This window comes from Molothrus ater, chromosome 2 (assembly GCF_012460135.2).
Source record: "Molothrus ater isolate BHLD 08-10-18 breed brown headed cowbird chromosome 2, BPBGC_Mater_1.1, whole genome shotgun sequence".
NCBI classification, from domain to species: domain Eukaryota; kingdom Metazoa; phylum Chordata; class Aves; order Passeriformes; family Icteridae; genus Molothrus; species Molothrus ater.
Genome location: NC_050479.2, coordinates 18493016 through 18781373, shown reverse-complemented (window position 1 = coordinate 18781373; position 288358 = coordinate 18493016). Strand labels below are relative to the sequence as shown.

The following is a 288358-nucleotide window of genomic DNA, read 5'->3' as shown; positions in this document are numbered from 1 at the left end:
ACAGATCAAACGCCTGCTTAATTATGTGGTGTGTTGACGTGGCAGCTTCTAGTGTGCCTCAGAAATCCAAAGTGAGAGTGTTTGAGACACAAGATAACAGTTACTTTAGGCTGAAAATACAGAGCTTTTTGTCCAGAATTTAGGCTGCTTGGCTATATCTACTGCAGTATATCTATTACAGTGTCAAGGTATGTTCCTAGTGCTCGAACCTTAATCATGTGTATTGTTAATTTATTATAACAGTTACTGGCAAGCCTTCAGAGCACCCTACTATCACAATCTGCAGGGGAGTTAGCAGAGCCTTGAGACCATTCCCAGCTGCTGCCTCCCTGCAGCCACTCTGTGCTGGTGGGAGGGAGAAGGTGATACTGTGGGTGGAGGTGGGTAATCCCTGCCAGCTGCTAAAAACAGTCCTGGCTGTGCTCAGGGCACCACTGGGGATGTAGCCCTTGCATCTTGTGAAAGAGGAGCCAGCTGGGAAGAACTGGAGTCAGATCAAGTTTCATTTCAGGGTTTATTTTGCCACAACTGATTTTTCAGGGAGCCAAATCTCTAAGGAAGAATAGGCTTCATCTCTTCAGTTTGGACTGATGTATCTACCACTGGCAGTCAATACATTGATCATTTGCAGTTTAATTAAGTTAAGATGGTTGGACTTAATCATGCCACAGAAATGGTTAGGACTTAATGACTGTTAGTTAGACACAGGGAAGCACACAGAAGATGGTGTGGCCACACCTTTTTGCATCCAGCCTAGATCTGCCTAATACAGTACAAAACACACCACATTAATGCAATCACTGAGAGAAGTCCATCAAGAACCCCTCACAGGATGCCCATCTCTTGTAGAAATAACACTTGGTATGGCCAGTCACCGTGTTCAGCATGAATCACGGGGTGGAAAATTCATGTGTTTCTAGTTCCTGTGACTCAGCAGGATTTGCTTGTGGGAGCCTGAGAAATTCAAAGTTCAGCTCACACAACACAGAGGTGCTGCTGACAGGCTTGGAAAAAGAGCTCAGAGCTGTCAAGATTGTGCATCTGCTCTCTGTTCATGGTTTACGGACTTTTATTGCTTTTTATAGCAACAGATGCTTTTAGTGTCACTTTTAGTCACACCAGCACTTTCTCACCTCTGCTTGGTCAAAAACCTACAGACTTTCCTTTAAGGTGTGGAACTTGCTAATAATGCCCAGGCTGTAGACATCTCAAAAGAAGGTCACTGCAGTACTTATGGCAGGAAAGGAAATACACATTGTGTTAAAAGTATCTGAAGATGGAAACTTACAACTGGTTGATGATAGATGTCTTATTAGAAGCATGAAACCAGTGATCTGCAAGAGAGACCAATTACCTTTCATATAAATTATTGCCTCCTTCTCCATCCATGCTGCAGAAAACCGAGCTATAGATCTCAGACTGCGGGAAGTAAGGGAGACTGACTGACAGGCTATGATGATGGAATTCAACCTGATGCTTTATGCAAAATCAGCTACTCCAGTACATACCAGTCTGCAACCCTTCAAAACATATGATTTTAAAAATTTGGATAGAGGTCAGGAAAAAAAGGGGAAAGTATGTAAGGAAGGTGGGTTATTCTACCTAATTATCACTAGGGTTTTTTAGGGTTCCTCTTTGTAAACTGTTGTCTTCTGTTTTAGAACCAAGCACAAATCTTTAAAGGATGAGAGGAAACTTTAAATGGTAGTAGAGATTAGAACAGGTTTGGTTTTTTGGGGGGTTGTTTTTATTTAAAATTTTGTTTAAAGTGGACAACAATAAGAACAGCTGGGGCTATACTAGAGGCCATACCAGACTGAAATCAGGCAAGGCTAGCAGTTTCTCAGTGTTTTTTTCATTTTTGTTAAGAAACCTAGTCAAACCTCCTTGAAGGAAAGATATCAGTGACTTCAGAGCACCAGATGGTTTGAGCTAGATAGACAGATGACAGAATCACAGACTATGGTGAGTCAGAAAGGAATCACAAGGTTCATCAAGTCAGCTCCTGACCCTGCACAGGACCATCCCCAAGAGTCACAATGTGTGCCCTAAAGTACACACACACACAAATGGCAAAGCTACAGTACACTCACAGTGTCTCACACTCCAGCAAACCAACCCTCAAGCAAGAGGCTCTGAGGCTGCTGAGAGCTGTCAGGATCACCTGACCCCCACTTCAGTGGCTGGGCATCCCTCAGATGCAAGGGCTCAGCTCTTAGCTTGGTGCATGAAGGGTGGAAGGGGACAATCCAAACATATATCTCTGCACGGGAACTAGCACAGCTTTAGGACAAACCATAAAATAATGAACAAAGAGCTATTTTAAAAGTTAAGTTTGCACTGGCTCATTTTAATTTGTCCATCTTATTCTATCCTTCATCTTTTCTGATCAGTAGTAATTAGATACATAACATTTTTTGGGCTACAGCTGCTAACCAGCTTGCCAAACAGATTTGGATGAAGGTTTTTTAGGCACATTGTAAATATAGAATTACTACTAATAAGCCACAAAAATTAATTTTAGGATGACTTTCCTCTTGCCATCCCTTTCCCTTCACACAGTGAGACACCCCATGCTTGCTGTCCTCGTAGCCAGCAGCTGCAAGCAGCAGGGGACTTCCCATGGAAGTTCCCTGTACAGGGTGCACAGGACGTTTCTGTGGTGGGGTGAGCAGTTACAAGCAGCTCCCTGGGGCAGCCACAGGGGTTATTGGATTTTCCAGAGCATGGCAGAGGGGCATTACCACAACTGGGTCACTGTGCCACTGGTGACCACAAAAAGTAAAATACAGCAATTTAGTAAATTATCTGTAATCCAGGATAAAAAAAAACCACAATTTCACTTAGCATATTCCCTGAAGTCTCTAATTGCTCCTTTCCAACTTTTTACTAGAATAAACACTTTTGTTATTAATGTAAAGGAAGCAATCTGTCTTTGAGTGTGATGTTTTGTTTTCTTTCAAAGGCTGTCCACAGGGAGGAATTAGCATGATTCTAAGCTAAATGGTGCCTTCATCTGCAACAGTGCAGCCCCACTAATTTCAGAAGCTTTCAATTTCCCCGCCTTCCCCATGTGGGAAGGCTGGAATAAATTATAAAAAGTGCCATCCCTCCTCTTTCCTTTCCACTGGTGTGGGAAAAATGGGTCTTGAAATGAACAGACCACGTGGGCTCTTCTGGAGCTGTAATACTGTAAAAAGAAGGGAAGAAAAAGGTTGGAAACACACTCATGGATGGAGGGCATGTAAATTAGAATCTGGGAATCAGGAAGCCTTCACTGGATGTCACAAACTTTGTCTCCAATAGGGTTTTTCCCTTCCAGTGCACAGAGACAGTTACAATGGTCAGTAATTCAATTAAAAGGTATTGCAGAAGACTGAGAGCAGGAGTGTTTGACCAAAAAAAGCAAAGCAGGACAGCATTGCCATATATCCTTTTAGGTGATCAGTGGAGCAGTTCACACAGCCCAGAATTGCCTATGGATGGGGTGGGGATCACAGGCTCAGGAGCAAAGCTAGCCACCTTAAGATCAATATGCTAATTAAAATATTAAGATATCTTGTGTCCTTCATGTAATAGTTCCCAATGTACCCCTATTACTCCACAGTCTTTTGAATTCTATGTAAAACATTTTAAGGCCAGTTTCTGATTATTTACTAATATGTTGTAATAAAAATTTTAAAAAATGCTAATATGCTTACATTGGGCATTATTAACAATTAATCAGGAAAGATTCTTTCTCATCCCATTGGAAATGAGGGCCAAATTCAACTTTAGAGATTCACATTTGTATTTCTGCTTGCTCCTAGCTTTACTAAAATAATTTTCTTAGGTGAGTGCTACTGAAAATTCTTTTATCAGTTTTGCGAGGGACTTATCATCATCCATCCAAACTACCCATCTGCACCTCTACTGGGATCACAAACGAACACTAAGGCAACTGAAAAACAAAAGCAGTACTGGGACAATAATGAAGTTCTGATCATTTGCAGTCTGCTTCGATTTTCCTTTTGTTTGCATTTGTCAGAAGACTGGGATGTGCCTCTGCCGAAGGGGAGATGTGCTGTGGGTGGAACAAATGTGAGCAGGCAGGGATTGGATAAGGTACACACAGCATCTGCTCTCAACGTGAAGCCAGCCTCCTGCCCCCTTGGCAAGAGACTGCTTTCTGAGTCCATGCCCATCATGTGATACCTGCAGCCTCTCTGAGGACAGGCCACTGGGATGGCTTCCTCCATCCAATCCTAGGTGAACACAGTTACATGTAAGGAGGTTAAAAATGCAGCACAGTCTATAATATTCTTCTCAAGGTTAACTAATTGAGGTGTGCATTTTCACTATACAATGCTTCTGTAACAGGCATGTTGTGAACCAGCCTAAGGAAGAGAAGAGAGAGATGGAGAAAGGGGTAAAGAAAGCTTGAGAAATGAGTTTGGAAAGGAATGGAGATGCAGAGAGAGAAAATCAAGCGGAAAAACTGTCTGTCATTTCTCTGAGAGATGGATGCTTCTCAGCAACAGCACTGATCCTCATGCAAGCAGTTACTGCTTGCTGAAGGAATCTAATTAAGCAGGCAAATATGTAAAAAAAAATCACAAAACTTTGTACCTTTTTTAATGTATGGTTTTTAGGATGTTTTTAAACAACCGTGTCAAGGCCCTTGTCTGCAGGCTATTGTTGACCACAGTGACTCTCCATCTGTCTCAGATGCACACAGGGAAAAGCCACATTCATCATTATTGATTACTTTAGGTCTTGAAGGCCTTTGTAATGGAAAGGCTGATGTCAGTGTAAGACAATAGATATAGTGAGACCTTTCCCAGGCTTCTTTGTTTAGGCTCAGTGGGTGCCTCAGGCACTTTGTGTATATGTCTGAACCAAACATCAGTCAGAAACCTGTCATGTCCACGGGATACAAAAAGCTGGTATCTCTGTCTTCAAAGAAAACTTGACCCTGGCTATGAGATTCTCTCATGCACTGTGTCATGAGGGGAGAAACATTTTGGATTTTTAATAGGACAAAAGTCAGTGTTGTTCATTTCCAGGGTCTCAGATTGTCTTAAAACTAGAGATAGGATCCAGAGTTGTGGTGCAGCTGGGACTTTTACATCATGAACACTCATAAACATTGGAAATCACCCATACTCACTGCTCCACTGTAAACTTTGCCCATAAAATCAGTAGGCAAAACTAATTCTGTTGAGAAAACCCCCAGTACTTCAGCCTATAGGAACAAACTGGGATACAAAGAGATGATATGCAAAACTGAGCTGCAATAGCAGTACCAGTTTCTGTCGACATTTCTGTGTCATCTACTATAGGAACCCAGAAAACAGCTGTGATCAGATACCCCTGCATTGTAAACTGATGCAGAATAAAGGTTAAAAGGCTTTTTACCTTTGCCATCTTGTTTCCATATAAACCGTCATTCCATTTTGGAAAGGCAAAGAGAGCGGAAAAACCAGAACAAATACTTACAAACATACAAAGAGATTTAGCAAAGAAATTTTTTGCAAAAAATTTTTTGTTTACTTTTTTCTTTCACATTGTTCTTTATACAAATAAACACTGCATACGTATTCCATCTAACTTCACTTTCAGAGAAAGTTTTTAACCATTTCTTTCTTTCTGTATCTGATTTTATCTAAAAATAAAACATTACATTTACTATATTGAAATTTCAGCTTGAACTACTCATACAGAAACTAGGGAAAATATAGAGAGAGAGAAAGAGAAAGCTGAAGATGGTAATCTAAAGACATCCCTTAAGTCTATCTGTAGGACAGTCAACTAAAAAATGTCTTTGGAATACAACAGGCTCTTATTCATGAGGAAACAGCTGAAGAAACTCAGAGTTGCACCTTCCAAGATTTTATCCGTTCACTGAAAAAGTCAGGTTTCTGAAGCCTGCACTACCACCCCAGCCGAATACTAGAAAAATGTAAGTAAACAGTGTTTCACTAACAGCAGCTCCATGATTCAGAATTTCTCCACCTGGATTCATCAGATGTTACAAAGGCCTATCTCACAGACTGACCAGGAAAATTCCCATATTAGAATGCCTTGTTATATCATGGCTGCCTCACAGACATGTACTAGCCTCTCATTGAGATGAGGGATACAGCCTCTTCTCAGAAGGTAAGAGAAGGGCTCTACAAAAATGGAAAAGCTTTGGGGTAGTTTAGTGTTCAATAGTGTTCCTGCAGGGAGTTCTTCTCTGACACACCATCTACGCTGCATTTGGCTGAGTGCTCCCGCTGACACAAACCCCACAGCAGTGCCTAAAGCCAGCATTAGCAATGCACCATGGCCCTATCTTTATCTCTTCAGGTATTCTGAAGTGGTTTGCACTACTGTCACTGTGAAACTTTCTTGGAAGAGCAGTGAAGGCAAGGACTTCCAGGGTTGCATTTAGGTACTTGCCTACAAGAAAGAAATTTGTACTCAAAAAATCTCCTAAAGTCCATTTTTATTTGGAAGTGGCTAATGGCAGGAGTTTTTGTAGCCATTCCTGCCCAAAAGTCATCTTGCCTCTGCAGGGCACCTCAGCACATTGGCATTTGCTTGCTTTCACCCTCATTTCCAGGGTTTTCACTGGCAAATGAAACAGTGCATGGGAACATTTCTGGTCAGTGGGATAGGCTCATAAACTCTGAGGATGGCCCACAGTGTTAGATATGTCCACATCAACCAACTTTGTCTCAAGCAATTTCTGAGCACGGTTTGGGAGTTGGAGGTTTATAGGGACCTTTCCCCTTAGGCACCATGCATGCAATCTCCCACCTGTGAGGTGAAAAAATTCCTGCCATAGATGTGGGCTATTCTGTGAGCCAGCTGACTTCAGCATCCGGGAAGATCTTCATCCATTTAATCTAGTAAAGCAGATCTAGCTGGAAGCAGCAAAATCCGGTCTGTGCCTGGGTTTACCTGTCTCTCACTGGGGCTGGTGTCAGTGAACTGGAGCCACTTCAGCATGCAGGAAGGAGTGGAAGATCAATAGTCATAGAGAGTAAGAAAGAAAGTATCTGCATTCAGCTGTCCCCCAGAGTGCTCTGTGCCTTGGGGAGTGGGTTCTTACTCCCACTGAGGAGTCGATTGTGCACTTTTAATGACTCTTTAATGGATATACATTCCCGAGGAGCTGGAACAGGAGAACCACTGTAATTGTGTCACAACAGAACAAGGTCTATGGAGCTCTATTTCCATTTAAAGAGTGGATTTTTAATGATTTTTATGAAGGGAAAACCTCATGCATGCCATTAATTGCTCTAGTCAATGACTAAAGAAAGTAGTACATAATTCAAACATATATTTGAAAAAAATATGGGTGAATCAGTACTAAATTAATTTTTAATAATGGCAAACTTCCAGGACTAATTAACTGCCTAGGCTGGGTGATATGCATGATAACAAAGACTGGTATATCCAAACTAGAGATGGATAAAATTTGAAAAAAATAATTAGAAAAATAATTCCCCCAAATAAATGGTAAATAATGATGCGTAATCCCAAGAGAAAGAAAATTAGGTCTTACTTATCTACTAATTGATTAATTATTTAAGCTTGTTCAAGTTTTAATTTTGGAATTCAAGTAAATGCTAGAATTGTAAAAAAATATTATGTCACATTCTTTTTTCAAACATGCTAATGTATTTTAATGTGACTTTTCAAACATGTGTTCAAAACTACTTTTGGAAGACATGGAAAGACTAAAACATGGGTCGTGCTATATTCCATTTCAACATACTCAGAAGTTTTTATTTGCACTAACTATTATTTTTAATAACTTATATTTTCCCATATTTTTAAATGTTCTATTCTTAATGGTTTTTTCTGGTATTTTTCTAGGCTGTTGATCAAACTAAATTGTGCACTCAAAACTCCATATTTAATTCCTACAAAAAATCATGTCTGTGTTCATGGCATTTGCCACAGTAATATCAGACACAAATAAATATGATATCCTCATTCTTAAAAGGCTGTGACTTTAAGTGGTAGAGCTGTGAGAAAACGATTGAGATTCAGAATGGAGCTATCTGCAGAGTAAGGCAGCAGTCAGGGTTAGTGGAGGGCAGAATCAAACAGGTGAAACATCTCTGAGGACAATTACAGAAGAAACATGAGGGACCACAAGGTTTCCAACTCCAAAACTGCAGCTGCAGCTGTAAGATCATCTTTCAGTCAACAATACATTTTTTTTACCCTCCCTTTTTTAAGTGCAGACTTGAAATTCCTACCTTTGTCAAGAATTCAGGCTTGAACATGTTCACCTCAAAATTATGACAGCATTTATATGACAAGATGCTGCTTAGTAGAAACAAAGAATGAAAAAAACCCTTCTAACAGAGTGTCTGTGATTTTAGCTCCCACTGAGTACAAAAATAAATGAAATAATTTAGTTTTCACATTTGTTACCTAGATGAACACAAACAAGCATTAATACCAATTTCTGTGAGCTATTCCAGCATAAAACCAGAAGGAAGCTCTAGGTGTACTCAGATGAATCAGTAACTGTCAATGAGGACAGAATCAATTTTTTCTGAGTTTGCCTCATGGCAAAATTGAAGTACTTTGTCTTTACTGATTTTTTTCCAAAACTACAGAAAAGCATGTAATCTACCCTGAAGTAAAAATACATCTCTCTTGGTAAAAAACATCCTACATGGATTTTACAGTGAGTTCTCAAAATTATATATCCCTTCTCATGCTTTTCCAGCCATTATATTGATTGCTAACGTAAAATTACTGAGTTATTTCAGCTGTCGCTGTCCTTTGAAGGTTATGAAACTTAAAATAGTTAAACTAACCTTTAGTTTGACCTTTGTAAGACATCAAAATATTATTGGAAGCAGCTCTATTTAACCATTGATGATTTTTAGGTACATTTGAAGTAATATGTGAAAACTGAAGACCAGTGTCCCTTTTGGGAAGATTAAAGTCCACTTCCCACACAGTATTTTCTAACATTTTAAACTTACTTTACTGAAAGTAAATCAGTCATTCAATGAAAAACATTTTCTACTACTCATGAAATGAACAAGCAAGCAAGCAAAAACTTTTAGATTGCCACAAACTTCCTCATCCACTTGACCCCCACAATGACAGATTCTTTTCTAAGGAAATTAGATACTATATGGCCTCAGAAGCTGCTTGGTTAAACAGTTGTGAAAGTGAATGTAGATAAAAAGCATGAGGTAACAAACCACACTGTCGTGGGGATAAATTGGCTGTCAAAATGCAAACCCTCATAGTTTTAACAAGCTCTGAAGAAAACAAGCAAAATTGAAGTGAGTACTACTTCACTTGTGGTACCACTTCACTTGAGAAAGGCAAGAAGAAGGGAATCTATCTGAGAGGCTGAATATTTTGCTCATATAAACAACTTCACTGCTTATTAGATGTCTGTAGTCATAATGCATTCTTGCAAAATGGAAAAACCCCAGCCAGCCACTTTTAGATTTGGTCCTTTGTGCAGTGATTTAATGGGAAGGGAGTGGTGACCCTTTGCAGAGCAGTGATCTGGAGCTGTGGACCTGACCAAGGGAGGCTGGCAAGGGCTGTGGGCTGAAGTCATTGCTGCCTGACAACACATTCCTGGCTTGCCTTGGGATTTCTCGCTGGACTGACTATGTTCCATTTGTCAGAATTCCTTGACTTGTGCAACAACAAACATATGTACAGTTAATTTTCTCATATTATATACTTAAACTTACAGTGTCCTAGTTTGCCTTATTCTAGTGCTATTGCTGGCAAAATGCATTTATTCCAGTTCCTATCAATAAGAGTGAATGTAAAGGATTTTTAAAGAATACCATTAAGCATTTTAAGCCTTGATATACAAACATTTTCAGAGAAGAGGCTAATCATGAGTATTTTTCCATTTTCTCTAGTCCAAAGCTCCCATGTCTCTTACAGAAAATATCTCAAGGTTGAACCGTACCTGCACTGAACAGGAGAAAATATCTTAATGAGGTAGATATTATAAGGGAAGGAGACAAATTTTTCATCTTTGTTTTCATATTGAAATACTTAGTTAAAAAAACAGAGCTATGAGATTACTTTAAACTGTCTGTGCTCACCACTCCTCGGTGATTATAAACATAAGACATCTCCTTGCTCTCAGATATGTCCCACAAAGTCATCTATAGCTTCCAGCAAAGGGTAACCAAAGCCTAAACAATGACTTTGATTTCTCTTCAATATGAGTACATTTGGTCATTTTAAAAGACACGATCCTTTCATTTATTACCAACAAAGAAGATGTAAAGGAGTAAGAAGATAACATTTGATCCAGTAAGGTATAATTTCCATTTGTTCTTTGCTCTGTGCAGGTGAGGAGAATTATGTGCATCAGAACTTGCCAGTTCAAGTATGTTGCAAGGAGTAAGATTGCTTCTCCATGCCGTTCCCTTGCATACATTAAGCTTTCCTGCCAAGAATTGTATAACTGTGGATTTGCTGTCACGATAGCTCTGGTGGACAAATAGAGCTGCATGTGCAAAGCAGCCATGTGTACAAAGTAGCACATTGTTTTGGCTTTTTGAGCCCTGTCCTACAATTCAAACATGGAAACTTATCTAAAAGATCCTACTTCTTTGCTACCCAGTATCTGTCCTTCACTGATTAAAGTCAGTGTTTTAACTTGGACTCAGATTTCTACAGAATCTTCTTCACATAAAACTGTCCACATCAATGAGGCAGTTTTCTGCTTGGTGGAAGATAAGGAGACTGAGTCCAAATCACTCACAGCATATAACAGACTTTGTTCCCTTTATTTCACAGAGGAGTTAAAACTTTTTTAAAGGACAGACACACCCTTTGGCATTTAATACCCAGATGGCCAATGACAACAGATATCTAATTCAAAACCCAGAGGCATTGTATTTGAAAATGTTAGCCTAGTGGCTTGACGTGTACTTGAGTACCTAGCTATGGACAATTGGGAAGCTCTGGAGGCAGGGAAGTATTTTGCTTGGTAAAATAACCTCCGTTTAGTTTGTATACAGATAGAGCAAAAGATGTACTGTGACAGAGGGAATTTAATTCAGCTTTGGGTGGGAGTAATTGAGTTTAGCAAGAATTCTATTAGTGATGAGGAAGGGGACTCAAAGTACTGTGTGAATTATCTCAGGTTGTAGTCCTGCAGCTCAGCTGCTCCATTCTCCGTTCTCTGTCTCCAGTGCAGTATTAACACTAAAAAGAGCAAATACAAAACAGTGAATTTTCCACAGATTTGTCTGCAACCAGTTACTGTGGTAGCCAAGTAACTGCAGTAGCTCAAGTGCATTTCTCTTTCTGCAGAACAGCTTCTGACATACAGAAGCCTTAGTGCTCAGGCCTCTGCTAGGAGGGTGGGATTTATTCTTAAATAATAGAATTTCAATAAGCTGTAGATAGAGCTGAACTATTGAAAATAAGTTTATGCCATGTGAAGAACAAACAGGTTGAGTTTGGTTTCTTGTTTTCATTGTCTTTTAAAAAACAGAAGAGCACCCTTAAGTCTACAGAGGTTCTTCAGCCATAGGCAGAAAAAGTGGAGCTCTAAATCAGCTGGCTGTCCAGTGAGCCATGGCACAGCCACGGCCACCGCCCTGGCACAGGGCGTGCCAGCTAACTCAGTCCCAGCAGAACAAGTAGGGCCAGACACTGCCAACATCACCAAGCTATTCTGCACCTAGCTGTCACCCCAGCAGTCCCATCCTTCACAGAGTCAGGGGATCCAGGGGGAACCATTGGCAGTGGATCACTGTTGGAGCAGCCCACAGGATACAGCAGCCCTACTGTGAAGGAATTTTGCTTCGTGGCCATACCATAAGAGCAGGGCAAAGGGAACACAGGTTTCAGCCTCCTTCGTACGGTCATCCTCCTCACCAGAAAAGCAGAGCTCTGAAGTCACAGCAGTGATCAACATGCTGTGACTGAGCAATCTAAATATGTGTCTATTCCAGAAGACTGAACTTGAAAATGTTTCTTCTGACCTTTCTCAAATGCCGTTCTTTATCGTTGCCAAGTAGAATTCCAAGCAGTTTAATCAGAGAAAGATTTGGAGTGGTGATGGATGTGTTTGGGTGTTATGACTGTTTTTCATTTTGGTAGATGTTTTAAGCATAAGCTGAGCAATGTTTTTTAAGGCTCCTAGACCTTGGACCAACTCTGAAAGTTGTTTCCCTGCACCATGCCATCCTCATCATATCATGGAAGTTGCAAGAGGCTTTCTCTTTTATTCCAGGCCAGTAGCACACATTTCATCTTGTCACGCAAAGGAAAGCAAGCAAGGCAGAGGAGGAGGAGGACTGTGAATTTCCTCCACTTGTCTAAGCTCACAGGTAGGTCACGAATGTCGTGATCACTGGAACGTGACCTGACATGGGACTGGAGTGAAGCAATTTAGCAGGTGGCGGAACTGTGGTGATGTGAAGCAAACACTGTATCAGTGATTTCAATTTGTGTCTGCATACACAGGTGTCATGGTTAAGCCCTTCCATTTCAGGAGGCACTTCTGATCCTAAGCACTCTTCATTTATCAAAGCTAATGAGTAGAAAATGTGAAATGCAAGTTAGAAGCTAATTGCTGTAACAGCCCTTCTTATAGACAAATTGCCAATGACATAATCTGTCTTCATCAGGGCAACCGAACAGACCCAGTTGCAGACACAAATGCTTTTCCTACCAAACAGCCATCAGACACATATTTCACTCCACAAAACTGAGAGAGAATAGCTGTTTATGCTGTTTACAAATGAAGTGTACATCATCTCCCATAACTAACTGGGTACACAATCACAAGGTTGCCTTTGCTATCCTGGGCTCCAGAACTGACCTCTGGATGTCAGTCAGCAAACTCCTGAGAAAACTGTGCACTCCCATCCAGGAGCCCATTGATATGCTCAAATAAGCAGCTCATGAGACAGCCCTTCTAGCTCCTGTCTGCATGCCTGTGTTGGGAAAATCTTTTTATGGAAGATGTTGGTGCCCCTCTCTACACCACAATTGTTTTACTGAAGCCCCTATAGGTTTTTACAGCAAAACCTCTCCTTTTTGTCTCTGTACTCACAAAAGATGAGGCAAGACACTCCAATTGCAGGCAGGTATCTCACTATTCACAATCACTTCAAAGGTATCTTCTTCCTTTGACTTAAATCTGAATCTCAGACTTGTTAGGCACTTAACAAGCTAGGAGACAATTACAAGCTTCCCAGCTATCTGTCTGCTATCAAAGGCAGACAGAAGGACAATCACTCTTACTCTAGAGCACTGGGAGCAGCATTATTATTTACAGACAGTGTTAAGAACAGTCTGCCTTGTGAATTCTGTTCTGATCGTGTCTATCAGTCATTATACTAGCAGAGAAATTGTGCATGTGCCATCTCTTTCAGGCAGACTACTCTTCTACAGTATGTTGTCCTCCTGCTGTGCTACTATAATAGAAGGTATATTAAGTTGAAAAAATCTAGGAAAAAAAATGTTTACTTTATCTCTCTTGTTCCCTCTTGGAGACCAGAGGGAAAGCCATGACAGTAAGAAAAAATGTATTGTGATTATGAGAGCCCTCGTAGATCGATCCTTATTTAGGAAAATGAGTGTGATTCAAAGGCTGACTCAGAGAGGAAGAAAAATACTAGAGGTTAATGCTAAGTAACTACTTTTAAAGGAATCTGTATTTCTTGAGAAAAAGGAACTAAAGTTGTAAATTAACTGCATAACAAAATGTAGGCATTTTACTGCTAGAGGTTGTACTAGTTTCATGGCTTATGGCTTTGTTGTCTGTGTAAATTACAAAAGAGTGGAAACATACATATTTATATATAATAATAATATATATATATATATCTTTTAATATATATCTAACTACAAAGAAACAGCTAATAAGTGAGCAATATTTGAAGTTCTGTTAGTAGAAATGGCCTTTCCAGAGAAATGGAATGAAATCAATCTTCCTCTATTTGAGACCGACGGTTAAAAGAAGGGTTTTAATTGAGGTGCTTTCTTGTGTAGGTTTCTTTGTATTTACACACACAAGTCTTGAAGAACTCGCTTTTAAGCATAAAAAATGAAATCTTCATCTTGCATCAAGTTCTTTATGACTGGGCACCCTCCAAAACTGTGTAGCTATCTCCCAGCATCTTGATTTTTATTGTACCTAGCCCATAGTGTGGAGCCAGAGCAAGGAAAATGCAAGCCAGAGGAAGTATTACATGGGAAAATCCTCCACCTGGGCCTTTTTCTTCTGTCTTCTCAACAACTGCCAAACAAGCATTTCAGAAGAACTTGGAGAAATGGAAGGGGGGTTTATTCTCCTGTGAATTAAAAAAAAAAAATTTCTTAAACACTGCACAGCTATCACTCAAACTTCTACAAATGGATAATAATGTATGTGATATTTTAGGAGCCAGTGATCCTGGCTCCTAAAAAACCTCCCACATTTTTTGATAGCTTTTTGAAGTGAAAATTGTGTTTTGTCAAACCCACACTCTTGTCTGCAAAGTTCCTGATTTTATTGGTGTTCTCCATATCAAGTCTAAAAATACCCATTTGTTTTATTCACACCCTCCACTTTTTTCTTTCATTTACCAGAAGGAATTTGCATTTGCACCAGAACAACTGATATCTAAGTTTTCCCTTTTCTAGTCTAATTCAGGGACCAAAATAAAAAGAAAAGAAAAAATAATTCAGTCATTATTGATCAATGACTCATGATAGAAATTTTCGTGCGCAGTCTCAGAATAAATTCATGACCCACAGGAAAGTCAGGATGAAACTAAACTATTGGAATTAAACTAATCAATGGAATGCCCAGCTGTGCTGTGCAATGATTAACAGACCAAGAGCAGCCATAATTTAAAGGAAATTTACCAAGTGAAATCAATCAAGTTTTGTTTTCAGAAGCTTCAAGTTTCAATCAAAAAGCAAGTATGAAGGCTTCATACTCTTAGGTAACTGCCCAGCGTGTGATTTCCTATTCAACTTGTGCCATTCTATATTAACTGTAGAAAAAATGCAATCTTCTAGCAGTCACTGGAGGATATGTTAGGTTAAACAAGGACTGGTTGATTAACAGATCTTTAAAAAACAGTGGGGAAGGTGCAGAATCATAATTTTCATTAATCATCTAAAACTGCATCCAGAACTGCTGAGAAAATATATAGGTATCACAAAGGTTAGAAGAGCAGCCAGAGCAATTTATCTCACCTGTACACCATGCCCAGTCAAGCAAAATGCGTTTTCAAAATAGAAGCTTGGGCAACTGGGAAGAAAGAACTGAGATCAACTCTCCACAGTGGGGAACTGCCTTGGGGCTCTGCAAGACAGCTAATTGAGCAGAACACCTCATATTAAAAAACTTAAAGGATTTTGGGGTGAAGAAATAGGGAAATAATACTGAACGGCGAAGGGATGGCACTTTCTCTTCATATGGCATCCATGAGCTCACTGCTAGAACACAGTGTCCTTTGAGGAGATCCAGCTTCAAAAAAGGAGGCTGAAAACCTGCAAAGAGCGTAGGGATGGATGGCTAGAGCAGGAAAATACAGCTGTTTGCTGGAAACTGAAAAATCTTATCTATTTATGTTCATTCAAGTGGTTAAGAAATTACTTGATTACAGCCTACATACATTTACAGTGAGGAAGGGCCTGAACAAAAATAATGTCTAATAAGAAGTACTTGGAAGATGAAATGCAACAAATTCAAGCCTTGTACTCTAAAGTTCAGTGACAATAACAAACCAGCAGTTAATAGATGTGTACCAGTTTTAGCATCTGTTAAAGTTTTGAGGACAAAAGCGAATGGGGATCCAGGTTTCCTCGCCTACCCCCCTTTGGAGCATGGCATTGCAGAAACACAAGAGAATGAGCCCAGAAAAGGGGTTCTGCTTGTCCACACCACCAAACCCTTAACTCACTTCCTGGCCCTCCTTTAGGCCACTGCAAGCAGCTCTACCTGAAACAGTTACACATGTGTTGTGGCCACTTCAGACACACTGCAATATCCTCAGGAGATGGAATGATGCAAATTTCCCACAGCTGAGGAACTACTAAAAAGAGCAAATAAATCCATCAATTTGAGCCTAGTTTCCCTTATCTCTGCTCATAATAACACCTCCTCACTATTTTATAGTATTGTACCTTTCACAGCTTTAGCTTACAGCACATAATATGTCAATTCTAGCTAACTCCTTACAAGCATTCTGTTAGCCATTCAGACACAACAAATTCAGAATTATCAAAAATGCTAAATGAAAATGCCACTGTAGCAAGGAACCCAATGCTATAATATGCATATACAGTACATAAAGTATATAGTAATATATTATCATGGTAGGATGTTTTCTAAATTTATTTTATATATTTATATTTTTATTTGTGTGATGGTATATATATAAAATATACATCTGTAATATTATGTGTTAGACAAAACCTGCCAAAACCCCTTTTTCTGTTGCAGGAAACACAGCTCATCTTTTCACACAATATCAAGTGTGCATTTCCTTTCATGACTACAAAATTTATTTATGAGCTTTGAATCAGCCAAAGCTTCTGCACATAAAAATATAGCTTCATTTCATCACAAGGCTGGTAAAAGAACTTTTCTTTGAAAAATGCAAACACAAATGAAATGCATATAGATACCTCAAAACTGTCAAAAATAACAAGCACGCAGTTTTTACATTCTTACCTTTTAGTCCATTCCTAGGTGCATGACAGTCGTCCCATGAGCTCCCTAAATGCTGATCACCAGCCACCTGCCCTGACCTCTACACACTGCACTGTATCATCATTAACATTTATATGCAAATCATCTTGACCTCAGGTGGCAATTCATCCCAAAATCACTGACATGACAGAGTGTGAGAATTAAAACTCACCTCTTTCAAGGAGCACAGAGCCCTTCATCTTCCAGCTGACACACATTGACCAGTAACTGCTTCCTCCAACAGATGATGGGTCCATACATTTACAGATGGAATCGGTGGATTGTCACTGTGATGAGGCAGGGGGTATCAGAATTTGTGTTATTAATTGCTTAAGGCAACAGGCAGGACAATAATTCATAACATGGCAGGGATAGTAAAAGTCACCACAAAATACATTAGTTACCAGAGGTGGCTGGCTGTCAAAGCTGGTTGGAGTGTCTTATTCTGTTGTCATGGCAGATACATAGCATGACAGAGAAAGGTCTTGAAAGTCTCACCCTGAGTGGCTTCTATTCAAAGTACTGTAGAGTGTTGTATTATGCAGAATTTCTGGCCAAATAATCATTACATATTTGCTAGTATCAACAAAGCCCAAATTCATACACATAGAGATGTAAAAAATCACAAAAGAGAAAATACAATTCAAACATGAAAATAATGATTGCCACAAATGGCATCTTTAAATTTGTTACACCTACATATGCTTTACAGGAAGGTCTCTTCTGAGTGGGGAGCACTGCATCCAGCAGTGATGCCTGAGGTTCAGGACTAGTTCTGCAGGTCATTAAACAATTTAGGAAAGTTGGTTTCCTATGAAATGGCATTTTTAGTTTCTTTCTTTCTCTTCTTTTTACGCAGTAGGAATTTCTGCCCCTAATGTGTTTGCTGCTGTCTTCTCACTATGGCCCTGCTCAGCAATGCTGGCTCAACAGCCCATGGGCACAGGCTGGGCAGCTGGCTGAGCTCTGGCTGCCTCTCCTTTCCCAGTAGCACAGATGTGTATCACCTCCTCACAGTGCAACTATTTCCATACAACTCTAAATGAACCGACTGAAATGACTCTGAGACTGTCACCCTTCTGACAGTTTGGACTTAAAGTGGCCAAGGATTCAGTAAGGTATGAGGAAAAGAGTGGGAAGGTGTTAGACAGACACTGTGATGATGTCAGTTGCATTTCCTTCAGAAACCATTTAGTAATTTCATGAGAGTGCTTTAAAAGGCACAGAAATTATTTCTCAGCCTACAGAGTTCACTCTGCTCAAGTCACCAAAATGGAAACTAAGAGGTAACATGGTTATAGGTGAATAAATGCTCTCCCAATAAGATTTTTTTTTAATGTAGTAGAGTAAACTGTAAAGAGAATTAACCATTTCAATGTATAAAGACAGATAAATCTGAAAAAAAAACCAAGTAGGTTAGCAATGAACTGAATAATTTCTGGCATATAGTGGACAAGTTTTGGGTTCAGCATGCTCAGTGGGCTCAGATGAGGGACAGTGACTTTAACATAGGACATGACTTGGTCAGAGACACAACACCAGGCTCAATGTAAAGATTGTCTAAGTAATAAATGAGTGTCCAAATAACTGAAAATGCCCTTTTAGATGATCTTACGGACATTTTTTTACTTTAAAAGTCATTTAGTAAAAAATTAAATGCCAAGTTAAAGTTGTCTGAAATCAAGATATATAATGAAAGTGACAACATGCATTTATGAGTACAAGGATTAGTTGTACACTACATTACTGAATTACAACAGCATGCCTTCCTCCCTTCCTTCTTGCTGAAGTATTACTTACAAGGGTTCATAAAGTGACTAATGTATTAAAAGCTTAAAGTTTTGGCCATATTAGTCATAGAAAGTGAGTGAACATAGCAACAATGGCCATATTAGAACATAACTTTTTTATTTTAACAAATCATGATGCTGCAGCTCACAACAGCAATAAAACTGCAGTGCTTATAAATCACTCCATAAAAGAGAGTGATTTTTTTTTTCATGATAGCGAGGCTAGGAATATTTCAGTCCCAAATGGCTAAAACAATTCTTTGTTTAAATAGGAAGGAAGCTTGGGGAAAAAAATGAAGGAAAGCTGGATATGCTGTGCTTAGAGGGAGAGCCTTATAAGTCACTAATGACAATGTGTTATTTTAAATGAGGAGAGGAAAGGGGAAACAGTGACATAGCAAAGAGATGTTTTAACAATAACACTTTGGAAGTCTCATGAATAGACTCCTGACCTTTACTGCAAAACACTGAGGCACAAGGCTCCTACAGAGGTCTGCATTCATTTCACAAAAATAAATAGTATGAAGGCATTGTTTTAACCAGTCAGAGCAAACACACATATGAGGATTTGTGCTTCAGTGTTGTACTTTGGGCAAACATGAACCAACCCAAGAATAGAAAGAAGTGAAGCACAATGGAGGGAGTTTCATTCAGAGCCCCCTGATTCTTTTTACTTTAATTAACAGGTTTTCCATGTTTTTTGAGATGGAAAGAGTTTTAGTTAATACAGTTTCCCGAATGTGGCTTGTGTGCTGCAGATTTCTCCCAATAAGCCTGTCCTACTTTGACATAGCACACAGTGTCTGTCTAGTGTGTGCTACACTAGATAAGGTGGGGAGCTGCATAACAGCAGAGCTGAATGGTGCTTGTAGAAATAATGAGCTACATCTCCATATGCATGTAAACACCTCAGTGATCAGTGCACTATGGCCATTGACTTGTCTGGACAAGTGTCAGTTCGATAGACAAGCTTCCCCTGCTGCTTTCTAGATGCAGGCAGTATTAAACTGTGCAGCCTCAGAGACACTACAAAGATGCAAACCTTACAGGCCAGACCAACATGTTACAAAAAGTAGCTGTTCTCCTTTTATGAAGTAGCTTCCTTGGCTGAGGTGCTACCAGCTTCCAGGAACTACAGGGCCACACTGCTGTAAGAATGGGACAAAATGTGAAACAGGAATAATTTGCACTCAACTCACGGCTCGTATTCTCACATCTGGTAGCCCACAACACACACTCTGCTATCAGTTGAACCATCTCCAGCCTTTAGCAAAGAGCTGACTTTTCAAGGTGAGAGAAGACAAAGCAAAAGGTGATATTTTTAATTAGCCATACAGTCACAGCTGACACATTCTGTGCCCTTTAAAATAAATAAAGGGCCATAGGGGAAGAGTTTGTGGAAAGCAGTGCATTTGTTTTAACCACAGCTGAGGGGCAGAGCTGACAAGCAGCAAAGCAAGAGCATCCCTGCACATGGCACAGAAAGCTCATTGTAATGACAGCAGGAGTGACTCAGGGCACTGGAATGGGATACTTCACCTCCAGGTCACCGGTTTGCATCCATTTGCAGCTAGCTGGGACTAGAAGTTATTACCATCAGAGGAGCATCCAGTGAAATGAGTCAGTTGTCTCCATGCAGCCTGGAAGGGACAGCTGCCCAGACCCCACACACCAGCCCCAGTTATTACCCTGCAATAACACATACTGTTCTCCCAGGCTCCAGCCATGGCCATCCAATAATCACCCAAATGGCCTGAAGCTCTGAGGGCCACCAGGAATACACTGCTGCCTTCTGTTTCACACAGTAACAGGCATGCTCACCCCACTGAGAAAAAGACAAAGACCTTCTCATGTCCTCTTTATTCCTCACTTCTCTTTCCTTAGCAAGATCTGCAAGAAATGTTGTCTACACTTCTCTGTAGTTTTTCTGATTTCGCCAAGTCTAAGCATTGAAAAGTGATTGGCTATGCCACAAAAATCATGAGCATTAAAAAGCATATTTCATTTTCTATTGTTCAGTTCTCTTTCAATTTTTACATTTGGTTCATATTTTCTTTCTTTCTTTCTTTCTTTCTTTCTTTCTTTCTTTCTTTCTTTCTTTCTTTCTTTCTTTCTTTCTTTCTTTCTTTCTTTCTTTCTTTCTTTCTTTCTTTCTTTCTTTCTTTCTTTCTTCTTTCTCTTCCTTCCTTCCTTCCTTCCTTCCTTCCTTCCTTCCTTCCTTCCTTCCTTCCTTCCTTCCTTCCTTCCTTCCTTCCTTCCTTCCTTCCTTCCTTCCTTCCTTCCTTCTCTCTTTCTTTTTCTTTCCTTCTCTAAGGAATTTTGAGATACTCATACAGACCCAGAAGCACAGTCTTCAAAAAAAATTGTGATTATTTCTTCATAAAAAGCAGGAGCTGACAACACTGTATGCTAGTGCTGATTTAACACACTAATACTACATTCCATGCAGTGCAAATGTCAGTAACTGGCTTCCAGTGGAGCTCAGAGGAGGTTAGTAAGATGGAGAATCAAGTATAGCATGCTTGGTTTGGGGCCAAAGAGACAAATATTGGGTCTTTGTCTACTGCAAGTCTCAAAAAAAGCCTGTGAAGAAATTAAGATTCTCTGGTACAAACTCAACACAGCTGTGGTCCCAGTTGCTTCTCATCTCTCCCTGCAGAGGCAGTTTGAAGGCTGAGTCTTTGCATTCTCTTAAAAAGAACAAAAGCCTCTTGGTCATGTCACAAAAAATATTTCAGAGGTTTTGTTTTTAACTCTGAGAGTTAATTTCCCCCTTTGTGCCATTATCCATACTACCAGAGGATTCATATACAAGATCATGGCAAACAGCACTTCTTCAGCATCACTGTCTTCACTTTCTTGCATTTTCACATATCCCAATCAATTTATTTGCCCATTACCTGTTTGCTCCATATCCCTGTGCTTGCTGTACTTCCAGGCTGCCCACTGCAGCTTCCCAGGGCTGCCGGCCATGGGCCAGGACCACAGCAAGTGACTACATCAATCACTTTAGCAGTTTAATCACAACCTCTCTCCAGTTTCCCCCTTATATCAAGGAAATGGCCTGCAAATCTCACAGATGACACATTCAGGAATGAAAACCTAATCACTGCTCAGCCAAGCTGTGACAGGGCAGCGCTGAACCTTTCTGCTCAGCACTGCAGGGCACTGCTCTGCAGAAATACACCAGGGTGGCAAACCCACTCCTGCTAGTCTGGTCATGCAAGGTCCTATCTCAGATGTCCTTTGAATTCAAGCCCTGAAAGTTGTTCAGCTGTGTCTGATATCAGAGGAAGCAAAATAATTTTACCTTCCTTTTGACTCCAGAGACACACACCAGACAGGAACTATAAAAAGCTTTAGACATTGGATGCTAGGAATGCATGTCATAGTCTAAAATCCCTACACAGTGTCAAGCACTTAGACATTTAGTTTCATAATATGCAACACTTGTCAGTGAAAAACAGAGTGGAAGGAGGGATGTGATTTCTTTCTGCCACCCTCTAAGAGATGCCAGTGCAGAACAAAGATTCTTCACAAAGAGATCTACAGATGTGCACAGATATCTGTTATCCCTCTACCTATGCATATTTTTTACATTTTAAACATGGCTCAAGCAGGAACAGCTGCCATTCACATTTAAGCTCCCTCTACCACCAAGGCAAAAGGTATCCAGAAGACTATCTAGTACCTTAGATGACATAACTTAGCCACCTCCTTCAGCTCTCTTTTGGGTAAAGCAGAAGGAGAAAGACAGCATTCAATCCTTTTGAAATTGGGCAGGAATGCAAGATTCAAAGTATCATAAAGAGAGGATAACATCAGCAAACCTGTAGCCACAACCAGCAAAGAACTGCTGTGTTTTATGGGCTTTAGTCCAGGACTCCGAGGACTCTGGGTGGGTGTGCTGGTACTGATTTGAGGTGATAATGGGAAAAAACATCTAAGGTATTATCTGGATTTTTAAAAATAAATCACACTCACAGAGGCGTCTACAATGAAATTTAAGTCTCGTGTGTCTGAGCCTCCATCAGTAATGGGCCTTGTATTTATCACTATATTACACATAAACTGTGCATTAATGGATGTTTCTGTGCTCTCTCAAGGTTTGAACAAGCACTTGAAGCAAAATTGCTAGGATTTTCCAGTCCAGTATCCTGCTTGAATTAATTATTTCAGGGTGACCAAACCTGAATACTTTTTTCCTGACTTTTCAATAAATGGAAATAACTAGATTTCCAGCTGACTTAGATAAAGCTCAAAAATTTAAGGTGTTGTTAATGACATTCTTCTGGGCTGCAGGACACTTCAATTCAACTGTTTCTGCTCCATGACTGATTAATTGGTGAAATCAAATCTCTCTCATTTGAACAAAACAAGCAAACAAAAAGAGCAAGCTAAAATATAACCCTATTTTTGGACTTAGATTCTCCTACTTAGTTTAAACAGAACTGCTGTGCCTTTTGAGATCCACTTATTACTAATATTAATATTGAGGGGTTTTTTTTATTGTACCACAACCGCTTGAAGCTAAATTATTGTTTCTAATAAAATAAAGCTTTAAATATAGCAGGCTATTTTCTCTACCCTGTCTGACATAAACTATAATCTGGGGGTTGTTTTCTCCCTTTCATGGGCACCATCTGTTTGTGACCATTAAAATCCATTTTCCATGCTGAAGGGATGGGAATTCAGAGGGATGTGTTCAGCCACTGTCCAAACAGTACTGTCATTCCTAAGGGATCCATTACAGTCTGACACACCCAAGTATTTATGAGGTATAAACTGCCAGCCTAAAGTGGTGATTAATCACCCTGTGCATGGGAGACACAGACAGTGACAGAGTATCTTGTGGCTGAAGGGAGAGGGGCTGGAAAGGGTTTAAGATTTTTTATTTTTTTTTGAGTGAGCAGTGTTATACGGCATCAGGTTTTTCCCCCTTCGGCACCTCCTCGTTTCCCAGCCATTTGCTCCGACAGTTCTCACAGCCAATGTTAAATTAGCAGATGTCTTGGAACTGGACACCAAATGAGACAGCTACAAGGCCACCTCTTCTCTGCAGCATTGTGTCTCTGGAGTCACCACCCACTCGGTGTCAAAGCAGAGCATCCAGCTGCTCTTCTTGGTGCAATGCTCCTTTCAGGGCTGTTTGAGGGACTGGGTGTAGCTCTGAACCTGGCTTGACTGAGCACTCTCATCACATCCAGGCACAATCAGAGCAAAACAGTCATGTGAATGAGAATTCCTGCAGACTTTGTTTCCTGTTATCTCTGAGGAAAATTGTAACCCCCCATTACAAAACTGATGTTGTTATAAAGCTGATCAGAAGCAACGCTGTCTCTGAAAAAGTCAGAAAATACAGCAAATGGTGTTTTTCAGCTGAGATTTAATACAGGAGACAGATAATTTCAAAACTTTTTCTCCATATGGCAGGGGAACACATCACATAGTTCTCACACCCACATGAGAAACTGCATAAGGGAACAAAGAAAAGGAAATACAAAAGATGGTAAAAAAATATAAGTCCAAAGACAATTAGAAAATTGGCTCCTGAACACTTCTGAGGCTTTGTGAACTCAACAGACTACTGTAAAATTTAGATTGAATTTATATCAAAATCCAAAAAAATCACAACCACTGAAGAAATCATCTTATTTTTATACTTGCCAGCCTAATATTGTAGTTCTGTGCATGCCCGAAACTGTCTTGTCTAAGCTGTGCTTCTCAGTGCCCACCACCCTTTGGAGATTTACAAACAAAGCTCCTGCTGCTTACCTGCCATGGGGACCCAAGCTCACAGGCATGCTCAGTGAACACCAACACACATCCACAGCATTTTCTTAAGTAAGGCACCACAGACACAATTCTGTCTCATGAAATGCAAAATAAAATAATAGGAACACCATGGACAAGCTGGAGTAGTAGATCTTAATTCTGATAGATTTAATAACCATTGTGCATTCAGTGAGGCATCAAATGACAGATGTGCACAGATCTGGGACTGAAACTGCACTCCCCATTCCTTGCTAAGTGCTCTCACCAGTGGATTGCAGGGCCTGAACTATTAAGTCTGTTCCCATGCATTCCTCATCTCCAAACCTTCAGCTGCTTTTCTTCACAGTAGGACAGCCTCAGCAGTATCCCAATGGCAGCCTGGGCATTCCTTACCAGCCTCAGCTCTCCGACTTCCCAGGTAAGTTCTCCCAGAAAATAGAGAAATGTTACATAAAAACACTATTACCAGTAACTACTTTGGAAATAAATGCATGCTTTTATCACCTGCATCCAGTGGGATGACTTTAAGTCCCTTCTGAGTCCTGTTTAGTCTGAGCATCCCACAGGATGTGAGCTGGCAAAAGGCTTCATAGTTTCTACCAGCTAAAATTCAGGTTCCATCCCACTTACTGTGCAGTTCTGATTACCATCCCCAACCACTTCCCCTGCTACCTATACTTGCAATTTAGGTATCCAATCCATATTGAAAAATCCCAGGCCCAAAAACAGGGATCTAAGAGGCCACCTTTCTTTAGTCCTGTACCAGATCTGTGGCCTTAGAAACTTAAGGCTATACACCTTGAACACAAATAGTACCATAATCTTTATAAGACCACGAGATGCCATTGAAATGGAAGTATGCTAAATGCCAAGAAAAAGGAGTCAAAAAAAGCACACAATGCTCCTTCAGCAGACTACAGGAAAAAATGTTTGCAGGCCTGCTGCAGCCAATTAATATCTCTCAGTACCATTCAGCCACACTCGAAAGAAACATGGTTCAGAGAGCAGCTTACACATTTTCCTCAAATTCTAGTATATTGAATTGTTGAAAAATTTTTAGACATTTTCTCTCTATTCTTTGGTTATACCTCATGGACAAATAACTGCAGATCCATACAGCAGCTGAGTAGCTTCTTCACCTGTATTATAGAGATCAAAAAGCTGTATGCTAGTGAGCCTTACTAAAGAGGGGCAGTGCATTCCCTGGTTCCTCCCAAATGCTGAGCACTCTGGTTTTCTCTGCTGCATCAAGCAAACGAAGACCAAGTGACACAGTTCACATCTATCTCTAAGATTTCTCCTTCAGATATTCAGAGGTTTGGGGGATTATCCCAGCTACTAATGAGAGTGCTCATCTTTGGTAATAGGAAAAATACTAGTATACGGAAAATAGGGAAGTGCTTGGTAATCACAACAAATGCTGTTCAAGGGCAGAGTGTAAATATATGGATAAAAGAGCCAGAAATTTTAAAAAAACCCTACTCTGCATCTTGTAAAACACGCAAAATCTTTGCTTTCGGGGGCTCTGGCCATAGATGTAAACAAGAGCCTGAAGGAATTCGCATTAAAAATTGTGCCTCTTCTTGCCGTGCTTAGCACAGTGACCCGATGGAAATCTCGCACTCGGCTTGCGAAGCTTGCGGCTTGCTGGCAGGCTGACAATGGCCACGCCGAGAGGACGCGGCCACGGCGTAGAACGGCAGGCAGCGATGGCTGCCGAGCGCTCCCCGCCGAGCGCTGCTCCGGAGCCGCTCCAGGGCGGGCTGGAAGCGCTGGATGCGGCCGCTGGGGTGAAGAGCTGCCCGAGAGGGCACAGCCCACCCCAGCGACAAGAGCCGGGGCTCTTCAGGGGGTGTCTGCTGGATTCTCTGTGCTACTGACACATAAAAGGGAGGCCATTCACTGCTCAAAGGGCTTTTTACTGCGGGGTTGTGATTTCCCCCGAGCGCAGGCTCTGCCGCCCGCCCCGCACGGGCGCGTCCTGCAGTGCGCGGGCACAGCCGCTTCCTCAGGGCTCCGCACGGGGCTTGGGCGCTGCCTGAGCCGGGACTCCTCCCAGAATGTCCCCGGACGTGCCACAGCTGCTGCTACGGGACGAGCCGGTGAGGCGGTCGGTCCCTTTACCCCATAGGCACGCTCCTTTCCCTCCCTCCCTCCCTCCCTCCCTCCCTCCCTCCGAGTCCATGCCAGCCGGTGGAGCCGCGGAGCAGCTCGCATCCCTGCTCCTACAGACGGCGCCTGCCCGCAGCCGAGCATCCCTCCCCTCCGAGCACCCACACCTCCTGCGCCATGCGCAGGGGCGGTTCCCTTTGTCCCAGGCTCCGGAGGTTCCCTCCCGCCCTACCCGCTCGGAGCGGGGGAACCGCGGGCTCGCACCCACCCCGGGCGGGCGGGGCGGGACCCCCGGCAGCGCCGCGTCCTCCCGCGCCACCTGCTGGCGGCCGGCGGCGCTGCAGCGCTGCTCCCGACAGGGCGGGGCCACCGCCCCCGGCCCAGCCCCTCGGCCCAGCCCCCGGCCCAGCCCCCCCTACCCATCCCCCTGCCCGGCCCCTCAGCCCAGCCCCCGGCCCAGTCCCCCGGCCCGGCCCCTCAGCCCGGCCCCTCGGCCCGGCCCCTCGGTCCGGCCCCCGGCCCAGTCCCCCGGCCCGGCCCCTCAGCCCGGCCCCTCGGCCCGGCCCCTCAGCCCGGCCCCTCGGCCCGGCCCCTCGGTCCGGCCCCGGCCCAGTCCCCCGGCCCGGCCCCTCAGCCCGGCCCCTCAGCCCGGCCCCCGGCCCAGCCCCTCGGCCCGGCCCTCTGCCCGGCCCCTCGGTCCGGCCCCCGGCCCAGTCTCTCGGCCCTGCCCCTGCCCGGCCCTCGGCCCTGCCCCCTGTCCAGCCCCCATTCTCTGTCGAGGAAAAGTCGCTTCCCGAGGCATTTGCGAGCTGTGGTTTGGGCCCCCCCCTCCCGCCCCCATTTCCTGTTATCTCAGCCGGGCTTTGCAGCCCCGTGCGCTGGGCGGGGCGCGGCGGCTCCCGTTGCCCGTGTCCGTGATCCCGAGTTTCTGCAGCACGGGCTGCTGCTGCTGCTGGAAAGTGCCTCTAAGGAGTGGCTTTTCTTAAAGGAATACAATAGGCTTTTCTTAAAGGAAGACAATATGTCTCCTGCCGGTTTTTGTGTAACCCATGATGTGTGTGCATCCCACCGGGGAAGGAGGACATCAGGTAAGGACAGCAGGCTGCCTCTGTCACCTGTACACACTCTGTGGAATCAGCAATGTTGAATTTTATCCAGAAGATTTGTGTAGCTTAAAGCGAAGGCAAGCTGTCCCATCCAGGAGGAGCAGAAATAACAGGGAATCCGCCTGAACTTCACATCCCGAGCCATCTGCAAAGCTGGTTTTCTTTCCCAGACGTTTTCTCTGGAGTCACAGAGAAGCCCTGAACAATGAGCACCAAGATGCTGGGAAAGACCCCCGTTCTTTGCAAATAAAGATGTATCTCAAAAAGAGTCTGAGCATAGATTCTCACCTCAGACTATTCAGTTCTTTCTTTGCTACTTACAAAACATCCTCTCTGTCTGAAAGCAGGAGCTGCATAGCCTTCCCACTGGGAAGAGCCCTTGGGCTGCCACTTCAGCAGGAGAACCTAGGAAGCCTGCAGCAACTCTCCCCAGCTGAGCAAACACAGGAACCTCTTGATACAGGAAAATGAAAAAAGCAGAAGGACAGCTTTTCCCATGCCCCTCCCTGGCTTCATGCCTAGGCATGATGAAGATAAATTACACACGTACATGCAGCTGTGAGCAGGAGCAGGGAAGAAATTTTCTGTGCACCAATGCATGACAAGGTCCCAAATGAAACATTCCCTTAGCTTACACAGACAATATTGCTCAGCTGTGCAGTGCTGTGGATTGACCAAAACAATCTAGCAGTCTCTATTTAAGCAGTATCCTCCTCTATTTCATCCCAGTCCAACTCCCACTTACATAAAGAACAACAACACCCTAGAGCTATTTACTCAAGTGTTCTTGGAGAGGAGGTGATTATTATTGCTGGTAGCTCTCAGAAGAAATGTATGTGAGATAAGATCTAAGGAGAAAAGGAAAACGAACAATGGTCATTTGGAAACAGGCTGTTCTCTGAGGGTGATATTTTCAAGTGTTGACTTGTGGGGGTCAATGAGAAGCTGAGTGGGAAGAAGGTTGATACAAATAAAATACACACAATGAGAGGCTTGACTGAAGGTGAAAAGTTTATGGGCTTTCCCATAAAATTTCCACTGCTTCTTTGTTACAGGCCACATTGGAAAGATCATATGAACAGCTTATCATGAAACAGTCCATGTCACTGTTTTCTCATCCTGATAGAAAGCAGAAGAATCCATGCTTATTTTAAGCAAAGTTTTGAACCCAAAGGTGGAGGGAAGTTTTAAAAGTAACATCTTTGATGAGAATGAAAGAGAAAACATCATTGCAGAGTGGCATTATGAATACAGAAAACACCATTTGAAATATCTACAATTCACAGCTGTTAAACCAGGCATTCACTGTGGATTCCTCCTTTTCCCATTTTTCTTTTTGTGCTAATCTCACCTGCATGGCTAGAGCCTGCAGGGTGCCTCACACACCTGTGGTGACACATTTCATCCATCCTACCCTGTTCCTCGAAGGCTCAGCTCTGAAGGAGAGCCTGCTGCCTGCTGCCAGGACAGCAATGAAGGGGACGCCTGCACAGATGGGCTCCAGCCTCAGCCAGGACATGCACAGATGAGGCGCAGCCAGAAACTGTTTCTTAATCAGTTTCTGTTTAAGAATCTCAGCTGTGATTTGCCTTTCAAGCCACAGGCAGGTAGCTAACTCCCCTCTGAGCTCCAGGAGCTCTGGGAGGGCCCCAAAAGCAAGTAAAGGAATGTCCTGGGCCTGTGGGGTTTGCATAAGACTGCAGGTGGGGATTTAATGTTCACATAACCTTTATCAGCCTTCAACATTGCAGAAGGACCTGCCCAAAAACCTTTGAATAAATTGAACAGTAAATTCACAGAGCAAGATATTTATGTTTCATTACTGGGTCTGCTGTATTGCTGTCATATATTTCAGCCTCTGAGCTTCAGTTTTCCCCAGAAAACTGCAGAACAATATTTCTGTTCACCCTTTTTGCATATGGCATTTTCTTAATGCAGTTTTCAAGGATCAAAGCTGTGGTCAGAATTCCCAGTATGGCAGTGTTCGTTTTTTGTTAAGTACCTGACACCACACCTAGTGCACATTTTGGGTGGGTTGACATCCTCTTTCTTCTCTTTTGTGGTGGAATATCAGTTTGATCCATGTGAAGCTTCAGGATATGATTGATCTAAATGTTTGTTTTTATAGAGCGTGTGCACTACTGCAATATCCAGATGTAAAGGGCAGTAATTAGGAATTAATTTGAACAAGGTATAGTAGAGTTTATTAAAGAAATTATTGAAATGGTTTGTAATTAAAGTAATATACTAATACAAATTGAAAGGATACTTTTGCATTTACTTTAAAGAAACAAGCAATGCAAACACCAAAATAATCAGCTTTGTTAGATCATCTTGGTTGTACTAAAAAAGTAATTAAAGCCCAACTGTGTTCTTTATATCACTAATGGGAATCTTCAAATTAATCAGATACTTTTTTTTGCCTGTTTTGCAATGCAAGCCACATAGTCAGATTTTTGAAAACTGAAACTTAATTCTCTCTTTCAGTGAATTCTCTCTTTCAGTGGCAAAGGCGGATGAAATAAAGACAGATGGGTTTTCTTGAACTGAAAAGTTTATTGAACACCAAACACTTTTTCAGCAGAGACACATTCATATTTCCTGGCTGAGAGGTAGAAGCAATCAAATTATGTAATAAGCCAGCCACTGTTGTTTAGTGAAGCTTCTGTTGATTTGAGTAGGTTCTGTATGATACTGTTAGGCTACTTATGTGTGAAAATTACATACCCTGAGCCACTGCTTAAAGACATATATTTCCAAAAGTCTGGTTTAAACATAAGCCAAAGAAAGGAAGTTCAACAGGGATATTTGGAATTTATCTGTATTTTGGGGGGGTTTTTGAACCTTAGTTTTGTGACCAAGAGTATGGACATGCTCAGATCCAATCTGCTTATGAGCAGCTTCATCCAGGATATCATCATAGCCAGGGAGGCAGATAGAGAAAGAGACTGCCAGTGAAGAAACAGTCAAGCCTGTTCTTTTCTTTTATTTAGAAGTGTTAGCACATCTTAAGACAGCAGACAAAGTCTGTGCAGCAAATGCATGCACCGTGCCTCTTCTGAATGGATTTCTTCTTCCAGGGAAACATACATAGAAAGTAGAGGTCAGTAAGAGCTCAGCTGGACTCTTCCTGGCCAATAGCTGTTGTATGACTGCAGCATCTTATGCTCAAGGACCATGGTAATGACCACAGTAATGACCACATTTGTTTGTTTGATAGAAGAAAACCTTTTTGTATTCAATTAGATGGCTAATTCACTGGGGCATGTTCAATGTGATGGAATTTGCCCCCAGTTGCAGCATCTGGAAGTTAACAATACAGAATGAGTGAGACTTAGAGGTGCCAGGGTGTCTCTGCTGCCAGTGAGAGCACTGTGGGCAGTGTGACTGGTGCTGGCTGGTGCTCAGCACACACAGCTGGGAACGAAGTCTCCAGGCATCCATTCAGGTGCTTGTAAACAATATATTCTTCTTGCTCCTCTAATGATGGATGATTTCTTCTTCATTCTGCTAGAATAAGGTATTTATTGACCAACATCATCTTGTAAATGTTCCTGCTCATTGTAGGGGCGTTAGACTGGATGACCTTTAAAGGTCCCTTGGAACCCAAACTATTCTGTAATTCTAGGATTTACCTTCTTGCACCACCTCCAGATTTGTGGGCATTGCAAAACCTTTATTAGAACTGCTGTAACTTGCAATACATTAGTAGCATGCAACTCAAATTTCTTCTGTTTAGGATAGAGCATGGACTGGAAGCCAAGGAGTGAGTAACAGTACATTTCAAAACAAATAAATCCATAAATGTAAGTCAAGACAATTAATGCTAAGGCATAATCAATCCTATCTGACCAGTGAATAAACTCACTAAGCAGCTAACAGACAAGAAACTGGAATTCCTTTATGCATACAAGAAGAAATCTATTACATAGAAGTTATGGAGCTTCTCTCCCTTTGGGTTTGTGAGGGAAATAGCCTCACTATTAAATATTTTCTATTTCATTTACATATTTATATTCTAATCTTATATGAGGCAGTTACCCTAGGAAAGTAACCCAAGTGATAAATCTGGGCAGAGAAACCTTAACCTACACCTTGGTTTTCTTCCCTAGGAATCATAGTGTTTACTGCACTGCTAATGAAGGAGCTGAGCTGGAAAAGGAGCTTTGAGCATGTGTATGAGATATAGCAGCCATTTGTCCTTGCTTGGGTCAGTCCACTCTTATCCCTGAATTTTAATAACTAGCCTTCCAGTGGGGCAGGATTTTTGCTAAGATAGAAGACCTTGTCCTTATATTTGTTTTCCACATAGATACTCTCTTTTCTTGGGTGTTCCTTTTTAAGATGGCTTCAGATTTCAATCACTACAATATGTCAGGGTCTCAGATGATTTTTTTTTTTGTTTCTATATGAAATGGGAAAGACTTTGCTGTTTGGTTTTGTTTGGTTATTTGTTTTGTTTTCAAATCCCAATTGCATGGGGAGAGACCAAAAGCACAGAGATTTTACAGCTCAAACACAGTGAGGTGCCCAACTCCTACATGGCAGAAATTCCTCTGTGTGTTGGAGGGTCTGAGCATGACTTGGTTGGAATCACACAGAAAGCACGTGGCTGACTGGGGAATCTGGACAATGAATTGGCCTCCTGTGTCTCCAGTGAAAACAGGCTTGGTGTGCCTGCACTGAACAGCCCTCTAGCAGCAAGAGGTGAAGATAAGTGACCAGGGGGATTTGGAGAGGATGCTACATCTCAGCCTAGGGCTGAGAGTAGCATCCTCTCCAAATCCTTTAATGAGTCTAACCTGATCCTCTCTCTCAGCATAGCAGTACCTTATGGCATGAATTATTAGATTGTACTGAGAGGACACAGTTCATTGGTAGAAATTAAAATCCAAAATAGAACTGCATTTTCAGGATTTGTGAGGCATAGAGAAAGGAAAGTGGGTTCATACCAAACGTTTTTTAAGACAAATATATTGATGCCATTACTCCCTGCTTCTGACTCAGGGCCCACAGTGTATGTGTATGAAGTGATGAATTTTTCCTGACTGCACTTGCTGAAAGAAATTTTTAAATCTTCACTTTAAGCATAAGAGCACATCTGCTACAGTCTTTACACATCTTGCTTTTCCTTTTAACCCACAAAATAGTCCCTTTAAATATTAATTCTAAAGACTCAGTATAAGAAAAGTTTTTTAAATGGGACATACCTTTTGGACATTTTAATGGAACAAAATCTTTTCTAAAGATCTGCTGTAGAGCTGGTCCGGTTTTATTTAGCAAAATAGACACAGCATTGAGTACCCATTTTTGAGGTTTTTCTTCTTTGTAGCACAAATAGCTCAAAATTAAATTCTTTGAGCATTAGTGTGACAAGGGGGCAAAAATGCACCATCAGTCAACTATTACCCATAGGAAACCTACAAAGATGTTTATTTAAAAAGCAAACACCTTGCACTTTCAGAGACAAAGCCTGAATGAACAATTGCAGTCTCAAAATGCCTTAAACAGAGGGGTTTTGCATTCCTTAGGACAACTAAAAAAGTGAATTCTAAAAAAAAGTTCATGCATTGAGACCATTCTGCTACTAGGTGCCCAAGACAAGACACAATCAGGACTGTTACCTCTAGATCACCAGCCTACACTGACATTCATCCTAGTTAGACAGTGTGCCATGCACTTAATAAAGGTCTTCTTCTTTCTTCCCTGCAATCTTGTGTAAACTGTCACTTCTCCAGAGCTTTGCAAAGTGTGAATCCAAGCATGCAAACTCCTAAGGATACCACAGGAACTTGTACCAGCACAATCCAGCTACCACATTAAGGTCAGGCCTGGAGTTCCCTGTCCTACTGCTGGGGACACCAGTCACGAGTAAACTCCCAAATCATCTGTTCATTCAGGGACACAGGAAAAGAGAGTTCACTTGAGTGACAGGACATACCAAGATTTACATATATTCCAGTACTATTAAGTACTGAAACATAGTAAAAGCCTTTGGAAATGAGATATATAGGGGTCTCCACCAGCTGAATTTGTGTTGAAGTCGACAGCTCAAAATTAAGTCTGTAGCAGAAAGAAGAAGAGAAGCCCTGCCTGCTGTGCCTTCCTGATATGTAACTGCATTTGCTCTGTCCCTACACATGAACACCCCATGTCTGCCCACTCTTACCCACATTGTGTGGGAAAAAGTAGTTGTGCCACTTGTGCTAGTTCATTTTACTATAGCTTGGTATCAGATATATTTAGGATGGTAACAATACCCTAACACAGTTCTCTATTACCTTACCCCAAATCCTCAGATGAGGATTCATTTATTCTCTGTTTGGACATGTTTACTCAACAAGTAGCAATGATTCTGCACTGCCAGCCATCCATGACGTTGTGACACTTTAATGGGAACTGTAATTTCCTTTCATGCAAAGAAAACACTCTGCTGTCACTGGTACAATGACATAAGCTTGCCTGCACCCTGCATGGTGTTCATTCAGCAGATGTCAAAGTGGTTCAAGACCCAACATGAGAAGCAGGACCTGTGGTGAGGGAACTTCTTCCAGTTTTTTAATAAAAGCTTTGTTCACCCTGTCTTCTTGACTTGGCAGTCTACAGAAGACTCCTACCCCTCCTGATCCCATAAACTGATCCCATAAACATCTTTTCCATACCAAAGCTCCATGCAGATGAGCTGCCTTGCTGTGCAGCACAACCCAGCGGAGCACTGGAATCTCAGAGGATATCCCACAGCATCCTGGCAGCAGTGCTGACTGAAGAAGCAGCTTTGATGCAGTGTTGCAACTGGGCTAAGGGTTCACTGCCCAAAGGGTTTTCTTAGAGGTCTCCTGCTTCTTAGCTCTGACCCAGAGATGATCAGTCTGGTGACTGGTTTGACAGAGCCATGCAGAGAGATTGCACTTTTATGCTTCCCTCTACTTCAGAGCAGAAATCAACTGCTATTAGGTCACTTTTTAGGCAAGCAGCTCCTACAGCAGTTCAACAAATGGGAGATGTTCTGATGAAGAGCAGACTAAATTTGCTCATTCTGTAGCTAGTGGAAATGTAACTCTTCTCAGTTGCCTTCAGGTTGTGAAGTAGCTTTTTAAAAGAGCATCTTAATCCACTGTTTGGCATTGCAAGTTTCACACATGGACCATCTGCCTATTGTTTACCCTCTTCTCTCTGGTCCTTCTCTTTCATTCTCACCTCATATTAAATTTCTGGCTGAAGATATGCTGAACAGTTGGTCTGAACAGCAGAGCCACCTGATATCTGTTTTCAGAAAACAAAGTTAATCAATTGACAACTCAAGGACCAGATCTTTTGGGTTTTTTGCATGCACTTCTGAGCAGCTACTGACAGCAGTGTTGCCAAAAAATCTGGACATAATGCTTCATAAGAGCAATGTTCCATTAATCTGAGAAAACTCCTCATGACCCTATACCAAGCCCTCTTGAGCATTACAGCTATTATACTCTTACCAGTATTAAGGACTATATGCAAGTCCTTCCTTCTACGTATCCTATAGAAAATAGCACTCTGCATCCCCCATTGTAAATAAAGTTAATTTTATATTGTAGATGATACTGTATCTGTAATCCCAGTGTGCACACAAGTGCATATCAACAGCTTTCTGGTCTCTCTCAAAACAGGTACAAAGGCATACATATATGCTATAGGAAAAGAGGCCTTGGGAAAGTATTTGCTCACAGTAGCTTTAGAATACATCCAAAATTTCTATGTAATATAAAGAAAAATATTCAGAATTTCCTAATGAGACATAGAATACATGGAAGAATAGGAGACTAGAACCTAAATTTAGTCCTAGGTCTGACTGCTCTGACAAATAATTGTGGCTGCCTGCACAACAAGTACTTCAACTACAAAGCTTGCAAAACACTTGGAAAGGCTCTTGAGGACTGAGTTACTTGGTAAGGCTCAAAGCCAGCATGAGTGCCATAACTAGAGCTGGAGAGTTGCCTTCCTTTACTACATTAAATATGTATTGCCACCTACTGGCTACATTGCTATGTTAATACAACAGACAGGTGATTTCAAGGGTAGTACAAAATGAGCCACCTGTGTTCCCTCCTTATGAAAATTATAGACACTAATAGTAGAATAATTAAAAGTTTGTTTCTTTTTTTTTTAGTGAGGAAATTATACTTGATAGTTTTTTCACCTTTCACAAGGTATATAAATAAAACCAGTTTTGTACATTTAGAGGTTCCATCATGTGACTATATTTGGCTATGCTAGAAGGTATAATGTGACTGTTAATAAATGTAATTAGTGTCCTGGTGTACTTTAATTAGCCTGTAATTAGCCTGTACCTGCTTCTTTTCTTAGACAAACAATATGTCTCAGGGAAGAGAATATATTTTTAGTCTGTTTGACTAAAGCAGAAGAGATCCCAGCAGAAGAGCTGGCTGGGTGTAAGCACTAGAAATGTAACCAGAATTAAGCAAGGCTGTGGTCACAGTCTAACTGAAGAATGGTCATGCATCAACAAATCTACTGTATAATTTCTGCTGTTAGCAATCAGTGAATTAAACTGCACTGAAAGCTAATTATCCTAATCTATGAAGCAGCAAAGCAGACTGGCACCACATTCTGGAGAAAAAAGTATAAGAGTACAGTTAATCTGTAAAATAATATAGTACTGCAATAGTGTTTTTTTCCAAGAAAATCCAAACAAGATCTAATTCAGGGATTTTGGCAAATGGCAAAGAAAAGTTTCTTGATTCTGGTCCAACCCAAGCTTTGCCAATAAAAATCCAAGAATTGCCTAGGATGAAGAAAATCACCTTCATTTACATTGGCTCTAAATTTATTCTGCCACCTTCCTCCAAGTGATTGATGCTGTATCATGTAAATGTATTCTACCAATTGAGCCAGTAAAGGGTTTTTCAAAGCTTTGATGCAAATTACATCACTTTAAAAAAATAGTTCAAATGTGGTTTGCCTAAATTTATATTGAAACAGGTCAGAGTGCTCACTGAACCTGCACCAATTGAATGGATAAAGGGAGTAACCTTTGGCTGTTAATGGAGGAAAATAGTTACAGAAGGGAATTTTTTAGTTAAGTGTAACCAGAATCACAAGAGGATGTTTTTCACACTTCCTAAATTATAGCCTATTACATAGTGTTGTAAAGTAATTTTACCATTTAGGTTAGTCTGCAGTAAACTGAAATATCTCTACTCAAAGATGAGATTTTCTAAAGAGAAGTTTCAGATACAGTAATTTAAATGTATTGACTTTATATGTTCAGCTGATTTCCTTACATTTATAGATTGTTCCTGTGCAGACCACCCCTCCTAAATTTTGCATATGGCTATGTCTTGAGATTTCATTAGTGTCAAGCAGAATGCAGTGAAGGAAAATTACATATTGAGCAGAAATCTGTATTAGATAACTACATAAATGCTCTCTTCAAAAGTTGGCAGCAGCAGTAGTGGGACACGTACCAACAAGCAGCCTCAAACAAACAGCCACTTGACTTTCATAAACAGAAAACTGCTCAGTCCTTTCCTCCAATTGTTCAGATTTACTTTGAGGATTTCTATTGAAAACAGAAACTGTATTCTCAGGTTAAGACAGCTCTGAAGCCATTCTTCAGAAAACACTTGGAGAATGAGCAGTTGATATCAACTTATCTTAGAAAGCATCTGTAGAAACATCTGTGAAGGATAAGCTATCATGGGTCCTGAAACAATATTAGGTATTAAACCATCTCCTCTGAGAAGCTACAGTGTGCTGAAGTACTGTGCAAGCATGGAATTACTGCAGCCCCACACTTTGCCTCTTTACCAAGTACCAGTAAGGTTCTGGAAAGACACCAGGGTTAGATTAGATATTAGAAAAAAAATTCTTTACTCTGTAGATGATGAGGCACTGGGACAGGTTGCTCAGAGAAGCTGTGGATGCCCCATCCTTGGGAGTGTTCTAGGCTAGGTTGGTGTCCTGAGCAAAGTGGGGTGTCCCTGCCCATGGCAGGGGGGTTGGAACAAGAGACTCTCTAAGGTCCCCTCTAACCCAAACCATTCTATGATCCTATGATGGCTCTGCTGCAGCACTTAGCTTGACAAGCAGCAGCATCCAAAATACTTCCTTCAGGATGACAAAATATTTATAATTTTTTACCCTAGGGGTCTATAATACAAATTCCTTTCAATCTCTCTATGTCATACTTCTGTTTTAATCCTTTCCCTGTGCTCTCTCACCCTTTCCACAGCTGTGAGAGTTACCTGTTGTAGGCAGCTACATTTGCAGATTTTTGGCAGCTGGGAAGTGTATCACAGCTCACAGCATGGCAAAACAGGATATTTAAAATATGGTGAGGACAGAGCACTACCTTTTGTTTCAGTAAAAACACCTTTCAAGGAGAGATGGTGAGGGGAACAGCTGCTGTGTGCTGGAATTCCCGTGAAAACTAACCTGTGAGCAGCCATGGGATGGCGATGTCGATTCACACAACCACAGCTTGAACACCAGAATGCTGAAAGACTTGCACAAAATAAGGACATCCAGCCACTTCCTTTTCATCCAAACCTATGGATGGCAAGCAGTGACAGTAAGATCTACAGGCTGTGAAGTCTGATGTTTATCCACCGTGCAACAAGGAGGATTTTTCAGAAATATTGTATTAGAGACTTCAGAAGTATTCAAAGATAATTTAATACACTGAAATAGTTTAAGGTACATCCAGTGGCATAATGAATAATGGCACTTATAAAAACCAGTGATCAATTTTATATTCAGATTTTCTGTACTATTTAAATTCAAATTTGTACACTTTTTTCTATTTTAGGTTTATTTTTTTTCTCAGGCATCAGATTAAAGTAAGGGTAGCTACTGTAGAACAGACACAGTCATAGCTATTTTATCAGGGAGAGAAACTGAGTTGTATTAGAAGTGACAGTAAAATAAAAGAAGACAATTTTTTTAAAAAGTCAAAAATCGTGGCAGACAACCATGGTGATAACCTTGTAGTCCCTGAATCTGATTTGGATGAGTTTAATAAAGTGGGAGCTGAATTTTCTTCAGGCATGTCACAATCTGAGATCTCTGTGCATAAGCAGGAGGTCAGGCAAATATGAATCACGTCAGCAAAAGCACAAAAAAATAAAACCCACATGATGCACCTTAAAAAATATTTCAAGTTGCAGCTCTACATTCTGAGACCACACTAAGTTTTTCCAGTGTTTTCCATCTTCAGACCCATTTGAATTCAAATTCCCTTTTTGGAAGACATCAGAAGAAGAAATGACAAACTCAAATTTTGTGGGGACAAACCAGTTCTCATTAACTGAGTATAGCATTACAGTATATTATACAAACTCCCAACTGATAGCTCAAGCATAAAGAACAGCCAAAGGCGTCTCTCTGAGAGCTGTTGGGCACTGGTTGTTGCAGGTGCTGTATTTGGATTTTTAGAGGACCTGCACCTTTGAGAAATGCTCCCACAATGTGTATGCAGCTAATTCCACCAGTGGACTGGTTTTTACCTGTAACATACTACAGTTAGAGATCATGTTGAAAACAGCAGAAAAGCTGAATTTCCTAATTTCCTAGTCATGACCTGGATGTTTAATTTTTGTTAAGCTCACAAATTCTTAGAGAAGTATTATTTTTTGGCTTATTCACACAGTAAAGTTAAAATCCAGGTAAAGAAGTGTGTGGATTTACAGCCTGTTATCCATTAGAGTCTTGGAGCAGCTCTATGTATGCTCTAAGGTAAGGTGCTTCATACAATGCTGTGTAGGTGTTCAAGCAGAGAAATAGCATAAGATGTCTAGACAGGTTTTAAGTTCACAGCTTCATTTACTGTGCACTGACTTATCTTGGCAAACAAGCTTGACTTGAGCAAGAGCAGGAGAAGAGAGTGTCTAATGGACAAGTTACCAAGGAACAGGAAAAGAAAGGAAAGTAGCAAAAGAGAAGGTTGCAACTAAGTTGCAGGGGAGTATTGTTCATCCTGTTGCCTTCTTAAAATGTGTTTTTCATGTGGCAAGTGGCTGGCTGCTGCTCGGGCTTTCAGACTTCAGTGCCATAAACAAAGGCAAAAAGATTCCCTGATCTAATTCTTTGGAGCTCTGTGAAATGCAAATGATCCCTAACAAGCAAATCAAAGGCTTCTCCCTTACCAGGGAACTGGAAAGCAATGGAAAGGGGCAAAAGAGAAAGTTACAACTAATGCAAGACGGAGAAAGTTGCCCTGGCTCTCAGCACTAAGCAGCATTGGCACCAGGCACAGAAATGCACATGTTGTTATGTCCTATGGCATCTGCTTCCTCATTTCCCCTTTGGGGAAAGGGGAATAGCTCTGGAAATATTCAGAAAAGTTCAATACAGCTTAGGCAAGTTAAGTTATGGCAGAGGCTTTCAATGTGTGGTCTGTGAAATCAGAAAATAGCTCTGCAAATGTATCTGAGGAGAGTGAACTTAATGATGTTAGGAGGCTGCAGCTTATCCTCAGGTCTGAACTTCCACTGGGCAAGCTGGTGACACTCTGCAAAGCAGCATCCATGGCTGGGGAGAGGTTCTTACAGGGCACCTGGACACTTCAGCAGCTGCCTAAGAGTAAGCTGTGAAATATCATCAGTAGGGCCTGCATGAATATGGCCAGCAAGGAAAAGCAGCTCTGTGTTTGCTGTGTGGGATCAAGAACACAGACAGCAGCTGGTGCTTTCCTTCTCTCTTGTCCATTCATACCTTAACTTGCTCTCAGCTTACATCTGCCCCTTGCAGCTTCCTCTGCCTGTATAGTTGCACCATTGCAATAAAAATGGTACAGTTTTAAAACTGCTGACTTTGCAATCTATGCAGGATCCCTCTGACCAGGCAGTTCTGTGTCAATGGATGAATGGACTCACAGCACACATCCAGACTTCAAAAAAAGCTTCAAAAGGTTTCTGGGTAAGGAAAAAAAAGCAAACTAGGAAAACCTGAATATATGATACTTCTATTCATACATCAATTTCAATTTGCCATATCAGATTTTGTTGCACCTGGATGTTTGATGTTGTCAAGGATGATTTAAATTAGAGTACAGCTTATCTGTTAACACAAACCCTCACATTCCCTCAGACTCTTCAGTGCAAAGATCATATCTTTGACTTTCATGAAGTGCCTAGAGAAGAGCCCTAAAAAGCAATGAAAAATTTATTATCTCTGGAAACAGTGATGTGATGTATTAAGTGAAATAACATTGAATATATAAGGGAAAATTCTCATATTTGAGGACAAGATAATAAAAGCAAATAAAAACAGGATCATTCCATTTTCCCCCACGATTTCAGCTCATATACTGCAGCTATTTTTCATCTAGACTGATGTCGTGTTCAAGTCATAGGCAAGAATTTTCAGTGTCAGAAAGTGAAAGTGCAATTTTTAGACATTAGATTAAAAAACTGATACTGTAGAAAAAACTGTACTGTAGATTAATCTATGGTGAATGTTTTAGCTAGCTGTAAAAAAAAATTCTCTTCTTTAATCTGGTGATTTGAATTATTAAAAACTCTGCTTTAGTGTGCTTAAGTCATGTTGACTGTGGCGACTAGGAGAAAAATCACACAATATTAATTACTCGTTACAATTGTCATGTTTTGGAGCTCTGAAAGCTTAATCCTCACATTAAAAAACCTAGTCTACCCCAAAATTCTCGTCCTTGAGGCCAAAAACCAGAAATAATACAAGAACTCATAGAGCATGATATGAACTTTAGCATATTTAAAATGTAAAAGCTTTATCAGATGACCATAGCAGAACCCATCAAAAGCAAAGCAGAACAAGCTGTGTATAATAGTAATTGAGCAAACACTTCCCTATCTGGAAGCAGTTGTGATTTGTAGAAAGTCCATAACAGCTGCTTTAGAACAGGTAATCATACTGCTAGTCCAAATCCCATTCCCATTGTATCCCCACGCTGTTATTTTGCAGTATTTAAAACAAATTCTCAGCAGCTCCTTCAGAAGCTGCAGTGCTGGACCTTCACAAGGAAACACAAGGAATGTTGATGGTGCTTCTCAAAGAAAGAATTCCAGCACAAGAGTCCCAGACTCCTCTTGACACTCAAAAATGCTCCTGACATCCCAAAAGGCAGCTTCTTACACAAACAAGGAAGACAGACATGAAGGAGGATAGTAGTATATGATGAGGAAGGAATGCTTTTTGGCTTTTCATGTTTAATAGGAAACTTAATTGTATAAATCTGTTATGCAATGCATCAAAAATTGAATCGTAGAATATTACATTATGGGAAAGATTTTAAGCTAAGGATATTTTTCTTAAGAAAATATTTTCATTAAGAATATCATATTCCAAAAGGTATTCAGGTAGTCTGTAGGGTGAAAGCACATAAAGTGAGAGGAATGTATTTTGCTACACTAGCAATGAATTAAAAATGTTTCATGGGTACTTCAACAGTCATGCAACTTTTGGTGAAATCAGGAGCAGAAAGGAAACTGAGACCACCCAAACACTCCTGGAAACTTCCTCATTTTCCTTTGGTCTTTCCTCATCTTAATTTGGTCTTTTTTTCTTTTTTTATTTGAGTAAAATTTGCATCTTTAAGAGAAGCAATGGAAAGAACATGAAAGCATTAAGTGTCCTGATGTCTCACACTAATCAGGGACTCTGTCTTGTGGCCACCTCGAAGAAGAGGGCTTAGGGCATCAGCCTCACATGAGAGGTCGTTGTCATCATGCAATCACATGATATCCCCAAAATCTTCTCTAAAGCTGAATCCTTCTCTTCCCACAATTCTGGAAGGAGGGCAGCACTAGGCTTGCCTTGTAAAAATTGAGGCTGAACTCAAGAGGATTTAGGATTTACCACCCATGATTCTTGGTATAAGTTTTCCTGAACTCCACTATAACCAGTAATTCCAGTAACTTCCTTTTTTATATAAGAAAATAAAATAATAATCTACAGATATGCATATCATAGCCTTTTGGTGTGGTAGTGGATGCATTTCCCTTGTCAGGAGCAGTAATGGACCATAGATATGTATGAAAGTGAAAGAAATAGCACAAGTGGAAATGTGTTTAGAGGATTCCTCTAGTGGTAGGGGTTTGTTTGTCCATCTTTAAATGGGTTCATCCACAGCAATGCAAAGATTAGGAGTCACCAAAAGTGATGTTTAAAAATACCCTGTGTCTAGCTAAGAAGGACATAGAGCTAAAACAAATTAATCTGAGAGGAAAATAAACTAATGGGCCTTGAAGTAACTGAAAAGAAAGTGAATAAAAGAAAATGTAGTAAGGAATAGAAGCCTAGAACTTGCTATGTTTGATTGCACTGTAAAACAAATTGCAGTTCTCACACTAGTGGGTTGAAGCAATTCCCAGCTTTCATTTTTCTCTGCTATTAAAAGACTTCCTTTATATCTCAGGTCTCTGGCCCCATTTTCTATGATGAAACAAAGCCATTAATCAATTGATAACTCTGCCAAAATGTGACTTTCTTCCAGTGAGGAGCTTTGTATATGGCTTTTCAAAAGTGAAAACTCTCAAGAGTTCTCAAAGTGCATTCAATTGCCACAATTGCTTTAAACAGGCACAGTAAGTCAATAAATTAACTTCCAGATGTTAGTCAAATAATAAGATCCAAAACCATAACATCTCCCACACTTACGAGTAGTGTAAACTGGACTGAGAAGGACCCAGGAGGTCCTTATGGAGCTCTGAGTATTCCTGAAATGCAGTGCTAGCAGCTGCACTGCTGTGTGAGTGCAACAGAGCAGAGTCTGCTGGCCAGCACCTCAAATAAAGAACAGCCAATCTCATAGGAGAGCTGCCTTGCTCTGTTTTTTTCTGTGCTTCCATGGCAACACAACCTCAGCTACAGCCCTCCCTTCATGCTGACATGAAGCAAAATGCATTCACACTTCTTGGCTTGCTAAGAACCTGCTCTGTGCAAACCTTCACTCTTTGCATACCTTCACTCTGTGCACACCTTCACTCTGTGTGTACATCACTCTGTGCACACCTTCACTCTGTGTGTACATCACTCTGTGCACACCTTCACTCTGTGTACACCTTCACTCTGTGTACACCTTCACTATGTGTGTACATCACTCTGTGCACACCTTCACTCTGTGCACACCTTCACTCTGTGCACACCTTCACTCTGTGCAAACCTTCACTCTGTGCACACCTTCACTCTGTGTGTACATCACTCTGTGTGTACATCACTCTGTGCACACCTTCACTCTGTGCACATCTTCACTTTGTGCAAACCTTCACTATGTGTGTACATCACTCTGTGCACACCTTCACTCTGTGCAAACCTTCACTCTGTGCAAACCTTCACTCTGTGCACACCTTCACTCTGTGCAAACCTTCACTCTGTGCACACCTTCACTCTGTGCAAACCTTCACTCTTTGCACACCTTCACTCTGTGTGTACATCACTCTGTGCACACCTTCACTCTGTGTACACCTTCACTCTGTGCACACCTTCACTCTGTGCACACCTTCACTCTGTGTGTACATCACTCTGTGCACACCTTCACTCTGTGTACACCTTCACTCTGTGTGTACATCACTCTGTGCACACCTTCACTCTTTGCACACCTTCACTCTGTGTGTACATCACTCTGTGCACACCTTCACTCTGCATACATCACTCTGTGCACACCTTCAGCCCCCCACTGCAGGAGCTCCCTGGCAGCACCCCACTGTCTCTGTGTAAAGGGTGATGCTCTGAGTGTCAGACACTGGGTCTGTTCTGTTCCCTGTCTCTGATCTTCCTCGTTGCCTGCTCTTCCCTGTTCTCCTTTTGCTACAAGCAGACAGTTTTGTGAGAATCTCAGTTTCTTTTCACCCACTCCTGAACCCACCACATTCCCCTGCCAGGGGTCCTGTGCTCAGTCTGTGCCCCCAGGATTCCTGCTCAGAGTCAGGAGCAGCAAACACGATTTGCCCTTTCCCTCTTCCCTGTGTAAGTTTCAATCCCTTCTCAGAGGGGCTGAGCAGGGGTCTTGTGTTACCACAAGCTTTTAGTGGAAGCAGTCACTTGCTTGGAAGGTAACTGTAGGAAGTGAAAAACACCTTTGATATTTCTCCCAGATAATTATAGTCCTGGCTAGAAGGCTACTATTGCTTGAGATTCTAGAATTCATGAAACTCAATTCTTCTCTTCCCACAATTCTGGAAGGAGTGCAGCACTAGGCTTGCCTTGTAAAAATTGAGGCTGAACTCAAGAGGATTCAGGATTTACTACCCATGATTCTTGGTATAAGTTTTCCTGAACTCCACTATAACCAGTAACTCCATTATGTAACTGGAGTTCCTTTATTAATTCCTTAACTGTATGTTCCTTTATTCATCATTGTAATATGCATGATAAATAACTGCAGCTATAATGAAGAGTGCATCTGATTGACAAATAGCCATCTTTGAATGCAATAATGCACACATTTCCTAGATAAGGCAGAGCTAGAGATAAATATTTTACATTTGAGTACAGAGTGACCAGAATGAAGAAACTAAACAGCCCAGTTTCATTAACTTGCCTTTCATAGACCTTTTAAATCATTATACTTTTATCAGTATCAATTTTCAGCAAATCACCATTTTATCTAAACTGAAAGAAGCTGTACAAATAAAAGAAAGAAAAATGACTTTTCTGAAAGCTGAATTGCACATCCTTGCAGATGACAACAAGTGCTAACACTCAGAAGCTTCTTCTCTCCTTCCCATTCTTTTTGATTCTTGCACAATTTTCCTCTTAAAATTGCCTCTGACATAAGCTTAACTCACTGAAATAGTTGTGGTTTGTGCTTTGACAAGATGCAAGATTAAGATAAATGAGTTTTTAGATCTTGTTTTCTAATTTCCAGATTACTGGTCTTAAGATAAATTCTGAAGTCTGTGAAGAGCAACCAAAAATTAAGAAAAAGGTAAACTAAACAAGCAATAGAATAAGAGTATTCTTTCACATAGCTCTAGCACAAATGGATACAGCAGAAATTAAACTGACATAAGATAAGAGGCTTTTTTTCAGGACCCTAAGGGAGTCTAATTAATTTATTTCCAAAAATGGGGTAGAAGCATCATCCTGATTTTACTGTCAGATATTTGGCTAGAAATCAAGAGCTTCAAAAGACATTAATGGGCAAAAAGGTAACATCTGACAATATTGCAGACAGGCTCATATAAACTTTGGGCTCCTTAATTTAAGAATTCCTGAGGACATACTGAGAGCAGACAAATTATGGCCTGCAAAAAGGAATCTGAAATAAGTCCCAAAAGTTAATCATACCAAAAATAGATTATCAGCAATTTCCTTTCCATGTAGTAAGAGCTACCAGCAGTCTGAAAAATGAGCAATAAGGCTCAGAAAATAGGTTGCAGGGTTTGCTCTGACCTGCTGTGGCTGCTGCAGGATCCAAGCCATCAGCATATCAGCATTGCATGTAGGTACATGAAATCAGTACTGGATAGAGGCACACAGACTCCTCATTTCCATTTATTACTTTTTCTGCCAAGGTCATGAAAAAGTACCTGATGAATGTGTAGTATTCCAGATGATGCTACAACTGACAGAGCAGGCCACATGCAAGCCTTCATTTATTATTGCTAACAGACATGCTCTTTCCTTTTCTCAATTTGGGTTGGTGCTAATTTCTATGCTATTCTACTTTTGATAAGCAGTGTTGTCAGTGCTGTCTCCTACAGCAGAAAATGGTCCATCATCTTCAGGAATTTACCATAGGTAAGCCAGAAAACTTAAACCATGTTCTTTCTTTTTCCCACAAAAATATATCAGAAGTGCAGAAGGTTGTTAATGGAACAATATGCAGTTCTCCTGAGACAAAAAGCTTTCTAAAGGAAAGATATTTATAAATAAAAACTACTGTACTATGCTAAGTAGATCTGGTCAAGTACAGACCCTTTCCAAGCATATACCTATATTCTCTAAGGAGAGTAGGTTTGGGGGTAGAAATTCCAAACCCAAGGTATTTCAGAACTCTGAGGGAGATACTGTGGGTTTCAGCAATATTCTTTCTAAAAGGAGAATGGAACAAGGACCACGGAATATTTCAGGTTTCAACAGATATAACTCTAGTTTTAACATATATAATTTCTAAATAGCCCTGTTGTTTCAACTATAGATAGCTGCTACGATTCCAGCTCTTTCTATTCAAAATTTTTAGAGCAATGGAATACAGAAATTATGTAAAAGAGACCTACAAAGTCACCATGACTGCAAAGCAAAATGCAGAACGATACTCAGAGAACTTAATGCAAATGACCATTGTAAATATCAGAACATTTCAGTAAGTTGTTATCTCTACATATCGATGTAATGACTTTAAGAATAGGAAAGAACACCCTCAGATAAAATCACTATGAATGTTGTTTCTGTTTCAGGAAAATGAAATAAAAAATACCAAAAAAAAATCACTACTGTCTTCCTTAAAGAATGAACAAATAAAGGGATAAATACCCAACGGCTCTTACTTCATTTATTCCACAGCATTTCTTCAAGGTTAAGATGGTATGCAAGATAATTGCAGGGAAACTGGCTGACTACTCAGAAAAAATAAATCCTCTAACATCATCTGAGTGTTATGAATGTGTAATTCCTCTCAGTCTGATTCTTCAGCACACCTACAGCATTTTTGGCAGACTCTGGAACTACAGACCAGCTGAGGAAACAGCCTTGAGCAGTGTCAATTGTAAATTTTTTTTTAAATTGTGAAAAATTTTAAATATTATCCAGGTCTAGTACCAAGTGAAGCCATACAAATCCACTGCATGACTTTCCTTCTCTTTCTCATCCTGTACATGGTACACAGATTCCCAGTGATATATCCAGAGTCACAGCACATCTTTCAGCAGAGGAAGAACCAAAGGCAACTTCTTCTCTGCTTCCTCAAACAATGGCCAGTTCTTTTTTTTTCCAAGGCAACAAAACTGCAGTTTCAGCTTAGCCTTGAGCATCCCTGGACACTCTGCTCTGCACCTGGAGCTGGAAGGAATTTGCTGTTCCAAAATGTATTCTTTCCAGGCTTTAAATTTCAAGATGATGTGAACAGTGATAAAAGATAAGAATGCATCTGTGAGTAACTGACAACTACTAACTTTACACCTGCAAGAGACACATGAACATACAAACATGAACACAGAATTGAAATATATGCCATATATTCCCACATGTGAAAAATTTCCCAGTCCATTCTCACCCCTCTCCAGGATCCAGAGATGGTTAGGCAACAGTATAAAGGAAAGATGAGACATTCACAGATTGCTGTGGGGAAATTAAATTACATTACATTTTTCTAGCTAAACTATCAATGATCTTTCTAGTTACATGCACAATTCCAGGACCATTTTTAGATTTAGCTTGTCCACTTTATGCCAGGAATTCTTCTCTGGATTCCAGTGATAATGACATAGCATCTCATGGGGTTATTGGTATCCTTGCCTCTGAGCACGGCTCTGAATGAGCAGACTGCCAAGGTATCTGACAAGAATAACTAAGCAGGAGATGGTTTGAGTGCCACAGAGGTCACTGTTTGGAAGTTCCTAAATTGCCACATCTGTCCCTTCCAGTCCCATGACCTGTGAGCTACTTTCTGCAGTGCTGAAAGCCAAAGAGGAGCAGTGTGGAGGTGGTTGGGAGAAGACATTCACTGAAGACATTCACATTCTTCATGTGTGCAGTTCTATACTCAGGGCATGCACAGCAAAACTACAGTTTCATTATAAACTTGAATCAAAATCAACAAAATTTACAAAGGAGTCATTCCTCTGGCTTTAAGGATCTTTGTGTTAGGAACAAGCCTTAAAAAAGTATAAAATTCATCTTTCCAGATCTGATGACAGTCAGCTGGTCCAAGAAACTAAAAGTATTCAGTTTTATGTGTTTGCACAGTATTCAGTCTCCATCTTGATGGGCACCACCATAATAAGAAATATTCTAATAAAGTCTCACTCAGCCCAGTTATTTCACAATATGTGTGTTTCTTACATTTACACAGTAAGGGGATACATGTTGTAACGTGCAGCTATCTCCAATAATTTATCAGGTGCCTACAGCTGTAAAAGAGAAAAGTTGTTTGGTCTTATCAGGTCATTTGAGTGACCTCTCTGAAATCAGACTGCTGCACTCGGACTGGAAACAGGCACCAAAATGCCTAATTCTTGATAATATCCATCACACACTAGCTCAGCAAGCTAGTGGGAAAGGCAAATGGGAAAGGGAAGGGTGAAAGTATTTAACTTCAGAAGAGATGTGCAGATGTTTACATATATTTCACACCAGTGAAGAAGCCTCAAAGCTAAGACTGATTTTTCAGACCACTAATTCTAAAATATTACTAGTTGTTTTATAAGCAGGACAAAAATATTTTATCAATATTTTGTTTGCTAAAAGTGCTAAGCAGGATCAAAGACACATTTCAGAGATTGATATGGTTCACAAATGAAGCACACTCCCAAATTCAGTAAGGGAAACATATTCTCCATGCTGTACAGTCACTTTTTATGATTATAACCAGACTATTTTTTCCACAATGCAGATCATAATATTTTCTTTGTTAAAAATGCTCATCACTACGGACATCTTCTCAAAGCATTGTTTCTTTAGATTTCTTTAACATGTTTCTTTAGATTTCTGCACACTCAGTAAAGGTTTGTCTTTCAAATGTTGTTTGAACTAGTTTTCTCTGGTAAATTCAACTGACAATTTCCCACTGCCCAAGCTGTTTTCAGGCAAGGACAACTAGCCAAAAAAAAGTATTCAGTGTCAGGTAGATAGAATATACAAGTACAGATGTTGCTGCCATGCAACTGTGTAAAAGTATTTTCAAATAATTTCAAAAGTTTTGGTTTCCCAAGCTCAGGAAAACTCAAGGTTTGTTGACTGTTTCAAGCACCATTTCCTGGACAGTACTCAGTTCAAATGTCCTTTCTTTTCTTTTTCCTGCTCCTAGAAAAAATGCTTTTTGCACAGTCGTTTGGACTTTTTGTGCTCCTTCTTTAAATTTTTTTATTTTCCTGCTCCCCTTTCACAAGCTTTTACTTGCAAGCTAACCTGGACTCACTCACTGTCCATTCGTGTGTTATATACTCGTGTGTGTTTGCTCTTGAGAATCATATTTTTTCAGATATTTTATAAATTTTCCTGCATTTACAATAAGAGATGAGATATGCTCACATCCAATCTTTAACAAAATATTACTGCTGAAATAATGAGCTGAAGGCATACAATTGCAGGTCATCCTGAGGTTCTGGGTTCTTCTCAGTTTTTAAAAAGTCTATTTGTTCTTAAATTTCATGATACTCCGCCTGTCGAACAGCCAGCAGTAAAGAATAATTGGCTCTGTACGGACAGGAGGGCTTCTTATCTGGAAAACACCTCACAAATATCCTCAGATATTATGTGCATGATCATATATTCTTGCTCATAAAGTTATAGTGTCAAAGTACTTTTCAGCAGCATATAAATTACATGTGAAAGCTTTGGTAGAAATATTAACATTCCTTAGCTAATCAGTGGGAAGTGAGGAAGTGTTAAAACCAAGACTTGTTCTTACAGCCACCAAAGAGCATCGCACTGACAAGACAATAATTTCTCTAGTTATGTTACCACATAACACTACAGTTCAAATAACTGGGTTTACACTTCCACAGCCCAGCTCAGATCCAGAAGTTCCCTCTGAGTTTTCCATCACCATCTCCTTTCACTGCAAAGGCTGCTGCACCTATTTGGTGCTTCCCACAATGTTCAAGAAGATTTATCTCACGTATATCCCCCTATCCTAAGGTATCTCCTTTAGGTCCACAACAGTGTAAAAAAATGGCCTCGACAGAAGTTCATATGGGTGACATGAAAACAAAATTAAATAGCAGGTACATGAAAAATATAGAATTTTTGCATATTTTACTATAATCAAATCAAAACACACTGACACTTTACATATGACCAAAAATAGTGACACAAGTATAAAGACATTTCTTTCAGCAAAATAAGAAAATACCACTTCTGACATGGTCACTAAGGACTCTTTTGAGCATAGTCACTTCATTTGCCACTTGTTTTAAGATTACATAAGTTAAAAGCTGTATTTTGAGCTACTGAAAATCCTAAATCCTAAATAACTCTATCACAAATTCGGTGAAAGTGTCTGGTGCCTGGAAAACTGTTGTTCTTTGGGAAGACAGTAGTTCTTCATCAGTACAAGTTTGTTGTATTTTACCAGTTAAGGTATATTTGGAAATATGCTAGAAGCCTGCTTTCTTCTGTGGATTTTGGACAGACATTGCCCAAAGGGCTAGATGAGACTACTTCATTTACTAGTGATCTGGTTTGTGATGATTCGATTCTACCAGAAAGTCAGAGGTAACTGGTATGTGTAAGGAGGTGTTTTGAACATTTTCTGTAGAACAGTGAAGGAAAGTGGCAGCTGAGAGTTATCTGCCCAAGCTGGGGTGCCTGAAATCCTGTGCACCAGGAAGTCATCCTTCCTTCACTTTCCAGCAAAGACCGAGTCATCTTCAGAGAACCACATGTCCCAGCCTGAGACTGGTCAGATAGAGTTAGATAAGGTGAATCTCCCTTTTCCCAGCAATTATATGTTTCCATATAACTTCATAACAACCAAACCACCACCCATCATGCAGAAGTAGGGGCTTATTTAACAGAACATGTGTGGGAGTTCAGTAAGTAATGCCAGATGATTATCTGAGTGATTATCTGTTCATTCAGCTCTTACCTCAGTCAGCAACTTCCAAATACTTGGGAAATAAATCCTCAGGAGGCCCCTTTCAGAAGGCTCCTTCTTGCTGCAGTACAAGCAAATTCAAAGTTCTTCAGACTGTGCATCTCTACTTTCAGCCTTTATTGTGCAGTGGACTTAGGAAGTGATTTCCTTCAGCTGTGCCATTGCTGACTGCATAATCTTGTCTTTAAGTGCATTACTTAAGTGCTTGACTCTGCATAACTAATTTGCTTAATTTAACCTCAAAGCCAAAATGATGTGACTGGAAATCTCAATGTGTTTTCTTAATTTGCATTTCAACAGAAGAAAGTAATTCCTATCCTGCTCCAGGGTTTTACATAAATGGAACTTTTCAACGACAGAATTTCAACAGGGTTTTATCACCAAAACCAAGGGTAGGACCTATATTGCCCATGGTGACTAACAAGCTTCAGCTCTCTTTCCTTGGCAGTAGATTTTTTTATAATACCTCACAGGCTTATTACACTTACACCAATTACCTTTTCTCTTTACCCACAGCACTAAAGTTCAAGACACATTCTGACAAAGTATTGCAGGATTTGAGATCAAGAAAGTACTTCAGTGCTGCCAATAATCACTTCTACTTATTGTCCAGAAAAGGCTTGATGAATTTAGAGCTATGATTTTAGCAGAGGCCACCCTGCAGCAATCACCTTGACAGTGATTCACTTACTCCAGCTTCTTTTTTAGCCACAGCTAAATGTTGTTAGTCAACACAAATCTAACAGAGTCAAACCCACAACCCAAAGCATGTGGAGCCATCACCAGATAAAACCAAGTATCAGGTAGCAACTTTCACTCACCTCTTCTCAGAAAAACTTCTACATATTAAAGAAAGGTCTCCTCATACAATGGCTTTGCAATGGTCATGAGCTCCCTGCCTACAAGTTCTTTCAATTAGGGTAACTGGTGTGCATGATATATCTAAACCCAATATTTTTAAGGAAGGAAGAATGGTCTGTTAGGCTCCTTTTAACAGCATTTAGAGTATGCAAGTCTCACTAACATTTCTGGAATACCTGACAAACAAGGCCTGGCAACACATAGAAAACAAATATTCAGGAACATATTCAGGAACCTGCAAGGGCTAAAGGAAATACAGTTTTATGTTTCAGAATAATACAGCAGAATCTAACCACTATGGAGAGGAAAAAGCAATAGAAACAGAAAAGACAAAGAAGTGTCTCAAACCCCTTTTTTACTAAGTTGGAGAACAGATGACTTCACAATGAGAAAAAGAGCGAGAAGCATTTTTTGGTTTGTTTTTTTCCAAGAAGTGTAGTCTCACAGCAGATACAGTATAGTTTATGTTTTTGTCTCCAGAGGTTGGCCATACAGCCAGGTCTGAAAAACCATGCAGTAAGGCCAAGTTTCTCCCTGAGATGCACATACTTAATTCCCATTGAGAAGACAAGCCATAATACATCCCAGAGTAGAATCTGATCCTTTTCTGTTCTCTGGTTTCCTGGTTGCTATTAATGGGTGGACTACAACCAGAACACCATTTACTACTTGTCAAAGTTCCCTACTTACATGCCAAACTTATGTGGAATTAATACATTTCAATGATAATATTTCATTTCTCTTTAAAAGTTTAATTTAACAATTAAACTACAAATTAACTCCTAATTTGCTGAAGTAAGTGCACAAAAGATACAAGTACATAGGCATCCTTAACAAACATCATATCATAACACAGTATCTCAAGAAATGAGCATTGCACAAAAGCTTTAATGTATTTGCACTGGTTTCCATTAATTTTTATATCCCCAGCTCAGTAATGCTATGAACACACTCCTTCCTGTTCTGGTGCCTGAGAGAGGGTAAATGCTACCTTGAGACCTGTATTTTACTGCAGAGGCACAGAAACAGAGACATTTGTGATATGAAACATGTGCTCAAGTGCTCAGAATTACCATGGAATATGGTTATCCATGGCTGAGGGGAGCAGCATCCCCCTCTGCTGCAATCACAAAGCCCACTCAGAGCTCTGACTGTGACAGGCTGAGTGTGGCCCAACAGAGCAGGGAGAAGCCAGGATTAACACAGCCATATATCCAGTTTTATGTATTTCACTGCACACAGTTTCACATCTGATGTTGGCTCCTCCTCAGCAAGCTCAGTGTGTGCAAAGCAATTCTGTCTACAGCTAATGGGATTAGGGTCAGGTGCAGCCTGACTGTGTCACTGAGCTGATAACACACAGGCACTGTGGCCAAATGTCCACCATCCAGCCTAGCAGAGCACAGGACACTGGGTCCTGGTTTAGTTCATCACCTGCAGGGCATTCCCCTGTGCTCTGGACACACTGTCCCCATGTATCCTGGAGGAAAGGTAGGGTATGTGTTTGCTTTTACTGGGAAACAAGGAGACTGACAGCCTTGTAGGCTTTAGAACAACCATACTCAAACACAGCATTTTATTGGCACATCTTTAAAAGCAAAATAGATCTACTCTGCTGTCATTGTTCAGAAAGGAAAATTAATCTAAAGCTCTGTTACAACCTCAGTTTTTGACACGTTTGGCATGATTCACCATTTGCTAGCCATAGTATTTTCTTACTATAAAAATAATTTAGATGCTAAGAATTGCAATCTAAAAAAGAAGAGTTGATTTCAGTTTTAAAAAAGCAGAGATAACATTTTTATAGCACCATAAGAGGAATAAAATCATGTAAATATCAGTGTGTACAGAATTTAGACATAATAGAACAGCATTTTAGCAACCACACCATTAACTTCTCTTAGACCAAAGTATGGACTTTTGTTACCACATAACACGGGTAATTTTCTCATGTAGTGTATCTGCCACCATATAAGAAACAAATGCTACAACCAAGTTCTAAACCCACAAAATTTCAAAGTTTCAGTCCAAGTTTCAGCTTGAGAAAAATGGTGTACTTCCTTTTAGTAGACTAGATATGGGTCTGAACATCTCTTTGCTCTGAATTCAGACCAGATTCAATGTCCATTTTCATAAGCTGCCTGGTCATAATTTCAAATTTTGATTTCTGTTTATAATATGATAGCATAGACTCAGTTCTGCTGTGAGAGGCAATTCCAATATGAAGAAAAAGTTATTTTTAACATCTGTCTACAAATCTGGAAGCTAGCCTGTTGAGCTGTAAAATCTTTTCCCACCCTTTGTTTCCTTTTTCCAGCCCTTCAGGTCTTTCAAGAAATAATCCACTCAAAGATAAGCAATAATGTAGGAGCACATTTACAAACACACTTTCAAAATGTGCAGCATATATTCAACATACGTAATCCAAATTTAGTAGAAAGATTATCTCAATTTGAGAATTGTAATGTTATCACTTTGATGCTATAAAAAGCCTCCAAGTTTACAATGGCAACATTTACTATACAAACTCATTTTGCAAGGAATAGCTTTGTAGTGGTAATAATCCTCTTGACAGATTTAATGGTAATTTTCAAAGCTGAAGAAACCACACTCTTTATTCTTTTTACTGTTAATTTGAACAAAAGATTTTTAAAAGGAAAAAAAGTATTTAGATTAGCATCTCTCAATTTCAAGAGTATTTTATTACAGCTGGCACCTTTAGGAAAACCCTAAAGATGCATTTTTGAGAGTGATGTAGAAGAAATCATATAATAATAATATTTCCCCCTTTAGCAATAATGAAAAAATGGTTTTCCACCTTTTCTCAGTCTCTGTTACATCTAAGCTACCCCCTAGTGCCTCTCCAAAATGAAATTAATAACAAAGTTATATCAATTTAAAGTCTGTAAACCCACAAAATGAAGCTAGTGTATTGACAAAAATACATGCACATCCACCTTTTTGCTCACTAAGGGAGCCACAGGAAAAAAAACCCAGATAAATAAATAAATACATTTAAAACTGTAGTTGTGGTTAATTAGGACTTTCTATTTTTCTACACCATGAGATTTTTTTGTCCAATTTTGGTACTATGGAAGCCAAGAAAGTGTAAAAGTACACAGTTTTCCTTATGCTTCTGGCAGTCTTCTTTGAATCATTTACTAATGGAGCAGAGGGAGTCCCAATTCAAAATAAACAAAACAAAACTTTGCAAACAAAACTTTCCCTCTCAGACCTGGCTCTCTGTATCAATACCTCACAGGAAAAAAGCATTCAAGATTCCTGTAAAACAACGGCACAATAGAGCGGTTCTGAGGTGAAAAATGAGCAGATGGAGATGGAAAGTGCTCAATCCAAAGCTGCAAACAGAAAAATGCATATCAAATTACAGTCCAAAAGTTCTCCAAAAGTTAGAAACCTCCTATAACCCTGAAGGGGTTCTGGTCAGGATTTGGGGCATTCTTAAGTCCTACAACATGAATGCAAGCAGGGTGAAAAGAGAATATGACCTGCCTCCAGTGTTTACATCATTTAGTGAACTAAAGCCCAATTCCAAAATCCTGCCAACTTTTGGATTTCCGTATCCTTTAAGAAGAGCATTTGACTGAAAAGATTTGGACAGAAAAAATTTTTGCTAGGTTTGAACACCTTGGATTTCTTGTGGTCTAGAATGAACCATGCCATGACATGGCATATCAAATGCAAACTCATTTGTGTTTATGTGCATTGAGTTATCTCTTTACATCATATATCCATATATCTAAATATATGTAAAAGAGTGGCTGGAGTGCATGGAGGCTTGTCTTGGAACAGGTGACAGAAGAGCAGAGAGCTGAAGCAAGCTGATTGTCCCCTGTGACAAGGCAAGTGACCTTTGAAAGCCCAGCCTTTGCCACAACCCCTGATCAACAAACCAGTGGCCAGCAAGGCAGGTAGGAGGTTGGACAGAGAGGTGTCTCAAGGAGTTGTGATGAGTAGTGCACAGTCCCACTGGCAGGCAGTAACCAGTGGCATCCCGCCCATCCATCCATCCATCCATCCATCCATCCATCCATCCATCCATCCATCCATCCATCCATCCATCCATCCATCCGTCTATCTATCTTATCATCTATCTATCTATCTATCTATCTACAGAAACACACACCTTATATCCAAGGTCTGAGAAAGGATGGCATGAGAAGAAGTAGATTTCTTCCAGAATAAAATTTGGGGATTATTATTAGTACTAGTAATAAATATTTTCTCTGAAGATGCGCAAAAGCGATATTCAGTTGTTCCCTAGGTTCTCATTTTAATTTTTCCTTCTTTCTCTGAAATAAATCTACTGTAATTGAAAGGAATCATTTATGATTTACACATCTTATCAGCAGGGTGTTGTGGGAGGACAGATTAGTGAGTTTTATTGCTGTGTTTCTTATGAAAGAATGAGACAAGAGAAATAACAACCCAGAGCTTTCACAGCAATGGAGAAGAAGATAATCTTCAGGGTGACCTATCTGGGGATTCTGAAACATGTAGTAGAGGACAGTGCCCTCCTGAGCTGTAGAGTGCCAGACACAATGCAATTTCTTTATTAAAGTTATTTACATGCACTGGGATTTATGCCAGTTTTATTTAAGGCATTTAGTCCTCACTGTTCTATGTGCTGTGCCATCTTTTGAGAGAAATAAATTCAAAAATATAAACAAATGTTTTATTTTTCAGAGGAGAATTTTTCCAAGTAACCAAAACTTATTTCCACTTCTTCTCAAGTCACTACTAACAAAGCCACTGTCCCAGCAGGAAAAGAATGCAAGTTTTTCAGAATTATACCAAAAAATCACCAAGTTAAGTTATGTTAAATCAGAGAAGGTAGAGAAAAAAAAGTAACATTAAGACATACAATGCAAGGCAATTTCTTCATCTTTCAGCAAGGAATGTCATTTGACAGTGTGATGCAGAGAGATTGTTTGGTGTCACCATGACTGTAAATGCTGGGTTAAGTTGCCTACTGAAGGCAATGGATCACTTCTTGTTTATCTTTGATATATCTGTGACCACAACCTGTAAGTCAAAATCAATACCTTTTCCAGAAACAAATTAGAAGGTAGTACAGCCTGCATCTGCTGGTTTGTGCTGCCATCCCAACCCTGAGTATCTAAACACCATGATCAGGCAGTACCAACCCAAGAGGGGAATCCAGCCTCTGCACAAACTGTGTATCATCATTCCCAGCTTGTGGATGTGTTTTTCATCAATTACTTCATCTTGGCACTATGGTGCTGCCACCTTTTCACATGTCAAATTCCAGACTAGCACAAGCAGCTAACTTGAGGATTGGTCATGGTGAGATTTCTGCTGCTGGCCTGTCTGAAAAAACCTTCAGGTGCTACAGTAATTGCTACAGTAAATGCTAACTTCAGGGTGTCTTCATAGCTCTAACAACTTGTTCCCATCCTGGTTGCCCACACCATGTTTATACTCAGAACAGCTGATGACTGCTGACAGTTGATGGCACACTCCCTAAATATCAAACTTCCAAACTGAACATGTACTGCAGGTCATCAGTGATTTAATTTTGTGTTTTGTTGAACATGAGGCTTGTTAGAAGAGACAAGGAGAATTTCATATTCTCAGTCCCTGCAGAAATCCTTCTCAGCCAGAAGCACAGGTCAATTTAATCCTCAAAGGGAAAGTAACAAAAATAAAAATAAGTGAGAAAAGATGAAAAATTATTTCTTCTGATGAGACACTTCTTCAGTAAATTAGTTGTTTAAGAAATCCATCATAACATTCCTGTATGGACCTGAGTCATGACATGCATGCTCAGCCACTTAGTTCCTGTCACAGACTAGGGCTTAAAGGCTGAAGTTTCTGAGAAATGCCCCAACACACAGGAACTGACCTACTCACTTCTAAATCAAGAGCTCCATTCTACGCAAATAAAACACATGGAGTTATGAAAAAGAAAAAAGAATGCATTGTGTGCACGACAAAAGAGCACAGATTTTGCTGAAAGATGTCTGGGATTTCTCTACTTTGTATTTCCTGCCATTTTTCTTCACATGGGGCTGTTTTATCAATTAGCAGCACATGTGTGAAATAAAGGTTCAATTAAATGGAGAGAACCAGCACAATTATGCTCATTAAAACACAGAAAGATACTGGCATTTATTCAGTATTATAATCTGCCTCCAGAAAGCAATGAACACTCTGTGACACAAAGCCATGCAATTGTTTCTAAAGAAGAGATTTTCTCCAGAGACCACTATTGTTCAAGGCAGGAGATGTAACTTTGCTCTCTTTAACAGATTGCTGTGGAGAGACAGGGCACTGCCCATTGGTTTCCACTTCCAAGAGATGCAAACAAAAGTTGCCTCTCTGTACATCATTAACTGCTCAGACTTATACCATAAACAGGATTAATTTCAAGAACAGGAAAGTATATATCCTACATAAAGGTCAATGAGAAAGACAGCCCTCTTTAAACACTGAAACAAAATGTTTTTAACACTCTAAAGCTCTTGTTCCTTCCTTTTTCTCAGTAAGATGCACTGGGCACTCAGAATTTTCTGGGTCACAACCCATCTTTTTACTTTTAATCCTCCTTTTCACAGCATTCTGCAGCTTGCATAGCCCACAGTGTCCACGCAGCTTCCACTGTCACCAGGGCTCAGCACTACCCCACTGATGCACTGGATGCCTCCCACAGGCCAGACTCTCCTTTTTAACAAACTACACATTATGTGATTTATGTCTATTAAGCTTAATAAACATGTCTAATTTACTGTAATGGTATTGAAAAGGGAAGACAGCTTTCTGACAGACTCAGAATCATAAAGAAGGATTCATTAGCTACAAGTGCAATTTCAAACCATGGCATATCAATTTCTGCTATTTCTAGTGAGAGGACACATTTTTTTCCATTGTGCTGATTGAAATTAATGATAAAGATATTCAAATCCAAATTATTGAGCAAGGTAGATGGTTGATTCAGCTTTCTGGAAAGGAGCAGTTCACCTGTTTCATCTGGTATCAGAACACTTCTGTCAAGATATGATTAACAGACAAAGAACTCCTACTTTTGGGGTTTTTTCATGGAAAATGTTGATTATTTAACTCAGGTAGTGGTTAAGGTGCAGAAATGTTGGGAACCACAGTCATAAAGGACAGAATACTTGGAAATGTATAAATGTACTTCAGATTTGCTCTTCACATACTCACAGAACCCTAGTGTGAAAGCAGAATTGATAATGTAAGAAGTACAGTGGAAGCTGAAGACTAAATAAACTTTTCCAGTCCTCAGTTTCATCTTGAAAGCTTCTGGAATCCATGCACTGCTTTTGCAACAATTTCTCACCATCTGCCTGCAAGAGGTGACATTTAGAAAACACTTGTTACAATGAGACTGACCCTACACTACACATTCCCACGTGGACCTAAAATGTTTGTAGGCATCTGTTTGCTAAGGAATATCCCAGTGTCCAGTCTCTCATGGTGGTCATTTACACTGCACAAACACAACTACAGAGCAGTGACAAAGAGTCTGCAATTCCACCCAGTCCAAACTGGACTTTTGTTTAGCAAGGCAGGAATAGCCATCACTCATTCTTATAAAACATCTGAAGTTACTAGACATGGTCAGAATGATGATACACAAAACACATGGTGCCCAGTAAAAGCACCTCAAGACAATGGTTGCAACTGCTAGTCTGGGTCTGGTTTTGTTACCAGCACTGTGGAACTCTGCAGATTACATCATGCAGATGGTTTCTACACCTGGCACCCATTCAACCTGCACTTGTACTTATCCACCTCCACCTGTCTGCTTAGCCAAACCAGTAATGGGAAAAAAAAAAAAAAAAGCGCCAGGCAGCATTAAATCCATCTGCACTGAATACAGAAAGTTAATATGAAATGCTGTGCCATGGAGAAGTACTTTAGATTTCAAAATGGAAACACTCCCATTTAGAGAAGCAGGGAATTCAGTCCACAGTTGAAAAAGGAAAACTGAACACTCTTACATGTTCAAGCACAGCAGATACCAGCTGGATACAACATTTCTAAACAAAACCAGCACGTATACAGTTGTCTACTCAATCCTACCATCAATCATGTTGTCTTGCACTGTTATCCTACAATATCTATTTTCTTTAAATCTATGTTATGGGGTCCTTGCTTCCTCAAACACAATGGCATCAAGATCCCAGAGTTTATTGACAGGTCATATAAATGAAGATACATAGGAAACACCTACTCAGTTAAAAAAATAAATTTTATTCCAGAATAAGAATTCTGACATGGGCCAGTGATAAATACGTAAAAAAAAATCAATATACTCCAGGGATAATTATTTTCTTATTTTTCTCTTCAAAAGAAAGATAATCTTCAAGCTGAAGATTAAAAGCTTTCTCAGTCTTGGCATTATGACACATAGCCTGGCAGTATTTGAATGGGACAGAGACATGGCCTCTCCTTAATGAATTTTATGCAACTATGCATAGGAGAAGGTGTGTGGGTTTTGTTACATTCTGCTTTCCTATAAGCTTTAGAGTTATTCCTCTTCCAGAGTTGTGTGGTTTGCCCAATTATGTTCTTATAATGAACCACACACAACTCTTGTCTTTTGCTGGGGAAAGCACCAGTTATTCCCACTGCCTAAGTCCTGCACAGCTGTCATTCCAGGGTTTTCCTAGAACTGTAACCAGGATGAAAGACTTGTAACCAAGATTTTGAGTTGCTAATAATTGATTATGAATGGAAATGTGTGTAAGAAAAAGAGACAGCACTAGAAGAAAGCAGCAGAACAAGGGTTAAAAAAATCATGCAATGAACAAGGCAGTTCCCAGTCAATCACGCCGAGGAATGTGTCACCCCAGACAACACACTGTGATAAGAACTCAACAACACTGTGATAAGAACTCAGCAGAAATTACTCATTAATGTAGGACATTTTGAGAACACAGGAATGGATGGCAACAAGGCTGCAGAACATCATACACACCATTCTCCTCTCTTATCACAACAGGAGAATAAACACTATTCCTAAATGGACATGAAATATTTCTTTAAAAAGTAATTCCTCACCGCCAGCCCCAATGAAGGACCCCAGAGCTGTGACAAAGGCTCAGTATTTTCTCTGGTCCTTTGCATCCCACATGGTGTCAGACCACTTAGTGCTCATGGTAAGTGGAAGTAAGAATGAGAGTCAGTAAAATCAACTTACTCAGAGCTTTTGCAAGTGACTTTCACCTTTCTTTTCCTTTTAGACCTGATCTGTTTTGCTATATCACTTACCAACAAATTTAGCTGTATAACAGATATTCTAACACCATACAGCCACATCCATAAGGGTGACCTGTCTTATGAGGTCTCAAAAGACTTTTAACCAGATAATAAAATAATCTAAAAATTAATACATATCAAGATAACATTATTAACTTTCTTTCCCATTCAGGATTTTTTTCTTATAATACATATACATTCCACATTTCTTGGGTAACAGGAAAAAACAGAGCTTTTCCATCCTCCTGAACTCAGCCCACAGGCAACTGCAGATGAAATGAATGAACACCAAGCAGGCTGAAACACTGAGTGCTTTTGAGCTTACATTATCTGCCTGGACTAGTTGAGAGCCATGCTGTGCATTCATGGGAACAAACTGTTTGTTAGGGGTGTCAGCAAGGAGGTTCTGAAATATTTTATATGTTTTGAAACAACAGCTATTATTTTAAGAGCAGTCATTTTCCAGTTACTGTGGTAAGCACACCACCCCATGTGATGGAAGACTGAAGAGTGTAAGAATGGGATATTTCAGGAGGTCAGGCTTCCAGGCAAGAAACTGAGCATCATGTCAGAGCTGCCAAAAGCCTTCTGGAGAGTTTATGGCGAGAAAATAACAAAGCTCTTCAAGAAAAAAAATGGGAGGTCTTCTTTCTCTGAATGTTGCCATGCAAAAGTTAAACATGGAAACTTCCTAATGAGCACTGTTATTGTTTTCTGCTGGACACAGAGGATAACAGAAAGCAGATGTTTCTGAAGGAAAGGAAAAGAAAAAAGGAAAGGAAAGGAAAGGAAAGGAAAGGAAAGGAAAGGAAAGGAAAGGAAAGGAAAGGAAAGGAAAGGAAAGGAAAGGAAAGGAAAGGAAAGGAAAGGAAAGGAAAGGAAAGGAAAGGAAAGGAAAGGAAAGGAAAGGAAAGGAAAGGAAAGGAAAGGAAAGGAAAGGAAAGGAAAGGAAAGGAAAGGAAAGGAAAGGAAAGGAAAGGAAAGGAAAGGGCATTTGGAAATAAACACTATGGCTTCAGAGTACTAATTTATTTACAATATGTACAGTACACAGCTGCTAAGGGGGAAGAAAAGCAGCCAATTTATTTTCCAGGAGGGACTTAAGACATACACTTAACTTTACACTGTGTATTAGCAGCAGATAGATGTTAAACAGATGTTTATTTTTAAAAATATCTGTAATAATACCTCTCCATACAATATCTGTAATAATACATCTCCACATATAAGCTTAGAAAATAAATGGTCATGTGCAAAATTTAAAGGAGAGGAATGCACGTTGAAGGAAAAGTTTCCAAGACAGAGTGGTTAAAACCAAAAAGACAGATGTCTAATCAGAAAGGCAAATCACCAAATCACAGAATGGTTTGGGTTGGAAAGGACCTTAAAGGTCCTCTAGTTCAAACCCCTCTGCCCCAGGCAGGAACACTTCCCACTAGATCAGGTTGCTCAGAGCTCCATCCAACCTGGCCTTGAACAGTTCCAGGAATGGGGCATCCATAACCTCTCTGGGCAATCTTTTCCTGTGCCTCACCACTCTCACAGCAAAGGGTGCTGTGCTCCTAATATCCAAGTTAAATCCCACCTCTCCTAGTTTTCAACTGCTCCCCCTTTTCCTTTCACTATCTGTCCACGTAGAGCATCACTCTCCCTCTTTTTTTAGGATCCCCCTTTGAGTATTGGAGAACCCCAATGAGCTTCATTGGGAGCCTCCCCTCAAACACAGAAATGAGATTTAAGTGCCACCTGGAAAAGAGAGGGACATGAAACAAAAGTGCTGGGTGGTGAAAGACACCTGCATCACCCAAGGAAAGTAACAGTGCTCAACTCCAAAAGCCTGCAAAGATTTCTAGCCCTTGAAACAAAACAGCAGATCAGTTTCAAGAGGACAGTTCTGATTATGCAAAAAACACAGCTCAAAAATCTGCCTGGATCTCAGACTGGGACCAAAACCAATGCTAATAGTTTTAAAAGCACCAACACAAAAAAAAATGAAATGTGTGCACTTGTAAATATGAAACTGTATCCACCAAATGTTTATGTGAACAGTCAATACTGAAAAACAAACTAAGTTTTATAAAATATTGCATATTTTGTAATTTTTTCGTTTGACTTAATTCTGCATTACTTCTATTTTTTGGTCAAAACTTCTCTGGATTCTCTTAAGATTTGTATGAGGGCAAGAGTATTCATAACTTTTATGAGATAAAGAAGTAAAGGACACTGACCAAATGAATTCGGGGAAGTTGAAATTCAGACAGTTCAGCTGAAGAGTAAGAACATGTCCTCCAAAACTTTCATTTGGCATTTCAGTACCGTATTTGACTGAACTCCAGATTCCCAGATGATTCCTGTATGGCTGCTAGGTAGTGGAAAGAGCAGATGATCACTACAATAAAAGCCATATCTAGATTACTTTGGCCAAGAAGAGAAGCAACCAAAGAACAAAATAATTTCTCATATGGTAAAAGGCACTGTTTTTTGACAAAAATGAAAATAGACTAAAATGTTCATCTAGAGGATATCAAGATGTGAAAAACACTTTTGACACATGTATGAGGCAAGGTGGTTCTTTTAGGAGCAGAGATAGGTGGGGAGTATTTTCAGAAAAATTATACAGCCACATTTTTAAGCACTGAAGATTAAGGTCTAGGGAAAAAAGCTTATGAAAAATAAAAATAAGTGCAGACAGTCAGATAAAAACCTTGAGTCTCTTTGGAAAGATTTTTCTCCAAAAAGCCAATATTTATTTGTTATAATACTGGTACTGTCCATAATGCAGACACAGGTGGTGTTTCTACATCCACCTTCTAGTTCAAATCAGAATTGCACTTTGGAAGTAAATCTTGTGACTGACTGTTCAACATTCTTAGGTTCATGGACCATGTGAAATGGACTTGTGGATTTTAGCTGAAACCTTAAGATGTCCTTCAAAAGCAGACCTGACGCAACTGAACCAGTGATGAATATCCGTGCCAGAGAACCAAATGACAGCAAAGAAAACCTTGAGCAGACATTTCCATGCATATACTCATCTATGATGCCCTCAGATTTTTCATTAGTTCCATGTTGTCTTCCTTTCATTTAATGACTTTTGTCTTAGCAACCAAAATAAACTTCATCAGCTTTTGCTGAGTTCCTCATATTCTCCTGAACCAGTCATCAAACAGGCACAAATATCCTTCAGTTCAGTTGCTTCTGCCAAATAAATTTATAACCTTGCTTGGAACGCCAGGCTGTGGAGTATAAAACCAACATGTGAAACCTCTTACTTATATGTTTAGAAAAGTGATCTCCAGCCCAATTGTATAATTTTTACAGGCTCTTGTTCATGCTGTGTTAGGCCACCCACCATCCTGAGTGTGTGATTTTTAATTATTTAAACATAATACAATACAAAGCATTTTATAAACACTGGGCTTTTATGCTTGCAGTTACTTTTGAGCAGAAATAAGGATTCCCTCACAGAAACCATAACTTGGTTAGATATATACTGAGTCCTTATTAGGGATATCTGGGACCCAGGCTGACCCTGTCAATGGATTCCTACTCTCTGCTACACAAAGGACAGCAAGCTTTGCCCCAGGAACAACTGGGCTGGGTTTAACCATGGTAGAAATCTGAAAAATGTTATCAAATATCAAAGGAATGTAAACACACCACTTCTGAGAGTATTTTATAGTGTCAGCTAAAAAGTAGGTTGAGGTTACAGCTAAATTTTCCTAGTAGCAAAGGTCTGTTAATCCTGGTGCTCTGCCTTTAACAAGCTAGTCTGCCAACTTTTCCTCACATGCCTAATCTCAGTGAAGCAATATTACTAGGTCTCATAAATCTCTGGATATTTGATAGTTTTCTTAAACGTTCAAATTGTAGTTTAATAATTGCAAGAATTTCAACTTTGAACATGATTTTTTTTTCTCAAGATATCCTGAAGAAATACTCAGCAAACCAAACCAAAAAATAAGCTCAATTGATTTCATAATCATGATTCTATTCAGAAATTCCAATTCAGAAACCCCATTCATGACTTCTTAATGTTTCAAAATAGTCAATTATTAATGAGAAAAATTATTAATGAGAAAAAAATGAATGGTTTGCTTTTATTTCTCTATTTATTCTACTCCATGAAAAACTTATAAAATAACTTGATGTGAAACTACTTAGCAGTATAAATGGAACTTCACTTAAAAAAAGGGATATAGCTATGATTGTTATTATAGCAATATTGCAATCCTTAATGCTCTATTTTTTACTCTATCTATGCTTAATATAAAAGTTTTAGCTGAAGTATTTCTATTTCAACTTCATCAGTCCTTTGTGATTCCTAAATAGAGATTGAATAATTAATATTTACAGCATAAGAAAATTTAGAGTCTTACACCAACACCTACTCCAAATATCAAGACACAGGGAGAACCTGAACTCATGATAGCAGAAGTGTAATCTGAGAATTCAGGACCAAATACCTTTGTGATGTGAAACCACAAAGATCCTCCTATTGATCCCATAAAGTCACACCATGTGTGTGCCTCCCCACTGGGCTAAGGTTTCTGCTTTGTTTCTGAGCATGCCAGCACTCAGCTGCTCAAGGGGAACAAATGAGGATAGAACCTGGGATCCAAGTAAAACAGAAATCTGCTGCCATTTTCCATACAGGAATCTTTAAAGGCAGCAGCAAATAAAGCTGAAAAGTAGCAACTATGGACCCATAATAAGTGCATGATAGGTCCCCTGGTTTAATCCCTAATTTTTTTGATTCTTTTGCCCCCTGCCAACTGTTACATTCTGATAATTCAAATAAAAAGGACAAACCATCAAAGTTAAAACTCTAACATGCTGAATTACAGGACAGTCAATTAACATTTAATATGTATTACTATGACAAAATAAAGGTATGGATTACACAAGCTTCAAATTTTTTAAACATAGTATAGCTGAACAGACTATAAAATCACTGTGGTTTTTTCTGTGAGAAATAAACCCAAAAGCTACTAAGAGGCACCATATTATTGGGCTACCATATGGAAAGTATTATATATAAAGAAGATCACCAGTGACTGAATTATTTTGGTTATAGGCTAATGCAGTCAAGCAATGAAAGATTTGTGTGTTAGCATGTAGAGAAATTATATGAGGGGGAAAAAAAAATCTATTTTTTTTGGCAGGAGACCTGAAACTAAAGAAAATCACATCAAAAGCCAGGAAGCTATACCTATAAAATTCATCCCTGAAAACCACACAGTTGTCTCCTATTACATTCATTCATAAAGCTGCTGGAAATGGCAATCCTTGATGCACACATGGATTGTGTAGGTATCAATTAAGATAGCTCAGGTGGGGAAAAGGGCCCATATATGGGGCATTATGTATTAGATACTTGGTGTTGGGCTCTTCACAGGGGACTTGCAGAACTTTCCAGAGTTCAAGGCTTAATTTGAAAATGTAACCCCTTCCTTTCCATGGGAAGGGACACTCAAAGCATGGAAAAGAAGGGCAAATCCAGTTCTCTTCCATAGCCTTGTAGACCATCTTCCAGTCCACCCTTTCATCTCTTTGAGTATTAGAGCTACTGCCTCAGAGGAAAAAAGCATATTAAATCATGGTACAGCCAGAGTTGTGTCAGGGGCTGTCCTTCATGTACTTTCAGCAAGCTCTGGAGACTGAATCTCCTCCCCTGCATGGATGCTCCAGGGTCCACGACTCTAAGGAGCTGTTCCACAGTAACTTTCAGAAAGTACCAAGTGAGACAAGTAGGAAAAACCTACAGAGAGCAGAGTGTTCCAGGTATGCCCTGACAAGAGATAAATAGAGAGGGCCAATTAATTCTTCATCTTTGCTTGCTGGTGATGCTCTTGTTGGTACAACCCAGCTTGTCAGGCAAAGGAGGAAATGAGGGGAGATGAGCAGGACTCCCACACACACACAAATCCAGAGCTTTTCTGTCCATTAACCCCAAATGGGAAATGGCATCTTCAGTGGGCAAAACAGTCTTATCATGGGGCTCACTTTGGTGCAGAGATGAAAAACTGGAGTACAACACATAGCTAAGACCCAAAAACTAGGGACAGCATTTCATGAAACAATAACAAGAACTGTGTTCAGTCTAGAAATAGGATTTATAATTGTCATCCCACTAATTTCCCATTTTGCATTCTAGATATCAAGAAAATATATGAACAACAGCAGCCATGAGGTGTGCTTTGGGATCAGGATTGTACAAAGTACAAAAAGGTTTTCCTAAAAGCTGAGGGACATTCCTGTAAGACATGTTATATATGACCCTAGAAGCCACAGGCCCCTCCTATATCATCTTGGCATGAAAGGGCTCCTGTGAGAGCTCAGAGCAAGGTTGGGAGGATAGTCCAGAAACTGCCCATCAGCTTTCACTTGAGAGACAGCCATGACTACAGCCTCAATAAACATTTCCCTAATAAATCACAGGGAATGGGGGAGACCCAGGGCCAGTCCCATTCCAGCAGGCAATGTGAAATACTACTTAGGGACCACCAGGGCAGACAGACCTATCCACAAGTCACTCTGTAAAAAAAAAAAAAAAAAAAAAAAAAAAAATATATATATATATATATATATATATATATATATATATATATATATATATATATATATATATATATATATATTTGAGGAAATAATTATAGCTCATAACAAACTACCTGCATCACAGTTCAGAAATTATTTTTCTTCTGACCAAAAAAATTCATCTTTAACACCAATCAACATTTTAGTGGCAAGATCAGACTCAACTGATACACTCATATCTATTTGTTGGAATAAATGTGTATAATAAAAACCATGAGTCTTTGAATTGAGTTTCAAGTAATTAGTACGTTTTCTACATGGTGCTGATTTAACTAAAATCAAAAGACTACTCCTCCCATACAGGAAGACAAGTCTAATGAATGGAGCTGGGGAGTCTCAAGGTACTGCTGCATTTCAAAACTACAGCAGCACAGCTGCAAACCAACAATGGCTTTTGTGTCCAGCATCCAGGACAAAAAAAGTCTTTACCATCCTCTGCAACACATAAACAGTATTGAACAAGTTTGTTTCTTTTAAATAGATTGAATTTTAATCACGTCATTTGAATCCTGGGGCTAAATTTGCCATCTTTTGGTACCTCTTACTTCACACTGCTCCTCTCCACAAGGTGACTTAAATGTACTTTGGAGGAACATTTGTACTTTCAGAAGTCTGAAGAAATCAGCAGTAGATGTCAACAACTCGGCAGAAGTTTTTTTCTAAAGAAATTTTTTCCTAATATCCAAGTACTTAGCAGATTTTACAAAGTTTGTTCAGGGATGGTCCTGCAAGGCAAAGCCTGGAAAGCTTTCGGTGCGAATGCATTTTCCGGGGATGGAAACCCATCTCAGCGCTGGCCCGGCGGGTGCGTGCGGAGGCAGAGGCCGCGGACAGGCCGGCTGTGGCACTGCTAAATGGTGATTTACCGATTTACCCATTTGCCAGCGGCCGGTCCCACGCCGGGCCGGGGCTCGTAGCGGGGCTCGTAGCGCCCGCCGGAGCGGCTTTCCCCGGGGCAGCATCACGGCGGCTCCGTGGCCGGCTCCGGGGCAGCCTGCGCTGCTCCGGCCGGGACCACCCGCCCCTCTCCGGGCTCTGCCCGCCCCGGCTGCAGGCGGGCCCGCCCCGCCCCGCCCGGTTATACGGCCGCGGCCCGCGCCCGCCCGCGCTCCGGCGCTGCCGCCGAGGGACGGACAGACAGCCAGCCAGCCAGCCAGCCAGCCAGACAGCCAGCCAGCGCCGGGGTGCCGCCCGTGCCCGGGCGATGGTGGCGGCGCCCGGGAGCGCCCTGCTGGCCGCGCTGCTCGCCGCCGGGCTGGCCGCCGCGGGCAGGTGAGGGGGACGCGGGCGGGAGGGGCCCGGGCACGGCAGCCCCGCTGCCGGCGGGTCCGGGGCTGCTCCGCTGTTCCCCGGCGGCCCCGCGGGGGTCGGGGGCTCCCTCCGGGCGCGGGGTGTCCGCGGGGCTCGCCCCGGCTGCGGCCGGTCCGGGGCCGTGGTGCTGAACGGCGCCCGCCCGGCTGGTGCGCTCCAGCGGGCGTGAGAGCCGCTCCGCCGAGGTGCTCACAGCGGAGCTGGGGACGCGTGCTCTGGGAAAAGCGGCAGCTTAAATTGCGGTCCCGATGGGGGAATAGCTGCACCATCTGTGGGAAGGTGAGAGCACCCCCAGTTCTTGGTCTGCCAAGGTCTGTCCCTTCACCAGCAGCCTGTCATCACAGGTGTTGGGTTCTATGGAGGCAGGTATTTAACGAGATTTTGAGAGAGGATCAATAAAATCACTTACTGCAGACCAAGCCATTCCAGTGTTCCCTCTCCCAGTTCTCCAGAAGCAGAAGTGCTGAAGCAAGGGAATGGCTCGTAAAGGGAGAATTTGCAGCAACTGCATGTGAAGCCTTCAAGATGTTTTTTGGTTTATTTCTTTAATATTAGATTTGTGAATGGAAACATTTGTCATCAACAAGTGGCAGTGTGCTGTTCCAGCACGTGCGAGGCTGTTGAGTGGCCAGGTCCTTGGGAACTGGAAGTTCATGAGCTCCAGACCTGCTCTTATGTCTTAGAGAAAGAACATTTGTTATTCTGTACCACCTCACACCATTGTCGAGCGTGAGGGAAAAGAACTGACCTCCAGGAAGAAGGGGCTCCTTCCAGTCAACAAAACGTGGTGGAGGGAGCCTGTCTGGTCTATTATTGGGGTATTTTTGTGTGAAATGTTTCTTTTCTTCTACCTTCTGTCATTAGTATTGTTGCTGTTACTTTTCATTTCCTTATCTCACTGTTGTTTCCAGCAAATTGTTCTTACCTCAGCCTGCAATCTTTGCCTATTGTGCCTCCAATTCTCATCTCCATCCTGCTGCAAGGGGAAGGGTGAGGGGAAATTGGGGGAGCAAGAGATGGTGCCATGTGGCTGTGGAGAGAGTTGATGGGTGGACTGATTTGGGGAATACCATTCCTAAACCATAACAGCAATACAGGTTACAGCAGCAGTGCAACTTAGTCCCACTTAGTTGGAAATGGTGCTATGGATCACAGAAATCCTGTGACAGCCAATGCAGCCAGCTCTTTATTTCAGTCTCCTCAACTCAGGCGGTCCTGGGTTGTTGTGGTTACTATTTATCCTCACTGTTCTTTGCTAAATGTCTCATAGTGCTGTCAGCAGTGCCACAGCCACACAACATCAGTTACTTCCCTCCTCCCCGGGCACCCTGGACTGCTGAGTAGCCACTTGTTACCTTTAGCACCAGTGCTGCCTCTCAGAGGACAGAGTTCTTCAGACAGCACTCTTCCACTGACCTGCACTGTGATCTGACCTGCACAGTGTGCCTTCTCTTGCCTTTCTTTTTCATTCACTTTTTTTTTTTTTTGGCTGCAGACTCTTCAAGGCCAGGATTTTTTTGCACACTGAGCAGACTGTGATAAGTCCAGCCATCTCACTCAGACACTTTAGGTAGTTCCTCTGAAATCTGACAGGAATATCCGACAAGGAGGGATCAGAAGTGCCCTGTGCCTCCAGTCTACATTACTTCTTCCCCAATATCCAGGAAAGTTCACGTGACAATCTCCCAGAAAGGGTCTGCCTACCTGAAAGAATCTCCTCTTTCTAATTTTATTAAAGTGCTGAACTCCTGATAGAAATACCTAAGCTGATGGGTGTTGATTCTTCATGGGTGAGAGGGACTAACCTGGCAAAACTGGTTTTCCACCCAGATTTTGGGATCTAGTTGATCTTTCCCTCTGCCAAAGGTAAGTTTTATCTTGATGCTTGTTGTGGAAGTCAGAACAAGTCTTTAGACCTTCTCCAGGGCAATATCTATAGAGTTCAGCTATATTAATTTAATTTGCAGCTTTATGGAACACTTCCCAGTTTTAAGGAAAGTTTGTTCTGAAATCTTGAGAGATATTGTACACTTTATAATGACATTATTTTTTAAAATTTTGAAATAAATTATTAAATAAAACATTGCTGAATCAATTTTTCCTGTGAAAATGAGCACGTTTTGGAAAGGAATGAGATCCTTCTTCCTCCAGGCTTTAGGCATTTTAACCTTTCAGGGGAGTGATAACACTACGCAGATGCATTCAGAGGGATTTTCTGAGATGCAAGCAGAATGTACATTTACTATCCAGGTGAATTCTAGGCCACTTTCCGGTCTGCAGGCAGAACATATGTTCTTTAACTTGTATACTTGCAAGTGATGTAAGGCAGCAGCATGTGGATAACAAAATGGATAAAGGTTATTTTATTGTCTATAGGATGCAGAGGCAGGGTACTGATTTGTCACAGACACAGAGGAGTTAGAGCTGTTCAACACACCTTTTCACCTGTCTGAAGATGTTCATGCACAAGAACATGTACTCCTGTAAACTGCATCACTGTTGATGGCAAAGGTTGGGTGGCTTCAGAACAATTTATTCCAGCACTGAAGCTTTTTTACTTGTTAGGTGACATGAAGACCATCTCTTTATTTAGAGTATCTCAGATGCATGAGCTTATGCATTTCCTCTGAACTCCCTTCTAGTTCCAACAGTTCAGCTAATAAAGAAAACTCTGGAGTAACACCTTGTGTCTTTGAAGTGTATGCATATATTTGTTCTACTAGTTTGCCTCAGTGATGTTTGCAGGAACTGTTTTGATGGGAGTGCAACCATTACAGATAAGTGCAGGAGGATACATGCAAAGTACTCCTGTAATGTGATAAAATATTACCTTTTTTGTGCCTCAGACTAAAAAATGCGAAAGTTCATGTCTGACAGCTTTTCTCCATCATTTTTTTTTCCATCATGAGATTTCTGTTGCAGTGTATTGTCCCCCCTCAGGACCCCAAATCACTTACTACAAAGCTCTCACCAAACAGGAATTTTCTGGGTCAAAACCAACACTTTGGACTCTCTGAAGAAAATGCATTTTAAATTATGACTTGGATAAAGCAATGAGGACAGAGGATTTTGGATAAAGGAAAGAATTTCATAAAGGGGACAGGCATGTGGTGGACAACTTAAGTAACAGCAAGCAGAGGGAGAAGAGAACTAAAGCCACAGCACTCATAAAAGCACAGAGGAGGTCTAGAAGACTTACACAGTTGTGAATTTCCATCAGATTTATAATTTTGGCAATTAATATGGCAGGTTTTCCAACTCTTGCAGCTGTTGATCTCCTCAATGACTTTGAACCCCCTGGGCTCATTGGCAGGTGAAATTAACATTAATTTGTATGGTCAGTGAGTCAGTCTCATGCAACCAGAGTGCCTGGAACTGTCAGGACTTATGCAGCACTTTGCATGTATGCCTTGGGTATGAGCCTGTAATTCACTAGCTTTTATGGGGCTGACTGATGTTCTCAACATGCTTTTCTGTAGAATCAGTCTTTCATCATCCGAGGCAATAGTGCTGTCAGTTATGGCATCATGTATTTGATCCAGTTGTTCATGTGACACAAACTGAGGCAGCCCTATTGACTTCACTGACATTAAGATGACTCATTCTAGCAAGGAGCTGGCTGTGGTTTTTTTGCCTTTCTGTGTTTCTCTTTAGAAAGGGTTTACCTTGCACAGTTAATTTATTGCAGGTGAAACATTCCCATCATCCCAGTTTCTCTGATCAAATGGAAGCTTGCATTCCTGTCTAGGAATACTGCTCTAGGTTTGGTGAAATGAAAATGCCTGACAGTGGATAAAACAGAAGAGAATTGTACAAAGGGGTATGCAGAGGAATGGACTAGAGCATTTTCCTGCTGGAGCTAGTGTTTGTCCTTCCTCACACAGCTCGAGAGCTCGTGGGCAGCTGGGGGCTGTGAGCCAGCCTGGCATGTGTCGCTATGGCTCCAGGTGGGATTGCTGTCCTGGCTGGAGAAAGAACAAGGGCCACTGTGAAGGTAACATTAACTTTCTGCTTGTTTCTTCTCTGCTGCTGCCTACTTGGTACTAATAAGGAGGTTTCTTACATGTCTGGCAGAAATTACAGAAGGAAAACTCCTGAGGAGTGAAATCTCCAAATCTGTGAGAGAGCAAATAAAACATGAGAGACATGGCTTGAGAGACCATGTCTTCAAAAAAAGCAGAGCTTTGGGTAAATGACACCAAACCATAACTTGCACATTCAAAAATTCTTACATCCAGAAGGCACCATCTGTTCTAAACCTCCTGCACAGCCCTTGTCAGTGCTACACTGTTACAGCTGTGGAGTACGTGCCATAAATGCAGTGTTTTCTAATGCTATATTAAGGACCCCTAACATGATTTCATATTAATTGGTATCCTTTATCTTCAGATTACACAGCCTCTGAGAAGCAGAGGATTTTAACTTTCTAAAAATATAAACAAAACTCAAGCAATAAGTGGCCCTGACTTGAGCTTGGGTAGCCAGCCAGTGTTCAGGTCTCTGGTTCGTTTGCTTAATGACGAGACAATGACTCTTAGGACACTTCTAATTTGTGAAAGGTCTACATATCCCAAGAAAAATGCAGTATGGACTCTCTCTCTCCAATTGTACTTGGGCAAAACACAATAAAATATAAATTTGTTTTAGATCTTTTTCAGATGTTGCACTTGTTGTCCCAGAGAGTTTGGCCTTTTACATCTAGTGAATTTGTATAAGGCTTAAGATTATTCATTGCTGAAAATCCATATATTAAAAGGGAAAAATGCTAAAATGTCTCTGCTCTGTATATATGATATGCCATTTTAACAAAAGAAAAAGGGAACATTGTAGTATTTCTTGCATTGCTTAATTGCACTTTAGTTTTGATGCAAATTAATACTAGGAGAGATAACTGGAAAATGTAATTTTTGATCAGCCAGTGAAGTAGGTTGTCTTGTTTTAAAGCAATAGGTTTTCATAAAATTTGAAGACTGTTCTTTGGCAAATCTCTTTAAGCCACCTATAATGTAATTCTGCATTGTAAATCCTGATATGGTGTTTTTCTCTGCTTCAGTGCTAACACTGCAAGCTGGTCTTTTGCAATCTTGCACCCCCTCAGTTACAGAAGAGAAATGTGTCCATCCCATGGGAGAACATCCCAAGCAGGGATGCTTTGGATCCCAGGGGAACAAGCTGGTCTTGCAGTGCGTCACATTGCATTCAGGGCTGGAAGAATTGTTGAAAATGCCTCTGTCTGCAGAGTTAGTACCTTCACTACATCTGAATGTGTTATCTGTTAATGGAGAGAAGATACTTGGATTCAGAAAAATTAATTTTAATTTTAATTTTACTATATAGTAACTAAACTTTCCTATAGTTTGCAGATCATCTTAACTACATAAGGAATTGAGATTCACACCCTGGTGCACACTCTTTCACTGTTTCCTCAGAGGCAGTCCTGACATAAATGCATGTTTGGTTTGCTCTTCCTGAATAACCTCCATGCTGACAATTAAAGTGATTTCAGGAGACTTAAGGCTTATAAAAGTCAGCATTTAATTTCTGACTGATGATCCAGAGGACTTGGAGTTACTTTTTAATGCATCCAGGTTAAATGTAGCCCTCTCAAATTATTGTAAACATGATGCCAATATACTCCCTGGGATGTATGCTAAGGACAGTTGCCTGATGACAGGTGTGCTCTGGATGTTCACCACGGGATAGACACGTTCCTCAGCTGTAACTGAGGAGATCCAAGACTGTAAACTGCTATAGGATTATGTGTGTCCTTTGGCTCTAGGAGAATGCTGTTGCCTCTTTCCTGCTCCAGATGCCAAGCATGGCAATTCAAGCTGCTGGCCAGCTGCTTCTCACATAGGCTTCCTAAAGAAAGGAAAAAGGCAAAAGTACAAAACTAAATGTGGCTTATAACCATTGCAAAAAAAAAAAAAAGAAAGGAAAAAAAAAAAAAAAAAAAGAGAGACCTTTTGTCTTTACAAACCTGGAAAAAACCAAATTCTTGTAATTAATGTTAGTGCCACTATTCTGAGGCCCAAATAAAGTGTTAATGAGTAGTTACTGTGCTCACACTGGAGGGAGACGTGTGGAAGATGCTGAACTTGTGCAAAACCTTTTAGGCAGCTAAGCAGGGTGAAAGTTCTCAAATAGAATATTCCTAACTTTTTCTTTTTCTCTCTCCTCTCTGCCTGACTCCACCAGCTACCTGTGGACATGGTTGCAAGTATGGCGAGTGCATGGGACCAAACAAATGCAAATGTTTCCCTGGATTTACAGGGAAAACCTGTAATCAAGGTTTGTTCATATGCACCAGAAAGGAGACTGCTTGTTTGCTCTTTCCTTATCTTGTACTATGGTTTTTGTAATCTTCCAAAGCAGTAAACCAGGATGTTTTCTTGCTTATGTAGAAGAAATTAAGAATTTAAGGCTTTTGCATCTGCAGCATCCCAGGCAAGCTCTAAGCCTTCTTCAGCAGACAAAAGTTTGAACCTATATTGTATATGTTCTATGGACTGATGACAAGGGCAAACTCATGTTTATAGTCAGAGGATTACGGCATGGAGAGATTATATAGGAAGATATCAGAAGAGATGGAAGCCAATTCCAGGACCCATGTTATTTTCTTAACTAGCAGTCCATGTTTCTTTTTAAGTTAATCTTCTACTCAGAAAGACTTGCAATTATATGGTAGACATGTAATTTATCAATCTGCCTGGCTGTTTGTATATGCTGATGGTATTTCTGAGAACCATCATTGGGAGTCCTTAAAATTGCATTTTCAGAAACTTTAAAAGCACCATTTTTCCCCCCATAAATTTGGAATTTGACATAGAAATATTTCAGCTAACACATTGGTAAGAACTCAGCTTTTTTTTTTCTGTTCCAAAATATGAGAGCCCTGTCTTGGATCAGATGAAAGGAGCAGGACACTGTGCAAAGAGAGGCAGATGAGAGAACTGTAGGTGCTATGATGGAAACATGACATAAAGGCCACACAAATGACTAGGTCTGTCCTTGCTACCTTCCTGAGCTCCTGCAGACTTTGCTTGAATATATTGCATTGACATGCTAAACACACATTTTTTATAGTCAAACCAGCTCATTTATTACACAGTGTCTTTCAAGCAATATGCCCTAAAGATGTGCTATTAAGTATTTTAGAATAATCCATCTTTTGCTGTTTCTCACAGGGAAAGAAGTTAACTCCTCAGTACCACTAGAGAGGAAAGGGAAACATCACCTGTGGTTAAATGTAACAGATATATAAGTACCACTTACAACTTCACCCTCTAAACACTGAAGTTTAACCTCAAAAATTATTTGGCAGCTGAAATGTTGCTAAAAGGCAACAGAGAAGCCCTCAGCTTTTGGGTGCTTTCTGTGCAGTAATTCCATGTGCATTTGACATGCTCTCCACAGGCAACCTGATCAGTTCTGTGCACTTCAGCAGGTTCCCAGACTGAGGCCTGGAGGAAGCACTGCACAGACTCCCTGTTAGCTCCTGGGCTTTTCTACCTCCTGAAGCAGGAGCAGGATTTTTTCAATGGGGTGGTGGCTGGTACAGGCCAGAAGTGTCCAAGAGCTGTTTGTTTCAACAGTATTGCTGTATAGGTGGTCATGTTCCATCAGCCAGGCGTGTTCATACCCACTTCTAATTCACTGGCAGATGTAGCCTTGGTCTGTCCTTACAGCAGAATGTCCTGCTGAGCAAGCTCAACATGAGCTAACTAAAATAACAGAGATAAGGGGACTGTATTAGTCTGCCACCAAGTCTGAGCTAAATTAGCCTTATCTCCATAGGTTCTTTTTTAGAGCTGTGTATGCTATCTGTGCATTGTGAGAGATAGGTACAGATAAGCACTTTTGAAAATGTATGGTCTAAGTAGAATAACTTTTGTTCTCTAGTGTGCTCTGTAGTTTCTTTGTTAAGAGAGTCTTAGTTATTTAGCGGAGTCACAGTAGCACAAAAATCCAGTGTGATTTGCAAGCAGACAGGTTGTCATTTTTCAAACAGACACTGTGGGAATAATAGAATGCAAGCACTTGTGCACCTCCACAAAGTTTATGCTTTGAATGGCCTTGAGGTTTTGTTCCTGTGGTTTGCAGGGTGTGACACAAGAACAGATGCTTCTCCCATTGGAAGTGGAGTTGCACAAGCTCAGTGCTTGACTGGAGAGCTGCATCTTTGCTGACATTGTTATCAGTCATATGTGCTGTTAAACACATATTGAATGGGCTGCATATGCTGGTGCATTCTGTAAATGAGTTCCATCTATTTACTAATCATTAAAAGAGGTAGAGGTGTCAGGTCCTGGAAGTAAAAAACACAGATGTTGTCCCCCTGTCATAGGCAAAATATCATTGTCAGCACTGCTCAGCCTATACCACACAAATAAACTTTTTAGAATTATCATTTTCTCTCTGTGAAGGATAGATGTTGGGAATTTGAAATTGATTTAGTTTCTGAAAAGCCTTTAAATTCTGGATTTTGAGAAGGATTTAGGATGTTTGATTCTCAGGATTTTGATATTTTTGAGATCCTTTTAAAGTCACATAATTATTATCATAATTTGTATTTCATTTCTGCTACTGATAACCTTGGGGCCAGTGTGTAGCTCAGAAAAATTAAAGTAAAAATCTTTGTTTAACTTTATCTCAAACTGTTTTGCTGTTCTTAGTCTCATGTTTTTGCCTTTCTAATACAGAGGTCAACTGGAGGGCTAGAACCAGAAAAAATCCATTTAAAAAACTCCCAAAAAAGGTTAGCTACAATTCTCTCCACCCCTCCACTTCTTCCTAACTAGCTGCCAGATGTGGCCAGAGTTTGCATTATTTTTTCAAGAGGTCTGTGTGTGTTGGTTTTACTAGCAGTCTTTCAGCCAGATGGTCTGCTCGACTCTCATCTTGCAAGGGGCTGGCTTATTTTCCATCCAGATGATTTCACTCTGGGGAACTCCACACATTAGGCAATATTATCCACCGATATGGATGAATATATGTATAAAAGCCCAGCACTCACTCATCCCAATGACTTCTGCAGATGTGAATGAATGTGGACTGAAGCCACGTCCCTGTGAGCACAGATGTATGAACACACACGGCAGCTACAAGTGCTATTGCCTCAACGGGTACATGCTCATGCCAGATGGCACATGTGCAAGTAAGTACCAGAGCTGATGGAACAGGCACACCAAGGTCATCTAATCACATCTAATCCCAGCAGATTTTCTTCTTGGGATGAACTGATTTAGCTTATTCAGGATAGGGTCTTTGCCCCTGCTCTCTGGTACTGTCACAGCTGAAAGAGGCTTGCTTCCTGTTTGGTAGTTCCTGGGTGAAGTAAACTAGGTCTTACTTATAGTTTGGTCTTCAGAGGTGTTTTGGTCCTAATAGAAGTAAAAGTCTTCTTCATATGAAGCAACAGTCTCTTGATTTGTTGCTTCAGATGAAGAACAGCTAGTACAATCTCAGTGTACAATCCTGCCAGTTCATCTGGTGAATAAGGATGACCAAATGTATTCAAGCAAAGCACCAACACAGATAACTTTTTACTGAATTTCATGCCATTATTCCTTGCTTTACTTTTCTGTGCTCCACCACTGATTTATTTTATCTGTGTTAATATGCTTTCAACAGTTGGTGAAAACTGTTCTTGCAAACATTTGATCTAAGACTTATCTAAACTTATGAAAATAGGTATATCTACCCATCTTTTTTGTCTTTAAGCCAGCATGAAATGGAAAGCATTCTTCTTTTTTAGCCAACCTGATTTTCAGACCTGGGGAAGCTTCTAGTTTATTGGTGACAGAGTTTTGTTTGTAGAAAATATCTCATGGACTCCTCAATTTTTATATGTTAATTTATAAACAGCTTTCTTTATAATGAATGGATTTTTGTTGTTCTGATTAATTTCTGTGTTCATACATATCTAAATTAAAATTGTGTGATTCCTGCGTAGAATTTTGCTTTTTTTGTTATTTTAAATACTGTTTTCAGGTTCTAGGACATGTGACATGGTGAATTGCCAATATGGATGTGAAGAAGTCAAAGGCCAGGTGCACTGTCTCTGTCCATCAGGTGGCCTTCAGCTGGGACCAAATGGAAGGACATGCATTGGTATGGTTAGAGAGCTCACTCAGCTTCTTTTCTGCAGGATACCTGAAGCCATAAGATTCTGGGGAAAGGTTAGGAAGTTGTTAACCCTCCTCGCTGGTTTAAATAATGCTTCTTGTTACTCTCAGTGTGATGTAAAATTTTAATATTTTTTTAAAAAATAATTTTTCTTGAACTATTGGCCATGTAATTCTTTGGATAACTCTCATCCCCAGTAAATAATTCAATGTTTTGACATGATTTAGAGTCATCAACAGATTTGGTTTCTCCCTATTGGTATGAGGCCATTAATTACTGTGCTTTACCTGCAGGAAGCTGCCCTGCTGACATAATGTATTGTAGGATTTGGGCATTTTGTTTGGATGGGGCTTTCTTTTATTGTGGTGACCCACAATACAAACTTCTTAATTTTTCTCCAGAAGCCTCAACATTGCCTGTGAGTTTCCTGTGATGAAGAAAGCACTGCTTATAATACTTGGTACTGTGTTCTTCCATAAAGTTAGTTCACATTTTACTGCTTCACTCATAAGAACATGTGCGAAAGCCACCACCAAATATGAAATCATAAGATTTATTTATTGAGTTTATTTGTGACAGCCAAGAACAAACCATTCTCATGCAAATCCCAGTGAGTTTTTTCCTATTTTACCTGGATCTGACCAGCATCCCTTCTCCTGCTGTAGACATTGATGAATGCTCCACTGGCAAAGCTGTCTGCTCGTACAACCGCAGATGTGTCAACACATTTGGGAGCTTCTACTGCAAGTGCCAGCAGGGATATGAGCTGAAATACACCAGTGGCCGCTACAGCTGTGCAGGTAGGAGCCAGCCCATGCATGTTCCTTCTTCATTCTTCTTATTCCCACAGAGCACATCTTCCCTGTGGTTGCCCCCAGCACCTTGTCCTGTCCTGGAGATGCTGCCTCAGAAATGGGTAGAAGATGTCACACTAAGAATATTCTTGATGGGACTTGGAATTTTTCTCTGGTTTTGTTTTGTTTTTTTTTTTTTTTTCTGTAGCCTTATGAAAAACCAAATCACTGGCACTTACAATTTAAATTGCCTCATTGTGCCAAGTCAAGGTGTGCAAGAGCTTGTTCTCAGTTGGCAACTGTTGACTAAAAAAATGCTACTTCTGGTAAAGGTTTAATTAAAGAACCATTTTTTGTTGTCTTGGTTAAAAACTGTGATAAATAAGCAGTCTCACTATATTTTTTTCCTTTTTTCATGTCATTATTGAGGAAAGTGAAGTAAATGCTTTCATGACTGTAAAACAGTTATTTGGATGGTTTGGACAGAACTTGGGGGAAAAAAAAAGATTGAAAACAGTAGGTTTCAATTACTTTTCAGGTTTCTGTTGCATGACCAAGTTTCTCCCTAACATAAATAAATAGAGGCAAAAAGTTAATCTTGACATTCTCAGGTGTTAAAACAAATGTCAAAGCACGCTTAACTCCTGTTTCAATCCATTGACTGAATGCTGGAAGAACAGCAAAATACAAGTTACTGCAACAGGTTCTGCAGGAGTATTGTTCAAGCTGTTGACTACACAAGGACCTGGAAGTGTTGGAACTACTACACATGCATAAAAAAGAGAATTAATGGAATTTGTTTATATTTAATTGATATTGGAAGTGAGGAGTGGGAGAAGGATCATAAGGCAGGTCTGGAGACTTAGGCTTGCATTTCATGTCTGCAAACCCTGAGAGACTTCAAGTGGAAAAATATTTTCTTTTCTCATACAATATGTGTGCACAGGAGAAAAATTGGAATGTTTCCTCAGTAGTGCGGATTTTATTTGCAAACCTAAATCTCACTTTCAGACACACCAGACTTTTGAGTCAGTCTTCCTGCTACTTGTTTGTTTGCTGACTTACATTATGAGAGGACCTGTCAGCTGCTAAAAATGATGCAATCTGGATAAAATGTGATGGTACAAACATTTGTGCACCAACATGACTCCCTCATGTGGGATAAACAAAATCAAATACTTTTGGTGCCTGTACATAGTGCTGTGAGTTGAATGTAGTTTTTCTACTGAATTTTCCTTATTATAACTTTTTTGCATGCAGCATCATATATATGCTGGAATGTGAGAGGTAGTTTAAAGATCTTGACATCTTGGCACGGTCAGGGTTACTTTCCATTGCATTCTTTCTACAGTGAATGAAAGAATGAGAATGCTTTGGTGAGCTCTCTTTTAAATGTTGTCACCCATTCTCTTGGTGCTTTATGCATTTTGTTAATAGAAGAGTGTGTGCAACCTGCAGTTTGAATCCTGTCCTCAGTCAGAAAATCACTGCATTCACCTTGTCTTTACTGGGATGGATGTTTTCCATGGATGCATATGCCAGCATCTGTGTGTTTGGAGCTGACACCAAGGATTCTGTCCTAGTGTGGATCCTTCTGCCTCTGGTGGTCTCTGCACTGGCTTGGTCTAACATCAGTGCTCACAGTACCTGGATGAGATGAGTGGCACAAACAGGCTGTCAGGAGCCTTGGGGTTCAACACAGTTTTCACTGAGGCATTTATGTCTTCCCCCAGATGTAAATGAATGTGTGACAAATACACACAGGTGCAACCTCCATGCAGAGTGCCTCAACACCCAAGGATCCTTCCAGTGCAAATGCAAACAGGGCTACCGAGGAAGTGGATTTGATTGTGCTGGTGAGTACCACTGGATGGCAGGAATAGAGCTGTATTGTTTTTCTCCAATAATTGATCATTACAAGGCATGTTCTGAGAAAAGTCATGCTGAACAGTGCTGCATTACCAGCAAAGCAAGACCTCTCCACAAAATAATATATTAACTGCATGACTCATAGCATAGTCAATACAAGTATCCCTTGCTCAAATTAATTTTGCATGTAAGTCTTCAAGTCTCATCTCTAGGAATTGCAAGTAGATCAGAGAAATGAATTTGTCTTGAAGAAACAGAGAAAATAGATTAAAAAAATCTACTGTGATTTCTCTATTAATTCCCAAGGTTAGCTCCTTGGAGGGATGTGCAGTCTCTCCCAGAATGCTAACTTAACAAAAAAAGAGAAAAGGGAGAAAAGCTATGATTTCTCTGTTAAATTGTTTTCACTTTGTTTGTCTATTGAATATGGGAAACATCCTATAAAGATGTCTTTCCCCACTTTAACTGAATATGACCCTTCAAGAAGAAAGAAAGGCTGTCCTTGTCTTTATATTTAAAATGAACCTTTTAATTCATACCTTTATTAATCCTGGCAGATATTTCTCCTGCAACATCATTAAAGATGTTTTCCTCAAGAGGACACTTGACCTCTGCTGAAACATTTAAAAAGTTTTTGTCTGTAGCAGATGAAGTCTACATAATATATAAATCTTTTCATGTAATGCTTGATCAGATATGTCTTATGATTATATTTCATGGTCACAGATGTTCTCTTGAGTCCCTCTCTTGTTCATGTTCCTCCTCCCGTTATGGTAGCAATTGAAACTTACAATACACATTGATAAATTAATATTTTCACAGAATATTTTGAATTGCAAGGGATCCACGAGTCCAACTCCTGGCCCTGCACAGGAGAGCAGCATTTTGTTAAGTTTCAACTTTCAGTATAGAAATGTTGACTTTTGACATGCAAAAATACTCAAAAATCTGACCGTTACTCAACGGTTTGATATGGATATATATTATGACAACAGAGCTGTTTAGAGCATTCTTCTACTCAAATTCAATTTACGAGCCAGGTTCCTTGCTAGACCACATCTCTTGTGATATGTCACTGCAGCTCACTGAAATGATGCATTTGACTAGATATCAAAGCAAACTGACATGACACATCTTGGTATGGTTTTGTTCAAACAAAATGTATCACAGGTGAAATGTTAAACAAATACATCTCTGAGACAAATAGTCTGTTGGTTTTGGGTTTTGGTTTTTTTTTCATTTACTTGCCTTTTTCCTTTTAATGAGAAGGTAAAATTCCAGGGAAATGTTCTTTTTGACTAATTCTATGTATAAAATATTTTTCGTCAAGCAGAAACAATTCAACGAGAATGATTGCTCAAATATAAATAACAAAAATTTTTTCACTTATGGGGAGAATTTTTTTGAGGGCTAGCCCTGTAAAAAATCAGTTCTGAATTCAGATGGGTCCTATCTCCTCACAGGTGTTTTTCTTACATAGTTTGCCCTCTGCCTACTTCCTCCTGTCATATTTCCAATTATCAAAATCCATTTGTTGTTTAGCAGAGGAAGGATCCATGATTCATAAAGTGAATAGAACATACTAAATGGAAAAGAGATTTATTACAAGACAGGATAGAAGAATAACATACAGTAATGAGAGCAATCAGAGCTACAGGCAGGTCAAAAGTTGAGGGTCCAGCTAGAAAGTGGTAAACAACAATAGAGGAAAATTAAAAGACAATCAGTGGTAGGTGAACCCTGAAATGGAGAGATGCTAAATAGAGACTGGTTTCTCTGGTAGTAATTCTCCCACATATACCTTCTCTTTTAAAGGGAAGTGGAGGAGATTCTTTTAGCTCTGAATGTTTCAATAGTTGACTTTTACTGCAGGAATATCTGACCAGTGTAACTCATGGGGGCAGGACGTGTCTTGCTACTCGGGAAAATGTTTTTTTCAAACAGTGACACAAACAATTGGATGTACCAGCCAACAGTGAAACACTAAGTGTTCTCCATGCCATATGGCAATTGTAGAAAAGCTTTGCCTTCACTGCAGCCAAAAGAAGATTTGCTATGGGGTTTGATGGAATGAGGACACCATCTTGGGCATTTAGAAGCTGAAGGCTGTGGCTTCACACTTCTTTTGGTGACAATGGCTACAGCTCCTGTGGCCCATTCCAGTTCCCAACAGGGCTTGTGCTGCAGCTGAACAAAAACCCCTTAAATAAGCCTCCAATACTCCACATAATTATTCCCACAGAGATGGAATCCTGTTTTCACAGGGAAGCATTAGTTCTTAACAGCAATTGTCTCTAGTATAAAAAAATGGCTATTTTAATATATAACTTAATTTTTGGATTATGAAAGGAGAGCAATTAAGCACATTGCTTATAATGAAATTCCTGTGGCTATATCTCATGCTATCAAATAACCTAATAAGTGACATAATATATAATTCACCTTTTCAAAGAAGGTGTTGGAAATTCTTTCATTCAATTTGTATGTCAATATACTGACTTGGAGAAAGCTGCTGAAACATGAGGCTGCAAACACTGCTGCTGGTATGGATATGACCTGTGATTATTAAGGCACCCTTTTGCCATTTAACACTCCTATATCTATGAAACATTGGAGACCATTTCTGAACTGTCTGTAGCACACATTTGAGAATCCATAGAGATGGATCAATTTGAACAATCCCTAAAAGGGTCCTAGTAATTTCCACATCTGGCCCCTATCTTGTTGCAATCTGTTGCTGTTCTCAGGTTCATGTGTTTCCTGATTTCCTATTGTGCATTGAAAACCCACATTTCCCTTTCCACATGCTTTTATGTGTATTTCAGCTTTTCTTTAAGAATAGAGTCTCACAAGGTTCCATAAGCAATTAAGATTCCTGGGGGAAAAAAATAGCCTACTTTTGATTCACTGTTTTTGGTCCGACAAAATAACAGGAAAAAGGATTACTATCTTTAAGTCTACAGGTATCACTCTAATGAGCTCAACAACGACACTCCTGTTATTGCTCAGCTAGAGGCAGAGGTTACTTTTCTTCATTATGCTTTGCTGGGTATCTAAGTATCAATAAAAATTCATGTTGGCTCTCTGCCTCTTGTATTACTCATTCATTTTTTGCTGATAGGGTAATCCTTAGACCCTATATATAACTTTTCTTTCTTATTAACTTGCCAATCCTGAGAAAGGTTGGTTTGACATAATAAAGTTTCAAAGCTTCTATGATTGCCATGTCGCTGGTGATATTCTTAAAATTTAATTCAGTATGGAGTCAAATACTGCTGTCACTCTTCAGTGAGTAACACTTAGGCTTTTGTTACCACACATTTCCTGCTGGCTGGTGTAGTCATGTATGAAGCACAGTCCAGTGTAACAAACTTGCCCTGAGTTCTCAAAGTATCCTTCCCTAAATAAGACAGTAAAAATTTTAGAAATGATAAATAGGGTAGCATCACATATTGGTAGATAATGTTCCATGGTGCTTAGAAGAAAATAATAGCCCAGAATCTTTTAACCTATCTGTGAAAGCTTTCAGACATGCTTAAGAATATCTAAAAGAAGTTGATAATTTTAAGAATGATTTCTGGAAGTATGTCACACTGATCTAATCTTTACTCACATCTACAGACTCCACCTACACGTGGTAGATTGTTGTCTGTCTCCCTCAACACTTCTTCAACTCCTATATAGAGAAGCTATAAAGGGAGCTATGAAGGGATTTGTAAGCCAGTCTCCCAGGTTTGTCTCTCACCAGGTTTTTAAATGCTCTGTGATGTGTGAGGGTGGAAGCAGGGGGGTGCCTGCTGGAGTGCAGAGCAAGCTGTCTCCTACTGCATCCCCTGGACGATCAGGGCCAGCAGCAGCTGCAGTCACAGGGTGTGTGGAAGGAAAACAGACCCTTGTCTGTCCCTCTCCTGTATCATCCCCTGAGTACTTCCCTTTACACAATGCAGCACAGAGTCAATGTGTTGGCATATACTCTTTATGTAATTTTTTTCAACTCAACTTTCACAACTTGGTCATTAGACATCCTACACCAATCCATTTCTGCAGGTTTATAATTTTGTATAATTTCTGTGAGTTTTTCTGATGACAGAAAAGTTTTACTTTTAGCACTTGGGCCACTGTTTCCCTTTGTTTTTTCTACTTCTTGCCTTAATTCTCTCTAATTCAAAGTAAGAAAATACCTTTGAAAATGAGATCTTTTCAAATTAGGGCAATAAACAGAAACTGCCTGTTTCCTGATCAAAGGTAGATGAGGAAGAGCTGAACTGAGGTGGAATGCTCAAAATTCTCTGCAGTCACATAGACAGATAAGTACACAAATATTTGTGACCAACATGCCTGCATTTATCTACATATTTTGAGGCAAAGGGTCCTGAAAAATCACTGCCTCAGGTGGAGCACCCCAGAGCACCAGAGAGGGTGGGCTGCTCATTCAGAGAGCCATGGATTCAAAAGAACAGACTGAGTTCAAGGTGGTGTATCCTTATGTGGCATTAGTCCTCCTGCAATTTAAGGCTAGGTATAAAAAGCCTTAAATCTACACCTCTGGCTACTCTAAAGATGAATGCAAGTTGGAAGGAGACTAGTGCTATGTCCTAAGATATGCTTAGTATCTAGAGCCTCTGTCTCCACAAGCATGGAGATTTTCATAGTGCAGCAGCAAATTGGAGTCTGCAGGCACATGGGAATTTATACCTTTTCATCCCCCTATTTTTGTCACTCCTGTCAGTTGATTTTCCACTCTGCTAAATTTTGCACACACAAGGAGATTGGTTTTCTGACACCACAGAGGTTATTATGTTGAACTGTAAGAATTTTCCATTTCATAAGGAAAACTTCAAAGCAGAAACTAAAAGCAGATGTTCAGGTTTGCTGAGCAGTCAATCCTGTAGCCTTGAAAATCCCCATAGCCTCTCTGTTAAAAGTTTCTTGTTACTGATAGTCAAGAGGAAATTTGTTTGGAATTAAGCTTTCCTGTTAATTTTTATTGCTGAATTCTGAGTTCAGACCTAGGGAACCTTACATCCTTCATGACATCATCCTCCAGAGGATACTTAGTGGAGTATTAGTAAAGAGCTTATTTCCAAGTATTTGATAAGCAAGCCTATAAGTTTTATCCAAAAAAAGGAAGAACAAATCCTCAGGTTTGACTTTCATTTTATTGGCATCTGTTTACTCCAACAGCAATCTCAAAAACACCTAAATGCTACAGTGAGCACACCAAGAGTCTGATTATTTCCTGACATACCAAATAGCATGTAGCTGCACTTGCCATAAATAAAATGTGACAAATTCACAGTGATAGGATTGTATTTTCCAGAAGTTAATATAAATCCAGGGAACTTTCCTCTTTTCGTACCAAATTGCAGTTCTATTTTATTTACTGGTGTTTTTCTTCTGCTGTGTCTCCATGAAAAGAGGCACAGAAAAATAGTACTACTCAAGGTTCCAAGTCCAGTCCCTCTGTCTCAAAGAATTACTGTAAAATTTTCATGAATACAAAGTGAGGAGCAAAATAGGAACATATTCTTGACCTGATAATATAATCATTAGACAGCAGAAGCAGAGGGAAATAAAAATAGCTTTCTTCCACCATCATCTTTAATCCTAAGAGACTGTAGGCAGTGCAGCATCAATACTGATTGAGAATCAAAGATGGGAAGCAGTATATGGGGTTATTCTGATCTGCTGATGAAAATAGTTTCTCTTTATGAAAGAGCTTTTTTATAGCACACTGGAACTGCTCAGCTTTCATTGTTTTCTAGGTAGTTCACATTAGAGACTCAAACCCTCAGTCATTTATGACACAGTTGTGCACAACATTTGATAGTAGTATCCAAAAGGATAATTCCAGAACAATTAAAATAACACCACTTTATCCAAAATTGTAAGATACAGTATTTCATGTCCAAGAGGAGTCATAAAATGGTAAATGTCACATTTATGTTCTAGTCCATCTTGGGATTGCAATATGATAACAATTTGGCATTTTTGTATTCTTCCCTGAATTTTGGTGTTTAACCCTTACAATTAAATAAGAGCAAAAAGAAATATGACGGAGGAGCTTGATGTATGTCTTCTCAAAATATCCTCCATTTCAGTAGCTTTTAGCCTGTCATGGAAGGAAAATTAGACCAGAAAAGTTCACAAAAGACAGCCAAGAGAAATGCTCATTATTATTAGGCTGCTGTTTTTGTGGAGGGGATCCCATCTCCATGGACAATTTCAGTCAAAAAATTGAAGAAGGATTTCTGGGTTTTTTTTTGCCTGAGCTCCAGTGTAAAAATAATTTGAGTAAGGGGCTCTATGGCCTGTGTTACACAGTAGTCCAAAGAGATCATTACTGAGGGTTGCTTTGGTCTTTTCACTGTAACTCAGAGCTGTCAGTAGTGCAGAGCTGAGCATGCGCATGTGTGTTCAGTTCTGTGCAGAACTGAACTTACATCTCGTAGTAGAGAATCTAATTCTGAGGCTCTCTGGAACTTGTAAAGGACACCACAGTCCCATTTAAAAACGTTGTCATTGCTGGATGATTCCTTAGATGAATATTTTCTATTTTCTTCTTGGTTCTAGTTATCCCTGAAAAGTCAGTGAAGGAAATTGCAAGAAGCCCTGGAACAGCTAAGGACACAATTAAGAAACTTCTTGCACAAAAAAGCAGTGTGAAAAAGCATAAAACAATCAAGAATGCAATCCCAGAAGCAGCTGTGACCCCACCTTCTCAGATCCACTTGCAGTTGCTGGACTATGAAGGTGGTATTGATCTTGGTGGGAGCTACAGCGAGGAAGAGAAAGAAACTGCAGCTGCTGCAGAAGAGGAGGCTGAAGAGTCAGATGAAGAGGAGAAGGAAGATTTTGAAAATCAAATTGATGAGCGAAGCCTTAGAGGGGATGTCTTTTGTAAGTTTGTTTGTTTTTTAAAATGTCTGACTTCAATGTAAATATGTCTAAACACTAAAAAATCATCACAAAACCTTACAGACACTTTATCAGAATTTACTTGTAGAAAATGAATCATAGAATCATAGGATGGTTAGGTTCTAGTTAATGCTTTTGAAAATACATTTGAGGACTGAAAAACACAGCAAGGAATTGTACAGCATATTGGAACTAGATGATCTTTAAGGTCCCTTCCAACCCAAGCAATTCTATTATTATAACCGGTTTTTGGTACAGTTGTCTCAGTCAAACATTCTTCAAGGTAGTGGCAAAAATAATTACAATGAAGAACACACACTGTCAGTATTTAATTCATTACATTTTTCTCTTTCCAAAGTATAGCAAAATAATAAACACTATCCCACAGCAATTAAAATTATGATAATAAAATGAGAAAATTAAATTAACATTCAGTTTATTGCTATTTAACCTGGAAGGAGAGATAAGTATATATTTTTTTAAAGGAAGGATAATTTTAAAGTCTTCTGGAAAAAATGTTCTGTAATATTGTAATTCTGTAAGACAGCCAGGAAGAAATGTAATTATTCACTTAATACAGTGGAGAATACAAGCTTCCTTGCCAAAGGCATTCTCCTAAAATTGCCTTCTTTTTTTGTTTTCAGTGGAAATTGGCCTGTTTCAGTTTAAGTTAAGGATATAGACTAATATTGCTTCCTCAAATTATGCTAGAGAGCTGATAAACACAAGAAAATCAGGACTTTGCTCACCAATCTCCTCCCTTCCGACAAATATTAATAGTGAGTGCTAATGGCATTTTTCAAGTTTGCTGAAGATACCAAAATGGGGAGAATGACCCCTTAATTGAAGGGCAGCACTGCTATTAAAGGTGTCTGGCTGTAGAGGTAGACTGACAGGAACAATATAAAGTCCAACAAAAGCAGATGGAAAGGGACAGAAAAGCCTCATGCAACATTATGGATTTGGGATGACTGCTTAGGAAGATGCTTTGCAGTAAAAGGCAAGTTTTGCACTTCCCATTACAAGACAAACGAGGACACACTGGACAGATGGGTGGATGGGTGGGTGGATGGATGGATGGATGGATGGATGGATGGATGGATGGATGGATGGATGGATGATGGATGGATGGATGATGGATGGATGGATGGATGGATGGATGGATGGATGGATGGATGGATGGATGGATGGATGGAGGATGGGTGGATGGATGGATGGATGGATGGAGGATGGATGGATGGATGGATGGATGGATGGATGGATGGATGGATGGAGGATGGGTGGATGGATGGATGGATGGATGGATGGATGATGGATGGATGGATGGATGGATGGATGGATGGATGGATGGATGGGTGGATGGATGGATGGAACTCAGACATGTCAATGGGTGTCTTTTTTGGCCTGCTTGGACAGGTCAGGAAGGAGTGCCAGGAACACTGCCCCTAGGCTAGGGTCACCCTGGGTTTTGGTTAGAAGGACAAAGGGCTCTGCTCTCTCTGCCTGGTGATGCAAGGAGAACTTGGTCTCCTGTACTAAGCTATGGGACCTGATGCTATTGTGAAGGGGGGATTATTCAACCTTCCAGCTGAGTACTCTATGCTACTAGCTGGAATGCACTAATTTTCCAGATTTCAATTTGAGTGAGGCCACACAGGAAAAATCCTCTGTCTATAGGAAAATCCAAATTATATATTGTTGTTGTGATGATTGGTGAGATTTTTTTCAAAGACCTTCCCAACCAAACCAAGACATTTGAACACTATATACCTGGGCTAGGCAGAGAGGCAGAGTCTACTTGTTTCTACAAAAATTATCACTACAGCTGACAGCAGTAACAATTAATATTACTGCTTAAAAATATTAAAGCACTGTGTTTTATCTGTATTTTTGCCTATACTGCCTTTGTTCCAGTCACATCTGGCCTGGCCAGAAATTTGCCTTATAGATCTCAGAGATTAATATGTTGAATTTTTTAGAGAGATTTTATTTTGCACAGGGATTCTGGCAGAAAGTTCGTGTGCTACTTCATGCAGAGATAGCAGCATGCCCAAGATGTAGTTTCATTAAGTTTTTGAACTCTGTATTATCTGTGGCTTTCTTGTTTGACATCAGCTGTGATTCAAGGACTTAAAGCATTGTGCCATTTTCATTTAAGGCTACATTGCTTAAGTGTGTTTTCCTTCCTTTTAAATTTCCATGTGCTGTACTTCATCCTTGTTATCATAAAAATTCAGTCATGATTCAGGCGCTTAATTGCTTTAATATTTGGCTTTAAAAACACTTTCAATTTTAGTGATATTGAGTGATCCTTCAGAGAACATCATTAGCTCAAATTTACAGCTCATAAATTTGTAAATTTTTTCCTTTCTTTGCTGATGTCTATTCAGCAGATTCCTTCACTACAACATTAAATTCCTCCATATAATCCCCTCAAGTATTCACATAGCATCTGCCTTTTGCATTATTAATATTGGTATTGTTTGTCTTCCAGGAAGAGAAGTTAATTAGGAAAAAATAGAAAAGTCTCTTTAAATTGATGTATTATTTTATCATAGTAACTATACTACATGCTACGTACACAGGGAGCCATAGAAAAATATTGTAGGAAAAAAGGGAAATATATCAACATGGAAATTATTAAAATAGCCCCAACTACCAAAATACTGAACCTTCGTGAGAATTGGTATTTACCAATTTTTTTTTTAAAAACCCACACAATAGTTAAAGACAGCAAAGTGAAGACCACAACATGTAAGAAATGTCAAAATTAAGGTCATCAATGAAAAGTTAGATTTTTTCTTATATTTTTGTATCTTATGATACAGTTTGAAATTACTTCAAATTACTATTTTCTATGGGATTCTTGCCTTGTCCAGTGTGAAGGAAGGATCTGTCCTCTTGTGAAAGGTGCAGTCTAATAAATAAGAGTATTTATTTATTGATAGATTAATTATTTATTGATGTGAATATTCATCATTAATTATTTATTCATTATTATCAAAATTAATCATAAAAATGAGAGTAAACATAGTGTTGGAAAGCTCTTTATTACATGAGAAGTGCCCTTTCTGCATATGGGAGATAACACAGAGAGCTGGGCCAAAGTACTTGGTTATATAAGCAAGGATTGCAGAGATGCTACACTCAAGCTCCACTGAAATAATTAAGCACAACCTTAATTCTGACAGTTTCTAACATTTTATTGCTTTTTGGCTGTCATTGGTAATTCAGAATGATATTGCCAACTGCAACTAAATTCTAGATTCTGTACTTCATCAGTTTATGAAATTTACATCATGCTTAGAGCTCCTGTAGTATCATGTAGCCATTTTATTATACAGAGACACTTCCTTTGGTAGCATCAAGAATGATAAAGAGGGATTAGTATTTGGCAATACTAAAAGTGGACTCTTTCCCTTATGGCTTCACAGCTCTTGATGCTGAACAAGAGAATTCCCTCAGTTAATCATGATGTTTGCTCTCATTCTTTTCTGGTAATTACACCACTCTGTGAGCTATTAATGCTCAGACCACAGCTTAGTTCATAGCTATACATGTCAGATTTCTGGCAAATGTAATTCTTTCAGAGCAGGATGTGGTAGCAGAGAAATGGGATATTCCTGTGAGTCCAACCTAGTGGTATACCATATATATAGGAAGCTCATCTTAAATTTACTACGTCTTTTATTCTGCTTGATTTTTTTTCACAGTGCTCACTCTGTTTTTCTGGTTTTTGATGTTTTTAATGGGTTTGATGACATCAGTGGTTAAGAACATGTGGCACCATGATATGAAGGGGTTTGTATGTAGAGATTACATATCAACTGTTGCTGCATATAAGTTGATGGGAGGGCATCTGCAGTACAGAAGGAAGGATGGACTCTGCTGTGCCTAGAGTGGGACATATGTGTGCTTTTGTTAGTGAGATCTTGTTCTTAGGGACCATGAGAGGAGACCTGCCTTTCTACAAGACCACTTGATAGCAGAAGAGCTAAAAAGACTAATTATGACTCCTGCCTATTACTTATGAGGGAGTAAACTTTGGATCCTGGCCGTGCATGAGGATGATCTGTTTAAAATATAGGCACTTTCCAAGCAGTAAGGTTTATTTGAAACCTTTCTGTAAGCTGAAGCTTGCAGTTTCTCATAATATGCAGCTGATATCTTTCAGCGAGTGCAAACCTGATTGTAATGCCTGACTGAAAACAAAAATAGATTTGGAAACAAAACTGGACTCTTTTTCTGTCCATAAGAGTTCTTCACTTCATAGCACATGGCTACACCTGCACATATCTCTCTCAAGTGAATTCAAGTGTAATTCAATAACTTAACAAATAAATCATTCTGGCAGCTGTTGTCTTCTGTTAAATCACTCTTTCCAGAACTGATCATATTTTAATAGCTGTCTTCGTTTTGGCAAAGGTTTTCACAGCCTAAGCCTCTTTCACCAAGTACAAGGCCAAGTTTATGGCTTGAGAGTAAACTTAACACCAATCTGGATGTGCCTACTCCTAAATGTGTATATGTAAACAAAAATTAATTTGGAGAAATATGTATATTAATCCTTGCCTAAGTATGAATATTATCCAGGTGATCTAAGCAATGGACTGGGTTAGGGGGAAGCTGCAAAGACAACAAGAGACGACATGCTCCTGGCAATTCATCAGAAACTCATGAGATTGCATGAATCTTCTCCAATTCAGCACTTCTGGAAGTGCCTCTGGGCCTCTTTGTTAGTGTGTGTTGTCACAGGTGTACACAGAGCAATTTTTGACAGTTTTGGAGAAGAAGAAAGGTTAAGTGGATTGTCGCTATAGGACACAAAAGAGCACAAGCTCACCACCGTTCTCAAGGTGAAGGAAAAAAGGGAAGTTAATTTTCTGCCTCTAACATTTATAGTTTTCTAAAAGTGACAGCAGATTGGAGGGTGACAGTGACACCTCTCCAATGACACTGGTCAAACTAACAGTCTATCAACTCTTTCTTCCTCCATAAAGGAATGCAAAACAATGAGTTATTTACAGAAAGTGTGTGAGAAAGTTCACTACAAGAATGTCAACATCACAAGGCTTAGAAAATCTTAAAAAAACAGAGTGACAGTGGATGGCATAGCCTTTATGGTGCTAGGACCCTTTGGATTACAGTTGCTTCTGAGTATATTCTTAAAACTGAGTATGTGTGAGCACATTGGAGTATTTAAATGGAAAGCCCTGGCTCAGTCAAACTCATGGGAAACAAACCTCCCCTCTGAACAAATGTGCATCCATGTGAAAATAATGACTTTTAAAATTTTTGGCATATGCATATGTGATGCAATGCTGAGTAGGGAAAAGTAATTTTCATAGCTTTTCTTAGCACAGCTGCCCACAGGATGGGGCTGAAAAGTGAACTTCAGTTGTTTCAGGCTAATACATTCTGTAAGCAGTAATCCAAAGGCTTCTCCCTCACTCCTCTAAAATAGCACTTTCAAACTCCTCCTGTTTTCATAGGTGGTCATGAATATATCACAGGTATCACCTGCTTATGTGTTTGCAAATGACAGAATACCAGTGAAAGCAGATCCTTCCCTTATTTCGTGTGATTAGTTACTTACACAGGGTATGCATAAAGAAGTTGATATTCATGATTGTTTTTTTAGTGAGTACACTTATCTATTAATCACTTAAAATAAAACAAACATAATAATAGAATTTTAAAAGACTTATAATAATCTAGAGATTACTTGGCATAAACAAGAATATGGAATCTTCTATCTCACCAGACAGGAGAGCATTTCCCTTGGTCTCTGAGGCTGAGAAATAATGCTTCCTGAGTAACCACCTCTTTCAGGCCAATGTCTTAGAGAACACCCCTAACATTCATTGGTGCTGCTTTACCAACTCTTCCAGTCAACACCAGCTATCACTGCCCTGACTGCAGATCTGTGGGCCTTTGATGCCCTAACTTTTACTAACTTTTACAGCTGTTGGCAAACTGCTGCCAAGTCACTGTCTCTGTCTCTGCTGTCTGGTAGAGTTCAGTTTCATTTGATCATTATAGCAAGAAAGCAGATCAGGCTTCTGAGGAAAGATCACCATTTTATGACCTTGTGAATCTGTAATTCAGTGGAGCTGTAGCTCTAGTGCTTATGGGTTAGAAGGCTCAGTGCTGTAGAAAACAGCAATTTAAGCAATTTTTTTTAAATTCAGAGTATCTAATTGCTGTTAGGAATATGGCCTTGGTGGTGGAGTGGAAAATACATATATTGACTTATTTAAATAAATTATGTCATCTGGTATAAAGGAATAAAGTTCCATTTTCTGTTCCTGTGATGACTCAGTACTTGACAAGTTGTTTTCCCTAGCTCCCAAGGTAAAAGAAGCAGCTGCCTTTGGCCCTCATCTGGCACAGAGGAAAATTCCAGTGTCGAGACCAGAGCAAGAAGGTGGCTTACTTTTATCATACAGTATTTATTTTCCTGTGTATTGTATCTATTTGTGACAACCTGTGTTAGCCAAGCCAGAACTAGTTTAAAAGCCTTTAATATAAACCAAAGATTTTGTCAACACATTAGAGACAGTATCTGGCCAAACTATGCTACCAGTTCCAACGTGTCCTTTTCCAAGCATATTTTACTGTTTATAACCCATGCATAGAAAGTTTCCCTGCATTAGAACTTGACTTGCAATTGAATTTCACTTGAATAATTTCATAGTCATGAAAAAATAAAGTAGCTCCTATTGTCTGTAAAATGAAAACATGTTGAATAGCACACAAACAATATACACATGTGCAGGTTGACATTTTTTTTCCAATTTAGAAAGCAGTAGTCTCAGAAACAATGGATTTAGACAACAAAGCTCTCTAAATGCCATGTACTGCACGTCTCTGTCTCACGATAAAATACATTAAAATAACAAGAAGGATGCTTCTTTCTGAGGAAATTCAGAGGCTGATGTATTACTCTTAATCTGATCTGTCATGCTTGCATTGCACAGTGTCCCTTTGTGTGTGTGATGATTTTCATCTGCACAGTCATGAAGGCTGTAGTGTGCTCTGGCTGACACCCTTTTCACCCTTTTCTGAAGGTCAACTGATCTGGGCTATTCCCAGCTCCATGTAGTTGGATTATCAGGTGCTGATGTAAGGGATTCTTCTCATAGGAAACCAGTTTCTCTCAAAGCATAGAACTGGAACTTGAGCTGATTGCGACTATAGCAGTGTAACAAATGGAGAATGGAGAGTTCTAAAGCTGGCAGATCTCAAACAAGTCCTGATGCTCGAGTTCAACACTAACAGCTCCACCTATACTTGGGGATTTGCAGGCCATTGATAAACAGAAGTCACAGCATATAAACTCATGTGCAGGTGTGAGTAAAAAGACACTGAGCTAAAGAAATAATTACTACATAATGTTTTGATTTTTTGCAGTTGCATCTCGGTCAACACTATCTGAATTCAGATTATAATTTTAGAATGATCTGTACATTAATAACTGTATGAATAAAGAGCAAAATGTTTTAACAGTACTTAGGATATGCTCCTAAGTGCTCCTATTATCTCTGCCAATTTTTTTTTCAGTTGATTGCAGCTTCAGTCGAGGAGTTTGTGACTGGAAACAAGATGCTGATGATGACTTTGACTGGAATCCTGCTGATCGAGACAGAGGTATTCAGATAGCTGCCATCTAGACAGGCTTTGATTTGATGGACTACCCCATCCAAAAAAAAAAGGGGTGAGGGGAAACAGAATCCAGGATTTTTCTTTTCTATCAGTGGGTTATCTTTATAATAGAAGAAAAGAGGCAGAGGATGCTAGGAGTGGATATTGTTTCTTTGAAATGTCCAACTGAAAATAGTAATCAGCAATATATTTCAACACAAATAAATCAAAATAGTAAGAAAATTATTGAGAAAAATTAATTAAGAAAAATTATTAGAACATTACTGTTCAGAATTGCAAACTACAAGGCAATGCAAACCTTATTAACTACTTGTTGTGTCTCTCCAAGATTGGTAGGACATGTAATCACACATCTGTCATTTAGATGGATGTGGCAATGTAGTCACCCACATGGCTTAAATATCACTTGGATAACTGCTCAGAAATCTCAAACTCTGCAAGACAAACTCAGAATAAGCCAAGGGCAAGGGGCCTATTGAACAACCAATACATGAACAGATACCAATGGGAGCCTGCTGAAACCTCAGAAACAGCACCATGAGAGCAATGTGGGACTGCTGAGTGGGTGCACATAAAAAGGTGGGGCTGGATGAGTTTTTTTGAAAGGATCTCTCTTTCCCTGTGACACAGAAATGTTGCAGAAGTTGCTGCAGTAGTGACCAGTGGATCCTACAGATCCTGCAGGCTGCTTACAGTTACCACACACACATTCTCTTCCTCTTCTTTAAGAGTCTTTCCATGTTAAGTCTTTCTTCACTAAACCTTCCTCTCCTGCTCCACATAATTCCCTAAATCCCTTCTCTGTGCTGTCACTCCCAAGTAAACCTTACCCTGGCCTTATCCTGTCTCCCTGAACTTAACATATACTGATTGTGACTTCATTTATGGCCCCAGATGTTTTATTCCTTTAAGACTTTGTGTGTGTTTGTCACTTCATTGGTCTTTCAGGACTTGGAAATAAGCTGTCAGTTCCCTTGTGAATTTGTCATTAATGCAGAGGACAGTGGAGAGAATATTGAGCTAGCTCAAGTACTGAAATAATCTGACCACAGAGGCACAGCAGCATGTTTCAGACTTGCATTTGGAAAACAGATGGTTTTGCCTTCAGAAGATAGTGCAAGGAAGAATGACTGTAATTGCCAGTGAAATATGAACTCATCTCCTCTGTAAACTGATCTGACTTCCAAACCTAGAAGTTTATTTCTTGCTAAGTACACTTCCTGCTGCTCTTCTCCAATGTGATTTTAAATTATTCAAGTAAACTACTTTCAGCTTCCCCTTATTTTCTTAGCAAATGTATTCAAATTGCTAATAAATAACACTAGTGCATTAAAGATAATTTTTTAAAAATTATTTTCTTTTTACAAGGTGATGGCTACTACATGGCAGTTCCAGCTTTTGTGGGGCACAAGAATGATATGGGGCGTTTAAATCTTCTCCTCACTGACCTCAGACCAAAGAGCAGCTACTGCCTGATTTTCAGTTATCGGCTTGCTGGTGAGAAAGTAGGAAAGCTTCGAGTGTTCCTGGCAAACAAAAAAAGTGCTCCTGTCTGGGAAGAGAACAAAGGAAAAGATGAAAAGTGGAGAACTGGAAAAATAGAGATATTTCAGGGGGCTGAAACAACCAACAGTGTAAGTATACCACAGTTTATTAGCCAATTACCATAACCAACATGCTGGTTTGATTTCCTAATTCTCAAATGTTCCACTAACTGTTTTATAGGCATCAGCAACCAAAAGGCTTATCTGAAATAGGAAACAGGAGCCCACATTTTAGGGGGCATTAAAGTTATCACCTGATTGTAATTTCAGAACTGAATCACCCCAATTGGTTAGAATACTGATGCCAGTAATTCTGTCATTTTGTAAAAATACTGCATCACGTCATAAATTAACACAAGTAATCAAAATCTGCCCTTAATATCTCATTCAACAGAAGCCTACATGCATGCCTAGAAAAATGAAAATTTTTCATTTCATAGAAGAGGTTGCTCTCAAACCACACTAAATCAGACCATTCTAGCAAAAGGAGACATCATGTATAATCAAAGGGGGGCCATCACCATAGGAGCAGGGAGTACCAACAGGGAACACTGTGCACTGATATATGCCAGAAACTGCCTCAATCAGGACTTCCTCCTCGAAATTCTGGGGCCTGCTTTGCATTTGTGTAATGGAACATTTTCAGTGCTGTGTAAAGGCTTCTACTGTATAATTGAATACAGGGAACATAAAGGAAATGCAAGCCCTTTTCAAGGTCCTTTGCACAGCTGGAATGATGTAGAAAAGCTCTTAAATAAATGAGAATCAGAATATAAAATAAAAAACTCAAACATTCTATTCATAAAAACAACCCTCCTCTTTATATATAGTATACATACTATATTCAATACATACAAGAGTGTGTAAATATATATAGACTATGCACACAAAACCTGAGGATCCAAATAGATCAAAAATGAGCAGTTGTAATATCTTGAATAAATGAAATGCATGAACATCACATGCTGTGATAAAACTACATTATTATAAGAGGATTTCACTCAATTTGCATTTTTTTACAATAAAAGTAAATAATCTTATTAAAGTAATCCATCTGGCATTGTAAATCTGTGCAGTGGATTTTAATCTAGTTCAAATAATGTACAAAAGCTTTAAAAATGGCAAAGATTCAAGTAATTAAGTCCTGTGTTGTAATAAAATATTCTTCATTTATAGCATTATAACTAATTAGGAGTTGCTAAATGGTTGAATAAACTACACTTCCACCCTTAATAAATATATTTTCTTATGACAGGTCACTTTTGAATCAGAACGTGGGAAGGGTAAAACTGGAGAAATTGGAGTGGACAATGTTATACTAATTTCTGGTCCATGCCCAGAAGATGCCTGATAATGGACATTGAAGTATATCAGATTTAATCCTATTTTTCACACTTTATTAGTAGTGTATTTTTTGTATTCTTTTTTAATTAAAAAAACAGAAACAAAACCAAAACAAACCTATCAATTTGTGCCTTGAATCTAATGCAACAATGCAAACAAAAAAACTGATGTGCAAGATGCAGATCACACTTTTTTGTGAGTTCTTCTAATTTTAATACATGCATTGAGTGTAATACTACTGTATTTTATAATTCAAGGTCAGGGTTTCTGAAGTATTATTTGTCAAGCTTTTTTACAATTCTACATGCTTTTTTTTCTTCAAAATCTTCTTGAGGCTATTCATTACTCTTCTGTTTCATTTCATCTACTCCGTAAGAACATAAAGCAGTGTTTAAGAACATGTTACTGCTTCTGGTGACATAATTAACTTCTTAGTGGGTATGTTGTTCTAAAAATCAGTATGCCTCACCCTGTGTGCAGTAAGGCAATCACACACAGAGCCAGGGTGTTTGTTTATTTAAATACTTGTGCAAAGATGAGTGCTAGGTAAATCCACAAGTCAGGACAACAAGCAGAAATGATGACCAGTATTTATATGTTGCTAATCTTGATATATTCTACTTGTCTAGTATATATTCAGTGTTTAATACTCCACTATTGCTGACTTGTGCTGAGCTGGCTTCTTATCTTGGGCAGCCTGGTGGCCTTAAGTGTTTACTATTGTATTATTGCTGAGCTGTGCTGAGCTGGCTTTGTTTTCTTCTTATCTTGGATGTCCTGCAGTAGCACACCCTTCCTCCCAAATTTTGTTACCCCTCTGAGTCTGGATGAGTTTGTTTGAAAGGATCTCTCTTTCCCTGTGACACAGAAATGTTGCAGAAGTTGCTGCAGTAGTGACCAGTGGGTCCTACAGATCCTGCAGGCTGCTTACACCAGTTCCCAGTGATCTTTGAAGCATGTTGAGCCCCAAACTTTAAAAAAGTAATTCTATTGACAAATAATTTATATTAGGCTTGAGGTAAATATTCAATCTATTGAACAACTAGGAAGAAAGTAAAGACCTTCATTTCCGTTCTGAGCTAAGAAAGTTGTAAGTGGATTCATGTCTTTGAGATTTATTTTCATTACCAATAAAGTATGTAAAATACCTTGATTGTCATCAATGTCTTTGAGTCACACAAATCAGTGAAAAGAAATGATCCCTTTATAGTTTATAAGCATTTAATGTTCACCATTAACAGATGATGTTACCAATTGGCACGGAAATACAAGAGCAAAAAGAATGGCCCCTTATTAATGTTTAGGAAGCTTCACATTATGTACTGAACAAAAGGCTCCTGCTGGATTGCAGGCCTACTTTACCCCATTAGAGGTGAGAAAGAATGATTTTCATTGTCCAGGAGACAGTATGACCTAGTGGCCACATACTAAGTCTCCTCTTACACAACTGAAAAACATAATCTTTGTTTGAGTTCCTTCATGACCCTTTAAACATCAACAAAAAGGATGGGGATTATCCACTATCCCCAGGAGCAGGAAGGTGAGCAGAACTTTCTCCCACAGAGCAGGAGCTGCCACCCACTGCCATGCTTGTCCATGCTCACAAGTGCATGTCAATGGACACATACACATTTGAAGGACCAGAATCCAGGTTACATTTTTTCTGAAAAGAAGTCAAATGACAATGCTGTGAAAGATAAGAACATTATTTTTGTCTTGTCATCTCTGTGGAATGTACCTAATGGTCTGGATTCTAAGGGAACAGAGAAGCCCATGGAAAAGCCCTGGTTCAATATACGTGCATACATTTTCCTCTTGATTATTTCTGTGTATCCCCTTCCAGGCTGACTGCTCACTGTGTATTATTAGTGACCCTCTTATTTTAGTTTTTGTATGAAGAAGGGTACATCCAAAATGACTGAATAGAATTTTGTACTCTAACACTGAAGAATTTTGAAGAATTCAGCCTTTATGAACCTGAGTTTTTTTAACAAAAACACTACGCCAGTTCGAATACCTTGAATTACACACATGAAGCAAGGTATGCTTGAGAGATTTCTTGTTGAAACACAGTATTTTTGTGCTGTGCACACAGCTGAGGAAAGGATAGGCAGAACTGAAATAACTGGAAAGTTTACAATGGCTATGCAACCAGGAAATGCAGCTTTTTTGTGAGAACTGGTTTGTGTTACAAAACAGATGCTCTTGGAAGTGTACACGGACTTCAGCTTTGACATGAGAATCTGTTTCCTCGTGTCTTTGGACTTGCTGTGGAAATTGCAGAAAAAGGACTTGGGTAAAGCAAACTCTATTTATTTTAAGAGCAAAGACTGGTAACTTCAAAATGAGGGCAAAGTTCCTTCAATATCGTATTGAATGCTGACTGTGATTATGTCAGGATGCCTGAATATCCTGGTCACACTGAGGCAGAAAAGTGAAACAAATATTTTTCTGGATTCACTCCTCCTTGTCGACTGAAGTTGAACTATTCTTACTGAAGATGAAAAAAATGAAGGTTCAATTTTACTGAAGTAAAATTCTGTGTCTAGCTTCAAACAGCAATAACTTATGTAGCACCTCTAAATACTAAGAAGCCTAAGAATCATTACAGTCTTGAGTGTTGCAGTGTTTGAAGTGCAAATGATGCATATATGTGGAGCAACTGAGTCCACCTAAAAAAGAGCATCTGGGCATTTCTTGCATGGGCAGTTACTGGGCATAGAAAGATAAACACTGCCTGTGGAAGGCATGATATCTAAAGGGTATTTGCTCAATACACAAACAACAGAGAGTTAACACAATGAATATGGAGTTAATATTTATTTGTTGTTTGTTGAATCGTAGCCCACCATGAATTATCACTGGGACCAATACTTTAGTGGTAGAATTCCATCCAAAAGTCAAGTCAAAAAGATTTTGTATTTCATGGAATAAGAATATTATTTGCACAGATCAGTACCAACTAACTACAATAACTGCCATAAGGCTTTCTGTAGTAGATGCAGAAGTGGTTTTCCATTTGTTTGCAATGGATTATCATTCACAAGATAGCTTGCATCTTAGCATAATTCTAGCATAATAAGATCTGAATAGAAAAACTGAAAGCTTTTTTTTGTTGTGGATAAATTCAAAGATAGCTTCTGCGGAAGCAACAAAATAAATCCATTCTGTTCAGACAGTCATATAAACCACATCAGTGCATCAGCAAATTAACTGGTACTGTTTGCAACATTCATCCTGAAGATGGAACTGCTAAGGGCAAAACCTACATATTTCTCCTTCAGATGAAAACAGTAAAAGGAGATATTATGCCTATAGTCATTAATGCCTCAAAATGTTCCTGACAGTTTTCCATTACTGTGAAATCCATTATCTGCTTGATTATTTTAGACAGCAAGGAAACTGCACTGGGAGTATTTGAGCAAGTTAAAGTTATGCTGTAATCAAGTGGCTTGAACTTTGATAATATCATTTATAACTGTCAAGTCTGATAACACACTTTAGAGACTACCCTGCTTGCAAGTTAATGAAAAAAAAGAGCTTCTAGCTAATTGCCCAAATCTATACTGCATCCTTCAAAAGCTACTCAACAGATGTGATCACTTAATCTTGAATGTTGTAACAAAAGGTTTGAATCACTTTTCTTCATCTGCCAAAAGAACTAACAGAGGCATTTCATTTTGACCACGGTGAATACATGGAAATGCTGAGGCATGTTCCCAAAAGATGGTTATCTTTTAACCTGCAGTTGAAAGGAACTTAAAACATTTTCCAGCTATTAGATGTTATTTTATATATTAAAAAATTATTCCCAAATGCAATTTTTCAGGATCAAAAAGATCAAGATAATGAAGAGAGGTTTTCAATAACTGCTGCTCATATTTACTTCATAATTGGTATATTGTTAATGATAGATTCATACAACTGCCTGTATTGGAGGTATTGTAACTCATGACAATATATTAATGAAAAGGTAAATAGCAATGAAGTGTGAGTAATTAACTTGGTCACATGTTACACTAAAGCTCATTGCAGTGAAAGATTTTTAATAGAAAATAATTTCTAATTTGAATAATTACTAACCTCTCAAATACCTGACTTTAAAGGTTCAACAAAATTAGACATACAGTCTCTTGGACCCTCCCCTGATCTTCAGGAAGGATATATTATACAACTGTTGAGAAAACTGATTATTAATTTTTTATTTGGGAAATACTAAGCTGGGGAATATTCAGCCTTCTGTGATTCAGTGATTTTTTTTTAATAGCCTGATACTCTGAAAAGCTCTCAATTTCTCAATATTTCTGTATTGCCTTATAGCAATTTCTATTTCAGATATACTCCTGAGCAGAAACTTCTCTTTCAACAGATTTGAGAAATCATTTAAAAAGTGATCCTTTGAGGTCCTCAGATAAAAGCTAACTTCAATCACACATTTAGAGTGTTTGATTAATTCATCTAAAATGAAAGGGAAATACTTCAAAGTTAAACATTATGTAAATGTTAAATATTATGTAAAATAATACAATATATGATAAACAATTATTGTATTTAATTCTGATAGAAATAAGGTCTGAGTTAAAGGAAACAGCATGTCTCTAGACACGCTCTAAAACAGCATTTAATTCTTTTGTTTCATATGCTTCCTTTTACTTCCATAAAAAGATGGTGCTTCTCCAACACCTAGGATGGTTTGCAGGAGCACTAAATAGCTCCTCAGGTATGTTCTGACAGGGCCCAAGCTCCAGCTCTCTCTCAAATGATTCCCATGAAGAGCTTGGGAGTCAAAATGCTCCAAGAATCACTCCCTGGAGGCAGTTCACGTGCAGAAGTGCCACTTTTTTGTTGTGCAGAGGAGGTGACATGTTTATTTTTCTGCTGTTTGCTCTTTAGAAAGACAGTAGCAAAGTTAGCAGCTCATTCAGCCACTTGAACTCTTTGTCCAGAGCAGATCACCCTGCTCCATTGCTTTCTGCTGCTGTACAGTGCTTAACTTTGATGCCCAAAATCTGTTTGCTGAACTGGACGCCTCTGGGGAGCACTCAGTAAATCTGACTGATGGTGGATAAAGCAATCAGCGAGAGTCTGGCTTTGATTTCATGTTGATAGCAGTTTAATGTTAAATCCCTGGGGTTTGATTCACTGCAGGTTATTACAGTTGTTGTAATCTCCATGCTTTGACTCACTGCAGTATTATATTTTCTTGCTATATTTGATATCTTAATTCATGGTATTTTTGTGTACTGCACAAGGATTTGCCTTCCCCCTTGAAAAAATGACTCAATTTACAATTATACAATACAATAAAAAACCAAAAGTCATAAACAGGATAAAATGGTACAAAATAATGATAAAAACTTTTAGAAATAGATCCCATAAAATAATCAGAAACAATACATTTCAAAATCACACAGAAAAAAACTATCCTCCCCTCAAGCATTAATTTTATTCTAAACTAAGTAATGTTAACAGCTGATTTTAAAAATGCTAGAACAGATACTGTAGAAATACTCAAGAAAGGCACATGCTCACTTACAGTGAGTTAATCATTAGCATCACCTTCCTGCCCAGGATGTAAATATACGGGAGTCCTAATTTTCTTTGTCTTCTTTGAAATTGCCAGGATTTTAGAATAGTCACCCTTTGTAGAGGCAAGGGGGCACTTGTAGACTGGCTCAAGTATGTGCACTATTGAAAATGCATGTGAAGGTGTGAATAGCAAGATAATAATGTTTGCCTTTATGGTTCAAGAGAGTTAAATTGAAAGGTGGCTGCAAAGAATCTTGTGATACTGAGTGACTGTGCAAGCAAATGGGAAATGGAAATTAACTGTGGCTCACCACAAGTAATGGAATTAGAAAAAATAATCAATCTACTTTACATCAATATCGTCAGTGCCTCCAAATTAGCTAATACCTCTAAGGAAAATTATCTGAGAGTGACTGCATTTTCTTCTGAAAACTCATTTGCACTGAAAAAGATCCAGTATATTTTTCTTATATTTCCAGTACTGGTATTGCAGTCCACCAAGTTGTGTAGTGGTGGAACACAGGATCACTTTGTAGTTGATCTACTTGCTGGTTCCTTCAGATGTAACTATTTCAAGAGCACTGGGTGTATATAAAGAACCCCAGGGCTGCCACAACAAATTCATATTTGGTTCATCAACACCAGACTGGTTCACTGCCTATGCATAGCAGAAAAGGAGACACAGAGAGAGCTGCTTATCTCAATTTCCCTCAAATGAAGTATTCTTCAGTGCTTAACTAAGCAAGTTACTCAGGTGGCTTCATAACACTCCACTGACTCTGGCAGAATTTCTTCATAATCCTCCTGGCAATTCAATTTCAGGTCTTCCAGGGGGTATGATACTCCCACCATGTACTGGAACTCCTGCCAGGAGGAAGAGCCAGGAAACACATGGGAAATGTCTCTCATCAACGTACCCAGTTAACTTTATGTGCATCATCCTCATAACCCTAAATTCAGCACATTCCAGTGTTACAGAAAATGCACAGGAATCTCAAACCATGGAAATAAACAGCATGAGGAGCATTACTGCTCAAACTCATCCACTGCTCAGTGCTGGAGGCTTTATCTCATCACACAGAAGCTGCATCAGTTCAACACCAGCCTAAGGAAATCCAGGGCCTCATCCACCTCCCTCTCAGAACTGGATCAGAGCCTGAAAATGTGAAAGTGACTCTTGAAATGAACAGCCACCCAAGAAGTCACTCTTTGTGTGAATCAACAAACTTCAAATGCTGTGATTGAAAGTGCTCTCATGAAATGAAATCTGAGTCCCAAAGTATGGCCCAATTCTTGGATTTTCAGAATCTATAAATATGACATTTATATAGGATTCCCTTCTGCATATCATTAAGGATTGATGGAGATGACTGTTCAAAACACTTCTGTGTTTTTAATTTAATTATAATGTTTTGCTTCGTGGTTCATATTATGGTTTTTGGTTTTTTTTTTTCCTCATTTGCTAGTACAAGGTAGGGAGCCTTTTTAAGAACAGAATCGCATTTCAAAATTTTGGCTTTTTTTTCTGGGAACTCTAAAAACAGTACAAATTCAGACTTATTGACAGGATAATCTTTAAACAAACAAACCTTAAATTGAAGAAAGCTCTTCAGGAAGAATTACAGTGGTGGACCACACAATGAATGTCATAGATCCTATTAAGACATTAAGATAGGACACAATTTTAAAAATAAAGTAAAAATATTTTTAAAAATTATGAATATATTAAATCCATGCATTTGGTTTTGTTGGGGTTTTTTCTTTAAAAATAACAATTTTTTTTAGAAAAAGGAAAAAAAAATTATAGAGGCTTATTTGAAGTATATACTGTTCTCTACAGAAACCTTATGATGGACCAACATTTTTCCAAATAATTCTCTGGATACTCAATACTTTTCAGTTGGCAGAATATCTCCATCTGTTGAATAGAAGCCTATGCTTCTAGAAATGCAGATACTTATCACAGCCAATACTGAAGTTTCAAGGAAGTTATCACTGTTACAGTAGCACTGATATTATCCTGAAAAACCATACAAAGACATGGCATACACATATATCATTACACATGTATACATATATGTATGAATTTACTGAGTGTATAATTTTAATAATTGAGAAAGCATTATTGCATCTGTTCTATAAATGGGAAACTGGAATAATGATCTCTTATTCATTAGATCAAAGACAATTTAATGGAGATGCCCAGACAGTTCTTTGAGTGAGAAACCAGTCTCCAGGAGGGGCATCCTCAGTTTTGATCCCATCTCAGAGGAGGGCTAATCAGAAGGAAAAAGCCATGCTTGTTTTTGCCTTCCTGCCAAGGGAGCTCTGTGCCTCTGTAGTAGGCAAGGCACTTTCAGCTGAGGACATAAGGAATCCAACATGTACTGTTCTCTTAATCACACAGGTACAGAAGATTAAACAAAACTGGCATTTAAAGCCTTGGAGCCCCAAACTGAAATGAAACTGCAAACTCCTGGATATTGCAATGAGAGCTGCTGCTGAATTCCTGACGTATGTGGGCTGCAGAAATACTTCAAAATATGTAACACAGGCCGCTGGAGGACATGCCACATTTGAACCTGGAAGGTTCTGATCCTGTTCTGCTATGTTACTGTGCCATTTCTGGACAGTCATGCTTCAATTTCTTGATGTCTTGTTTCATAAAGTCTTTGGCATAGGTTTTGTCCCACACTTTTTTTTTTTTTTTGCTGTGTGAGACACAAAGACAAGGCAAAAAGGAAGCCTGATTTCAACTGTGGCATTCAGCTACTCATTGTATCACATGTTCAGTCCCTGATGAATTCATGAGTCTGGCACAAACACACTGTGTGTGAAGAACTGAACAGCATTAGCAATCAGTGTATAATGCAACCAATTCAGCACTAGCAAGGAAAGGTTTGAGATCACTCAGTGATGAGCACTGATAAACTCGTTCACTACAATAATTTAATAAATTGTTTATCTAGTTTTTTTACATCCTCTACAACAACGCAAGGCTTTTTTTCTCTGTGTGGTTAGTAATGGTGATGTTCATTATGTCAAAATAAGGAAAAGAGGTCTGCAGTACATGATATTCTTGCCAAAACATATTTGGCGCCTTCAGGTAGGTAAAATCAGATTACTGACAGCAGAGGGCAACACAGACCTCATTAGTGAATAGAACATCAAAAAATCATACCAGCATTTTACTGTATCAGAGTATAAATCCCAGCATCATCAATAGATTTGCTGTAGAGCCAAAATTCTGGAAGTAGTAATCACTTAAAAAATAATTTTGAACACCTATGTGAAATACATGAAAGAGGAAATACATGTGAAAGAAGAAAGCACTACAACAAAGGCTTTACTTTGTTTATTTCCACAAATACCTTTACTTTGATTAAATTAAATTTACTTTTAGGCATTTCCTGCATAATCAGACATGTCCAACAGACTTCATCATATCAAAAAGCTATAACCTTGTGAAATTTTATATTTATTTTCTTTAACTCTCTGTATACCAATAGCTCCATTTAGTATCCAAAAGATTAGTTAGTTATACCAAAAGTAACACAATACTATATTGAAAATAGGAAGTTTTACAACTTTTTTTGTTGTTGTTGTTGTTTTGTGTTAGCCTTAGGTCTGATACTCATTTACCTTGTGTGTCACCCTGCCTTTCCAAGCCATGTTTGCTCGAGAAGGACCATATCACGACTGAAGTTGAAGTTTAAAATCACATGAATGTCACTTATTTTTCATTCATCTTAGGGCTGAGAGGAGCACGGTGGGGCTCCCACAGCCACACAGAGAGGTACCAAAGGAAGGCCATGCCCTGCACAGGGGCCACAAGGCAGCATCATAGTGTCTCCCATAGCCACGTCATGTGCCAGATCCATGCCCAAAACAGCCGGCAGCCTCCGGGGAAACTGTGCCCTCATACCTGAGGCTGCATGGACAGCAAGTGATTTCCACAGTTCCTGCTCTCTCAGGAGTGTTTTCACCCTGCGGCAGCCCCAGGGACAGCACAGGTGCCCTCAGGGAATACGCATCCCACAGCAGAATCCCAGGATCAGTTTGCTTGGAAAAGACCTCCGAGATCAGCAAGTGCAACCCCTGAGCCAACACCACCACCCTGTCAGCCAGACCATGGCACTGAGTGCCCCATCCAGACTTTCCTGAACACCTCCAGGGACGGTGACTGCCACCTGCTCGGGCAGTCCATTCCAGCATCTAGTCACTCTTTCTGTGAAGAAATTCTTCCTAATGTCCAACTAAACCTCTCCTGGCACAGCTTGAGGTGATATCTTCTCATCCTGTCACTAGTTGTGTGGGGGAAGAGGCCGACCCACAGCTGGCTACAATCTCCTGTCAGGTGGTTGTAGACAGCGATAAGGTCACCCCTAAGCCTCCTTTTCTCTTGGCTAAGCAATCCCCGCTTCCTCGGCCGCTTCTCATCGGACGTGTGCTCCCAACCCTTCTCCGGACACGCTCCAGCACCTCAGTGCCCTCCCTGGAGTGAGGCGCCCAGAAGGGGGCACGGTAGTGGAGGCGGCCTCAGCGGTGCCCAGTACAGGGGAAGAATCGCTTCCCTAGTCCTGCGGGCCGCACTGGTACAATGGGATGTGGTACTGGTGTTCCTGCTACAACGGGACGTGGTTTCCCTTTCCCGACACAGCCCGCGCCCGCAGCGGAGCTGCCCTAGCCCGGTGTCCGCCGGCAGCGGTGGGAGCAGCGCGCAGCCGCGCCGAGATGGCGGCGCAGCAGGAAGCGGGCGGGCGGCGCCATGTCGGGCCCCGCTGCGGAGGTGAGGGCGCCGGCCCGGCTGCCGCGGCACGGGGCGTGCGGGAGCAGCGCTGTGTGTTTCGCCAGGGGCAGCAGGAGTGCAGCTTCTCCGCCTCAGTAGCGCCCGGGGAGCCGCCGTCCTTGCCTTGGCGGTGAGGTCAGGGGAAAGTGGCAGGAGGCACGAACCGCCCAGGTGCTCCGCAGCCCTGGTTTGCCCTTCTGCGCGGTGCGAGCCCCGGCTGGCACTCGGGACCGAGGGGAACGGGAAACAGCGGGAACAGCGCCCCGAGAAGCGGGGCTTTAGTAGGTAGGGCTGTGCTTGCTTTTCCTCCTGCCCCGGCTGTGCGGGACAGCATTTCGCCCTTGAGCAGGACAGCAGTGGGTCAGAATTAAGCTAGACGGGTACGGGGATGTGTAGCAGGAACGGGTTTGAGGAGCCAGGGGAGGTTTAGGTTGAACATTAGGAAGAATTTCTTCACCGGGGTGATTAGATGGCGTGGATTGCCCAGGGAGGTGGTGGAGTCACCGGCCCTGGAGGTGTTTGAGGACATGGCACTCAGTGTCGTGGTCTGGTTTACAGGTGATGTTCAGTCATAGGTTGGACTCGATGATCTCAGATCTTTTCCAACCTAATTAACTCAATGATTTTGTGAAGTTTTAATGAAGAATTTGGAGAAAACCCCACAGAGTTAGCGTGCCCCTGGCATTCTGGATCACATTTAGAGCGTGTGCGGGCCCACCCGTTTCGTGGGAAGCCAACGCGGGCAGATTTGCAGGCTGATCTCCCCCAGATTTCGTGGGCTGCTGACCGAGATGGAGGCTCCAGTGGGGATTCTCAGCCGCTGGTGACATGAGCCTGACCGCCAACCTCGGCCACACAAGCTGTCACCTGTGGCTGGCTTCAGCGCCAAGGGAATGTGAGCTGCTTTCAAATGCACACGGCTGGGCTGCTGCTCCCAGCTGCTGTAACCTCCCTTCTGATTCATATCGAAAGTGCCTGTAATTCCACCCACGGAAGAGGCTGACCTTGGATTGGAAGCTGCAGGATGGGTATCTGTAATGGTGCCGTTATGGGAATTCTTTATGTATTTTTTTATATTGGTCTCCATGCAGCATTGATGTCTTGAAATAAGACATATGCTGGCATAAATATAGAAAGGAGTTAGAGTTCATGCTTTTAAATGTAGTATTATTTTAATAGTTAAATATATAAAAATCCATTTCATTTCAAGTGTATTTCACCCTTTGCTTGAATCAGTACATCATGGGTCTTTGATCAAGACTCTAAAGTATTAAGAAATTATGTACTTTCACTTTTAAGTGTTCATATTTTAGCATAAGGAATTGTCAGCAGACACTGATAATATTTTACAAATACCATTTTTTAAATCATCCTCTTTATCTAGTCAGGATGGATGGCCTTTTCAGGAGCATATGTACTCTCCTGCATACAAAGAATTTATTTTTAAAGGAAAAAAATTGTATAATTTTTCAGTGGAAAACCTGTAAAACAACAGGAAAGTGATATTTAATCTAAGTATGGCCCCAGCAATGGAATGACAAATAGAAATAGTGTAGAGCCAAGACTTAACTAAAAAAATAATGTTAAAGCAATGAAAAGATGGTGTTCATCTGAGAAATGATGAAAAGCTTGCAGAAGTTCATAAAGCATGTTTTTATTACTTACATGTTCCATTTTTATATGAATTTGTCAGCACAATTTTCCATAAAAAGACATTGCAAACTAAACATTTACCTTTGCTTGTAGTGTGCTAGAATTTAATTCCTTGCTAGCTGTATATGATTAAGAATAATCTTTAAAGCTGTTTTGTCAGGAAAATGTGTTCAAGAGAAAGCATCGCTTATTTCTCTCCAAAGTTATTAATATTTTCATTCTGAAGTATTACGTTAACAAATGTGCTTTGTTCACAAGTAAGTCTTAAGTACATTTTTACTTACTGATTTAGGCCTCTGTTTTCAAGACAGTCTGTTTTGTTGGACTTCTGTGCTCCAGTGCAGAGCTCAGTGAAAGAAGGAAGTGTGATCCACCTCGGGAAAGCTTTGTTTAGATTGAGGTTGTCCAGGTTTCAAATAGGTACATCTGCAAAAGGATATAAACAATATTTATGGCGATTAAAAACTAGATGGAAGAAAGTTTGATGAGATCTCTCACTTAAAAGCCAATGTTAAACCTGCAGCTCACAACATGTTCTTCTTTTCTGTAGGTTTAAAAAGTGCTAATTCTCCTTGGATAAATGAACAAGAAATTTAAGACGAAGTTACGAAATAGTGGAGTAAAGCTGTAAAGCCAAGAATGAACGTGAAAGGTAATATCTTTATAGGGAAACAGGGAAAGAATTTTCAGTCTTTGTAATTATAATAGAACATGTGAAAGTGAATTTTTTTTCAAGTAGTGGGTGCTGGAGCCATGTTGTGCATAACACTGTAACCTTTCCTTTTTAAAAAAGGTGTAAACTCCCAATCATTTTGTCTGCGGTGGAAGGATGGGAAAACTAGAGGCTTACAACTTCAAAAGAAATACAGAGCAGTTCCCATTTTGTTACTTCTAAGAGCATCATAGTGTATAAGCCAATCTCAGTGTACTAGGAATTTTGAATTATGATATCCCAGTCTTTGGGAGACAATGTTGCAAATGCGTCTTGTGCACAGACATTGAGTAGAGGGAGCAGAGCAGCTGAGTGATGCAATCCCAGTGGTGTTGAAAGAGCACCAAAAATAAAATGAACTGAAACTGTTACCTGTATAAAGCAATACAGTTAAAGTATGTTGAAGAAACTGGCTTCTACTTGGAGATATCACAGCCTTCCTGAAATTTTTTGGCTAGTTTGCTGTCTGAAGTGATTGGAAATATGGATATGAACATTTGCATCCATCCAGATGAACAGTTAGGCGACGAAACTATATTGAATAGAAGTAGTTAATGAAATTAACTACTAATGAAACTAATGAAAAATGAATTTCATTATGTGCTCTATTGATTGTTTAATGATTACACAACTTCACTTAGATCATATTTCTATTGCCAGGTATGTTTCTTGAGTGAGGGAGAATGTTTATAGTACCCTCTTGCTGTGGGAAAATAATGAAACATTGTTCACATTGTCTGTCAGATGTAACAACAATTTTTTTTTCTTCTAAAATCTATTACTGTTGAAAAAAACATGAATGTTAGGAAATGAAGCGGTAATTTCACAAAGGGCAAAAAACTCTTTTTCACACAGTGAAGTTTTGATTCAGTACTGAGGCAGGTGATGTTAAAGGATTGATATTAGCATTTTCTGCTTGGCTCAGCTTAAGTTTTGCTCTTCATGATAGAGATGTGTTGGGAAAATGCCAGATGTGCTTCAAACAAGCTTGGATTTTTATGCAGATGATAAGCTGTACTCTTTAGATTGCAGGAGACTCTGTTAATATATAATCACTAAAGTTACTCTATGGTTTGTTGAAAACTGTGTGAAGCTGCACAAAAGGCTGAATCTCATGATAAACCTTACTGTAGCAGCATTAAGTCATGTCTCATTCATCTGCTGAAGTTCCATTTGACACACTTATTTTCCTATCTATTGTCAGTTGAGGCCAAAATGGGAGTTCATGTTTAGAAAATGTGCCCTGTGTGTCAAAAGCCTGACTTTTGACCTGCTTGAAGCCCCAGCTAGTACCTCATACTGACAAGTAGTGGAAAGTGGCTGAGAGAAAAGGGATTCCTCTGCCAGCTTTGACAAGGCTTTGTCGTGAAAATTTGAAAAACCAGGGCGCTCCATGGAACATTTCTGTAACCTTGTGCCCAAACTAGGAAATGGATTTTAGAATAAAGTTAGTTAATATTGAAAAATCATCTGGTTGTACCTTAGAGAAACCCTACAAGTGTTTCTTTATGTGAAATGGTGCAAATTTTAAAGCAAGTAGACAGCCACCTTACTTATACATAATTGCCAATAAAACTGTTGATTACAAATCTCTCTGAACTATATATATATTTTATTATTGCCCCCCGAATCATAATGTATTAGAATGTATTGTGAGTCTGTATATCTGTCCAGTTGTGGAAGAGGTTAGCTAATATCTCCACTTGACACTTGTAACCTGCAACTTGTTAAAAATAATTTTGTAATTTTTTTAACTCCATAAAATTATTTTATTAACAAGGTCAACGATATCAGTAAAAATAAAGATTTCCTATCAGTGGAATAATGCATTACTTGTAACATTTTCAGTGTTTCAAGTAGTTAGCTACTTCATTCAGTAGAAAAATTCACATGGTTAAGGAACACAGGATATAGGAAAAGCTAAAATATCTCCCAGTGTGAATCAGTTTAACTGTAAACGAAGTTATTAAAAGGAGCCCTTAGCAAGGTAATGTCTGCTGGGATGTGCATCCTCTCTAACATCAACAGAGCATCCTAGAATTCAAAACAGCTGTAGCTGTTCAATTTGTAAAGTATTTTCTCATTTTGTTTTTGCCATGGAACAAGTCAGGTTTTAATTTATCTGGTGTAGCTGTAATATATTGAACTTTTACATGAGCTCTGTCTTAGATACTGGTGTCAAATGAAGCCCGTGGCTAAGCAGTCTGGTAAGGACAACAGCTTTTCCTATCTCATTAAATCCATGCATGTTTGATCTTATTAGAAAAAATGTGCTGACAGCTCTGCATTGGGATTGATCCCTGAGGCTTGAGAATTTCATTATGTGCTCTATTGATTGTTTAATTTTATTTTTTTTTAAGAATATAAGAATTCAATTTTAATTAAACATTGAGGGGTCTAGAAGAAGCAACTCCAAATAAGGATTAAAAATTTACCTTGTAAAAGAGGATACTCTGTGCATCTTCACATCTCTCCTCTTCAAACTTACTAATATGGGAGGAAAGCTGTGGGAGAATGATTTCACTGGGAGAAACACAGGGTGGAGACAGTATAGCTCCAGATTAGTTAAGAGTGCTGTAGTTCAAGCACTCTGATGTAAAAGATGCAGAACAAAACTACTTCTCCATATTAGTACAGTGTACTCCAGTGCTTCTGGGTCTGTGAGTGAGAGGTGACTCCTGGTCCATGAGGTGTCAGTGGTCATGGACAACTGGAAGTTATACTGCTGTATTGCCTCAGTTCTCATTGTATTCACTTAGCTTTATTCATGTGGCTATTCTTTGAAGATGAACTGCTGTGTAGTTCTGAATGTTTTAGGTGTGGGAGGCAGTCCTGTGGAGAAGCAGGAAGAGCTCTGATTTTTGCTGAGATGAAATAAAAACTCCAGTAAATGGTTTCTTTGTGACATTGGTGATATCTGCTCTCCCACTAGATAGGATGAAGAAATGTTTTTAGGGTTGAAGGCTGGCTGGGAGAATTCGGATTTCTGCTTAGGCTCTTGAATTTAAAATAGCATTTGGTAATTTTCATTGTTTATCTGGGATTTAGGTTGCCCAAAGTAAGCTGTTGTTTCTAGGACTATGCTATGCACCATCTCTGCTATAGCATTAACATTTTTAACACAATGTTTGCAGAACATTTGTTCCCCTGTGTCATGGTTTAACCCCAGCCAGCAGCCAAGCCCCACGGAGCCTCTCACTCACAGCCCCAGCAGTGGGACTGGGGAGGGAATCAGAAAGGTAAAAAACAGATAACTCCTGGGTTGAGATAAACACAGCTTAATAGGAAAAGTAAAAGCTGTGCACATAAGCAAAGCAACACAAGGAATTCATTCACTACTTCCTATGGGCAGGCAGGTGTTCAGACATCTCCAGAAGAGCCTACCATGTGTCACAGAGACTTGGGAAGACAAACTCCATCACTCCAAATGTCCCCCAGTTCCTTCTTCTTCCCCCACCTTATATACTGAGCATGATGTCAGATGGTCTGGAATATCCTTTGGTCAGTTGGGGTCACCTGTCTCAGCTGTGTCTCTCCTCCCAGTCTTCCATGCACCCTCAACTTCCTTGCTAGCATGGCAGTAGGAAAGGCAGGTCTCTGTGTAAGCCCTGCTCAGCAATAATAAAACAGCTCCATATTATCAGCCTGTGTTCAGCACAAATCCAGAACATGGCCCCATACGAGCCACTGTAAAGGAAATTAACTCTACCCCAACTGAAACCAGGACACACTGTTAGGAGTACTTGACTTCTGATCCTTGTCTGGGCTGTGGTCTGGATTTTTTTTCCAATTACAAAGAATTTCTTGGAGAAAAGCTCACCTACAATGGAGGTTGGGATGAGGGAGAAAAGGACAGGTGTTCACCCTTCGAAGACATTCATACACACTTGCTTGGATGCATTCTGAGTTTGTCTTGGTTTTTCAGGGTTAAGACAAAATGGACTATGGCTTTGTACAAGATAAGGTGTAAAGCAAAGACAAAACCTTTATTCCAAATGCTTTTGGAGTGTGTTTTTCCCAGGGACTAAATTTACACTTAACAGCATGTGTCTCGGGCTGGGTTGTTTTTTTGTTTGTTTGTTTGTTGGTTTTCTTTTACTTAGTCATTTTACTGTTTAAAAATGTTCTGATTCAACTTGGTATTATTACAGGATGGCCATATTTTAAACCTGAGGTAGCCTGATGTTTGTTTTTTTTTTTTTGGCTTACAAGGTTTTTATTGATTGTCATCATTTATTCTTGTACACACAAGTGACTCATTATACCATGCAGCCAAAGTGAGAGTTTGTAATGATTTGGCAAGAAAGTGCCTCATCAGCACAGCATTACTGAGTCTCATTGTAAATACGAGTCTTGTAACCTTCAGTGTAGCTTGGAATTCAAACTGATGTTCTCATGCATATTTGGAAAGTCATGGCGGTTAGGTGAAGTCCCTGGTGAGTGGAAAAAGGGAAACATCACTTCCATTTTTAAAAATGAAAGAAAGAAAGATCCAGGGGACTACAGACCGCTGAGGCTCACCTCTGTGCCTAGGAAGAGCCTCCTAGAAGATGTACTAAGGCACATAAGAGACAGAAGGGTAATTCAAGGCAGCCAGCATGGCTTTACTAATGGTGAGTCATGCCTGACCAATCTGGTGGCATTCTATGATAGAGTGACAGCAAGGGTTGACAAGGGAAGACTGACCAATGTCATCTATCTAGACTTCTGTAAGGGCCTTTATTATAGTCTCTCATGACATCCTTGTCTCCAGATTGGAGAGACATGGGTTTTATGGATGGACTCATATTCAGTGGATGTGGAGTTGCTAGATGGATGCAGCCAGGGAGTTGTGGTCAGTGGCTCTGTGTCCAGGTAGAGGCTGGAGGTGAGTGAGTGGTGTCCCTCAGGACTCTCATGGGACTGGCACCCTTTAATATTTTCATCAGTGGCATGGGCAGTGGGATCGGTGCACCCTCAGCAAGTTTGCAGGTGACACCACAGCAGGACAGGATGCCATGCAGGGGTCCCTGGACAAACTTGATGAGTTGGGCCCATGAGCACCTCTTGAAGTTCAAGAAGCCCGAGTGCAAGGTGCTGCACCTGAGTCAGGGCAATCCCAGACACGAGCACAGACTGGGAGAAGAAGTCACTGAGAGCAGCCCTGCAGAGAAGGACTTGGGGGTTCCTGTGGATGAAGAGCTGGACATGAACCAACAATGTATGCTTGCAGCCCAGAAGGCCCATGGATCACAGAGGTGTTCAGAGAGCTGAAGCACCTCTCCTATGAAGAAAGGCTGAGAGAGCTGGACTTGGTCAGCCTGGAGAAGAGGAGGCTTTGGGGAGGCCTTACTGTGGCCTTCCAGTACCTTAGGGTGTTTATAAAAAGGAGTGAGAGATATTTTTTAAATGGGTAGATAGTGCCAGACCAAATATGAATGGATTTAGATTGAAAGAGGGCAGATTTATATTAGATATTAGGAAGAAATTCTTTATGCAGAGGGTGGTGAAGCACTAGAACAGATTGCCCAGAGAAGTTGTGGCTGCCACATCTTTGGGAGTATTCAGGGCCAGGTTAGATGGGTCTCTGAGCAACCAAGTCTAGTAAATGGCATCCCTGCCCATTGCAGGGGAGTTGGAGCTAAGTGTTCTTTAAGGTCCCTTCCAGCCCTAACCATTCTGTGATTCTGTCACTGCTAAAACTGAAATGCCCTGCGCAGTTGTGGGAGGGTTGAGGATGTTTGTTTTCCACTGCACAAAATTGTGACACTATCGTTTGTTCGTTCTTTTTCTTACAGCTCCACCTTAACAAAGATGCATAATTCATTTCATAACTTAGGAAAAAACCTAGTCTTCCTCAGATTTCTTGTCTCTTAGAATTAGGAACACAGTTGAACTGTGGAACAGTGCTGACTGAGTTCGATTCAGTTCATTTCATAAATATTTGCTCAGCAGCATTTGTCAAATTGCATTAAATCAGGTAGAAAAGTGGTCAAATTCCAAATTAAAAAAAATCAAAGCACAGTGTACAGACAATAACTGGATAAGGGATATACTCTTTTCCTCCTGTCTGTATCCTAGCATCTATGGACTCTGCCAAAATTAGGCAAATATGTACCTTAAAAATGTGAAGTCTCCTAAAGTTCATAGCATAATTATTTTATCTTTTTTCTTCACAGGCTGGAGTCTTTAATGCACATTTGAAAAGATTCCATGAGTTTGCTATGCCACAGCTCCCTCAAGTGGTAGAATAATTTTCTGTTTGGAATTGCAACTTGATTTCTGGGACACACTTGCATTCTCTTCAAAAGGTTTTGGGGCTTCTTCCAACTTCCTGTTCTATCTGATTTATAATAGAAACATGACAGTTCAAAGAACAGGAGTCTGAGCAGGGAAGAACTCAGGCTTGCTATACTTGGGTTCCCAGTGAGCTTTGGCTAGAAAATACACTGCAGTATTACCATGGCATCAGTAATTTCAAGTTTCTTCCTCTTGGTACTCTGGAGACAGAGAACTGTTCTTGCCTTATCTTGGCTCTCCTACATGACAAAGCTCTTCTTTCTGTTCACAGCCTCTGTGTTCCTGTAGCAGAACAGATGAGTGGATGCACTGACATTCTTTTTGGTATGATGATGCAGAGGGCTCAACTTAAGTACGTGAAAACTGCATCCTGTTTCTCTGAGTTTGAAACTTCTTGAGTAATAAATTGGTTTCTGTGATCACCATTATTGAGGTTTTGAAGGACTTCAAAACATAAGACAAGTGTTTAAATACAGCTTAAGGGAATGCTCAGAACATTTACTATGGAGGATGGGTTGGTTCTGTTCCTATAGAAAAAAATGAAGTCTTATCCTCTCTTCTGTGGAGCTCTGAGGTCCTACCTAAAGTTTGAACTTGTTTCGGTCATGGAAAAGACAAGTTAGCTGGTGGTGGTCATAGAAACAACAGTGTATAAATTACCCAGCTGTATCTCTAGTCCCTTCCCTACCCCTGTTCTCAGTTTTCATCATGGAAACAATGATGCTGCAAGTAACCAACTTATGACTTCTTCCCATAGGAATGTGTGTAGCTAGCCTTGTCTCTGTCAGGCAGAGGAGTTTTTCTGGAGTAGAATCAGGATGGATGCAATTTCAGACAAAACATGGATTTTGTGCATAAACTTAGAAGACTAACTGTGGAAAAGAGGAACACAACACTTAGAACACACCATTCATTTCTGCATTCTACATTTAATTCTCCTTTTCAGTAAGAAGAAGAATACTGTTAGGAATATAAAATTATTTTTTGCATGCAAATTTGCAATAACAATGCAGTGAACATTTTTTGATCAAAGGGCTTAATGAAAAGGAATCAAAAGGAAATAATATTGAAACCATGAGATTCTGCATTTTGAAGACCCCCTTTGATTTTCCTTTATGTGTGAGAATATATGGGAGCATGCTTTGATAATGCTACAGCTGCAAGAAAATATAGAGGGATCTGTCTTTAACCTTTGAGAATTTTCAAAATTTGTAGATGTCAGTGTTTTGAAACACTGCAGGTGTCATTGTTTTTGAGCTGCCCCATCTTGATAATCCATCTGTAATACAATGCCAGTGCTAGTATTAGCTAGCACTGTGAGGGGAGGCCAGCAGTGAGACCTCAGGTAAGTCACAACACTGACTTCCTTCTCTGATAGCTGTAAGGAGAAACTTCTGAAAGAGTTGATCTCTTGTATAGCAAGTGAAAAGGTGAGAGTCATGTAGGAACCAGAATGGTGTTTTTAAGAAAATGGTAGGAAACCTAGTGATATATACAAATAAAATAGTGTAAAATAGCAAAAAAATGAAAAGAAGACCTTGTGTGAATATACAGAAGATGAATTAATATTGTAACTGCAGGAAAGGTGATGATCTTTTTGTTTGTTTCCAGGTTTAAAAATGTCTGATCTCAAAGATATTGTATACAGAGCCCATTGTATTGAAACACTGCTTTCTGAGAACAATTTGCAAGATGTTGAGGATCATCTTAAAGAACTTGCAGATGTTGATATGACTGTAGAATATCTTCAGGGGACAGAAGTTACCAAGGCTGTATATAGAGTACTCAAGAGCTGCCCTTCAGGAGAGTTGAAAAAGAAAGCAAAGCAGCTATTGTCAAGGTGGAAAACACTTTACAAGAATAACTGTGCTCAGTCAATGCAAGTTAAAAAGTCAGTTTCTGTGGATGTGAAAGAAGAAATTGAGCATCTCAGTATAGTTCCTAGAGAGCAGTTGTCTGAAGGACCATGTCAGCAGGAGGCATTAGATGGTACTAGTTCCAACACTTTGGTCCCATCACAAACTGTTAAAAATGGGGTACATAACAATGCAGAAGGCAGTATTAATCAGCATTCTTCTTTTGAGGAACAGCACACTGTTCATGAAGATTCTAAATCTGTTGTTAGCGAAGCCAGTCTGCAGCAGGGTCTGATGAGAGCTCTGAGGTGTAAATGTGTGGATCTTCTTTACAAAGCTTTGATTGATTCTGCCAAAGATGAAGAAGAAACTGTTAAATGGCTAGAGTTAGCTAAAGAAATTGAAGAACATATTTTTGCTCTTCATGCTAAAAATGACAAAAAGTATAAAAATTGCATCAGAAGTAAAATCTCTAACCTTAAGAACCCTAAAAGCTGCCACTTAAAGCATAACCTTTTTTCAGGAACTTTGAGCCCAAAGGCTTTTGCTGAGATGACAGTGATGGAAATGGCCAGTGATGAACTGAAACAGCTCAGGGCTCTGTACACAAAATCATCTGTTCAGGAGCATCAGCTTCCACAGGTGATTAATGGCACACAGACAAACAAAATAAAGTGCAGACGCTGTGAAAAATTTGATTGCACTGTCACTGTGATTGCCAGAGGAGCTCTCTTTCTCCAGCTTGGGTGCGAAACACAAATCCAGATGAACAAATGTTGACGTACGTTATTTGTAATGGATGTGGAGAACAGTGGTACCACAGCAGATGGATCTGTTTGTAATGCTGTCCCTCTGTAATAAAGGGCTTGGAAACATGTATGACAACTTACCTCTGTTGAAACTCTGTCATTTTAAATTCTGTGCTGATACCATGTGGGTGCTGCCTCTAAAAACTGCAAAATCAGTTTTAAAGACCTGCTAATGTATTTTTAAAGATGGCTTGAATAGATCTTATATGTTTTTAAGTAATGTAAATATGTAAAGAAATAAAGGGTAAAAGGAGAAAAATGGTTACACTGTATCTGAGTGGAATGTTTGCTAGTAAATCCATTAAAATTATTCCAAGTGCTGAGTTTTTTCCTGAAGGGATGGGATACTTGGAAATTTTTTCTAACTTGAGGAGGAGTTCTTTCACAGAACATAAGTTTCATTTACAATAAACAAACTGTTTCTAATACTGCAGTTTACATACTTATGTGCATTGCAGAATGTTCAGCATGGATTCACTCCTTAATTAAATAACTTTTTGCAAGCAAGTGTTAGATTATTTAGTTGATTTGAGAGGTGATTTCTAGCAGGGAAAAAAGAAACTAAAAGTAGAGCATTAAAGGGGGTAGAAAGCAGCTAGGAAATGAAAGCAGGAATGAGATTCTGCTTTAGTAGTTTTAGGTATTAGAAGGAAAACAGGACTTGTGACAGTCTATCAGTATGCAGGCTGGATTTACAATGTAAGATGGTGTGTCCTGCTACTGCAAAGAAATTAATGCAGGATCAGACAATTATTTCAGAAAATAATGTAAATATATTGTTGGATGTATGCTTATTTAATAAATAAAATTAATAGGAGTGGATATCCTCTCTGGGACCGGGACAGCTGTCCTGAACTGAGAAAATTAATTTCTATATGGCACACATTATCCACAACCAACAAATAGAAGGAAATCCAATAGCAGAAGTTTTTATACATATTTTTGTTCCAGAGTCAACAGGATTCTCATTCATCGTTCACTAGAAGTATTTATTTAAAAAAAAAACTCACTAAAGTAAGTGACCTGTATCTTTTGCAAATACACAACAGGCATTTAGCACTTCAAGGTTAAAATGTATCAGCAGAGCAGAGAAACCTGCTGAGTATTTGCTGGAGGAATTGAGGACAGTTCTGCGCCCATCTGACTGTGACAGAGCTGAGGCTGGCCAGCTCCTCTGGGCTGAGCTGCATGACCTCTCAGAGAGAAAGGAGTTGGAGGCATGAGATGAGAAATTAGGTATTGGTGAACTAAATGCCAGCCAGGACTGAAAGGCAGGCCTTTATTTGTGCATGGGGAAATTTATGTGTAACCTGACGTTGTGAAGAGACGCCTAAAGTATTCTACTGAAAAAAAAGAAGAAAATTCTTTCTGTTCTGTGAAGGGTGAACAATTGCCTTTCAGCAGCATTAGTTAGATTTTTTAACATGTAAAAACGGGATTTTGGGGAATTGCAATGATGTAAAATACACATTAAAGCTTTAGGCCAGACCCCCAGTGTTCAGCTGTGTAACCGAGGAGTCACTATGTAGCCTTCCTTCCAGCCCTTACTTGTGTGCTGGAATTGATGCTTATGAGTAGTCCTGCTTTAGTGGCAGTACTTTTGTGTAAAGTATTATTGTTAGCTTTCAGTGAAAGTACAGGAAAGCAAACAGTCCTGTGGTAGTGGATCACAGCAAGCACAGGATTGTGTGCAGTCATTTTGAAGGTCATGGTCCTGTTGAGGAGAGCTTTATGCCAGCATTGTGCTGTGTCAGAACACCATGTAGCAGAAGACTTTATTTTAGCTCTGAACAACTTATAAATTTCTGCCTGCAGTTGGTTTTGAAGCCATTCCAGTAATGTACAGCTCATCCAAGTTTTATCTTGGCAAAGGGAAATATTACAAGGCATGGAGGGTCTGTCTGACAGAATATATTTCAAGGGTAAAATTTGTATCTGTAACACTGACTACATTTGTGACATAACATGTAACATAATTTTCTTTTGAACTGCCCATAACTGTGCAGGGTTAAAATATTTGGCTGGCTAAGATTATATGCTATATTATATGTTTGTCTCAAAATGTCTTTAAAAAGCCAACTTGCAACTACATAGTGTGTACAGCAGCAGGAGGGTGTAGATCACTGGAGTACAGGAAGTAGAGTCCAGAAACAAAAGAAAAGCTTTGAAAAATGTGATTCTTTTATATTGTTGAAGTCTCTTTTTTTCAGTTGATTCTGGGTGAGAAAAAGATCTCTGAACTTTTTTAAGCACAGACCATTAATTTGGGTATGATGTTTAACATGTCTGTGCTGCAACTCCTACAAGGAATGTGTCTGGAGAGGTGATCCCCACAAACATAGGACAAATATATACTGAACAAGGCTAAAGTCTGTATTTGTCTCCATGGGGTTTTCCAGAAATGCTGTAAATTCAGCTCCTTGAATCCTGCAATTTAACAGCACCAATAAAGTCTTAAACATAAATTGCTCTCAAAGATGAAGCAGCCTGTAGCTGCAGAACTTGTGATACATATCTTAAGAAGATGAGAGCTGAATTAAAAGTGAATTTCACACAATTTTCAGTGTAAAAACAAAGACACTGTTCTATATCTGAAGTGCTCTAATAATTGTAGTTATCGCTAGTCCCTTAACACCAGTAACAAAACTCCTTCTAGTTCCTGGAGATCCCCTGCCAGATCCACTTCCATCTGTTCTGTTGAGTGCCTTTTCTATCTCTGTCATATCTGTCTTACTGTGCACTTTTTAGTACTCAGCTGCCATTTGTTGTTTATAACTCTTTCTTCTTTTCAAAGCCAAAAAGAATTTTTTGCTGTTTATTTTTCATTTAAAATGTATTTCTTTCCGAATGCTGTGCTATCTACATTTGCTACTAAAGCAAAGAACTGCAGCTCTTTAAACAAAAAACAGCTCTTTTTTGTGCCAAGAAGGAAAGTTAGTAGCCTGGTAACAGGCTGTGGTTAAGGAGCAAATATTACAGTCCTTCAGGGAATCTTAGGGGTGTAATGGTCCAATTCACTGCTTGCCTGGAAGATAAAGAAAGAAACAAGAGCACTTTGATAATTTCTTGGATTGCTTGGGAGCTAGCTTGTTGCATTCTGGTATTAAGAGAGCCATAAATGACTTCATATCCCCTTAGTTTGTACTGTTGTAATTCAGCCAAGAAGTGACAAAGTAATGTTTTACTGAGGCCATGTCATCACTTGCCAGGATGGGACATAGTCTCCTTGCCAGCTTCAGATAGTAAAAAGTATTATTCACAAGCTCTTATTATAAGAGAGCTTTGCTGATACAGAACTTCCTTCTACTCACAAAACCTTGCCCTTTATTTGCCTTGGATGTTTTTTGTGCTGCTCTCTCTGACAAGGCATATCAACATGAATACACCTCTGAACAAAATCCCTAAAGTGCAAAGTCAGCTTTTAGATGAAGGTGCATGTTAGGGAGCAGCAACGCTGGGTTGCTGCACTGGGGAGGATGGTGGGTGACAAGGCATGCAGGGACAGTGGCTTCAGTTCTAAGGGTCACCCAAACAAGAGCAAGGCAGGTCTGGTGACAATGATCTGCCAAAACTCCAGTGGGAACTGGGCAAGTCTGGGGACGGGCTGTTGGACAGAGATTGGTGCACAAGGTGGGGTGCAGGCATGGAGCCACCAGGCTCGTACACTGCCTGAGCCAAAACGGGGCTCTTGCTGGCAGTGGGATTCTGAAGCAGCTGCCCCCACCAGCACTGCCCCAGCCCTGCTCCCCCCCACTGGGATGGGCAGACAGCGGCCTCGGACAGGGTCAGCCCCACAGCAGCCTCCATAGGGACCCTGCCTGTCTGCAGAATTTAAACAGGAGTGCTTTTGGTGCACTTGTTTCAAAATGCATCCTAACTGGGCATGTTCTTCTGTCTGACCTCAGGACTGGCAGGTGTGCTTCATGTGACCATAATCCTATCAGAGGATTATTTGTTCTACAATTTGTGTTGTTCTGTAGCAACTGTTGGGTTTGTTCCATACATGGTATGTAACAGAGTGGACACAAGGAAAAGGGCCTTCAGTTCCTGATCCTCAAGCGCTCATGCATGTGTATTAACCATGAGAGTAACCCTACAATGCTCCATTGTGCCTATAAAATCATGAGCATAGTAGCCATGGTTACACCATGGTTCTTTTCTATTTTCTTATATATTCCCATATAAAAGAAATAAAAATACAGCCTATTTGAGAAGTTCAAGAATTTTGTTTCTAAATAGAACTTGAAAAAATGAGCTGTCTGGACAAGCTGAAGAGCTGGGTTAAAGTGGATCATCATGAGGGTCAGTGAGGCCAAGTACAAGAGGCTGTACAGGGGTCAGGGCAACCCCTGATGTCAATGCAGGCTGAGAGTTGAATGGATTAACAACAGCCCTGAGGAGAAGGACTTGGGGGTGCTGGTGGATCAGAGGCTAGACATGAGCTGGCAGTGTGAACTTGCAGCCCAAAAAGAATCAAAAGCAGCATGAGCAGCAGGTTGAGGGAAGTGATTCTGCTTCTCTACTTTGTGTTCATGAGATTCCACCTGCAGTCCTGCATCCAGCTCTGGGGTCTCCAGCACAGGAGGGACATGGACCTGTTGGAGCAGGTCCAGAGGAGGCCACCAAGATGATCAGAGGGCTGGAGCACCTCTTCTATGGGGAAAGGATGAGACAGCTAGGGTGGTTCAGCCTGGAGAAGAGAAGACTGTGAAGACCTCATTGAATCCTTCCAGGACCTAAAAAGGGGCTTATGTGAAAGATGGGGACAGACTTTTTAGCAGGGCCTGTTCCAGTAGGATGAGAAAGGAGCATAGATCCAGACTGGACAGACTGACTATATTCAGGCTAGGAATTCATTTTTTTACAGCAAGGGTGATGAAATCTCGTAACAGGTTACCCAAATTGATGGTGGCAGGGCTCTGAGCAATCTGATCTAGCTGAAGATGTCCCTGCTCATTGCAGGGTGATTGGACCAGATGACATTTAAAGGTCACTTCCAAGCCAAACTATCCTGCAATTCTAAATTTCCTCACATGTATCCAATGTACTTCAAAACAAAATCCAGTGTTGTTTCAAAACAAAAACATGGTAGCTTATCCCCAAAAGATATTAAAATAGAGTAATTATTTCCTCCATTTCTAAATGCAGCTTTTTCTTCTGTATAAATCATAAAATAATGATTTATAACTGATCAGAGCTTATAGACCTTAGAATTACCATAATTTAAAGTCCACTTTCCTACTCCTCCAGCACTTGCTTGTCTTTTACTCTAGAATTGGATGAAAGCAGATTCCAGGAAAAAAAGCACTTAAAATTTTTTGAAGTCCAGCTTTGTTAGATAAAAGTGGGTCTGGTATCATCAGATTTGCCTCTAGCATGGCCTGCCTTTTAATAATCCTGTTCTGTCAGTAGGAGACATCTCCTTTTGATGATACTGAGATCTTGTTTTCCATTTCTTGGGCTGTGTTGCTGTCTGATCCAAAACAAGACAACTCTGCAAGTGGCAATTCCAGTCTGGTTGCATATGCCTTATGATCAGAAGCATGTGATGACTGCTTGAGCAAATGGGTGCACTTATGCCTGTCATCACTTATTCCTCCTGATGGTGTGGGAACCTCTTAAATTTTTTTTGGTTTTTTCATATTAATTATACTTTGCCCTCGTGAGGAGGTTGTAAGAGCACAGAAAAGACTCTTTCACTGTCTCCTTTAGCTTTTCTCCCTGTGATCTTGTTTTAACAGTCAAGTTGGAGTTATTCTGAATTACTTCAGGAAAAAAAAGTGCCTGGCTACTTTTTTAAAGTAGCGTGCTTTGCATTTTGATGAATTCCTTCATTGACACCTTAAATGTTTCTAAGCTACCTTACAATTGTGAGTTTGCACACCTGGGGCCCTTAGTCTGGAGCACGGTGGGACTACTGTCTTTAATAAAGAAATCTGACCAGCAAAAGCTTTATAAAGTGCAGGGCTTAATATTGCAGGGCATTCTAGAGCAAGTAAAGTGTTATCATTTCCAGGGGAACGCTCTCAGACGGCGCACGGTAATGATCGATGGGAGATGGCCCTCGATGGGCCTTTCCGGCCCTGGTTTGGCTGTGGGCACAGTCTTTCCCGCTGCGGGCTGTCCCGTTGTTCCCGCTGTCCCCATTCCCGCACCATCCCGCAGCTCCGGCCTGAGCGACGCCCTCCGGTCCCGTCGGGGCGTGGCCCTGCCGGGTGGGCGTGGCCTTGACGGGTGGGCGGGCCCGTGCTCACGTGGTGCCGGTCCCGCCCCCGGCCTGTCCGCCATGTTCGTTTCTTCCGCAGCGCCCGGTGGCGGTGGCGCAGCCCGGGACCGGGACCAGTGGAAGGAGCGGCGGCAATTCCCTTCCCGCGGGCAGGGATCGGCCTCCCCAGCGCGCCCGGGAGCGGCGGCAGTTCCCTTCCCGCGTCCTGGAGCCGAGTCAGGTTGCTTTCTTTTCCTTTCCCTTGTTGGCGCGTTCCCCGCTCGCTCCCCCGCCGCTGTCCGGGATCCCAGGCGCGCTCCCCGGTGTTCCCTGGCGGGAGCGGGAGGGCAGCCCCGGCCGGGCCCGCGGTGGGAGGGGGCCCCGGGCGCTCCCCAGAGCCGGTGCGGGTGGCGGGGAATGTGGCGTGATCCGGGATCCCGTGACTCCGGGGCAGGCGGCGGCTCCTTTGGGAAGCGGCTCCAGCTGGCCTGTGGCCGGTCACCGACCCCGAAGCGCTTCTTCCCGTCTTAGAGACATCGCTGCTCTGTCAGGCTGAAACTCGTTTTCGTACCTGTGTCCTCAACACGGTTCGGATTGGGAACAGAAGAAGTATTGAAGCTCCTTTTATCTCCTTTTTCTCGTTGCTGTGGGCTTGGAGTGGGCAGCCCAGGGAGGTGATGGAGTCACCGTCCCTGGAGGTGTTTAAGGAAAGGCTGGACGTGGCGCTCAGTGCCGTGAGCTGCTTCACAGGGAGGTGTTCGGCCCTAGGTTGGTCTCGGTGATCTCAGAGGTCTTTTCCAACCCAGTGGGTTCTGTGTGGAGAGGGGCCGCCTGCCCAGCGCGCCCTTGGATTTCAGTTCTCCTTTTTCGAAGCAGTGGCTCGGCTCAGCCGCTCTGCAGGGCCGGGGGAGTTCCCGGTGGCGGCAGGTGGCTCTGCGGGATCAGGTGTGGGCAGGGGTGGCCGGGGGAGTTCCCGGTGGCGGCAGGTGGCTCTGCGGGATCAGGTGTGGGCAGGGATAGGGATGGGCCAGGGCTGGGAATCGCCTACGTCTGCGTGGTTAATGGGCTGCCCTCGGTGTAAGTCAGTCCGTGTTACAGGTAACTTGTTCAAAACAATTTAGTGGATAACAGGATAGTGCAAGAAAAATAGTTTTAAAAACCTCCATTAGTGCCTTTATAGCAAAGTTGCGTTTAACTAGATACATGGAGAACATTTAAGAACATTAACTTGCGTGGGAAGTTAATAAAAGTTAAGTGGGAAGTTAAGTAGGGAACTTCTTGGCTATGTTTTGTTCAGGAATTGAAATGCTTGTCTGCAGATAGCCGTCGTGCAGCCTCCCATCCCTACGTGTTTTCTTTCTTGTCCATAATAATTTACAGCTACACTAAATAAGCATGTGGGTTTTATTTGTCTTTACTTTTAATGTGTTGTGCAACACTGAAGTTGTCAGTGCTAGCTTTTTTTAGAGCAAGGGTGGCTATGTGTGACGGGGGTTTTTTTCAAAGTGTTTTTCCATTACTTTTGGTAGCTTTGAGGGTAACAAGCTGTAATGGCAGACTGGAGGGAGAGCACACATACCCAGAATAAATCCAAAACATTTTTTTCTTAGCACTTTTATTTTCAGAGAAACCTAATCAAAGGATGATACAGCTCTATCTGTGTTCCATACCGACATTAAATTTATAATGAACAGTTACTTTTCTCTGTCTTCATTCAGTTTGTATGGAGTTGTCTTTGCTGTCTTAATTTAGTAAAGCCTTTTCCATAAAGTTAGAAAGAGACAGTGGGTATTAAAAAAAACCAAAATAAACAAAAAAAACCCAACAAACCAAAACACCTGCTCTAGCTGTTCTCGTTTCCTTGTTTTACTTTTGAGTGCTCAAATACTATCAGTTTCCTTAAATTGAAAATATGTGTAAAAAAGGAATTGCAGAGGGTCAAATAAGATATTTAGATTTCAAGCTTTGATTTATTTTGTGTCAATTTGGTAATAAATTATGGGAACCAGATCTTCCAGCTCCTTAGGTTTGGAATTTTACATAAATGTTTCACAATGGATAAAGGCTTGTAAGAAGTCCTTAGTGTTTGTTGTTTATTTTTTTTTAATAGTGTTCGTTCTCCCCTGTGTTTTGTTTTTGTTTTCCTTCTGAGCAGAGCAGACAAGCGTGTTGGCCTGGTACAGTGTAACCCACTTAATGCCTTAGGGATGGGCTTTTGTCACAAGAGTTGCACTGGGAAGAATATGAATGTACAAGGTAGCCTTGAACTAATAGAGGCTGCTATTACTAAGATTCCCTGAAGGAAAAGGGAAACTAATGCAAGGGAGAAAGATGAGCACGTTTGGGCAGAAATAATTGCTGGATAAGTTATTGAAAGAGTGGAAGCAGTAATAGAGAAGTAGGTTGCAAGGCGAATGTCAAATAGCTCAGGCATTGTTAGCAGTGTTGGACCAGGAGCAGCAGCACTGAAGGGTGTTTTGAAGTTGGCTGAAAGTAATAGAATATGTAAGCTGGAAGATGTTTAACTGTGAACTGCTGAGAAATGTCAACTCTGATTAAATTGGAATAAATGAGTTTGCTCATTTTACTTGAACTTGGGGATTGAGGTTGGAGGTGAAGGTTAGGCTTATGCAAGATTAAACTGGCAGAGATATAAATGTAGGTATTTCTCTGACAAATTTTGCTAATTGACTTTGTGTCTAACTAGAAGTTAGAATAAATGAAGAGATTCTGGCAGTAGGAGCTGAAATGATTTAATGATCCAAGGGTTATGTGAACTTCAGGATTCCTTCCCTTGGCCACTGGGTCTTTCATAGTCCTGGGTCATGCCAGGCAACTGTTTGAACTAGAATACTGAGCTTCAAAGGAGTCAAAATCTTAAAAAGGAAGCCTCAAATAAAACTTTTTTGGTATCTAAATGAGTGGCAACAGCTGAATGACAGTTCATTTTGGATTGGGTTCATACAAAAAATTACAAATAAGTTCTAGTGATATTCTGGTGTTAGATGAAGGCTGCTTACAACTAGAGGCAATTTCAAATAGTCTGTGTTTTCTTTTGGATAGATGTTTAATAATTTGCTGGCAGGTTATCTTCATAGTGCAGTGGTGAAATCACAGATACAGAAAGGAAGACTTGAGAGGAGATTAGGACTTTGGTAGGGCTGGCTCTGAGGCAGCTGACAAGTGACTGTCAGCAAAGGGGTGTTCCTGATCCACAGCTCTTACGTCAATGCCCCATGGAGGGGAGGGTCAGGTTCGAGGCTGACTAATGTCTCTGCTTGTAGCACATTCAAAAGTACAAAGCCTGTAGCCTCTTGGCTTCATATCTGGTTGTTTTCCTTTGCCTTGAGAAAGTCTTCCAAGGTCAAACGTGTTTGTGGCCTCTTATGCACTAAAAAAGTATTCTTCTGCCACTTAATTGACCAGGGTATAAACCACTACCTCCCAAATATAAGAACAAGGATTGACTAAGGGGAGAAAAGTGAGAAAACATGATTCTGTCCTTTCTTTTCAGATTTTTGGAAACTTGCAGATCTGCTATAGGCAACAAGTTTTACCACTGTAGTGATTGAGGGCTGAGAAATGTAAATCCTCCACAAACAGTAAGTGTTGAAAACTATGTAGTTTTGGATTCTGCCCTTTCTGCTGCAACTCTTGTAGTTCTTGAGACTTCTTTTCAGACCTTTCACAGAGAAGCAATTAATGTCATTCTTTGATGGGCTGCTTTAACTAACAAACTACGTTTTCTATGCTAGCCTGGCAATTATTGTCAAATGCTTTGTTTCTGTGAAAAAACCCAACTACTAATGAGGGAGGGAATTTACATTTCTATTGAAAGGCAAGTGTTTTTCAGTCAAAATACTTGCAGTGTTGTGCCTTTTTAAACTTCTGATACCAGTGGCTTAACAAAATATGGTGGCTTAGTAAATAAAATTGTGAATAAGCTTCAAAACTGAAATGGATGTGCTTATATGTGTAAATTTGAGGATAGGAAGTTGTGAAACATGGTCAGTGTTATGCTCGTAGAACTGCTAATTCTGCTTGTCCATAACTTTAGTGTCTTTTTCTTAAGTCAAACATGGCCCCTTTTTGGCTGATGGCACATTAGGTTGTAAGTAAATATGTAATATAAGTAAACATGATTACTTACGTGATGGGAACAAACTTGAGTCTATTTTACATTTAACAGCTTTGGTTAAAGGACAGTGTAACTACATATCCTCAAGAAAACCTTTAGGTTTAGTCTTGGTTTTGTATAGCAGGTGGTTCACCAGTGACCACTAAATGACAGTGATAACTCAAACAAATTTTCTTGCCTGTTTCCAAGTTATAAAGTAAATAGTGGAGAAACAATTGTCTGGAAATTAGAAGTGTCCCTTACATCTGTTTCTTCAAAAATGCTAAGGCAGTTCAGTGGTGGTATTACAATAGATCCAGGTTTTGGTGCCCTATTAAAAATGGGGAGTGGAGGTGAGATTTCAGTTGCTATGTGTGTTTTTTTGAGTTTTTAATGGTGTGCTGCAGTGGCTGGTATCAGCATAGGAAAAATAAACTAAATAGGTCCAATTGCCTTGGTTTGCTTAATAGTTTACATGGGGTTTGCTTGCTGACATTATAGAGGCAATGCCCTTACTGTGTTGGCTAGCACTGCTTTTCCATAGAACTTGAGTTCAGCATTTGTCTTCAGCCTTCAGTACCCTGGTGTGAGTGGGTCTTCCTTAATCTATGAAATTATTTTTATAGTAAAAAAGGACAAATTCTTAGACTTGAGTTCACGTGTTACTATTATAGTTTTCTAGACCAAGAATCCTGCTTTTCTTTGAGTGCTGCCTCAGTACAATACCTAAGAGAGGTATTTGTACTCAAAATAAAGACAGATATTAAGCTGACATATGGAAGTAACACAATCTAGATGAATAGACTGGACAAGGCAGTGGTATTTCATTAACCTTTGCAGAACTGGATTTTGTAATGCAAACTGATTTTTCTAAAGTTGCTTAGCTGTTTGTCTTTCGTTGTGACAGCAAATATTTGGACTGATAGTGGAAATATTTGACTTGCAATTCATTTTACTGTTTAAAAGGGACATCCTGAAAGGCAACAATTAATTTACTTTTTGTGTTATGGTATATGATCATGTCATAAATTACATTTAGTAGAAAATGTTCCCTGCTTTTAACAGGAATATTGAAGTCAGTGATTTAAGCACTGTAATCCTTTTAAATTAGGGGAAGCAATTCAGAAATGGTTATCAAAATGAACCAGAGTGGAGCTGCCTTTTATTTGTTCTGACTTGCTTTGAATATTGAAATTACTGAAGAACATGAGGAAAATTATTCTTGTTAGAGGGCCTTTGTCTACTTGGTTGAGATTACTTTTAGTGAGCTACACAATTAGTTAATGTAAGAAATAACAATAGTTACATGAAATAACAATAGTTACATGAAATAACAATAGTTACATGAAATAACAATAGTTACATGAAATAACAGTTACATGTAATTCTGTACTGTCTTGTGATTCCTGATGCTAGGTAAAACAATCACATGCACATTAGGAATTAAGCTTATGTTTTGTTTTCAGATGATGAATGATGATTTAAACTGAAAAATTGATGTAGTAAATTTTAAAAACATCATATTGCATGTTAACCACCCCTTCCAAAACCACTGTCAAAATGCACATTATACAGATATATTATTTTTCCTATTATACAATTTTAATTCTTGTAGTGTTTTAAGTATTTTATCATTATTGTATTATTTTTTGGAGTGTCAAGGCTTCTTAACTTTAGAAAAACAATTACAAAAATTGAGTTCTTTAAAAATCTTAACTTATTTAAAGATGCACAATCAGAAAATAAATGCAGCAGTTTATTGTTCTGAAAAATACAACTCTGATTCAGCAGATACTCTAAATAACATTATCAGTTGTGGCTGCAGATGAGTCCCTTATACAATAATAAAACTATACATGTATAAAGTTTTAGCTGCTCTCAAACAAAAATACTTATTAATAATTTCAATCATGCTTCTTTGATGCTTCAGATACAGCTTGTCAGCATCTATTTAAATAACTGAATGTATATTCCATTACTTTGGATTAAAAACTTTACAGAAACTTAATTCTAGCCTAGCATGGCAGCTGTGGAAACTGAATGCTCTGAAAAGCAACGTTGTCTGCAGCATCATGGAAGACTCTTCTGTAGCTTTTGTGTGAAAGGACCAGTTTGGTCCACTTTTAATAGTTTGTGGTTGGTCTGTAATTGTCTGCCCAGTAAAACTAATTTTATGGTCATCAGTCTCTTAGATCTCACTGGAATGGCCCACATAGCTGAAATTGTGCAAATTAATTTTCCAGTTTCTAGATGCACACAGTAATAGATACTGTTAACACCTTTCTTATGTATATTTTGTTTAAAATGTGGCTTTGTGGACAACTTCATGATAATAACTGCCACTGATAAAAATGCAGATGCTAAAGAAGCGAGTGCTTAGTACCAGCCAGAACTACTTAAGCCAGTTTATTTATGCACGTTGTGTCATTCGCAGAACTTCTGATTTCTGCAGGACTGGAAAAATAAATTACAACTTGTTCCCTACACTGGTAGGGACGAGCAGGAGAACATTCAGTACCCTCTCTTCCCATGAAAGCATTATTTATTAAGAAGCAGCTCCTATCTATTGATGTAGAAACTGGAGACCTAAATAAATACACTAGACCATTTTCAGAGTTAAGAGTTAAGCATCTCTTAACTGCAACTCTTACACAAGTAGTCCAGTGACTCTAATGAGGTTTTTCACTAAAATGCACTAAAATGTATGTGTTCATAACCTGAGCCCTAGCCATTATCCTGTGGCTCTCTGAAGGGTAAATGAACTATATCGTATTGTAGCTTCTAAGAAGTTTTATTATCATACAAACCTGTACAGAATTAAGGTTTTATAAACATTGTTTTTAACTGTGCAGTATGAATGAATGAATTAAATCACTTGCTCTGAAAAAAATTTAATGGAAGCAGTCAGTTCCTTGTATTTTGTCTTTTTTTTGTGTTGAGGCTCCAAACTACTCCTTTTACCTTACTGTAGATTGTGTCTAGCAAGTAAATATTCAAAGATGGAAAGTCACTGATAAAAAAAAAAATTCTGAAATTTCTTGCTCCTACTGTAGGCCTTGGTTGTAAGGCAGCACAGAGTCATATGACTCTCACACCAGCTTGTATCAGGTTCTAATTCTACAGCCCCACTGTGGGTGATGTATATGCCAGTAATGCTAATTACAACTAGCAAGACCACATTCCTTCCTTCAAAGAAAGAGAGGGACTAGGCAACTTATGACCCATTTCCATTTTAAATAGATGCTATTTTCAGAGAAGCCTGTTAGGGCTGAAGCCCAGACTATCAGGTAGGTTTAGGAACACAGTTCTCATACAGAAACTCAGTTTGGGCTTGATAAAATGAAACTTTAGCCCCAAGCAATTAAAACACCATTTTACAGTATCAGTTGACGCTACAGTTGTAAGTGCAAAGGTTGGGTACAAAGCACTAATAAGCAAACTACTTTAGTGCTAAAGGATTTTTTAAATTATTATTTCTTTTTAAGTTTAACAAGCCTTCTTTGGTGTCACTGATTTGCCATCCCAATGCTGGCAGCCAGACTATTCACTAGCACTTCCAGAATTTTTGACAGTTTTACTATGGGAAGTTGACACCTCCTAACTGAACTGTCATTGTAGGCTTGGGCTCAGTATGTGGCATTTTGAGTGTCATTGAAGTAGTAACAGCAAATTTTCTTTTGTGATAGTTTTAAAAGTATTCTGCTGCAATGCTGTTCTGCAAGGAGTAAACTATAAACTATTGAATGCTTATCTAAATAAAATGGCAGCATTTGCATTAGTTCCATAGATAACTGTGTTCCTAGTGCTTTGGTTTAAAAAGTAACTTTGGTAATAAAATACAGCACTGAAGTGACTTGTTCAAGGCACATGCTCTATAAAATTCTCTCACTCTGCTTTTTTCCATGAACCTTTTCCAGTGAACATAAATTAATTATAGCACTTGTTGAATGTGATGTGATACCCCTTCAGTACAAAGGGGGAGTGCTTTGAAGGATTTGGGGCTTTAAAATAGTTCTAAGTGACAGACCAGTAATTTATGCAGCATATTGCTTAGATGCAGACTGCAGTCTGTGGAAGAGACACCTCTTTAATTTAATATTCTTGAGTGGATACTCTTACTGGAGTGTATCTGCATTTCACCTGTTTAGTGGAGTCCTGTTTTTGTACATGAAACTTGATGTTGGTGGAATTTAAAACACATTCTAGATTTTACATGTGCAAAATTTGGTGCTCAGAACTAACTTGCTTTTTAATGATTTCCTTAATCTTTACAGGTCTAGGAAAACAGGAGGATCTTTTCCCATAACAAAATGGCAACAAAATCATCACTCCTTAAAGTAATACTGCTAGGAGATGGTGGAGTTGGGAAGAGTTCCCTCATGAACAGATACGTCACCAACAAGTTTGATGCGCAGCTGTTTCATACAATAGGTGTGGAATTCTTAAATAAAGAGTTGGAAGTGGATGGACATTTTGTTACCATGCAGATATGGGACACAGCAGGTCAGGAACGCTTTAGGAGCTTGCGGACTCCTTTCTATAGAGGTTCTGACTGTTGCCTGCTAACCTTCAGTGTGGATGACTCTCAAAGCTTCCAAAACTTAAGCAACTGGAAGAAAGAATTCATTTATTATGCAGATGTGAAGGAGCCTGAAAATTTTCCATTTGTGATACTGGGTAACAAAGTTGATATCGATGAAAGGCAAGTATCTACAGAAGAAGCCCAAGACTGGTGCAGGAATAATGGCAACCATCCCTATTTTGAAACCAGTGCAAAAGATGCCACTAACGTTGCAGCAGCCTTTGAAGAAGCTGTTAGAAGAGTTCTAGCCTCTGAAGATAGATCAGATCACTTTATTCAAACAGATACAGTAAACCTTCATCGGAAACCGAAGCCCAGCTCATCTTGTTGTTGACTTAAATTTCTTTTTGCCAAATTACTGTTGACTAGCTTGCTCTGTAAAAGAATGGGGAAGGTGTAGTAGATAGGATAACAAATGGGTTTCACTCTAATATTAAAATCGTAATATTCTGCTGCTTTCATGGGGGAGAAAAAGAAAAATCTCCATTCATGAGTGACCCGTTGTTGAATTAGTGATGCTTTCTGTTTATGAAGACATCAAGGAAAAATAATATAAGAATATAATTTGCCAACTTTATTCAAATGAGAAATACTTTGAATATAATTAAAACTTGAAAGTTCTAGAAGCACTACTTTGGAGAAGCTGTTCTGGAATTCAGGCACAAAGATACTTTTATATGTGTATATTTTTATGAAATCGGCATTCCACTTCTGTTTCATTAGGTGTCAGTTTCTTAACAATGCTAGATATTAAACTTCAGTCTCACTACATTCCTTTTGCTGTGAGTGGTACTTCATCTCTAATGTGGTTATTATAAGTTAATATAAATTACATCCAGGTCTTCTAATTGCCTAATGTTGCTGTAATTTGTGTAGGTTTGTAAGTAGGAGGTAAATTTCCTACGTATTTAATGTCCATTTTCTCCCATATACTATTCTAATGCTGCACTAATTTTTCTGGTAGTTTAATGCAAAATACTGATCATTTTTTAAATTAATGTGTGTCCTTGCCTTAAGTCCATTCTGGCATGTTTCTGATCAATAAGGTGAAAAATCTGAGTAACTGAAAAATAACTGTTTTTTGAAAACTAAATGCTTTATTCAGTCAGCTTTAATAGCACTTGAAAGGATCCACATTGTGACAATTTTTTAGGAAAAGTTGTGTACAGCCTTAGAAGTTCCAAACTTCTTGTTTCTGTTAACCTGAGCTATGAATGTGTTTACCTGTAATATCTGCACTGTGATATTAAGGAATGACAATATGTAGAGAACTCAGGAAGCTCTTGACTTACAGTAGATTTGACAGCTTTCAGCCCTAATACAGTTATATAACTATAGATAGTGTTTGAGCTGAATTTGATCATTATTAAAATTGCTATTTTAGGATATGGACTTGTAACTTTAAGAGATAATGTCTTTTATATTACTGAATTCATTTCATAATTATGAACCAGAGCAAATTCTGTATTTGTTGGACAGTTTTTTTGCTGTCAGGCAGACAAAACTACAGGTGTTTTTGAGGCTTTCAGCTGCAGTTTAAGTGGTAGAATACTTGTTTGAGAAATGGTTATTGACTCTCAGAGTAACCACTGTCCTTGCAATAGCAAAATTGCTAGTGCACTAGCAATTGCTTCCATCTCTCATTGACTGCTAACAGGCACACATGTGCATGTGGTCTGAGAGAGGAAGTCTGATGCTGCAGGACAGGCCATGTTATTCATTAAACAGCTGCTTTCTGTACAGAAACTTTTTTGTTTCAATGGAAAAGCATTTCTTGAAGAGTACATTACCAGCAAGCACTTTATCTTAAAAGTATCTGATCAATCTGTACCAGGTGTAATTATTTGGAAGTAAAGCTTGCAAAAACAAACCCTTCTTGTTGCTCTTAGTACACTTTTCTGAATGTATTTATTCTTGCTCAACCTGTCCAGGACAACTTTAGTCTGCAGATCTGCTACTCCTGCTTCAAACTTCCATCTTTTTATCTTTTGTGCATTCCTAAGTCTGATTCATCATTGCAGTCCTGCATCTACACCAACAGAACTGTGTTTTAAAGTTCAATCCCTGAGCAGTTAAATATAGGTTGAACTGCCACTTATGTTTAATTTCTAGTCAATGAATAAAAAGATCTGTGAAGAAAATCTTAGCTAAATCCCTCTTAATCTTGGGATGAGAGAGCAAAAAGCTTTAGAAATTAAGATTGCTTCTGTTACAGGGCTACGAAGCTAACGACATGAAATTGTTGTAAAACCACTACCTTACTACTTAAAGCTTCCTTTAACATTCATTTTAGCAGAGATTAAGGTTGAAACTAAACAGGAGCTGCAGATATTGTGACTAGAGTACTATAGGTACCATTCAAGTAAGATTGCTAAAAGGGAAAAATGAAGGATGAGAACCACTGTCATCTTCTTCTGTGCAAGCATCTGTGTTTTCCCATCTGTCCCCCTTCCATTTCACATCGTGGTTACCAAGCCTCCATCTCAGAAGTAGGTTTAATCAAGTTAAAACATAATCCCATAGAAGTGTATTACTCATGCCCTGGGAGCTGCTGTATCACAACTGCACACTCATCACAAAAGTGGCCAGTAAAGATAAACGGCATGGACGTGCTTAGTAAATAAGACAGTATAGGAATTAGGCCAGGATTGGTCTCAGAGGGAAACTACTTAGTGTCTACAGAATCAAAAATCTTTTGACAAGCACTTATAGGTGACAGGTATAAAATCATAATGCTTAATAATAAACATTAATTTCTGTACTTTGTAAAAACTGGGTTGCATTCCATATGGATGTAAGGTAGGCATTTGTGGCTTATGTTTCAATTCACTGATTTGTTTCAAGAGCTAACACACCTCAAATATTACAGGGTCCTGTTAGCAGTATGTGGAGCTCTGTAGATTGACAGAGCATACTGTGTAACATGTATGCAAAGTTCCAGTGTCCTTTAAAATGAGGAAAAAGAACTGTTGTGGGTTGGTGGGACTGCTGGGAGCTGTGCTTGTTAGAGAGCAGAATGGGAAGGGGCAGAAGATGCTACCTGGGACAGCTGACAGCTCATGTCACAACAAACTGTATCAATGCTTACATAAGCTGCTTTAACAGCTGCTCCATACCTCAAATGGATCTTGATTTAAGTCACCTGACAGGTTACCTAAACAGTAATAGAACCTTGTAGAAAGTGGAGTCTGAGTTGCATTTCCAGCCTGGATTTACTAAAGTTGATTCATGTTAGCTTGTGCTAATGGTTCTCATCTCCTTATGCTTGTTTTTGAATGACTTAGGGTAATTCTAATCCCTTTAACTCATAAACTTTTTATTGCCTTTATTGCATAATGCAGATTATCTATGTTTTCTTGTACTGCAACAGACTTTATTTTGAATTCTTACTCTTAAGCCCCTGAGAGGGTAGGAACGTAATCCTTGCAAAGGAGGTGTCTTTTCACTGAGAAACTGTTCAGTGAAGCATGCTGGAACTGCAGCCTTCAGGCCTAGAGCAGATTTGTGACTTTAGCAGACCACAAGATAACTTTCACCCATCACTTCAGCTAGTGGTCTTTCAGCTGACTGAGAAGAGTCACAAACTAAAGCAGAACCAAGTGTTTCTCCACGTCCAGAGAACTTGGAGCTACCTCACCAAGGCCTTCAGGGTTCTGTCACAAGACAATGCCCCTGAACGACAAACTCTAGGACAAAGGTGATGTGTTAGGACATAATTCTTCCATTCCTGTGCCAGTAACAGTCTGTTTTTATAAAGCCTAGGTGGACCTGAGTCTGCATTTCCCATCTACAATTCCTATATTCAGAGGAAAGAGGGAAAGATGTAGGGGAGGCATAAGAACAGGCACCATTTGGCTAACTGCCTTCAGAAATCAGGCAAGAAAGAAAATACTTTCATTTTTCTTAATGTCCTACTGCAGCAGCAAATGCAATTATAAAAATATGTAGCTTCTAAAAGTGGTAATCCTTCATATTTGCCAAGCCTTTTCTTCCTGCTAAGTATATGATTATTTAGTATTTCCTAGTGAATCCAGATGTCATGCTACATGGGCAGAGGCAGAAAATAACTGCAGCTCAGTGGCCTCTTATCTCATGATCAAGAATGCTTTACCTCAAGTGTGTTTGTTATTTCCATGTATACAGAAAAAAAATTGATTTATATAAAATTACATGGCATTATCAAAGTGCTGTACAATGCAGTTTATATACAAAAACATTGCAAAGACAGGTATTCCCATCTTCACTGGCCACCCGACGAGGTACTGTTACTGTGGTTATCTAGTTTTCTTCTAAATCACTTCAAGTATACTCAACAAGCATCCATACTACAACATTTCATGTTTTATTTAAGGTAAATATGTTCTTTTTTCTCATGGAACATTTTACAGTGACACTACTTAGCAGTAAGTGCAGAAATGATGACTGACTATACACTTATAGCACATACAGATGTGGTCCCCTTAATTATACAGACTATGCAAAATATTTCTTAGAATAGCATGCCACTTCCTTTGGAAATTACTTTTCAGACTTTTTTGAAAAAAAAAAGTACAAGATAGCTTATACAGATTTGCTGCAAAAAGAAACAGAATACCTAACATTGTAAACCCAAGCAAAGTATTAGGTACAAAATGCCAAATGATCTATTTAAAAATTACTGGTTTGGAATGATGTTAAGTTTTGCAAAATGGTTCCAACAACATTTTACAACGGAACAGGAGCCAGACAGGTCAAATAATGCCTTTCTGAAACCTCAAGAAATACAGTTTCATGGTGCAAAGATCGTCCTCTAAATTTATTTAGAAAAAGAAAGTTTCAGCAGTTGAGGAAATAATGGGAAAACAGTGGGCTTAAACATGTAAATTTAGTTTGGGTTTTTTTCATGTGTGAATTAGAGTTAATGTCAGGGCAGATCTGGCTCTTCTAATCTATCTCATACATTGATGCAGTACTGCAGCTAAATGTGTATTGCACTAAATACATGGAAAATTTGAATTAGAAACTTTTAAACTCTAGGGGTTTTCTCAAAATTTCTTCATGTACTGGAGACAGCTTTTCTGATTTTCCATTTTTTATTGAGCACTTTATATACAAAGAATTACACATCAATAAATAGAGGCTTGATTTACTACCACAGAGGGTAATCTTAGTCTGGTTAGTCTGCAGAGCAAGCTCTCTACTGAAGGAATACAACTAGGAAAGTTTATTATAAAATTAAGCACTTAGGCCAAACAGTCAAGAGTTCCCTTTTGCTCATATTAAACCAGGTGACTGGTGACATCTTTTGCATTTAGGTCTGATTTCCTCCCACCCTGTGTCAGAGGCTTACACTTGGCCTATGCACTAACACATAATATCTCAGTTTCTTCTTTTGTACCTCTGCAGCCTCTGACAGTTTAAAACTTTATTTTCATATCACATAAAAGGAAACTTCTTGAGATACACCTTTTTTTTAACCAGAGAAGCTTGGCTGTTTTTATCTATATCAGCAAAAGAAAAAGCTGCTTCAGCATCCAATTAGTCTTCAGAAGATGAGTATAAAACATGCAGGGGACTAACCAGTACAGTTCAAACAATCATGAAAGTAGGGAAAAAAGCACTCACTCAGGAGATTGATTTATTTATTCAGCTTAAAAGGTGTTTCTTCCCAAGGAACTGGACTTTCCTTTCAAAGGCAGTGGATCGAATAGGAGTATTGAGTTCATAAAATGGATTCATTGCAAACTGGGAAAGAAGGAAAAACCCATCAGTAAGCACAATGCCCAGCCCTGGAAAATGTCACTTCAGGTGATATCTACTACTAGCTTTCAGCCTATTTAGTGTCACTAACAGCACAGACCTCCCAGACAGTCCTTGCTTTCCAGGCCCTTGCATTCTCTCCATACATGTGCAGAGCCATCCCATGGCACCAGCTCCTCAGAACAAACCCATCACACTGGTGGAAATCAGGATCATTTGAGTGCCTGTGGGAGGCTGAGATGGTGATGCTTCCCATGACTGTTTGCCATGACCCTGTACAGTGGAAGTACCACCAGGATTTGGGAACAAGGGCTATGTGTTCTGAGAGCAAAGCTACCAGGCTCTGTAGAAGAGTCCTTTCATTATCATCATTAATGATACCATACTACCACAAAATGCATCACAAGAAGTTGCCCCACAAGTTCTCTGTTGCCCAGAGAAGCTGTTGATTCCTCACCCCTGGAGTTGTTCAAGGCCAGGTTGGATTGGGCTTTGACCAATCTGGTCTAGTGGAAGGTGTCCCTGCCCATGGCAAGGAAGTTGTAGATGGTTTTTAAGGTCCCTTCCTACCCAAACCATTCTAATCTATTCTACAAAAAATCACTGGACTAAAGTGAAGAAGTCTAAAAGAGCACAGTTTATAAAATTTTAAAAAACCTATTCTGTTTAATGGAAAATAGAGCCTTTGTGTCACTTTACCAGCTCTGGCTGATGTGGACTGCACAGGTGCTTATACAGGCCCCCAAGAGAAAAAGTGCTAATACAGCTGTGCCTGAGCACAAGCAGCATAACATGCTTAAAAGTAGTGCAGCAAGACCATAAAAAATGATTTCTTACCTTTATATACAACTCATATACATCAGTAAAGAAGTTCTTGATTCCATCTTCTTGCCTTACATCATGAAGCATTATAAATCTCATATGTACAGTAATTAAGGAGAATAAAACTTTTACAAAGAAAAGAGACATTATCCTGAGATAAGCATTTACACGTAATTCAACATATACCTAAAATGTTTAGCTGTACATGAAACAGCAGTGACTCATAGGAGGAAGCATTTAAAAAAGTAATTGAAGCAATGAAATTTGGAAAGCATTACCTTTATATTTTAACATCCCCCTATTTGAAAATAATCACCTCTCTATGCAAGGTTTCTTTGTAATTCAATTTCAATGTAATTCTGAAATATAATTCAGAATTTCTCAATGTAATTCAGAAATTCATGGATCTGAGGTGCATCTCCCTGCACCTCAGCCATGTAGCCCTAAAGTTAAAATGTCATTCAACGTTACTTGCTATGTAACAAATGTTTCTCAACAAACAGTTCCAGGACTGCCTGTACATAGTATCAAGCCTCAGCACTGCATTTCCACCCCTGGAGTGACTGACACCAGGCATGGTCACTGCCACTTCCCCTCTCCAGCACGGTCAGAGGGGTGGGAACAGAGATCATACAAGCTTGCTCAGAGCCTCTCATACCTCTTTACTCCATGTACCACATTTCATTATGCTATTTTGGCTCCTACAAAGGTAAAAATCCGCTTTTCCAACTGTTCCCAGCTGCTGTGCCTCCCACTATAGTTCTTCCTGTAGCTGATGACTCTAACAATAATAGCGAATAGCCAGAGAAATCTGATCCAAACTCACTTTATATAAATTACCTCTTTCTGGGGAAAGGGTTTTCTTACATAAATATAAGGAAAGAGAATAGGGAAGGATATGCCCAGCTGTGACAAAAGCAGAAACAAACCATTCATTAAACTTATCCACAGTCTTCAAGTACATGTTGTTAGAAAGCCACATGTTCTCGTCTACGAGGTCGAGAGCAGCATGGGCAATGAACTGGTTGAGATGGCGATGATCATCCTGATGCATTTCCAGAACACAGCAGATCAGTGATTAGTGATTCAGTGAAAGGAATGAAATACAAACAATCATTTGCTCCAGTTGCTACAGATCCCATGTTCAAGTTACATAATGTTACATTTACCCTGCTTTCCTGTTACATGTGCCATCCTGTAATTAAATGAAACTAGCATATGTTTTCATGATATTTGGTTTCAAGGGAGAAAAAAGGTCATAATAAAAAGATCATCACAAAACCAGTCCTGAGAGCAACAAAATCAGTAAAGCCTGTATTATGTCTCAGGAACAAACTCAAGCATGAATTCTTTTGTTTACTGATGGGGAAACTCCCACTGCTAACTTATTCCACAATATGGGCCCTCATATGTCTTTTTCTCTTCTTTCCAGACATCTGTTTTTGTGATATTTACATAGCATACATAAACGTAGCATTTTCTGGACTGTAACATTTCAGTCAAATTTGGCAGAAACTGACCCATAGGTTACAATGCGTAAAAGCTGGGGGACAGATGCAGAAAGCATAATACAGAGGGCAGGTATGCTAATAAAATCACCTAAAGATTCTGTTTTTCTCATGTTGTTTACCTAAAACCAGGATTGTTTTATTGGTTTTGGGGTCTTCTTTTTTCTGCAACTAGTATTAAATATGTGCCTGCAGATGTAAACTGCATCTCTTCCTATAATAAACATGAGATCACAGTGTTTGGCCTGTGTACTCTGTATGCAATCTAGAACACCAGAGGACATCTGCCAAGAAGAGATACAGGACAAAACCACACTGGAAGCTTTTATCAGACTGGAAGAATAAGTAGTTTTGTACTGTTTCTCATAGTAACAGGATGCTGTTACTGCCACTCTCACCTCTCAGGTTTTCCCTACAATCAGCTTTTACACATCCTCACACAAAGTCTAGTCTGAGTAGCCTTATTTATGATCTTTTATGAGACATTAGTTCGAAATACAGATGATTCCATGCAGTTCCAATCAGTGACATCACATACTTCCATTTTTGCATACACTCTCAGATACATGCACTTCTATTCTGAAATCTATTTTTTCTTTGATGTAATGCCACTTACAGATAGATTTGTTCTTTTCCCACTGGAAACAATACTTATTGAGTAGTATTACATTTATCACATTTTCAAAGTCTTGATTTATCAATAAAAGTTTTTAGCTTTCCTTACTTAAAAGCAAATATGATTAATGAAGATGATGAAAAAAATAGGTATTTTATAACATAAAGAATAAAGACTGGCTAGAGCTTTCAAATTTATGTTTCTTACTTTACCTTATTATTGTATATAAATGTCTTAAAAGTAAGTGGCATTAAACAATGAACAGCTACTATAAAACCTCTGTACACTAAGAGAAATTACCAAAGCAAAACTAAGATATATATATATTCTATAACATACAGCAGGGAATATATAAGGAAGCTGTGTTTTGTGAAGAACTAGTATAATCTGGCAAAGATATTTTTAAGAGACTTGGGAAATCCAGAGTTCTACTCCCTGTGACAAAATTTCTGTTCAATAAACCCCAGAAAACAGTAGGTATTTCTTTTAACAACAATGCTGGTCTCTTAATACACTGTAGAATTATAAAAGAATCACAGGAGTATCATATGGGGAAAAAACACACCTTTGACTCTACTTTTCCAGGAGGCAGAAATTCCATTTCAAATATGGGATTATCATGATGACCAACTATCACGAAGTAGAAACTTCCAGACATTCTTCAAAACAATGCTCCCTACAAGAAAAGACAAAAATACTGATGGCTCTATATACAAACTCTTAATCTAAGTAGAAGAGCTCCTAAAAATCAGCCAATGTTCTCCCATCCATATTTACCAGAGGCTAAAGAGAGATAAACATTTAGGTATGCACATCAAGAGAATGAAGCCGAGCTCTTCTTGGTGCAGCCACCCACCAGGATGAGAAACAACGGGCAGGAACTGATGCCCGAGAAGTTCCAACTGGACACGAGGAACAACTTATTGCTGTGCGTGTGACTGAGCACCGGAACAGCCTGTCCAGAAAGCCTGGAGTTATTCCAGAACAGTCTGGACACAATTCTGCGCCCTGTGCTCCAGGATGACCCTGCCTGAGCAGGCTGGGCCAGATGCCTCTGTTCCCTCCCAAGCTGTCCGATTCTGGGGGACCCGGAGAATATCCTTGGGAAGTGGACCTGGAAGTGAACCCAGGTACCTAAAACCGACTCCTGCCCTGCTCACCGATGATTTACCCCCGGTAGCCCCCGGACACAGCGATCCCGGCCCCTAACGCGCAGCACCCGCCTCCGAGGAGCCTCCTCGCCTGCCTCTCCCCGGGCCCTGCTCACAGGCAGCAGAAGGGGAAGGGCGGCCGGCGGCGGCGCCTCCTCCCTGGGACAATCCCACGGCTCCATCCCCAGGCCCTCCAGCGGTGCCCGGAAAGGCCGACCCGTCCCGCCACCCCCCGCGGGGAAGGCCCGGACTCCGCGGAGCTGCCAGGGGGCCCGCGGCACAGGGGGAGAGGGAGACGGGCAGGGAGAAAGGGAGAAGGATCCCGGCCCGCAGGGTCCCGCCCGGGCCCGCCGCCTACCCTGCGCCGCGCCCCATCCGCCCGCGGCCTCGGAAGCGCCGCGCTGCGCCCGCCCCATCCGGCGCCACCGTGACGCCTCAGCGGCCGCCGCGCCGCGCCCGTAGCCCCGAGCGGCCCTGCCCTGCCCTGCCCGGCGTGCCCGGCCACGCTCCCGGCCCCGGCGCCCTCCCGTGGGTAGCGGGAGGCTGCCCGGGAAAGCCCGAGCGGGCCGAGGCGGGGCGGCGAGAGTGCTCGGCGTCTCGCTGCGAGTCAGTAGTGCCCCTTTTTGTTTCGGTGTCGTAGGGCGGGATGGCATCGGTTGAAAGGGAGACACTGTCCCAAGAGGAGCTCCGGAAAAGGCTGTATCAGACTTTTAAGAGCCGAGGCGTGCTGGACACACTTAAGGTGTGCTTTATTTTCAGCAGGTGCTGCCTGTGATCCTCTGTGCTGCTTTAACACAGCCCCAAAAGCCGTGCCGAGTACAAGCGTCTCGCTCTCTCCACCAAGTATTGTTTTGCCACAACTTAATTATTATTTGGCAGGGGGGTACGGTGTGTGTTGTGTTCGGGCGTTTTTCCCCCCTTTGCGAGGTTCTCCCTAAACAGAATGGCCTTTCATTATGCCTTGGCCTAGGAGTGTTTCAGGAAGGTTAAAAGCCTGCTTTAGGTCTTTGAAAATACCCAAACTTGAAAAGAGAAGTTAGGCAGGGGAGAGAACAATAAATTAGAATATAAAATAGGAAATAATCTCTCAGGTTACAGGGTGTGTTTATTACCTATGGTAATTAAGCATGTTATATGAATAATACAGGATGTGTTTATTACCTCTGATAATTTAGCATGTCATATGAATAATACTTCTAAAATACTACAATCCTATTTTAAAACTATTTGAGCTGTTCTGTCCTTGTGTGCTTGTTCAGGAGAATGTATAGGAAAAAAATCAAGATCAATATTTCAAAAATATCATTGATAATCCAATACCTAAGAATTTGCTGTTCAGGACAGTTTGTTTTTGCATTACTGATTTCCATACCAAGCTTGCAATGCTTGAACCATTTCTCGTTTGACTTAACTAATATTCTATCAGATTACTTTGTGTTTAAGTTCAATTTTCTGCTTGTTAACTTGTCTAGAAAGTTATTTCTGCCTTCCTTTTGTGTACTAGGGACAGGGATTTAGCCCTGTGCTTTCCACCATCACTTTGCCACAAGATGTATAAGAGGTCGCTGTTCTTGGTTCTTTTAAAGTTGGCTAAAACTGGACGAGTCAGAAATTAGTAAGGAAAACAATTTTTTTCAGTTTTGTTTGAGAGTTGGACTTAATGATACTTTCCAACTCAGAATATGTGGTAGTTCTGTAATTTTCTTGTCAGCCTAATTTCTCTTGAAAACCATTCTAAAATATCAGGCTGGTCTGATGATCCAGCTTGGTTCAGTTTTGCTAATTATTTTGTCGCATTTTTGGTAACACACCACCTCTTTATTCAGTTGTGTCACTGTTGCACACCTGCTTTTGAAAGCTTAAAGCACTAGTTGTGTCATGATTTTTCCTATAAACAATTTGTATAAACAATTTGAATAACTGTATAATGAAAATAATTCCTTCTTCCTTCACTGGAAGGAGATCATCTGATTTTAGGTTACTTTTTTCCCTCTGTTGTAACTCACACAATACAAATAAATAATTTAATAATGCCATTTAGTTATTATTAGTGGCTGTAGGTCTCTTTGGTTAGTACTGTTTTGCTTCCCTACAAAATAATTGGTATTAAAGACATAGAATTTTTTTGTTTATTTTGCCACCTACTTTTGTGATGGCATGAGCAGCTTTTTGATATGAGACTCAAAAGAGGACCAGTGAGGGTTTCAAGAATACCTGAGATGGAGACCACATCAGGAAGGCTTTATTTAAGCCAAAGGGAAGGAAAACAGGAAAGCAGTGATCTGAAAATGATGGTACAAGAGTGGTGTTTGTGTGCTCTTGACTGGGAACTTCTTTTTAGTCCTATGTTTGATACATTTTGAGGGAAAGTCAGATTTCACTGTATCCACCATTAGAGGGTTTTGAAGAAGGGCAGGGTATTCATAGTGCACTTCCAAATTTTGCCAAAATTAGTCTGCCCTGTTCTGTTTTTAGGAATGTTTTTAGTAAAATGAGGCTCCCTGTAGATTTTGAAAAATTAAAACTCTCATTGAATCACATGTAAACTGATAATACAATGGGTTTTTTCTGTATTAGACACACCTCCGAAACCAGCTAATCCATGAACTAATGCACCCAATTCTGAGTGGAGAGCTTCAGCCACAGCTGGTCCCAAGTGAAGACAGTTCACTTTTGATCACTGCTTCCAACAGTTTGGTGGCAGATCATCTAGAGAGATGTGGCTACGAGTATTCACTTTCTGTTTTCTTTCCAGAAAGTGGATTAGATAAGAACAAGGTAAGTTCACTACTTTGCCTATTCCATGATGTCTAGGAGCTTTGTTCTCTGGAGCTTGTCATATTCTAACAGTTGAAAAGATCATTTTTTGTGATAGGAAGTACAAACATAAGTACAGCTGCTGATCATCTCCCCAAAACATTCTGTCATTCAGGGTCATTTTCATGAATACTTAAAACTGGCAGTAAACTAGTGGTGATGTTCTGGAAGGGTGCAGCTACAATCTGGCTGTAGAACTGAACCTGGTAAAAGTGTGTTTGGCCATTCAGTTCCTTGAAAATGTGGTTTCTGGTCATTTCAAGCTGTTCTAACTACAAAGTGTGGCTGAAAAGGGCAGTCCTTGTTTTCCCTTTGCTTCTCTGTAAGTGTGTGATAGGGTGAAGTTGTTTCTAACTGAAAATTAGTTTTTTAACCTGGTAAGTAGTTAATTATCATTTGGGTTAGTGAGCTCATCTGATTTGGATGATAAATCAAGAAAACAGACGAAGAAAGTAGCAAGCACATGTTGACAGTGCAGAGAGAACAAAACTCTCTTTTCACAGCTTCAGCTGATGATGAAGCTACATGCTGGCTGCTGTATGTCTGAAGTAGTGAAGATAAGTAAGTGTAGAGCAGCAGGCATCTGAAAATGATTTTACAGGGAGTAAATAGATCTTTAACAAATGGAAAACATTTAGAACTGTGAAATAGTGCCATTTGCATACTTGAAATTATTTTAAATTTGTTAACCTTTTCCAACTGATGTTTATTTTCCCCAAAGCTGTGGACTGTGCAAGATATTCTTCAATTAATGAGGATCAATCCAGAATCCAGTCTTTACAAATCACTGGTAAAGTTATTTTGATTTTGAAAATAAGCTTAAATTACATTGGTGATGAAAATAGACTGGCTAAAACTTCTTTTCTTTCTTACAGACTTCAGGAACTCAGAAGGAAAATAAAGGTACGAAACACTGGCATGCAATGCAGACAGAGATAATTGTGTTAGCTTCATTTTTATTAAGATGTAAGCAATAAAAAAGCAGATTTCTTAAATGTGTGTTGGTATGGAGTAATTTGGATTTAGTTGGATTTTGAAACTTGCAGTACGCCAGGATGATTAATGTTATATTTCAGGATTATCCAGCTCGTATTTGTGGATTAACTGTTGACATTTACTTATAAAATAAATGACTTGTACATTAGAAATACGAGAAAAATCTGTAATCAGGTATTACATATAATGCTCTTTGGAGGCTTTTCATACTAACTTTGGAAAACTCAGGTTTTAGGTTGTCTTTATAACACTGCATTAGCCTGCAGAATATACTTCAAAAACTACTACAGATTTAATTGATTTTCCATTGTATTATGTAAGAACTAATTCTTATATCTGCATAACAACACCTAGCTATACTGTATAACCTAAAGGAGCTTGATCTTCAAAACCCCCTGTTGCCTAAAGGCCTCATAATTAAGTACTAATAATCTTCACTCTCAACTGACCTTGGAGTCAAGAGACATGGATGGGAGGAAAAGTTGCAAAAGGACAGCTTTTGCTGACTGAGATGGACTGGATTATGTTTATAATAAAACCATAATTGTTCGCTAGTATTGATTTTTACTGAAATACTTGTTCTTTCTGTAAATCAAATAGGTTTTCTTGTACATTGAAAATTGCTTGGTTAATTACAATCTGTTTGATTTCCTAATTACTAATCTATTGGATCTTGCTAGGTTTCCTTATGCAAATTTTAATTGGACTTACTGAACATCATCTAAACAGGGAAACTCACAGCACAGAAACTCAGACCACCTCAGTGCCTCCTTACAGAGAGTCTCTTGGTAAGTGCAAACAAGTGTCCCCAGACATTTTCATACTGGTGTATGGTGTGGCTTTATATATATTGCATGAATGGTGTTACTTTCTTACTTACTCAAATGCAACCTAAAGTTGCAATGAATAAAGGTCATGTCTGTCACTAGAACATGGAATTTCTAAATTTTCTTAAAATAAGGCAAGGTCAGGATATGATTTTTTTTTAAATCACTCTTGTGTTTCCTTAGGCATTTAGCTAAGACCTATGACCAATGGACTGTAAATGTTATGTGTTGGAATATGTTCTGGAGAACAGAATTGTAAATGTGTGCCCTCTTTCTGTGAGCAAGTTAGGCATAGATTGGGAGATCTTGAATGTATAATATGCATGCTGTTATTAATATATTAATGCAAAAAAGCTAAAGGTTGCACAATTAATATATTAATACAAAAAAAGCTGCAAGGTGCATACAAAAGGAAATTCTTGTCCACTCATGGTAAAGAGGATGAATGGCTATGTAATACCACAAGTAGTGCCTAAACAGCCTATATATATAAAGCACATAAATGGCATTTCTGTGCTGCCTCTGCCTTTCTGCAGAGTGTTTCTAGGATAGTGCTGCTTGAATAAGCTGAGGAATGTCCTGCAGAGTGAGGTTCCTGCAGCCTTGGTAAGGTAACTGCAGTGAATGCTTTTAAATTATGATGGATGTGTTGCTTTTTTATAGCTGAGAAGCTTCAGCTGATTGATGAACAGTTTGCAGACTCCTATCCTCAGCATCAGAAATATGAATCTTTAGAAGTAAAACTTAATGAATATAGAAAAGAAATAGAGAAGCAGCTTCAAGAAGAAATGCATCAAAAGGTATAACTCTGCTTTATGAATTTGAGGGAGACATTGGTTAATTTTGACTTTACATATTGTAAACTTTTCATACTTAAGGCAAATTGAAAAAAATCTAATACAACAAGCACAGAAGGCTAAATTAATCCAATATCTGTTGTTAATTTGATGATATAACATGTATATTTTTCATCCCTCTTTTTTGTTAAATGTGCACAGCTTGTAACATAACATTTACTTACTCTGTTTTCTTAATTTGGTAAATTTTATCTGCTATTGATTATTTTGTTTTATGGAGAAATGTTTATACCACAATTTTCATTTTCCTTCTCAGTTAATATTTTGATGCTTGAGTTTCAGTATGGTGCATAGCAACTGAGAGGTGTGAATTGCTGTTGTGTAGCTTGACAGATAATTAATTTTTAATACTGATGAGAATTTGCATTCTATTTCAAAACATTGCACAAAAACACTAAAGTCGTGACAGTATTATGAATAATTTCTAACTTATTTTCTTCCTATAACTGAAGACAGCTCTTTTAGCCAATTTTCCTTCATTTTGGAAATAAGATTAAGATTTTAGTCACATAATCCTTTGATAATCTTTCTGTCTGAAAAATGGAGCAGAGGGAATATACTGCATTTTATTTAAATATATCTTTTTCCATAAATTTCAGTCAAGATCACTGTTTATTTAGGCAGAATAAAAAGTAAATCAACTGTATTTCATTTCAATCTATTTTTCATTAATTTCTGTCATGATCAATCATTCATTGGGATATGAAGATGATTATCTGATAATCAGATTTCTTCCACACACTTTTAAAGGCACTCAGTGTAGTCATTTATTTAGCCAGACAAGTAGAAAGATGGAGAGTTAAACCTCTATTTACCATCATTCTTCATTTAGCCTTTATCCCCCAACTGGCTCTGTCTTTTTTAGTATGTAAAATATGTTAATTGGTTGTGTTGTTTAGTTTGTTTCAGTTTAAGCAAACCAGTTGTAACAAAGGAGATGGGAATCTCTTCTACATTCAATTAACTTTACATTAATTCCTTAGCAGCATGATGTGAATTACTGTAAGACATTTCTAATTAAATTTCTATATATACAAGTGATGCTGTATTGTCTCACTATTTCTTTAATCCTTTCTCACAATTTTTCTGTCATTCTCTTTTGATTCTTTTGCTCAGTTTTTCCTCACATTTTTTGTCTTGTATGCTTGCTTTCAATTTTTTTTCCAAATTTTTTATTGTAATTCTTTATAATCCCATTTGCTCTCACATATATTGTCCTTCACATGCTGTATGGAGTCATGTTCCCAATGATTCTTCTGTGCAGTTACAAGATTTGTACTTTCCTGTTTGTGTGCATTTACTTTTTTCCAGTTGTGCTTAGAAGTCAGTGAATTGGGACTTCTCTTTTTGTAATCCTCTTTAGATGAAGTTACATGTTCTACATTTTTTTACATTTCTGCACTTCTTTTGTGTCCAGGTGAATTACTGTGGTTTCTGAGCAATTCAGAGTGTGGGTCTGTTTCTGCCATTTCTTGAATCACTAGTTAGAAGTGGTTCTTTGGGAAAGGGACAAGAATAAAGACAGCATCAGAAGAGAAGTAAAAGACTGTGGTCATTCCTTAATTCCAGTCTGAGTATCACTCCTGCAGTGCATTATTCTTCATAGGATTCTGTTCTGCTCTTGTCTAAAGCTGATAGTTTTGTGTAAGATCTGCTTTGGGATAAATACATGAAAACCATATGAGATGTGCAGGTAGTATGTGCTGCTAAGATACTTCTATCATGGTAATTATTTATTATCAATTTCTTGTTTCCTAACACAAATTTCAAGGTGAAACTTTGAATTGTCTTAGGAGGAATTGTCTTTTTTGATTTGAGGATGGCCCTATTTAACCCTCTCTTCCTCCTTCATGTAAAAGCTTCAACATTTTAAAGAAGTTGAAATAGCAAAGATTAAAATGGAGGAGAAAGTGCAGACCCAGAAAGAAATCTCTGAGCTGCGCCATGAGTTAGAGAGGACGCATCAAGCAAAGTCTGAGGCCTTGATTTCTCGTGAAAAGAATGCTATTGAGAGGCTTCAAAAGCAACAAGAGGTAAAGTTCCAAATATTTTTTTCCTAATCTATTGCAAAATGATTCAGTGAGTTGGTTAGACTGTTCTTTTATCTTTGGGAGATTTACCTTCAGATCTTACTTGACTGATTAGGGAAAACTTAGAATTCACATTTGTTCTTATAAATAGGGGAATGCATTTAGCAACTGCAAGAATGAGTGTGGTTAAACATCTAAGTAGGGATGGCTGGAAAAGGAAGAGTTCTGCAAGCTGGGATCTAAATGTAATAAATACTTATAAATCTGTTTTAATAATTTTGCTGAATTCAGATCACTGGGGTTTTTTTTCACAGAAAGTTGAACATAGCTTTTACTTACACTCTTAAGTTCTTTTAGGTGCTCAGAAGACTCTAAATGGAATAAATAGCTCATATGGTACAGATGTCCTGTTCACGTTTGGTTTTATATATTGAATTTTATTAATAACCAGCATCTTTACTGTAAGCTAGCATCACATTTCATTTTTTTGAACACTTTTGTGTTGGTGAGTTACTCCTCTGGGCTGTTGACTCTTGGTGTTTTGCCAGGGTAGTAACTGTTACTACAGCACACAATAATTTGTGTGTGGTTCTCAACTGCTTATCCCAGTCTCAGGCTGTTACTTCTCAGTTTTTGAAAGAATAGTTTGTTTGCTCTTCTGTTGCCTGTTTGCCTTGCCATCTCCCTGCTATCTGCAGTAGACCTTCATATCCAAATAATAGTCATCCACAAATGCTAACTGTATTTTTGCTTTGGTATGGTGGCATTATGATTTTGTCTCTTTTTTTTCCCTGAGAACATGTGGTATTGGTTAACAAAGCAGTTGTGCAGGTCTCTATATAAATTACTATAATATTAAATATTTTATCACCATGCCATGAATTTATTTCATGGTTATGTACTTTGAAGCTGACAAGAAAACATCTGTGTTATACTATCAATCTTCTTCTGTGGGCATGAAATTAATTCAGTAATTTAAAAAAACCCTGCCAATGACTAGATCAACATATCTGTCAAGTATTTTGTATAAATATTTGATTTCTCTTGTCAGCTTCTGCACTCACTGAGAGCTTTGTTTCAATTACCTGGGGATTCTTTTAACAGAGTTCAGGTATATTTAAATTAAAGATGTGAGGTCATTTAACCCATCACTATGATGACTTTAGGTCTAGGAAATGTGGCTTGAGAAACTGGTCTATTTTTTGTACCAGGAGCAGCAGCTAAATATGTCAGCACTGTCAAATGCACATGGCTTTCAGAGTTGATTTTAAGGGTCCATATGGCAAAACAACAATTCTCTTCTTAGACTTTTTTTGGGTTTTTTGAGAGAAATAATGTATTTTGCGCTTAAGGGGAAAAAAAGCCATTTTTATTAATATGAAGATATGTGGGTTTTGATGTTAGTATGTTCATCACTTCAAAAATCCCTTTTACAATTTTTTGTGAGTTCTGTAAATTAAATTGCAAAAACTGAAAGGCTGTTGGTTTACTCAGTTTTAGTTTTAAGTCATGTTTTATCAGTGGGTTTTGGTATTTGTTTCTTCAACTATGTTTTTTGAAGAATATACAAAACTTGTTTATTAAAAAAAAGTCAAGTGTTTGAGCATGTTTATTCTGCAATTTAAAAAAAAATTCCTTTTTCTTGAGTTTTAATCGGTGCTATTTCTTGAAGGATGTTTATGGGTAGGCAGAAGTGACTCCATCTAAAACATTTTTACTCTGAGTGAAAGTAGAAAGGGAATTAAAAAAGATACTTCAAATTTATTCCAGATGTTATTTCATATAATGACTATATAAATAGTATTTATGGGAGCAAGATCAGTCAGTCCCTGAAGAAGATCCTTTAAAGTTTGACTGTGTTAGACAGTAAATGAAGTTTTACAGTGAAGTAAAACTAAGGATAATGTTTTGTGGTGCAGATAGAAGCAAAGGAAGTGTATGCTCAGAGACAAAGTCTGTTGAAAGATATTGAAGCCATAAGGACCAGGGAGGCAGAACTGAAGCAAAGGATGGAGGCATTTGAAATGTAAGTTGCTAAAGGATATGTACAATGCTAAATGATGCTTCTGCAAAACTTGCCTTAAGATGTTTCTGCTTCTGTGATGTTGATATAGATAATATATCCCTGAATTTTACATTTTTAGCAGTATTGTGTACTGTCTGTCTCTATTAGCAGGGATACCCCATACAAAAAGGTGTTTCTGGTTCTTTCTATTTCGCCTCATCCAACCAAAACAGTTCAGCATTGCTTTGCAGGCAAGGAACCAGATGTTTACTTCAAGTGCTTAAATTAAAAAAATCAAACCCCCAAACAACACAGTATGTAACCCTAACATTCATAAGATCTACACATGAATATTTTGCCTATTAGTCCTATGTTTTGGGGTTGATTTTTTAAAATTATTTGTCCTTAGCAAGATCCATTTTCTTTAGTTAAATAAAACAAAGTAACTAATCCATTTTTGCCCAAACTTTCAATACTACTTAATGTTGTTACTTTGTCATCTGTTTTTCATAGTGAAATGAGTATCCTGCTAACAAAAACTTGGGGTTTTTTATCAACCCAGCAGAGGGTGCTGATAGAATAGCATGCTCAGCTATTCCAGCTATTCAGCTCTTTCCTCTGAAGTGTGTTTGGTGTGGGAAACTGAGCCAGGGTTAACCCGGGATAGCTGCATAATTGATTGGTACTGAATTTTAAATAGGGCAATTTAGTTTTGTCACATCACCATGTTCTTAATGAACTACAGTGACAGAGTCTGATGATGATTTCAAATTGCAACAGTATTCCAAACAAGCACATTGCCCTTTGATGTCTATAAATGTTATTTTGAAACAGAATCCCAGACTAAAACTTTGACTCTATAACTGGTCATTGTCTGTATATTTCTGGATATTTCAGCACCCAGAAAGTTCAGGAGGAGAAAAATAAAGCTATAGAAGATGCACTTCGGCGTCGTGAGGTTGCTGTGAAGAACATAGAGGAGACATATGACCAAAAGCTGAAGACAGAGCTCTTAAAGTAAATTTTTTTTTGTCTCTAATAGGACACATAATATTTCCTATGAAAACAGAGTCATAAATTCTATAGGATTTATTTTGAAAAGCGTACAAAGCAAGGACTTGAAAATGTGCATTTATGTTTTTGTTTTAGTGTTACTGAATCTTTTACATTACTGCTTAGCTATTTGCTAGTAAGTTTACTATAGAAAATAATTCTCTTTTGGTTATAGGTTATATTGTTGTATTGTTTAAATTCTGTGTCAGTATCTGGAAAAGAGATCTGACATTAGCTTGTATATTTAGACAAGGGATCTGAAGCAGTTACTTCCTTTGACCACAGTTAAAAGAAGTGAGCATTTTACGAATGCAGAAGAGGCATAAAGGAGAAATCAGCATTAAAGAGATGTTACAGGTTTCTTGGAAAAGGGGTGAGAGGCATACTAGTCCATTGTACAGACAGACTGGCTCTTACCTTTGCCCCTTCTCAGTTCTGAAGAGGGATTCTGTGATATAGATCTCTCTCTTATTGGTTACCTTCTGTTTGAACCTGGTCTTAAGGAATTGGCAGTAGTCATCTGTGCCTTCTTTTGGGGTGTTGCAGTGGGTATATCCTAACTTTACTGTAGCACTTCCTTATAGTACCTTGGTCACTTGAAGGGTTCCTCGATATTTCAATGCAGACAAGAGCTCTTGGCATGTCATGAACCTGTCTCAGTTAGGCAGTTAAAGCAAGCAACTGATGAATCATTACTTTTTATTGCAAGCCACTGAGCAGTATTATCTGTTTTTAGGTCTTTAAATTAAAGAGCAAAGATGTTGATAGTAGGTTTTGGTAAAAATAAGCCCTAGGCATTTGATGATTTTGTTAGAGGCCAGTGAAATGCAACTAATTGAGTCACCTTACAGCTAGTTACAAATAGTGGTTGCAAAGTCCTTTCAGTACATGAGGAGAAGCAAAGCATTTTAAGGATAAACTGCTGCTTTGCTTATTTTATCAACTTACAAAATATTTTAAGGCATGCTGCAGGTGCTCAGAAAGACGAAATCCATGTCCTTTTGACCCAAATCATTGATGAAAAGTATTAAAGACTACTGTTTCTTATACAGAAGTAGTGATGCTTGCTAGCAAATCCATCTTTTTATTTTTTGCAGTAAACAGATCAAGCAACTCAAGTCTGTGGGCATGAATTTTGTGAAAAATTAAAGAAATAGTGAGACAATGCCATATTTGGGAGAAGGATCTGAGTGGTCTGGACCATTTGCAGAAATGCAGGAGGATGGATTTGGCTATATCTGAAACCATTTATAATTATGTCCCAGTCATGTAGAATGCTGAGCTTTCTTAGCTCCTGTAAATTCCAGTTCAGTAGAATGGCCCTGCTGGATAACTACTGTGCTGTGAATAGTGGTGTACCTGGGCAATGCTCAGAGTCTGGCTGGTGACTGGTGGTGTGCAGAGAATCCCTGGGGCCAGTTCTGGGGCCCTTATTGTCCAACACCTTCATCTGCATATGGGCACAGCATCTCAGCTTTGAACATGAGGCTTAATTAAGAGGAATCATTTCCACAGTGAGTGACAGAGTTTCAGTTCAGGCAGATTTTGACAAGGTTAGGAATTGTGCCAGTGTAAATCCTAGGAATTTTAACAAGGAGAATGGCAAAACTCAGTGCTTGGGGCAGAATAGCCCTGTGAGGTTGTATAAATGGGGAGAATAGTTGACTGAGGAGCTGCGTTTCTGAAGAAGAGTTGGATGAGTTACAGTGAATGCCAGGTTGATTATGAGCCAGCAGCATGCTCTGACAAATAAGGCAAAACAGTATGATGGGTAAGATTGGAAGCAGCATGGCCAGCAGACTGAGGGAACTTACTGTCCCTTGAAAGGTACTGGGGAAAGCTGTGCTGGGAATGACATGCCCAGGTTTGGGCTCCCCAGTTCAAAAAAGTCATGAAGAAACTGGAAAGGGCTTGGTTAAGTATGCCAGGATAGTCCATTTCAGTTGGACTCTCAAATGTGACCTCTGAGTTCATATGGAAGGGACTGGAAATTGTGGCTTGGGAGATTTAGCTTGGACATAAGGAAAAAAATCTACTGGGAGAGTAGTGCAGCATTGGTACAGATCATCCAGGGAGATGCTGAATATATGTCCTTAAAGGTTTTCAAGACTTGGCTAGGAAGAGCCTCATCTGCCCTGCTGTACTGGTGGCAGAAGTCTGGCTTTTTGAGGAGGTGGTGGAATGAGATGATTGGCAGGGCCCTTTACAACCATTTTGGTGGCTCTGTGATAGTTAATTTTGTTAATAAATAATTGTGGGATTATAGTTTAATTTGGCAAAGAATGGAGTTAACACAAATGCCTGTGCATGTGTGTACACACATCCTTTGGGAGTACATAATCCTTTTTGTTTCTAGATACCAGCTTGAATTAAAAGAAGAACACATAGCCAGAACCAATAAAGTTACTGAAGATGAGAAAAGAAATAAAGGTAACCATCTGTCTGAGATTGATAAAGTACCTGTTTATCTCTAGAGCTTTTACTATCATGTACCAAACCACTACTGTTCCTAGACAGTCCTGGTGTTCAATGGTATAAGGGACAGAAGAGCCATCAGAACAGGTGACATTCAGCAACAGTGGCAGTTCAGCAACTTGTTGCTGTTCAGAATGCAGTGGGAATCATAAACTGCTGCTTTGCACAGAGGCTGCAAAGCATTGCTGGTTTTTCAGTGTCCCATTTCCTTTGGAAGTCCTACTGGCTCATTCAGGCTTTCACAACGCTGGCACAGTTGCCAGTTTCTACATTTATTGTGCGCAAAATGTTTAATTGGAGCTTGTGGAAGAGAGCAGAACAGATAACAGGGTTAGACTTTAAAGTTAGGGATGTGTAAGAAATGATGTATCACAGGCATATGAATTTGATTCTTAATGTGTATATGCTTGTGTATATATTTGTATATACAGCATGATTTAGTTAATTTTGAAGGCGTGTGTATGACAGTCATTTTTATGTTTTAAATTAAATTGAATTTTGGGCTTAGCAGCTTAAAACTGTTTTCTGCTGATACAGTTTTACTGTATACTGTAATACTCTACTAATTTTAATTCAGGATTTGTAATCCTCCCTGCAGAGAAAGCTATGCTTTTGCAAGAAGAAGCCATTGCTGTTAATTCAAAAAAGGAGGAACTCAAGCAAGCTGTATCACGCGCCAAAGAGCTTGAGGTAATTGTAAATATGAATTTAAAGAAGCCTGTATTCTAATTGGTGCAGTTCAGTATGTTACAAATTTAAAAAAAAGTGAAATAAAAATAATTGTTGAGTAGTGCAGCAGTTCATAAGCTTCTAAACTGTTCTTTGTCTGCAGCTGGACTTGGAGTCAGTGAAGGCCCAGGTTCTGTTGGTAAATAAACAGAATAATTTGTTGACAGAAAAGCTGAAAGAGGTATCAGACTATCCTTTGCTAAAGGAGGAAAAAGTGGAGCTCCAAGTTCAGAATAAACTACTTAGGCAACAGCTGGATGAGACTCGGAGTGAGAACCAGCATCTTCGAGACAGTCAGTGTGAATTATTTAGTTATTTTCTTGTTTATGTTTCTCTACAAATATTTGTTTAGAAGTAAATTTTCATTAAAATGCTTTCTTTGTGTTATGTTTGCTAGTAGTTAGCATGAAGCCCATGCTAGTGGTTGAGCAGTCCTTGGCATAAGTTTATTTTATTTTTTATGTCTGTATGGGGGAAATCCTGAATTAAGTGGTAGCTGTAATTTGGAAGGATATCCCTTTCACCCTCTGAAAAAGCAGTGCAATATTTCTAACCATTTCATGAGTATGTTAATCATGGTAAAAGAACATGGCATTGTTATTGACATGCTTGCCTGACTACAGTAATAAATACAAAGTATTTTTAATGTGCATTTCAGATTATGGGAGAGCAGAGATGTGCAGTTATGTAAGATAAGGATATGTATTTTTCTTCCAGTGTAGGATAGTCTGGGTCTAGTTCTTAAAGGACTACACCAATGAAGATTTTGGTCCTTTGTAAAAGGAGGAAGAAAAGTGTCCCCAAGTACTTATTCAGACAAAGCCTTGTTATGTTCCTAAAATCAAATTGGCTTTACATGTTCATGGGGTATCGTGTAGCAAAGTGCACACTTGTTATTCTTTGTCTGAGTGTCTGGTGTTTCCCTTTTGGGGTAGAGCTGTCCCAGCCCTCGGCAGAGTACCTGGCCTGCCAAGTGGAGCTGAGGAGAGTGGAGCATTCTACAAAATTGGTGCTGGATGAATATGAAAGTCATAAGCATATGTTGGAAAAACAGCTACAAAGTGAGGTAAATTATTATTTCAAAATTATTTGAATATTTTCTTCTTCCTGTCATCTCTTTCACAATTACCCATCTGCCTGTGCAGGCCATTTGGCATGTAGTTACAAAGATTGTTTGTACAGTGCCTATTTTTATATATACAACTAAATCTAAAGAAAACAAAATATCACCACACCAAAAAACTACCAAAAAATAAAACCAACCCAACATTACCAAGTCTTACCGAGTCACCAAAATGTCAGTGCTGACTTTCAGTAGGATACTAGGTATATATGATCTGACTGGACCTGAAAAACATTTAGAAACCAAGTATTCAGCCAGTTGAGATTATTCTTGTTGTTTGAATTATGCTGGTTTTTGTTTTTCTCTTGATTTCCTATAGATTGAGCGTTGTGCCCAGTTAAAGGCCCAACTGTTAGACTCTGAAGCTACTGTCAGGAAGTTAAATATGCAGGTTGAAGAGCTGAAACTGCAAGTGAAGCAAACACAGGCAGGTTTGTATCTTACATCAGAGCAGTCCTTTATGAAGGACAAATGAAAGAAGTTCCAGAAGCTTAAAAAAACTGCAGTTGTATAGAACCAGCACATCACCAGGGAGTAGATTTCAAAGTTTAAAATCAAAATCTATTTAAAGCCCAGTTTAAAAAGGAGATTCATTTTAACCTCCTTTCAGGAAACAAAGGTAGCAGAGGAAGAAAAATACTCCTCCCTGAGCATTTGCATATATTTATTGTCTGTTTTTCCTCAGTATAAGGCCATTAATGTTTGCTGATAACATAAAGAACATTTTCCAGCAGGCAATTTGTGTTTTAATGTGTTTTGATTCTTGAACGTTCATAATAAAAATAATAAATTTGAAATTTTATTTTGTACCGCAGAAATTTAGGTCTAACTCTTAAACAGTTTTAGTCAAGTCTAAAAACTTTTGCCTAACTTATGCTTAACTTGCCCTTTAAGGGCATTAGAAACAGGGGCACTTACATAAAGCAATTCAGTCTGCTGAAGAAATGTTCTTTTAAAGATTCGTGTCTGTCAGTTTGTTAACATCAAGTATTATAAATAAAGGGGTTAGTATGTTTATTTAATGTAAAAATCTGGAATTCAATTCTGCAATGATCATACATTACATACAACATGTTGTCTCATAGCTCAGTATATGCAATATTTTACATTTCATACTATTCACTAGACTTACACGTACATTTATGGTACACATATCGGTACCATTTGGAATTGGAAATTTGTTATATGAAAATAGCAAATATATATTTTAATTAAATGACTGAAAGTACTGTAGGGACTTTCATTTTACATCAGAGTTAATGAAGTCATTGAAGAACCAATTGTGTAGAATAAAAACAAGTTTGTAAATTTGCTGAAAGATACAGCAGATTGGTCTTTTGGGCTTGTTGAAGCATGCAAGTGTATGGAAGCGGACTGCCACAAAACACTCAGTTTAACTGACAGTTTTAGAGTGCTTTTAATGAAAAAAACAAAACAAAACATTTTCTATGTCCTGTGTTGTTTTTCTCCAAAATTACTTTTTGATTTAAATGAAGGGAAACTTTATTGTGGCATGCCCTGTGTTCCTCAGACTTTACCAGCATAAGATATAACATGTCCAAAGTGGTAATGTTTTCATGTTTGCTTATTTACTTAAACATAACTATGTACTCTACAATGTTATTTTTTAAATTAATGGTGGTTTTACGTGGAAGAACTATATCTTTTAAAAATCGCAGTGATAATTTGCAGCTTTGAAGCTTTATTAAAAATACATTTAAATAAATTTCAATTAAACTATTAAATTCTCAAAATGTAAACCAATTCCGTGGTAGAGTAATTTTGATCAAATTGGAATTTAAATGCCATGTTTTACTATTTTTGCTTTGCTGTGGGTCTCCCTCCCTCTCTTTAGTGTCACTTATTCCTCTTGCTACTGTTTAGCTCTGGAGAATGAGGTGTATCGGAACCCAAAGCCATCGCTCGTTGACCGCTCCGTCCTCGATTTCCTGGGAGACAGGGCGGGGGACAGGCTGGTGCCCCATGACATTTACGTGGATGGCGCGTTCCCGAGGAAGCCACTCCTGCCCAATGTGGGGACAGCCAGCACCGTGCCAGGGCCTGGCTGTCACCTGCAGCTGCCCCTGTCCGATGTGGGGACGGCCAGCACCGTGCCAGGGCCACGCGGCGCCTCCCCGGACTCTGACCTGGAGTGCATCGCGCAGGCCCGGGCCAGGGTGAAGGAGCTGGAAAAGGAGGCCGAGTTCTTGGAAGAAGCCTACAGGAGTTACCAGCACAGAGTTATGCTGAGTGCAGCTGCAAGCAGAACACCAAGCAAGATGCAGCCTCCTTTAATTCTGCAGTGTCCTCTTAGTAGCAAGCCTTTGTCTACCCAGCAGGAACTGGTAGAGCATAATCCCAGCTGCCCACATTCCCCTCTGGGCAGTCCAAGAGGTGAGGAGCACATCAAAAGCACTGGGCAGGTCGATATCTTTAAAACTTCCTTCACGCCACCACGCAGAGGAGCATCTTCAAGGCGCCTTTCTTCTACTCCCATTTCCAAACCAAAGAAAGACCTCAATAACAAGAGAATTCCAGATGGTAAGTCTCATTTGTTAATGGGGTGCAGTAATGGGTTTTGCTTACTGTTCCTCTTGTGCTCTGGGAACAGAAAGATTTAGCAGTGTTAGTCATGGACTCGTTAATTGCTAAGATGCAGAAGTCAGGAGATGTGGTTTTGCAGGAGACAGAATATACCAGCTGCTTGGAGTATTGCTTCTTCCTGGAAACAAGTACTGGAGAAGCATGTTTACGTTCCCTCAACATACTCTAGGGAGCTTTCAAGAGAAGACTACATCATATAAATCCCTACAGGTGTAACTTCATGAATATACAGAGTTTAATTCAAAACTTGCTATTAAGTGTAACTTTGAACATTAACTGTAGTTTCTTAACTCTCCTATATTTCTAACCTTTCATTTAACTGTTGTAGTTAAAAGTGTGTGGCAGAAAATGTCTTTGTCTTCTCTTAAATCATGCTTTCCAGTCTGAAAGGTCCAGATTTCCTTTTGTTTGTTCTTTTTGTGTGACATCTTTATGAAATACTCCTCAGCAATTGTAAGGAGAAGGACCTAGTTTTGAAAAATTTTCATTTGCTATTAATATCACAGTTTCTAATAATTGCTTAGTCTTTTTTTTTTAAGGACAGTACTCAGAAAAGCAAGCAAAATAGAAACAAAATGTAAAAAACCAATCTGTTGTTTCAAATCTGAAGTACATCTGCTTCTTGAGTGATGCAATTTTTTTCACCCTGGCTCGAAGTGGATTTAATAAAATTAAAAAAGAGACAGTAACAAAAAAAAGATAATGATCAGCTGCTCCATGAAGGAAGGTTAAATACAAGGGCAGCTTAGTTTGAAAGAAGGATGGCTGTGAGAAATCTGGAAAACAATGAGCGATGTGAAGAAGGTGAAAAGGGATCAACCGATTACTGTTTCACAGACCCCAGAATCCCCTGACATTGAAAGGAAATAAAATATAAAGCTTTTTCATACCATGAGTAAGTTGTGTAATTCATTGCTTCTGTGAGAACAAGCATAGATGCAGGAATACAACTTCTCTGTCAGGGTGATCCAAAAAAGTATTGATTGGAGAAACGTTGGGATGGATGTTGCCAGCAGTAAGATACAAGTATTCTCCTTTTTCAACTTTAGTTTTCTTTAGTAGTGGGCACTGTTAGAAACAGGTTACAACACTGATTGATTGTGGCTATCCCTGTGTTTCTGCATGTAGAGTATCATACTCTTAGATGTTACTAAAAACATCTTTGAGACTTCAACTTCCAAAGCAATCTTTCATGTTGTAAGTTCTCTCTGTCAGTTTCTATATAAAATACCCACAGACTATTTGTTTAGCACTGCACGCAGACAAAATCTTTCATAATACTAGGGTTTTGTTGAAAACTTTGGAAATGTTAAAACTATATTTGTGTGCAGAACCTGAACAATCTGTCTTGTCTTTGTACTGTTCAGGAGCTAGTTACAGGATGGTAGATCTCTTTTTTTCCATTGGATCTGTTATTTGCTTAGTGCACAAAACTGGAGAGGGGCTAAGAATTGAATAACAAAGGAGCGTGCATTACCTGACTCAGGAGTTACAGAAATGGAGTGGTGTGGAGTGTAGGAAACCAGGCTGAACCTGGGTGATAGAATATTAAGGTTAGCTTCAATGCTGTTAGTGGGATTTGTCAGCTCCCACTTAGATTGCTTCCCCACTGAGATGTCACTTCTCCCTCATGAGTCTTCTGAGGAGTGCTTTTATACTGGTGTATATATATATTACTCTTTTCTGCTAAAGGTGGCTGAAGCACCAGGTGTGATTTTGCTAGAAAATTCTTAAGTCATTCTGGAAGCTTCTGTGGAGCTTTTTGGTGCTGTTGGAAATACCAGTCTGAACAGCTCAGGGTGAATTTAAAGAGGTAGAAGATACCATGCATGTGAGTCTGAGATTTGTGTTTCCTTTAAGTGAGGTTAAGTGCAGCTCAGTTGTCAGCACCAGTGTCTCTGGAGAATGGAGAATGAAAGGAAGAAGTATATTCTCCTCTAAAATACTTACAGTTGGCAGATCCAACAGCTGTTCTACTGCATAATCTGCAAGTAGAAGGATTATGCAGTTTTTCATTTTCCTTTAAACTAGCTCATGCATTTGACTGTTTTTCTTCCTAGGTCCATGCACATTGAACCAATAACGTGTGTTGTACAACCTTGTCTGAGAAATAGTAGCACAAATAGCTAATACAAATTGTGGAATTTTTATTCTGCAGAGAGCATCAAGAGCTCATCCTTTACCTCTTCACAGCAGAGTGTTGACCAGGTTCTTTCTCCTATTTCAAAGCGATGTTTGCTTTCATCTCCTGAGACTGTTCCTTCCTCGCCATCCAGTCATGGCCAGAAAATCAGGTAACATTGTTTACAAAGCAACATTTTTAACCTGCTTTTTAAAGAAACATTTATCTAATTGCTCACAGTGGTAGCTGCTTTTACAAATCAAGCAAGCCATTGATTTTATAAGTGAAAACTTTTCTAAAGATGAATAAGGATTACCATTTTAAATATCATGCCTCAAGTGGAACCTAGTTATAAAAAAACAGAAACACTTTGCTCTGAGCAAAGCCATGTCTCTTTATTGTGTCTCTTTTTTTCACATCTGTGCCCTGACTGATGAGCTTCTGCTAATTGAAGCATTTGAATTTCTGCTTCCTGTTTGAGAATTTAAATCAAGGCAATTCTACATTCTCATTTCATTCATTAACAAGCTCTAATGCTAAATTTATTACTTCTTTTCTTTCTCTGAAGAGCTTGTCCATGTGCCTGTTTTCAAAGTAGGATTTTCCAGTCTCCTTTGCATGTGGGAATGGGATGGGTAGCACAGCTTTTCTCTTGTTGTTTTTTTTTTTCTTTTTAATATCTTTTTAAGGTAAATGAATAACTTGACAAAATTAGACTGCATTAAAATGGCTTCTCTTTTGTCTCTGTATCTCCTATTTCCATGTCTGGAGTTCTTCTGTTCTTAATGGCCAGTGTTGCCTCCACTCTCCAAAACTAAAAATCTTGAATATGTGCCTTCAGAAGCAGCTCTAGGATTTAACTTCTACTATTTTTTTCCTCAGAAGAGACATCTGAATTGTCCTTAACCTGCTAGCCATCATTCCTGATTTGGTGGCTGAAGAGAGACAGCTTGTGCTGGGGCAGCTCTAGCAGCCATTGTAGGCCTTTCTTATTTTGTTGTTTATCAAGGCCTCAACATACATTTAATGCAGAGAGGGTCTCTTATCTGGTTATTTTGCAAGAGCCTTTACGTTTTTTGTTTTCAAAATGAGCTGCTGGGATATTTAGGGACTGTTAGGTCAGTTTCCTTTAAGTATTCCCTTCAGGCTGTGTCTCCTTTCCCTACCCATTCACATTTTCTGTGGTATGTCTCAGATTTCTTGTACTTCTCTGACAGACCTTAAAAAGTGGAGGTTGAATGTTAACCTGCATGTTAGGGTGATAGGGGAAAATGCTCTAATCCTGTGAGGGACTGCACTTCTTTGAAGGATTTTGTAGACTCCATCCTGCTTGAAGAGTGAACAGTGTGAGCATGTTATGAGGACAGACCTGGGTCTGGGAAGGCAGCTATAGTTTGTTGTTGCGTTGCTTTCTTGGGTTTCTTATGACAAAGCAAGGGTATAAGGTCCCAATAATTGTCATGAACTTGCTGCTTTCCCAAGACTTTCTCAAAGGAAAAACATTCTTTTGTTGCGTATTTTTAAATTCATGTGCCTTGGACTGTTTTCTGTTGCATGAAATATTTGAGAAATGCATGTGTGGGCTTTTCCAGTTATTTACTCTTATTACTAGGCAAATGCCACATCACTGATGTGTATTGTGGGATTAGTTTATGACCTGTAGATTTTAAGTGGCAATGGGAACATCTTTGAAAAGGCAAGAAAAGCGAATATGATGCTGTAACGTCCGTGACAAGCTGTTAGAAGTCAGAGCTCAGTCAATGGGGAAGAACAATTGCTTCTGCAACTAGAGAGCTCCTTGTTTATTTATGTTCCAAGATATGAGTGGTATGAAGGAAACCAGTAAACACAGACAGGAAGACTAAGTGATAAGGCAGATTATTACCTAATTTTTTTTTTGTTTGTTTGGCCTGAAGAAACCAGTTGAGGGTTGTTGCTGAGGCAGTGGTTCTCTGTCTTTCTAGAAGTGTTGCAGGACACGGTATTGAAGAAAGTGACATGCATGTCCTTGAACTTCACACCCTTGAGAATTATTTAGCACTTAACCATTTCTGTGAAGGAAAGACTCAAAACATGAAATGGATTTCCAAAACTTGAAATTTCATTTACTCTATCCTATTTAATTTACAGGCTGTTTTTCCCCACTGACATCACTGAACTATCCTTTTGGCAATGCAGATTCATTTTTTTCTTATGAACAAATCTCATTGTTGGGGGTATGTTTGCTATTGTTTGTATTGTTTGTTCTCCACTTTTGCCCCATGGAAGACCTGTATTCCTTAGAAATTGTAAGCACAAACAGGCTGTCATGAAGAGCACCAGCTGGTGTGAAGTAAGCTCCTTTATGAAGTGCTGATGCTGAATTTCATTAGTGACCTGCACTCCTTTTGCTGTTCTGGTTCTGGTCAGAGTTTAGTAGCTGGGTCACGTGGGAGACATTGTTCTTTCATATTATCTTTGTGATGAGATAAACAGGGATTTAGAATGAGGGCACTAACCCCATTTTGATAGAAGCCAGATTTTCACCCCTGCATCTCTTGTTTTGCCAGACATCTAATCCTAATACATTTCAAACACATCTGTTAAGATGATATCAAAATGGGAATTAAACAGTAACACAAAGCTTAAAAAGGCAAATTTCTTTGCTTCAGTTGACTGTCACAATTTATTGTATTTCTCTTTTTTTATGTTTTTTCTTACTCTTTTTATTTTGTTTTAATGTTATAAAATTATGTCATGTAAAGACCTTGGGGAAAGGTTGAAGGGGAATGCAGTGGACTTTTGGTAAAAGTTAGAGAACTGGATTAAAATACCTTAAATTTGAGTCAGAAAGTTTGATGGATTTTAGGTTTGGCTTAGTCTGTTGCTTAACATATGAGTGAATTTCAGATGGCTATTTGCTTACAAGTTCAGCATTTATATTTATTAACTTATTTATATTCTTCCTTATTTTTTCAGACTTCAGAGTCAACAAACAGATAAACAAGATCTCAGTGATATTCACAAACCAGAGAAACTAAGGTATGAGGATCTTGAAGAACACATTTCTACTCTTGAAGGTAAGTTTTAGTGCATTTCAGACAGTTTGTTTAACACCTTAGGGCTTAACAGTATAGGATAACTGTCTTCATAGTTTTAAGACTGCAGTTGGAGAGAAAATTTTGGAATTAGGGAAAACCAATGTCTCAGATGATGGAGTATTAAATTTCTTTATTCTTGCATCTTTAGGTAAGTGTATATAGTAATAAGCAGACATTAAATTGAGTTGGTTCTGAAATTTATAACATAAATTTGTTCAGAAATCTTGCATAACTTTGTTCTGATTAATGCTGTAGGTCTGACAGTTGCTTTGGAATGTTTTAACATGGTGTAGAAATTTTTTTTTAAATAGGAAAGTGTATTAGTATGTGAACTAAATTGAGGCTTTATTATATTTGCTGCATAAATTAGAACCAGGTTATAAGTCTAAAGATAGGTTTCTGTAGCTATTGCATGCACTCTTGATTCTTCCTTCATAATTGAGGCTTAAATAGTAGTATGAATTAGAAGTTGCTTTAGGTTGCATGTAAATGTGGGAAGAAAGAACTCTTGCAGTTAATCAAAGGAACTCTTATGCAGTTAATCAGCATTTCTGAGTTGTTTTGGAACATGTGGTTCAGTTACTGAAACTTGAATTTTGTCCCTTTTTTTTCTCTGAGGTCAGTATTCCATTTATTTGCATTTCTTCTCTCTGTTTATTGCAGGCTATAAAATGTTTTCTTCTCTCCCTGTGCTGCAGGGTTGGTTTTCAAAAATCTTTGACATAACTAAGGCAGTGTAGAAACAAGAGGGTAATCAAACTTGGTGTCCTTTATAGCCATTTGTGTATGGAGTGAGAAATAGAAGCAGTTACAGGCCTTACTTAGAGTGACATCCTAATGTTGAACCTTAGCAGCCTTATCTCCCATGAAACTGTGGGTTTAAAGTAAATGAAGCTGTCAATGAGGAATATGTGAACAGCCAGCTAACCTTTCCTATTTGCAGATTTCATGAGGTCTGTAAAGTCCTGAGGCTTGGTGGACATGTGGCATTGTGTGGTGTAACTGAACTCATAGGTGGTGAAGAGATTGTCGTTGTTGCTGGGAGAGTCAGGGGCATTTTCTTGGAAACCAGTGATTCTATCTGGTGTCAGTGTTTTCAGACTGGCTTCTTTTGGCTGTGGTTAGGTCATATGGAAGATAGAGTGGAGCCTTTGCTCACTCTCCTGACCCTGTGAGAATATGGCTTTCAGTATTTTAAAAACAAGCAACCAAAAAAGATGTTTGTTTAAATAGCAGATGTGCTGATAGTGTTCAGTGATAACTGGCAGAAGATAATGCATCATCTGTGCATTTCATCTGTGAGGCTTTACTCATTACTCAGCTGGTTTTATTTCTCTCATTTATTTCTTTTATAAGCTTTAAATGCATTATTTGAATATGAACCAAGCCTGTAGCCACTAATGGTTTCTACTCATCTCACATTTTAATTAGACTTATATTTATTTGTTAAATTTTGTATGGGACACTTTTGGGAATACATTACATATTTCACTTCTATTTTATTACATATGACAACAGACTGGCATTTTCTTGGCAATTAGGGCTGAGTAGATGCTGTGCCCAGGTAAGGTACTAATGAATCATTTGCTGATGTGTGGTGGTCAGTCATTGTAAGAGTTCACATATGCTGATGATTTCTCAATCAACAGTACTTTAGTTGGGTGAGCCTACCTCAAGCATCTCAGTATGTAGGAGGAAATCAGATTGGCTGAAAAGGGGAGGAGGTGGTTCAGGAGAAATTGCAGGGAGAGGTGGGTAAGAAAGTAAAATCTAAAAAGTAAATACAGAAAAAGATATAGTGAAGGATGAAGTTGATAACAGTAAAAAAAATCTATGACATAAAGGAGATACCAGAAAATATGGAAGTCTTTAAGTGCTACTGTGAGTGGGTTCTAGAAAGAAAAGATCAGCAGATTATTTTGGCAGCAATTGTTTCTGGGTGATGTGCTTGTCTTAAGGGAATAATGCATCCCTTTCAGTCCACCCTTAAAAAGGGAGTGAAAGTGTACAGAGTTAGCTTTTTTCCCTCCTTTGCAGACTAGTTAATTTAACATGGTTTTTACTATTAATGGTTCTGGTTTGGGTTTCTTTGTTTGTTTATGTTGTTAGCAGTCATTTTGAGGTTAGAAGTAATATTTAACTGGGGCAAGTTTATGAAAGGATTTTTTTTTTAAATTTAAATACACCTGATGCTTATTGGTGCTTCATATGGAAATAATGTTGTTGTTGATAGCTTTATAATTAAGAGAGAGCAACAAAACAGAATAGATTTTCTTTTGAGTGTGATAGCCCATTATTTTAGTCTTACAAAACACCCCATATATAGAATTTATTTTCCTAGGTGAAGCTGGTAGGAATTCCTCTTGCTTTGGTAAGAAACTGAAAACATTCTCCTAGCTTAGAATGACAGCTTAACAGAAATTTTCTGTTTCCTGTTATGCTTTCATCTATAGCTCTTTTAAAAGAGTTTTAATTTGAAGAAATTTAGAGAGATAATCATTCAGAGAGAAAGAGGCTGATCAGTTTGGTTGACTTGGGTTTTTTCATGTAAAATATTTCAGTTTCATTATTATGTGAAAAAGAAAAAGCTTGAGACATTGCTAGTATACGAAGGATGAAAATTGATGTTTTCTAAAGCTTTACCCAAAACCTAAAGAGATATATAGAGTATCTGTTCTGTGTTAGACCAAGTGCTTGGGGGAATAGTCCTGTGTATTTCAGGTTGGCTGTCTAGAGATAATGGCCACATCTTGTTTTAGCTCTTTTTTTCTGCCTCCCATGAAATGAGATAATAGCAGTCTGCATATTTGCAAATCAGTAATTTAAAAGCAGTTGAATATCACAGCAATGATCAAAGAGGAAGGACAGTAATTGTGGTTTTGTGAATTCAGAGCCAACCTTGCACAGGGAAAAGATAGTATAATGTAGAATATCTGAGTTAGCAGCATCCATCCTGTGCACTGAAGAAGGCAAAGATCCCATTAAAGAGTGTGTGACCAGATAGTTAAAGATTATTTTTATATGCATAAAAACTATGAGCTGAACTTGGATACACAATTTTTCTGTTACTTGTATCTTGATTTTGTCAAGAAATGAAAACATCTTGGGTTTCTGTTGTATATTTCTACAGTTTTGGCTTTATAAACAAATGTGTTCCAATAGCTAATTTCAAAACTAACAATTCTGTAATTAAGGAAGCAAGTACAGCCTATGATAATTCTTAATTCTCAGAGAGATGATCAAGTTGAAGGGAAAATGCTCAATTAGTGCTGATATTTTTGTGTTCTAATTTAGCCATTCCCACACTCTCTGTCCATTGCTGTGCTCCACTTTTGCAATTATAAAATAATGAAGCCATTGTTCAAAATTCTTCTCCAGATCAGGGGGACATACCAGAGGAGTGTGAAAGTGATGTCTTGCATCCATCTGGGGACACTGTAGATGGAAACTGTGTCACAGCCCCTGTGCCAGCAGCAGCCACTTCACTGCAGGACTTGAGTGAGTTCTCAGCTCAGACACAAAAGAAAGTACCCTTTTAAAGTGTCAAATGTGTAACACAGAAAGACAAATATTTAAGAGTCTGTAGGTATATGTAGGCTGGTGTGGTTGAAAAATTTTCCAGAAAGTGCCATTTCTGTAATAAAGAGAAAAGAGTGTTTTCCTTTGCTTTTTTTTGTATGAGGATGACGTTTTTCATCCTGGCTTTAGTTAAATTTGCTTTTAATTTAAACATTCTTGCCACCCATCCCACCTCCCCCATCCAGCCTCTTGTGAGATGATTTTTTTCTTTTGGGTAATTATTAAATATAATTTCTGTTTTGATAGGAATGAGACATTAAATGTTTTGAAGAATTTTATGTACTGCTTGTCTGGATTTTTTAAAATTTATTCTTGACTCTGTTGGTGAACTGTATTATCACAATGCAGTTTTAATTCTTTGACTAGATGAGAATAATATCTCATATATAGTCAGCATATGCTGCTTTTCTAATTGTTCTAGATGCAAACATTATGGTTCTTTTTATTTAGAGAAGGGTTTTTTAGCTTCTCATGATTCCCAGTCCTTAGTTTGCCCATCTCATTGCTATCCAATGCTGTTCTTTGTACACAGTTTTTTAAATGCATTGGTCATATCAGCAGCATGTCCTGCAATACTTTTCCAAGGGGTTTTAGATACTTTGCTTTATAAATACAAAGAATTGTATCCAACCACATTACAGAGGGGGGAAGAATACAGTAACATGGACTTTGGGATAAGAAAGGTTTGTTTAATAAGAATAGCCATGAAAGGAATGAGAAGCACAGATCTGTCAAATCTCTGGCCTGTACTTTGGCACTACTCCTTAACTCTTGGTGAGTCCTTTATCAGACTAGAAAATGTTTAGAGGTGGGAAAACACATTAGCCCATACCCAAGAGGAAGTTCAGTGGATGTACAAACAACACATGCAGTTGTTTTTCATTTGCTGTTAACATTATACAGGAACCTGGTACTGATTTCTATGCTCTTGTAATGATTACTGAACTACATAAATCAAATTACAGATGTTGAAATAATTTTTCACAGTGGTGCTGGATCAAAGGCAGATTGAAGAACAGAACAGAGAAGTTGAGCAAAACTTAGAAGAAGAAAGGAAAGAGAAAGAGCAGGAAACTTTGGAAAACGAGCAAAAAGAAGTGGAGAAGCTTAATGAAGAGGTGGTAATTTAATTTCTGACAGTAATGCAGCCTTGTAGTGGCTTGCATTTTAGGATTATTATATGTGTTTCTTGGTTAAAAGTAGATTTTTTTTCCATAAAGTGGAAGTAGTAGAGGCTAAGTTATTTTATTTACTTTATGTGTGATTAACCAGTCTAACTAGAGTGTCTCCTTATGCCAAGTGACTTTTTCACTGGAAACAGATGCCTTTCCTTCCCTGCCTCATGTAACTGGAAGCTACAATTTTATGGCCACTGTCACCACGCTGTTGGAACAAACTGAACATTTGCTGTCTCTGTGGTGTGGCCACTGCAGGTGGGGACACCACCAGAATGTGTTCATGTCCATCTGTCAGGATTTCCAGGGTACTCTGGGAAGCAGAGGGTATAAGGAGACCTTGAGTTTGCTTAAATCCCTTTGAGCTTAAACACTTAGTGTTTAGTGTTCTGGATTTTTAGCTCCTGTTTAATACTGTTTAGACTGGTGTGTTTTACTGAGTTTAAGGGGGAATTTTGGTTGTATTACAGGTATTAAGATAGAAATGTATTTTTCTAATCAGTATTTTTTTTTGTGTGTGTCTTAAAGTGTATCCGAGACTCAATGAAAACAAATGAAGAAATAGAAGATAAAGAGGGAGTAAAATCTGAGCATGGTAGCACTGCTGCTGAAAATAATGTAAAGGATCCTCCTTCCAATCCATTAGAAAAATACATGAGAATAATTCAGCAGAGCAGAGAGCAGGAACTGGCAAACAAGGTGATTATTCTCAAAACACAGTCCCAAAAATATTATTGACCAATTTGTGTCTTGCTAGGCTTGCTTAGAATGAAAACAATTTTCACATTTAATTTTTTCTTCATTTATAAACTTTATGTAGCAACCTGCAGAGCAGAGTGTTTGGATTTGTATTGGAAAAGTGTGATGATCCAAAAGAAAAAACATGGGAAACTTTGTTCTGTAAGGGTTACTGGTATCCTCTGGGTGGAGGGTTTGTTAGTTTGTTTTTTAAGGTACTAGGACTGTATTTAAAAGTCCTCAATTTTTAGCTTAAACTGCATTTAAGTATGGTTTGAAGCTACGCACGTCAGGTTGTGTTCCTGTAACACAACAGAATTTATTCTGGCAAAATGGAAAATTGAACTGTTAAAGAAGAGGTATGGGTGGACATTACTTCAGTGAAGGAATGCAGGATGCTTTTGTTCAGACATGATCCCAATCTAAATTTCCAAAGTGTTACTATTCTAGATCCAGTGTAGCATTTATAGAAATAGGATTGGTCCTTTGGAAGATTTTTATTTTCAGTTATGAGCCTTAAAAATCCAGATACTATTATTAGATCACTTTGACATTAGAACTGGTTAGAGAAAGTGTATTTTCCTCTTGGTTACTAGGATTCAAAAAAAGAAGAAATAAGAGAAGGGTCACCTTCAGAAGGACTTTTATCTACTGAAAATGATGACAGGTAAGGCTCATGTATGCATCACTTCTAGTACGCCATACTAACAAATTATAATAATAACAACTCTAATATATAGTTGTAATAGATTTAGTATGAATTATGTTAAGAGACATCTGCCTCCTTAGAAACCCAAATAAATTATTAATCAAAAGCAATTGTATCAGAAAAATTGAGGATCCCTCCAATTCTTGTACATGCAAGTTAAGCACTGTATGTAACTCACATCTGAGAGCTGCACTTTATGATCTGTTTCAGTAGCTGTGGCACTCATAACTTTTTCACAGAGAGCTGGAGTTCGAGGGATTGTTCTTGGGTGATGACAGCCTGGGTAAAAGTTTGTCTGTGCTGCACCTCACCATAGTCTGTTCCTAGCTTTGATTTTTCAGTAGCATTGTGGACTTTTAAGATGCTTTATTCAGAGATTTTGTCTGCCTCCACTGAGTCACAACAACCCAGGCATTTCCTCTGCTTCTCTCTAGGCATTGATAAATACAGATGAATGTTTTAGTTGCTTGCAAGAGAAAAACCAAACAATCCTCCTCCAAATCTTTCAGTTTTTCCGAGATGTAGAATTGAAAATAAGCAAAAAATATGGAGCAGTTAGAAAAAAACCCATAAAGGTTCACTGGGACTATAGTAATGATTCACCATTGTCTGTGCTGTTAAACATAGCAGACCCTACCCTGCTGCTCCTGAATTGGCACCAGTTGTGTTGTTTTCCCTTGGTGAGCACTATACAAGATAGTTCTGCTTTTTGAGGTGATGGCTTTTAGTTAATGAAGGCCCAAATCCTCCTGCTTTAGGGTTGGTTTTATTGCCAGCAGTTCACTGGAACAGCAAAGGCAGTCTCTTCTGTTTTAAAATGAGCATTAAGATTTAAGATAAACTACATTAACTCGTACCACTTTCTTTTCCTCCCTCCTATAATCAATATAGTCTTGCAGACATTTCTCATGGAGACGTGGATGAAAGCTTCTGGTGAACCATAACTACTGATATTTTAATTTTTATTATTATTATGAGAAAGATATTTTTAAGTCGTTTTGTGCCTTTAATAAATGTTAGGCAGCAACACTGTGGGCTGTGTAATTATAAATTAATAAAGCTGATTTTGATCTGTTTCATCACTTCAGTCATTCATTTCAAACAGGGAGTCCTGATGTGTTACTAATCCAAGAGGAAGCCCTTGGGTGGGGTGAGAGAAAGAACAAAGCAGGGAACAGAAACTGATCAGTATGTTTGGGTAGATTTGTGTTGGCACTGAATTCCTCTAAACTTTGTCAATTTTACCAACCCCCGCCCCCCCCAACCCCTTCTCCAAATGGTTCAAAGTGTGGATGAAAGGAAGAAAAAATTCCCTCATCATCACCTGATTTAAAGGTGTCCCGTGGAGGCACTTGGCTCACACAGCTTCAGAGCATTGAGTGTGACAGACCCAAAATAAGGTGTCCCTTCTGCTGCACGGCAGGAGCCACTTTCAAAAGCAGCCCCTCTCATGGATCACCTCGTTGGTATTAACCAGCCCAGAATGGAGAGATTAAAATAAAAATGCTATTTAACTCATCTTTATTTAAGCTTTGTATTTTGTAGGTAGATTATAGGCAAGATCATTAAACTTTATTTACAGTATAAAATACAGTAGTTTTTATCAATGAAGTAATTTTGGGTGGCAGCATATATTACAACTTGCACTGCATTTGAGGCTGCTTATCTTGACCTAACTACAAGAACATGAAGCCAAGTTTGACAGAATTTAGGGGCAAAAAAACCAAAGTTCTGTCTTAAATTCGCTGGATGTTTAAACACAATGTACCAAAACTGTGACAGATACAAGCTCTGCTTTTTGAAATGGAGCTAAAATGTGATGTGGTGGTTATTCTGATTTTGCATACTGCTTAATTTGCTATTGCAGCCACTCTGGCCTTTACAGAATTTCTGAGTGACTGAGAATTTCTGGATGTTGGATAGGGGTAGTGCTTGTTGCATTATGCTGGCCTGGAACAACTACCACTACTGCATGCTGCACACAGCTGCTGCTGCAGCTGCACCTGCAGAGCTGCCCTGCCCCATGCAGGAGGGCAGGGAGCTCTGGAACAGAACATGTTTCACCTCAGATAGAGACATAAAGCCTAGAGATGCACTGCCATGGAGTAGCTGTAGGTCTGGGTTCAAATAAGCATACACAAGTGTTGTCTATTATCTACAAATATTTATTTTAACACTTGGATTTAACTACAGGAAGCCCTTGGCACTGATAGAAAATATTGATTCACTGTTAGGTTACAAAAATTTATACATAGCAAAATTTAATGCTCTTTACATAAAAATATTAGACTACTTAAACAAAACTTCAAAAACTCCCAGTAATAGCTACACTGAATTAGAAAAGAATTAGGCTTTAAGACACTGCCTCCATTATTACCCTTATGCAAACACTGGGCTAGAACATCACCTGCATTGCTGTAGAAATGTCTCCTTCATGCAACAGGTAAGAACATACACTAGGCTATTTTTTCGTATTTGCTCTACATCAATCAACTTTGCCCCTTTTTTGAAACTGTCAAATTAGACTTCAGTAGTTAACAAAAGAAATTATATTTGAAGTTAATACCCCCCAATAATGCCTTTTCTCTTAATACTGATTTGAAGGAATTTGTGCTTCCTTTGATGTATATTCAGCAAACAGTCAAAACTACCAAACCACACATCAGCTTAGCAGGGGTATGACTTGAATATTTAATTTTTTCAAATGAATGATGTATTTTTACTTTCCCCCCCCGACATTTATATATATATATATATATCATATAGAACAAACACCAAATATACCATCACTAATACTCAAGATATCACTGAATGCTTCTGAAAAAAAACATTAATTAGAAGGCAGACTTCTATGGGAAATGACTTTAAAATGGCACCAGTTTCTTTGTTGATTTTTTTTTTTTCTGAACACCACGTTTTCTTAGTGTGCTAATTAATTTGTAAAAAGGAAAACACATAAGTACTGACTATAAATTTGCTAAGCACCAAGATAGAGAAAGGTGGACATCCTGTATTATTTTTATGGCTGCAAATTTTATTGTTTGTGTAAAACTCTGCAAACTTTCTCATCCGCTCATTTGGAATTGTCAGATCAGTGTCATTTTAATAAGGTAACACTTTCACTTACTTAAAATGTAGGATAATGGTCTCCTGCCACTATATAAATGCTACAACATTTATAGAAAATAAATATTAAGGCAAAGCTGACATTTATTTTCAAAGAAGGGGATCATTATCCAGATCCAGGGATCTACATTCCATTAAAAAGTTAATAAAAGGATTAGAACTTGGGAGATCTGCTCGCCCCTCAGGTGAGCACAGGGACGCGATGGCTTCATGGTGGCAGTGTGTGGCACAGGAGTGCAGCTGCTCCCATGGCCCAGGTGTGGGTGTTCCCAAACAGCCCCCCTGCACCACCTGGGAGCTGCTGCAGCTGTGCCATCACACACACACGAGCTCCTCTCTCTCAGGAATCCCAGCTGGGCACGGGTTCCTTTGGGAGGTGCTCAGTCACACACCCTGCACTGCCTGAGGTCTGCACAGATCTGCACAGATCTGCTGCCTGCTTGGCCGGGGCACCTGCCACTGGTTTGTGCAGGGCGTCATGCTCTAGGAGCAAGTCAAATGTTAAATACCAAGTCTCAAAGAAGAATAATTTGGTCACTTTTTGTAAAGTGTTGCCTTTTAAAATGCCTGGAATAAACCCTCCATTCTCTTTTAGAAAGGATGGAAGATTACCAATGGGACGATTTCCCTAAAAAAGTTTTCCAGGAGCTGGAATGTGAAGCTTTTACACTTCTCTCTAATTTCGTTTGCTAGACACATATCTGTACTGCAGAGCAGCTATTTGCTGATTTGTCAGAGCTAGAGAACTCTTCTGCTGAATTAATGTGGCAGACATTTATGTGTAAGAATTGAGTTGCTCTTTTGACCGAGACTGGATATCCTGAAGCTCCTGCTCTTCTTTTGCTTTGATATCTTGGTAGGCCTGCATTTTGCTTGCATCCTTTAAGTAGGCCCAGTTAGAAGACAGTATCATGAGGAAGTGGATCTGGAAGAGAAGGGTGAGCATGATGGCGAGTGAGCATGTCAAGAGGCAAAGCAAGCTGCTAGTCAGATTAATAGACGCTCTTTAAAATAACAACCATAAAAATAGTTATTCTACGTTAATAAGCATTCTGTTATTAAAACAAGCACAGAGGCTATTTTTCAAAGATCTCTAGAATTTGGCATGCTAATAATTCAGTTGGTTATTCACAATTTAGAGATAGTTAGTACAACAATATTAAAATGAGCTACAGAGTTGTACGGGTCAATTAAAATGCAGAATGGGGGGAAGCAGGAACAAACAGTTTTGTATGTGGCAGTATACGGAATCTGTAAACTATGAGGTGCTCAGAAGAACTGCTCTCTAAGGTCGTGGTGTTTATGCATATCCAAGCCCAGAGCCCGGCAGGTCTTTTCCCCCAACAAGCAGATGAGAATTCCACCCTCCCCCTGGAAGAAAACCTGAAACTGTGAACTGTTTTATTCACGAGAACAAGGCTACATTAACACATCGAAAAATTAAACATCAAAACATGAATCCAAAACTAAGCAAAAGCATGCAATGTCTGGGTTAAGAAGTCTTAATCCTGCATTTTTATAGCTACATTTTAAACTTCCATTGTCCGACCTCTGTGAAGAGTTGCATATAGCAAATGGTTCTCTTTTTAAATTATTATGTGTTTGTTTTTCTAGTTTGTGCATTCGTCTCTTGCCAACTTCTTTTGCCCATACTTCATGCAAAAACATCTACATCTGAAAACATTGATTTGCTTCTCCTTCTTTTTTTCCCCCAACACTGTTAAAAGGTCCCTGTGATCTATGCATGGTTTTGCTTCCTGTGCAGTCATACTTACATTTTGAGATCTGGCTACTGAGAAATCAGTTACTAAAGTGCAGCCATACAAGAGCAGAAGCTATTTATATGCTGTTTCTTACTAGTTCAGGGTCCAAAAGAATGTGATTGTTTTACGCAGAGCTAAGACAAGGATTTATTTTCTTAGATAAAGAGTATCATTTGGCATGCACTTAAGAGTAAGAGAAAATAATTGATTTCATCATCCATGGAATCACTTGGAAATACAAGCAAATTAATTCATAATACCTGGGCTTCTGACCTCTGCCAACATAGACTGGCACTACTTTATTATTCCTTTCTTTCACACCATATATATTTTGCATGCTTAGGGGCATTTGTATTTGGTGTTCATGGCGAAGAATAAATTAATGCATCTGACCCTGAACTGTTCCAGTATTTGTTTGAGATGACTGTTAGAAATCAAGTGGAGACCTGAAATGAAAACATCCCCTTTTCAGAAGGATGCTTTATAAACACCCCTACAGTAACTGAATCCTCTCAACATGAAAAAATAGCCAGATCTCATCCACATCATAGTTCATATACAAGAAGTCATTTCATTAATCTGATAAGCTAAACGATGCTTACTGAAGCTATTTACAATTACTGTAACAAAATCCAAAAAGCTAGACTTTTAGTCTAGGGTGTCAGTGGTATTTCAAGCTACGCAATGCAGCTTTTTACTGGGCTTATACAATTTAGAATTTAGTGCAGCAATCTTCCCGACTCTTAAACTTCAAAACAGCATAGTTATATGTAGTAGCCATCATGTAGATCAGCTGGTGGAAGAGAACAAAATACAGGAGAGTAAGATACAACAAGGTGACGGCTCAAGCCCACTTGGGCAACTCTCGATACTTTTACAACAGATGTTACTCTGAGCTCCTTCCAGGGTGAAGATGCAAATAAATAAACCTGCCATTTCTCCGGGGAGGATAACCCAGTACAAGCCCTAAGGCCATTTTGTCAGCCAGTTGTGAGTACTACACCAGGGCTTGGCTGGCACAGGGTTAGAAGCTGGCCACTAAAGGAAGCGTTAGACATAGGAACCGCTACCTGGAACGGGCACTGCAGGGTTGGACCAGTCAATCTGCCTGGCTCCAGGCAAAGGAAACCAAGAGGTTATAAGCAGCTGATCAAATAAACTACAAAAATGAAAATAAATAGTGGAAATAAAAGCAGAAAAAGTGGATAGAAGTAGGATTTTGAAAGGACATGCAAATCATTTTTTCCTAAGTATGGGGGAGCGGGTTAAGGTGACTTCCTAAAGCAAAAGTTGGGGACCTGCTGACTTGTGATGACCAAACCACAGCAGCAAATAATTGTGATTACAGCTCACCCCCCCTTCATGCCTAGTATCACTACCTTTAATATATACAAAATTTCATCTTAAAACATTTTAAGCCTAAAATGAACATTTTTAATTATAAAACAGCAAAAAATACTACCCACCAATGCTATGACAGTGGCACCAGCTCCAGCACAAGCCACAATGAACAGGTGGTAAGACATGTAGAACTAGAGAAAAAAACATGTTTAAAACATTGAAGTAATTCATTAGGAATAGTATAAAATGCATTTCAAGTGTTCTAGAGAATAAAGACAATAAAACCATCTTTCTAGCATGGTAGCAAAGCTTTAGAAAATAAAAGTGTGAAAATAATTTTCTTTTTTGATGATGTAACAATTACTTCATTGTTACAATTAAAGCAATCTCTTTATACTACTAGCATGAGTTCTCTCCAAAAACATCAATCAGGTATTTATTACATGGAGCCCAAGTGACTTGTAGGCAAAAGCTGCACATAGGTTACATTTCTGTACCTCATTCGTGTTGCAGATGTTCTCTAAAATTGGGCCACAGGCTTTGCCAGGTACAGCATTCCAAGGAATAATACCTGAAATACCACAGAAAAGAAACCACTAATTTTAGCAATCAACACAGGCTTTCTATTCCTCTCATCTTTTTCACCCACTTGCCAGTTGTGTTCCCATTCGGGGCGCCCATGCGTTGACCAGAGCAGCTTGGAGCTGGCAGCAGGAATTCAAACAACTCCCTCAGGTTGTGCTTTCTCCTCACACTGAGGGCTGCTGCTAAGGCATGTTCTCAGATGTGGTTTTCATATCTGGCAGCCTAGCAGTTGGTTGGGTTTTTGCACTTTGGGTCCAGGTGCACACTCTGCCTACTCCCCCACTCAGCACAGAAGAGAGAATCTGCATCTCAGAGGTACTTGGCACCTTTCAGGGTAGCACTTACTAGATGAGGTTCTACTTGAACAAGAAACTACTGTGGAAGGGTGTGAATACAGATCTAGAGGGAAGAATTACAGGATTTTTTTCTGGTTTAGTTCCAATAGGTAAAAAACATCAAGTGAACACTGCCACAAGAAAGTTCAGTCTGCTGCACCTCATATACTCCAGTGACTTTTCTTATATGATTGCAAGTCTGAAAAGTCAACAGAATCTAGCAGATTTAAAATAACAAACTTTTAGGCCAGTAACAAATGTAAAGCTTAAGCAAAACCTATTTGAATTAAGAGAAACCCAGTTTGTTTTCCCATAAAACTTTGCATTTCAACCCAGCTGGTTGGAATTAGCAACTCTATATGTGGCGGGTCATTGAAATGATCTCAGGATGGCATGGCTTTCAAAAAGATTTTATAGGATTTTCTTCCAAGTCAGCTTCCTCTCTGCAACTGCTACATACAATTCCAGCCTTTTAGCTATTGCTTCCACCCAAAAATGTGAGGAAAGTTCAGTGACACATGTTGTCTGTTAGGGAGCTGTTCTCTTCCCATCACACACTGAAACCCTAATGGTTTTACTGCTCAGGGGAACAATACAACCCTAGACAGCACTAATGCAGCTGCAAAACAACCAGGAGAAGCAGGAAGGTGGAGGAGCACATCTCCCTTCACTCCTGGGCTTTGCTGCTGAAGAAAATGTCTTCTCAGCCTCTCTTGCTGAGCTGCTAAAATAGAATGTATATGTTTAACTGATTTGAAGACTTGCTTTTAAACTTAGTGTGTCATTTCTTCTACTGCACTTACCTGGACAGGAGAGCAAAGCCAAACTTTCTTACTTTTTCAACTTTGAATCCATTTTCTCAGCTTTGAATGACTTAGTCCAAAGAAAGAAACATTCCTAGAAAATGCTAGCTAGAATGAAGCCAAAGGTAGTGGTGACAAAAGATCTTCTGCACAAGGGAAGCTGAAATGAATAACTTCAGGAAAAACTCACCTTAAGAAATGAAAAGCCTGACCTTATTTTAAGTTATTGTCCCAGCTCCCTCAGATTTCTGTGTGTCATCAGAAAGCAGTATTAACTCATTATTAGTTATGGCAGACTTTTAATTGCAGGTTTTTGTTTTTTTAACTGAGAGTAATTGTCAGTGCAACATTCAGACATTTACTTCATCTTTAAATGTGAAACAGTTTTCTGAGAGAACAGAATATATGCATATGGGTTCAAAACCCACAATCAGGTTATCTGTTTCTCAGCACTGTGTCCAAGCAGTTTATTTTAGGGCTGATTTATTTTCAAACCTAATATTACAGTATTGGAAGCTGCTACAAAATCATTTCAGATAAGTGACTTGTCAGTTCAGTTAAATTGATTGCATCTGGAAAGAGATCAGTGTAATGTGAATTAATTAGAAAAGTAATAGCACATTCAGAGATAGAAGATGCTTTTGCATTTGATTCATCTGATAAGGCTGAGACAGAACTACTGAAGACAGACCGAGGAGGATGGATAAAGGATGTAATCAGGATTAAAATGGGTACCGTATTGCCTGATGTCCACGCAGATCTGGTCCCCTGGAACTGTCACATTGCTCTGAAAAGATTTGATGACTTCACAAGTTGACCAGATGTTATAGAACATGAAGACAGGCACAGCGGAGAAGCCGAAGACCCCGAGCCAGGCCACTCCAAGCACATAGGTGAGGAAAACAAACTGGGCAGAGAAAACACAAACACTTTGTGTTTATCTTTGAAAAGACTGTTTAAATTTTCCTTAAAAATGCTTCAAAATAAGCTTAAGCATTCTTTCAGAATTCCAGTGAGAAAGCATTTGATTTTCAAGCACACAAAATCAGTATTCTCGTTGCTTACAAATACTTTGGTAGTTTAAGTGCTACAGAGAAAGTAATTCAGACATTTCCTTTTTCATCAGCCTGCTTGAGTAAACAGATTGCCCTCATGTGAAAGAGCAGCCCATTGATTTCTCAAGATTCTCAGCTAAGCAGGGATGCTGGTTGTAGGCTAAAACCAATAAATTCCAACAAAAATCAATTTAAGGGTTTTTTTAAAATTAACTGTAACATACTAGCATTTCTATAGAACTTGCAAATCAAAACCATGCAGTGAATCAATGCTCACAGAGCTCCCCCACACTCCCTGATATATTGAAATCAATTTGGAATGTAACATTTGAAAATACCTATTTTTGCAAACATACCATGACCGTTAAGAGCAGATCAGAAGGATTCAGTTGGTCTAATACTCACTGCCAAGCAGAAAATTAATTACTTCACTTTAGAAAATCATGGATTTATCCACTAAAATTTGCTGGTTTGGGTTTGCTCTTTAAAAAAAACCCACTACATTACATGTATTTTCTTCGGTTGGATTAAAAGATGTGGCACTGATTGCTTTGAAAATCTCCAGCTTCCTCCTCCCACTAACCCCCTTCCCTTTTCCCTCCTCTTCAAAGTGTGATGGTGAAACAGTAGCTCTGGCATCAGTTCCTAGCTCCCTCCTCCTGGTGAGACCAGGATTTGGATCCCACTTGGAAGGTGGGGGATGCTGTTACATCTCCTGGGCTCTCTTTTCAGTGTTAGCTGTGGCTGTTCTCTCTTAGCTGCAGTGGGCTGAAAAGGCTTCACTTTCAGTAAAGCACTGGTTCCCTACTACCTTAAAATTTGTGTGCCAGAGGACAACAGCAAGGATGGGAAAGGCTCTCAGGGGGGAGGATTCTCAGCCTGACCCAGAACAAGGGACTGAACTAATGCTGCAGTGGTGGAAATTTGCATCCCCACAGGGTTTTTCCAGAATAATCCTACAAGTATTTAAGCAAGAGCTGAACAACTGGTTACGGTTCAGTCAAGGGAGGTGGTGTGTGGGGAGGTGGAAGTTCTTGCAAAACTGTGGCCCATAAAACCCCAGCTAGGCTTTAATTTATAGACAACTCCACTGAAATACCCTATTTCATATTAGATAGCACCATACACCAGACCTGTACGTTTTGTGTGAGAATTGAAAATCCTCTCTTTGGACTTTGGGAAGGACCAAAGGTTAAAGGATTTCTGTAGATACACTACAAATAAAACATGAGTTTGCATATGTGTATGTGGAAGTGTGCATGAGAGGAAGTGCACAAAGCCTTTAAATCCTAAAATAGCCAGGAAAAAAATACACTCACTCTCACATTTAATGTGATAACTGTGGGAAATGGCTATTCTGCATTACCAGAGCCAACACAAATAATTCAGGGAAGATGGAAGTCTGTCTTCTGTAGCAACCTTATGCAAGATGGGACTGCCTTTCAGGACTTTGCTCAGTAATGTAATGAAAGAAGAAGTAGAGGAGTTCTTGATCAAAACGGCAAAAGGTCACTGTATGTCCAAAAGCCTGTTGCCTGTACCCAGCTGCAGTCACTAGTCTGTTAAACATTTTATGTCCTCACAAACCTTGTTCTAGCCCTAAGGTTTTACACAGCAACACACAGGCACTTTTCCTGTCACCACCAAACATTAATGCAGCTTTATCAGAGCTCCAAGCCATTCCTCAGCTGGTAAATTCTCTTCTTCATTGTATGGACAAATATGGACAAACATGAAAACACATTTTTCTGCCCTATTTCCATGTGTCACACTGGTATTTGTATAAGCAGCTGACAGTCATGTGCCTGCAACTACTCAACTGCACAAGCAATTGTCTGCACTGATGAGATGCATGGATGTGTATGTTTCTACTTTATTCTGGATCTTTTGAAAACACTGCTTTAGATCTAATTTTGCTCCTTGGTGAAGGCCATACTTGCTGGGAAAAAAACTGAGCAAATAGCCACTTAACTGGAAAATTATCAGATGCCTTATTTTTATTAGCTCTTGAAAGATTCAGTAAGTACCCAACAGCACAGTGGAAAATTGCTAACTCTCATGAAAATAAACATGCATCTCTTTTGTATTTAACCAGCTGAAAGTACATATTTTTTAAGTTCAGGATATAGACTGTATATTAAAATGCAACAATCACATCAAAAGCCTCTTCTCTTTTCACCCACACTTTCCCGTGGGCGATCTGTCATACTGCTAAGCTTCCTCCATAACTACGAGCTTTGAATTCAGATTTTCAGTAATAGCTTTGAAATTTTCTCTCAGAAACAGTTATGGCTGTTCTTGCAGAGTGTGCCCTTGGGGACAATGTGGGTGAGAATCTGAAGTTTTATTTTTAGTTAAACTTTGCTTACAATTTTGTTCTAACACAGAAGTATGCTGAAGAGAATATGGCTGGTAACTTCAGGGCTTTGCGAAAAAGCCTCGCTATTCTATCTGTCTGCCTTTTGCCATCTGCAAATCAATACTTGATTCAAGTGCAAAGATGTTGTGAAGCTTCATTCATTCATTACTGTTTGTTGAAGGATCCAGACACTCAAGTACAATTGACTATGGAAGTCAGAGCCATTACAGTTTGATATTTAAATAGCTCTTCAAACCACAGCCATTTTACAGTCTGCCTTTAAGCATCACTCAAGTGTTCCACGTTTAAAAGCACGAATTTCATTTTGGCTCACATTAAATGTTTTAAAATTAGCAGTCTCCTCAGTTTACTTTAGGCCAGTGGGTTCAACTTTATGACAGGGGAGACCATGGCAGCCCTCACCCAGCCCATCTGCAGCACTTTGATTTAACCAAGCACCCTTGAAGTTCAAGAAGAACCAAGACATGGATTGACCCTGATCACACACAAGGAGTTAAACAAAGAAGGCAACAACATTCTGTTATTCAAAGCCCAGGAATCAAACTGAGCCCAACAGGTTTTAGCCAGCAAAGACTGATGTTCCCATTTCTGAGCCCACTCACCATTCCACTGATGCAGCGGCCACAGGCTGTTGTTTTGAACTCTCCATGCAGTTCCTTCACAGCACTCGTTGTATAAAAACCTTCCGCCAAAAGGATTATGCCATATAAGAAGAAAAATGATGCAATGCCGTAAATTACATACTGCATTAGCTGTATTCTAAAATGGAAAAGAAAGAAATAATATAATTAGATTTCAGTCCTATAAAAACAAAGTCAGTCCTCTCAAATTATAATAAATGAGAGACAACTCCTAGAAACAAAGTTCAAGGCTCCTCAGCATTTGAAGCAAGCAGACTGCAGGAAAACACTGTTACAACTGTGCCCCTTCCCAGGTAAGCAATCCTGATGTTCATTAGTCCTGCATCCCCTGTTGGTGCTGCAGTCCTTGCACTGACTGGTGTTTGGCACCATGTTAAAGCTGCAATTTCACACCTTCACTATGGAGCTTTTACTTTTTCCTCTTACTGCTCTTAACTTGGGAATGGCTGACAGGGACAATATGCAGGGCTTAGAAGTGGCAAAGCCTGGAGCTGCACCCCTGACTGAACTACCAGGCTCTGTGGTCATTCCTTTGGCTTAGGGAAAGGAAGCAGTCCCTGAAATTCACCATTTCCACCTGTGAAATCTGATTTACTTAAGTTTGCAAAAATTTCTGAATTCAGCAATACTTGTCTGATACAAAACTCACAAACATGCAGTGACTTCTTCTGAGGCTGCTCTACAGCCTGGAAGGGTAGTTCCAAGTGAGCTGGTAGTTTCAGCACTTTAAGTCACAGCAGTGTTGAGTGCCTCAAAATGTTTGTTGGTGTTTTTTTTAATGGAAGAGTTATTTAGGAAATGCTTCCGTTTTAGGCACTCTGGAACCACTCAGAGGAAGATCATCTCAGGGCACATGGTATAAGTACTTCCCTCAGATGTTATTTGAGAAAGTTCTTGATTTCTTAAAAATCTACCATCTGCAATGACACTCTAACAGTATTTTTCCTTTAGTTAGAATAGGTAGATGAAAAGAATAATTTCTAAATATTATCAATCAGATTCTGTATCCAAACCTAATTATTTTGGAGGACCAGAATTCCAGGTCTTCCATACAACATTTCTGGTCTTCAAAATTCATATTTTGTTATTAGCACGATTTCCCTAGAACTTCTTAAAATGAATTTGATTGTTGGGATGGTTATTTTCGACGAAGTTATTCACAGAACCAAGAGGTTAATTTTATACATCCGCACTACCAGTTTTCTGAGGATAAATATGCTTTGCTCAAGATATTTTTTCTGATTCTTGCCACTCTCCACCAAATAGCTGCTGGCATAGATCTCCAAAGAGCATCTGAATGTTTTAGCTTAAGGAAAATTGATGACTACCATTTATATAGTTAAATGTTACCCTTGTATCAAAATAGGATATTGCTCATTTAAAATTTTATGTGGGAAGTGTTATCTTTGTTTTCCAAACTGATTAAAAATAACTGGATAAATCTGTTACATCTATGCTGTAAGGAACAAAAAAAATTAACTCAGGATTTGAGAGAGTATAGAAGAAATCATTTCACCATCATTAATAGTCCAGGAGAGACCCAATGCATTCTACCAGAAATCAGTAACAGGAAAAGTGGTTAAAAGAGTCTATTCCAAAGGGTGTGTTACTAACTTTTTTTTTTAAAGTTGCTGTAGCCTTAAATTTGCCCCTTTCTAACACCTCTTCTCCCTTCTCACCCCCTTGGCTCCACAGTGGTGAGCCCTGAGCTGCTTTGGTAGGAATTATGCATTTCCCCAGCTGCTGGTGCTGACATGACAAGAAACATTGTCAACAACTCTCCAAAACATTAAACTTGCTGCCTGTGACTGCTGCTTTTGCAATTTCTTCTATTTTGCTCAAATGGAGACTGATGCAACCACGGGGTGTTTTGATACCCAGTTGCTGAAGAACAGCTGCTTACATTTTCTCACTAAATTTTGTGTCTAACTGCAGGGCCCTGGTGGCTCATGCCCTGGAGCTGGGGACACACTGCCAGCCACAGCCAGGGACTGAGTGTGGGCAGTGCTGGAAGGGGGGACCCAGTGGGGAGCAGTGCCAGAGCAGGTCAGGGTACAGAGGGTCCTGTGGACAGGGGAAGCCCTGAAATGGTGCTGTGGGACCAGCCCCAGCGCTCAGAAGGCATGCAGCAAACTGGCAGGTCTATGCCTGCAAGCATACACAGGGAGTCAATGAGAACAGAAATTAAAAAGAAAATAAGAATTAAGGGTGCTGCATAGGGCCCTGATACCAGAGTCTTCAATATCACCTGTCTGGCTTGCTGCCTGTGCACTCCTTTATGAGCCATGCCCACCTTGCTCATCCCAGGGGCCCTCATCACAGCCACACATGGCTGGGCTGGCTGCTGTACATGGGACCCAAGGCAGCACTCCAGGCCTTCCTCTGACCTCACAGAGAAGCCTTGGGAACATAAATGACCCAAATATTTAACCTGTGGTTATCTCCAAAAGCTACATTTGCAGATCTTTCCAGTTTTTTCTTTCTTTTCTCTCATATACCAAACCAGCTTCTGGTATATGAGAAAAATATATTTTCTCATATACCAGAGGAGCTTCTGGTATATGAGAGGGATGGTCAGAACCATGCTTCTTTGCTATTTCCAACATCCCTTACAACTGTATGTCATCAACAAAAACGAAATCTACTCTTAAAATAAAATTGTTACACCTTGTTCTGTTACAACAGGCCCTGCTACAAGTCACTCTTCAGCTCTCTTGTAAGTCCCTTTAGGTGTTGGAAGGTTGCTCTAAAGTCTCCCCAGAGCTTTCACTTCTCCAGCCCTCTGATCATCTTGGTGGCCTCCTTTGGGGTCACTCCAACAGGTCCACATCCTTCCTGTGTTGAGCACACCCAGAGCTGGGTGCAGCACTCCAGGTGGGGTCTCACCAGAGCAGAGAGGCAAGAACACCTCCCTCACCCTGCTGGTCACACTGCTTTGGATGCAGCCCGGGATATAATTGGCTTCCTGGGCTGCAAGTGCACATTTCCAACTCATGCTCAGTTTTTCATCCAACAGCACCCCCAAGTCCTTCTTGGCAGGGCTGCTCTCAATCCCTTCATCTGTCAGCATATATTGATACTGGGCATTGCCCTGACCCAGTGCCCCTGACTGGGCACTGCCCAGACCCTCACTCATGGTGAGCATCATGAGACTCACACAGTCCCACTCCTCAAGGCTTTCAAGGTCCCTCTGGGTCCCTTCAGGTAAGCAAACTGCACCACTCAGCTTGGGTGTCATGTGCAAAGCAGCTGGGAGTGCACTCAATTCTGCTGTCTGTGATAGTGATGAAGATATTAAATAGTGCTGGTCCCAGTGTAAGCAGGAATACCAGGACACACACATTGGCTCTTTGTATGTGAACACCAGTAAATGACCAAGCACCGTTACAAAAACAAGCAACATAGTACTCAGGGATGGAGACTGAAGTTTGAATCCACCTCTGCTTGTTTAGCATGAGGGTGTTATGATGAATGATGGGAATGGGAGGCATACTTACACTTCACTCAGCAAAGCATGGTCACTGGCAGTCGTGGAGAAGTGCTGCTCGAGGATAGACACGGTTCCCGTGAGCGCCACGTGGCCGCAGCCACAAAACAACGCTACCCCCGAGAAGCAGAGAATGGTTGCCACGAGTGAAGCATATGGCACTCCTCCTAGGCACTTAATGCAACATTCAAAGCAACCTAAGCAGAAGAGAGAAAGCAAAAGAAATGTCATAAGCAAAAAGCAAATTATGAGGAAAAGAATATTTGTCCTCCACTTGGTAAAAGCCAGAGGGAATAAAAGGCCCAGGCATTGACATGCTAAGCAAAAAATCTATAGGTGGTACAAGACAGCATCACCCTCTAAAGCAGTGACCTACAGATCTGTTGGTATGGACTCAAAGCCCAGAAAGTGGGCTGAGTGCTCCTGTCTTTACAGGATCAAGAGGAGATCGATGAGACAGCCTATGAAATGGAAAAAGCAAAAAAAATCACTGTCTAAAGTGATCCATTGGAATTCAGCTGCTCATCTAGAGCTCACCATGTTTCAGCTTTACTAATGGCACCTACGCTGGCAGCACTCTGGGAGCTAGACAGGCAACTACTCAAGACAAGGAAGCCTTTTGGAAAAGTAGGAGATGCTTTGCACTTTCATTAGAAGATAATGCATTTAGGTCCACAAAACTTAGCTACCCCACACTCTCCCAGTACTCCCAAGTTACCTTTTTATATAAATCCACATGAGGTTATAGGGATACAGATACTTTTACAACAGAACAATTGAATGGGGTCCAAAGAGTAACAATTTTTGTCGAGGGCAGCTGTATGAATAAGCAATACATTTCCAGCTTTTTATAGGATACACTGAATTTACAGTGATCCCTGAATACAGTTTGCAGTATCATGATCAACTGAAATGCATTGTTTAACTGGTCTGAGTTAACAAAACATCCCCCCAGAGCTGCTATTTGTGTGAACACTGTAATAAGGAGGTTGCAGCTGAATTGCCAGGTTTGTTCCAACTGTGTGGCCTGAAAACCCATCTGCTTACAAAGCTGGGAAATGTAAATCGGAAACAAACGCAGCTTTTAACTGCGCTATAATGGTAATGGCAATCCATACCAATTCATTACTTCAGGGTGATGGCATTAAGCTGTCCCCATTAATGTGCATTTCATACAACTGCAAAGAACACAAGCCATTAAGACAACGCTTAATGGAGCGGCCAGCGTCGCAGGACAGCCACTGCTGCTATGGCAAGGCACTACATGGACAAAGCATTTGAAGGCAAGGAGACAGCTGGCAAATGAGGACATCACATCTTCCCACCCAAAAAATTCGTCACAAAGATCAGCAAGTCTCCAGCCACCACATGAGGCAAGTTTATTTTTATCCCCCTCCCTTTCCCAGTAATGAATGAGTTGCAGAGCAGGCACTTCTGTGAGGCACTGGGGAATAATATGCATCCGATAATTGAAAGATTTCCCATTTCATAAGTGAGAAACTCCTCTTTTAGAGAGTCACTAGCAAATGCCCTAGTCAGGCTTAAGCAGCTATCACCCTCAAAATTACTTACTTCACTAACTGCAGACAAGATTTGATTGTATAGAAACAATCCTGGGAAGGTTTTATAGTCTAGTCCACAGCTGGAGTCCACTCAGTAGGAACTATCTTCATGACAAAAATACTGCCAAATGGGCAAACGCTGCGGCTCGGCAGTGACGGGCCAAACAAAATCCAAATGCACACTATCAGAGGAAATCATCTCTGGCTTTCATTTTATCACAGAGGTCCAGAGCTGAGTTCAGACAACAAACCTTGCAGAGCAATCCTCTGCTTTGGGGAATCTGCCTGACAGAGCTCACATGCAAGAGCAGCCACACTTGTGAGCCTGACTCTCCTCCACAGCATCTGGTCCAAACCTCCCAGAGTTAATCCAAGAAATGCATGCACCTGGTGCAGGATTAGCCATGAAAGATTATCCAAAAGTAACCATGCTCTGACCCAGCAGACAACACACTTGTGGTCACAGCACAAAACAAACGTTTCAAGCAACACTCCTAAAGCAGGAGACCCAACACCTGATCATTGCTTAGAGTGGAGAGGTTGATCACTTAAAAACTGTGCTGAGATCCCACACACTGCTTTAAGGAAGGATTCCATCAAAGACAGAAAATAAAAGAGCTGGAAGCAAAAACAAGAGATTGACAAGATCCAAAAGGAAAGCTGTTTGTTTCAGAAAATGGGAGCAGCCTGACAAAACTGAACACTGGTGCAGACCCAGGATTGATGTTTAATACCCCATACTACCAGGCCAGCTTTCCAGGCCACTGGCAGAACATTTGCCCTGAGGAGTTTGTTGGATCCCTTATCCAAACATACGACAGTATCTGCCACTAATCCACAGACCCTCAAACACAAGGGAACAGTGGCCCACCCCCTCTCACCTCTCAGCAACTGGCAGCTACACAGATTGTCTTAGTGGCCATACTCTTTGTCTTCCTCTGCAGTCCAAGTAAAAAGGCATCACAGAATTTGGGTGGCCTTCATTTTCTCAGTGCAGAACAAAGCCAAGGGTATCTTGGCTTTAGACACCCTCAGAAGTGACTAAAGCAACCACATTATTTTAAACAGAGAAAACTGCCCAAATGTGGAACTGTAGGAAATACTCACCTTGACCCCAAGACTAAAGCAGGAATCAGAGAGACTTTGGTACACCTGGAAACAGCACACAGCCAGCTTGCAAGCACACGAAGCATCCCAAACCAGCATGTTTCCAAGAGACAGTATCCATCCATACATAGTCATTCTGCACCCAAATTGACAGCAGAGCTGCATGGCCTCCTGCCAGAGGGTAACTAACTGCAGGATGGAACCTCATCTCAGTGCTGGGGCTGCCAGACCTCCCCCCCAGATCCCACCGTGAACACTTTATGAGCAGATTAAAGCCATGCTTAGCCCAAGCAATATGGCTGATTTTATAATTTTAACACAAGCCTAAAACAGTACTGCTAAGAGCAGCTTTCAAAGCCAGATACAATTTGAAGCTCATCAAGAACTGAGATACACTTACCAAGCTTCCCAAAGAAGCACTGAAGCAAAAAAGAGGATTTCTCAAAACAATTAGAAAGCTTTCCAGGAAACCTTTATGTTCTCTCTCTGCAACTCTAAGTCAGCAACTATCTTCACACAGTACAACTGAAACCCCAGGAAGATGTTTGCCTAGCTCATGTTCACAAAATAACTTGCTAACACTCTGATGACAACTGCAGGATGAATGCCTGTGAACTCAAGCTGACAAAAATAAGTAGCATTAAAATAAGTTCAGCTCCAATTTTCTGCTAGTTTTTACTTTCCGTATGGCCAAAACGCTGCACTGTTCAGCTGTACATCCCCTTCCAACGAAACAGTGTAAAATGATTTAAATATGAAACTGTACAGAGCAAACACACATCACTGCATCTTCCCTTTCAATGGCTATTTTGTGCAAGGCATCACTAGAACCTTTTGTGCAACTCAGCAGAATAAAAACATTTTTTGTCCTCAGGCTGGTGAGCAGCAGTTGCCATGGAGGCAGGTTAATAACAGCCCAATGATTTGCCCAGAGCTGCCTGTGATCTTGGCTACAGATTTAACACACTCTCAGAAGGAGGCCAGCTAAAACAAAGACTGAGATTATTCTCTAGGGAATGAATGCTATTAAACACACACACACAAAAATATTCTTGCTAAAGGACAAAAATAAAGAGAAGAGAAAGAAACAGGAACTGGCTATTCTTTTCATCTCCTGGCAGCTATCAGTCACAGGAAATTGCTAAAGGATGAACCTACATATGTACATAAATCGGCAATTGGTTGCTTAATGTATGCTGAACAATTATACAATCTGCTCAGCAGTGTACAGCCTACTGCATGCATGCAGGGGCTTAGCCATTCAATTTCCCATGCCAAATGCTGATTGTGTGGCTAAACCTCCTTTGCTACTTTAAGTACAGCTTTAAGATTTAAACTCAGAATGGCAAGGTAATAGAGAATTCATGGAAAATGGTCTTTAAATAAAAAGAAAAAAGAAGCAGTTCTCACATAGTACCTAATCCTATTAAGGTCAAATCGGTGTTTTGGAAATTACAAAGGACAATGCAATAGGATCAGGTAGCCTTCCTTGAGTATTCCTAGGGCTTTCTCTAGGAACATCATACATCAGTTCTTGAAGCCCATACTTGAAAAGCTGAGACAGGCTGATGTTCAAAAAGCCCTCCCTGAAAGCAAAGCATGGAGAACATGCTGTAAAGAAAGAATATTCACACCTCTTGGACAGAAAACCAGCCTATTGTCTAATGTTCCAAACACCTCCTAGGTTGAACTAATGCCTCAATGCATCTCAGGTTCTAACCACTGGCCCATAGTCAGGGTCACTATGGAACAAAAAACCATGGAACCAAGAAAACCTGAAAGGAGCTTTGAAAAGTTTTCCATTTCAGGGAGCTAAACCTTCAGAATCCTGTGGCTGTCTGAGTTAGTTCCATTTTCTTTTCCTTAGAAGTTTGGTTTCTTCCCCTCCCATGAGAGATAAAGCAATGGGCATAATTTTCTGCTTGTCACCTACTTCCTGTAATTGTGTAACACATTTTAAGAAATGCTGGCCTGTCAGACACCAGCCCAGTTAATACACGGCAGAAATTGCACTTCATGTTCCACCACAGAACCACAATCACGGGGGAGGAACTGTTCTAACAAAAGGAAGGTTGCAAGAAATCCAAGGGGAAAAAAGCACTAGATAACACCTTAAATGAAAGCACTAGATAGATAACATCTTAAATGCAGCCATGGAACTAAATCAGGCTCATTACTACACATCCACAGGAGCCTAGTGTAGGTAGCATCACTCCCAATTCACAAATAAATGTAAGAGGACAACTCAGTACTTGACATTTACCTCCTGCTTTCCCCAGTGCTGAAGACTACTCAATACCAAGCATGAATAATGGAGGCCTTGGAGGCCTAAACCACCATGGATTTTTGTCAGAAAATGAACTTTATGTCAATGAAAGCAACTGCCGATTTTACTGTCTGCCACCCACCGTATGTTTGAAAATTTCCATTCTGAATGGCTTATGCATGCTAGGATGTACATTTTCCTACCTGCTGCATGATAGGCAGCCACAGGAGAAGCAGTGAGGGATGTGGGAATAGGCTAATACCTCAGAAGCAAAACTGGAATTTACCTCTTTCTTCTCTGCATGAGACTAAGCCAGCACCTGGCAATAAGGTTACTCCTCACATCTGTCACCCACACCTGCAGCCAAGGGTCAGTGGCAACAACACAATAAGATAAAATATTAAACCTTACAAGCGGTAAGTTTAAAGCCTGTGAAAAATTTATCTCCACACTTTAATAAGAGACTAAATTGAAAAGGCTCAGCATTAAATCACATAGAAGTCTCTGTCCAAGCTCTATCCTTACTCATTCCTGATCATCTTAAATTTTGATGATTTACAAAACATGACACAAAGCAAAAGCTGCTGTTACTACTTAGAATAAATGTTCACTCACCAGTGGATTAACATTAAACAGATTAAATAAGCGATGAACTCAAATAGAGAAAATCCTTTCTTCTCCTCCCACAAACCACTTAAGGCTCTTCCACAGAAACTTCCTTTCAGTATTTCCTAATTTTGCCTTTTTGTCCTACACAAATAAAAAGTTGTGAAATTAACTTATACTGAAAATTAACTCATAAGAGCCAGAAAACTTAATGTAAATGCACTTTAGTCTAGCCAGGTTGATAATCTCCCCAGTGCATTTGCATTCCCCTCTTCCAGGGTAATTAATCAATAACTCCTTCCTGGCCAGCAGGGGGACAGGAGGGGACATGACCTTTGGAGAACACTGCCATCAGGGCTGCCATGAAGGATCAGACCTGAAATGCAGCAGGAGCACCTCTGTTATCCCTCCAAGTGGCCAGCACAAGATGCTTCTTTCAAGTAAAAACCTGTGAGATCTGGAGTAGCCTGATCCATCCAGTAAACCCCACTCCAACCTCTACTATTTAAGAGCTACCTGAAGAACCAGTAGCTCCTTTCTGAAGGTCATCAGATTTAATTGTAACTTCTCCAGTTATTCTTGATACAGATACAAGATATCTGGTTTCAGCACTGTCATACAGCTAGTTCCCCTCTTCTGAGAAGGTATTTATTCTCTGTTATCAGTTAGATGCTTCCATATTCTTATGCAGAAGAGAACTAAAAGTCCTCACACCTCCTGTGCTGGAAACCAACACAGATAATGCGGGAGAATTGGTGCACACTAAGAATAAGCATCTCACAGCCTGGAGGAACCATTAGCAGACCCTTCTTCAAATCCACAAAGCAAAAGAGTATTGCTGTGGTACTGTATGAGTAATGATATTAAGTGCTTCCTGAATTTGTCTGCAAAAATACAGGAAACACAGGTTTAAAATCAAGCACTTATTTTTTCTTCTACCATGAGTAACAAAAAAACCCCACAAACAAACAAACAAACAAAAAAGCTCAAACAAATCAAACAGCCTTTCAGAAGTTATCAATATTATCTACAGTAAAAGCTATTTTTTTTCTCTCACTAAGGAAAAAATGATGTTCAAACTGGAGAAAAGGCTGTTTCACCATGGCAAGATTTGTTTCTTCTGAATGGTGCTAAATGATGCAGAGAAGACTCTAAGAACAGATAGCAGTAATCATAACCTTTTTTTTTTCCCCTCCAAATCTCTTCTTCCCAAATCAGCAGTTCTTACAGGAAAAAAATTGCACTCCTGTTGCTGGAACCAAACCTGTTTCATGCAAAGGTAAATTATCTGAACCTGTTTTTTACATACCTTATCTAGTTTACCTTCTTCAAATTTAGTGAAATATCCACACTTCCCATCTATATCATTCCAACCTCCGCAAGGCTCATTAAGCTCGCAGGTGTTCTGTTTTCAGACAGTAAAATCCTCGGAATAGGAATCACTACATCCATATTTATTGCAAGTGCCCATCCCAGCTGTTTGCTGTATGAGAGAAAGGAGTCAGACCTGCACAGGACGAACACTGCTGCCCCACGAGATGGTGGGATGAGAGAGTTGCTCTTGTCCAGCTTTATTGCTTTTGGACAGAGGTCAGGCAGAACTTCATTTTACTTCATGTTTTCTCTGTTTTACTTTTGGCCTATGAAACAGTGGAATCCATAGAAGAAGAAAAATACCTAATTTATACCTTGGAAAAGGCATTACTTCAAACAGGTTTCAGTGGGAATTCTTGAGGGATATTTCTTATCTCTAAGCTACTTCTGCAGGAAAAAAATTAAGCTGGTGATTTAAAAAATAGACTTCACATATAAGGGACAGATCAGGCATTATTGATAAAAGCTGTGGAGTTATTTCTCCTGGAGACTTGTTCTAGCATTTACTATCCAAAATAACCTTTGGGATTCAGTGCAGCCTGAGAAGCATGTGGAAATGCTCATTGGCATGCAGAGCTCAAAGTGCAAACACATTGCACCAGCAAGGGCAGCTTCTGGTCCAAATTTGGGCTGCAACTCTCAGCTGAAATATCAACAACTCACTGCTCAATAGGCCTGAAGACCCTCCTTCCTTTCTGTTCTTGCTCTGGCCTTCCTCCCTTTGCTTTCCTTACTTTTTCCTCCTTGAAGAAACACTTGGGATGTTCAACACGCTGGAACTGCTGCTTCAATAGGTGCCAGCCTCGGCGATAATTTTGGACAAACTCAAGGCAGAAAAGTAAAAGAGATGAAGGAATGGGAAAATTGCCAAAGATATCCAAATGCCTGAAGGTCTAGACAAGCTCAGTGTGGAAATACAAAGGCATCTATGCATTTCAGTTTCATGGGCAACTTCCATAGCTCTGAAAATCTGTAAGGACATTGGAGTTTCCTTGATCCAACCATCCTCCAGACCCACCTGTATCTTGGCTGACATGATTTTAAAAGCTGACTTTTAATCAAAGGTGAATATCTTACCTGGAAGAATGGAGTTGAAACTCTTAGCTCCACCTTTTTGCCAGCTGTAACTCACCTCACCCTCCACCAGCCTTCAGCACCCAGCAGGAGAGCAAGACTTTAGCCTCACTGGATTTCAGCCACCGCTATTGACCGCTTCCCCAGTTGACTCCTCCCTAAGCTATAAAGAAGTAAACAAGAAACAAAACCTCTCTCCCTCTAGAGCTGAAAACAGGGCCAAAACCTGTGTGTTTGTGCATTGTGCATATGTGTGTGTGTGTGTGTGTGTGTATTCCAGCCTGGCATATCTCAGATTCAGAAGGTAAATTCTCAATTTAAGAGATAACTGAAGATGCAAAGATCTTCCCAGACATTCACCTAACTATTGAACAAGTGGAATAATGAGAAAACTGAACTGTAACTGTAGAAGTCCTTTGTTCTGCAACAGCTTTCATGCTATTATTTCCCCAGCTGAATCCCCACATAATTTCCAAAACTTGAGCTTGTTTCAGCAAAGGAGCAGTAAGGCTGTTTCAGTGAGATACTCCACCTTCACATGCCCTTATGTGCTCACAGAGCAGCTGAAACACCTCCCAGCATCTGGGGGAAGCAGGTTTCAAAAAAAAAATAATTCCATAAAGCAAACAACACCCACACAACCTGGAACAGTGCCTACAGCTAAGCTCATGTTAAACAACTACTGCAAAGTTTCTCTTTCTAGAGAAAAAGATGGCACTTTGCTTTCTGGGGAAAAAATTGTTTTAGCATTTTGAAGGGCTCATTAAGCTTGCAGGTGTTCTGGGGATGTCTTGGCTCCAGCATTGCAGTGAGTCTCCCACACTGACTCTTCCCTAGTTGCTCAAGAGCTGGATTCAAGCTTAAATTAGGGAAGTGAGATCATGCTGTACCTGGAGACCCTGGGAGAAGAGAAGGACTGCCACAAAGGAGCCCTCATAGTGATGCCATTTGGACACTGACAGAGGAGACAAAGGCACCCAAGAAATCCTGTGGTTTGTCAAGGGAGCTCAGGTTATCTCAGCACAGCAGCCAGTGCCACCCAGCAGTGGGGAGCTGTCGGCCAGTGCTGAAGGGAGGTGTTCTATAGCAGGAATTTGTGTTGGGACTGAAGTCACATCTTCCCTGCAAGCTAAGGGAATAGAGAAAAGACCAGCATTTTCACAGTGGCTAATCCATCACTGGCAGGTGGGTTTTACTCAAGACCTGTTCAGAGAGGTTTCATTTTTGCCTAAAAGACTTTCAATTTCTTTAAGTGCAGCCATTTAAAACATCTTCCCTTGAGCTGGCATTTCTGGGCTCTGGTAGGGCGGAGGGGTTTTCACCATCACCAAGAACCCTTTCATCCTCAACTCCTTCATGACAGGTATATTTACCTATATGCTAGTTCAGAAAGATTCCCAAGGCAGACTGAAAAGGGTTCAGTTGCCTAAACAAGGGTTTCTAGCACCATTTTAGGTGCCAGACTCCCAGCTGCTGTAACAGAAGGCTGTGCATCTCTGTGTCCTGGCTCATCTGTGCCAGCACATATGGACATGTCTCATCACTGGGGACAGCTGAAGGGGCCCAAGACCCTGATAACCAGGGTCTAGCCTGCTCCTTCCACATCCTTCACAGCTCAGGGAGGCAGCATTCATAATCTACCACTACTCCCTGAAGCATTTCTTTTGTGTGTAAAATATCCCATGTGTACTAAACATGAGGTTTGGAAATGTCTTCTAGCAGCCCCAAACCTGTCACCCAGGTAACTTGTCATAAAATACAGTCAAATGAATATTGATACTGAAGACAAAGATCATTATTTGTGACCTAAGTATTTTTGGGGAAAAAAAAGCCATTTAAAATACATAAACATTTGAATCCTAAAGCACAAGAGTATGAAAATATGATGGAGAGGGGAAGGATGAGGCAGCAAGCTTTGGTGAATATTTCCCTGCATTGCTATTAAAGTCTCTGATGCGGAGGCAGGCCTCTCCAGCAAACAAGCTGTCAAGCAGGCTTCAGTCACTCAGCTCCATAAAGAGAAGAGAATTCTGGATTGAGCTAGCTGCAAAGGCTGTCTCTGAGCATATACACCCCTTGCTGTGTTATCCATCAGTCAGACTGGAATTTTCTAATGTGATCAATCATAGGCTTGATTTCATGTGCCTTTATGAGATGCTTCAAAACTCAATTCCCCCACAGACCCTTAAAATAAGGCTTCATGAAAAGTAAATAGGATCTTCTTGAGGTCTCAAGCCAGACATCAAAAGGACAGGCATGGAGAATCACCAAACCATTTTTATAGCCTCACCTGAAATCCTCCTCCAGACTTTCACATATGCATTTAGTGCTTCTAGCCAGGGAAAAATGCAAACCAAACCACAGAATATTGTCTATGAAGCTACCAGTGAGTCAGATTTGCTGTCACTGCTTTAGTGTCATTTCTGCATTTGTGGCTGATAAGTCTGATAGATTCATCCACATAAACCCCCAAACTATTTCATCTCATCTGTAAACAATTTTGAAGCAATTGGGAGCACAGTTAAAAGGAAGCTGTCCCTCACACCACACATTGTCTTTCAAGCATTAACAAGGAAATTTAAATTTATGTCAAGTATTCATACAAAAAGAAGTATACTCCTTTACAGCCTTAACAAATAAAACAAGAAAAACAGAGGAACGTTTATCTTAAATTGTTAGGACTACTGCAAAGCATTAAGTTTATGCTACTACCATTTCTGAACTCTTCATTTCCCTTTCACCCAGCCCTTTATTTACCTTGAATCCCCAAAGGACTAATATTGCCTCTCAATGCTGGCACATGATGGTACCGGTGTGGCCTTGAACTCCTGTACATCCAGTGGTACCTGCCAATTTCCATTTCTGGTCTGGTGATCACTGCCAATTTTAGGTGGTAAAAAGTCAGTGTCACCAACAAGTTTTAGTTCAGTACTTTCAGTCATTTAACTTTAAAAACAAGAGCCCAGAAAAACACACTGTAGTTTCAGAACTGAAACAACATAACCTTACAGACTAAGGGAAAAGATTAGGAGGGATGATCAAGAGGGAAATGCTCACACAGGTGTTAAGAAAGGTTGAATAGCTGAAACTCTACCTAGGATTTGAGTTAAAACACATAAGGAAGGGCCCTCTATTCCTTACCCCCACCCACTCTCATGTCTCCCTCTCTTTGTCCATGACAAAAAGCTCTGCTCCAGCAGAAAAGGAAGGTAAAGTCATGGAAAATCACGTTACCTGTTTTTTAAAAAGACTCTAATGCTGTCAAAGAAAAAGGTTATTGCTTCATGTCAAGGTAGGGCAAACACAAAGGTTTGCACTGATACTTTCTTACATTCAAAAAATAAAAGTTTGGTTTTCTAGTTTCACCTAGGCTCTGCTCACATCAATAAATCTGGACCAAGTGTGTTGAAAATTATTTGTTCCAGGTTCATGGCCAAGAAGAGCAGTCCTGCTTCTCCTTGTCTTTTCAGAGGAAGCCCAGCAACAAGGCCCCACATGCAGCAACTCACCTCACCCACTCACACACTCATGGCACACTCACTGGCACAGGGTTTCTGTGCTCCTGAAGAGGCAGGAAACAGCATCAAACCACTTCTGAGCCTACATGTCCCCACTGCTACCCCTATGGCCTTGTCAAAGCTGTCAGGGTGACACTGACAGACCTTTATTTAAAATGCACCAGAGTCCCCCTCTGCAGTGGCTAAATGAGAAAGCAACCATCATTTCTGGCTGAAGCAAATCCAATTCAGCAGCATTTGGGCATGTGAGAACGTGAAGGTTGTGAGGATGAAAACCCCATCTACTGTAGACTAGATTAGAGACAAATTTCAAGGGGCAGGAGAAGTAGAAATGCCATAAATTTCTAGCCTATGAGGGGCTCAGAAGGTCCTGGACCCAGTCCCTCTCATATGGTTTTGCTGCTTGTGCAATGAGGAGTTTGGCGCAGCCACATTTGCATATGTCAAGAAGAGAAAAAAATCTCGGCCTTGAATCCAAATGCTGGATCTAAAGATTTAAACCAAGAATTTGTTGGTCTTCTTTAACAGCAAACAAACTCCAATACTAAGAGTCTTTTGGGTTTTCTACATAAATTTAGCATCAATGGCTCTCTAAAGGATACTTCATGGCTTGGTAATTTTCCCCTCTCTGCATCTCACACACAAACCAGCAAGCAGGTATCAGTAAATCTTCCACAGACGACATTATTCTGTATTGTGTGGCTCATTCTTCCTCTTAGGAAAGAAAAGTTCCACATCTTATGAGCATAACAAAATTCAAAATGTGTTGAAAGTACTGTTCCAAAATGACTGCACACTCTCAGGACGATATCATCTCCTTCTGCTCAGAGAGGAACAATCCTGCTTGGGAGATCAGAAGGAAAGCCATAAAAATGGAATTGGATACAAAATGGAAAACAAAATTCTTTGCTAGTACAGCATACCTCTTCTCCTTCTCTGCCTCCCCAATGTCTGCCCCCTGCCTTTTTGAGGCTACTTACTGGACACTGGTAACAGATTCAGATTATTTTTTTTTAATTAAGATTAAAAATAACCAGCTGCAAAGACTTCTGAAAAGAAAAGAATTATTCATTTGTACTGCAGCAGCATCTAAGCCAAACATTCCATATCAAGAAGATTTTATCCTACTAGCTTGAACCCACAATTTGAGATTTCTCCTGCAGTGGCCACAAAAAGCACTTGTTCAGAGCAGCAGAGCAGGCAGCTCCTTTTCTCCCTTAGCCTGGGGAAATGCTGGTGAAGTCACCTGTCTGGTGTACAAACATCAAACCCTGAAACACAGAGACATCATGTAAACTTTGTAGCATCGTTTCTGTAAGTGAAAATATTCTATGGAGCTGGTTTCTTTAATAAGCAATTTCTGGTTTGGCAGTAACAGGGCTCCTTTCATTAGCAGGCAGTTCAAACTCCATAAGGAATCTCAGTTTTTCCACTGAGCACTGGCTCAATGGAGCGAGCCACTTAGCAATGGCTGTTTGGTAGCCCTTAGTGCATGCCTGGCACGACCTTTGAAGCTGAAGGGTATTTCTGGGTGACTTTGCTGGGACCCACCCAGGCCCACTCATGTAAAAACACCAGGTCAAAAGCTCCCAGGCTTCAGTGGTGTAACAACTGCTGCTCACAGTCCATATCCATTGGAATTTAACTCTGTACCCTGAATCATTGGGAAAGGAGAGAGGCTTGAGGGTGTCTTTACCTTTTGCTTTTTGAGTAACTAACTGCACTAATTGTATTTCCTGGTCTAGGTTACAATGTCCTCTACTCACAGCCAAGCTCGAGGCCTCCTGTCAGAACCAGGTTGTCCTCAGTCCTGCACAGACACAGCAGCTACAGAACTGACAATGTTTCCATGTCACACCACACAGGCACATGGATGGTGACTGTGGTGTTCAATATTCATTGGGATGAATCATCTTGCATGCCTGTAATCAAACTCACAGTGCTTAACATCCTCATGCTTGCTGCCTTTATCTTTTGGTTTTAGAGGAAACACAGTTTTGATATTCATCTGTCTTAGCTGATGAAGCAGTCCATGGGAGCAAAGAGAGGGTATTGTTTGGTCATTGATGATCTGGTGATGAAACCTGGACAAGGAGCAAGGCTGGGCAGAAAATGGGGAAGGGTCAGAGTAACTGAAGGAGACCTTCCCCCCCTCTTTGCCCCCTTTGCTCCTGCTGCAAAATCCATTGTGCACACACAGTGCCATCTGGGTTTCCCCACCCCCGTTACCATATCCCATGGCACATATGTCTAGGTTTTCTGCTTTCATGAGGTTGTTCAGACCACTATGAGTACATTCTCCAAGTATTTTTCAACCCCCTCCTATTTACAAACCAAATCCTATTCATTAAAACCTAAATCACTAAGCCTGCAAAATTATTATCCCCAGAATATCGCGTGTCCCAGATTCTCCCAGGGCTGGACCTCTCTTCCTACAGTCGTATTCTTCAGGGACTTATGCTTACAGCAGTTGTTGTTGTCAGTGCATCTGAAACACCAATCAACTGCTTAAAATGGGGGAAAATATGCAGTGTACTAAATATGTTTGAATGTCTTGACAGCTCGGATACCACTGTGTGAGCCTTCCATTAGGTGGGTACCTTGGATTTTGGTCATGATCATAACACATATTTAAAAAAAATACTTTTTTTTCCAATTTGTTGTAATGAAAAATACATCTGTGATGCATCAAAATGTCACAAGCTCACTGTGTAAAAATAACTTTACTAAAAGTGAAATAAACTGCCTGACAATCCATTCATTTCTCACACTGCACTTTAAAGCTTCATTTAAACACAACTGTACAACCATGTACAATAGTGTAAGACAAGCAAAGTATTTTCTTTCTATTTTTGACTAGTATATACTTGTCTATTTAGAGCTTAAAAGCTGAAACATGGCTTCATATACCATAAAAATAATAAAGCTCACAGCTATTACTAACCACCAGGTCTTCTTTTATCAAGAGAACATAAGCAGGGAAGAGCCAATTAAAAGGGACCTTTGGTACAGCTGCTCAAACTGGTCTTCATTATTCCTTAGCACAGCATAGGCAATTTGAACATCATATGTATTCATATAAGGAACCTAAACCCTAGTATCAGGGCTTTCTTCCATCCTGTGTGTAATTGGTGAATTCACCATGGTCATCCACAGTTGGGATTTATTTTCTTTTTTCTTCTTTTAATTTTTTTAATTTTTATTTTGCAACTTGGTACTATTTCTCACAGTTAAATGAAAAAGGAAACTTCTTGTCTCTGTTAATGTGTATCAGGATCTATATCCTTCGCTGCTGATGCAAAACGGCATTTCGTTTTTCTTATTTATTCCACCTCAGTAAATCTGCCTGCCCAGTCCTCACATTTTGATTTAATTTAATGCCTGCAAGATAAACCCTGTCATTTGTAATAATTTGTAAACCTTCATCTTTAAAATGCATCCAATCTGTCCTGCAGCCCTGCAAAGTATCTGTTAAACATTTTGCTTCAGCTTTCATGGTGTTTTCCTCTGATAAGGGCTGCTGATACACAGCATAAAGCTGACTTATTTCTTATCTCCATCAGCATGAGGGTTGTTCCAATTCCAATTAAAAAAACTGGGACAGCAGCCACTCATCTGGGTGCAGAGAAACAAATGTCAGATAAACACTGAATCCATCAGCTGGGTAGTACTGCTGCCTGAATCAGGCAAGGGATTCATGAAAATTATTAAATAAATAAATAAAGATAGCATGGTTTAGGTCTATACAGTTTAGAAAATTTAAAAATTCTAAAAAATTTTCAATAATTTTCATTTATCAATCTGTAACTATTCATAAAGCACATCAGCTTGTGCAAATTGTCTCAGCTACACTGCAATCCACAATAGCTGGCTGTCCACATTTGCCACAGAGACAGAAAACACAACCCAGTACCTGTGTGGCACCAGTGCTCATGTACGACTGCTTTGGGTGCTCAAACTGAAAATAGACCTCGCTGCTCACGCCAAGTGTTCCAGCAGCATTGCTCTCCAGGGTTCTCCCAATACTGGGAGATCTGTACACAGACAGCATGTAGTCCTAGCCCAACTTCCTTCAAGCATTTATTCCACAAAACTGCAGCACATCATCAAGAAGGTCCTTGCATTGAAAACACACCCTAGAAACAGGCAGCTTAAAATTCTGGCTAAGGGAAAATACCTCTTAGTTTAAAAGCATAATTTGCTATTAAATAAATGCAGATACTTTCCCAGAACATGGCAGTGAAAAGCATACTGAGTGTGAACTTGAGCACCCAAAGCAGAATGCTCATGATCTTCCCTTGCTCAGTCCTAGCAATAGCAGCATCTCCCAAACCCCTTCAGATGGTGGTTTATCTCCCTAGGCTTTGCAATTAATTTCTAGAAGGAAGAGTTAAAAGACCCTGTGATAGGACTTCAACTGCTTCAAGCTGTGGCAGTTGCCTTGAAATCACTGGATCTAGGGCATCTCATAAAGGATGGCCATTACCAAGGCCAGGTAGGATCTTAGAGGAAGAAGAAAATGTTGCAAGGCTGGCAAGCATGTGAGCCATAACAAGTAAGAGATGTAGTCCAGAGAGTAAATTAAATCTCCTGTTCTGTACCCCAAAATAAAGCAGCAGCATTTTCCTGCGAGTTTCTTTACACAGAGAAAAAGCCCATTTTCCTCCACAGGAGTTGCTGGTGTAAGAGTCCTATTGAAAAATTCTGACATTTGAGAGGTACGTGATGCCTGCTGAGCCCATCTGAAAACCCAACTGGACTCGACAGATTTAGCCCTTTGGAAAACCTGACCCTCAAGACCAAATACGTCTTCTCCATGACCACTTCACAGCAGTAACTTTGCAGGGGATCTGGTCTATTTGTTTTGCTATAGAAATTAGGAGTAGGACTTTCAGCTTTCTGCATTTTAATTTGCTGTGAAGCATATTGAGAATTTAAGTGAAGAGAAATACAGAGCATACTGTGAGAGACCGTGTGCTACTTTCAGGAATCAGAGAATCAGCAGGAACAAAGCCTACAAGTGTTACATACATATAGTTATGTAACAGATCCAAAGTATAAAATTATCATAGAAAAAATTAAGAAATTGTGGTAACATTGGGATAGGAGGCTCCCTGCTTGCATTTGATGAAAACAACAGATCAACCTCCTTGACTTGGAAGCAGATTTACTGTTCTACATGTTGTTCTTTCATCCTTGCCAAAACAAAAGGGAAGCCATAAACTCATCATAAACACACTCAGCAACACATTTTGTTTTGCGCAGCTGCTAATGCACGCGGATAACTTTCTTTAGGGTTCATTGTAACATGAATTCCATTGGTTTAAAAAAAGCTCCTCAGTCAGAAGAAAGAATTGCTATAATTTTTGAAGAATGATCTATCAATTCAAGGTGGTTTTATAGTCAATCTATTCAGGACATTTTGTACATTAATTACTCAAAATCTGCAGTGAGGTGGGTTATTGTCCACATACACTAATGGCTTTCGGAGTTTAATCTCTCATCAGTGGACCTCCTTTTGTGAAATCCCTAAGGGATTATGTAGTACTATGTCTAATCACTTGACAAATTTCATTTACTTGAAACTGAAGCTTGTTTTATATGAAGTGTGTAGCAGGAGTCAGATTCAAAGCAGGAAAACAAAATCTGTTACTGGACACTACCGGGATTTATCTTGTTTATATCTGAACTGTTGAACAATCGATAAAAGAATTCTGCTTGGGGAAATGCACTAGTTGTTTATCAGCTGCTTAAGCCTATGAGATACTCAGATGAGATACTCAGATTGCTTATAAACGATACACAGCAGGTTAAAGAAATGTACTATGGCTCAAATAAAAAGACAGCGGAAATTTAAATAATTTTGTGGCTGCTGTACCATTCAGTAAAAAAACCCCAACAAACTGCTATGATCTGTAGAGTACTCTGCTACACTGAAGAGGAATGGTTATTTGTCACAAATTATACAACAGAGAAAGAAAATATTCCTTGCGAGTTGAATTTATGCTCTGAACTTCAGCACTCCAGACCAGACAGAATCAACCTGTGAAGCTGGGATGGATGAAGCACCTCTCTTTCAGCGCTGCCATCTCCCCACAACAGAACCACTACCATGGAATTGTTCTCTCCATTAAGCAGTAATTCTCAGTGATTAACACATCCTGAAATCGAATGTTGCAAAACTCACTGCATTGTTCTCCCTTATCATAGTGCAAGCAGATAGCTACCAAAGTAAAATTTGCCAGATGACACCACAGAAAAGGAATTTTAAAAATAAGAGTAGCATTTGGCATGGAGCTCACTACACGAAGGTTGTGTGACATTATAATCTATTATATGTTGTTATAACCTAGGTCTCCCACACTGCATTGCAAAGCCTTGCTACATGGCTAGCTAGTCTCGATGAAAACACCAGATTACGGCTCCGAAAACAACATGCAAACACACAGGCACACGCTACCTCTGTAAACCAAATTAACCAAAATCTGTCAAAGACGCAGCAATAACGAGACTTCTTTTGCAAGCATCATTTCGGGTAGGGTTAGGACAGATTCAGAGCAAATACAGACGCAGACAGAAAGGTTGATGCTCTATTAATTTGTTGTCAAGCCATGCAGGAAAGGACGGCTGAAAGCCCGAAGACGCAGTAATGATTGTTTAAGAGCTATTTGAAAAAGTGACAAAACTGGCCTAAACCTCTTTAAGCCCCCTGAATGAAAAGATTTAAACAGGCTATTGTTAGACCCCTGGGTACCTTTTTTCTCTTGGCTTTGTTCTGCATTTTCCTCCGCTGCAGTTTCCATGGCTGGCTTCATACCATCCACCAAAAATGCCGCCCCCCCTCCCCCCCCAGCAAGCACTTTTTCTCTTCGCCTCCTTTCTCGCTCCCTTCCGTCTCCTATTTACAGCGGCGGTGATTGAGCGGCTCTGTTCTCCCCTACAGTAGATTACAGTCCTTTCCAAAATGCCAGAAAAGTCTTGTCAGCTTCAATTTCGCTCCGCTGACTGGTCCACGAGGAGCTGTGCCAGCTCGCTCAGCTATACGTCACCAGGGTCCCCAGCTATAAAATAGCCATCCTGTGCCTCGCCTTGCCACACCGCGGGGATAGATAGCATCACCCGATCGCGCCCCCTTCCTCCTGCCCTCCGCTCTTCCCCTCTTTCCCGTCTCCCAACAAACGTTAATCAATTCTCCGGGTAGTGAATGGATTGGTGACACCGGGAGGGGAGATGCAAGGGAGAAAGAAAGGAGCCCCCGGCCGCGGTGAGGTGAGCCCCCCGGCCGCCGTCTCCAAGGGGAGTGCACGCCGGCACACAATCACAAGGCTCCCTTTCCCATGGGACCTTGTTATTATGCTTTGCATTTTGATTTATTCCACATGCCCTCTGCTCTTTCAAGGGGTGGGGGGTGATGGGTCTGCTCTCTCTGTTTGCTTTCTTTGCTGAGAGATCCGCTCACCCACGGTAAAAGACTGTGTGAGAGAAGCATAAAAGCAAAAGCGGGCATATATATGTATGTACATGGAAAATTTTAATTCTTTGTTTGACTCGTGAGCACAATGGGGGGAAAAAAAAGAAGAAAAAAATATCCAAGCAAGGAGACAGGAAGCTAGTTCAAGTGAGCTAAAATGCACGTGCAACACTCTAAAGGATAAAATGTTTAAGAAAACACAACTTGGGCTTTAAAAGGAGGTCTGCCACTAGAGACCTAAAGCCATGCTTGGGAGTGAGCACAGAGTTGCTGTTCAGCACGTTTGATCACTCTCCTAAATCCAGACAGACTGCAACATGATCAAATAAGCTGCACTTGGGAGCAACAAACTCAAGACATGCCAGCATTGCACTGCATGAGGTGACTTTAGGTGTCCCCAGCCCACTCTTGTGCTGGGGAGCCACAGAGCAGGGCGACACCACACAGGGATATTGCTCCCCTCCCAAAACCCAGGACAACTGACACATTTAAGGCTGCACTGAGGCTAATTAACCTTGCCTGTCATTTTGCTTGTCTCAATGCCTTACAGTGCAACACACTGCACAGGGCACAAGTGCCCAAAGGCACTCCTTTGTGTGTGTAGGATGGTGGAGCAAGTGAGGTGTAATGGCCTTTGTGGTCCAGCCATTGCAGCCAGTTCTGCAGCCTGCAAAGATGCCCAGCAGATTCAGCAAATGCTGGGGATGTCAAAACCTACACCCTGCATGTTCCCTATAACAAATTCAAACAGGAGAGTGGGAAGAGGGAAGCAGTCCAAAGATTTGTAGCTGCAATTTAGTCTCTTCTGGTTGAAGTTACTACAACCCACAATTTTGCTGTGCATTTTTATTTCTAGATGTCAAGTGAAAAGCACAAAAGCCTCAGACCCAACCATTAGAGAAAGTTCCTGTGTCTTTCAAGTAATTAGTGCACAAACCCTCTTCTCTCACCACAGCTAACACAGCTGTTACTTTGCTTTGGGCATTACTGCTCAGACTTCAGGCTTCAGCACAGCTGCCAGGAGGTCTTGGTCACATCCTACGGTTTCGTATCACAGCATAAAAACTTGACGTCAAGCATTTACCTAAAATGCTTCCTTGAGTCCAGGAACAGTCTGCAGTTGAAGCTCCCACTTCAGCAGACCTCTGTGTAAGCAGGATGATGGTAGTAATTTGTAGATGGCATGCAGTATCTTCAGGAGCCAATGTGAGACAAGGGGTTGGGTTCCTGAAGGTAATCAAATCAGTAGGCACAGCAGAGACCTCAACCCAGGTGGCAAGACATACTTCCCCCACCTTCCTCTCCAGTGCTAAGACAGCAATCCACACACAGATTGAAATCCCTCCCCAGCAAGACCATGCACTGCAAACACACTCCCTGAAACAATCAGCCAAAATATGAAAGCATGGCTGATATGTTTGCTGTATTCTTCTAACTATTACTAAAAGTTGTTGGTATAACGATTATACAAAGAAAAGGTTCTACGAAGAGTGGGGCTTTTTCCCCATTTAACATCAGTAAGACTGAAACTCCATACCACATACACCCTCCTTGCTGAAAGTCACATGAATTTTAGTAATTGGTCAAAGCACTTGATTGCTTCTGACATAAAATTCTCTTCTTGGAACACCTCATTGTGCAGTTGCTACTTCTGTCATAGTCTAGATCTCTCTTTCTTAATGATCTTTGCTTTTAGACTGGAAGGTCTAAAACCTTAAAAAGCTGAAACCTCCCTTCAGATTATCCTAAATTACAAAAGGCCTGCTCATAACCTAATTCAAGTGGTGGAGTATCAATGCACTTATCAGTATAAATACACAGAAAATACAAACATAATCTGGAATTTCCTTTATTTAAACAGAAAATACATTAGACATAACTTGTGGTTATAGACTGTCCCTGGAGGAAACCCATGACCGTAGCCCTCCCCTCTTTACCAGTGAGACCTACTCCTTCAAACAGCTGCACACTTTCCTACTGGTGGTGAGCAGAATTTTAGGCAGGCTCAGGACTTCATAGTTTGTGGTGTTTCAGAAACTCAAAACTAACAGGCTGGGAGACTATTTCCTCAACTGTTTCCCCAGAATAACCCCTTCCCCAAACAGGCAATGAAAAATCAGTGCACAATACCAGAATCTACTTCACAAGAACCTGAACTGAGCACTTCAAAAATCATCAAGCACAACTATTCAAAAGCATTAATCCTACCAACTAAATCATCCTCTGGAAGCTCCAAGTATATATGAGCGTAAAATTCTCTCCCCTCCCTTGTTACTATTTTCTGGATTGCTGCAATGTATGACAGGTTTTAAGCAGTTATATTAAGCAATTTCTTGATTTTCAAACTTTTACACCATCATTGATAAATACAATGTATGCAAATAAAACAAACTATACTATTTCCTCCAGTGCTAACATGGGTTCTGATCTTGTGCTTCAAGCATTAATCTCAGCCAGCAAGTTGTCTCATTCAATGTTCCCTCCCTTAAACAGATACATCCATGTCATAATATGTGATGAGACTGGGAGACATCAAGTTTATGCCTATGACAACACAGCACAAGATTAAGCCACAAAGAGAAAAAAATTTAAAAACCCCAAAACTTTTAAGACAGATACTCAGAAAAACCTGCTTATACAGATCAAGCTGATTTAGATACCCAGCAACCAGGGCAGGCAGCTAGTTACATTTGAGAAGTTCAGCCCAGCATTTTGTTTTTGCAGAACAAGATAAAAGTGAAAATGAGGAGAGGGGCTGAGCAGCAAGGGTTTCTGCTGCTAAAGCACAGCTCTGAGCCTACTGCCAAACCTCAGGATGAATAGCAGTGGAGGAAAGTATGTGAAGGCGCTGCACACCAAGTCGCATTTACTGCAAAATAGTTAAAAGAAAGGGCTTAAATCTATTTTATCTAGGTATTAAAAAACCCCAAAACCACACATTTAATCATTTTGCTCAGTCAATTAAAATAGCACAATTGCAGAAGTTAAAAAATACATTAGAATCCCTATTCTGTTCATGTGCCAGTTTCTTTTGAACATCTATCTTTAATGTCACTGAATCTAGTTTACATTCCTGCAGGCTGAGAAGCTCTACCATAAGCTACAGCAAATTCTTCACAAGCTTTCAGGAGATGAATACACACTTGCCATTTCTACAAAGGCTTCACAGAGCTGTAATAAAGAGTGTTCTCACATAGCTGAAGAGCAATTTGAGATTATCTATGAGATCCAAGACTCAGAAGCTAAAATACAGAGACTGTCCTTCAAACAAGACTGACACACAGTCCAAACAACTAATTTCAAAGATGACTTGTAGAATACTTTTTATTTTAATATTTAAGAGAAAGAACAAATACACGTGAAGCCACTTGGTGCAATGTAATTGCTCGTGTTCAGCTTTAAACCAGTTACCAAAGACTTGCTTATAAAACCCAGTCCAAATACTTATGCAAAAGAAGGCAAACTTTCCATGTGGATAAAATCAAAGCATGACAAGTTTTCAGTTGTGCAGCAGTCATAGATCTTGCAAGTACCTTACAAAAACTTAAAAATTGGGGTTCACTCTTTCAGATATACTAGGTTACAGGAAAAATGGAATCCAAATTAACAAATAACAGTGGAAAATCCCTGCACTTATACCACAGTATAAAACAGACATGAGTCTGCACTGCACTTAGGGGTCTCAGTCTCACATTTCTGTGAGGAGAGGCAAAAAAAAAGGCTAAAGCATGGATAGTGGTTATCTCTGCAGCCAAAGAAAATCACTGAGTTAACCAATGGAGCTAAGTCCAGGAGTAAGCAAACCTTAACCGTGTGAAGATGCCAGTGCTGTGACTCCCTTAACAAAGCCTCATGAAGATGTCAATGACTGCTGCCAAGCTAAATGCCTGGTGACAAGCAGCAGGCAAAGGAGATGTCACTCACTGGTTGGGGTACGTACGGTTCTCTGTCCAGCCTGCCTGTTTCCAGCTGGACCACTACAGTTACAGCCACGGCTGAGAATCAAAGGTAATAAACAGCCCAGATCCAGAACATACACCAACAGCTAACATTTAGTGGGAACAAAAAAGGAAAAAAGAAATCCCTTAGAAAGTGAGCAGATGGTTCTGTAAGGCTTTTCCATAGCTAGGTCTCATCAAGCTCTAGTCTCAAAGATAGCTGTAGAGATGTTAAGTCTACCAAAGAAAAAAGCCTGAAGAGCTATAATGAAAGTCAAAATGAAAGAAAAAGTTGATGTCTTCTTAAGCAGGTGAGAGCTCCATTTCCACTTATGAAAGGCAGTCAACAGCACAGAAGGAAATAATTTTTAAAAGTGATGGACTTTATTTATCTAATCTAAGGGCCTTAGTAACATTTTCCTGGGTTTTAGAAACTTGTATTTAAAAGAGAAAAATCTGGGGAAAAGAATTCAAAACTCTTGACAGACAAAATACAGAACTCTCAACCATTCCAAAGACTTCCAAGGAAAGGCAATAAAAATGAAAACAAAATAGGATAAATGTGAAACTAAGCTGGAATCAACATGACCTCTTGCATCCCTCTCCTGTGAGGCTGCCTGGAGTAGCCTTTTGGCAAGCCAGAAAAAAATATGGTGACAAACTAGAACCCATTTAGACTACAGTAGAAAGAGCATGGAAATACAGAAAATGAAAGCAAAGACTTCCTAGCATCTCCCCCAGGAGGAACTTTCATTAGGCAAGTGTTTAGAGCTCCAGCTCCAGTGGCTGTCCTCAGCTTCTACTCCAGCTCCACAATTTTACCGCATGATTTTTCTGTAAGTGTACTGCATGGCAGGTTGCAAATGCTTTAACTTTAGAATGAAGTAGCAAAACAAGCCTTTGAGCTACCCAATCTCCATACATTTTTCTCTTCATCAGTGGCAAGGTCCTCACATACATGACTAGTACATGAAGCCTTCAACAGTACTTCAAATGCTCCTCCAGAATCTTAAGGGCTATGTTTTTGACTTTGGCACACATAACCACCTTTTTTTTTGCTCCCTCTGTCCATCACAACTGAAGGGAGATTCTCAGCTATCATACCTTTGCCTTGTAGTGCAGCAGGAATAAAATGTGCTCAAGCCTTTTGTCTTTGTTGCCTTAATTCTGCACTTTGAAGACAATCCAACATACTTAGCTTTTGCTGTGAACCCTCTTCTCCAATACTGTTGTCAAAGCTTACTGCCATCTCAGGAAACTAACTGGAGCTTCTGAATACTTGGACATACTGAAACAGCATCCTAGATATTTATGTCACACTTGCCAGCACTCAAGTAGAAGTGCCTCGTGTACTTGTAGAAGAGCTATTTCTGCCAGCAATTTAGAAGGCAGCAAAGGTATCATTATAATATACTCCTGTTAATACAGCTGTTCCATCTCAAAACACAAGAGCTTGACACAGGCCTGGCATTGGGACGCTACCTGTTGATTTCTTTTTTTCTGTCTATAAATAAACATCACTGAGTTCAGCCTTGACACAAACTTAGCCTTTTGCTCCACAAAGTCACATTTAATCAGACAATTCTCTGTTAACTTTACATCCAGTTCTGATTTTCAAAATTGCCCTCCCACTCTTCGCATAGGCTTCAGCATCCCACCTACAATCTCTCATCTATTCAGTGCTCGTTTTGTTCTTCAGTCTTGGCTTCAGTCCAGTCTTTTCACAAAGCATGGAAAAAAGCAGGGAAATAAAAAGAAGTGCAAAAGCCTACAGCTCCCCAAAAAGAAACCAGGGGCACTCATTATAGAAGGGTACCTCACACTGCATACTGGGGGTACCTGGGGAGGGACAAGGATGAAGAATCCTCCTAGAATGTCACAAAGGAGTCCATGCATAAACCACAGATGTAGATATGTGTGTGTGTGTACACATACAGAAAACATGTATGTGTGCATATTCATATGTATAGGAAGAAAATGCATACAATTATATATGTATTTTTATTGAACAGTAAACCATATGAGCACCATTGGAACCACTATGAGGCATGCATACTAATTATTTCCTAGAGTCATGCAATAGGTATTCAGCTTGATAGTGAATGCACAGCCATCCCAGTGTACAGACTGCTACAGACTCCTGCAGCTCAAGGTTTCAGGGCCAGGAACCAAGTTAGCCAAGATCAGACTGGAGTTTGCAGCACAGCTAAGCCACACTTTGGGAGCACTGTTACCATTTTATCTCAGTATCCTGGGTTGGAAAATCAGCACCACCGGCCCCAGGCTCTGCCATACATTGCTCCTAGAGCAGCTCATGGATTGTTGGGCAGTTGTGCATCAACTTTTTGAAAAGCCCACTGAACTCAAAAGTCAAAATGTTGAGATAAAAGAAAGCATCACAATAATGATTGGTATCAGGTACTGAAATTCACTGTTTGAGGTTTCAGCACCTTGTAAGTCACGACAACTGTAGCTGTTTCCCCAAGATAGAAAATTCTTATTCTAGTGTAATTAAACTATACTTTGGAAAGATCCTGGACCAGTTCTGTCATGCAGTGCTGGACTGCCTGTTGAATTGCAAATGTAGTCTCTGTTCACACATAAGACACTAGTCATGAAATCCTCAGTTAAGACACTAACGAAACGGTCCCCAATTAATCACTGTATTCTTTGCAACAGCAGATATCCTCATTAGGAAAGCAGCAGGACATTAACAAGTCCCATGTTGAGAGTGTCCAATTAACTCATCGACTAAATATGTGCCAAGCAACTTCTCCAGTCTAGGTTTGCAGTCCCCTCTTTCCAGCTGCAGCGATTGGGATCCCAGTCATGTCGAAAGCAGTGGTTCTTTTGCGCTTTGCAAAGCCTTTGAGAGCGCCGCTGTGAACAGCAAACAACGCCGCTCAAGTGTTCTACAGGTCTTTCACTTGAGCCCACAAAAAGCTAAGTGTGCACTCACGGAGTTCAGCACAATTAAGAAAAAAACTCCACCCCTCTACCTTTGTAAACAAGGAATGACTTAACCTGCTAACAACGAGTGTGGTTGGAGCTCCGTCTGGATCACGTCACGCCTCAATTTTTGCTGAACCTCAGCAGTGGGTGATCCTGCATACAAAGTGAGCTCTGAGACAAAAGTGCTATAGGGTGAGTTAAGGACAAAGTAGCAGCTTTCAGCCTGGATTCCCAGATAGGCTGTCAAGTAAAATCCCTTGCCAGGGCAGGATTATTCCCTAGAGTATATATTTCCAACACTTTGTCTTGCCTAATTTTCTAAGTGTCTCAGGCTTGGAGCCTTTCAGTGTTTGGCGAGAAGAGCCACTCTGTGGCCCGGCAGGTTTTGAGGCTTGGCACAAAGGAGGGCTTGCACAATGGCCAGGGCCCCACTGCAGTCAGTGCAGAAGGAGCAGGGTCCCAGCCTCTGAAATGGCCTCCATTGCTGCTGCCTGAAAACCACTCAGACTCTCTTTTGAGCAATGCCTAGTTACATCCCCATCTCTGTTTTTTTCCAAACGTGATACTCACTTATTTTAAACAGCTGAAAGACATAATTTCTGCACTTTGTCATGACTCAGAGTGAAATTCATCTAGCATCTACTTTTCTTTATCTGTTCCTTGCATCATTCCCATCCTGTTTTATTTCTACTCTCTGGTTTTCAGCACATTTGTAATCATTTCTCTTGCACTCACAGCTTCCCAGGTGTAAACACTAAACATTTTCTTTGTGTGCTTCCTCTGGAGACACTCACATCAGTTATTGAAAATGCCCTGGGCATTTTTGATTTCTGTAGTACTACAGACACATCTTCCATATATCTCACTACTACTGATTCCTGAAGTACAATTATCTGCTCCACCTTTATGCACCATTTGGAGAGGAAAAGAAAGGAGCTGAGGAACCAGGGAAAAGGATAAGGGATGTATATATTGAAAAAAAAATCCCTAAAATTAAAACAAGAGAAAAGCACAAGGTAGAAAAAACACCCAAGGCTCTGACTAAGGTTTTTTCTGCTGAAGAACAGAAGAAGAACACTATGTAGAAAAAAACTACTATGTCAAGTGTAGGTGGAGGTGACCAAAGGCATGTTGCTCAACATGGGACATTGAGCTCACAGACTTGCCCACAAGTTGCAGAAAAAGACCACAGTTTCTCATGCTCAGCCAAAATCACCCAGCCCAAACTGCTTGTTCACAAGGTTATTAGTACAGGGAGGAAACTGACCAGCCACGGCTTTAAAAGTATTTATAAGCACTTCCACCCGTGGTCTTAGAAACTAATTGTGTGTTCAAGTGTAGTACATACTTCTATTGCAGACAGAACATCACCAGATTGCAAACACAATCAAAAGCCCATTTTCTTAGTTTAATTTGCAATTAGTACACTGCAGGTTTATAGAGCCAAACAAACTATAACTGATTTTTCACTGCCACTTCAAACTGTTTCTAAGCAAATATCATAGCAACATTATCAGATTGTCAATTTCACTAAAGCCCAAATTCTCTACAATAAAACAACACACACATGTTTAAAGGAAGACAGAAAATGTATTCCTGAGTAAACCGAGCATCTCCCTAGTTCGGGACCAACAGGGTCCTGGGACAAACCCCATCATTTAAAGACCTTTTCACAACTTTAGGAGAGAAGGGAAAAAATCCCAAATTCTAGGCTTTTATACATATCAGTCAGTATTTCAAGATTTTGAATGCATACCAAACACTGATGAATGCATTTATTTCAACCTCCAACATAACCATATAGATATGGTAACAGACTAAGTAGCTTTTCAGAGACTCCCTTCTGTTGCATAACTGAAAAGAAAAAACTCTTGCCAGTTGCAGCATCCCCCATTTCCCGAGCTGAAGGCATCTCTTTACAGAGGGAGCTCAGCGCCACTGCCCTGCATGTATCAGCAACTTGGAAAGGAACCGATGGAGGCCTTGTCACGAAAAATCTGTTATTTCAGCTTAAACTGCACTTAAAGTGAACAGAAAGTAGGTGTCCGTGTTACCCCGAGAGGAACCCCGGGCCAGGGGGCTGCGGGATGGGCGCTGGAGGCCGGTGCTTGCACACCGCGGTCTCTGAGGCCGTGCCCTGGCGGGGCGGGGGGCCCGGGCCGGGCCGGGCCGGGCAGGCGGCGCCCATGGGAAGGCGGCCGGGCCGGGCCTTCACGGGTGAGCGGGCTCGGCAGCCGCATTCAGCGCACAATGCCCGCAGCCGCGCTCCCACAGCAGCGGCCTCCCCTGCTCCCCGCTTTTATCATCCTTCATATCTCAGCGATGACAGGCCTGAAAGGGCTTCTGATGGGAAATGTGCTTTGAATTAGCATATTTCCCCCTGCATACAATGGAGGCATTAAGCTGCTGCGTTTTGCAAGTCCAAACAAAAGCAGCCCAGGCTGTTTTTAGCAGCACTGTTTGAAGTTTTATTCCTCCTCTCCTTCGCCAGTTGCAAGCATATTTAACAAATTTTCACTCTTTCTGTAAAGAAGGAAGCACAACCGATAAAATCTTATTATTTGATCGGTTTCAGACTTTTAAAAGAGTCTTTCGATAATTCAAAGAGCAGCACAGTGTCTGTTGCACTGCTTGCACTGAACAGCAGCCCAGGGTCCCCCCCAGAGAGCTGGCCTGGCTGCCCTCAACACTGACACAGACCCTGTCATCGAGGATTTCAGAACTCAAACACATTCATCAGAAAGTGTCCTGTATTCAAAGCTAAATTATACCCCTGTATCCTGGACACATTTTTTAAAATACCTGTTTTGAAAATGAGAAACTGAAGCACTGTGCTGTAAGGAGGAGCAAAAAAAAAAGCCTTTTGTCCATCCTGGAATTATCCTTTGGTTTAATGGGAGAGCTGAACCTCAGAAGCATCACCTTTACGAAATAGTGAATTTCTATTTACCCAGGAAAAGAGGGCAAGAGGAAGGAGATGGAAATGAGTTCAACACTGAAGAGGAGGAAAAAGCACTGCTGCATCAAACCATCTTTGGGCAACAGCTGCCAGGAGAATAAATCTACCTCAGCTCAGTGTGTTGGTCTGTAATTGCTCATTAACACAGTTGGACCATTACGAAGCCAGTTTGTGGTTTTCTTGGTAAAGAGGCATGTCTGCCTTCTTCCTACATTAAACAGAATTTCCTCTGTGAGGAAGACATAAGATTACAAAGTCAAAATGCTTCGAGGAAGGGTTTGGTGGTTTGGGTTTGGTTTTTCTTCTTTTTCTTCTTCTTCTTCTTCTTCATTTTCCCTCTCCCAAAATTTCCACAGTATTTATGTAATCTTCTATATGTGGCACAGCTAAGAAGAAAAATCACACTCCTTAACAACATGAGATTACAGCAGAAAAGCAGAATGCCAATGAGATCCTAGGCAGGCAGCTTGCAAGTGAGGTGGATATAAAAGCTCTTCAGAAAAAAGCCTGGGTTGCAGCCTGCAGAAGCAGTCTTGTAGGAGAAATGCTTTGTTCAGACTCTTTTTGTTCTGTTTCAGGAAACTTTCCTGAGGATGAGCATCCATCTCTCCTCCTTGATTTCTTCTGCAGCAAAGCTCAAGATACTCAACAGTGTCTGCTGTGCACAAGCACTTTGCTCTCAACCATCCCCTGCCATGTGCCAAGCGCCCACGCAGCACCGTGCTGCCTCCCTGCAGATCTGCACGACCTGGCAGGAGAGGCATGTCACTCACTGGTCCCCACGGCAGTGACAGAGCTGCTGGCACTGGCACAGCACCGTGTCCATATGGCAGCAGCGACTGAGGTCTGACTGTGGACATCCTCCTCCCTCCAGCAGGGACCCTCCCTTCTCCCCACAAGATACTCTGCAACACTGAGTGTCCACAGCCCAAGGGTCTGACCCCCAGTGACTCTTCTCTGATGCACCAGCTCTGCCAACTTGACTCCCTGGAAAGCTTTTTCATAGTCTCCAGTAGCCACAGGTTCACTTTCAAGGTGTTTGTTCAGGGGCACTAAGGAATCTGGCTGGAGAGGACTACACATTATTTGGCACCACAGCCTTTAAAGGCTGGACATGGTTTTCCCATACTCTGAGGCATTTCACAACTTGGTACCAAAACAGCAGACAAGGCTGCCATGTTACCACAGGAAGCTCTAATGTCAAAGAAAAAGGAGAAGGGACTTAAGAAACCCTTCAGAGGCCTTCATTAGGTCATTAACAGATGGGTGAGAGTAACAAAACAGTCTAGGCTGGTGAAAAGAGGAATTAAAGACCAAAATGGAGACTGGTTTTCTCATTCACACTAGAGTGAGAACTTCACTTTGTAACCAGTCCTTCTGAGATGAGTCCTTTGGAATCAAATGCCACGACAGCTTGACACAGAAAATGAAATAAAACAAATCTCAGCTCCATTCACATATACTTTTCCTTATCTCAACCCATGACACTTGTTGTGCTACATTTTCTCTGCATTACCCAGTTGAGAAGGGCAGTGGTTTTGGTGGGCAAAAATCTCAGCAATGAGATTTTAGGATTCTCAGGAGTGAAGGTCTATCAAAAGAAACTTCAGGTAAAACAGTGTCATAACTTTGAATTTAAACCAAGGAAAGAGAAAGCTGAGAAAAAAAAAGCCCTCCATGTATTTAGAAATACTATGTCTCACCTGCAGAATTTCTCTTCAGCATCTTGGGGTGTGAAGAAGAAAGGAAGTGAACGAACTCAGACCAGGGTAAAGCAGTGCCTTTCATGTTGCTGACACCCAATGGGACCTGTTCATAGCACTCCCCAATCCAGGAAATATTCTCAAATTTCCTTTATTCTTCAGAATCCCTGGATTCAGACCAACGATGAATGCAGAGCACATGCCGCCATCCGCTGTGGTGTTCTGGCACAGGGCAGCACCCTGCCAACAAAGGCACCACTCTTCCTTTCAAAGAGCCCCAGAAAGAGCCCTCTGTGCTCTCATGTGATGAGGCAGGCTTTTACAACTTGGATCACTACAGGGTATTGAACTCTGACAGTATGCTTACTGAGGGTTTGCTTGCTTTATCTCAGACCTCAACAGGTATGTGTGATATCTAAGCTAAAATAAACCAGCCTCATCACATTCATTTTGGCATCATGAGTCACTATCTTGCTGAAACAAAACTACCTTCTCACCTCCACATTGAGTAAGTGCTATTAACTTTTCCAATATCCCACCTACTGCTGTTTTCTACTGTGCAAGTGCACAGCATAGAAACATCTCAGAATATGCTTCACGCTTCAGCATTCAGTCAGAGGAGGAAGACACAGAGAATGCAGGATATACTATGCCTGCTCCTGTAGGCAGAAATAGTTTCTGGCCTCCTATATTAATCTCATGAAAAAAAACAAACCCCAAAACTACTGGCACTCACACAAGAGATGGATGTGCTATGAAGCAGGACAAGCTCCACACATTTCCTTTCCTGTCCTTTTAACTCAGTCTAACAAAACCAATTTCAAGGATCATTACTATTTTTGCTACTTTCTAAACACTGTCCTGACTTGGGGGATCTTGCTGCAGGTGTCAAGGCAGAGGTGATTTTCACTCCTTTCAGGAAATGGTAGAAATTTGCTAGTCTGAATTTTCTGCTCCAAATGCAAGAGTCCCAAAACTTATTCAGACACACAGATGTTAAAGAAAAAAATACTATGGCTTTCAAGTTTGTCCTTGGAGAGAGGATGAGGATCATAAAACAGAAAATTCCTTTCAGGTCAAGGTTGGAAAGCAGAAATGCCAAATACTGAAGAGTTGTGCCACCAGCTACATCACGACGAAGATCGGAGAGTGATGCAAGCAGGCGTAGAGCAGAGTGAGAGAAGAAGTAAATGCTTCCCCACATCATCCTACTGCATCCTAGCTGGAGTGCACTGGCTGGACAGAACCCATGATTCTACAGCACTGCACTTTCCACAGGGATCCTGCATGGTCCCAGACAGGCTGCACAAGCTGATCCCAAACCAAGGAGAAATAGACTGTGTTCTGCTCCACAGGGGCTTTCCTCACAGAGCTGTACCACTGAAGCCAAGAAGCCCAGGAATACTCAAGGGCCTGGATACTTATAAACCCCTTTCGCCCCAAAAGATACATTCTTCCTTTCTTTCTGCCTATGCTCTATCTGCATGCAATGTAACATCACTACAGATGTTGACAGAATTTTATCTCTCTTCTAAATAGATCAAAGAGAAAAAATAATGTGTGTGTGTGTGTGTGTGTGTGTGTGTGTGTGTGTGTGTGCGTATATATGTGTGTATATATATATATATATGTAAAAGAATCCCAACTAAGCCAAGACATAGCAACTAAGTATGTGGGATGCCCTACAGAAGTGAAATGTAATTTTTCCACAGTTTGAATCATCTGGTAGTGTTATGCTGATCCTTTCTCATAAATATTGTTTAAGATTTTTCTTTAAGGACACAAAAGAAATACTGCCAATACAAAGTGGGCTCTACTTCCCACCCCTGCAAGCTGAAGCACTGTTATGGATATGCTCTGTAAATAACACCCTGTGCAGTCACACAGAAAAAGAGATTGCACCTCTAAAGCTGAACAGATACTCAGAACTGCAATGGAGAAGGAAGACAAAAAAGCAGCCATTTACATCTTAAAATATTTGTAATTTCTGTTTCACAAATCAATATTTTGAAAAATACTGCTTCTCAGTGCTGGTGTAAGCCCTAAATTTAGTGACATGGGGAAAGAATTTCTATTCCTCTACAGTAAGAATTACAGAAGGTGTTTCTGCCTCCATTTCTCCTTTGGACCACATTTCAGCCTGAATTTAACCACTTTGCTATACCAAATTGATGTATATGTAAGTGAATGAGATTAAAGAGGAAAGTATGTTTTTGCTTGGAAACATGCCCTTACAACACAGTGTTGAAAAAGTAAGTACATAAAGTGAATAGACTATTCTTTTGTGTTTGCTGAGGTACTTCCCAAACGTAGGACAGGAGAATTGTCCTTTCTGATGCATAAACTAAGCCACAAAAATTGTTTTCAGAAACACTAAAATCACTTTATTGATCTTCCTCAGTATGTGCCTAGATTTCCAGATGGACTCTTAGCTACAGGGGTCAATTAGATACTACAGATATCTTTAAACTTAACAAATTATCTGAACAGAAAATGTTAATAAAATAGGTTACCATTCATGCGAGCTACATCTTTAAGGAGCAGGAAAGCAACTTTCAAGTTATGCTCAGAGGAACATTTCAGTAATTCTTCTCTGAATTTTTAGCTAAGCTATTCCTTATTCCTTTCACATTATTTTTAAAACTTTGTAAAAGTTTTCTAAACTCTGTATGCTAATTAAATTCTAATCCAATTCACCAACCAGATGTGGGCAGTCATCAGTACTCTTCACAAGACTGGTGATTCAAAAAAAAAAAAAAAAATCAAAGTTGCTTCAGTTCCTCCTTGCAAGTATTTATGTAATATTTGTTGCAAGGGAGCACTCTTCAGCATTTTGCTCCTAACAATATATCAACCAGGGCCAGAAGCGAGCAGCACAGGTTACATTTCTACCTCACACTGAGTTTCTCCTCTCAACAGTTTTTGTATGATCTCCTGTTTATTTTTGTTTGTGCCTAAATGCAATATCAAAAGCATGAACTATTTTCAGCTACAACAGCAGTATTTCAATTCTTACCAATTTACTTGACAACACTCCTTTTTAGAGAGGATTTTACAGAGTGAGAAGCAAATGGAAATAGAGTTTAAAATGTGATTTGGTTAAGACTCACACTGCACTTAGGAAATATCCATACAGCACGGACAACTAGCAACTATGACATTACATTTAAACACTGGCACCCAATACTTCTCATTAGCATCCTTCTGGAATTCTGCTCCTTTTAAGAAGTTTCATTCTTTTGCTTTTAAAATAACTATGATTTCCTAATACATGATATGCCTGAAACGCCCTCTGACAAGCTCTACCAACACAGTCAGATTTTTCCCACTTGCACTTTCACTTTGTTTGAATGCATGCATTGTCAACCTCCTCTGCCTCCACCTCTACTTTCCTACATTATGTGCAGCACTCATTTGTTTCAGATTATAAAAAGCACTAGGATTCTGAAGCCACTCAAAAGAAGTTGCCAGCATATGGGATCTGTGGGAAATTTGATCCAGCAGGTGAAATAAGACTTAACTTTAAAACTGATAAATAGAAGTTTCAGATATTATTACTATAGAATTGGTTGCATTTTCCTTTTACAGTTATGCAGAAGAACTGTGGCCACTGCCCTTGCAGAAAACTGCAAGAAACCTGGGTGGTTTTTTTGTTTTTTTTAGCACTGAGACAGATGGCCCTGGCTTCAAATATAGAAGACCTTCCTACACAAAACAGAGGTGCTGGCACATGATACGTGGGTGAAGGATATTCTGGATACTTGCCTGGGAATGTGTGTACCCAAGAGGTGAAATAGTAGGATAAGAGAGAAAAAAGGAGATTTAAAAAAAAGCTAAGAAGGAAGAGGGAAGAAGGAAGGAAGCACCAAAGCACTGGGTTTAGAAGGCATGGTGAAACACGTCAGTGACAGAAGAAAATGCAAAAATCATCACTTTCTGAGCAGATGGGGAGTGCATATGCACCTTTACATGGGGGTTCAGATTACTGCATTGGTCACAATTTCTGAATAATAAATGAGGCTTGAGATTAAGAGCAAGAAATGACTGTAGATGCAGGAGGTGGCAGAGCCCTTCAGACTCCACCCACCTCCCCATGAGTAGGAAAGCAACACTTCAAGTCCTGCAGCAGGCAAGGTCATGCCAGACCCTCAGTGGGTTCCACCCCACAACTGGACCACTTCAGGACCCTAACTGAAGGCTCTCCCATCCAAGCAGCAACTCCTGGCAGTCCTGTTCTTGCTCAGTCTTCCGCCCCTGTCGCCTGTCACAGCCCTGGGCTCAAGGTCTTTGTCTCCCTCCTGAATAACTCCTCCTGCTTTCAGCCTGTGCTTAATCCTCCAGGAAACCTCATTCTCCAGAGAAGAAGAGTGCTTCTGTACGTAATCTCCAGACAGCAGCTGTGACCTGGGCACCCAGAAAGGCGATCATTGTGCATGGCTGTGGTGGCAGGGGTGAACTTCCCCTCTCCCCCCTGCCACTCATTTAGGGGCCGCTGGAAGTGCGCTGTCACTTTATACGCGCACACTGCCAGCAGTGATTTTCTCTGGCAGCTGTGGGTACTTGTCCCTTCACCCTCATTGCAGGCTACCCTCAGAATCTGCACAACCATCTATTTTATTATTTTTTATTTAGCTTTTTAAGGGATTGAACTTCCCACCTGCCAACAGAAGGAGCACTTGTTTTTTGCATTTGGTCCTCGAGGCTATGGCAGTATTACTGAAAAGTGACTTTGTCCATTTTTAATATCCAAAAATACAGAACAGCTGTGCTTTCTCGAAGTCCTTTTGTAGAAGAGTGGCTCTGAGACAATACTAAATTCAAGGCTGCCAAAGCTCAGACCTGAATGGCCTGAAAAATTGCCTTTTTTTTTTTGCTTTTTTTCTACTAGCTCTCAAGACACACTATCCTACCAGCATGTCAGTAAGGCAACAGGTGTTATTTTAAGACAGAAAATTTTGAACAATGTAATTCTTCATGGCAGGCTTATCAGCCTTTTAGTACACTCAGCTTTTATTATTCTGACACAAGGCAAACTTACGTAACGGCACAGTGCGTACTAATTTACGGGATAACAACATGGATGTTGAGTTTGGAACACTGCACTTTTGTTTCAGACTGTGGATATTTCCCATACTCCTAAGAAAGGCATATGCTGTGCAAACACTTTTAAAAGCATCCAAGTGGAATTCAATATATTGAAAGAAGCTAAAGTACTCTGGAGTGATTAACAAACATGCTTCAGCAGAATGGCACAAAAGGATAATTAAGAACTAAACCCACAGAGATACTGAGACAACTTAAATCTCTCCAATTTCTTCTGCAATTGATCAGAAAAGCCCACTTGCCCACTGATGGTGTACAGACAAGTGTAAAAGTGGTTCCAGATCACTGCCAAGTAACTACAAACCTTCCTATCTTCTAATGCAAACCCACACTTTTGGAGGATTTAAGGGCTCCTGTATGGAGACAGTGAGGATATATGTGGCCACAAAGCTGAACAATATCCCTTCTCTGACTCTGCCTAATGTTTCTTCTTCACAGGCAGAAGAGCACTGGAAGCCATCCACCCAGAATGGTGGTCTCTGGCAGAATAAGAGTCAGAAGAAAAGACAGAGCTGTCTGAAATGGCAAAAATGCCAGGGGAAAAATGATGTGACTTCTTAGTTTTCCAAAAGTAGCCTGTTTGACTTATCCTTCATCCCAGAGGACAAATACAAAACTCCTCAAGGACAAAGAAATGCCTTTCTCCTCTAGCTCAATAGAATTTTTCCAGACTCTGCCTATGCAATTCAAGTCCTCATGTCCCCCCACTGAGACAACACAACTTTAGTGAAAGGTAAATTTTCACTAAAGTTGAAATGGTCACCATTCATCTTAGCAAAATGGATCACAGCAAAATTATTTTCTTTCCTCTGGCCCTTCCCAAAGTCTCCTCGTCACTCCTTGAAACATTATTGATATCAACGTCTTCCACCAGAAAAGGAAAACAACTAAAAATCCCTTTCAGTGCCTTCTCAAAGGCTGAGAGAGATTTTCAGGACAGATTTTGCACACAAATAGAACTACTATTTGAACACCTTTAAAACACACTTTCCCTTCCCTCATTGGCTAGAAATATATTTAACAGAAGTACATGCACACACACATTCCTGCTAGCTATGGCACACACCTTCAGGACCAGTGGACCTGATAATGAAAGACACTGCTCCTACAGGCTGGAGAAAAGCTCTCAGCTGTAAGTCCACATAGGTGAGCCATTCCATTTATTCCTGCTTCCCTCCTCTCTTTAAAAACAAACAATTGTACACTACCTGTCACATTAGTGCCTACACACAGGCTTCCCTGAGTATCTGAACATTTATATCACAACCCTTTCACAGAGGAGGTACCCCCAACCAATCAGCATGCTGAGGACCCCATCCCAAAGTGACAAAAGACTGCAGGCAGCAACATGCCATGAAAATTCACATCATATCATGTACAATCCGTGAGTATCAGTGGTACTTCAGGCAGTTGGCATCCGCAGTGCCTTCCTCATCAAGTGCCTCACAGTGAGTAAGCAGCTCTAGGGCAGATCTGTAATCTCTGCAGATGCTGTTTGCCTGTCTTCATCATGTCTACACAAATGAACATATGGCCTTCTAGCACAAGGCCAGCTTACACAGTCATTAATTAGATATAATTTCAGCCTGTTCGATGTATCTGAAACAAAAATCTGTCCTCTGGCAGGAATGCCCTTGTGGTATAGAAACTTTGTCTCTTTCTGAACTGACTCATCTGATGAGGAAAAGCAACAATTTTGCTTGTGACTAGGGAAATATCTGTTTATTACAAATGCAGGTGCAGCAGTGGAAACACACCTGGACTTGCCAGTGGGTTTCTTCTCACTCTCCCTTGTTCTCATTACAAGTAGAAGATGGGCACTCCTCTCTCTCCCTCAGCATGTGATACCCAAGATACTCTCCAAAAGCACCATCACACCTCAGCAAGGCATTGCAATGCCAGTAATTCAGTCCTGCTGCCAAGCCCAGAGAGCTAGTCCCAAAACTCCTGGGAAAGAACATGGAACCCATCATCCTATATGTAGATACACCTCATGGCTCTATGTACATAAGTAGACTTTGTGAATTGCTGCACTTCACTCATTTTAAGTGAATAATCAAGAAAAAGGATTAATTAAGGCTGAAGACTGAGAAAAGTTGGTATGAAAAAATATATTTTTGGTAAAAGCTGGTAAGTTTTTGTTCAGATCTTGCCACATTGCTTCATTTTATCACACAGCAGCACAAAACAACACCAGGCACATATACAGTCCCAGACAGGGGGCTGCTATTCAGAAATAACCTGAGCACATGATGGCCCAAAGAAGAACTTTGAGCTGTGCTCTCTTCCTTCACCATGCACAGCACCATGCAGGAGTTTGCAATCCAGCACTGTCTGCAGAAAAGCATAACAAATTAAAGAAGTTGTTACAACTTTCCAATAACATATGAGGTGCAAACTGTCAGTTTGTAAGGAGAGAGATCTGACCTACAGGAACAGCCTGGAGTCAGTGGGGGAGAGGACCTTCTGTATGAAATGTGAGGAATCTTCAGCAAAGCAAAGCAGGTACTTCACACAAAGAAGTGAGGATTTAACAATAACAACAGAAAAAGCATTTGAGGGATAGCATCCAATTGAATGATTCATCTTTGATTTATTCATCTTATGAATTACTATAAAAAATGTTTAGATTTCTATTAGTAGTTCTTGATTATACACCAGTTACAGAATGAAATATCCAATAATAGTGGCCCTTCAAAATATAGTAATGGCTAGAGGTGCTTTTCTGTGGAAACAGATAATCAGTATGATCTTTCCTTTGGATGCCAGCTGGTTCACTGGTTTCCCCTTGAACCCTATAATGTTTGCACATGCTCATTTTTGGCTGAGCAAGTAAACACACTTGAAAGCGCATTGATCCCTGCTTTCATGTGAACCTTGGTAGCTTTCCTGAATTTTTTCCTAGAGATCTAAGACTCTCACAGAACTGAACAGTCACAAATTACATATAAATATGATTATTATGATAGAAAATTAATCATAACTTTGCTGTGTTTCATTGCAATTGATTATGTTTTAAGACTGACTTACAGCACATTCTCAGTACTAGGACAAAAGTTATATTTTAAACCTCTATGCTATATGAATAATGCTGTGCTTATGTAGTATATTCATCCTTCCTCGGTTCCTGATTTCCAATTGATTAGAATTAACTTAGCGGTGACTATTTTAATGTAAATCTTCACTATCAGCTTGTGAAGTTGGGAATGGCTGACAGTGATCCCTGTTGACAAGCACTGGTATCTTCCTCACGCCTCTCTCAAGATCAGGCACCTTCAAGCAGGAGCAAGACAGCGCTCAATGGTGTCTAGTACAATCTGGTACAATCTAGTCTGTACAATCCATATTGTTACCCATTTTATGTCCATAGACTGCATCACTGTTTCTATAAACTAAGGAATTCCAGGTTTGTTTAATGTCTTTGCCATCTCTATCCCTTTCTCATTAAAAAGTTGAGAAGCGTGACAACTGTCAGCTGGTAACGAAGAATCACTGAACATATTTGATATTCACATGGAAGGCTCTAGAGAAAGACCTGGAGACCTCAGCCTGTCCTAAAAGGCAGGAGACAAACCAGTGCACCAGCCCAACACCTGCTAGTGACAGAGTGCTCTAACAGGTCAGGGTGTCACAAGACAGGTAGGGAGACAAGACCAACTTCCATGAGATGACTTTCTTATTGGAATTTAACTGGAGGTAATATGTGCACATAAAGACCCATCAAGCTAGACTGAGTCTGGTACTCCTTCCAAAACCCACAGGACACATGCTTAAATGGTACTGCGGAGTCATGAAGAAAATGAAAAGATTTGGAGCACAAGAGATTTCAGTTTCCCTCTCAACATTTCCATGGTCTACATTTTGCAGCTCAAGCTAAGTGCATCATGAGGGGAGTGAAGCCTCCAGGAAACTGGGTTTGAGAAAAGTGGACACCTAAATCAGCAGGAAGTTAGCATCCATTTGGGTGTAAAGCACAACATTCACATCTGACACTTGTGAAAGGGCAGTAGCCCCAAAATGGCACAGTCTAAGCAAAGAGAAGAAAGGCTTGCTGGACTAAAGACACATAAAAGCAGACAAATTTCTCATCTCTAACCTTGGTGAGTCCAGTAGAATCTGCTCTCAAGCAATGATGTATAACAGCTTCAAACAAGTCAGAACTGTCAGCAGAAAGTACTAAATGATTTAGTGAATCTGCTTCTAAAAGTCATCCTAAGAGTGAAATTTAACTGCACATAAAAGCCTCCAAGACCTGGTCTTACTCTCTCCACAGGGCACTGATCTGGATTTTTGTCCTGTATTTTCTTTTGTTTCCTCTGGTGCCCAAACAAATGCTCTGCTAGAACAGATTATAATGTGCATCATCCCTTCCTGTGGTGAAAAGACTATGAAGCAAGCCCACATTTCCTTCCACTGCCAAAATCACTTAGACATTCTGGCAACGCAGGACACATTCTTTATGTTATCTGGCAGCTAGTGTCTGACAGCTGTTCAGCAGCCTATCTGAAAAAAACCTGATGGCCTCACTCCAGTTCCTGACAGACTTATTCCAGATCACAAAGCTTCCAGATTATTATACCCCACAAGACTTCATCCAGTGAGTCCTCCACCATATCACTGTCTTCTCCCTTTCCTACAAGGCTATGACATTTCTTCTGGAGAAACACAGCTAATCTGGTATCTTGAAAGAATTGGCCAGATGAGGGACCTACTAAATTTATGGCTTAGTTCTTTCATGGATGAATCATCAGCACAATAAAGAGTATCACTTATTAGTAGCATGCATTTTGTGTTCCAGCTTCCAGACATTGGAACTTGTTATGCCACTGCCTTATGAATCCAAACTCTGTCCACTGGTAGAAATATTCCCCCACACAGAGACTGACCTGCTCTTGGATCATGGCAAAACCTCACTATCTCACAGCTTTTCTACAATTACTGTTCTCCTTGCAATTTGTGTGAATCAAACCCTTTCACACAGTACTGAATCTTCATCACTCCTGAAACTGGGAATCAGCTGCGTCCTTTCCTCCAGTGCTCTATACCAAGAGTTTATATTCAATTATCCATCACTCTGTGGGCCTCAAATTGCAATTTCTTCTTGTCATGGACTGTGACCTACATTTGGGTTCTAGATGCAATCCCTTTTTCAAGTATATCAGTATCTTCATCACCTACAGCTGGTTAAATTAATTAAAAACCAGATTCTCTTTCTCCTCTATCCATGCACCACTTCCTCTGCTTCAACATCTACTTGAAGCCCATTGGATTTTTATGAAGACATTTTATGTCCTGTATAATTTATTCACAATAGCATTTCTTTACTGTTTAAATGGTGTGACCAAAATTTTCTCATGCATTTTTTCCCTTGTTGGTCAATAAGAATGTAACAGTCACCCTTAATTAGATTGGGTGGACTATGCAGCTTGGGTACTTCATGAACAGCTAATATTAAAGGAATTACTTTACCACTTCTAAGGATGGTGGGAGAGACAAAAAAAACCCAGGGATTTCTTTTTGAGTTACAGCTAACAGCCACAAAGACTTTCATCTCAGCTCTGCAGTGGGACAGTTTTAAATAGCTTCTGCACCTTTATACATCAGAGAAGATACATCTCAATACTGTTTGTCTGAGTTTTCAGGAAGAAAAAAAAATTCTTCAGATCTATCTGAAAATGAAACAGTTTGTCTTTCGTGAACACTATGCAGTGCTTCCTGAGGTCTGTAGTCCTTCTTGTCACCAAACACCTTAGAAAATTAGGGACACAAATATGAAGAATGTGACCAGAAATTAAATTGTCTTACCTATCTCCTTCCAGTCTGGACCACACACCTCATTGATATAGAATTTCTTTGATGTTTATAGCTCAGAATTTCTATGGACCTGCAATAGGACAGCACTGACACATCCATGTTAAAAACTAAGATAACCTGAATTAATTAATTACTTCTGAATAGCAAGGAAGGAAACACAGAACAGAGAATACAACATTTTCTGGAAACCATAATGATTTTCTGCTGAAATATTTAAACATAGTTAATGCCAGGAATTTTCCCTTTTTGATCTATTGGTTTGGGAAGTAATACATAATACATGCCTTTTTGATCATCTTGAATCTCTCCGGCAACAGGCAATCAATAGCATTTCCAACAACCACAGAGTAATCAAAAAGATTACAGAGGATTAAAACTGAATATTTTTGATACTTTAAATGTTTAGTGTAAGTCATGTGAAAGTTTAACATTTAAACATACTTTGAAGCACATACTTACTTGGAAAAAGTTCTGGAGTTTTGCTGGGAGAAGACATGTTAGAAAGCACTGCTATTTGTTTTTCCCAGCATTCAGGGCCTAGTGGTATGAGACAGAATTCTTCTACATTGGTCCTGGCAAAGGGTCTATATTAGGGAAAGTAAAGCTACACAGTACTTCAGACTTAACATTTCTATTCACCAACCCATTTTTATGCGCATGATGAAAATTGAGGCTGGGCCTACTTGTTCAGAGATAGTTACAACATGACAGTCCTCACAAAGTGGCCAGGGAGGACTGGCACAGCCACCCCATCGATCCATGGCTCCAGGATAATATCCTGAACGAGCAGCAGCTGGCTGCACTGGACTCCTGACTCGAGCTGCTCACCAGCTATCTGCTGCTGGAGACTCCTCACTTCTGCCAAGACTCCCCCTCAACATTTCTCTGCAGTTCTCTGCAATCATGCAGAAAATACGACTGTATAATAGAGCAGCAAATTCATCCAATACCATAGATACTGTACATACAAACAAGATTAATATCACTGAATAATTTAGGTTGTAGGGATTCCTGGTAATTTCCAGTTCAATGCCCAGGCCAAAGCAGGATCAGTTACAGCAAGTTCCTTATGGCTTTGTCCAGTTCTGCACTGAGTATCTCTAGGGATGTTCTCAGCCTCCCTGGACAATGTCTTACAATGCTTAACCACTGTCATAGGGAAAAGAAAATATTTCCTTAGATCTCACTGGCAATTCTTGTGTTCTGGCTTGAGGACATGTTTTTTCATCGTAATAAATCTCCAAGATGAACCTGGTGTCTTCTTCAAACTCTTCCAATTAGGGCATGAAAGATTATCCACAAAAACAAACAAACAAACAAAAAACCAAAACAAAGTTGTTTTCTTTTCCCTATTTAAACTATTTCAGCCAAATTTGAAATTGTTACACTCTTTGAAGCATTTTGCAATCAAATGTTTTTTCTGGAGGACTGGAAAACACTTCGGGGGGAAAAAACTTTAAGAAGATGTACAGAAAGAGCCTGTTGAAGATCTTATTCTGCATATTCACCAATTTAAACTGAGTACTCTGTATGAAAAAAAATGAAAGGAAAAGTTTCCTTTCTTAGTACCAAAATTTTCAAGTCTTAAAAAAAAAGAAAAAAAATCAAGGCAATCACATCCTGTAGTTCTAAAAGCTGCTGCAAGAATCAACACAGTATTTTTTCTCCTAGGAAGAAGAAAGTTAGTTTCCCATCAGGCGATCACAACTGAAACAATTCATCCACACTGTGATTAAATGAAACTTTCAAAATGTACTCAAAAGCTACATTCATTGCTGTAAGGAGGAATGACCTCCCTCATAATGAACTCTGAGACTAGCAGCCAGCTTACAGAGGTTTTATAATGGCCAGTTTTGGCTTCAGAGTAACTGGTAGCTTCCTTTTGCAAGTTGCATAGCAGATTTGGGGGCCTGCTGAGGCATTGAAGAACCGGACTCAGAAGTCGGCACTGAGGCTGGAATATGTTATTTTTATATTAAATATACTATAAACCTGAAATTTAGCTTTTATTTTAATTTTGTATTTTGATGAGCACTAGAACTGGATTACTTAAGGCAATTTCAAATGCTATGTTTTAAATAAGTAAGGAGATGTTTTAGATGAATGAGAAGAAAGCCCTTGATGTACTAAAGGAAATGAGCTGGATCACAGTATGGGCAACACTCCTGAATGCAGTTTGCCTCCTAAGATTCTAATCCATCTAAGAGCCAAAAGACATCCTATCTGCACCAGAGAAACATAACATATGAAGGAAGGCTGAGGAAAAGCTAGGGGGATGAACTACAGGGCCAGAGGGTTGGACAGATCAGCTGCAGAACAGACCTGCCATGAGAGGTGCACCCCACAACTGCACATCATGCAATTAAATGTTAAGAATGGCCTTTCCTATAGATGGATGCACAACTGGCAAAGTTGAGATAGTAATTTGCTAGTGAAAAATGTCTCTGAACCACACCTTTTGGGGTCCACACCAAACTAATGATCCTATTCCAGAGACTGAACCACACCTTTTGGGGTCAACTAACAACCAAACTAACAATCCCATTCCAGAGACCTCATTTTATTGTAATCATCAAGAAGTCATTCAATTAGTCAAAAGACCATTAAACAAACAAAAAAAGAGTTTTGTTTGGGTTCTAACACCCTATGTTTAATTTTGCAGGACACCTGACTAGAACAATCTAATCAGCCAAAGAATGAGTCAAGTAGTGGGGAGTGGGGGATGGCTGAAGTATTCACAGTGACCTCTACAGTTTCCATACATTTTTCTCCAGCACACACACATTATTGACAGAGGTGCAGTGGTAGAACAGGAGAACATGCACAAATTTCATTCTCTCTAGCTTGTGTTGTTATTAACCACAAGCCAAGTCAGAAGGAAAGAGATGCAAGAACAGCTGCATGAACTTGTTTCATCTGAAATAAAGGGTGAAACACCACAATTTCACTGCAGACCCCACGAAACCAAATCTGCTTTGATGAGTCTGACTTGACTTCTCTTCTCTTCAGGCATACCCAGCAACAGGGATTGCCACAGCCCTTCAAGCATGACAGTATCCCCTCCACTGGCCTGTATCTGCATCTGTGTTACTACTGTTTGTAGCACAGTAATGGAGATAAGCAAAATATTTGCCATTTTCTTTCCTCTGTAATTTAAATCTACTTTCTGGCTGCAGAAGCAAGTGCATGTAAACACATAAGCACCATAAAGGCCCTAAGACTCAGGCATGATGAACTTGAGGGAAGAATGTGATTCTGCCCTAGCATGAAGTACACTATGCAATTACAACCACTACAAATATTTTATGTAGAAGATTTATTGGCAAACCTCCACAGAGCCTGTAATCCTTAGCACAATTTCCTGTGCTCTTATTAGAGGAAGATAACCTTTTGGCAATTGTTTGTATAAGATGACAGTAATTGCTCATGATAAAGGCCTTAATTAGTGGAAGATAAAGTATTACATTAAAGGAAGTGACAGCAAAATAGATTCTGTATAATTCTCTTTTTTTTAATAGTTGATAAAACTAAAAAAGTCTTAAAATTGAAAAGAGCACAAGAAATTTTTAACAAAACAGAGGATGGGGATTGCAAAAACACTTTCCAGACAGCTGCAGATAGCTGGACAGCACATTTGATTTTCCCTTGGGTTGTTCGTGGGTTTCTTATTGGAAATAGGAGCAACTGTGATATACACAGACTTCTAATGAAATGTTGCAATGGAGTCCTTTGTTACCGTGTGACTGGGACACTGCATGACCACGTGCTTTGCTTTACTCAGAAAAGAAGCCTGAGGAATTTTAATCAAACACAATCACAACACAAAATACAGCGTGACCAAAAGTAATCTATGGCATCTTGTCTCAGACAAACACCTTCCTAAAAATTTAGCAGTTTCTAGCCTTGGTCAAAAGAAACCCCAAGTCCTAAAACATGTGATAAATGGAGAGGCATAGAAATATGAAGATTATGAAGCATGATGGCAAGGATAGGCAACAACAACTCCATGCCTGTAGGTGCTCTGAGTTGCCACAGCAACAGAGTTAGGCTGGAGGAGGCAGGAAGCAGCGAGGAGATATCTAGGACTGCATCGCAAACCCCCCCATCCTGCAGCTCATACACACCACTGAGTGCTGGCAGCTCCAAGACATATAAATTGCAGAGGGAAGACCACCAGGAAATATGCAGACAGACCCCAAAAATATTTACCCAATATTAAGTGGACTTTGTGCTGGCTTTAGTTCTGCAAGTACCAGCTCCTGGATTGATTTCTAGAGACTTCTACCCATCAAATTAAAATGCAGGCTTAAGAAACAAGGCACTGAACAGCACACCTCAGCCAGCAGTTAAGTGCTGATCCCACCTCTGCCTCAGTTCGAGCTTTTTTCCTACTAAACCATACCAGTTTCCTACTAAACCATACCAGTTTGCACACAGGTACTGTCAGGAGCACCCTCACCCTGGAGAAGAAGCTGCACCTGAGCGACATCTCAAACTCTCCCTCAACAACAAAGACCAGACGGATGCTATAAACATAAGCTTTTACCAGGCAGCCAGAGACAGAACACAAAATCACGGCTTGCTACGGTCTGGCCTGCCCCTTAATTACATGTCAACAGCACACACTAAAGAAACGTTTATAACACTTAGAGATCAATTCCTTTTCAGCTACTCGCAACTGCTGCTCAGGGGTGGAAAAACAGAGTAAAGCCAATCCGTGTTTAGAAGCAAAGACCAAGGTTTAAACAAAAACATGCAAGCACATTGTTCATTTGGCTGTGGGGAAAAAATTAAGACAAACTCTTTAAAGCAAGAAGGAAAGTGAGGAACAGCAAAAGGCTAACTCATCCCAGAACAGGAGATGACGTGTAAGAGCTCCCCACAGCTGATGACTACCTGCACATCTGGCAAAGAGAGTGCAACTGGGAAACATGGGAAAGCAACAAACTTCAGGGAAGCGAAGTCATACCGATGCAGCTGAGCTCTGTTTTTCATTATTTAGATCCTGAATTGGCAAGGTGCAAAAGCACAAGAACAGAACCTGGTCACTTAGGTCAGGCATGAGCATACACTTCAGCAGTAGCTTCTGCAACACTTGATCACAAAGAGAAATACCACCCCATTCTCTACAACACTTATCTGGCTGCCCGGAAAAATCCACCTGGGTATGCCTGGGGGTAGAAGATGCAGGCAAAGGTTCCTTCCTGGGTCCCACTAAGAAGAGGCTCACCTGGCTGCCCCGAAGCACCCATCACCCCACGTGTAAGCAGGAGGGTGCTGCTCCCCCAGCTCTGCCACCGCCACCCCCGCGGGCGCCCGGAGCTCAGACGAGCAGCTGAGCAGAGCATAACAAACATCCGGCTGTGGGGACGTGGCCTGTGTGCAGGGCCCACATCTGCCTCTGCCCAAAGGGAATAAGCATTTCATGGAAGCATTGTCTCCAGATGTGAAACTACTTTCTAAAGCCAAAGAGAACCCGGAAATGTATCTCTCAGCTTGGCCTGGCCTCAGAGCCTAATGCGAGACACTCATGGCAAACCTGGGCTTGTGCCAGCAGCAGCTTGAACGTGGAGCTTTCTTCCTCCTTTACATAGCAAAAGGCTTGAGGTTTACATTCATGATCCTGAGCACACACAGACACAAAAAAGGAACAAGGAAACCAACCAAGTTAAGGAAGGTGGTAGAAAGAAATGGAATCCCATCCCTCCTCCTGCATGGAGTCACCAGGTCTCTGAGAAAACAAACTGGCAAACTAAGGCAACACACAAGCCTTGAGACAACGCTTGTATTGAGCACATACACAGAAATAATGCTGCCAAAGGGCCAAACCCAAGCCCTGCTGAAGCCCAGGTGATTCCTGTAAGGCTACTAGAAGCTCATTTTACAAACCTGTGAAAAACTTCAAGCTCTAGAAAGATTTTGATCTACAACAAACAAAATAAATCCTGCTCATCTCTGTGTGTCAGTAAGGGCAGCCAGCCATATAAAGCACAATATTGTGTATATGGACAGCTAATTTGCATTCAGCTGCTTTCCTCCAATTAAAAACATTTTTTGTTCATTGGAAACCATCCAGAAAAAAAGTCACAGGTAAGCACTGTTACTAGAAATCACAAGAACAAGTTACTTCTGAAATACAGGATAAACATTTCAAACCTGGTCATAGCACACATGTATGTACAGTATATAGAGAAATCATTTGTTCAGGGACTAACCAGAAGTAAATAATACCTATGCACCACTGAGCTGTACTGAGCACTTTCCAATCCCCCAGTTTTCCTCTCCTCCAGCCAAGAATCTGTTCAGAGCAATTCACTGACAGGGATCCCAGCTGAAAAAGCTCTCTCCTCTTTGTAGTGTATCCTTAAGCACTACCCTTGAATCACACCCTCTAAATGGCTTTGCCAGCTCAGAGGCAAACCAGGCAGCAAAGGACAGCGACATCCTCAGTCTGCATGTGACATCAGCTGGGTAACATATGGCCCAGTTGGGAAAGCCAGTAGTGCAGAAATATTTGCACCATCTCCTGTGCACCTGAAGAATTTGCAAGTTGGGTTCCTGTGAATGCACCTCCACTGGGAGGAACTTTGAAACAAAGCTACAGGAGGTTGCAGAGATGGTTTTACAAGCCTCGCTTGCCTGACTGGAAACACAAGGATATTTTTCTTAGCAACTGACATCTCCAGAGACTCGCTGCTTTCTGAAGTACAAAGCATGTGTGCAGTGAAATTTGAGGTGTCTCATATGACCTTCATATCTTTCATAACCATTCCAGGGAAAAAAAATGCATCAGCCTGCAGCACATCTTTTTCTGATTAAGATGGGATGTCTGTTTTGTTTTCTTTTAACAACTGAAAATCATCATCTTTCCAAGCAATTGGAAAAAACTCCAATTTTTCATTGTCCTTGTCTCTTGTGTCTTTAGTCTCTACAGTGGTAAAGCAATGGCAGGTAAGTCATGAAATATTAAATCCATTGTTACCCCCAACCCAAAACAGTTGACTGAGCTCAGCTCTCTTCCTCAGAAACTTTAAACCAGCAGTTTAAATGGAGATGGATCATCATAATTTCTACTGTGCTATTTGTCACAAGCGCTACCACATTTGTTTTTGAAACATTGCCCTGTAAACTGCAAGTGGTTGAATGAAGTATTTTACATGCACAACTCCCAGTCTTAGATTAACACTTAATGGCCATACTCCTCCACTATTCATATCATGTGTGTGAGAGAAAGCCTGTCATAACATGTTCCACACTTCAGGCAAAGCATAAATAAAATAGCTGTAAATTTAAATTATTTTCTAACTGTGCCATTTGAGATGGGTTGTTTATGAGTCTTCACTGAAGAAATAGGCCATGGTTTTAAATACTGAAAAAAACCAGAGAGATCCGCTTAAGAAACACATTTGCCTTATTTTAAGGTCAATATTTAAATATCTGCATCTGGTGAACATTTTATTTCCATGGTACAGCATACAAAACACTAAAGACAGATCCAGTTGCTATTTTAATTCACTTCAGGGCTGTAAAATACGGCCCTATTTTGACACAATAATATGTAGCCACGTTTGTTAAGAAAATCATTAGCAAGGCTAAGGGAGTATTGGTATGGCTCTAAAGCAATAGTTGAAAATCTTCAAAGCAGGTAAAACAAGTACTACACTAAGCTGTTTATCTTTATATAATATTAATTATAGTAATCTATATTTTTAGATAAAATTATAATATTAATCTATAGTATTTTTCAGTAGCTACCATACAACTTAACCACCATTCACCCTTAGTTTAATCTGTAGAGGCCAAAACTCTTGAACTCTTTGATACCTGAGTCAGACTTTTTACTTATGCCACCATGAGCTACTGCCTTCATCACTACAGTATTCCATCTTCTGGAGATGACAGTGAGTACAGCTGCAGTCCTGCAAGTCCTCTGACTTATTCCAGCGGAGGCTGGGACTCCCACAGACAGTGGGTGAGTGACACCTCTGCCTCAGGTACTCTCAGCATCACTTCAGAAGACCAAACCACCCAGGAAGCAGATGAGTGGTGGGAATGTGCACTAACAGGGACTGAGAAATTAGGCTGGGAGACCACTGAGTGTTGTTCACACCTGCTGTTGTCCCTGCTGTTCCTCGCCAGGCCCCTCAAGCCAGCTGATGCTGCACCAACCACACAGCCCGAGCTGGCACCAGCACAGGTGCTGGGTCAAGAGCTGCACCTGCTCAGAGGCAAGCAGGGTGTGAGAGGCCTTTGCACACAAATGAGGTCTACATGCACACACCTGAAGACCAAAACACCTTGGCATCCTTGTGCTGGATGTCTGGTTGTTAAAACCATAAGGAAGACATGTCACTGTTCAGCCATTTGTTCCTCAAGTTAGGAGAGGAGGAGGTGAGCTATCTTCACTTTCCTTACATTAACTTAGCACTTTTATAATGCAGCAAGTCAATACAGGACACAGAACATTACCATGTGCAAATGTGGCTCACACTGTTGAGTAATACCGCTATTTTAAACCCTCTGCTGCTAAGCAACACTGACAGTATGGTTAGAACATTTTGGATATACCGAATGCTTCAATTCTTCCCCCCCACACACGTGTAAAAAAGCTGCTCCCGCACTGCACATATATCCAGAAGCTATTCAAAGATGGGGGCTTCAGTTTTTGTCAGGTTAATTCTCCTCAGCATTTAAAGGACCCTGGTCATGTTTGTGCAGAAGCAGCCCCTTAAGAGATAAGCAAATGAGGCCTCTTGGTTTGCATTTAAGCACCCCAAAGGCACCATTCCTGGAAAGCTCAGCAATCAGCTTCTTGTACTGGATACTCGCAGCTAACAAGGAAATGGAAAAAAAATTACCAGTTCCCTTAATTCAAGAAAAATGTCCAAGGTTGGGATCCTCTCCAAATATCATACATACCTGAATTGTCTAAAACAGGGCAGGTTATGTCCCTTCCTGTAAGAGCTAAAAGGGTATTTGTGACAAGCACCACAACCCAAAGAGTAGTTGCTAACAGCTAACATGAAAAATTTCCAGTGCTTGCAGAGCAACAAGGACAGAAGAGAGCATGGGGAAAGCACAGCATTAATGTCTTAAGAGGAAGATTTGGTGAAAGACTTCTGTGAAACTGCATTTACTACACTGAGGAACACTTATTTAAAACCCTTCTATTCACTTATACTTCAGTAAGAGAAGGGGTGAAACCGAGCTTTGAAGTCTCTCGCCCAGGGTCTGCCAACATTAAGTCCCTTTAAACTGATCTCACTTTGTGGAGGAATTTTGCATTTTTCTGTACCAAGCAAGCACTGCAAAATGGCCCAAACCTAATTTGGTTTCCTCTTGGATGGATTGTTTCACAAGGCTTGACTGTGTTTTCTCAGGCAGAAGTGTACCTCTGAGATGCGACTGGTTGAGAAATGCGGCCCAATTCTGATAGAATATACTTCAAACTTTTCATAAGCTTACTCCTCTCATTGTTATTCTAATTTATTCCAGAGTACTTCATTTTGCCACAGACATTAGCGAGGTTACAAATGCTCATGTCTCTTCAGCTATTAATTCTATGGCATTTTTCACTTCATTGTATATTTACCCGTCTATTAACCTACATGGATGATTTCATAGCTAATCATTTCTTCTAACACCCTTTTAGACACTTGTGACTTCAACCCTGAAGATGTAGGTGGTTGGAAAGACTTGCTTGTCTTTCTCCTCCCTCCTGTGATCTAAAATTAAAATGATGTGACCAGGACAACATATCTCATATCCTATACTTCTCTGACAGACAGCACAGGTCTAGACCCAATTTCCACACAAAAAAGTGAATCACTGTAGAACAGCAAGGCAAAGTGTCTCATAAGTAAGCACATTACAGCCTCCTGGGGAGAGAACAATCATAGACAGATGTAGAATACACATTTGGGTATCAAATAGGTACCGTTTAGTAAGATGTTTTGGATAAAAATAAATCGCTTATCTTCCATTTGACTGGTTTTTACTGGAACAGACCCTTAAATCAGCCAGATGAGAACCGCAGTAGTGCATGATTATGCAGCAGCTGAAAGAGGTGGTCTTACTTACAGAAAAAGCATTTAGAATAGAGTCTCTTTGGACCATTTTCTGCTTATTCCCAAATAAGATCCAGCACTTTCTGCAATCAAGAGGAGCTGGTAATGCTAATCCCATCATGTATGTCTCCTCTGATCTGCAAGACAACTGTCTCAATGATCAAACGCTGTAGAAGAAAACATTGTTCAATCACAGCAGCCTCCAACCTGCAGTATTTAAAAGCCCTCTGCAGCTACTGAAAGGCAACTCTTTTTTCTCATTTCATCATGACAAACTGCAAAACAAGAGACTACAGCATGACTAATGAATCCCTCAATTCCCATCTGCCAACACAAGTCAGTCGGTGTTTCACCCACTCACCCCCAACCCTTCACGCTCGGCAGCGTCTGCTGAGCCCTGCACCTGATCCGCCTCAAAACAGGATGGCAGCACACGCCACACAGCCAAATCTTCCTGGCAGGGCACTGGTCACTCTCCCTGGCTTATACTGGGAGACAAAAGGGTATTTCTGATAGCTTTCTCTTCTCCTGTTCCATTGTCAAGTTTCATTGGCTGTAAATCATGAAGACCGCAAAGAGTTCATCTTCATTTCCATGTCCAATATCAAGGTTTACCTTCAGGATGGTATGAGATAGGCACAGATCACTAGCTAGTCTGTAATTTAATGATTTGCTTGCAATTTTTCTTTTTTCATTAGAAATCTCTTTTTTTTTTACATTAAAACCATCAATGTCAAAAAAGAAAAAAAAAAAAGGCAGCTTCTTTCTGAAGCATTTCCTGCCAAATTTAAGGATGAAAAATTGAGCAAATAATTTAGATATGCTTAAAACAATGCACCCTCAAAGGTCCAAAGTACTGAAAGGGGAAGACAGAGTGAGAGTGATGCAGTTCATTCTCCGTCTATTTCAGTTGTCACTCAAGGACCTGATTTGTGAGCCCAGTAAATCAAAATGATCCTCAATTCCTCTGTTCCCTCTCCCTTTTCTTCAGTTTGTTAGCAGTGAGTCCCACCAAATCTGAAATCAAACACTCCTACAGTTTTGCTGACAGGTAGAGCCCAGAACACAGATACTCAATAACAACAGGATGAAAATTTACTGAAGGTACCAAGAAGGGGGATCCACAGCCATTTTGATGCAAGTTTGCTCCAGCTGGTGAAATGCAAAAATGCAACCGATCTGCCCACCCTGCAGCTCTGCTGTGTGAGGGCATTCTTGTTCTGCTGAGAAGCAGCCATATGCTGTCAGCTGTCACAATCAGCAAAGATTTTACAGCATTAGCACCTACAATGCTCAATTAGGGTGAAGGCACCTGCTGAGCGAGGCGAAGAAAGCAGACTGCTGTCATCGTAGACTGAATCCTCTGCCATACAGATAAATAGAGCTGAACACAAAAAAAAACCAAAAAACCCAAACCAAACGGATGGGAGGGAATATCCCTTGACTAAAAGGACAAAGCAATAGTGAAACCAGGGCACATTTTATCAAAATCTGAGATTTTAGAAGTTTGAGATCATGGCCTGATAGGAAAGGGATATTTAGTTAAATATCACCTTTCCAGACAGGGAACTCTTTCCATATACACATGGCACTATTATGAAGAACCAGAAAGTCTGTGCAAATAAAAAAAAGCACAACGAAAATCAACAGAATTATCTGAGTAGCAATTCAGCTCATATCAGAATACCTTGTTTCACAGAATATTCTAAGTTAGAGGGATCTACATGGATCATCGCAGTCCAGCTCTTAGCCCTGCACAAGACAGCCCCAAGAATCACACCATGAGATCATGATTTGATGCCTGAGAGCACTGTCCAAGCAATCTGTGTGCTCTGTCAGGCTTGGTGCTGTGACCACTTTCTGGGGGAGCCCATTCCAGTGCTCAGCCACTCTCTGAATGAAAAACATTTTTCTAATGTACAACCTAAACCTCCCTTGACACAGCTTCGTGTCATTCCCTTGGATCCTGTCACTGGTCACCAGAGAGAAGAGATTGGTGCCCTCTGCTTCCCCCTGTGAGGAAGACGTAGACTTCCCTGAAGCTCCTCTTCTCCAGGCTGATCAGACCAAGTGACCTTAGCCATCCCTCATACAGCTTTTCCTCCAGACCCTTCACTATGCATAATAAAGGTCTGCATGCATAAAAAATTGCGTTGTTCACATACATAAAAAAGGATAAACAATTTAATGACTTTAGTGCTTTCAGGAACATACTAAGTAACAATCCAGCAGCAAGTTCACTAAGAGCAGGCAAAAGTTGGCTTTGTGCCACCATAAATCCCACTAGTGCATGCACAGGATACCACAATTAGGAAAAGATTGTTTTTTGCATTCATCACTTCCTGTTCACAATGAGGCAAAGAACTCGTTGGTGAGAAAATGGTGCTAATAATGCCAGGGATGTGGATTTGCTACCTGTTGGGCTATTCACTTAAGAGCTGGACTCAATGTTCCTTGTGGGTCTCTTCCAACTCAGAATATTCTGTGATTCTGTGAAATAAGTAGTGGCTGCCCAATGCTGGCATAGAGAAAGTCAATGGGAACACACTAGTCATACTGTCATGAAGGTACAAAGGACAAGCAAAAGACAATGGCAGTCATTCATTTTGTAAAATGACGTGTTGCTGCAAGACTTTTGGGCAGTGCTTCCCTTAACAGAATGCAGCAAATATGATTGAATACCCTTCCCCCGCCTCTTTCACTTGATTTTCCAAACAGAACAAACACCAAATGTTAGGCAGTGTCACCCATCATCCAAGAACTCTTCCAAAAGCACCTGGTTATAAATAACAATGCCTGGACTCTCAATTTTTGATGCATCGTAACCGAATCACAGAAAAAGTAAATATTCTTCCTAGGAAACTGGGAACAATTTGTTTCCATAGCAGCAAAGACAGTGATGAGCAACTCAGGCAAACAGCTTGAGAATTATTAGGAGCACAACATGGATCAGATGATTTACATGCAACATAAATAGTGAAGAAGGTGACAAGAACAAGCAATAGCCTTTGAAGTATGAGAATTATACAGCCAATCATCAGATCTAGATTCGTCTCTTTCACTTTCTCCCTGCACAGAGTCAGGAGAAAACTGTCAGCACAGATGGATAAACAGCACTGGAGGAGATAGGATGGCACCTCTGAGTCATAATGCTATAATCCCAAAGCACCCTTGCAACAGCCAACATCTGCATGAGAACAGCAGCAATTTTAACAATTTTAACAATTTTCAAAGTCGGGCGTAAACCTTGTTTAATCTACGCTCTGCAACACTGTCAACTGTTACCTGAAACAGCCTGACAGACATTGTACTGATCTGCTTGTGGAAACTGCACATCAAAACAACATCCATTCAAAGCTCTTTTCACCAGTGAAACGAGTGTTATCCATCCTCAGCTTTGAGGGCACTGACACTCAAGTTCAACACAACACAAACCCATGAGGTGAACCCAAGTCAGGCTCCCAGTCATTTGTCCTTAGCACAGAACTTCACACCCTCCCTTCCCCAGTTTGCTCATAAATACCTGAAGTTATTAGAGGATCCCACTTTAATATTGCTGTGTCTTGGCTCCTTAAACTTTGAACTAGAATTTTAGTTCCAAAGCTAACTGAACACATTGACTGTAAACCAGCTGCAACAGTTTCTGAAACAGAACATTAGCTAAAAAAAACCAGAATTCCACAGCACTTAAAGCACAAAAAGATACATATCAGCTAGTTATCTAATGTGATAGATTAAACTACCTGCAAAGTTTTTCTACATGAATTCACTTCATTTTGCTTATCAGTAATGCTGAAAATTGCTAACAGGTGCATTTTGAGAGCAATATTGCCAAAGCCATTATGATACTGCAACCTTGAAGGCACCTTGAAGACTGAGTAGCATTGCAGCTATGCCAGGGCTAATCCACTTAAGAAAATCAAGATGAAACTCCTCACTTGACATTTCTGAGAACAAGGTGACAAAGTTTTAACAAACCTGTCACTGAAGGTACTCTGTGTAAGACAACTCAAAGTTTTCATGGAGATTATATCCAGCCTACAGTACAGATTGTATCCACACAGCCTGATGCAAACACCTAACTGAAAAAATTAGGTGGAGCAACTTGGAGGACAAAATTATTTTCTTCTATATAGAACAACAAAATATTCTGCTGTCCCCTTCAGGTTTCTAAACCCCACAGTACACAGGCAAGAAACCTCCCCTTTAACTAATGAGCATTGGGCCCAAGACAAGCTTTGAAAGAAGCTAGATCTGGTATCTTCCTCTTTGGGGAATTATCTTTTGCAACCATCAACTAGTCTTGAAATAACAGCATGGGAAAATAAGCACTATGAGAGTCCATCTATCCCCTAGGAAATAAACATGTCCATATGTATATACAGAAAAAATATCTATAGCATGATGTTTGTGGGAACACGGGAAGAGGAATTTCATGTTGCTTGAAAACATAAGTAATGATGCCCAGCTGTGTCAGAGCAACAACCTGGTATTCTAACTCAGTGACAAAAGCAGATGGTAGAAAGTAAATCTGGCCATTTTTTGCATCTCTTTTCCCTTATACTCCCCAAGGGTTTGGAATTGCTGTATTAAAGCTGTTAGTGGGTACTTGGAATGTTGCTGAAATTTTCTCTGAAATCCTGAATCTTTTCTTACCTGTAAATTACAGCCTTCCAAAATTAACCCTCACCATGACAGCTCTTACAGACCTTGAACAGCTGCACTCAAGTCTAAGTGACACAAAAAAGCCCCAAAACGAGACACTGGCAAGTATCTGCAATTCATTCATATCTATAATGAATTTTTCTTTTGTTATCTCTGTCTTTCAAAGGGAGAAGAGTCCTTTAAGTTAATTCAACTCCTGTTTGCTCATTTGGAAGCACTTGAGGTTGAATTCTATTAAAAATACTGAAGCCAAGCCAACGTGCACTGGGGATCCTGGCAGAAGAACGCAGGCGCATCTCTTTTGCTTTCTAAATGACATACATGAAGGCCCTTTCCAGGAAGGAATATTTTTACATTTCATTGCTCTGTTTCAACTCTCCATTTTGTACTTGCTCCTCCTGAGTTCACACTGTTGGGCCACGTTTCATTGCTTCCAAAGTCTCACAGCACTGCAAAGGACCAAGAGGCCACCACCAGAGTATCACACAGCCAAGCTCAGCCACCTGAGTTTGCCGTAGCTCTGAAGCAGCTGCAACCACCATGCTCAGCCACAGCCAATTCTTCTTTTCTATGGCATATTTGTGTTGATTTGCATGCAAAGATTCCATATATTGAAGTTCCCATCCTTGAATTCCCTGGAGAAGGCTGCCCACACAGCATGCAAGCTGTTTAAAAGCTTATCCCTGTGCCAGTTTGGTTTGCTGTCTAGTCAGGAAATGATTCTGCCTCCCCCTGCTCAAAGGACATCAATGTTATTCAAGTGCAGCAAGAGCAGCCATTATTTCAGCTGAAAGGAAAAAAACTGTCACCCTTTGAGGATAAAACCTGCAGGAAAGCTTTGGGGCAAGAAGAAAAGACCCGGGGAAGAAACTCCCAAGTGCCTAAAGGGCATAACTACTCTTTGATGCACAGAGAAGGATCTTGCTATGGACCGGATCCTGTTTAAAGGGCTGCATAAGTAAGCTGAGACCTTTTCCAAGCTCAATATGGAAGCACTGCAGTGTTATTCCAGTGCCAGCAGAGCACGGTAAGCAAGCAGCATGTGACACTGACTTCACAGAAACCTCTTCTGGTGGCAAATGTTAGCTGAGTCTTGACGTACCTGGCGAATCCAAGGAGGCAGGGTCTTACCCATTTAAATCTCAAACACTTAAACACAAGCTGATAAAGCACTGCCTGCCAGATCAAGGGTACCCTCACACCCACTGGCAATGCCCTCCTTCAAAGCATGCCTAAATAGACTCAGGCTAAAAGCTAAGGACTGAAGCAGCCAGAAGGAGTTTAAGGATCACTTGAATGGGAAAGCTCCCTGGTTGCTCTTAGGCCAACAATGCCCTTGTGGTCGAAATGGGCTGGATTAAATTGAAGCACATCAGTCAAGAGGCCAGTCCCTTCAGGCACTCTTGACAGCTAGCACTGCCAGAGCTCCCTCCTGCCACCCCACATAGTTACAGAGAGAGTCTCCTCAGCTACAAGGCTAAAGTTAGCTGGTAACATGGAAACCTGTTCTCACTACCCACATCCCCAGATGTCAGATTAATTTAAATACATTTAACCATATTAAAAATCTATGCGTTGCCAGGAAAACAAGTGCACCAATTTGTGCCTGTGAGAAATTCAACTGACAAATCCAGAAGCAACACAAAAGTGATAAACAGGTTAGATAGTGGAAATAATCATGCATTTAGCCTTGGCTGTAATTTGTCAATACAAGGCTTTTAGCAAGCAAAAAGCATTTGCACAGAGACCTAGAAAATGAAGCACTGCCAAAGAGATCAGCTGCTAGAAGCAACACTGCCATCTCATGATTTTATTTCAAGTTTCATGATATTCAGTGCTTTTAACAGGGCTTCAGCTTTTCAACCATTAAACATGAGCTATAAGTTGCTTAAAACAAAATACAAACCCAAATTTTCTAGCCTGAATTTTATTTCTGATAAAAAGCCTAAATGTGTAACCTTTAACTATTGACCAAGAGGCAAGATTGATAAACTCAAAGCACAATATTCAAAACCAAACCATGTGCTTTTGGGTCACAGCTTTCCAACAGCCTGACTTTCTGCACCAGACTGCCATCCTCATGAGCTAGATAAGCATAGCAGCTCAGTTCACAGACAGATTTGAGAAGCTTTGACTCCCTGCTCTAACAGCTCAAGAGTCAACTTTTGGGCATCCAAGGGGAAAAAACCCAAACAAAGAAAGAAAGGAGCCTATACCTTCCCTGGACTACAACTGCCAGGAGGGACCAGAACATCCCAGGGCTTGGAAACTTTTCTAGTTCCTAGAAAAAACTAAACACACCTGATGGACAAACCCCCTATAGATCCCCTCTCCCTCACTGACAATTTACTGGCAAAAGGTCACCAAGAGGTCCTGGTGTGATGCTCACGAGCATATGAAGCGTCATTTAAACCTGAAGCAAGAAGGCCTTTTGCTGCTCACAGCAATGCCTTGCTCTTCAGCTGAGAAGGATGGAGACACAACCTGGACAACTCCTCTCAGTGATGTTTCTTGCCCTGGCTCCAGGTTCTCCCACCATGCTTCCCTTGGTGTGCAAACCCACTGCCATGCTTTCTCTGGCCTAGCAGGAGCAGGGAAGAGCCCTGTACTCACATCAATTCAAAGCATCCTCTCACTGACACATGCTCAAGGCCTCTCTTGATTTTATTAATTTTATTTCATCCACGACAGCTGGAAGGCTTCTAAGTAGCTTTAATGACCTGTGGGATGGAATTATTCTGGAGGGGCAGGAACAGGTTAAGCCTGAGTGCAGATACTCGTGATCCAAAGCAAGGAAGGCTGAGGAACACACAGGGCAGAGCACCCCGACTCCCCCAGCTGCCTGACCCCAGCTGGCCTGCAGCTGCACTCCAGCACCAAAGCTGGCAGGAGCTGCTCGATGCCCAAGAGGAGTTTCTCTCAGGCCACATCTGCTCTTGGAGGCAACAAACCCATGATGGTCAGCAGAAGAAGGCTCAGCTTTGAGAGCTGCACTCTTGGTGACAGGTCTTGATTCAAAGGGGCACAACAGCAGATGCACTAGAAGAGCTTTTCTCATCTTCCCTCTCCATAACTTCACTTAACAAGGAGAGATTTTCTGGGCTATTATGTTTTCAAAGGAGCAAACTAGAACAGCTGGGCTTGTGACTTTTTTCCCTTGCAGAGGAACACCAGTAGAGGCCACCACAAACCCAACTGAGCAGCCTTACAGCCACAGAGGCAGGTGTGTGGGTCCACCCACACCAAGGAGAAAAGGGACTGGAGACAGGATCAGGGTTTCAGTTATGTCTTGACCAGTGTTTGAACAAGGCATCAAAGCAAGCTTCATCACTGTCAGCCTTCAGAATCTCCTAATGTATTATTCAGTTTTGTTTTAACTCTTCAGTCTGAAGTTCATTATTATACTCAGAAGAGCCCGAGTGAAAAACCAGTAAATAATATGACAGTATTTTCTGGGCATCATGTAAAGTGCTGGGGCATTCAGCAAACAGAAATCCCACTGAATCTTCATTTAGAGGCTGGGGTTAAGCTGTCATCCCTACATCCTCTTGCAGTTCACAATAATGCCTCATCTACTGATGTCAAATCCCTTTTCTGGTAGGAGAAACGAATAGAGGCCAGCTGTTTTTCCTCTGTTTTCTCCCCAGTTAAATCATCACCTCAAACTCCTATATATACAAAGGCCCCATCCTTATACCCACTGCCTCCTTAGAAAACTACTGGCTGATGAAAATAAGCAGAAAACATACAAGAGGCCACATCTGTACCACCAAACAAGATTCTTTCAATTTAAGAGTTATGATTTGTCACTGGACTAACAAATGCAGCTCAAGCCAAGACATATTTCAGAGCTTATACACACCAACATAAACTCCACTCTGAATTGGATTAAACTTTTGCTTAATCCAAAAGAAGCTTTCATTAAAAAGCCATTTTTATTTCCTGAGCAGGAAGATTTTCAGGCAACAACATCCAGAACTTCTGTAGGCAGTCTGCACTGTCCACCTCAATAATATACTTTTTAAAGAAACCATAAAAGCAGAAATACTCGGCCAGGCTCTCTGGCACTGTTTCTGGATGGGGATGCTGACCTCTCTTTGCCTTTTGCACTCCATAAAAATGACAACAGGAGCTTCAAGCAAGGCCAGATTAAAACCCCCCAGTGTGGTTCCAGCAGAAGCATTTCATTGCAGGTGTTGTGGAGACTGACCCAGGCATGAGGAGCTGCTCAGGTCTGAGCTGGGTGCACAGTCACAAACCCCAGCATTGCAAAGCAAGCCCACCTTCCCAATCCACCTACAGGCAGTGCTTGGACTGGACAGGCAAGAATAAACAAGCAACTGTGAGAAACTACTGCTCCCAGCTTTCCTAAGTCATTCTTCTCTGTTGAGTAATGTGTTATTGAGCATTGTGGGTCACTAATTGACCATCATAGATAAAGGCCATGTAAATCAAGGTAAGAGTGGTCAACAGAAGGAAAGTGTACACATGCTTTTCCCCAACTGCTTATGCTACATATTGGTTACTGAACACACCTGGGAGCTCACAGATATCTTCACTTTTTAAACTCTGATAGACCTCCCTCAGTCACTAGATTGATAGTCTATAAAGAAAAGAAAGAAGCATGGCAGAAGATTTTGATGTTGGAAAGGTTTCTGCAAAGAGGATCAAAGAGAGTGTAAGATCCTCCCTATTCCGTCAGGACAAACAGTACAGTTGGCTTGAAGTGATGATAAAAAGAAATTTAGACTGGTTATTAGGAAACTCTGAGGTGGTGGTGATTGAGGGAAGAGGAATAAAAGAAAAAACAAAGACAAATGCCCAGCTCAGGTGTAAGGGCCGGAGCAAGTCACCTAGAGCTGCCCCAGTGTCAGCACCTGGAGGTTTTCCAGAAGGAGCGACACAAATGTGTGCTGGAATTGCACAGGGACTGCAAGGAACTGGGGAGAACCAAGGGGATGATAGATTTCAGTGTGTTTTCTCATGGTGACATGATGACCAGATTTAATTCACCTTATTTTGTTTTACAAATGCTTTCACCAACAGCCATGTATCTATTAGAGAGTTGACAGGAGATTAGCACTTAAAGGAAATGCATTCACTAAAGGTGAATGGCAATTTAAGACATTTTCAAAGGTCTGAATAGAGGAGGAGAAGCTCTTAGCCTCAACAATTCACCCCTGCCCAATCTCATGACTTGAACTACCACCGCGAAGCAAAGACCCATTCCAAGGCATTTGACAGGGTTTTAGGAACAGCAACATTGTAATTTCCTTTTTGATCCAAAGAGTTCATGGGAATAAAGGCTTTCTCCACCAATTTCAGCTACCCAGATACCTTTTACTGGGTGGTACATGACAGAAAAGGGTAATTCCTCTGGCATTTTGATGTTTAGCTGTAAGGAACTGTATTTTGAAAGCATAACAATTATTTCTTATCAGGTCAGTAAAATAAGGTCGATCATGCTAGGGTTTTTATTGACTCAAGAATAGTACAACTAAGCTCTTTTTTTCCTGTTTTATGCTCATATATGCTAATCCTTTAAAATGAAATTTTGTAGAAATTACTTTTCTTTGTTTAACTATGAAGTTAAAGAAATGATACCGTAATGCTCTGGATAATGTATAACATCTTTTGTCCACAGATTTTTTGGCATCTCTGTCCCTAAAGTTGTCACAGAAAGCAATAAAAAATATTAAAAAAAGACCAGGAATTTCTGAATATCTTTTATAGTTCATTAGTGACCAGATCTTTCCAGTATCTCCTAAGACTTATGCAATTCTTTCCACACATTGGTATTGGCTGCACTCCATAAATGTAACTATTCAACATACATATTTGTTCTGTTCAGTCATCAGTTTCTTGAAAGCAATTTTTCCATTCAGGAAAGTCCAGTTCTGAACCTGTAATTCAATAACCTTAACCACATAACCGTGGCAAATTTCAATGACAGTTGTCTAAAACCCAACAGCTATATTTTAGACACACCTTCACAAGAAGTGAAAACCCCGTCTCGATGATTCAAAACACTCAGTAGTGCTCTTCTGAATGTCAGAAAACACTTCAATCAGTGTCTGTGGAAACACTTCAAAAACACACACACCTTTTATTCCAGTAACAAGGAATAAAATAATTTGAAATATTTTGTGTGCCTATGAAATCAGTTACATCACTCAATTCACACATGGAAGTAGCTGAAGAGTTGGGCAATTCCATGGTGAGACAGAGGACTGAGGTGCACCATGGCTCCCTGGTTTCTCACCCTATTAGGGAGCTGATGTGCCTAATGAGAGACTGATGACACTGGCAACTTTGATGTAGATCCTTTATGTGATTGAGCAGTGAGAACAAGCTCCCAGCTACCAATCAGCACTGTAGGAGGCATCCTGTTTATTTCTGTTTTCTTTTTCTGTTTCATTGAAACACAACAGTCACTGATTATTCCAAGTGGCAGAAAATGTAAAAAAACCTTAACTTAAACACAATAGTTTTTCAAACAAATAGTTTTTCAATACCTAACACTGGCTATACTACTTATTCTGGCTTCTTAAAATAGTGACCTGATCCTTGAGCAGAGGTGGCCACACTTTGACTAGCTAATGTATAGAGAAATGATAAAAATTTCATCAACCCTTTAAAATAAATGTTAGTTATTTCAAGGTGAAAATGGAAAATCATCTTGTGTTGACTGATGCCATTTCCATCATCCATCTCTGGTTGCCTAGTTTCAGCATTATGCAGTGATCATGTGAATGAATACTCATAAAATGGGCTGAGTCGTTACATAATGCTTAAACAACAAGCACTCAGACTAAATCTTCAAGTAACTAAGTATTTGAAAGTGTTGGTCATCACCAAAATTACTAACAGTCTCTAAGCCTGTATGATAAGTTTGGATGAGATACCAAATGTGTACTAACTGAGAGTTGAAACTTGACCTCATTGCAGTCTTTACCTCACAGCAGGACATTGCAAAAAGTTATGTATGATAAGTTATATATGACTCCAAGGTCACATAAAGCTATTAAGAGTTTTAGGAACATATTCCCACTGATGTTTAGCATCTATTTAGTATCTATTTAAAATTTGACTTGCATCGTTTTCACCTATAGTGTGGTGACAAATCACAGAATTAAGTTTCCCTGTGAAGTTTGGCAGCAGTTCGAAAGACCAATTGTCTGAAAGAACCTTCTCAACTACTCGATAATAAACCTACAAAGTCTTTTTTTTGTGCCAGGGATTTCTCTCCCACAGTTGTGTGTATTTCCCTGGAAGGGATGGAGGAGAAATGGGGTAAGAAACAACCCACTAAGGTGTGTTATGAACTGTGCAAATTAAGCCAGAGTCATTTGGAAGGGGCCTCAGGAGGTGAATAAATCCCATCTCTCGTTTACAAAAGGGACAGTTTTGCAGTTAGACTTGATTGCCAGGCCTTGACCAGTTGAGTTTTGAAAATATCCAAGATCAAAGTTTCCATAACCTGAGTGACTTCCAGCACTTAACCCCTCTCACTACAGTTTTTTCTTCTTGTGTCCAATAAAAAATTGCTTTTATTGCTACAAGTGACAACTGTCCCCCGTCCTTGTGGTGTGCGCATACAAGAAGTATTTACCTCCACTTTCTCACACACATCCATTATGATTTGGGGATCAGACCAACCCCTCAAGCCCAGGCTTCCTCCTTCCCTCTGACTCCTTTCTCATATGCTCTGGTCCCCTAAATATTTCACTGGATTTCTGCTGGATTTCCCTCTCTGATCTCTCAATAAAGCAGTTACAAAGAAGTGACAGATCAAGGAACAAAAGTCATTATTAATCTGCTTTGAACATTTTAGTAGTTTTCACACTGACAGAACAGAGCAGCACCAGTGAATCCATCTCTGAACAAGCAGTGATCATAACAAAGCACCCCAAAGGGTGAAGGGTGTGCTCTTTTCCTGCAACAGAGAGAGGTTTTTGAATAACTTCAGTCTCATTGACCTCTTGCTAAGAGCCACCACACTTGTCAAAAGTCTTCTACCATAACAGAGAAAAAATAATTGCACTGTAAAAACAACCAAGAGCCTTCAAGACAGCATTTGGATAAAAACCAAACTTGCTAGACATGAAGAGTTTATTTCTTTTTATTATGAGCTGCAGCAGACACCTGCAAGTTCAACAGCAATTCACATAAAATATTCCAGCAAATCTGCATTTCACGGTAAAACAGAAGGATTACAATACCAGATAAATACTCTGACCATGTAGAAGAGATTTGTTATATTTATATGCATGTATATATGTGCCAGTGCACATATGTGCCCTAAACATTTCCAAAGGCTTAGAAGTGGGAAAACCTCTGTGTTCTGATGGATTTTACAGGAGTAGTAATCTGTTACAAATAAATACAATTTAACTGCTCAAGCTCCGACTCAGCTGCATAAAACCATCTGAGAAACAGCATTCTGCCTCCCTCCTAATAAACAAAACATGACCTTCCACATTGGTGTAGAATTCTTTCAGCTCAAAAAAAAAAAAAAAGGGAAGAAAAAAAAAAAAGAAGACATTTCTTAGGAAGTTAGGAAGTGCTTCCCCTCACATGAACCACCTCCCTATCAGGAGTCTGCAAAAAGCATGAGGCTTCAAACTGACCTACACCAAATGAAAATCATGTAGCAGCCATTTATAGTTTAAAATACTTTTGAGTGATTTACTTAGTAAGTGCATTTTAATGATTTAAAGTTAGCAGTGTGCTAACTTAGCTAAATTAAGTTGGCAAAGAGAACACACAGGAGTGTATAATGCTAAAGATATCACAGTCAATGCACTCATGCTGTTTTTCGGCCTGTACAAGTAGAAAGGTTGTCAAGATATTACAGAGCGGTGCAATATGTGTCCAGAGAGGAATTCAAATATGCAGCTTCCACCATCAAGTGCCTGATCAGTTTGGCTCATGAGGGTACAAAGCAAACACCTCTGTTTCCACTTCATGGGTTTCCACTTCAACACACATCTTCCCAATGGTTCAACCAACAAACAGGTAAGTGGCTTGCCCTTTGCTGGAACTGGATGAGGCATTTTTCAAAGTCATTTTACAAAGCAGAATAAGATGGAGAGGGTTTTAAGATAAGACTACAGATAGTTGCAGCAAGTTTTTCTCTGCGTCCTAAGCAAAAAGGAGCAATTATGTACAATAATTCAGGTCAGGTGGCAAACAGCAAGTTATCACCACTCAGATTCCCATTGTCTCTCTGTCTAGCACTTAGCACCTGTTTGGACTGGTCCTGAAAACATCACTTTCTTAAGCATTCCATCCCAAGAACTGCTAAAGCAGCAAAGTGCTAACAGCTAGGAGCAGCTGGTTCTAGCAGCAATGCAGACAGAAATTGCTGGGAGGAGGTGGGACAAAAAACATTCTCAGCCAGTCAGCAGGGAACTGAAGAAGGAAACAGAGTCCAACAACTCGCTGTAAAATACACTGTACCTTAAAAAACCCAGAAAGTTTACACCTCCTTAGCACAGGTAACTGTAAGTGTTCAAGTTCTTTGCTCAAATTTAATGAATAAATGATAGTTCTCTCTTACAATGATTTACAACCAAATTAATATGGATTGATCATTATTAATGAAAGACTAAGTAGACAGATCCTCCTAGAAACTGCAAAAGGTAAAACAGGTACAGCCTTAACATCTTCACTCAGAGAAGACACTACCAGTGACAAGGTGAAAAGCTGAGCAGAGATAAAGATGTAATTGTGGCCAAAAGGCACCCTCCATTTCTCCTCCATCACATATTACTTAGAAAGAAATACCAAGATCTAAGCCTACAAGGGAAAAAAAAGCATTCAGTTTCTTATTTTAAGTCTTTAAAATAGAACTCTGCTGAATCTGAGCATCACTGAGACCTACACCAGATCAGTAATTATCTTTGCACATGCTCCCCTCTGAAAAATGGCCTTACTAACTGAAACACATCCAAGTGAAACTCTATTAGGAAAAAAAAAAAAAATCTAATTTTGCTTTTTCTGAATCAATTTCAGACTCTCCCACGACAGTGAAAGTCCTTTTCCTAGCTTTATTTTAAGAGTATTACAAAAAATTTGCCTGAAGTGCAGGACAGAGAAATTGCTGGTACTCATGGGCTAAAGTTCAATTTTTAAATTTTTCTCAATTTCTACAGTTGCCAAAAGGTATGCAATTTAAATTTCCACTTCAGCTTATTGCTTTGATTACACAATGTGTATCTTCAACTTAGGTAATAATTATATACTTGGTAAGTAGATGCTAAGACTAACACACAAGTTGAAGGATATCAGACTTTGGGCAAGTAGCAGAAGAAGGGGAAGAAACATATCAGGATACAGAGTATTGCCATAAATCTTTTTCACAAAGCAGTCACAAAGAAAGCATTTATCTGAAACTGAGTAATTTAGTGCTGTGTCTGTCTGCTTTACAGCTGCAAATTGAACTCTAAAACAGAAAAGAATGTACTAAACCTGTTCCAAAATGACCAGATGTGCACACTCAAACACCATTCACACCATTCTGGTGAACAGCTGGAGCCAAGTTTGACAAGGGCAACGCTGCAGTTTAGTAGTGACAGACAATATCATGTGAATTATAACTAAGTGATATGCTTCAGCCAAAACCAAACAAAAAGCTAGGGACACTGCAGTGATCCTTTAAATAGCCAGGGAACACTAATGCTAAATTCAACAGGCAAAATCAGCACTGACCTCTTATAACAACACACAGAGACCGAACAGCTGGGAGCAAAAACACCCTAACAATTACTATTTAGATTAAGAGATAAATGCACTTCTGACACAACTGCCAGTCATCCCTCCTTGCCACTCCTCTTGTCCCACATTGTGGTGTAGCTTCAGAGCACACAAAATGACTTCCTTGTTGGTGCAACTAAACCCAGACGTGTGCTCCAGGAGCACACAAAGCACCCCAACCAGAGCTAATCTGACACGACCCTCCACCCTCCAGGAAAATGTTCAGCAGGGACACTGGGAGCAGTGGTTTCACTCCACAGAACCAACCCTAACGAGCCACAGCACTGAAGACATGGCCACCTCTGGCTGCACCTGCTGGTGCGCACAGCCCTGCCCCAAGCAGACCTGCACCTCCTGCACAAGAGCCACAGCTCCCACCAGGCCCAGCAAGAGATGAGGGTTTCCACTGCTGGGCTGCAACAAGCCATGGTATGTCTCCATTTTGACTAAAATATCATAGAATCATAGAATGGTTTGGGTTGGAAGGGACCTTAAAGATAAATTAATTCCAGTCCCACTACAGTGGCCAGGGACACCTTCCACTGGACAAGGCTGCTCAGAGCTCCAGCTCCTTGAACACTTCCAGGGATAGGGCATCCACAGCTTCTCTGGGAAACCTGGTCCAGTGCCTCACCACCCACATGGTAAAGATTTTTTCCTAATACCTAATCTAAATCTACTCTCAGTTTGAAGCCATTCCCCCTTGTCCTGTCACTACATGCTCTTGTAAAGACTCTCCATCTTTCTTGTAGGCTCCCTTCAGGCACTGGAAGGCCACAATTGGGTCACCCCAAAGCCTACTTGTTAGCAGGCTGAACAAACCCAGTTCTGTCAGCCTTCCTTCACAGCAAAGGTACTCCATCCCTCTGATCAGCTTGGTGGCCCTTCTACCTGAATAAACTGCTACAGCTTAGTCAGCACCACCATTTCAGCATCACTTGATTGTTTTACTTGTTCACCAAGTCTGCTCTGCCAAACCAAAACACAGTTTAAAGGGAAAACTATCGAAACTAATTAAAATCAAAAAAATCATCAGATCTAAAGGCCAGAGTGAAATGAGTCACACTAACTTGACTCCCTTGTGACATAACTTTTACCTCCTGATTTTTTCACATGCACCATTTCCTTGGCACAGATACTACTCTGAACCCTGATCAGCTATTCAAGCACAGCTGGGGAGTTATGGTGGGTGGAAAGAGATGTGCCATAAAAGCAAATCAAAAACTAAATAAAATACTTTCTTAAGCTTTCCGCATAAGCAAAATGCTGCTACACAAAACTACCTCTGAAACTTTGAAAACCTAAGCTGAGGTTTACACAGATTTATCACCTACATGATTATTGTGTGCAGCATATACTCAAGAAGCTTATGCTTTTGGTTAGGTTTCAAAGAAAGACAAATTAGCAGTCAGTCAGATTAGCAGCAGTCATCAGATTAGCAGCAGTCCCTAGCTAAGTACCCACAATTAGAGACTACTGAAATGACTTTTTGTTTGTAAACTCTCATTTTCCTGCTCATTTTATTTATTTGCTAGTCCAGTTGTTTAGAGAGAGTAATTCAGATTTGGGGAAAAAACCACCTTAACCCATGGGGCCAGGAGGTGCTTCCCAGAGCTGGCCCTGCACAGCCCTGCCAAAGCAGCACACTGCCAGGCTGCACCAGCCAGCCCAAGCACAAGTGCTCCGACCTCACCAACGCTGCAGGATCCCTCAGGATGCTGCTGAAGGCAGCCAGGTGAGCCCATGGCTGCCCTGGCACCTACAGCCCACCCTCACTGCAGAGAGAGGGACAAGTGTGAGCTCCCCAGACCTGCCAGCTCCTCAGAAGGGCTCCCCACGCTCCAGCTTCCCTCAGACGTGCACCTTCTCACAAAGACTTGAGCCAAAACGAGTGTACATCACTGGCAGCACGTGGCAGATCACATGCAAGTTTAAAATACAGCATGCACATGGTCAAGAGTGATCAGATGCAACTATTTCTGCTTACTAGCTCCACACGTGCTGGCAGATTTGATATACAGTTGTTTTAGTTAACTGATAAATACTGAAGGTGTTGGAGTGCATTAAAATGATGGGCTCTTCATTCAAACCAAGAACTACTTTAAACTGATTTCTTACTTATCCTCCATCTTTTAATAAATTAAAAAACTTAGATTATGCATCTTCTGAAAATAGACCTGCATATTGTATGCATGACAAAACCACGTGCAAAGTTACCAAAAAACCTATCTATAGCTTAGTCAACATGTTTTAAGTAGCCACTGGAGGTTCAAGAGAAAAGTAAACTTGCAAAGCAGTAACAGCAGACTTGCAGGGGGAACAGTGACTGCTGAGGTCTCAGTGCCCATGCACTTTCAGGAGAGAGGAGGTGACTTCAAACCAACTCTAACCTGATCCCATGAACTGAGCAACCCTCAATGGTGGGAACTTCCCAAGTGCCCTCCTGGAGGGCAAATTTCAGGCCATTTTCATCCAAAAGGAAACCAGGTCATGGACTCCAGGACTGCTCTGAGATTTGAACCAAAGGATAAATGAGATTTGCTCCAGAGCCTCATTCCTGGGTCAAAAATAAAATGCAAATGCAGAAAACACCCACCATCTGTTATGGTCATTTACTTGACTATAGATTTCCCTTTGCTCTCTACACTGAAAATATTTAAGCTTATACATTCCTCTGGTACAATTTTCACTGACAAATAATTTTGCCTGCAGTTCAAAAGAATTACAAGAATTCTGTTTAGCTTCACAGCTCTCAGTTTTCAGCTTTGTCTGCTGACACCAGCTCCCATGAGCTTAGCCCAGCTGGGGAGCACAGAGGGCCACCTCCTCGTTATCCCCTCTCTCATTAAAGGGTTGGCTTATTTGCACTTGTTCACAATTCCTTCCTCTTTGGAGTGCAGTACTGGATGCAGCTACTGCAAGACAATTGATTTTAGGAACATATCCTCATTTAAATCTGAAACTTTCTCTGTGGGTAGGCTGAAATGTCACATTGCATTAAATGTACCAGACAAACATTTTTTCAGGTGAGTAAAAATAGTACCTCAATGGTGATTTGCAATCAATCACACTGCTTGACCAAAGTAAAACAGGGTACCAGGGGGTCAGAAGGGGCTCTTCACCTACCATTTTGTCAATAAGCTTACCAACAGTAGGACGGTACTTTTCTTCATGGGTAACTGTCTTTCAGGTCATCAGATAAATACTTTCACCGATCTCTTTCAAGAAGAATAATCCTGTGAGCTTGGCACTTCCATTTATTTATTCTTCAAGAAATTAAGAAGAAAGGCAGCACAAATAATAATATTTAATAAAATGCTGTTTTAAAGTGTACCTTGAAGTCTGTCAAACCCTGACTTAGCTACTATGCTCAATAATAACCTATATTCCTCACCACAACACATGTTCCATTGCAGACTCAAAAAAAGAATCCCAGAATCACAGGATCAATTAAGTTGAAAAAGACCTCTGAGATCACAGAGTTCAACCTAAGAACATCACCTTGCAAACCAGACCACGGCACTGAGTGCCATGTCCAGTCTTTCCTTAAACACCTCCAGAGATGGTGACTCCACCACTCCCTGGGAAATCCATTCCAACACCTAACAAATGTTTCTGATGCAGAAATTCCTCCTGACGTCCAACTTGAACCTCCACTGGCACAGCCTGAGGCTATGACCTCTCATCCTGGTTACCTGGGAGAAGAGGCCAACCCTCACCTGGCTACAGCTTCCTTTCAGGTGGTTGTAGAGAGCAGCAAGGTCTCCCCTGAGCCTCCTTTTCTCCAGGCTGAGCACCCCCAGCCCCCTCAATCACTCCTCATATGACTCACTCTCTAGAGCCTTTATCAGCTTCTGTGCCCTTCCCTGAAGGAACATGTGAGTGTCAAATTTTCACATGCTCATGCCTGGGTACAAAGTCCTGGTAAACGAGCATTCAAACATCCTGATGAAAACTGAGCTGCATTCTGTACAAAAAAGTTGTGTTGCATCTACACTGTTCCTAATATTAAAAAAAAAAAAAAATTATACATAGGTAATCAGATACTCAAGAGTGTGACTAACTTAAAATATCCAGCTCTCCAGCTCTTTTGACAAATTTGACAGCTGTTCTGGCATACATTTTTCCTGCCCTTTTCATCCCTTCTTTCTTCCCCATTTTCACTCTAACAGATGCTTTTATTCTGTTTGGGTTTTTTTTTTTGGTTTTTTTTTGTTTCTCCTCCTCTCTTCAGTGGCAGCACCAGGGGGAGGGAGGGAGGGAGGAAGCGTAGGGTGCTAATGCACAAAGCAGTGCTTGTTAAAAACTGGACATATCCAGGCAATTCGCCAGCTTTAATTCCAAAGCCCCTGCTTGTGATTCGACGCTAAAGCGGAATATAGCATTGTTCTATCTGTCTGTAGGACACCGCGTCTTCTGTGGAAGAGGAGTTCAAAACAAAAGGACAAAAAACAGCTTGACACTCCCCCCAGCCTCCAAACACACACTTCATTCCAGAAAATACCATATTCATTGGCCTTCAGAGTTGTTAGAAATAAATCAAGCAGAACAAAAAAAAAAGGATTATCTCACAAACATGATGAAAAAACATTATTCAAGTTCACAGTGGACATGGTAAAAGTCAAAAAGAGTAAAATTCTGCTGCTTTTATTAGATCTGCTACATTCAGCCTTTGGATTTGGACCTTTTTGCAGTGAAAACTGTTGATGAAGAAGAGATACCAGAATCTGGCCTGAAAATACCATGATGACCTGTGTACTTGAGAAATGTAAAGCATTGACACAGCTTCCCAAATTCTTTTAAACCAGACTGTGAATTCTGTATTAAATTCATGAGGAATTCTTCCACAAGGCTAGAGAAGAGGCTGCTCAGGTGAGAAACTGTTCATACATGCAAATCAGTGGCTCTAAAGCCAAGACTGAGATTAGTTTATGAAATGAGAGAGGGAGAAAGACAAAGAGAAATTAGCTAGACTTAAAATTGTAATGAGTAATAGTCACACACTCTTTCCCTCTCACAATTGGCCATGTAGCCCAATTTGTCCCAACAGATGTTAAACCATAACTCAAGTTAACAGTGGAAAGAAGTACTAAATTGTGAAATGGGCACAACATGAGTTTAAATTCCAGATGATTTATGCCACATTGCATTACTAGCATTACGTATCCAAAATAAAATGCATATACTGACATCTATGGCAGTAATAATATATTGAATTACATACAGAAGTTCTGTGAAGAGATAAATCAAGATTTAACTGACAGGGTCCCAAGCACAAATTTTAACTCACTTCCCGTTTAGACAATTTTTTCTTTTCTTTATTAACCTCATGTGCAAGGAGTGCTTCTTTTCCCATGACTTTCCACTTTTCCATGTGCAGCCTTTCCCATCCCTAAGTGTAATCCGCCTGCTCACCAGCCGCTCCCTCTCCTCTTTAACCCAGGTCACTCAGTCACCACGGAGCAGGGACCAGGGCCCCACAGCAGATGTACCTCCTCCCTGCTCCAGATGCAGGCTCTCTCCCTTCCTTTGGATGGCCACTGACAGAATACACTGACTTTACTAGCAGAGCACAAGGAAAAACTCAGTCTTTAAAGATGGGTAAACAAAGAGGAAGAGACTGCATGTCTCAAGACCAGGAAGGAGTACAAGAGCTTCTCCATTCAAGAGTAGCCAAGCATAGGAACTCCAGGAAATGCAGCTACTCTTTTCAAAACCCAAAACACTGTCTGCCACCTCTTCTCAGTCATGTAGCAGAGGCTGAGGTCCCGCTGTTGTCTGGATGACCATGGAATTCAGCCTTCCCATGTGAAAACAAAAACCGATTACAGGCTGGTTGGCAGCTGGGACACGCTTCATATTTATGAAACTCCAGAGGTGGAAGAACCCCAAGAGAGCTTCAAGTCAAAATTCCAAACTGGCAGTAGACTTCTGCATGGTTTTTTCTTGCTTAGTTTTTGGGGTTGTTTTGTCATTTTGTTTGTCTGTCTCCTCTAAAATGATAAAAAACTTTAAGTCTTTCATATTTAGACAAGCACACATAGAAAGAGAGGACAGTGCCATGAGAATGCTGGAAGGAAACTAAACTGCAGGAAAAATCTGCCATTGGTTTCTTAAAGCAAGGCAATGCCTCTTTTTCAGCTACAGCTCATTTTGCCTCCCAGTCTTCCACTTCATGGTTGCAACAGAAGAAACCAAAGGGATGTGATTTATGAGCCTTTTCAGACATCACTCCTTTGGAGAGTGCAAACACACACACTAGCTGATAATGCTAAGAACAAGTATGAATAAAATCTGCAACTGTGAGTCACGTGTTTCCACAGAGAAACTTCTTCAGCATCACCCTCCATTTAGGCACTGAAGCATTTTGAAGACAATAATTGCCCATAAAGCACCTTATATATGTAAATATAAACATATGTAAATGAATATGTAAACAAATGAAGGAGAAGTGGGCTAAAAGAATTCAACTCACTTGCTCAAAGCCATAAACCCAAGAAGCAGGTACAGCTATGACTTCAAATTCATGTAAATCACTTGAGTCTGGCAGCTACAGCACATTGCCTTAATGAATAGCTTAGCATTTTGCTAAGTCAATATGCTTGTTCTTATAAAGAAAAGCTCTTGGGAAGATTCTCAAGAACATTTTAATCAGACAACACTTTCTGTACTCAAAAACATAATCCTCTCTTAACAATGTTAATGTATAAAACTGACATTAAAAAGCAAGAGTGACTGAAAGGGTTTTACAATAACCCTACAAAGTATTCTACTGCTATGTAAGACTTGTGTTCCTCAATGTTCAATACATGTAAGATACCCTAATCCCTCTCACTGCCCTTTAGGACACACTGCTCTTGATAATTTCAGCTATGGGGAAAACTTGCATGTTGTCTTCTGAGTCTAGTAAAGTTATACAATTCTATTTAGTGTCCCATTTAATAAAGGTTAAACATCATGACAAATTAACCACCTTCCAGTTCATGTGTTGCAAATTCTAACCAACCTGGCTGTTAAGAAATCAAGCTTTTTGGAAAGCCAAGAGTTAAGAGAGCTGTTGCACATGAAGTGTTCATTTAGAGAGGTCAGAAGTTCTGCATCCTCAAGCGTTTTCTTAAATACCCCATTTTGTAACAAGGGACTTATTTCCCAAAAATGTCACACAAAATAACTTAGTCGTTCTTCAGTAAGTCCACTGGACTCTTAAAACAAACTAACTGGTGTAACTTTGATAAGATGGTGCATGCTAAAATATTATTTGCTGTTGCCACAGCACAGGTAGCTCACAGATTAGATAGCACCTTCACACGTTGCTGGGACAACATTTTATGCAGAGGAAAAAGCCGGCAGACGGGGCCATCATTGATAAACAAACCCATGAAACAGTCCCTGCTTTTAAATAGTTAACACCCTAAGCTTCTGATCTACAGGGGCACACTTACATGTTTAATTGTTGTATGTATATATAGGTGTGTAAGGTATGACAGGTAAATAGCAGACATTGAGAATGCCACAGTTATGAAAGCACAAGGTGACATCTCTCAGCTATTTTTCTTTTATAACCACATAGATGGCAGGTATGCAACAGAAGAATGTATTTCTGACCATTGAGACACTTAGAGAAAAGATACCATCAATAAAACTGAAGGAAGTTGCTTACTGTTGTCTTTTCAAAGGACACATTTCTGGCAATACAAAGGTATCACAAAATTTTTTCTTTTAAAGAAACTGAACAGTCACTACAAAGCAACACTGCTGCATTTATAGTACCACTTTCTTTTAAAAAGGCACAGTTTCTGCCACCTAGCTGCTATATGTAGGTTTAAGTATGGTTGTATCTAAAGGAGTTTCTGCATTTCAGAGATGAAAGTTTATTCACAATATAATGCAGTTTTGAAATAGTGCATTACAGCATTGATACCATTAGATGCACATACAAGGGGAGTTATCTATAGAAGAATTATTACCCAGGAAGGTTGCAGTAAAAGTAATTGCTAGCACTTCATTACTGAAAAATTAACTCACATCTGGGGGTGTTTCTGCGTTTTTACAAAAGACTGAAAAACGCAACTCAGAAAAGCCTGCTCTGCTGCAGTCCTTGTAATTTGTAATCAATACAAGTACTTCCCAACACACACGTGACTGTCAGAAACCCTGGTTTTTATTAATGTATTTTGCAACTATGAAACAGCATAACATTTGAAATTATACTACAATTTCCACCAGAGACCAAGTTTTTTTCTTATTACAATTGGTTACTAGATAGAAACCAGTGGTAAAAACCGAGTTAGAAAAACAAAGTGTTGCGTGGTTCTGGAAAAAAAAAAAGAATTCCAAGTCAAAGTTTGTATGCACATTGCCCCATTCCTAGACTGAAACATCTGTTAGGGGCCAGTAATCATGCTTTCACAAATCATTTCTCTGCGTAAGCTTAATAATTGCACTGTACTTAATTTCCATGGTGGTGATCTTCAATCACATCTCCAAGATTGTGCTCATAGCATAAATCATGTTTCGTAGATTTCATTATAATCAGAAGTTGTTTCTTGGATTATCACATATCAATGCATATTTCTGTAATTACTTACCTGAAAAATGAAGCTAAGGAAGTCTTTAATTTGGTCTTTAATGCAATGTTTCAGCCAAATAAAAATTATTCCAAGTCATGCTTTATACACTGTCCCAAACCATTTTCTTTCTGCCTCTAAGTCTAACACAAAATACGACTTTTCCTGTCCATTAAAGCAAGCAAGCATTTGCAATAGCAATAAATCACTACTGCAAAGTCCCAAATCAGCTAAATCCTGCCTGCTGCGCACGGGTGTTTTCCAACATGTCTTTTAACACGAGCATGCACACAGAGAACCTGAGCAAGCAGACTCCCTGTATGTTCTGCTGCCAAGTACACCAAGCATTGCCTCTCAGGCTCACAAGGCTGCTTGTTGGTGCATCTGAGGAGACCTGTCTATCAGTGCATTGCTGAACTGGGATGAATTTTCATACTAATCAGGATGTGACACCAACAGATTGTACCCTGAAACACAGCTCTCCTCTGAGAATCAGTTATTTAAATAAATGCACATTTGCTTCTGTGTTCTAGCATATTTGGGTTTTTGATTTTTTGGGGTTTTATCAATATGCATTTTATACTTCCACGTGCACCCACTGCCTCTCTGCAGCTTGCTAATATAATGGGAAAGGAGAGGCCAACATTGAGCATTATGAGAAGACAACTAGTCCAGGCTTTCCAGAGAGGACTTACCCACTTCAGTCTTTATTACCTTTAAAACTATTTGGCTTTGGACCTTTCAGAGGAAAGTCATCCTCTGCCACAATATTTTGCAGAAAACCACCCCCTATAAATAATTACTTCTTTTATTTTTTAAGCTCTTCACCCAAAACAAGGCAAAAGCAGGTTAACTCTCCTGTTCTTTGCAACAGTGAAGCAACAGCAGTCTACAGCTTCCTCACGAAGGAAAGCACGGGGGCAGGCTGTGGTCTCTCTTGTCTCTGGTGACTGAGTGATAACACCCAAGGGAACAACATAAAGTTGTGTCAGGGAAAGTTTACACAGGATATTAGAAAAAGGTTCTTCACCCAGAGGGTGGCTGGGCACTGGAATAGGCTCCCCAGGGAAATGGTCACAGCTCCAAGTCTGAGAGACTTCAAGAAATGATTGGACAACACTGTCACCCACATGGTGTGACTCTTGGGGCTGTCTTGTGAAAGGCCAGGAGCTGGACTTCAATCATCCTTGAGTCCCTTCAAAGCAAATCCTCATATTTCTCTTCATGGAAGAGTGAATTACTTCAGAACTTTAAAAAAGAAAATTACCAGTTTTTGTTCTTTTGTTCCTTTGCAGCAGCCACCAGTAAGTATCTGGTAAATCATGATTCTTAGCTTAAAATACAGTACAGACTCAGCCTGCTTTGGGTGATGAATTCAATAAACTCCCGTTAATTGGAAGAAGTTCAGCTGAACTTAAAAACTTCAAGTCAAAGATGCCTGCACTATATGTTCACTGAGGCTTTTTAACTGCACTGAACTTTTAAAAAGTTAAATTGGCCTCCATGGAGCCTTTTCTCAAAAAAGGTCTGTACCAAAGCAAATTGAAACTTATCAGGATAGACCAATTAACACATAGTCTGTGGCAGAGAATACATAAACCCTCTAGACAAGAGAGGCCAAAGCCTCTGTCATTCTTACCATCACATTAATTACATTTACTGGAGACTGAACAGGTGGCAGCAGAGAGATTTGACAAAACAATTCCTTAGTGTGAAGCAGCCTAACACCTAAGGAAGCTGAACAGGGCAAAAAGAAATCTATGCAATTATTTCACAGCACTGCAAATTAATTGCACTTCCAATTCTCATGACACAGTTTTATTGGAATTTTGCAATTGTAATAATGCAGCAGAAAATCTGAAAGGAAATTCTCCTTTTCCTTCTAAATTGGGGTTTGAGGACTGCACACAGATTTTCATCGACAGCTGCTAATCCCAGACCATCAAATCCACAGTGGTGAAAAGATGCTCTAACAGCAGCTATAGGCAGCTTCTCTTCCCTCACTGGGGTACCTCCATAGCTGCTTTAGCAAAGGACAGATGTTGTGCATGACCCAATTGAACACCCTTTTTTTTGTTATGGCTTTGGGGAAGGAAGAGAATGTTGCACGCAAAATTCAGCGTTGATTAGAAAGCACTAACATTTGGCTGAGCAAACCCCAATTTAGCCCCCTGGGCCTGTCTGACCCACTAACCACTGCTTCCTAACTGCTCTGTTATGGCAAAGTCTGCCTGAAAAATGCAGAGCTTGCAGAGCAAAAGAATATGACCCTTACATCAGTCTTGAAACACTTCCTTAATGGCATACTATGAAAATCCCCATTCCCACACTCAAATTTATTGGTATTAAACTACACATTTGTAACAAAGATGTAACAACTGATGGAGCCTCTTTAATGACCCAACAGGGAATGCACTGAAGTATCAGAACATAACATCACTCAAATCAAGAAAATAAATAGGAAGATCTTGTCTGACTAAGTGGAAGCGATGGGGGGAGAAAGCCATTTCAGAGTATTTTCAGAATTCAAAATGTACTGTCCCTGTGGTATACCACAGTATTTCTCCTCCAGACAGCAAACAGGTACCACCTACCAAAAGAAGAGATCCCTGTTTTGTTTCCACAACTTCCTTTCAGATATGCTTCCTTAAAACACAGGTCTTTCATAGGCTCTGGAGGCTCAGTGCTTGCCTAGGCTTTGTGCTTTCCTATAGATCTGCAACAGTAATGCCTGTACAAAAGAGAAGAGCATAAAAAGCAGGGGCAGGTAGATGGAACACATTGAGCCTTTATTTTCCAAAGCAACAGCAAAGGTACCAGAGTTTCATAAGAAGAAACATGCTAGCTGCACTTGAATTGCCTCTTGCAATACCATCAGCAACTTTATCAAGATCAGGTGCCCAGCTCAAGTCCCAGTTCTGAAGCATACACGAAAGCCTTCATCTTCTATTACCAAATACAAAAAAAAAAAAAAAATTCCATTCATCACCATGGAAGAAGGAAAATTTGAAGTAAGTACCAGTCACTAAATGCTCAGAAAACAAACAGCAAACAAAAGCCTCCAAAATAATAGCAAGTCTTGTGATTTTTTTTTCAGCATTCAAGGACTACAACAGACAATGGCTGGATAGGAGCAGGATCCAAGAGCAAAGATTTTGCAATGTTAAAGAACTAAGCATCTGCAGCTCTCTGAAGGACACTGATCCTTGCACAGAAAGCAAGGAGACATCAAAGAGATGCTCTCTAGAGAACATGAGACACCTTACACAGCTAGTGGGGGTTAATGGTATCTTGCAAAAATGTGATTCTTCAAAAAGGGTGAAGGGACTGCCATGTTTAGGTATTATAAGTGGTTAATGATTTTGTAGGAGCACAGAAGATTATGTTTAGTGACCTCTAATTTCTCATGTCTTCTAAAGATAAATTAGAACTTCAAAGGAAGAATCAGGGAGAACCAGAGCCAAAAACACAGCCTCTCTGTACAAGTCACACATTTGATTTCCTTTCCAATCGTCCCCAAGCTGAAGGAATGCCCAATACAAGCCTTCAAACTAAGGATCAATTTCATTTCACTGCAGAGACAATTCTTTCAGAGGGAAAAAAGGGGCAGCGTAACACAATGTGCATGTTAAACACTTTTTTCCCAAAAAATATTTCAGTTTTTTGAGAGAAAGACCTTTTAAATTCAATTATCCTGCCTGTTTGGATCAAAAAATAATCTCACTGGTTTTTGTTTTTCTGCCAACACCAACTTTTTAATCACTGTAAAAACAAACAAATGGTGAAAAAAGAAGAATATTCACTCCATCACAAGAGATCAGTCATGGAGGACCTTACCACTGTATGGCACAGCAGAACAAGGCAAGAGCATCAGGGCATCCAGGCACTGCACATGGGGAGAATTCGGGAAAACACTTCAGCAGCTGCCAATGGCTCCTGTCTGAAAAATGCCTTGGAAAACAAATAGCACAGCTCTCATATGATAGACCTTGAAACTGGCACTCTGTAGCTGTGACCTGATGGAAAGACAACCAGATGCAAAATGATCGTTTTCAAAAAGGTTTTACTGCATTTTATTATGAAAACTCCTGTTCACCTACCCAGCCAACAAAGAAGGCCTGAAGAGACATTAAAATGGTATCACCTACGTATAAAGAAAAAATAGGCACATCATCTAGCTCATGGGAACAAAAATCACCAGCAAGGGGCTTTGAGCCTTTAAACTGATGAAGCTTCCATGGTTTGAGATTGAAACTCTGTTGCACTCTTGCTTTTCTTGAATTTCCCACACACAGATATAAAAGACAATACCCTTAAAGCTCAGAGGACTTGGATTTAATGCAGTAAACTCCTGGCAGCCCAATTATGTTAACTATTTTAGACAGCCATGAGAAGAACAGCTTTCAGGTCAGTTATGCACACAAAGTTATCTTTTCACTGCCCATTTTCTACTCCCATAGTGCTGGCTTTCTGCAGATGGGACAGCACGAGACCCTGTCACCCCCCAAGCCCTGTGCCCTGACAGAGTCCCACCAAGGCCTGTGCTTTGTGTTAGCCAAGCCTGGGTCTCCTCCTCCTTCTTTATAGGAGATGAGGGGTCTCATATAAACAGAAACACCCCAGTTACTGAGCTGATGGAATGGCAGGAAATGAACGATGTGCAAGCAAAGGGAAAGATTTAGCAAAGCCAAATACTGCTAGAGTTAATAATCATGTCCTAATTCAAACCAGGCTCCTCTAAAGCAGGTCAGGTTAATTTTAATTACTACGCAGTTTTTTTTTCTTGGCACGAGCCAAAGAGGTTCACATCAGAAGCACAGGAACCATTTGGGAGGCAGGAAGCTGCTGCACTTATCCTGTGAGGACCATGACCTGAATCAATTAGCATGCAGTGCTGCACATTTCCTTAAATCATCTCCAGTGCATACATTCCTGCTCTCACATCCAGGCTCACCATAGCTATGAGGGAAACAAAAGATGGTGCTGATGCTTGCTGGCAACTGCTGCCCTGCCTCTTCCACGTGTCTGCAGGGAACACAGCTGCTGGGACCAACATTTGGGAAGGTATTCTGGAGCAAACTCCTCCCATGCAAATGCAGGTAAGCCCACATACAGCTTCATGAAGAGACTGAAAAAGTCTGCATGTGTGATTGAGTTAATGGCCAGTTTAGGGTTATGTGAACAGAGGTTAAGTTTAGGTTACTACATAATCCTGAGAGGACAGAAGCTACACAGCTGGGCAGAACACTGCCAGACTTGCACATTCTGCAACTTGTGGCATAGCACATACAGGGGCACTGTCATTACCTCTGATTACACCTACTCCACAGGGCTTGATGTAACCAAAGAGTGTGTCAGACAAAGAGTGTGTCAGCAGCCTGCACACACAAGGAGGGCCCTCTTATGCAATGTTACTGCTCCATCTGAAGAGCGTATTTTCCTTTGTACCTCATTAATAAAACAAACAAATAAAAGAACAAACAACAAAAAGACACCAGGAGAAAAAAGAATGCTTGTCTTCCTTCACACTAAGCCCAGAAAAGCCATATGAAGACCCTCCTCAAAAGCCACTCAGAAAGCATCACAGATGTCCAAGCCACAGCCTACACTTTGTCCTGGAGCCACAAAATCTCCTGATCATTCTGTCGTCCCACAGAAGGGATGCTGACAGTGAGTACACAGCTAAGAAGTGCTGGAATCCTGATCTCCTCCTCTCAAGCTTCATGTTTTGTGTCATTAACTTCAGTGCTTAAGACAAACCCAGCTGCCTTGGCAGGTCACACTCAAGAAGAAAGGCAGTTTCTGAGAAAGTGCAAAAGCTCCTTAAAGTCATGATGACCTAGGGGAAGATTTTAAATTAATTGCCAGTATCTCCTAGCAGGAAGCACTGGCACAGTATATCCCAAGTGCTGGGGAAGGTCTGAGATGCAGCCTTGTCACCAGGGTGCCCTTCCCAGCTGTCCTCTTCAGGACAAAGCAGGGCACACAACAGCTGCCAAGCCTGACGGCTTCAAGTGTCACAGTTCCATCTGTGTCTGCCACAGAAGAGCACAGGCTACTGCTACAAGCCCACTCGTGACGTGGAAGTCACCTGAGTGCACAAAATGTCTCTGGCTGTACTGAATGCCTCTGGGACCACATGCAACAGCTCAGGATAAATTAGATTCTGGGACACTGCTGTAATGTCAGTGATTTAGCCTGACACAAGAAAACAGCATTAAAATGGCAAATAAAGGCAGCTTAACAATGCCAAGTGTAATGTCCTGCACCTGAGTCCAGCCCTGCATACAGGCCAGGTGATGAGTGGACTGAAAGCAGCTCTGCCAAGAATGACCTGAGCTGTTGGTGGATGAAAAATTGACTTTGAACCAGCAGAGTGCACTGGCAGCCCAGAAAGCCAGCTGTACTCTGGGCTGAATAAAAAGCAGCATGGCCAGCAGGTTGAGGGAGGCAAGTCTGCCCCTCTGCTCTGGCAGTATGATATCCCAGCCTGGAGCACTGCACCCAGCTCTGGGCTGCAGCATCCTCAAGGCAGGATGGACATCAACCCTTTGGAGCAGCTCTAGAGGAGGTTACAGAGATGATCAGAGGGCTGGAGATCCTATGAAGACAGGCTGAGAGAGCTGGGGCTGTTCAGCTTGGAGAAGAGAAGGCCTGGGGAGATTTCGTATCACCTTGCAGTAGCTGAAGGGAGCCTACAGAAAAGATATGGAGGGACCCTTTACCAAGGAGTGTAGTGACAGGACAAGGGGTAATGCTTTAAACTGAAAAGAGGGCAGGTTTAAATTAGATACTGGGATGAATACCTTTACTGTGTGGGTGGTGGGACTCTGTAACCAGGTCTCCCCCGGAAGTTGTGGATGCTCCATCCCTGGAAGTGTTCAATGCCAGGCTGGATGGAGCTCTGGTCTAGCTGAAGATGTCCCTGCCCACGGCAGGGGAATTTGAACTGGATAATCGTTAAGGCACCTTCCAATCCAAACCATCCTACAATTCCATGATTTTTCTCCTATGTTTAAACTTGGATAGGGAGAATAAATCTCTCTCCGTTGAGATCTAAGAACCACATGCAAATGCAAAGCTCAAGTGTCAGAGCAATGAAGCATATGTAACAAAAAGCTTGACATATTTTCTGAGTAAGGCAATAGAAAACACTTTATTTACAAGGTACAGGAGCCAACATAAGGGATGTTTCACACATGCAGAAGAAGACAGACTACTGACCATGTGGGAAGTGGGCACAGCAGTCACGCTCACCAACACATATGGAAGGAAAAAGGCATGCTTCCCTCCTACTAATCTTACCAGTCTCTTCCCTAAAAAACAAGAGTTGTAAGGACCAAGTATTTTTAAAAGGATTACAGTAGACGAGAACTTAAACAAGCATGATGGCATTTTCTGAATTTATAAACCTGCCTTATATGATGGGAAAGAGAAAGGAGTGCTTTGGGAACTCACATTTTGGCTGGAGAACTGCTTTTCCCCTTCTGTGTTGTCTTATGAAGTCCACTGTCCTGGTTTAGGAAGGGCACTCCCCAATATAGTACTCCCACTAGAAAGAAAATAAACCACTCCCCTCCTCCCCCACTCTGGTGGGAAACAAAAGGCAGAGATTATGGGTTGAGATAAGAACAAGTTACTAGAAACAGCAGCAAGATAAGAAAAGGAACAGTACCAGTAACAACACTAATAAAAGAAGTGTATAACAGGCAAAAATGCTCACCAAGCCTGGGACAGTGAAAAACAGTGGCAGACACCCTCCACATGCCACACTTCCCCACGCCACAAGCCATGCCCACCTTCCTCCCAGGAGCAGGAGTCCCTTCCTTCTATCCCTGGCAGTGATGTAGGTGGTACAGAACAACAACTCAGATGCACCCACACAGCTCCAGGCTCTGCCCCCTCATGGCTACTGCAAAGAAAATACCAAAGAAAGACCAGAAAATACTGGCCAAAACCAGGACATCCTCATCAGTCTCTTCTCAGGAGTCATGCACAGAGAGCCCTATCAGCAGGCCAGAGGAATAACTCATGAACAAGGACGCTACACTTCCAAGTAACTGGTGGGGTTTCTTAGGGTTCTTTTCTTTTGGGTTCTTTTCCATTCTCATCCCTCAGCTAAACCCTAACAACTCTGTGGCAAATAAGGGACATTTCTAATTCTCTAACCACTTTGAACATAGTTCTTTCTAAAAGGGTAGGTAATCTTCAGAAAGCAGATAGCTATCCTACAGCCATCATACTGACCAATCAGGTATCTCTACAGCCAAAAAATACCAATGCTATCTAAGATCAACTAATCAAACATGAAACAAAGCATTTTTATCAACTAAATGCGTTTTTGCAAGGAAGACAAGTAACTAGTGCTGACTAAATGCCAGGGTAACTACCCTGGCATTTTCCTGAACCTTTTTTTTTGCATGTTCTTATAGGAATGGAAGACTCAGTGTGCAGTAATTAACACAGTTATATGTCAGGTTTTAACAGCAGCTGGGACATTTCCATTAGCCTTGGCAGCAACACTTAATATTCCACATGTGCCATGCCTTTTTGTTACTGTGGAAATAGAAATCTGAGACTCCAACCTCCCCCCAGTAAAGCACTTAATTTTGCTTTAAGAAAGTGTCTCTTGACCTTCTGTTTATTTTAAAGCTGTTTCTTTTAAAGTCTCTCCTGTTTTCTGTCTCTCAGAGAGGTACATCGCTTACTTGGAAGCACAAGTCACAGTCACAGCTGTGCTCACCTACCACGTGTGAAAAACCAGCAAGCGCTTCTGGATGTCACTTCATGGAGAAAGTCTTCAGTGGAGGATCAAATGCCAACAGGAATGAGGGGGGCAGGGAACTATCTACCCACACACATCCCTGCCCACAAAACCTAAAACAGCCTGGAGGGAGGGAAGGAACAAGGTTTGACCATGATATCCAGCACTTCCTCTCTGCGAGGATAATGGGAAGAGCCTAAACCATTCTGGACAAGCTGGAAAGCTGATGGTTATGGGAAAATATTCAGCAGATTTTATAATGACAGCCATAGGAAACATCAAAAATCCACAAATAAAGTTTTACAGGAAAATAAAATCATTTTAATGAAATCTGCAGACTGTTTAAGGATGAAACCAATTGAGTCTTGAGTCGTGCTGCTACCTCATTTGTGTTTTGTTTCAGTTCCACCCACTCCTCAAATACCTACCTTCAGTCTGCCACAGCTACTTTAAATCAGTGTTCCCAAGAGTTTTTTTACTCCTTCCTTATTCTGGTTTTTGGTTTTTTTTCTGAGGTTTCCACTGATGAATAAAAGGAATTGAGTATGTGGTAGATTACAGCAATTTCTCAAGCTTGGTGTTGCATGCATATCAGTGGCAAATAACAAGATAACATGAAAAATGTCAAAGAATTTCAGGAGAAGGTTAAGTAAGTATCTATGAAGTATCTATTGTACGCTTCTCCTAGATAAAGTTTGAGGAGAAAAACAGGTATTTTCAAACTGTTTAAAAATAATTTAAAGGGAGAAACAAAAAATTGCAGGCTAAACCCAGCAATTATTACTTAATTGGATATTTTTTAGTCCACATCATTATTTCTTAAAGTCTCCAGGCATAATCTGAATTGGGGGATTTTCATCAGACAACTACCAAGCATGAGAAACCACCACTTCAATTTCAGCACAGTATGGGGAAATGTCTGTGAAGTGAAGGTATACATTGCATAAGGGAAATAATTACTAACATGGGCTACATCAGCCACACATAGCAAAGCCCCCTCTGCACTGCATTCCTTGCATTGGCTGATGCAAAACTTTGGCTCAGTGTAACTGTTATCAGCTTTAGTACCTAATAACTTCCCTGGCTGGAGAGCAGGCAGTAACAGACAATTGTATGGACTGGATTCTGTTACATCCCCTTGACATGGCATGACAAATATCTCAGAGATTTCAAGGCTTTTGTACCTGTGCCCGTTACAGAGCACGAGCAGATGTTGCATTAAGTGTTCTTGTTTTCACACCTTGCAAGTCGTGGGTTCTTGACAGATGTGCTGGAGCAGATCCCTGTGCTTGCACCAAAAGAACTCCAAAATACTCCCACTAGACATCTCTATTTCCTCATGACTTCTTTTTTTAAAATGCATGCCTAAACAGCTCAAGAAAAGCATTTAATTTCCCACAAGGGAAGTTCCATGTGGCAGACTTATTTTCAGCTGTGTGCTTAACAAATACAAAAACTCATTTTACGCTTTTATTTGGGAAAGTGCACGACATTTATGTCAACACAGTTTTGGTAACAAAAGCATAAGTTTAGACACAAGTAGCAATCACTTAAAACCTTCCAAAAGTTATTCCTTCAAAAAAAATAAAACAAAGAAAGAAAGTACAAATATAAGATACAGAAAACACAGAGAACAAGTAAATTAAAACTACTTTAGTAAAGAATTTACAAAAAAGTATTGAAGATCCAGCCAGTGTTCTGCACTAGTTCAGACTTGCACGGTGTTTGTTGGCATGGTGTGTGCCAAGGACTCCATTCCAGAAAATCCTTACAGAATTTTGCAGAACCTTGAACTTAAGAAATCTTAAAAAGAAGTCTTAAGTTGATGAAAGCACTGTCTTATGCCATGAAACATTTGTGCCCAATCAGAAAACACATATAAACCCACAGAATTAAAAAAATGTGTGAAATCTCTCTTGAAGTGATAGCTAAGACCCAACAGCAGCCAAGTGGGCTCCCAAAGGGTGTCAGCAGGTGACTGCAGGCAAATAATGCTCACCTGCACCTAGCAGCTCCCCTGATACACACTCAGCATTAGGATGAGAAGCCTCAATGAATCTGTTAGCATGTAAGCTGGCAAAAACACAGACTAAAGGGTAAAGCCAGACATTGGAGAGTCCCAGTCAGCTGTGCCTTGCTGGCAGCATGGGGCAGTCAGATTCCTCCCCAGTTACCCATCAGGGCAGGCTCCACTGCCCCAGCTCAGCAAAACAACCAATAAACCCAAGTGTTTGTTTCCAATACTGAGAAAACCAACACACTACTCAAAACATAAACCTCCTCTGGCTGAACTCCCATCATTTACTCTGGGTTTGGATCTCCTGACCAGCTGCATTGTTAACACAAGGTGTCCTTTCTGTTTATCCACAAACCAGCACCTGGAAGGCAAGCCAGCTGCTTCCTTACTCCTGCAAAACTTTTGCCCTGTTTGCCTTCAGTGCAATCCAGCTCTGATTTATGTATGGTTTACACCAGGGCAATTCTTGTATTTCCACTGGCATTGAAGGAGTGTATTCAAAGACAAGAGCTTAAGGCTGCAAAATGCAATGATTGCTCTATGCACTTAACAGACATTAAAAAAAACCCAAACAAAATTATGAAGGCTCTATCTTACATTGGATACTTCAAATCAATTCATGAAATCCAGTCTTGCTCATGATCCAAGTCCCAGCTAGCTTTGAACCACAGTCCTTTTCAACATCTCCCCACAGGAAAAAAAAAATTAAAAATTAAAAAAAAATTAAAGTACATTTCTGAAAGTCCTTCTCTGTACATATAATTCTAGGCTACAATTTCCAAGTGTGACATGCACACAACTATCAAAGCATAAAACAAATATGCCCAAAAGTGATGCAGAGAAAGGCACTGAGGTTTGTATCTATTGATAGCTCTGGGGCTGGCACATCCTTCTGTTAATGAAACATAAGCTCCATTCACATTTTGAAATTTGCTGCTCATCAAAGAGCTCCAAAACCAGGGACAACAAAAGATGTTGAATTCTCATAGCTCTTTGTGTAGCTTGTAAATGTTTCCCAAGCCACAACTCCCCATGCAAGCTTTTGAGCCTAAAACCCAAGAGACAAATAATTATGGAGAGGAAGACTGCCAAAGCACCAAGACAGAGCAGCAAGAGAAAGCAACAAACAGCTAAGAATTAAGTGGTACAGAGGATGGTACCTATTTGTTACACTGAATGGTGACATCTCCACTGATGCCCACTGTTCTTACAGGGGAGGGGTGTAGGATTTGGACTGGCACAGCCATCCCTGTACCAAAGCTATCTCAAATTCATGCCTGCCTGCAGAATAAAGGCTGGGAAAGGATCAGGAGACCTGGATTCCTCTCTGGGTACTGTCAGGTCAAGTTTGCTTCCGTTGGACCACAGGCTACATTGCACATGACCTGGAAGAAGCCAACTTATGAGATGGATGTGATGGGCTCTGTTTTGCCCTTTGACCACTGTGGGTATTGACCCAGTAATCCTCCCTGCACAGGATTCTGCACCTCCACAGAGAGCAGCTGCAGCTCAGCTGGGACCCATCACTTGAATACAACCATCTTTGATGTTCCACACAGAAACTAAACTATCTTTCCTTACATTTGCTCACACCAATGCAAACCCAGAGGCACTTGTACACAAATGGATTTCAAGGGACCAGCCAGGAGAACAGAAAGAATCTTGATTTCTATCAAACCAATGCAGCCACAAGCGTGCTTAAGCAACCTGGAAAATGACCTCCCAAATGTCTCACCACACTGGAACCCCAGCAGGATCCCATGTGCTCCATCATCTTCCACAACATTAACACTGTGGGGCCACAAAGAGACTGAGTTTTCCACAGGTGGGCTCGAGGAAGGAAGGCAGCTCCCATGGCTCCGTGCAAGCACTCGGCGCCTCAGCCGGAATGGCGTGAGGAGCTGCACACAGGGGCAAGGGCTGTGGGGCAGGCACTCATGGGGACCAGCTGTGTGCATGCATGGGGAAAGGCAAAGGGCACACACAGCTGGGGTGCCATGGGGGAGGGCAAACAGAAGAGAAATCCATCAGTGGGAAGAGCAGCCATTGTGGGGAGCCAGGTAACGCAGCAACGCACAGCAGCTCCCTCAGCAAATGCTCTGCTTCAGGGAAACGTCACTGGATACAATGCTCTCCCACTTCTGAAAAGACCACTTCTAACCAAAATCTATCAGTGGAAATACAATAAGAGGAGTTATTTTGCATCTGCCTTCAACAACTGTGTACCTCAGAGAAAAAAAAATCCTCACTAATGAAAACGTGCACCACTCAGATAACGTGATACTGCTGTATGAGGAAAAAAAGAGATACCAGAAAGTGGGCTTCACTGGGTTTGGTTTCAAGGTTTTTTTCACCTTATCCTGAAATGGACAGTGGACTTAGTTTTTTAGAGTAAGGACTTTAGATATTACTAAATATTGTTCAGAGAAGTTGTGGATGCCCAATCTCTGGATGCTCCTTCCCTGGAAGTGTTCAAGATCAGGCTAGGCAGGGCTTTGAGCAAGTGAAAAGATGTCCCTGGACATAGCAGAGGGGTTGGATTAATTGATTTTAAAAGCTCAAACCAAAATATGCTATGATTAGAAGACACCTGGAGACTTCAACTGGTTTTAAAAATTCCATAAACACTCTGAAAAAGACAGGCAATCAGGCACTGACAGTTCAGACCTCCCAGGGATGCAATTTCTCATCCAGTATGTTTTTCTGAAATGTAACAATTCAAGATCTATCAGACACAGAATTAACACACAGGATGGAGGATATCCTGTATTACAGAACCACACACTTAAAAAGAGAGGATGAGGAAGAACCTGTAAATATAGTGAAAACACAAATTGTTTAGGATACACACCATTTTCTCCTCCACCCCCTTCTCAGACAAGAAGGATTACAGTAAGAAGGCAAATTAAGTACCCTTTAACAGCACAAACAGGTACTGTGGAGATAGAGGAAGGGCAGCAGTACAAAATATTGTATTTCACAGGTTTTATAAGAAGACAAATTGAATATTAGTTTTTTTCTTTTAATAAGGTTAAATATGTTTAAGAGGTGTATGATTTAAGAAAATATGGACTACACCACTTGGCGATTGAAATCCAGCCACCCTTAATGACCACAGCTAATCAGATTTTACTATTAATGTTAGACAGTAAAGATTTCAGCTCCTAACTGAATGAAATGTATATCTGAATAGAAAGAAAGTAGACTGAGTCTCTTTCAGGATTTGCCCCCAACTGTTAATAAGAAGAAAGACTGGTTTAGGTAATATTTGAATCTACTTCAGACACATTTAGTGTAAAAGCAAGGACCATTTCTCTGGGTGGCAACAGCCCCTAAGCTGGAACTCCTGAAGATAATGCCTACAAGAAAGGGATGGTCCGTACTAGGATGCAGGGAGGAACTACAGGGACACAGAAGCAAGTACTGCTGATGGAGCTGGATGGGCTGGAGAAGGTGTGAAGGACAGGAGATGGCCCCAGTGTGACACCTCTGGGAATTCCCAGGCCTTTAGGCTCCACAAGGCAGCAGTTCCTGCAGGGGACTTCAAAGAAACGGGACTAGAACCCACATAAAGACGGGCAAAATTTCATCCTCTGTTTGCAGACAGCATTCTCCTCAATATCTCTTTTCCAAAAACCAACCAACCCAAATATAATATATATACCTACACTGCTCCAGCCACTTTTTTTTTTCTTTTAAGTAAAAAGCAACAACTTAGAGAGTACAAAGAAGAAAAAGCATAAAATTACAAAAACACACAGTTCCCAAGAAATGATGTTGTATCATCCTTTTCAAACCTTCAGGAACCAAAACTTTTTTGTGTTTTTTTGTTCATTTTGTAAAACAACAGCCCCCCTCCCCACCTTCTAATTGAAACACTATGCTTTAGAGAGTGTGTGCCACAATGCCCATGGGTGGGACTTCTCACAGGAGATGCACCAAGCAATGCACTGGTCATTACTGAGGACCCTCCATCCAGCCAGTGCAAACCCTATCATACGGTGCTGGCAATAGGGTGCCCAAATTTCAGAAGTGCTGAGGGAGCCAAAAGCCCAAGGAGCAATAATGACTGCAGAGAGCTCTCAGCCTCCAAAAAGGAAAACAAAAAACCAGCCTGGGTAAGCCAGTCCTACACAAAAGTTTTGTGTGAGCAAGGACAACTCAAACTGTCTTAATGAGAAGCAGTCTAACACATCCCTGCCATCAGGTCAGGAAGCTCAATAACTGCACCGGGGCTCCACACAAGGCCTGGTGAGACAATCACATCAGCCTCAGTCTACCTAGTGCCAAGGCAACAGTTATGCAATGACAGAAACAAAACGTTGTATTCATGGGGGACTGGATGACCAGCTGACAAAGGCTTCTTTTTGTGACTTCTTTTTGAAGTACTTTATATGAAATTTCTGCTCCAAGTCCCCTCTCCTGACTGACCAAGCTGCCATTAACTCAGGCACAGCTTGGTCATCCAACAATGCTTCTAAGCAAAGAACTCAGCAGACCTTGGAATTTTGTGTTGTTATTATTATCATTATGAGCAAAATGTTCAAGAAAAGTTTTCTTGTCTTTACTCCCCTTTTCCCAACTGCTACATTTAGGACAACACCTTCTATATGGACATAAATTATGTACTTCACATACTGTTGCATTCTCACAATGTGCAAGATTAACTTTAGTGGGTTTTTAAGATTATTACAGCTGAAATAAAGATGGGCTTCTTCTTAAGATGAATCACTTACGAAGATTTAAAACAGCGTTTTGATTTCAAACTGCTAACAGTGTAATTCACTGAAGGAAAACTAATTTCATACACTTAGCAGCAAAGACATTTAAGAACAATTTTACATGGAAATCAATACTCTTCCCTTAATAAGAAAGTAAAAACATTCCTTTGTTTCTATCCCTCTTCCCTCCCTATTCCAAGATTTATTGGACATCAACCCATGCCAGTAAAAGTGTAAGTTAGGAAGAAGATAGTAAGATGTAGACAAGAGGAGAGGCTGCCCACTTTGCAGTTTCATTTAATATCAAAAGTTCACACAGGAAAAGAATACAGCTAATACAGCTGGTTGGTTTGTTTCAACCATCAGAGCTGCTGAGGCTACAGGAACCAGTATTTTACTGTGCACTAAAAGGGGTGTAGCAAACTTCTAAAAAGCTTAGTAAAAAGACATTAATACTAGAGGAGTCTGATCTTCACTAAGCTAGGGAACAAATCAGTTAATAAGCATTTGGGAATTAGGTGATGCGAATTAATTTAACAAAGTAGCAACCATAGGAATTCCGTCAGCTTCCTTTAGCTTTGGCTGAGTAATTAATTTTTTTCTTCTTAATTAAAACCAGAGAGAGTGCCAGCATCAGTATGTGCATATTAACACTCGGGCACGCACTGATAGCTCTGCTTTAGCAGTTGCAACCTCTAAGCAATAATATGCCAATGGCAAACCAGACCAAAGAGAGAAAAATACAGCTCTATCTTTTCTTTTCCCAAACCTCCCAACTTTGACTACTGCTTAATTAATTTGGATGTGTTGTTGGTTGAAAGATAGCTCGCGGGAAGCAGCCCATATACTGAAGTCCCACGCAGAAAGGATGGGAGTGCTGAAGATGAGTGCTGACTGCCGAGGGACACCACGGACCTTTCCCTCGCCAGGGCCCCATTTCTGCTCCCGTTAACACCCTCACGCAAGCGCTACCCTCTCCGTAAGTTTGGGAACAAAAGTTGCCCCTCTCCACCCATACCCAACTCCCTCCAGCGCTGCCGAGGGAACAGCGCACCGCGTTACCCCAGTGCCCGCAGGATTCCCCAGCGCTCACACCCAATAACTGCATCACGCCCGGCACACGGGAGTGCTCAGCACCTCCACTCTCCTGCCTGTGTCCCGAGGCCATTCCCCCTCTCCTGACCAAACTTCGCAGCCCGGCAAAAGCTGACCCGCACCTCTGGGGACGGGGGTCTGGCGAAGAGGGGCTGCGCCCCTCCTGCTCCGCCCTATGCCGAGGGGCAACCGGGGAACACCGAGCCAGTCCCCAGCGCCGGGCGGCGGCACCGAGACCCGCGGAGAGCCCCGGGCACGCTCCGGCCGCCCCTGCCCCGCCGAATGCGCCTCTTCCTCGGCTTCTCAGGGATGGACCACGGGATGCAGAAGCTCCGGGCCGGCTGCGTACAACCGCCTCCGAAACTACAGATCCCGCATTCTGCATTGTTATCATCATCATCGTCCACATCAATGATTTACTTTCAGAGGAAGGGAGCGCTCTGCAGCTGGCGAGCAAGGTCCCGTTGTTCCGCCGGACAGGGTGTCCCTGCGCCCGTCCCCGCTCCCGCTCCCCTGAGCGGAGTTTCCGCGGCAGCGGCGCCGAGCGAGGCGGGCGGAGGGGCGGCCGCTCCCCCTCCCCGCGCCGCCGGGGCGCTCAACAGGCGGCTCCGCTGCCGCTGCCCCCGCCGGGGCTGCTCCGCACCTGCCCCGCGCCCACCCTCCCGCAGCCGCGGCTCCCCTGCGGTCCGGGGCGCGGGCTCTGCCGCAGCCGCGCTCGCTTACCCATGGCCGGCTCGCGTGGTCCAGGCGGTGCGGAGGGCGCAGGGCAGGGACTCGCTGTGCTGTGCCGGGCTGTGCCGTGCCAGGCTGGGCTGGGCTGTGCCGGGTGAGCGGGCTGGCGGAGGGCAGCGGCCGCAGCTCTCGCAGTGGCGGGCTCGGCTGGGCTCGCCTGCGGCGTGAGCGGCGGGAGCGAGGGGCGGGAGGGGCTGAGGGGCTGAGGGGCGGGGCGGCCCCGCCTGCACCGCCCCAGGGGCCCGGCCGGTCCGGCCGCGCGGGGCAGCGGGCACAGCGCCCCCCCGCGGCCGCCGCCCCGCGCGGGGGTCGCGCTCGGTTCCGCCCCCGTGACATCCCCGTCCTCCTCCCGCGAGACATCCCCGTCCCCGGGGGCTGCCAGGGGCGAGCCGCCGCGCCGCGGGCAGGCAGAACCCCTGACCCTCTCGCCTGGGAAACCTTGGGAACCTGAGCTGCGGGCACCCTTGACCTTCAGAGGCACCTGCCCCCTAATGTTTCTCTGTGACAATGGCAAGGGCACTGTGTGCTCAAACACAACATCATTTCATTCATTACTGTCCGTACCCGTGCTCAGCAATGTGATTCTTATCTTCACAGCCCCTTCGGAAGCGTCTCATGCCGCTCCCCAGCGTCACGCAGCACTGCGGGAGCTGCCACCGGAGCGGCGTTCCAGGCACACAGCCGTGCAGGACGGTGCGCGCAGGCACTCTGCCACTCCTTAAGCACTGCGAGGAATGTGTCTTGGCTTTGGGAAAATTCGGTGAACGGGACCCTGGAAGTAACAGACCAGGTAGTTCGGGGGCATATGGGTGGCTTCTCCCTCAGGAGATTACCGGTAGCCCCTTCCCCACACCTAGAGATGTTGGAGGTAAAAATAACAGTGTCACACAGGAGTGATCCTTCACAGACACTGAAGACAGGTATGGAAGAGAGTGGCAAAGTCAGCTTTTTCAGTTTAGCTGTTTTCCTGAATTGGACTTTTACCATTAAAGCAATTTGATTGCCTCAGTTGCAAAGGCCCGTGCTTTAGACAGAATAAATGCATCTACAGTGACTAATATCAATCAGATTGTGCTGATTTACATTAACTGGGCACTTGGCATGCATTTCCTCTGCCTTTGCCACAATAATAATACACTAATCTTCTGTTATTTATGTGCAGTGTAAGGATATATTTCATTTCCTCCTATGATCATTAACACATTAATCTATTCAATTATGTAACAATATTTTTCACCTCAAATTGAGATCGATTGCTTAAGAACATATTAATAATGTTCAAAAGCAAAAGAGTGACAGAAGTGTGAACACTAATTTTTAGGGAAATTAGTTCATACTTCGGAAATTCAGGCCCCTGCTCCCAAAATAGTGTGTGCACTCATTATTAAAGTTGCAATGGTAATGTGTGGTTTCTTTTCCATTAACAAAAAAAAAAAAAAAAAAAATCACAGTCTCCTGGGCCAAAATGATCTGAGGCTTTTACATTGATTAATGAACATATATGTTTTTCCAGTAAGGTCTGTGGGCTCAACACCATGCAAGCACCATGGGATCAGGGAGTAAATGCCTCTCCTCTAGCAGGCAATAAGTGGATTGATGGAGTAAGCCATTTTATAAAGATAAAAAAATCATAGCTAAGCTGATCACTAGCAAGCTGCTTCCAGACCCCACTGGGAATTAAAGTAGATGAGCTATGCACCTTTGAAAAATTAGATTAATTATGGAAATAGCACATGACCCTTAACTAGAGTGGCACTAAATAGTACTGAAATATGGTGGGAACAAGAGGTAAATGGTAAGAGCATCCCACTGTGTGCAACACTATGTGCTGGTGAAGGTGTAAGTTAGTTTCCTTTTTTAAAATAAAAATTAGTTGAAATTTATTCCTTGAAGTTGGTACAGCATACTGCTTGATTTATAATAGAATCAGCTGAAAAATGCCCCTTAGTTCTGACTGTACTTGCACTTAAGGGTAACTCTACATCACTGAAATCCATAGGATGAGTTCTTCAAGGGAAGCTGGTCAGTGCTGTCCAGGCTGGGTTAACACACTACACTGAAGTATGAGGCAGATATTCCTAAGGGAGTGCAGAAGTTGTCCATATCAACCCATTTGCAGGGAGAGGAGGGACTCACTTTCTGCCATTCTCAGAAATGTTGGTCATTTTTCTCTCCAAAGGGTAAAGCAAAGAACAGCTGTCCAAATATTGGTTATGGCTCCACAGTCAGTGATGATTTCCACTCACAGATGTACCAAGTCTCTGAAAAGTGGAGAGAGAAGTTGACAGAAGTTTTGGTTCCTTAAGCAAAACTACATTGTAATATTCAATTGAGGTCAAGGAGACAGGAATACTTGAAATTTCTGCTAGGAGTAGAAACAAATGAATTTAATTTCAAAACCAAGATGTCTGAAGAAACAGGTATTTCCCTGTTTGGTAAAGGCTTATGACTGGATTCTGGTCCATGCTCTTGCTCTTGTATCTAGCACACAATGTAGAGGATCAAGGCTGAAGCGTGCAGCATTTCAGCAAATCTCCCTGTTTGAATGGTTCCTTGGGTACTCTAGCTGGTAGCTGAAAGGAAGGGATACAGGTCTCCTGTAAATGATGCTGGAAGCCAGACTGATCCAAACAATCTCTTATCAAGGGATTATAAAATGACTGTTGCAGAATTGATCCACAAAAGAGAAAGCAAAGGTTAGAATTCTGCATTGATTAATGTCATTGTCTATGTTGGGTGCTTAAAACCTTTTCCATAGTGTAGGTGACAACCTGCAAACATTTTTCTATATGCACAGTTACCCTAATACTAACATCATGATACCAGGTGTTTCAAGAGACACCTTCATCCCCTGTAGCAATATGCTTAGATTACCTCCTAACTGATTCTGGAACAGTAAGTTCCTCTCTAGAGATGTTTTAAGGAGGCCATTTGATGTTCAGGACAAGATTTAACTTAACAGTCTTAATTTAACAGTCTCAAGAATAGTCAAGAAGAGGCAAGATGGAATGTGAGGGTCTCACTAGTTGTAACTGCAGGCATGGCATCTGTATGAAATATCAATTTTACTGTATTTGACCATTTCCAGCAATTAGTGGTGAAACAGATTTCTAGATTAAGGGAAGGCTCATTGCACAGAATTCTTTTTTTGTTGTTTTAGTTTACCAGACTCCATCTGTTTCTTCACTTCTCCACTGCAGAACATCCTAGCTCTAAACCAAATCCCTTTTTTGTGGATGGAATGGTGTGATAGCTGCCACTACCTGTTTGTCTCTGTTTCCCACTCCCACTCTTTCCTCAGGCTGTCTACCTAGACAGATTGCCCTAGGTAGGAAACCTTCCCAATTAAAAGCAGAATCAAAGGCAATGTGTTTCCACTTAATGTTTCAGCTTTGACTAAACATTCTGGTGCATTAAAGAGAGTGGTTTAATAAAAATATGTGCTAATGGGTTGTGTGTTTCAGTGGGTTCTCAGCTCCCACATCAGCTATATGTGAGGCTCTATCCCATGGCTCCCTCTGCCAAGAGTGAGGCTAATGGTTGGTTAATCATGATATTCCTTCCTCTGACTACTACACAGGCAGTGTCAGTGGGCAGCAGTCATGGCCACTTTCCAGAGGATTAGAGTGTATGGGGTGCTACTTTGCTTTTGCAAAAATCCTGCAAATTTCCAAAACCTAATAAAATCAGGGACCCATAAAACAGCCTCCTTCTGAACGTTAACACAAATGTATTTGAGCTTTAAGGAAATCAGAAGTGATAAAAACTGGTTTTAGTTGCAGTGAGTGTTCTCTGAGGCCTTTCTCAAGGGGGGTTCAGCCATCCTCTCTGTACTGAGCTTCCATGATTCCATGTACAGCTGAGGCACACTGTGGTTTTTCTCTCCCATGTGATCTTCTGTTCACAGAGGCCGTGGATGTTAAAGAGAAATAAGGTGACAGCTGGATCCCTTTGTACACTTTGTGCACTTTATATCTGTGTGTAAAGGAGAGGTGACCTGTGTGGTCACCTCTCAGCAACTCGAGGTAGATCAAGGGGAATGACTCATGCTCTCCTCTGCCTTTTGTACCTGTTATGTGAAGCTGATCCACTGTAAACTCCAACTGCTGCTACCAAAACCACTTTTTAGTGCTCACTGCAGAGAGCTGTTTGCAAAGCTCATCCAGCAAAATGCTGAACAAAATGGTTCAGATCATTGGCACTGTTTAGTCCGGGGGAAAAGAGAGAAAGGGAAAGATAAAAAATGAGAAGTAATTTGATGCAGTTTAGCCAACATGTAGGTACCCCTCCTGGAATTTAACATTCAGGTATGATAGTATAAGAAATAAATAGAATTCAAAATGAAAACTGCTTCTTATTACCAAGTAGGTCACATTTCTAACAACTGTTTCTCAATATGGAAATATAAGCAGTGATTGCTTTGAAAAATATATAATTATATATTCAACAAAATGCATATTTTTTCCCAATGCACCACAGTTAATTTTATCTGAAAATTAGTGATTACCATTTTGGTGTTAATTATGGAGTTCTAAATACATCTTCAGTGTTAAAAGATAGACTCTATTTCATACATCCCTTGTGGAACTCATTGTGGAATTAACAGTGTTGCTTTGTGATTTTAGAGGCACAAAAAAGATTAGGAGATATCATTGGAAACAAAGGATTAATATATTGATTAGGATCTCTGCTTTTCTTAGGCCTACATAAGGGACCGTACCCTAAGCACAGAATTTTTGCAATTACGTGCAAGGATATTTTGTGAGTGTCCTGAGAGATGCAGGTCCGTGGGGGCACCTTATATCATGGTATAAATTGTTTTTATTCTGGATACACACAATTGCTTCTGTGCCTTTCTCTGTTTTCATGCCACATATATAACCCACACCTGGTAGGGAACCATGTAGGAAATGAAATGTGGTCTGAGAGAGCATGAGTGGTTTCAGTAAACCATTATATAGAGCAGAAAGCTTGAGAGTGAATGAGTGTGCCAACAATCTGAAAATGGATGAGTGTTATATGGAAAAAAACACAAGTGGATACAACCTTTCCTTTCATGTGCAGCCCATCTCATTTCATCCTCCTGAATGGATCTGTGAAATTTAGAAACGCTGACAAACCCTTTCTCCAAGTGAAAGAGAGGAAAGTCTTACCTCCTGCTATGTGAATCATGATACAATAATCCTATGAAGGCATTCTTCCACATACCTCATTCTAA

The 288358-nt window shown here is 40.4% G+C and overlaps 7 protein-coding genes and 1 long non-coding RNA gene across 21 annotated transcripts; 5 read left to right on the top strand and 3 right to left on the bottom strand.

The window, feature by feature from the left end:
- Positions 1 to 26438: 26438 nt before the first annotated feature.
- LOC118685010 (tetra-peptide repeat homeobox protein 1-like) lies at positions 26439 to 27353 on the top strand. Its single transcript, XM_036380346.1, has one exon. The coding sequence runs from the start codon at positions 26439 to 26441 to the stop codon at positions 27351 to 27353; it is 915 nt and encodes a 304-aa protein (XP_036236239.1).
- Positions 27354 to 69136: 41783 nt separating this feature from the next.
- Positions 69137 to 100653, top strand: EGFL6 (EGF like domain multiple 6). Its single transcript, XM_036386775.2, has 12 exons — positions 69137 to 69204; positions 73128 to 73237; positions 75442 to 75534; positions 78281 to 78400; positions 79237 to 79356; positions 80037 to 80171; positions 81899 to 82021; positions 88608 to 88934; positions 95299 to 95379; positions 96516 to 96602; positions 97986 to 98251; positions 99417 to 100653. Exons 1-12 carry the CDS (start codon positions 69137 to 69139, stop codon positions 99510 to 99512), a joined length of 1626 nt encoding a protein of 541 aa, XP_036242668.1. The 3' UTR covers positions 99513 to 100653.
- Positions 100654 to 112026: 11373 nt separating this feature from the next.
- TCEANC (transcription elongation factor A N-terminal and central domain containing) lies at positions 112027 to 121442 on the top strand. Its single transcript, XM_036384947.2, has 2 exons — positions 112027 to 112128; positions 120079 to 121442. The coding sequence occupies exons 1-2, from the start codon at positions 112116 to 112118 to the stop codon at positions 121101 to 121103; spliced, it is 1038 nt and encodes a 345-aa protein (XP_036240840.1). The 5' UTR covers positions 112027 to 112115; the 3' UTR covers positions 121104 to 121442.
- Positions 112041 to 137906, top strand: RAB9A (RAB9A, member RAS oncogene family). 3 transcript variants are annotated; one of them, XM_036385017.2, is made up of 3 exons: positions 127423 to 127578; positions 130852 to 130939; positions 135729 to 137906. In XM_036385017.2, the coding sequence occupies exon 3, from the start codon at positions 135765 to 135767 to the stop codon at positions 136368 to 136370; it is 606 nt and encodes a 201-aa protein (XP_036240910.1). In that variant the 5' UTR covers positions 127423 to 127578; positions 130852 to 130939; positions 135729 to 135764; the 3' UTR covers positions 136371 to 137906. The 3 variants fall into 3 exon arrangements, with proteins under 3 accessions (XP_054370007.1, XP_036240910.1, XP_036240918.1); XM_054514032.1 differs by lacking the exons at positions 127423 to 127578; positions 130852 to 130939 and adding an exon at positions 112041 to 112128; XM_036385025.2 differs by lacking the exon at positions 130852 to 130939.
- Positions 137907 to 140357: 2451 nt separating this feature from the next.
- On the bottom strand, positions 140358 to 146320 carry TRAPPC2 (trafficking protein particle complex subunit 2). 4 transcript variants are annotated; one of them, XM_054514033.1, is made up of 5 exons: positions 146231 to 146320; positions 145287 to 145397; positions 143499 to 143642; positions 142613 to 142699; positions 140358 to 141760 (listed from the first exon to the last, which is right to left on the bottom strand). In XM_054514033.1, exons 2-5 carry the CDS (start codon positions 145377 to 145379, stop codon positions 141662 to 141664), a joined length of 423 nt encoding a protein of 140 aa, XP_054370008.1. In that variant the 5' UTR covers positions 145380 to 145397; positions 146231 to 146320; the 3' UTR covers positions 140358 to 141661. The 4 variants fall into 4 exon arrangements, with proteins under 4 accessions (XP_054370008.1, XP_054370009.1, XP_054370011.1 ...); XM_054514034.1 differs by lacking the exon at positions 146231 to 146320 and adding an exon at positions 145989 to 146168; XM_054514036.1 differs by lacking the exon at positions 146231 to 146320 and adding an exon at positions 145882 to 145964.
- Positions 146321 to 146369: 49 nt separating this feature from the next.
- On the top strand, positions 146370 to 175870 carry OFD1 (OFD1 centriole and centriolar satellite protein). Of its 2 annotated transcripts, XM_036384936.2 has the most exons (22): positions 146370 to 146614; positions 148450 to 148650; positions 149411 to 149479; positions 149565 to 149592; positions 150366 to 150473; positions 151176 to 151312; positions 153229 to 153402; positions 155319 to 155425; positions 156302 to 156421; positions 158814 to 158887; positions 159531 to 159622; positions 159765 to 159954; positions 160597 to 160727; positions 161104 to 161215; positions 162669 to 163325; positions 165547 to 165682; positions 168469 to 168569; positions 171969 to 172088; positions 173157 to 173287; positions 173873 to 174043; positions 174679 to 174749; positions 175683 to 175870. In XM_036384936.2, the coding sequence occupies exons 1-22, from the start codon at positions 146519 to 146521 to the stop codon at positions 175726 to 175728; spliced, it is 3072 nt and encodes a 1023-aa protein (XP_036240829.1). In that variant the 5' UTR covers positions 146370 to 146518; the 3' UTR covers positions 175729 to 175870. The 2 variants fall into 2 exon arrangements, with proteins under 2 accessions (XP_036240829.1, XP_054370004.1); XM_054514029.1 differs by lacking the exons at positions 146370 to 146614; positions 148450 to 148650; positions 149411 to 149479 and having other exon boundaries at positions 149589 to 149655.
- Positions 162177 to 165375, bottom strand: LOC129046611 (uncharacterized). Its single transcript, XR_008508230.1, has 2 exons — positions 164279 to 165375; positions 162177 to 163385 (listed from the first exon to the last, which is right to left on the bottom strand). It is a non-coding gene; the product is annotated as an uncharacterized LOC129046611 (long non-coding RNA).
- Positions 175871 to 176295: 425 nt separating the features above from the next.
- Positions 176296 to 283339, bottom strand: GPM6B (glycoprotein M6B). Of its 8 annotated transcripts, none has more exons than XM_036384969.2 (8): positions 283132 to 283339; positions 201054 to 201173; positions 190318 to 190504; positions 186782 to 186938; positions 183480 to 183651; positions 181519 to 181592; positions 181147 to 181212; positions 176296 to 178842 (listed from the first exon to the last, which is right to left on the bottom strand). In XM_036384969.2, exons 1-8 carry the CDS (start codon positions 283133 to 283135, stop codon positions 178693 to 178695), a joined length of 930 nt encoding a protein of 309 aa, XP_036240862.1. In that variant the 5' UTR covers positions 283136 to 283339; the 3' UTR covers positions 176296 to 178692. The 8 variants fall into 8 exon arrangements, with proteins under 8 accessions (XP_036240862.1, XP_054370005.1, XP_036240851.1 ...); XM_054514030.1 differs by lacking the exon at positions 283132 to 283339 and adding an exon at positions 240674 to 240704; XM_036384958.2 differs by lacking the exon at positions 283132 to 283339 and adding an exon at positions 208569 to 208644.
- Between the last annotated feature and the right edge of the window lie 5019 nt (positions 283340 to 288358).

What these genes read in the sequence shown, in the direction of transcription:
- LOC118685010 (XM_036380346.1), top strand. Translation starts at nt 26,439, where the DNA reads ATGCCAGCCGGTGGAGCCGCGGAGCAGCTCGCATCCCTGCTCCTACAG.
- EGFL6 (XM_036386775.2), top strand. Translation starts at nt 69,137, where the DNA reads ATGGTGGCGGCGCCCGGGAGCGCCCTGCTGGCCGCGCTGCTCGCCGCC. An exon ending in GCCAGATGGCACATGTGCAA is followed by an intron (nt 78,401 to 79,236) that starts GTAAGTACCAGA and finishes TACTGTTTTCAG; the next exon opens with GTTCTAGGACATGTGACATG. An exon ending in TCCTGCTGATCGAGACAGAG is followed by an intron (nt 96,603 to 97,985) that starts GTATTCAGATAG and finishes TCTTTTTACAAG; the next exon opens with GTGATGGCTACTACATGGCA.
- RAB9A (XM_054514032.1), top strand. Translation starts at nt 135,765, where the DNA reads ATGGCAACAAAATCATCACTCCTTAAAGTAATACTGCTAGGAGATGGT.
- TRAPPC2 (XM_054514033.1), bottom strand. Translation starts at nt 145,379, where the DNA reads ATGTCTGGAAGTTTCTACTTCGTGATAGTTGGTCATCATGATAATCCC. An exon ending in CTGGAAAAGTAGAGTCAAAG is followed by an intron (nt 143,643 to 145,286) that starts GTGTGTTTTTTC and finishes GAAATGCATCAG; the next exon opens with GATGATCATCGCCATCTCAA. An exon ending in CTGCTTTTGTCACAGCTGGG is followed by an intron (nt 142,700 to 143,498) that starts CATATCCTTCCC and finishes TTAATTACTGTA; the next exon opens with CATATGAGATTTATAATGCT.
- OFD1 (XM_036384936.2), top strand. Translation starts at nt 146,519, where the DNA reads ATGGCATCGGTTGAAAGGGAGACACTGTCCCAAGAGGAGCTCCGGAAA. An exon ending in AAAAACAGCTACAAAGTGAG is followed by an intron (nt 160,728 to 161,103) that starts GTAAATTATTAT and finishes GATTTCCTATAG; the next exon opens with ATTGAGCGTTGTGCCCAGTT. An exon ending in AGTGAAGCAAACACAGGCAG is followed by an intron (nt 161,216 to 162,668) that starts GTTTGTATCTTA and finishes GCTACTGTTTAG; the next exon opens with CTCTGGAGAATGAGGTGTAT.
- GPM6B (XM_036384958.2), bottom strand. Translation starts at nt 208,629, where the DNA reads ATGAAGCCAGCCATGGAAACTGCAGCGGAGGAAAATGCAGAACAAAGC. An exon ending in CATGCTTTGCTGAGTGAAGT is followed by an intron (nt 186,939 to 190,317) that starts GTAAGTATGCCT and finishes TTTCCATTTTAG; the next exon opens with AATACAGCTAATGCAGTATG. An exon ending in GTGCCACTGTCATAGCATTG is followed by an intron (nt 178,843 to 181,146) that starts GTGGGTAGTATT and finishes CTTCTCTTCCAG; the next exon opens with ATCCACTTCCTCATGATACT.